Consider the following 288,358-nt stretch of genomic DNA (forward strand, 5'->3'; position numbering starts at 1 on the left):
AATTCTGTACCATCAAAGGAAGATTTTGATATATAGGGTTCAGTTTTATTCTTAATTATATTTTATTATACCTTAATTATGTAAAAATTATTGGTCTGCTTATGGTTTCTGTGATTAATGTTCTATTAACTAGTGTATTTGATTCATCAGAATATCCTATTCTTGACCATGCTAGATGATAGAATTCACTGAAAATTAATTAAGCCTGGCTTTTTTTTCTTTAAGTTTAGAAACTAAGGGAAAAAAAGTAAAAGTTATATACTAACTCGCCTAAGATTCACTGTTTTTGCTATTTCTGTAAGGAGTTTTGGTGCTTCTCTTATACAATTGTTTTTAGTTTTTGAAGTTTTTCTATTGCCAAGAGAAATCTTGAATTGGATAACTTTAGGTGTAGAAATAAAACATATGCTCTACCCAGATGAGAAAGATGGATGAATCTGTTGGGATTTTGAGTTTCATAAAATATTCCAAATTATTTTTCAAGTGTTTTAGGTTTGGCAAAACCTAAAATTATAGTTTTCTGAAAGTACTTTTCTTCTTAACTTCTCAAGTCTCTCAAGGGAAATTTTATGTATGTGCTTCTGACTCATTTTCTTAATTTATTTTACAAGAAGCGATTGAGGTTCAAAAATTTAATAAGCCAAGCAGTTTTGGAGGGTTTTTTTTGTTTCGTTTTGTTGTTTGTTTTTGCTGAGTAGAACTAGTCTCTCAAAAAAAATTGTTTTGATTTAAAAAGAAATACTTCAGAACTTGACCCTACATTTTACTAAATATCCTCCCCAGACCCTCATATGAAAGAGGGGGGAAAAGTAACCTCTGAAAATCTCCCTTCTTTGCCAAAAATGAAAAATACAGTAAACCAAATTTCTAACAATTATTAAGTTAAAGGGGAGTAATCATAGCCCTATAATGATGAAGTGGGTAATGGTAACTAATGAGGTCTTAAATGTTTATTAACTAGTCAACATCCACTAAATAAACTTCATTATGGAATGTCAAATAATAGTAAAGGGAGTGGATGAAGAGAATAATCAAGAGGGAAAAAGTTTTTAGACAAGCATGGTTTTGTGTTTTTCCAACTCTAAAGCATATCACATGATGTGCGATACCCTTTGGGCTACTAAAATACTTCAGAACAAAATACAATCTATGCCAATTCTGGAAAGAAAAAGACCCAACCAAACTAATCTAAGTGGCATCTATTACAAGTCGACTCTATTTCTTCTCTTATGAGTCTCCCCCTCCTCTCCAAGCCACTCCCTAGACTCTTACATTTGCAAGTGGAACCTATTTTGCTACCAGGTATTAATGTTTTAAAAACCTTTCTTAGTTCGCCATTTTTACTGTTGGTGAGTCACTGAGTTTTATTCATGTCTGGATGAACTCATTTGGCTGTGGTGCAGTATAGGAGAATGTAAAAGAATGTACTTCCAGGCCCTTCTGGTTTTACAAGTATATCAGTCATTTAAGAGAACATATGTGATTTAATCATCATTCAGTCAGAAGTTACTCAAATAGGCATTTTATTTCCACCACTTGGGAAGACCAACTGACTCCAGGCAGCATATAGTGTTCTACACAGGTGTAACTTTTTTTTTTTTTAACAATCCTTATTCATCTCCTCTTTTTGCTATTTACTCTCTGCTCACCCTTATGCAAATCACTTCATCTTTCTTGGTCTCAATTTCTTTATCTGTCAAATGAAATGATTGGCCTATAGCAGGAATTCTTAACCTTGTTTGTGTCACGGATCTTTTTGGCAGTCTGATAACATCTATAGCCCCCTTTCCAGAATGATACTTTGAAATGCATAAAAAGAAAATATATAAGATTATAAAGGAAACCTAAGATTAGTGAAAATAAACATAGACCCCATGTACTCCAGGTAAAGAATACCTAGACTAGACGGTTACTAACATCTCTTCTAGCCCTAGATCTTATGAAACTCAAGGGTTCTAAAATGTTGATATCTTTGAGTTCCAATTTCTAGCTATGGCTGCGACTAGAATTGTCCTGCTCCCTTACCCTCCTCCATTGCCCAAAGCACACCCTCTGCCTTGTCTGCTCCCCTTAGCTTCTCCAGTCTCAAATCTCATGCGTGTAGAAGTAGATTCTCTCAGACTTCCAAGGTGATGATTAGATAATTTGATATACTCACTATTCAAGGGCAGTCCTTCAGCTTCATATTGCGGGGGAAACTCTTGGTAAAGACGTAAAGGAGATGAGGATTACCTTGGAAGGGGTTTCTTGATTTCCCTTCTCCCCGCTAGGGCAGCTAGGTGGTACAGTGGATAGATTCAAGGAAGACTCCTCTTCCTGAGTTCAAATCTAACCTGAGACAGTTACTAGTTCTGTGATCCTAGGCAAGTCACTTAACCCTGCTTGTCTCAGTTTTCTTATCTGCAAAATGAGTTGGAGAAGGAATGGCAAACCACTCCAGTATCTTTGCCAAGAAAACCCCAAATAGGGTCATGAAGAGTCAGACCTGACTGAACAACAACCTTTCAATGCCTTTCTTCCCACCTGAACTTATTCAAGGGAAAGGGATCTGGTAAATTTGGATGCTAAGGTTTTAGGAACTTAATGTGTGCAACCTTCCTAAGCATTTTAGTTTGCTTTATTTTATTTTATTTTTAAGGGGTCACAGTAACCAAAAAATTCATTTTGGTTATTATTGCTTATTTTCAAAGCAGAGCCCAAGAGTTGGACATGCAAATGACAGTAAACATTGCTCCAGAAGTTTTAAGACAGTGAATTCTGCTTTTAAGGAAAAAGCATAATTTATCCTGTACTTATTGTTTGTACGTAGTTGTTTATATGTTGTCTCCCCCAGTAGTCTGTGAGCTCCTTTAGAGCAGGACTGTTTTTTGCCTTTTGTATTCCCAGAACTTGGCATCGTGCCTGGCAAGTAGTAGGTGCTTAATAAATGCTTACTGCCAGAATGACTGACCGAACACGAGCAATGCTTCACACAATGGAACAAAAACAATTGAACTGTGGTCCCGTAGATGATGACCAGGATGGCAAAAGAATTTGAAACCACCATAAAAAAAAAAAAGAATTTGAAACCATCTCATTGAGAACCATTTAAGGAATGAAGGGCAGTTACTCTAAAGAAGAGAAGACATAATAGTTGTCTTCAAATATCTGAATGGCTATAAAATAGAAATTGGATAGTCTGTGTAATTCCTCAGGAAAGAGCTAGAACAAGTGAATGGAAATTATAAGGAGGCAGAATTCAGCTCAGTATAGAGAATTTAATTCATATTGATTGAACATACATTTATTAAGTGCATATTATATGCAAGGCACTGTTTTAGGTAGTAGGGACACAAAAGCAAATATGAAATAGTCCTTAACTTTAATAGTTGTCCAAAATCCTAAAATAGTTTCCCATCACACAACTTTTCAGGGATATAGTAGATAAAGCTTCATGTACTAGACAGAAGGTAGAATTAAATGACCTCTAAGGTCCTTTCCAGCCATTAGACTTTATTATTCTACCAATAAATTTCTGGTATTGGTCCCTAAATTATAAGCAGAAGAGACTCTTGTTGTCTTTCATTTTTACAGAAGATGAAAGGAGGACTTATCAGTGCTTCTCATAGCACAGATGACCTTTTACTTAATGCACACACAAAACAGGTCTACCTTTGGGAGTCCTTCTGGTCTAGCTAAAAATGTAACCTGAGGGCAGCTAGGTGGCACAGTGAGTTAGAGCACCAGCCCTGGAGTCAGGAGGACCTGAGTTCAAATCCAGCCTCAGACACTTGACACACACTAGCTGTGTGACCTTGGGCAAGTCACTTTATCCCAATTGCCCTACCTTCTCCCCTCCAAAAACAAACAAAACAAAACAAAAAACAAATAAAAATGTAATCTGAAGCAACCACATTTCTTTCAGAGCCATGACTATGCCACACAATCATGAGCAACAGTCAACCTGGAGATCTGACTCTGGTCCCTTTCATCATCACCACTTATTTTCAGTGCCTTGACCCCAACCTTGAAAGGTGCCCCCACTCTCACTCTTGTGTCGGGACCTCACATTTGAAGTTACACTATTGCATTTCAATACCGGATTAGTAAAAGACTTGAATTTATTCTAGTTCTGTGCCTGTCATGGGCCATGTCTACATTGTGATGTTGAACCAAACAAGGGATTCCAAAAGTTTTGTCAGCCCATTTCAGCACAGTTTGGTGGGGGGAAAACATTTATATCTCCTACCCCACCTGTGCTAGCAGTACAAGGAATATTCATGGGCCTGGTTCCACTCCTATTGTCACAAGATGTTTGACCCTTTCCCATGGTTCATTCTTCCTTATGCAATCTGGTAGTCCCCTGTGGAATTGATTTGATTATAATTCCAGAACTGGATGAGGGGGAAGAGAGATGTACAACTGGGGAGAAAATGGCTAGGTGATAAAGTGAAAAACATGATTGGAACTGGCCTATGTATGGTAGGTCATATTAGACCTTCACCAGTCAGGACACAGTTGGGCGGAAGAGCCAGGGTGGGTGTTCTGGAATTGACAGGATCAAGTTCTATAGGACATGATCTCTTGTCTAAAGATGGCTGGGACTAATTAACCATGTTTATAAATATGAAGTATTTGTATCCATGAGGATAAACTTTAAACTTTGTTTACAGCAGTCCAATAATTCCAATAATCCCCTGTTATAGTAATTAGGGTGGGACTTTTTTGTTCTCTCTTTTAGAGTGCTAAGGTAACCAAGTACCTTTGATGAGTCTTGCCTTTCAAATGTAATGACAAGCAAAGTGGACTTTTTCTTGTCTTTTGTTTCTTTCATTGAATCAAGAGTCTTTGACCTGCTTAAGAAACAAGAAGGCCTAATTCACATCAGTTTGAGTCCCATGGTTGAGATGCCCTTTGACCCTGAAGAAGTGTATATAAACTCAGAGGTTAGTGTTTTACCTTTGGGGGCACATTCATTGGAAGAATGTTGATGACAAGACTCTGGGTAGCTGTTAAAACCCCACCACCCCAAACCCAGCGGTTGGTGCTTCTCTGGTAACTATGTATTGTGATTGGTCTGTTTATGTAATATATGCTTGTAACTTCTGTTTGTTTTCTCTCTGAAGTTCAGGATGCTGGCTTTTCCCCCTGAACTAAGTGAATGGTATACGTATGTTTAATTAAAGTAAGATTGTTAACCCCTTCAAGTTGCTTTCCTTAGAAAAGCAGATCAAAGAATCCATGCTAGCAGCCCTCCTGTGTGTTGTTGTTGTTGGTCTTTCACCCCCACAACAGCTGCTAGCAACATTGTTGTTACATCCCCTAGAGAGGGAATTATTTCGGAAGACTGTTATCAGTGTGGTCAATGCTAAAGGTGAAGGAGAGGCAAAAAAAGAAAGAGTAAGGTCTCCCAGAAGCTGACAGAAACTTTATAATCTGTAACTAGAAATGGTGTACTGATGTCATGTATTAGTAACAGGAACCTACTTCCCAGAAAGTAGCCTTACCACACTGTCAGAACAAAGAAAAATTGAAAAATAAGGCTACCTTTCACAGCCATTGCTGTTCTTCTGGGCATGTCATCTGCTTTTCATAGTTAAAAAAATATTTTGTGCTCTGCCTTGAAGGCTTGTTTGAAAGAATTTTCCTTTGCTTCTGTAATTAAACAGTATCATAGCTTTCCTTTAAAACTAGTAAACAAAGAAAAGGTTCTGGGTTTTGTACTTTATTTTGTGGTGGTTTTTTTTTAAGGAAAAAATGATATTCAATTATAAGGAAACCTTTGAATGTGGGTCCTTTGTTCATTTCCAAAGACACATACAAGAACAACATATAGATAGCCTGTTGTTTTGAAGTGTTCTTAGTATGTTAGTGATAGTTTATGAATGCTATTGACAAATTTTAATCTGAAAATACAAGGCAACAAGAACATTTGATGAAAAAAAAATGGGATGTCATTTGATCTATTAGTGGTTTCATTATAGAAAGCACACATAGTACCTTCGGAAGTCCCTGGGTAAATGTGTTTATCTCTATTAATGATATGGATGCATTGCAACCAAGACCTGCTGAATATAAATTGAGGTTGATGACAGTCATACATTATGTATTATACCAAAGAGCTCTGCCACAGTAACATATTTCCTGGGTAACAGAACATTTCATACAAAAACTAGATAGGCAGTGTTTCGAATTAAAGGAATTGAGAAAGGTACATATGTATATCAATGTATATATCCATGTATATAAATATATTTGCATATATAGAACATAACTTCCTCTTAAAGACTACTTCAGAAAAGAGTTTGAATTGATTTATTATGTTTTTATGGCGATGAGGGCAAACATTTTTTTTCTTTAAGTGCAAAACATGCTTATGACGATAAATTGGTCTCTTGTGCATTCCCATTTCAAAATGGAAATTGCTGCTTCAGTTGTCTTCAGTTATATGAGGACACAGATACCCAAGAATATAGTTCTTATTCAACATTACAAAGCCTATGCCCATCTTGGTCTCTTCTTATTCAAACAGCAGTGATATCAATGAAAATAGAATTTTGTAGTCAGTGCCTACCATAATGGCTTTGTATGTCTTTGTGTCTGTTCAATGAGGTAATCATGTAGAAAGGTAAATAAATCATTCATTTTTAATAAGATATTTGAAAAATTAAATAAGATTTTATGTAAATAACATACCACTGAATGGATTTATCTTTATTGGTTTTTACATTGTCCCTCCCACCCACCCCACCCCCTTTTTTTTTCCAGAATTAGCTTGTTTAAACAGTTCAGGCTAAAGGTTTTGTGATAGCAAACAACATCTTAGTCTCATCTTATCCTTTCTTCTAATTTAGTATTTGCTTTGACTTTGTTTTAGATAATCAGTGATCTGACTGTGCACAGACATCTCATTCTAAAATGATTGCTACATCCGTAACAGGGCATTTCTTTTAAGATTTAGCAAAAAAATGTTTTAATACTGCCATTTGAGAAGCATCTAGGCCTAATGGATAGAGAACTGATCTAGGATTCAAGAGGACCTGGGTTCAAGGTCTGCTTCTGACACCAAGTGGCTCTGTCATCATCTGCAAGTCATTTAACCTTTTAATGCTCGGGGCAAGTCTCTAAGACTCTAAGCTGCAGAGCAAATGCCTATTCACACTACTAGGAGTTGCTTCATTGAGAGTTCCTTATCCCAGTGAAATTATAGGACTTTTAAAAAACTGTGTGTATGTATGTATATATGTATATATTCTTGACAGTCACCACATACAGCATCTTCTTTGTCTTAGTATCAAGTCCTTCCAGAGGTTAAGGTTAGCTGCTGAGACAATGTTTCAAGGTCATTCTGAAAAGCTTCTCTACTTGGTTAGAAGAATGGGCAAGATCCAGCTCCTACCTGCTTTCAAGAATTAAGTGTTAAATTTCCAGTTCAAAAATTTATACCTCAGAAATCAGCGAATGCTACAAATCAGAGTTTGATTTATTATTTTGTTGATCGTCTAACCTTAAGAAAGTGATGGAGAAAATGTTAATAATACGGATTTAATTAAAAAAAAAGTATAGAGTTTGGACTTTTTGCTGTTGTTGGAAAGCTTGTTGTTAAACGTTTACCAGCACATCAGTAGTTGGCTCTATTTCAGATCAACACCACACTTCTCCCTAGACATGACTCCCTTTGGTTCTTAGGATCCTCTCTTAGAGCTTGTTATAGAGGCATTAGGGAAGAGTGCCCTAGGATACTTCTGTAGTGGGCCCTGCAAGAAGTCCTTGCAATTAGGTCTGTCTCCACCTTTTTCTCATTCCTTCTGCTGGCTGCCTGATTCCCCCTGTGCCTTATTAATTAGCTATAACACCTGGCCTCCTTATTCCTCCTTATTCCTCCTCCTCTTGCTCTCTGGGAATCAAACTCCTCTACGTGCTTTGCCACAGTAAATAGTTACAACACATTCCCTCCTTACTCCTCTAGAACCTTGTACTCTGGGAACTAGATTCTTCCACAACTACCTTCATTCCTTCTTCTCAAGACCTGAGGTAAGTTGCAGTTACAGATCTCAACCTATCCTGGGAGCAGGATCCACCATGGGTATGCTGTTAAGAGACTAACTCCATAATTCAGTGCCCAAAACTGCTGCAGCCATTAGGGGTATAAAGCTATACTAGGACAGCATGGTCTGGGCTGAGGGAGAAGAGGCTAGAGGTGACAGAAGTGATAAGCTGGTGAATTGGTCTTCAGTTATTTTTCCTGTTGTCCTCCATTTTCGAAGAGGACCACTAACATCATGGGGTGATATCTTGACTTGCTTGTGGATTGCATTTAAGTGAGGCAGAGATACACAAAGTTATCAGCCTCACTCTCTCTTCCAGTCATCAAAGTCTAGTGGCAGGACAAAAGTCAAGATGACTGGTGATGGCATGGGATGCAGTGGATGACCTTGGCATCTTTGCTCCCTGACCATGCTCAAAGCCCTCCACAGAGCCTGCTTCAGCTGTCTTCATGGCTGATGGAACAAATTGTTTTCATCTGCCCATTCTGCCAGGATAAGTCTTCACATGCTTGGGGTAGACATCCTCCTAACTCATTGATAGGTTTGAGGCCTGTTGGTTACATACAATCTGGTCTAGTCCATCTGCCAGATGGTTTTACTGGGGTGTGGCTGCTGCACATGCAACAGCTTCTTGGAGCCACAGGTGAGAGTAAGTGACAGATGGATATTTTTTCCTGCAAGAATTACCTTGTGGCATATTCGTTCAATTTCACTCTTCTTGTCCATGATAAATTTGCTGCATTTTAGAGCACTTTACCTGTTCCTTTAAAGTTGGAGAAGAGTGCCCCAGATTAACTCTCCCTCTGCTATCACCTAAGATTCTCTTTCTGAATTTTTTTTCTGCTTACAAATGGGCAAATTACTTAGGTACACTCTGTGTTTATAAGAACTCTGAGGGATAGTTCAGCTTTATAAAATAGTTTAAAGCATACCCCTCAGTAGGGAAAAAAAAACCAAACCACCAAATAAACCTTTTATTTATTATTATTGCACACTGCAAAGTAGAACTATATGCAAAAATGATTACTTTTATAATGCTTCTTTAAGACTAAAAGGACTAACACCCACCTGAAGAAATAAATTATAGATATATCCCCCCCAAATTAAACATTTTGCAGTATCATCATTAAAGCATAATTACATTGCACTATACTAATGATATTAAACTAATTGTTTGAGCCCAGTCAAGCTTATAGTTAATTGTAACTACCCTATCAGTTCATCCCAACTTTGCCTAGGTGATTTTATTCCTTTCCTTACAACCAGTGCAGCTCAGGGTTCACAACAGCCTGCTGGACCAGTAATTCTTTCCCTTCTCTCTGCTTTGCTCTGTGCCAATTGTATTAGCATCTCCCTGTCAGTGTTGTTTCCCCTAATGTTTCATAGAACTAATTGGTTTTGGGAGGCATGATTTGAACCTTAGTATATTAAATCACATAAGATCATGTCAAGAAAGTATTCATATAGATGTTTATATGCTTGTAGATTAAAGTGTTGACCTTTCTTTTTGATTTTATCATTTATGACGTGTTAGTATTTTACATTTATACTAATTTTCAGCAATTATTTATTAGAGTGTCATGGTAGATCAGTAAGACTGCAAAGCTTAGGAGTGTGTGTGTGTGTGTATGTGTGTGTGTGTGTGTGTGTGTGTTTTAGACCAGATCTGCCAATGATTTCATTGAGATAGAGAACTCTCCATAGGGAAATTCCCTCTACTAATGCAGATTGGAATCTGTTCTGCAAGTTACAGTCTTAGAGAATCATCTAGGGCAGGGGTGGGGAACCTGCAGCCTCGAGGCCGCATGTAGCCCTATGGGTCCTCAAGTGTAGCCCTTGGAAAACAAACTTCACGGAACTGTCTGTTCTAGGGGCACTATGGGGTTAAATGACCTGCCCACTTTTACCTGCGAGCCACCATGGGTCAGCGATAGGACTTGAACCCGGGTCTTCCTGATTCCAAGGTTAGCTCTCTATTCACTGGCTACTTCACCTTCCACAATACTTCATATTGCTTCCTTAAAGTAATGTGGTTGTATACAAGAGAAAAGATTCTATACTAGCTTATTTTTGTCAACACTAGATAAGGAAAGAAATGCTAGCTTTACAGTTGTTTGCTCTTTGCAAATATGCATTAATACCATTTAAATACTAACAAGCCAAGTCTTAACAAAGAAGTTCTTTTTTTCTCAGCCGCTTAGAATTGATGGGAAAAAAGCCAAACACATTTGTTTTCTGAGAAGTGTTCCACATACTATTGGTTTAATGCATAACTCCTGCTTTTGGATTGTCATAGAACTTTATATTCCATATTCAGAATTTCACAGTCCTTATAAGCCACTCTCCCTAACTATGTATGAGGGAGCTAACAGCTTGAAAAGACTTTAGGTTTTGGTTGACCACATACATATAACAAAGGACCGGGGTGTGGTATACCATGAGCACCTGCTGTTGCATCTACCAAGCTTTGTAGAAAGAAAGAAATCAGTGGATTTGGGGGAGTTACTAGAAAGTAATGATATCAAAGGGATTGTAAAGAGTGATCTAATGCAGGAAAATCTATTCTCAACTGGTTCCAGATCATCTTCTCGTGTATGGTCCACAGAAATAAGGCAAGAAAGCTGGCAAGCTTGATCTGAGAGGAGGAGTATATATAAAGGCTGCCGAGAAAGGGAACAATAGAAAGAATATTTCTACTTCAATAATCTACTTTAAAGGATCAGGAGAACAAAAGTCATAACAGTCTGATACAAAACCACTAATAAAAGAGAGCAGCTGAAGAGACAGCTGTCTTCTGCTACAAACATAGACTAGTTTGCTACTTAGGTGCTGGATGCTCTTGGGAGGTGCCTGCAGATTTGGGTTAGGGGAAGCTGACATTTACAGACAGACATTAGGAAATGATGATGGGGCCAGGGACAGAGGCCACCCTGGACCTCAGATACACTGAGCCTGACCTCATCACCAGATATTCATAAACTCATAGGTACTCATGCAGAAGTAACCATGAAGAGTGAGAACACAGAGCAATCCTAAGTGACCATTGGGTTCTTGTCATTCATGGACAGGTATTTGGGAGAAAATAATTTTAGACTCCAGGGACTAAGAAAGGACTACCCATATTTGGTCTATTAATTAACTAATAGTTAATTAAGTAATAATAACAACAATAATAGCATTCATTTAAGACTTTAAATGATCTTTACAAATATCCTCCCATTTTATCCTCATAACAACCATGGGATCTAGGGTGCTATTATTATATCCATTTTAGAGTTGAGGAAACAGAGCCAGGCAAGTTAAATAACTTGCATGTATTTATACAGTAAGTGTCTGAGGCCAGATTTGAACTTGGGTCTTTGAACTTCACTCCAGGTCTAGCACTCTATCCACGGAGACACCTAGCTAACTTTTTTTTTTTTAAAGAAAATCATTGTTTTCAAAATTTTGACTCTTGTGTTGTTGTTGTTTGTCCTTCACTCTAGAAGAGGACTATGACATCATGGAGGTGATGCCATGACATGCAAGTGAAGGATTCAAGTGAGGGAGGGCTGTGCAAAGTCATCAGCCTCACTTTCTCCTCTGGAGCCATCTGGGTTCAGGGGCCAGATACATACACATCAGGATGACTGGAGATGGCTCCAGTTGCAGTAGAAGACCTTGGCCTTTTAAAGCTAAGGTTTTGTTTTTTTTTTTTTTGTTAGCAGGTCTCAGTTTGGCTGAGGCAACACCCATTCAGTGATTAAAGCTAGGTAAAAAAAAAAAAAATGAGGCAAAGAATGGCCTCTTTAACCTAGTCCAGAAAAAAAAAAATCAAACTGGGAGGGGAAGACCTTCTGGGTTTCTGACCAAAACAGAAACAATTCCTATTTATATTCATTTTCTGTCAATCAGGGCCCAAACAATGACCAAGTGGGGTTTGGCCTGGGATCTATTGTTGTAACTCTGGTGTATCCTTACCTAGAAGACATCTCTGAAGTCCTAGTGTTGAGGAAAAACAACTTACTCAAAGCAAAAGAAATGCACCATGTAGGTAGTAAGCTGGGGCTCTATTCCTGAACACCTCTAACATCTTGTGCATCTTGTGTGGAATATAGAAGCTAGTAGTAACAGAGAACATTATGATAGCAATGTCGGGTGAAATTATTCTTTCTTTGTGCTGCAGCTCAGATACCACTAGGAAGCATCTCCATTTACAAGTTCTTTTTTTATTTTTATTTTTAAACATTGCAATCACTTCCCAATACTCATCCCTCTAAAGAACCCTTCCTTGAAATAAACTCAACAAAACCAACTGACATTTTGATTATGTATGATACTTAGAATATGCCACCTCTTTATCAAGAACATTAGTACTCTGCAGTCAAGATTAGACATTGCATTGATCTGAATTATTTTGGTTTTTTTTTTCCTGTCTGATGGGAGACTGGCTAATAAGCCCCATCCTCATAAGCCTGTGCAGTGAAATAATACGGTTGGCTCGTGCAATTCTTCATTTGGAAGAGTCTGAGGACCTTATTTCCAGGAGAGTTGTGATGAAATGTAATGGAAATGTATTGAAACTCCATAGTATTTATAGATATTTTGAAACTGATTGCAATGTGCTAAGTGTGTAATGAACGACAGCTTCTCTGCTTGGTTATAATTGCAGAACTGAATTGGAGGTGCCTTCAAAAGGCTTTAGTTTGCTTTGGTTTCTCTTTGGTTGGCTCTTTGTTTTATTTCTTTGCTGAAAGTGTCCAGAAAAAGACAATGCTGTAAGAGGAGGAGCACTGGTCCTCTTCCATCTGAGGCTGACATGTGCCCTTAAAAATACAAGCTTTGCTTCTTGGTCTGCCTTGGTCGGCCTTGATATTATTTCATTTTAGGTGAGGAGACTAGAAGTATTGAATTATCAAAGGAGATTGGAAGTATTGAATTATCAAAAAGTCAGGGAACGGAGACACCTGTAAGTCTGGGAGTCTAGGAGTTAAATTGAAGCTGGATTTTGTAGCTAGCTCGGGATCAGTTTCCAAAAGTTTTGATCTTCATGACCTAACCCAAGGGTAGCTGAATTGAAGCTAAATGAACACTCATCTGGCAGCAATGCTTATGAGCTTGGTTGGACCAATGCTATGTAGAAATTGAGTTAAGTCTGAGCCCACTCTTCCCAGAGACCAACATGGTATAAGGAAGACTGGTGCCCTTGTGTTATTTGGTGGGGTGGGGGTGGGGGAGTTTTTGCTTCTTTCTAGACTTTCGTTCTTGTTAAATAGTCAAAGTAAATATTTCTTTATAAAAGCTAATTGATGTTACTTGGTTAAATGGAAACGGGATGCTAGTCATTGGTGGCTAACAATAGGGGAAATGCTTCTAGAATGAAGTACTCAAGTCATAATGTTAAAGAAGGTAACCTTTCTAGGGTACCCCTAGAACTCCAAGGAGGAGATGGAGCCACTGGGATAGTGGGGCCAGAGAGCATTTGCTACACTTTTAGATTATAGCAGTCATCATGTATAGTGTTCTGTTAGTTAGTCTTTGTTCTTCATCTGTTTAAGGAAGTTTTCACAAATATTTCTGAATCCCTCCTGTTTGTCCTTTCTTATACGGACAATGATATTTATTACACTTATGGCACAATTTGTTTAGTCATTTTCAATTCAGTTGATAGCCACTTTCTTTCCAGATCACAAAAAGTGCTGATAAGAATAGTTTGTACATGACTAACGTGAAAATATGTTTACTATGAATATGTATATGTAGAGTCTATATCAGATTGCATGCCCTCTTGGGGAGGGGGAAGGGAAGAGATGGGAGAAAATTTAAAGCTCAAAATCTTATGGAAGTGAATGTCGAAAACTAAAAATAAATTAATTAATTAAAAAAAGAAAGGATACAAGGTAAAATGAAAGTGTCTCAGAAAGCCCTAAAATTGTATGATCCAAATAGTTTGTGAGTAACAGCTTGTTGAAAAATAAATTAGGAAGAATATCAGGGGTAGGGTTTAAGTGAACAATTCAATAAAGAGTTGTGGTTTAAGAAGCGAGCATGATAACTGGGGCAGCATTGTATATAGACAAACAGTAATGATTCCTCCCTGTGCAAAGAGCTAATCAATAGTGAACTGAAATTTGTTTTCTTTCCATAGGTATGGAGTCAATCAATTGATCAACAGGTGTTTATTAAACTTCTATCTTGTTCTAGATACTGTACTAGGTGCTGGAGATACAAAGACAAAAATAAAACTTTGCAAAAATAAAATAAAATAAAACTTTGCCTGCCATCAAAAAAAAAAGTTTGTATATATGAGACCTTTCCCTCTTTTCTTTGATCTCTTTGGGGTATATGCTGGTAGTGGTATGGAAGAGTACGGACAATTTATCTACTTTTCTATCTTGGTTCCAAATAGCATTCCATAATCTAATTTTCTATAGCATTATATAAATCAATCAATAAGCATTTATTAAGCACTCATACTATGTGCCAGTCAGAGATGGGGGTGATGACATGCATGAAAATAAGCTCAAACAAGATACATACAGAGTAGATGAAGGGTCACTTTTGAGGGGAAAGAACTAGCAACTGAGAGACCAAGAAAGACCTTCTATAGAAGGTTAGTCTTGAAGGAAGCCAGGAATTCTGAAAAGTGTGAGGAAGAAGAGCAGAAGATAGCTGTCTCTTCAGCTGATCTCTTTTAGTGGTGGTTTTGTATCAGACTATTATGACTTGTTCTCGTCACCCTTTGATTATTGAAGTAGAAATGTTCTGTCTATTCCCTTTCTCAGAAGGCTACACACACACATATACATATACATACATATACACACACATGAAAAGGGAGCTATTGAAGCTTATTGAATAGTGGGGTGAAATGGATCTAAGGTTTAAAAAAATCACTTTGGCTGCTGAGTGGAGGATGGTTTAAAGTGGAGAGAGAATTGAGGCAGGGGAACCAATTACAAAACTATTGTAATAGTCTAGCTGAGAAATGATGGGGGCCCAAACTGGGGGTGGTGGCTAAGGGAGATAAGGGGACATATGTGGGAGATGTTGCTGAGAAATAAATTACAAGATTAGCCAACTGTTTGGATATGTGGTGAGAATAAGATTCAAGGATGAATCTGTGAATCTGGGTAAATGGAAGAATGATGGTGCCCTCTGAAGTAATAGTACATTTTGAAAAAGTTACAATTTTTTTATGTGTTGGGGAGGGGAAGATAATAAGTTCTGTTTTGGACATGTTGAGTTTGATATGCCTATGGAACATCTTTCAGTCATGTCCCATTTTACATGGACAATGTCCATGGGGTTTTCTTGGCAAAGATATTGGAGTGCTTTGCCATTTCTTTCTTCAGTGCATCCTCATTTTACAGATGAGGAACAGAGGCAAATAGGGTTTGAATGACTTGCCCATAATCATACAGCTAGTAGGTGTCAGAGACCAGATTCGAAGTCAGATCTTTCTGACTCCAGGCCTGGTGCTCTATCTACTGGACCACCTAGCTGCTTCAGAGAGAGACTATCTATGGAGATGATAGCTAGAAGGCATGGTGGGATCTAGTGAAGGTTTTTTTTTGAGTATGGGGAGTATTGGTGCATATTTGTAAGCATCAGAAAAGGAAAGTGTCAATAGGGAGATATTAAAGATGAGAGAAAGGAAGGATGATAGTGAGGGCAATCTGCTACAATAGATACCATACAGTGAGAGGATGGCCTTGGCAAGGAGAATGACTCTCCTTGTGGAACTGGAATGAAGGAGGAGAGGGTGGGGGATGATGTCACAAGAATGCTAAGTGAGGAGAAGGGAGAAGAGAGAGTTTTTGGCAACAGGTTTTGATTTATTTTTCAGGGCAATATGAGTCAAGAAGAAGGGGGTAGCCTGGGAGGCTTGAGGAGAAGGGAGATTTGTGGTCATTTGGAGGGTGAATTACAGAACACTAGAAGGACTGCCTTCCTGCAGTTAAGGGCTCGGTTGAGATAAGACAGCATAAATTTGTAATGGTTGACTAGTTTACCTGGGGATTGAGATTAGGAAGGAAGAAGAGTATAGCCTTTCTTTATTTGATTCTCTTCTTTGTACTTATCACATTCTGCCTTGTAGTACAATTATTATAATAAATAAGCATTTATTAAGCTAATTGAATTAAATTTTACACTAACAGATGCTTTGATGGATCAGTTATGTCATCAGTGTGATCATGAAATCATAGAATTTGAGAGATGGAAGGGATCTCAGAATTCATCTAGTCCAAGCCATATAAGAAAGAAGTCCCCATTATAACATACCTGATATAACCAACCAACCCCTTCTTGAAGACCTTCAATGACAGGGACCCTCCACCTGTCTAGACAGTACATTCCACTTTCGATCAGCTCTGTTAGGAAGATTTTTCTGACATCAAGCCTCAATTTGTCTCCTTATAACTTTTGTTACTGCACTCTGGGGACAAACAGACCATGTCAAATCCTTTCTTTCAAATATTTGAAGACAGCTATTATGCCCCTCCCTTATCCTGAGTTTTTTTTTTTTCTAATCTAAACATCCCCAGTTCTTTGAACAAATTCTTATGTAACATAGACTCAACGCCATTCCGATTGCCCTCTTCCCAACACTCTATCAGGTTGTCAGTGTCCTTCTTAAACTGTGAAATTCAGAACTCAACACAATGTTATAGGTATCTTCTGACCAGGGCAGAGAAAGATGGGATTATCATCCTTCCTCCTCAAATCTCCCCCATTCTTAGAAGCCACACCTCTCTTAATGAAGCCCTAGATCACATTAACTTTTTGCGTTACCATATCATACTTCTGATTCATATAAAGTTTGCTGTTCACTAAAATTCTCAAATCTTTTCCGGAACAACTGCTATCTAACTTTGCCTCCCCCATCTTGTACTTGTAAAGCTGAGTTTTTGTACCCAAGAGTAAGACTTTTATTCCTATTTAATGTCATCTGAATAGATTTAGTCTACCTCTTTCACTATAAAGATATTTACCCTGATGAAATAGAAGCTCCTTAAGAATACCATTTCACTCCTTGCCTTTATATCCCTAGCACCTTCACCTGGTAGATGCATAAATGCTTTTTTGATCTGACTGATTGAAACTGAGGGTCAGAGAGGTTGAGTGACATGTCCAGTGTCACACAGGAAGGAAACAAAAGAGTGGGGGTTCAAACCTAGGTCTTTTGATTTAAATCTAGTGTTTTGTTTTTCGATTATAATACACTTCCTTACAATACCACCACCACCACCACCCCCCCCGCCCCACACACACACTCTCATTTTATAGGTGAAGTAACTGAAGCCAAAAGAGATTGTGACTTATCCAAGGTACAGAAGGTAATCCTTCCATGGTTTCTCACCTTATGCAATTCTTGTCCGTAGCCTTATGTAAGTTCTCTATAGTTAGAGGATCTTTCTAATATATAGCGTTAGAAGGCTTTTTTGAGCTCCTCTAATGTTTTGTGGATACCAATAAAATGTGTTATCTATTATTTTCACAATATGACCAACCTACTTTCTTTTCTATTCACATATATCATTGTTGATAATTTTATGCCACTTCCTTTGAATGAATCCTTTTGGCAAAATGCTATAATCTGCATACATGGACCACATATCTGATTTTCCATGATTTTCAGCAATATGTCATCCCTACTAGAATATTGATGTTAAATATGTTAGAGTGGCAGAGAGAAGCTTGAGTCAATGGGAAGTATAGTTTACCAAAACTAAATCAGCTCATTCTCTTCTTTTTATTCAATTTTTGTCTCAGCTCACTGTCTTTCTTCCGGCCAAGATATATGCACTGATGGATTCATTCAGTGGGCTGCCCAGAATCACAGGATCCTAGAACTAGAAGGATTTTCAGTGGCCATGTAGTAAAAGTTATTCCCTAAGAAGAATCCTACAGCTCAACAAGCGGTCATTCAGTCTTTGCTTAACCTCTGATGAGGGGGAACCCACTATTTCTTGCAACAACCATTCCACTTTTGGAGCTCTGATTTTAAGGACATTTTACCTTGCATAAAGATTAAATCTGCCTCTTCACAACTTCCACCTATGGCTCATAGTTTTGCCTTCTGGCACCAAATAGAATGACTTCAGTATTGTTTTCACAAAGCAGCCTTAGGAGTGGTACTTGAAGATAGCTATCATGCTCCTTTTCTGCTCCGTTCCCAAGACTTTTCTTTACCACACTAGACAGGTCTAGCTCCTTAATTTATCCTTATTTGACATGAACTTGATTCTGTTCCACATTCTGGTTGTCCTCTTTTGGATATGGTATAGTTTATAAATGTCATACTTAAAATGTAGAATTATCTATTCAAATTCATTTTCTTCGGTAAAATGAAAGGTTTTCATTTGACTTCTGGTAATACCTGTTGTTTGATGTTAAGAGTCCTGATGTTTTACCAGTATATTTCTCAGGGAGTTATACTTTGGTTTCTCTGTGTTGGTAATCTATACATTCTATTCTTCTTTGCTCTTTGTTTCCAGCACTTCTGGGGAAAATTCTTGTACTCCCTTCTCCTCTCATTCCACATAGTGTAGTATTTAGGATTTTTAATATAACATTTTTTGTAAGAGATTTATGATCATGAAATTATCTCAGTATCTCTTCTGTGCTACTCTTAGAAGTAGTGGGTCACCTTGTTTGTTCAGGAGTCTTTAGAGACTTGATGAACATTTTGGTTACAGTAGGAATACTTTAGACTATTAACCCAGCTATTAAGTACTAAGGAACTTCCTAGTGTATAAGTGAGTCAATCAGTGGTCAAACATGGATCATTTCTGTTGGCCAGAGACCCTGCAATAGGCTGATCCTCAATTTAAGGCCAGTTGTTTTGGCTTTATAGAATTAATTTGTTTTTCAATTTTTGTCTTCTATCATGGCAAATTTCCTCCTACTTTGATAATTTTTAGTATCAATTCTGAACCTCATTTTCTGAGACTCTACTATTTTAGATAGATTCCATGGTAGGAAGCATGATGTAGTAGAAAGAGCACTGCATTTGAAGTCAAGGGTGTAGGGTTAAATTTCTGGTTCTGCCATTTATTACCTATGTGATCTTGGGCAAGTTGCTTTACTTTTCTGGACTTGGGTTTCCTCATCTGTAAAATGAGGGACTTGGATTAGATGACTGCTAAGGTTTTGTCTAATTTAAATTCTCTTATCTGTTCTAAATTGTCTACTTAAATGTTTGTCTTTTTAAAAGTTTCTTCTTTGAGAACTCCAATTTCCGAAATAATTATAATTCCACTTTCATTTCTTTTAATTATTTTTCTTCTTCTCTGAATCATTCTGGAATTTGTGTATACATGTGTGCAATTTTTTTTGGCCATTGTTTAATTGTTTCTAGAGGTTCTGCAGAATTCATTATATAACTTTGTGTCACTGAAAATTTTCAAGTCACTATCTTCTCCATAATATTTATTCATAATATTGCATACTTTTCTATACTGTTTATTTTTCTTTTTTTAGGAATCTTACTGTTGGTTTATATGAGTGGATCCTTTACATTCAGTTCTTTTTTCTCTCTCAGCTTTCTTGTTGTCTACACCTTCCCTTGTCCACCGTTGCCTGTTCTGTCCTGTCCGGATCACTAGGGTTGAGCTACTTTGCCCATGTTATGGGGTGGGAGTTGCCATCTGGCTGGATCCGTGTTGCATGAAAATTCCAAGGGGAGGTGACTTCAGCTGTATATATATTTTTCTCTCCCCTTTCTTTTATGGAGAAGTCCTTTCCCCTCTGTCCTAGTCAGGTATGCAAATGCTTCAGGGGTGGGGATCATTCAGCTCCTGAAGCCACATGGGCTGAAGATTCCCCGCCCCTGTAAGTTTGGATTCAGTCAAATGGCTGCACTTGAGGACTTAGAGGGCCACATGTGGCCTCAAGGTCACAGGTTCCCCACCCCTGAGTTAGGTTCTTATTGCATCTGCAGCTGATCACTTTCTCCATCACCTGGGCAAGTTAAATGCTCTCCCTTGTTAAGCTGAGGTGGAGAGTATTAGACTGGCTTACTGCCAAGAGGAAACTCTGAGGGAAAGACAGATGTCAACAAAGCTAAAGCTTGAAATGTGGGCCTGATCATATTAGGAGTGGGGCATATTGGATGCATCCAAAGGGAGTGGACCCATAATGCAGAGTTCTGTTGTCAATTTTCAGAAAGTTTCTCCTCGTTGAGAAGTATTCCTTTTCTTCTCTTATTATAAAGTACATATTTATTATATTTCTTGAGGTTGTGGACATGGTAGGCTGAGATGCAATTACTCATTCTAATATCTTGCTAGAAACCCTTTGCTAGACACATTTTCTTATCTGTATTTTTCTCGCTGTGAATAAAAACTTTATATCTGGAGACTATAATAATCTATTTTAGAGAAACTCATATTGGGCTAGCCTTTGTTAAAAACTGGTTTTGCTCTATAAATAAAGGTTTAAACAAAGGGGCTCTTCATGAAATTCTTACATTAGATTGCCTAACAAGAATTTCCTTAAAGGCTTTAACTAAACTTTACTATTAATAACATTTTAATTTCTTGAGCTCTATAGAAATACTGTTCTTATGCTTACATGCATATTAAAGTATAATAGGCTTTTCTACTCTTGCTTACTGTCTCCAACTGTCTCCAAAAATCTTCTGACCAGTGACATAAAGAACTGCCATTATTGGAAAAAAGAAAGATCAAAGGAATACTTTATGGAATCAGCATGATAAGACATCACTTCCTACTATGTTTTAAGGTTCATGCCCTTTGACTTCACTTAGGGTTTTGACATGGAATCATGCTTAATTACTAGAACATATTAGGAGAGTTAATTGCTTTGTTCAGTTATGGGATATTAGATTAGTCCAAAAGGGTTAATGTCCTAGAAGGCCACACTGAAGTAGCCAAGCAGAGCTCTGCTTGAGCACTATGAAAGGACATGGAAAATGTGTGCATGTCACATATGTATATTATACATACCATAAATACACACACCCAATATCATGTGGTGTAATATAAAATGTGTCTGTCACCTGTGATTGGGGGAAGACATTTTGTTCAAAGAACAGAAACTCAGGAAAATCAGATTTGCAATCACCAATATGACACCTCCTTGGCCAATAAGCAGGAAAGCTTTTTGAATTTGATTCCTGAACGGTTTTTTTTTTTTAAATTCACATGATATACGTCTACTATTTCATTGATAGTTATGAGGAAAGTGCTTTAAAGTTTACAAAGCCCTAAGTAAATGTGAATTATGATTGGAATTATTATTACTAATAATAAAACTTATAAATTAGGACAGGAACAAAAATAAATGACATAATACTGATCTATAAAAACTTCTTCAGAGAGAATTAGCTCTATTTTATGTATGCAAAATGGAAAAGATTTTTTTTGTCACATCTATCATTGTAGATCTCTCTACATAATATGTGAACAATTTTACATATTTAGTGATCTTATACAGTCAATCAATAAATATTTATTAAGGGTCTACAGTGAGCCAGGCAGTGTGCTAAGTGCTGGGGATACAAAGAAAGGGAAAAGTCAGTCCCTGCTCTCAAGTAGCTCACAGTCTAATAGAAAAGACAACACGTAGACAACTATGTACCAACAAGATATATGCAGAATAAATTGGAAATAATCAACAGAGCAAAGTGTAACAAGAATGTTGCTTGTAGGTGCTGTGGAGGTGTAAGGCCAATAACACCAGCACACAGGAGGGCTGCTAGCATAGGTTCTTTGATCTGCTTTTCCAAAGGAAAGCAACTGTAAGGGGTTAACAATCTTACTTTAATTAAACATACATATATCATTCATTTAGTTTAGGGGAAAAAGTCTACACACTGAACTTCGGAGAGAATACAAACAGAAATTACAAGCAGAAATTATAAACAGAGAAAATAACACAAATCAACAGACAGGCTTCTAACTGTCTGACCATAGGAATACATACATAATTACCAGAGAGAGAGAAGCACCAACATCCGAGTTTTCAAAGCCAGGGGGCTCCTTAACAGCTACCCAGAGTATCATCTGGTTCTGTCACACAAACACTCTTCCAATAAATGAGCCCCCAAAGCAAAACCTCACCTCAGAGTATATATACTGTTTCCAATCAAAGACTTTGGGTTCAAACAAAGGCAATACTCAATCAAAGGTGCTTGATTGCCTTAGTCCTGAGAAGCACTCCAAAAGAAAAAAACAGCAAAAATTCCCACTTTGCTTGCCCTTACACAAAGGCACTAGAATTAAGAGGGATCAGGAAAGGATTCTTGTAGAGGACAGAATTGTAGCTGAAAGCCAAGAGGCAGAGATGAGGAGGGAGAGAAGTCAGGTATGGGGACAGCCAGTGAAAATGCCTGGAGTTGGGACTGTCTTATCCAAGGAACAGAAAAGGGGCCAGTGTCACAGAATCACAGAATTTGGGGGCAGGAGCTGGGGTGGGGGGAGATAAAGTATTAATTTAGGAAGGTGAGGGTAGGAAAGGTTAGGAAAGGTAGGGTGCCACTGGGGTTTATTGACTAGGGAGCAGGGGTGACATGGTCAGACTTGCACTTTAAGAAGAACACTTTGACAGCTCAGTGGAAGATGGATTGGAGTGGGGAGAGACTTCACCAGTAAGCCACTGCAATAGTACATATATAGATTACTATAGTTCTATTTCAACTGTTTTTTCAACTATTTTCCTGCTAAGGCTGCTAATCAGTATTTTTGCTCTTCAGTGAGTATTAAAACAGGTAGTGTACCATAGTCGATAGAAGTCAGGAAGACCTTTAGTTCAAATCCTGGCTCTGATGCTTGTTAGCTGTGTGACCCAGGGCAAATCATTTAACCTCTGTTTCTGCAGGTACGAAAATGGGGTTAATAGTGCCTATCTCTCAGGGTTGTTTTTAGGATCAAATGAGATAATATTTGTAAAGCAATTTGCAAACCTTAAGGAATTATATAAATGCTAGCTATTATCATTATCAGCAAGGGGTTGTTATCCTGAGGAGATGAGGAATAGAAAAAAGAATAGCAAAGTCATGAAGAGAAGGGAAAGCAAGGATCATAGAGTAATAAATTTAGACCTAGATGGGACCATAGAGATCATATAAATAACCCCCTCATTTTTCGAGCAAGGAAACAGAGACTTAAATTGAGTGACAACTAGCAGGTTATCAGAGGTGGGATTCGAACCCATCTTTTCCCAACTCTTAAATTGAGGACTCTTTGGGCTATATACTATAGTGCCTCTATAAGAAGGGGGCAGCAGTGTCTATAAATTCATGGTACTGAGCAGAACTGGAGCAGAGGACTACTTACTGGCTGAGATACAAAAGGAGTGAAAAAAGAAGCTAGAAGAGCTGCTAGGACATCATCATGTTTTTAGGCAGTTTTCAGGTGGGAAGCTAGATAAAGGGGAATTATCTATCCAGAATATATTGGGGAAAGGAAGAATGGGTTAGCATTCATTTGGGGCAACCATTTTGCTGAGAAAGTTTCTAATTGTTTCATTTCCTTCTTAGTGGCAGTTAACTACCTTTAATGATTCTATGCTGCGGTTTACTTGCATTTTTTTTTGTTACCATGGTTATGTCTAAATATCTAATCCCCAACTGATTTCAGATGTCTTCACTTTCACAATTAGCATATATTTCTTATTATATTATCATTAGTCTGTTTATGAAATGAGTGTAATGGAGCACTAGATGAGTAACTTGCAAGCCCCTGGAATTCAGTGCCTTACATGTCTTTGTTATCTTCAGGGTTAATCTATTTCTCTTCACATAGGTTCTTGCTATTTATTAATGATGATAAACTTAGCATTAGGATACATTGGTCTGGCAATATGTTGGATAAATTAGAGGATGGAGAACTTGAAGGCTGTTGTAGCAATCTAGGGATGGTGATGAGGACTTGTACTAAGGTAAGACAGTGAGAATGTAGAGAAAGGATGACCGGAAAAATGTTTTGAGAAGATTTGATGACTTGGATGTGTGGGATGATGAAAAAATAAGTTTTTTCTACTCCTGAAATGTTCCCCACCTCTTTTAATTTTTTTTTGTTATGTATGTATTTTGTTTTTCTATCACTTATGTTTACCAAATATATTTCACTCTCCTCTCTCTCCAAGAGATATTTTCTTATAACTGTGGAATCACATTAAACATTTTTTTTGTTCACTTGAAAATATCAAGAAATAAATATTTATCTAGCCTAAAGTCCTTTTTCAAAACTTTCTCTTTAGGCAAGTGTGGGAAAGGTCAATAACAAAAGCTAAGGTCCTAGGAATATGAATTCAATGTGGTACCCAAACTTAAACAAAAAAAAGTAGTTAAGATCATTGCTTTTCCATCTTTGGAAGAGATAGGCTGTGACCTACTTTAGGACATCGCCCTCTTCATTCAAGAAGCATTTATTAAATTCTTGCTATTAAATTCAGGGAAAACAAATACAAGCAAAAAAAAGTTGCTGCCCTCCAGGAGCTTACATTCTAGTGGCTGCAAAACAATACATAGGACATTGAAAAATACAGTGGGTGGGGGCAGGAAGAAGAGATGAAGGTACGTGGCTGGGGGGTGGAGGGGTGGGTTGGCATCAGGTCTTGGTTGAGAAAGTCTGGGACAGTATGGACAGCAGTTTAGAGAGGAATGAAAATTTGATTGGCCTGGTTGCCCTCCTTAAATTGCAGGTTCTGAAGGAACTAGGCAATTAGTGGGAGATGCAGTGGGGGAGGAGGGTAGTTCCAGTGTGTGAAGTCCAGGGTGTAGTGAGCTTTCAGGGTGAAGTGGTTTCTGAAACTATACTTTTGGGGAGGGATGAGGATTAAGACACTGATTACCTGAGAGAGAAAGCTTTTTCAAAGCTAGTGGGGTGAGTGGGGAGTTGTCAAAAGGGGAATTTAATTGAATGCCCTTAGGAGAAGTTTGTAGTGACTCTAGTTCCATTAGACTGAATAGAATGTTATTTCAAAATTGAATAAATTCCTATGAATATTACTTCAGAATTGAGTAGTGTGTGTGTGTGTGGTGTGTGTGTGTGTGTGTGTAGTGTGTGTGTGTGTGTAACACCATGACATTTTGAATATTTTTCCAACCTAGGATGCTTGGATTTAGAATAAGATTAAAACAATAAAATTTCTGGATGACTTGTGCTGAAAACTCAAAGTACAGTATTGTCTTTTCTTCAACATAATAAAGAATAAAGAGACAGTTCAGTGATAATGAACAGCATCAAAAAAGTCTTACATCATATTCAGAGTGCACCACACCAATAATCCCTCACCTATTCAAAGAAGGTGCAGAGGTATCTTTTCATTTAGAGCCAAGCTTGGTCATTATAATTTACAGTATTCAGTTGGGATTGTTTTGTTCTTGTTTTTTCTCCCCTTTGATTGTGGTAATTATTGTATATATTGTGCTTACTTCACCTTGCATCAGTTCACGTAAGTATTCCCATGCCTTTCTGTATGCATCATTTCTTATATCTTATATTCTATTCTTATATTTTCTTATATCACAGTAACAATATTAGTAATCAAGTAATATTGATTTAAATACATATAACCATGTAAGAATAGGGGCTATTATTATCCACATTTTACAGATGAGGAAGCCAGGTCAGGAAAGGCAGGATAAGTGAATTGACCAGGGTCACACACCCAGTATCAGTATCAGGATTTGAATTCAGGTCTTCTTGATTCCAAATCTAGCACTCTATTACAATTTGACCTAGCTAGCAAAAAGTCCCACCCTGAGGAGAGGATAAAACAATTATACTAATAAAGCAAAAACAAGAGAATTTTAGGAGAGGGAGAGTACTCCAGAGAGGCAAAGTGGTGGTGGGGCGGGGAGCGGGATGATAAAGGCTTCAGGCAGAAGGTAGCACTTTAGCCGAATTTTGAAGAAAATTAGGGATTTTAAGAAGCAGAGGTGAGTCTGGAATTGAATGGAATGTATTCCAAATCTGCGAACAGATAGCCTTCAAAGAGGCACTGTGGTATATACAACCCCAGAAAACTTGGGTTCAAGTGTCTGACATCTACTGGCTGTCTGACCTTGAACAAGTCACGACCTCCTAGGCAGCTCTAGCTACGGTCCTTAATCTTTTTATGAGGGTTGTGGAAGGAGGGTGTGGATGTATCACAGTTCCCTCTGTTAGTCTGTTGAAACCAAAAGACATGTTTCCAAAACAATTCCGAAGGATTTATAATAAAAAATGCTAAGAGAAAGAACTGATGGACTCTGAATGCAGAGTGAAGCACACTTTCTTAATTACTATTTTTGCATATTGGTTTGAGTTTTCCCTTGCAACAAGGCTAGTATGGGAATTGTTTTGAATGAGTGCACAAGCATAATCTATATAAAATTCCTTGCCTTCTCAAGAAGGGGGGTGGGTGAGGGACGAAATTTGGAACTCAATTAAAAAAAAAGAATGTTAAAATTTTAGTTTATATGTAATTGAAAAAATACAATCAAAAATGCAAGAAATAAAATACATAGTTTAACAAAGGGAACTCATTAGATTGGAATAAATTTTTAAATAGTTGGCGGACTTCAGCTCCAAGACTACAAATTGTACTGCAAGTACTTATCTACATTTGTAAAGGGGGAGGGAGTTCCTCATTGGGAGCTCTCAATAGCAATGAAACGAAGGTAGAAAGAGAGGAAAAAAGAGGGCACAGGTGGGAGACGGAATGCGGGATTCAGGGAACACAAAGTCCTCCAGGTTAGCAGAACAGGAGAGCAAACCAGACCATGACAGGCTTTCAGGGTCGTGAGAGAAGGCGCAGAAGCGTGGCTTTGCTCAGCCGTGGTTGATGGATAGAACCGGTGGACACAAGGACCAGAGAAGCTGAAGATACGCTCTGGGCACCTGGGCAGGCCGGTCGGCGGCACCAGACGTAGGGCAGAACAAGGGAGCTTCTCTCGCTCGAAGGGTGCCCGTGGGGAGACCCGAAGGTGTGGCGGCTCGCTCTGGGTGGATGAGTGGGAGGGGGAGGAGAGTGTCTACGACTAGAGACAAGGTGAGTGGCCGGAGAGCCGCGTGGGCGGGAGTGCGGTCTGGAGGGCGGAAGGGGATTGGCCAGTTGGCAGCCTCCGTGTGTATGTGGATGGATGGGTGTGTGTAGTGGGGGGGCGGAAGGGGGCCGCTAGTCTGTCAGGCTGGGCGTGGAGCTAGCTAGCGCTCTAGCTTCTCCTCCTCCGGCCTAGCTCCGCCTGCACGTGAGGTGCGCCGCCTGCACCGACTGTCTTCCTCCTTCTCCACTTAAGCTCGATCTCAGCTCTCGCCTGGCTCCCTCCCTCTTTCTCTCTCCTTTCACACCGCCCTGGCCGCTCCCTCCTCTCTCTCGCCCGCCCTAAAAGAAGTCGAACGCGGAACGCATCGATAGTTCGGCCTTCGCGGCTCCCATCCATTCGTTCGGGGCTCGACTTCCCCAGGCGGTGGTGGCGGCGGCGGCGGCAGAGGCGGCAGCGGCAGCGGTGGCTGCGCCTCGGGCTCCGGCTCCTTCTGCGCTCCCCGGCCCCCGCCATTTCAGAGCGGGCTCGAGAGCGGCGCTAACGCAGGCGGCCGTGCGGGCCCGAGACCCAGCGTCTCTCCGGCGCGGAAGAGAGGTACGGGCCCCGCCGCCCTCCCTGCTCAGTCCCTGCCCGGGGTCCGACCTTTCCTCGCCGGCGCCAGGCTGGGCGGGGCGGACGGAGAGTGAATGAATTAGGGGTCCTAGCGGGGGTGGGCGGGTGGGGGGGACCCCGGGCGGTGTGGGAGGGACGGAGCCACGGCGGGGACGAGCCGTGGGGGGTGCAGGGAGAGGCTGCCGTCGCTTCCTGAACGGGAATCCCCTTCCTTCTTTCCTTTCTTTCTTCCTTCCTCCCTCCCTCCCCGGAGAGCCGGCCGGGCTCGAGGCGAGCTGAAACTCGGCCGCCCCGAGGGCGGGTCCGGGCGTGGTGGAGGTTGCGCCCCGGTCTGTCTGTCGGTGGGTCGGTGCACTCCCTTCTGGACGGCTCCCCGCCGCCCCTGCCCAGCTCCGGCTGCCTGGCGACGTCCTCCCTGCCGCCCTTAGCATCTCCCCCAGCGAGCGAGAAACTTCTGCCGCCGCCGCCGCTAAGTGGTCGTTTTCCTTGTGAACAAAGACTGTGTATGTGTGTGGGGGGGGTCCTTGCCCAAGAGAATTGAGAAGTAGTCGTAGACCCCTGTTTGAGGTTGCATTGGGGAGGGTCCAGCTGCAGCCGCTGACTTCCCCACTACCTCCCTTGTATGTGACATTTTATAGCCTCGGCGAGTGGCCGCAGAAAGCTCTAGGTGTGCGGAATTAAACCTCGTATGAGTTGTACACGGAAAATGGTTTATCTCAGACAGTTTTGCTGAGTCAAGTTTATTTATAAGCAAGGAAAAAAATCACCCACAAACTAAAAGTGGTTATCTGTACTGGAGAATGCAGAACATGTTCACCATCCTAGAAGTTACTCCAGTGATACCGTGTAACAGAACTCCCAACATTTAGGAATAATGACCAGTGGTGAGGACTCGGTTGTGGCCGCCAAAACACCTTACTCTGAAGCCTTTTAATCAGGTGTGTGCATATGTTATAGCTAAAGCTCCAGACTCGCTGATGTTTACATATGCAGTAGTAAGCATAGTGAATTAGAGAAGGGAAAATGGCTATTAATATCCAGACAGTCTTAACATTAGTCATTGATTGATGTCAGTATTGATGGACTCAGCTTCAAAATGATACACTTTATCCACTGAACGTAGTTGATGGCATCTAGGCGTTGTTTGGAACCTTAGCCGTGTTCAAAGGTAGTCTGTTTTAAACAACTGATATAAAAATTTGAATTTGCAGAAAGAGGTAAATTAAGAGGGTATTATTTACCTTAAATTGCTAAGTTTCTTTTCTTGGCTATGTTACTGTCACTTAACCTCTTTCTGACTCAGTTTTCTCATTTGTACAATGATGAGCTTGGAGTGGTGCAGTGGATAGAGTGCTGGGCTTGAAGCCTGGAAGGCCTTAGTTTAAATCCAGCCTCAGACACTTACTAACTGTGTGGCCCTGGGCAAGTCATTTAACCTCTGTTTGCCTCACTTTATCTGTAAAATGGGGATAATAGTACCTACTTCCCAGGGTGGTTGTGAGGATCAAATGAGATAATTGTAAAGTGCTTGGCATAGTGCCTGGCATATAGTATGAATTACAGAAATGTTAGGTATTGTTATACTGCATTTTTCTAGCTTCAAAAATTATGATTTTTTTAAGACTTTTGATATATTCCTTTAATTTAAAATGTGATTTTATTTATATTCAGCTTTTCAGGAACTCTTCATGTGTATAGAAATTAAAATATAATCATACACATACACCTTTGTTTATTCGCTAGAAATTGATTAGGCACTTCACATAGAGGATACAAAAGTGAATAAAATATGAGTGGCATCTGCATTTTAGGAGCTTGTCTAGTAAGGGAGATGTTAAGTACGTGGTTAGGCACTATGTGAGGACCTGGGTTCAAAGCTCTTGTGATTTGAACAAATCATTTAACCCTTCCCAAGTCTCAGTTTCCTCAGTTATAAACTGAAAGGGTTGGACTAAATGGCTTTTGAGATTGCTTCTAGCTCTAAATCTATGATCATATAAACTGTGACACAAAGTAGAATATGTTAACTACCGTTAGAGAGTTTCTATGAGAGCTCAGAAAAAAAAGAGATTCCTTCCAGTTTGGAGGATCTGGAAAAGCTTTTTGGGAGGAAATTCTATTTGAGGAGCTCTGAAGGAGAGAAGGGAGTCTGAGAATGTAGGTAGTGAGCCATCCTTGAAGCTGGAAAGACCTGGGGTTCAGGTCCTACTCCTGACACATTTAGGCTGTGTGACCCAGAGCAAGTCATTTAAACTCTCAGTGCACTAGGCAACTCCCTAAGAAGTTCAGAGAATGTGTTGGTACAGAGAATTTCCTCACCTGGAAATTCCCTAGACCAATGAAATCACAGGGTCCATCCTTATCCTTTGAATGAAATTAGTGCTAGGAGCACCAGATTTAGTAAAACAACAACTTGATTTTGAATCTTAGTTTCGTTACTGTGAATCAATGGGCAGGTCAATTCATTTTTCTAAACCTTAATTTTTTCATTCGTGAGCTTGCCCAGATAGGGAAGCCCGAGGGAAGAAGGTAGGACTAGATGATTTCTAAGGTCTCTTTCAATTTTAAATCCTATGAACCTATAACGTAAAGGATTTAAATTAGTAGATTTGAGGGGAAGACCCTCATGAGTAAAGGCACAAAAAGAAAAGCATGTGATTGTTCAGCCACAGTGGACTCTAAGTGCTCCATTTTGACAGTGCTATAGAGTATATGAGGGAAAGTAGTACAAGATAAAATTGGAGACTGGAGCCAGGTTGTGGAGGTCATAAGTGTCAAGACAGGATTTTGCACTTCACGGTTAACTTTCATTGAGTTAGCACTTGCTTTTTGGACTTTAAGGTAATCAGATTTTTTTTTGGGGGGGGGGCAAGAGCTAGGAGTTGAAGTTATAGCTCAGATTCTGTAAATATTTATTTAACAGCTGGTATGTACCAGGCACTGTGCTGTTTGCTGAATCCACAGAGCAAAAGGAAAGAGCCCCTGCCTTCAAGGAGTTTACATTTTATTCATGGAAACAGCAGATGCACATAAAAGTAAATACAAAATATACACAGGATAAATATGAGCTAATTTGGGAATGCATTAGCAATTTCTGGCAATCAGGAAAGGCCCTGTGTAGGAACTGCTGCTTAAGCTTAGAAGCTTGGTAGGTGTTCTCCATGCTGTTTGTTGTTGACCCTTACACAAGGAGGTCCAAATAGCATGAGATTCCTGATTGTAGTGGCTAAGAACTAGGCTGATACAAGTTCCTTGTTCTCATGTTGGAGGCAAATGGGTATGGAAAAAGGTAAATCAAGAGGCTATTCTTTACCTGACACAAACACTTTTGGAGCCTAAGGCCCTGTTGGAGGGTAGGGCTCAAAACAGGCTGGGGAATGGTATATTTGACAAATCAGAGTATCTGGATTTTGACCTATTTGGTTATTTTTTATTCTTGGGTCAGCCAAATAGACCTTATTTTTTTTTTTCTATGTACATGTATATTTATGTACAGACGGTGAATGTATTTGTATGTGCATTCATGCACACATTTAACTCATTTGTTCAGGAGCTAATATCTAGTTTGGGATTATTGTCGGTTTCCTTCTAAATGGTATTGATTGGCCTTTCTTATTTGTACTTCTTCTTTCTTTGGTTCCATAAAGAAAATCAATGGCTATTCCATCCATCCATCCATCCATCTATCTATCCTCCCCCACCACACACACATACATGTCTACATATTGGGGGGCAGGGTGTGTATGGTAGTACATGTAATGTAGATCATATTCTTGATGTTCAACAAACTGAACAATTTCACTATGGGAAGGGGAATCTATTTTTATGTCCTTTAAAAATAAATGTTTTGATTACTAAAATAATTTGTTTTTATACACTTTTAACCTTATTTAACTTTACTTCCTTGTCAGTTTTATCTGAAGCTGGCCAAGGTATACTTCTTGCCACCTGTACATGATCTTTGCTGTGGATTTTACAGCTTTTGCCATCTCTTTAGAAGCTAGAGTTTTGTAGAAAAATGACAATGGCAGCAGAGGAGGTATTCAGTCACTGTAGTCGAGGGTGTACAGTATGGTACTCTCTACTTCTCATCTGTGAAGTCATGACATACTCCAGTGAGAACGAGCTCAAAACCCACACATTGGCCATTCTAAAAAAAACTGTCTGGTAAGAGTATGAGATAAAAGAACCATGCCTGTACTTACACTGGATTTATTTTTCTCAAAATATTGATGGGAAAGTTGTCATAAACATTATAAAAGTCAGATTTCTAAGCTATGTAGTTAAAGTATTTTAGCAGAAATCTGACTTATGTTTCTGTCCATTGCAGCCATTAAAACAAGCTTTACCAAAGTTATTTTCAACATTACATTTTTTGAGTATATCCTAAAAGTGTATGTCCCACATAAAGGTAGGTATCCGTTTCATTTCTAGCCTGTAGAAAAGTTTGGGCTACATTAAATTTATGTGTGAAGAATATTCTGATCACATTTTTATTATTCTTTGTTATAAGGCCTGCTGAAAATGACTGAATATAAGCTTGTGGTAGTTGGAGCTGGTGGCGTAGGCAAGAGTGCCTTGACAATACAGCTAATTCAGAATCACTTTGTAGATGAGTATGATCCTACAATAGAGGTAAGTCTATTTTAAATATTATGTGTGTGATATTAGGTAATGACATACATATAATAGACTGAAGTTTGACTGATAATACTTAGCTGAAATGTATTTCAGGTCCCTTGTGAAATATACTTAAAATTAATTTTGAACTGCTTTACTTTTTTTGTTTTAGTATTTTGTTTTTCCCCACTTATATGTAAAAACAATTTTTGACATTAATTTTTAAAACTTTGAGTTTCAAATTCTCTCCTTTCTTCCCTCCTCACCCTGCTCCTTGAGAAGACAAACAGTTCGATATAGGTTATACATGTGTAGTCATACAAAACATTTCCATAATAGTCATGTTGTGAAAGAAAACACAAACAAAAAACCTCAAGAAAAATAAAGAAAGTAAAAAAAATATGCTTCAATCTGTATTCAGACACCATTAGTTCTTTCTCTGGGGACAAATAGCATTTTTCAACATAAGTCCTTCAAAGTTGTCTTGGATCATTGTATTATTGAGAATACCAAAGTCATTCACAGCTGATCATCTTATTGCTATTACTTTGTACAGAGCACATGTCACTTTGTATCAGCTTCTGTAAGTCTTTCCAGGTTTTTCTGAGAGCGTTATGCTCATTATTTCTTGTAGCACAATAACATTCTGTCACAATTACATACCATAATTTGTTTAGCCATCCCCACCTCAATTTCCAATTCTTTGCCAGAACAGAGATAGTATAAATATTTTTGTACATATAGGTCCTTTTCCTTTTCTTTTTAAATCTCTTTTGGGATACAGACCTAGTAATGGTATCGCTAGGTCAGAGGGTATGCATGGTTTTATAACCCTTTGGGCATAGTTCCGGATTGATCTACCGAATGGTTGAACCAGGTCCCAACGCCACAAGCAGTGCATTAATGTCTCGTTTTCCTCACATCTCCAACATTTGTTGTTTTCCTCAGAATTATTTTAATTTGCACTTCTCCAGTCAGTAGTGATTTAGTGCATTTTTTCTTATTGCTATAGATAGCATTGATTACTTGTTCATATTTTTTGTTTTTATAATTTAACTCTGTTCTCTATATGTTTGAGAAATGAGGTCTTTATCATAGAAACTTCAAAATTTTCTTCACAGTTTCGATTGCTGATTGTATGTCCCTCTATCCTATTTTCACTTCTTTTTATTCCGTTCTCTCTCTTCTTTCACCCTGTCTCTCCTCAAAAGTGTTTTGCTTCTGACTACGCCCTCCCCCAATCTGCCCTTCCTTCTATCACTCCCCTCTTTTTTTCCTCTCCCCTTCTCTTATCCCCTTCCCTTCTACATTTCTGTAGGGTAGGGTAGATTTCTATATCCAATTGACTGTATGTTATTCTGTCTTTGAGTCACTTTCAGTGGGAGTAAGCTTCATTTACTCCTCACCTCCCCCATCTTCCTTTCCAATGTAAAAGCTTTTTCTTGCCTTTTTTATGTGAGATAATTACCCCATTCTTCCTTCCCCTTTTCCCTAGTGTATTCCTCTCTCACATCTTAATTTTAGTTTTTTAGATATCATCCCTTCATACTCAACTCAAGCCTGTGCCCTCTGTCTAGATATACTTTTCCTAAAATCCCTAATAATCAGAAAGTTCTTATGAGTTCCAAGTATCATTTTCCCATGTAGGAATGTAAACAATTTAACCTTATTAAGGCCCTTATGATTTCTTTTTCCTGCTTACCTTTTTATGCTTCTCTTTAATCTTGTATTTGAAAGTCAAATGTTCTGTTCAGTGCTGGTTTTTTCATCAAGAATGCTTGAAAGTCCTCTATTTCATTGACTATCCATTTTTGCCCCTGAAGGATTATACTCAGTTTTGCTGGGTTTCCTGGTTGTAATCCTAGCTCCTTTGCTCTCTGGAATATCATATTCCAAGCTCTCTGATCCTGCAATGTAGAAACTGCTAAATCTTGTGTGTTATCCTGATTGTGATTCCATGATACTTGAATTGTTTCTTTCTGGCTACTTGCAGTATTTTCTCCTTGACCTGGGAGCTCTGGAATTTGGCTATAATATTCCTGGGAGTTTCCATTTTGGTATCTCAGGAGATGATTGGTAGATTCTTTCAATTTCTATTTTATCCTCTGGTTCTAGAATATCAGGGCAGTTTTCCTTCTTAGTTTCTTGAAAAATGATGTCTAGGCTCTTTTTTTTATCATGGCTTTCAGGTAGTCTGATAATTTTTAAATTATCTCTCCTAAATCTGTTTTCCACGTCAGTTATTTTTCCAGTGAGATATTTCACATTGTTTTCTATTTTTTCTTTTTTTTTCTTTATTTTGTTTGATTGTTTCTTGATTTCTTATAAAGTCATTAGCTTCTATTTGCTCAATTCTAATTTTTAAGGATTTTTTTTCATGGAGGTTTTGTACCTACTTTTCCATTTGGCCATTTCTACTTTTTAAGGAGTTTTTTCTTCAGTGAATTTTTGTGCCTCTTTTTGCCATTTGGCCAGTTCTGCTTTTCAGTGCATTCTTCTCCTCATTGTTTTTTTTTATACCTCTTTTACCATTTGGCCTAGTGTGTTTTTTAAGGTGTTACTTTCTTCAGGTTTTTTTTGTGTGTGTGTGTGTGTGTGTGTGTGTGTGTGTGTGTGTGTGTGTGTGTCTCCCCTTTACCAAGCTATTGACTCTTTTTTCATGTTTTTTGGTTTTTTTTTTGGCTATACTCTCATTTCTCTTCCCAATATTTCTTCTATCTCTCTTACTTGATTTTCAAAATCCTTTTTGAGCTCCTCCACGGCCTGAGACCGATTCATATTTTTCTTGGAGGCTTTGGATGTAGGAGCTTTGACTTTGTTATTTTCTTCTGAGTGTGTTTTGTTCTTTCTTGTCATCATAGTAACCTTCTATGGTCAGATTTTTTTTTCTGTTTGCTCATTTTCTCAGTCCATGTCTTGGCTTTTAACTCTTTGTAAAGTGGAGCTCTGCTTCCAGGGTGGAGGGTGCACAGTCCCAAGCTTTAGGGTTTTTGTGCAGCTGTTTTCAGAGATACTTCTAGGGTCCTATAAGTTTTCAGTTCTTCCAAGATGGTTTGATCTAAGGAGAGGTGTTTCCTATTCTGCTGGCCTGTGCTTTGGTCTGTGAGTGATCACAGGTACTCTTTTCTGTCCTAGAACTGTGATGAGGGTCCCTGCTTCACTGCTGCCTGCAAGTTCTGGTGTGCTAGTGCTCCTCCTACCCCTGGGACTGCCACCCAGGACTGTGACCCAGATCTGAGTATGGGCAAAGCGATAGAGTCCTGCCCCCCAGTGCCAGCAAAGAGACCCCTGTAATCTTCTTCTGATCAGTCGTTCGATCTCCTTACTGTCTGTGGGCTGAGAGCTCTGGAAACAGTGCTGCTGCTGCAGATTCAGTGACTCCCAAGGCCTGCTTCTGCTTTGCTGGGGCTAGGGCTGTGCTGGTGTGGCCTGTGCTGGATTGTGCTCTACTCTCACCCCAGTGCAACAGATGTTTCTTGTTGACCTTCTAAGTTGTCATTGGCTGGAAAATTATTTCACCCTGTCCTTTTGTGGGTTCTGCTGCTCTAGGGATTGTTTTATGGCATTATTTAAAGGTGTTTAGATGGGTTTGGCAGGGAGCTTAGGCCAGTTGCTGCCTTTTCTCTGCCATTTTGGCTCCACCTCTGAACTGCTTAACTTTTAAGTGGTATTGTGTACATTTACAATTCTGACAAACACTGTCAGAATGAGGGGTGTTGTGGCATGTTAGAGAAGCTGACCTCCAGATCAAGAAGACCTGAGTTTTAGTTCTTCCACTGAGAGATAGTGTGACCCTGGCCAAGTCACCCCATTACTGTCAGTTGACAACTCTTCTAAGATTTGAAGTTGTGGAACAGTTGCTAATTTCCATTGGTTGAGGGAATTTCTTCCCCTTGAATTCCCTACATCAAAGAAATTCCAGGACTGCCCTCTGCCCCATATCCAGTAGCATAACACAGATTTCATTTTTCATTTTGATTGATATTTTAGACTTTCTTGAAAAGGGAAAACTTTTGCATATCCTTTTTATATATCCTTATGTATATCTTTAAAGCACTTGCACACATATTTAAATGGGAGATGTTTTCACAGGTATTTTTGGAAAGTTAGAATCAAGCTTCATTAGTAAAAAATAAAACTTTTGCGGTTATATCTAATGATAGGTAAAGTACTTTCTGGTTACTAAAGTGTTCATGAAAATGTGGTTAGAGTTCAGTCTTAGGTAAGGTTACTGTAAAAATCATCGTACTGATGAATTACAAACTGCATAATTGGAGAAAAAGGATTAGATGACCGAGCTATTTCAGTACAGTATTCCCTTTTAATTTACCCAAGAAAATATATGTACAGTTCTACAACGTGAAATAAATTACTAAGACTTATCATAACGCATCCAAAGCTAAGACATTTAGATATCTTCACTGTCACAAAATCTTTTATGTAGAACCTGAATCTTGCTGTTTCAATTTAAACCCATTTTCTTTTATTTGAGAATGGCAACTCACTCCCTTCTGTATAATAACCTTTTATATACTCTTGTTAGGTCATTTCTTAGCCTTCTTTTTCTTAAGCTAAACAATTCCAGACTTAAATCTTTTTTCCTGACCCTTACCTTACAACATTTTAAATTGTGATCTGAACTTTTCCAAAGATGTTCTTGGCACTTCTAAATTATGGAAATAATGATTCCCAAGTCAATTGACTGAGCAGATATACTACAGTGTAGTTGTAAATTTTCAGTAGTGATCAAGGGCATGCTGTTTGTTATATAGTAATCTAGAAAAAGTTTTTGAAGTTCATAAAGTAACTCATCAGAAAACAAAAAGATTGCATTCTCTTTATTACTTAAGAATAGGAACAGAAGCTCTATTTTATAAAACTATTACATGATCTTAGAAATTTTTTGTCCCTTGGTTTAAAAATTTGAGTAATAATATATCCATGTAAATAAAGTAGCCCTTTTTTGGTTATATGTTCTAGGGTAAGAAAAATAATATAAAGAAAAAATTAATATGGACCCTTTTTAATTTATCCCAAGTCTAGTTCCACAGAGCTATTTTACCATCTGAATCAAGTATAAAGCGAAGGTTATGATAGAATCTAGCTTCATCATGGAGTTTTTTCAATTGATTTGGGTAACACTGACCTAAGTCCTCCCTGAAAGTCATCGTAATAATTTCATTCCTATAAGAAATGATAAATTCTGATTGACAGTGTTTAATTAAATAGGTCATAAATGTGTTCAGAATTTTCAAGGACTAAGATAAGCTAGAAGAACCAATGTGAATTGTTGATCTTTGGTTATAGTAGAAATTTATGAATTAAGAATTTTCAACTCTTTGAGATCTGGGATAAACTTGAAGTCCAAATTGGGAAGCACTGATGGTCTTTGAACTTGATGTCTCCTTATTAGTTTATGCTTTTGTAAAAATTATATTGAGAGCTAAAAAATATCAGTATGAGTCTTCTTCCTTCACTGATTCACAGAAGGAGACATCTTGATTAATTTCACAGACAAGAAGAATTCATCACCTCTAGATTGTGATTTTACCAGGAAGCTAGAAATGTGTCAGTAAAAATTTGTAAGTGCCTATTCTGTGCCATGCACTATTAAGCACTAGGAATAAAAAGATAGAATAATTTCTGCCTTCAAGGAGGTTATGTTCTATCGAAGGAAACAGTATGTACTGGTGGCTCAAAATCTTTTTATGGCATCTCAGTAGTGTGAATTTTGGTAGGATAGAGAGTATGGGTAAGAGTGATTTAAGAGAAGAGGATGGTGATATTTTGCAAATTGACAGCATATATTTGAAATTTTCTTCTTCATTAGGCTAGATGGAAATAAACTGGGTGAAAGTTAGACAAATTTTGCTCAGTATGAGGAGAGACTTATAATTAATGTTCTCTGGAAGTCAAGTAAAGAGCCTCATGACATAGTTCTCCATCTTTGTAGACCTTTAAACAGAGCTAGATAGCCTGTTATGAGATGGAAGGGATTACTGTTTCAGATGAGAGTTGGGCTAGATGATTTCAAGATGGTTTGAGATTCTATGAGATTTAATGAGTTAAATTTTTTTTGCTTGCATTTGCTTTTCATCACGCTGGGTAACTGATGCTCAGTGTAAAAATAACCTACCAATAAAAATTAGCATTTGGCTGCAATTTAATTTTAAAAGAGTTGCCTATGAGAGGTTGTGACTTGCCTGTGGTCTTTTAGCTTTTAGCTAGTATGTTTGACAGGCAGGACCCAATACTACTCCACTCAGATCTTCTGATCACTACCCCATGCTTCATATCTAAGTAGAACTCGCTTGTTTTTAAATAGAAAATTAGCTCCTGTACATAATAAGAAAAAAGAATAACTGATAATCTGAACTACATATTCCGAAAACCTTTATCTGAAATAATTCATTAAAACTTGCTGTTCCAAACTGCTAATGACATTGGAAGTTGAAGTCACCAATTATGGTATGAAAACATACCATATGGTTTGGTTTCCTGGCATAAATGTCATGATGTATATGTGTTATTGTGTGTATCTGACTCAGACCCTAATATTTTTATGATTCTCAGATAATGGTTATTAAGTGCTACAAGATGCCAAATAAGCAAAATTAAATATAGAGAACTTTTTGAGGTTTCTGTTATTGGGGAAAATTGCTCTAAATGTAACATAGCTAATAATAATTATAACGATATTTTGTTTGGTTCAGTTTTATTTCTTATAACTACTGATGACTAGCTGAAAAAGGCAAACTGTAGTTTCGGTTGTTACTGGCAAAAGATGTCATAAGGAAAGACCCTTTTACAGTAATTGGACTTGAAAAATGATTTAAAAAACATTTAGGTAATATGTGGATGCAATGTGTGATTTGTTAATGACGTATTACTAGTACTGGTAGGATTTTTATTATGGTGTCATTGATTTATCTATACCATACACTCTTCTGTTATAACAAGTCACATTTATATTGTGGTTTTCTGTTTACAAAGCACTTTTATCACAATAATCGTGTGAGGTAGGTAATACAAATTTTATTTCCCCTTGTGCAGATGAGGAAACTGAGCCCCAGAAGAGTTCAATGGTTGGTTCAGGGTCTCACAGATAGTAAATGGCAGAATTGGGATTCAAACCTTGGTCTTTTTGATTCCCCATCTAGTGTTCTTTCCATTATACCATATTGCCTGTTGATGTGATTAACATTGATTCACTTGATTCTGATTTGATGCCCTTTGCTCATCAAATAATGTTCTATTCAGAAGATGGATATATAATAATTTGTCTTTTCCACTTCTGATTTCTGTCTTCATCCTTTTTTTCTGTGATCTGTCTCATAGTATTTCTCAGATTTAATCTTCTTACTCATTGTCACTTCTACCCCAGTGCTTTATAAAGAGGTGGAGGTGACCATGAGTTCTTGAAGCTTATGCCAGGAGAATCAAGCTCTGGAAGGTACTAACTCACTCAAGATGACTGAGTGTGGGTCTATATGAGTATTGGGCAGTGGGGAACAGACCTTGGTTTCTTCATCTGTGAAATGAGGAAACTCCTTAGTTGATCTCTGAGAGGATTTTGTGATCGTTGTGTGAGGCCCAAACTAGCCATATTGGGAGAGGCTTATTTCCACCACAGGTTGATCACCACAGTAAACTACAAAAAACTCTACTAAGGTATAGAGAGGTTGCAATCTGTGTAAGTGGAAAGAATGCCCATGTTGATGAAATTATAGTCTTTTGCAAAATAAGAAAAAGCTTGAGGTTGAATGGAAAAAAACTATCAATGCTAATAATAAGCCATATACATACATTTTATATAAATACACATTATTTATATGTAAAGTATTGGTACTGCCTGTTGCTATTGACAGCAAGTACTTTAAAATTTAAAAAGTTACTTTAAAAGACTATAAAATTGCTTATATTACTTGAAATAAATGTCCTTTGTATAAAAAATAGTTCATATTTTCTAACATAAGAGTCCTTGTTAAAAATTTGATTTGTGTTTACCCATGCAAATTTACAATGCATTTTACTAAACTGAATTGCAGTATATTGTATAAAACCGTTTTTAAACATTGTGGTACCTGTTAAACTGACTACCTTTTTTTCTCAGGTTCTCAGAAGTGCCCTCTACTGGTCAACATTTTGCTTTTGATAGTAAATTTTAATTCATACTGGTGTTCTTTAGTTCTGATTTATTGATTATATGACAGCTTTAGAAAAATATGGCAGTCTCAGAATCTTTATCTTATTCTTAGATACTCATCAAATATTTTAATTTTAATGATTTATGCTTAATTCTTTTTCTTTTATACATGTATATAAACTTTATTAATATATACACAATTGAACCAATATATTTATGTTTGTTTTTGTTGAACTTAAAGGATCATTCTGAAAATCACCTCAGTGTAGGCTAAAGTTAGATCAATCAATAAGCATTTATTAAGCATTTAACATATGCCAGATCCTATGTTAGGAATGGGGGTACAAATGAAAAGAATGAAATAATCTCTGCTCAGAAAGATCTTATGTATTTTGGAGACATCCACATATAAGCATATCAATAATAAATACAAAGGGAATGGGTAAAAGCAAATACACGATATAGTATGGGGTACTACCTTATCATCCAGCTTATGCTGATGTTGATGATAGAAATGTATTGTTCTGCTGCTGAACTTCCTCTGAACTTGTCTGTTTCTTTTCATAGAACTTGAAGATCAAAAGTCACATAACACTTTTGTTAATGTGTCACATCTTAAACTTTTTTTAATATAAAATTTTAAAATGCAAAACCTCAAAGATGATCCGTCAGTAACCTTTTATTAAAGTGCCTGTTATGTGTCAGGCGCTGTGCATAGTGATGTTTGTTACTTTAGTACTTTTGTGGATCGATGATCTCATCACTGAGCATTTCTCCAGAGGTGCAAAGCTGAAAGCATCCATCCCTCATCCAATATGACCCTGTTCCCTGTCTTCCTATAAGTCCTGTAAGTGTGAGTAGCAGTGCTACATACAGGCTGTCAGTCTGGTTATCCTTCACTCTTGCTACTTTAACAGCAGCCCATTTTCTTGGTTATATAGCTCTTTGATATTTTTATATTACTTGTGCACAGTTTTTGTTGTTAGTAACAAGTTGCAAAATGCCTATACTTGCTATACATCTCTTCTCCTCTGGATGATCAGAGTTTTCAGTTTTTGGAAATCATAGTAGATATGCAAAAGGATTTTTAGAAATTTTGAGATTGGACCTCTTGATTTCATTGGTATAGGGAATTCCTCCTAAGGAAACTTTCTTTCTTAATGCAGATTGGCACTTACTCCACAGTTTATGATCTTGCAGAATTGCCTGGGGTCATGAGAAGTTAAATGACTTGCCTAGGATCACATGCCAGGATGGGTCAGAGGCAGAATTTGAACTCAAGGCTTCCTTTCTCAGGTCAGCTCTTTGTTACAATACGCAGCCTCTTTATCAAAGGAAGTGTTGATTTTAAAAGATGGGATTTTATTTCAGAGAGAATTTTGGGGTTATTGAAAATACTATGCAGTTTTCCATATGCAATCCAATGTGTTCGTTTTTTTTTTTTTCCATTTAATTTGGGGCCCAGATCATTGTCCATGTGTAGTGTCATACAGGGCTTCATTCTGATGGACCAGTTTAATAGCCTGCCTTACCAGCTGCATTGCATAATCTGTATAATAGGATATTCTTCATCCACTTGTTTTTTTCTCCTCTTATGAATTGATAGGCCAAACTCGTGGGTGGTTGCGAATCTATATTGCTCTGCAGTGTTCCAGCAGGATCATTTAAAGACTTCAGTCTTTACAGAGAATTCCTTTATTTGGACTGGGTTGGGTAGCCCCCCATAACAGTGGTAAATTCCAGTGTATGTTAATATTTTTATGCCTTGCTCTATGTTTAATTCAACAGGTAGTCACCCGAAGTTTTCAAGAAGTCCCATAAAATCTTAGCATATATAATTAAGAGGCATCTTTTTTGGAAGAGAGCCTTTAAGCCTAGATTTTGCTTTATGAATCAGAATTTAAAAAAAAATTAGCATACAAAAATAGTATTAAAAAATACAATGGACTCATTACTTCCTGAACATTTCAGTCAGTTTTGTGACTGTAAAGATAAGATCTGATGTAGAATATTTTTTGTGAAAGTCTGCCTATTCCCTTATTTTCCTCTAGCATGTCCTAGATAATATGCATAGATAAGTTTTTGTAGGGGCAAGAAAATAGGTATATAAGTTGTAGTTATTTATGTCCTCCTCATTCCTCTGCAGCCCCCCTCTTCCTCCCCCCAGAAGTAATACCGTCTGGGCTTTTTTTTTTTATTCCAATCAGTGCCCTCAAAAATGTGTTGACTTCAACACAGAGTTCTTCTGGTCATACTTTGTCTTCTTTAGCTGTTCTTCCCATATTTCTTTTCTTCGTAGTAGAATATAAGCTCCTTGTGGTCAAGGACAGTTTTTTATTTTGTCTCTATATCCCCAGCTTAGCATATATTTGAGTGCCTAAGGAATTTAATGCTTATTAAATTGAATTCTTTAATGCATTTTCTACTTTCTCCTGCAGTACATTGATTAGACTCAGTACGTGGTAGGTCCACTGCCATTGAAAATAGCTATAGAAATGGTGACCGATCTTTGCCATTTTAGAAAATCTGTTTACTAGTTTCATCTTCAGATGGGAAGGGAAAGAAATAAGCATTTATATAGTGACTACTATGTGCCATTCATAAGCACTTTTTACAGATACCTTATTTGATCCTCCCAACAACCCTGTGAAATAGATGCTGTTATTGTCCTCATTTTACAGTTGAGGAAACCAAGGCAAACACAGGTGAAGTGACTTGCCCATAGTCACAGAGCTGGTACTTGAGGCTGGATTTGAACTTGGGTCTTCTTGGTGCCAGGCTAAGCACTCTATCCATATGATCTGGCTTAATTGGGTCTTTCAGCAAGCTTTCTGTAAATTTGTCATTCCCTCTACTGTTTGCTGCTTTTAAAAAAAAAACCTTTCACCATCCCTATTCCTCACCAACTTTTTAGTTTTGTTTATATTCTAAGGTGAAATTGCTCTTGGCCTGCTGGTTGAGAGGTTGTAGGCTTTTTTTGATCTCTACATTTATATCAACTTTCTAGTATGGAAAAACCAGTGACCTAGTCTGCAAATTCTTTATTACAAATAAGTTTAATTGCATCATGATCTGAAAAGGATGTATTGACTATTTCTGCCTTTCTGCACTGGATTGAGAGGTTTTTATGTACATGGTCAGTTTTTGAGTATGTGCCATGTGCCGCTGAGAAAAAGATAAATATTCCTTTTTATCCCCATTCAGTTTTCTTCAGAGGTCTATCATATCTACTTTTTCTAAAATTCTGTTCACCTCCTTAACTTCTTTCTTGTTTATTTTGAGGTTAGATTTATCAGGTTCAGAGAGCGAGAGGTTGAGGTCTCCTACTAGTATAGTTTTGCTCTCTATTTCTTCCTGTAACTCCTTTAACTTCTCCTCTAAGAATTTATATGGTATACCACTTGGTGCATATATATTAAGTAATGATATTGCTTCTTTGTCAGTTGTGCCTTTTAGCAGGATATAGTGTCCTTCCTTATCTCTTTAAATTAGATCTATCTTTGCTTTTGCTTTGTCTGAGATTAGGATTGCTACCCCTGCTTTTTTTTACTTTAACTCAAGCATAATATGTTCTGCTCTAGCCTTTTACCTTTACCTTGTGTGTGTCCCCCTGTTTCAAATGTGTTTCTTGTAAACAAAATATTGTAGGATTATGATTTTTTAATCTGTTCTGCTATCCTCCTCCTGTTTATGGGAGAGTTCATCCCATTCACATTCACATTCATAGCTATGATTACAAGCTGTGTCTTTTTCTCCATCCTGTTTCCCCCCACCCTGTTTATGCTTTTGTTTCTCCCTTCCACTCCTCAAAAGAGTTTTGCTTTTGACCACCATCTTCCTCAGTTGTCCCTCCCTAATGACACCCCTTCCTTATCTTACTCTTTTCCCCTTGCTACTTCTTACCTCCCTTCTATCCACCTCCCCAGCCCTTTTCTTTCCCCTTTCCCCTCCTACTGCCTGTAGGACAAGTTTGATTTCTATACTTATCAGAGTATGTTATTCCCTCCTTGAACCAAATCAGATGAGAATAAAGCTCAAACACTGCTTTTCTCCCTCCCTCTTTTCCCCCTCTATGTTTTTATTCCTCTTCATGTGACATAATTTACTCTTTTCTACCTCCTCTTTACCTCTTCTCCCAGAACAATCCCTTTGCACCCCATTAATTGTGTTTTTTTCACCACATCAGTTACTTTATACTGATGCCCTCAGTCTATGTATATCCCTTTCAATTGTCATAACTGTACCATTCTCAAGATTGACATATATATAAAACATATAAATCAATATAATCCTGTAAGCATATAAACAATTTTCCCTTATTGAATAATGTAGTTTTGTTTTTTTTCCCCTGTTTACCTTTTTATGCCTCTCTTGAGTTTTGTATTTGAAGATCAAATTTTCCATTGAGCTCTGGCCTTTTCATCAGGAAGGTCTGGAATTCCCTTATTTCGTTGAATGTTCATCTCCTTGCCTGAAAAATTATGCTCAATTTTGCTTGGTAGTTGATCCTTAGTTGTAGTCCAAGCTCCTTTGCATTTCAGAATATCATATTCCAATTTCACCTGTCTGTTATTGTAGAAGATGCAAGATCCTGCGTGATCCTGACTATAGTTCCGCGATATTTGAATTGTTTCTTTCTGGCTGCTTGTGGTATTTTCTTCTTGACCTAATAATTCTGGAATTTGGCTACAATATTACTTGGAGTTTTCAATTTGGGATCTCTTTCAGGGGGTGATCGGTGGATTTTTTCCATGACTATTTTACCCTCTGGTTATAGGACCTTGAGACAGTTTTCCTTGATGATTTCTTGGAATATACTGTCCAGGCTCTTTTTTTCATTATGGCTTTCCAGTAGACCAATAATTCTTAGATTATCTCTCCTGGATCTATTTTTCAGGTCAGTTGTCTTCCCAATCAGATATTTCATGCTTTCTTCTGTTTTTTCATTCTTTGGAATTTGTTTGACTGATTCTCGGTGTCTCATAGAGTCATTAGCTTCTACTTGCCCAATTCTAATTTTTAACACATTGTTTTCTTCATTTAGCTTCTGAATCTCCTTTTCCATTTGTTTAATTTTATTTTTTAAGGAGTTATTCTCTCCAATTATATTCTACCATTTTGCCAATTTCACTTTTTACATATTTGTTCTCTTCTTTTACCTCTCTGATTTGGTTTTAAAAATCTTCTTTGAGCTCTTCCAGGAATGCTTTTTGGGCTGGAGACCAGCTCACATTCCCTTTTGAGGTTTCAGATGTAGGTATAGCGTCAATGCTGCCCTCTTCAGAATGGGTATTTTGATCTTCCCTGTCTCCACAATAGGAATCAATAGTCTTTGGTTTTCTGGTCTGTTTTGTCATAGTGTTTGATTGTATTTTCCCCCTGGCTGCTAAAGTGGATCTCTGCTTCTGGGGCTCACTGGCTTTGTGTGCTTTGGCTAAGGGGTGGTCTGGCTGCTGGAAGTCTCCTCTTCCCTAAGTCTGCACTACAGCTCAGGTGGTCTCAGCAGTTGTCTGTGCTGGTGTCTGCCACTTCCCCTGGCTGTGCAAAGGCACCTTTGTCGTCCTGGTGTTGACTATTGCTGGCTCCAACCCCCTGGGCACAAGAACTCTCGCTGTTCTGCTGAGGTGGTGCCTGCTGGGACACCTCTCTTCCTGCACTATTCTCTTTCTGCCACCACAAGATGGGGACTCCCCAGCTTCCCAATCTACAAGGCTACTGAAGTCCCACTTCTGGCTCCTCTGTTTCAGGGTTTCTCTTGAGGGAGTAGTATCTGGGTTAGGAAGGGAGGGATGAGAGCTGTTTCACCTGGTCATCATGGCTCCTGGAAGTTCAAGAAGGCGAGTTTCAAACCTTTAGACTGTGGGCTGGCCTCTGGCTTTGTGCTGGTGTCTCACATAGCTCCAACAGATTCCCGTCCTGGGCTGAGAGGCCTGGGGACTGCCTGCGATAGACGTGCTTTAGCCCTGGGCCTGTTGCTGCTCCCGAGTTTTGTGCGCCCAGTGCTCTCCCAGCCCACCGCACTGCCTGGCTTCCGCTGCTGCTCCTGTTTGGCGTGATCTCGTGCCTGTTGCGTGCCCAGCATTCCTGTCCCACTCAGTCTACTAGTGGCTTTCAGCTCTCTCAAATATGCTCAGATTCACTTTTTTAGAGGTATCTGACAGAATTTGTGAGAGAGGTCAGGTAAGATGCTATTTTCACTCAGCCATCTTGGCTCCACCCTAGTCTGCAAATTCTTTAGCTGTATCTCCTTCTTTCTGATACCCTGTTATTCTTATCCTGTTCCTTTTCTGTAAACTTCCCTGCCCGTATTCTATGCCCCATTTCCAAATTTGGTTCTTTTGTGTCTAGACATTTTCAGGCTAGAAACTTCTAGTTTCATAACTGGGAGGTTGGAAACAGTCAAACCCATTTAAGTGAAACCCCACTTCCCTCAAAACATCCGAGCCACTCTGATCCAGAAACTCCTGTGAAGCATGCTATGGCGAGCACCCTAGTGATTGTCCTTCATGCTGCTTGTCAGTTCTGTTTTGGAGACATTAGTCCCAGCCCTAATCTGAGGAATTTGATGGACAACCTTAGTACTTTTCCTTTGTAGTCTTTGCCTCTCACTCCCTTGGGTGTCTCCAGCTAAGTAATATGACTTTTTGGGTCTTCCTTTGAACACATTAACTAAAAAGATTCCTGTTGTTTTTAGCATTGACTACCTGCCTATTTCTTTTGTGAAGTCCTTTAAGTCTCAGCAATAGATCCTGTCGGTTAACCTTCTTTAAGTCATGATTATAGACTGTGTTAGTGTCTGTTCCTTTCTCTATTTTCTGTTGACTGATTGTTTTAAATAGGTTAGGTCAGTTTTAATTGCATGGTATATCTTCTCATCTTTTTCCTAATGTAGTGTTGTTTTTAGTTTTTACTCTAACAAGTTAGTCTGTATACAGATAGTTGACTTAGAAATGGTAACCAGTTGTTTCCTGTGCAGATAAGTTTTGTTTCATGATATTCATTGTTTGCCATATCTAGCACCTTCTGAATCTCTTTTTTGAAGAAAGTATTCATGATGTATTTATAAGTTTTGGACATCTTCTATTTCTTAATCCTGAGCCTTTTTCCAATATATTTTCTAATATCTTCCCCTGTGTTTACCTTTGCATTGAAATTACCAAGTATTAATGTAGTATTGTTTTAATTTGGAGGGTCTTACTATGTATGTTCTTGATAGGACTTTTCTACCTCCTTATCCTCAGCAACTGATGTCACATAAGTTACCATGCACTGCAATCAGACAGTACCCCCATGAAATACTTATTACATTAAGACACACAAAACTAACTCCACCAACTGTCTTGTATTTGTTTCTCCATAGAACACCTCCTTCCATTGAAGTGCAGCTTCCTTATATCTTCTGGTTTCAGTAGATCAAGCAGCAGTGTCAATCTTAATATGATTCACTTTTCTACATTCATTCTACAAGTATTCATACATACATTCTACAAGTATGTCAAGTTGCTGGTCATTGGACAAGGACTTCACATTTAGAACAGTTCATTTTAATGGTTACATATAGTATTAAAAACTATTGTCTTTAGGTTTCTTTGATTCCTTTTCTGTTACTCTCATTGCGGAAAGGGAAGAAAGGACAATCAAAAGTATGATGGCTGTTTTAGTTTTATTTTATGTTCGTTACCATAAGAATTCATCTACTAATAATTTGTTTACTAATGATGAACATCTTTCTTCTAAGATGGGCTTGTCCTAGGAAAGTAGACATAGTCTGTTGGTAGAACCATACACAAATGGCAGAATTTACCAGAACTTGTGTTTTACTCCTTTAGCCTTCAAGGTCCCAGTATTGGGGTTCAAAGTAGGACTTTGATATTTGGATTACTGTGGGTGTAACTTAAATTGGAGCATCTATATACATTAGAAACCTGTCAGAATTTTCACATATCCAAGTCTGATAGCAGTCAGATTTGTGGAAATAAATATAGTTAAAATTATTTTATAGAATAAGAAAAGAAATGTACATGGATAGTAGTAGGAATGACTTTACCTGTTTGTGATGTTGATTGGACATGGTTACAGTGTTTTTGTTGAACTTGGAGTCAGGAGACCTGGGTCTGAATATTTTTATAACTTAAAAATTTTATTTCTGTGTCTAGTGACACAATATATGCTTTCAAATACGTGAGCAGGAACCATAAAGGAAGAAGTACAAGCAAAAAAATAATAAAACCTAAATAAAACTAAGCCCCCAAATCCCATAAACAATTTAATAAAAAGCATTAAAAATGGTTCCAAAGACTTGCGCATGTAACTGTAGTTTTACCTTTTATTCATTATTAACAAAAGATAGTGCATTATCTTGAACAAGTTAACACTAATGTTTTCTGTTTTGCTGTTAATGGGTTTTGCCTATGTTGTTTCGTGTTGCTTCCTTTACATAGTTGAAGTCAGTGTATATATCATGTCCTTTTGGTTTCACTTTTTTATTCTGTACCACTTCAAGTCTTTCATATTTCTTTGTATTCTACATATGTCATTTCCTGTGGTTGTGCTCTTTCTTTACCTCTTAATTAGTTGTGTTACTTTGGGCAAGTTATTTAACTTCTTTAGGCCTCTGTTTCCTTCTGTGTAAAATGAGGGGAGGGACTAGAAAACTTCAACCTCCATGTCCCTTCCTGCTCTAAAGTTCTCTTATTCAATTACCTATTTCAGTTAATGTGTGAGGAAGGGTAATGCCGGTTTTTTTTTGAATTTCAAAAAGAGAAAGAGAAATCCCTCTGTATTTAAAAGGTCACCAAAAGTTTAAAGGCATTAGCAGGACAGATCTTTTAAGTTCTTTCTCTTTCATGGGCCTATGTGACCCTCTTGCCTGTCCTTTTTAAAGCCTTCAATTAATCTGGTAATTTGATGAAGATACATAAAGACAAGGCCTCTCTCTTCCCTGTATAGTCTCCATTTATAGTCAACAGATGTGTTTGAAGGACCTTTCTTGTTCAAGGTACCTTTCTGGAAGGGTCTGAAATACTGGAATGACCCCATTTCCACATCTACTTTCTTTTGCCCCACATACAGTATCTCTAACACTTTAGTTTGGCATATAATGTATGGTACATTGATAAATGGCACTCTTAGATATAAATTCTGACAATTCTTAATATTTTTGTTTAAAACTATAAAATGTTTAAGTTAATGGCTAACTTAGGCATTTGCTTTGAATTGAAGATGTGGAGTGGATCAGTTACAGTTTGTATCCTAATATCTGCCTCCCATTGGTACCTCTGCTTCCTTTTCTTTGAGTTTGCACTCTCTCTTCCCTTTTTTGGCAGCACTGACACTGGGTGTGTGGGGATCTCTGGGAAAGATGTGATTGCCAGGAGTCTGGGGGAAAGATTTGCATTGCAGTGGGCTATTACTAAGCTCTTATTTTGTGGCACTATCCTTAAGGACATCTCATTCTTTCTTTGATAGTCTGATTCCATAATTTTATTTTCTTTTTATATAAGTTAGAAACTCCCTAAAACTTCAGGTAAAACGATCATGCACCCTTACTAACTCATAAGATTTTTCTGGCCATCAGCAGGCATACCTAAGAAAAATCACATTGTACAGCCAAAGCACTTTAGAAGGGTATTTGAATGTAAAATAATTATGCATGTGTATTTGTGTATTTTGCCAGACACATCGAAATTACTTGGGAAATAACTTGTGAGAGCTATTATTTTGTTGGTGTGGATACTCCTGCCATTGATTGAAATGGCAATTCCTCCATTGCCTTTGGGTGTGCTCTTCCTGAGTTGCTTTGGCTAAAGAAAAAAAAATCATCACTTGGTGGTCAGACCTCTGGCCTTTCCTGGTAGGCCGGTCCTCATGTGACTGGACCATTGTAGACCCATGCTCAAAGCCTTTCCAGCATGTGTTTCCCTGGCATACCCTTTGAGGATCCAAGATCATTGTTACACCACAGGGAGGAATGGGAGTAGGACTTTAGTAGAGTATAATAGGTTTACTAAATCTATTTAAACAAAATTTCATTATATTAATGATTGATTTTTCTTTTCAGATTAAGTTCAATCCGGTTTAAATGATTTTTGTATTTTAATATGGTAGCATCACTGCATCTCTCTATAGCACCCATATAAAAAACAAAAAGGTGAATTGTAATAACCTAGACTATGTTTCTCCTTTCCCAGGATTCCTACAGGAAACAAGTAGTAATTGATGGAGAGACCTGTCTCTTGGATATTCTCGACACAGCAGGTCAAGAGGAGTACAGTGCAATGAGGGACCAGTACATGAGGACTGGGGAGGGCTTTCTTTGTGTATTTGCCATAAATAATACTAAATCGTTTGAAGATATTCACCATTATAGGTGGGTTTAAAACAAGTCAATTTTAAAAAACAAAACTGGAGATCTGTTTAATTGCTTTATTCTAGGAAAATTTATGAATTTTATAACTATAGAAGTCGTAGATATTGCTCCAGTAGTTGGATTAACATTGGTTTTATAAAATTGCCAGTCTACAACAGATATTTTTACAAGTAGACAAAATTTTGTTACTAAAGGGCCATGTTACATCAAAAATCTATTAAGAGACTGATTTCTTCTCTTCTTTCTCCTGGGCCTGCTTCACTCACCTTCAGTACTTAGCCCCTGTTTCCTGACCTGCTAAGACAGGTCTGCACAACCTGGCAGGCTGCTCGCTGTATGCCAAAGGATTTCCTTTACATACAAAGGACATTTTCCTCTACATTTTTCATGAGCCACCTGAAATCCTTTGGTGTGCGGGAAGCAGCCTGTGGGCCATAAGCAGGCTGTGGGCTGCAGGTTGTGCAGGCCTGTGCTAAGACCTGCTATGTAGAGGATGTGGAACTTAGTGGTCTGCAGGAGAAAACTGGGACTTCCACTGGTGCAAAGTATAATTTGGGATGGGAATACTGGTTGATGAACCAATATTTATGTTGTATTTAGCTGTAAGAGGAGCTATGTAGGTAGAGTAGAAAAGCTATAAAATATTCATAAGCTTACTCCCTCTCCCAAATCACTTTAAACATAGTAATCAAGATTAGTAGTTGTTAGATTTATAGGATCATAATAAAAAAAAAAGTTGGAGTATTTTCCATGGAGCTGAGCAGGTGCTCATCCTTTCTGATGGGTATGGATAACACGTTCTTGCTGTCCTCTCCTTATATCTGCTAGAAGTTAGGAAAAGGAAAGAGAAATCCTGTTGGCTACTTGCTGTAAGGCCTAAAAGGATCTGGAAGCCTTTTCTCTTCATTCTTTCTATAGCCTGTTCGGGAGCAGCTCTTAGTCATTGGTCATCCTTGAGAGAGCCCAATAGTTATGGGGATGAATAAGGGATTATTTCATCATCCCAAGTCCTTTAGTGTAGAATTAGATCACATGTGTCCTGCATTGGGATCAAGAGTACATGCTCAGTTCCATGGAAATCTAGTCCAACTCCTACTAGACTAGTATTGGAACCTCAAAAGGGGTTAAGTGCAGGAATAATTATAGCCCATGTTTATACTGTACTTGAATGTTTTCAAAGTGCTGTCCTTAAAACAACCCTGGAAGGTCAGTAGTGCAGTTAAACCCATTTATAGTTGAGGAAACAGATTCAGAGAAGTTCCCTTTTGTTGTTCAGTCATTCAGCTATGTCTGACTCTTCATGACCCCATTTAGGGTTTGCTTGGCAAAGATACTGGAGTGGTTTGCCATTTCCTTCTCTGGCTCATTTTACAGATGAGGAAACTGAAGCAAACAGGATTAAGTGACTTGCCCAGGGTCACATAGCAAGTGAGTGTCTGCAGCCAGATGTGAATTCAGGAAGATAAGTCTTCCTGATTTAAGGCCTGGAACTCTATCCACTCCAGCCCCTAACTGTCCAAAAGTTATTTTACTTGCCTATAATCACATGACTTGTGAGTGTCAAGAGCCAGACTCTGATCTTCTGATTCAGAGACCACTGCTCTTTGCATTATACTGTGCTGCCTCTTCTTCCTCTATAATAGGAAAACATTCATATGGAATGCTTGAACACCTCCCATGAAGGAAAACTCACCACTTCATGAGGTAGCTCATTTTGTTTTCAGATAGCTAATTGTTGGGAAGTTCATATACTGGGGTGATATCTGTATCCCCATAACTTCTATCTCTTGGTCCTCATTCTTTCTGTTGATATAGCACAGAATATGTTTAATAAGTCAAAATGATATCTCTTTATTTGAAAAGCAAAACAAAACTCTGTTGTATTATGTTGTCCTTAGGTCTTTTCTTTATGCTTTACATCACTATTTCCTTTAATTTTCACATGGCATAATTTTTACGTCTCTGATGACTTTGGTGGCTCTCTTATGAAGTTGTTATATCCCTTCTGAAACATGTTGCCTAGAATCGAATGTACAGTATTTCAAGCTATGGTAGAATGCAGTATACAAGAATCTTACTTCCTTGATCTGGACTTGATACTTACTGTTGTGCTTTCTGGGACTGTATTATAGTTTTTAGTAGCTCTGTGACACTGCCATATTACATGACTGAAATTAAGTTTTATGTAAACATCTTTCCAGTTTTGTTTTTTTCATTCCTTAGTTGTTGTTTTTTTTTTTTGAACCTAAATTTAGGTTACATTTTCCCCTATTTCATCTTATTATTTTCCAGCCCTTGTTCAAACATGTTGATATTTTTTGAATATGATTTTGTTATTCACTGCATTAATTAGCTATTTCATCTTTGTCATCTACAGACTTGTTAAAGAATGCCTTCTATGTTTTTACCCAATTTTTGATGAAAACATTGAACTTTAAAGAGCTGAGGACATTAGAAAAGTTCCCTACAGGTGGACATTGATCAGTTAATCAACACACTTTGAGAAGAGTAGTATAATCAATTGTGAGTCATAGAATGGTGGGTTTAGAGCTGGAAAGTACCTTAAAGGCTGCCTGGTCCTTAATTTTACAGATGAGGAACTGAGACCCAGAGAGGTTGTCTGTCAACTAGCACTTTTATTAGTTAGCAAATACTATTCTGTGCCCAGACACTAAGCACAAAGAACGGCAACAAACAGTTCCTGTTCTCAGGAGCTCCCAATCTATTGGCAGAGACAATATGTAAATAACTATGTAAAAGTGGTCTCCACAGAATTAATTAGGGGTAGTCTCAGAGGGAAGATTAAGAAGGACCAGGAATGTCTTCTTGTAGAAGATAAGACTTTAGTTGAGGCTTGACAGGAGAGAGAAAAGTCCAGGCATGGTGGGGGGACAAGCCAATGAAAACGCATAGAGTCAGGAGTGTGAAGAGACCGAGTGTCACTAGATTGTAGAACCTGTGGAGGGGGAATAAGGTATGAGAAGACTGGAAAGATAGGAGGGTTCAGAATATGAACTTTTAAAGCGGGTTGGGATTTTATATTTGATGGTAGAAGAACATTTTGACAGTTAAGTTGGAGGATGTTTTGGAGGATGGGCAGAGACTTGAGGCAGAGAGACCACAATCAGCAAGCTGTTGCAAAAGGCAAGGTGTGAGGTAATGAGAGCCTACACTAAGGTGGTTGCAGGGTCAAAGGAGAGAAGGTGACATACATGTGAGATACTCTGAAGGCAATATGACAGGACTTGACAGTCGATTGGATATGGTTAAATGACTTGTCCAGGGTCACACAGTGTTGGAGGTAGGATTTGAACCCAGATTGTCTTGATTTCCAAGTCTAACATGATACCCACTAAACTCTGTAGCCTCTCAAATATTACTTGGTGGTCCACATTTCTCTGCCATATCCACAAAGATACTATAAGAGGTTCATTTCTGCCAGATAGTTTACTCAAATCAAGAAACACTAAATCTGTGACATTCCCTTTAAGCTGTTTTCCACTGTGGTTTGTTATTTTTATATACCAAAACAAAATAGATGACCAAGTTGGCCTTCCATTTTAAAAAAAGTTAACCTCCAATATGTGTATTTTGAATTGAAGATATGAATCATCATTTATACTCAGTAATACTTGACCTCCTGTGATTTCCTTTCATTAGTCTGCCAAAGGATTTAACTTTGGGAATCAGCTTTTAGCTGATTTTAAAGCTTGATAATCTTTTCCTTGGAACTATGTAGATTAATTTAGTGTTCTCTATCAAAAGCATATTCAACAAGAATTTATTAAGTACCTACTAACTGCAGAGCTCAGGACTAGGTGCTGAGGATCCAAACATAAGATAAAAAACATCTGAATAAATCCTGGATTTTCATGGAGATAGGTCAGAATGAAACATTAGCTTATTTAAAATGTACACTTCCTTTCTAACCAGCCCATAAAACTGGTCAGTCGTAATCTTAGGCCCTAAAAAGATTAGTTGGAATGTAAGATCTGTAGTGTCTCTTTTGTAGATGTCAAATATTACCTAATAGTCAACTGACATAAAACTAAAAAATATGTAAATGTTATGTTAGGTTATGGAAATTAATATTGCCACAGAAGAACGTTAAAGTAACAACAGAAAATGTTGTTACTCAGCAAGTTCACATTGTGAGAAAAAAGTAATGGACTTATTTTGGAGCCACTATCAAAAAAGATGAAATCAATTAAGAGTTCACATAATGGCTTAATACTTGGTCATTTCAATGTTCTAAGTACAAAATTTCATGAAATACCTTGTAATATAGATGGGAAGTAGGAGTTTAGCGGTAGCAGTAGAACTATCGAATTAAATTATCTTTAAAGAATTTGGCAAGAGAGTAAAAAATAGACAGCTTTCTAAAATCCTTTTAATTGTCCAGTGTGGGTTTGGTGTTGAGTATATTTTAATTTTACACATTCTTTGAAAGTGGCAATCTACATATAGCATATAGACTTCTCACATAAAAGCCATTATTTCATAATAATATTAATACATAGTGTATCTTATACTCAACCACACTATCACAGAATTCAGATATAATGTAATTTGCCAAGTACTACACAGTTCTGTTATTATTTCACTTTCACTATGTTTTTATGGACTTAATTAACAATGTTAGATGTGGTATGTCCATAAATGAAAATTCTGTCTACCACAATTCCCAGAGGAGACCAAATGGTGTAGTGGCAAGGATACTAGATTTGGAATTCCCTGACCACACTGGGAAAGAGTACAGTTGGGAAACGGATGAGAAAAGTAATGTTCTATAAAATGGGTTTGCTTACAGTCTAATATTAGAAATCGGCGTTTTCAAATTCTAGAGTACTTCCTCACCATACCATAGAAATGGCTCTTCAGAAAAGTAAAATAAAAATAAATGACACAATTCCTCCTCTGACTTACTCATTCATCACTTATATATTTCTACAGTAACCGCAGGACAGGAATTAAAACATCATTTCTTTATTGAAATTACAGCCTACTTTGAAACATCAAACCAAAAAAAGCCCATTTAAAAATAAGCCCCCCCTCACCCCCCCAAAAAAACCAACAAAATTTCAGGTTAAAGGGCCTTTAGCAGGTATTGAAAACAGTTATTTAAGAATTTGACCGTCATTTCATTTTAGGGTACAGGAATGTGGGGAAAATGAATAAAGCTTTTACTAATAATTGTTTTTTAGGAATAAACTTAAGGGCTGTTTACATTTTGAAGTAATACATTGAGTTTGTTCAGAATTTACATTTTTTCATTATATTTCAGTATGTATTTGGTTTGAAATTACAAAATTATAGCTTTGGCATTCTTTTGTTTTGAAGTAGTTATATTTTAAAATGAAGATTCCCCCACCCCTGTGTCTCTCTTTTCCCCTTTTTTCCTTTAAAAAATTTTTTGTAATAAAAAAATATCTGAACTAATCTTGAATGCTTTATTCAAACTAAGCAAGGAAAAATAAGAATTTGTTACATGGGGAAATTGGGGATTATAAACAGTTTTCAGCCTGATTATGCATATGAAAGTTAAATTTTTTTTAAATCAAGTATTAGAAGATTTTTCCATCTGTTTAAATGTCTCTGATATAACATGGCTTTTTTCTTTTGCTACCTCAGAGAACAAATAAAAAGAGTTAAAGATTCCGAAGATGTACCCATGGTCCTTGTAGGAAATAAATGTGATTTACCTTCCAGAACAGTAGATACAAAACAAGCTCAGGACTTAGCAAGAAGTTATGGAATTCCTTTCATTGAAACATCGGCAAAAACAAGACAGGTAAGTAAAACCACAACAAGTAGAAAACTACTTGCTGAGACTGCAAGCATTATCTACGTCAATTCATATCTACCATTTATCTATTGCCTAGTGTAAATTGTGATTAAATTCAGCTTTGGTGGATTAATAAATGAACATGCTGCTTAAAATAACTGATGCTTAAATTAATCCTTTTATATGGAAATCCATGGATTTTCTTTCCTCTAACCTAGAAAACCAGTAATCTGTTTAAGTAAAAAAAAATATCCATGTACAGGGGTCTCTGTCCTCTGGATAAGAGTGTAAAACTTTGAATTCAAGTACTTATATTCTCACATACTGAGCACTCAGAGTGTGCTTAATGTTAAAGATTCGAGTGTATTACTCTTAAGAGCTCTGGAAGTTTTAACTTAGAGATTTTCTGTTCTCTACCGGTGCTTGTAGAGACAATGTAATGCATGTTTCTAGACAGGGTTTTCAATTCCATTATATTTAAAAAATATTTATTTTTCCCTTGATAGAAGTAGTTAATTTGAGGGAAGCAGAGATTTTTAAAGCAAGGGATATTTAAAAATAATTTCACAGAAGTAGTTATTACTTCGTCCTGATAAACTGAATATGAAGATTTACATTTAAAAATATATTCATCAGTTGTTGATGTCAGACATTCAGTTAGAACACAATTAACAGCTATAAAATAGTAACATTTAGTGTAATATAAAACAAGTTGCTACAGGATTGTATAAAGTAAAAATTTTCTAAAATATTAAAAATGGATATATTGATAGGATATAAAAAATGGAGAAAGTTCTTAAAATGAATAATAAAATTAGCAAAATAAAAGTGAAAATATTATACTACATGTAGTATCTACATAGAAGGCTTGAAAAATTTATGTACTAAGAATTCAAAATCACTCATTTTATGAAGCAAAAATTGTGTATTAGAACAGTCAATGGTCTTTTAGAAAATTTCTATTTACCTATTCAGATTTAATAACAAAATTTCAGACCATTTTGGGTAACATATAAAGTGTCTTATTTACGCAGCTTCAAAAAGTATTTGCAAAACTATGTGCTTAGGTCTTCAAGGTCTTTAAGAAATGGTTTCTGGCATGAAGAAGCATATGTTATTGGAGAGACTACAAATAATCAACAGTTAAAAAATAAGACAGCATGTGATTGTGCTAAAAGGAGTGGTACAGAGAGTAAGTGCTTTAGGATTTGAGAGAACTTAGCGTAGCATGGCAAGACACGGAACTTCTCATTGCCCCCAAGACACTCTGTTAAGTTGACTGGCTGCATTGGGCAGAGAGTTTTCTTACCGTGTATTCCTTTCAGTAATGAAATGGTAGGTTCAAACAGAGACACAAACAAGATTGATTGTGGAGCAGGCTATCTTGAACAATGTGAAACTTGAATTAATGTTTTGCAAGCAAAATAGAGAGTATTCTTTTTGTGGCATTCAGCATGTTTCTTCACTTCTGCTTCTTCCAAATACATTTATGTGATAACAGATAACTTGGGATAAAACTAACATTTCATGATCAAAGTAGTAAAATTAAGAAGCAGGTACAATATTAGGAATTCCCTTTCATAGAATCAAATTTTTTTTAAGCCAAAGATATGTAAAATTTTTTGCATTTTTATTGTCTGTTACAATTCACTTTAATGAAATTTTGCTGTCTGTCCATACTAGGTATGTAGTCACTTTAAGGGCATTTGAGGATACAGCCTCCTCTACTTCCTTACTTTTTCCCAGAGTAAAAATTTAAGTTCCTTTAGGGCAGCAACTCTTCTTTATTATTTTTGTATCCCTAGAACCTAGCTTAGTGCTTTGTGCACAGTAGATACTTAATAGTTTTTTAAATTTAATTTAATTATGAGGTAGTGAAGGAGCTACAACAACAGTCTGAGAACAGACTGATCTTGTGTTGCTTTGAGTTTAGAACATTCTGAGGACACTTGGACCTATAGATCAAGTTACTAGTGCTGAATTTACTAATTATTAGCTATGTGACTGTAACCATGTAAGTTAACATCTCTAGGTGGGGTATAAGTTTCATTTAAAATGATGGAATGAACTAGATTATTTCTAAGACTTTCTCCAGGTCACATATATTGTGTTCTTTGAACATTTCCACTAGTGTTCTTATATATCCCCTATGATGACCTGGCTGTATTGGCCATTGGCAGCAAGCCAACCAGTCATAATATAACAAGTAAAACTGTTGCTTGGAGTAATATGGATTGACACCTCAGTCAAACCAGTGACATCACTGGAGAGGGAGGCATCTCCCCCAGAGAAAAATTCTTGTACATAGATTTGCTGTGATTATATTCCTGGATATAGAAAAGGCAAAAAGGAAACTTGGTTCCCAGTCCAGCTGCTTTTAGACCAGTAACACTCTTTTCCAAAGAGATTTTGTTTTATCTTTTATGACTTTAAAAGGCTTTTTGGAGCAGTAAGCATGTATCTTCCCACTTTATAGACAAGAAAGGTGAAGGGTCATAGACTTGCCTAATATTTTACAGGGCTGCAAATCAAAGGCATGAAAGAAAGGAAACAGTTTTAATTCCCAGAAGGGAGCCCCTGACTTAACTCTTGGTAATAGCAAGTTAATGACTGATAGGAGGAAGCAGAACATCCTAATGTCCCATTTTCTCCTTCCCAAATTGTTACATACTACTTCATTTTGTGATAATTAGTTGACATTTTTAGTTAAAGTATTAGGATATTCATTTTATTTTAAAATACCCACTTTTCTTTAATATGTGATTATATATTTTTCTGTGTTTTTAAAAAGTTTGAGGGCCAAAATTTCTTGAGCATGAGCATATGCCCAATTGATAATATAAATTGGTGGGAAGATAAGATTGATTTTATAGAATCTTACTTCAGATATTTTAAGGATCTCATGAATAATTTAGCTACATAAATATGTTTTGAGAACTGCTTTTATCGAACATTTCTTAACTGTACCCTGATTCTTAAACTTTTAAACAGATATATGTTTCTAAGCTGTAAATTTGATCTTTGATTTATTGTATTTGAACTTGATTTCCTTAGAAATTACCTTGTGAAAAATTTAATTAGTCATAAAAATATCAATTGAATCTAATTTGAGGTCTCTTTAGTATATCTTATCAGGAGACTTTAAAGAGCTATTCTAACTTGTAGAGAGTTTGAAATGTGGTATATGAATCTTATAACAAATTCAAGGTCATATAGCTTTCAATAACAGTAATATTGTACTTCCTATATGCAGAGTCTTGGACCTGGCTACTTTTCCCCTTGTAAGTTGCATTTTGCAATTTCAAACATTTCAATAACTTAAATATCCTAGTTTTTATTCCATCTGTTACTCACAAAAGGGTGCTGTCTTTCTTCATGCCTTAATTTTTTATGTATGTTTTTGGGTTTTAAATTTTGTGTGTATGTACCATTAATAAATAGCATAGGGATAGGGATCAGACCTGTGATTTCATTGTTATAGAGCAGTGGTGTCAAATTCAAACATAATCATAGGGCCACAAAAACATAGATAAGGATCCTTGTGAGCTGCATATTGCCTTAGAAAACGACATGTTAACATTTAAATATTTCCCAATTACTTTTAATCTGGCTCTGGCTGCTGATTGCAGGCCATGTGTTTGATACCTGTGACATAGAAAACCTCCTAGGTCAGCACCTTCTCTGCAACTGAGAGCTATCTTTAGCGAGTTGCCCAGTGCACAGAAAGACTTTGAGGAACCTGTCTAGGGTCACATAGTCACGGCATCTAGAGTCAGGATTCGAGTCCAGGTCTTCCCAGTTTAGAGGATAACTTTATCCCTCATACCCCACCCTGTTATTAATAATAGGTATACTGTATTAGCTTAACGAATTAGACTCAGGCTATGTATTTAGGTGAAGAACATTAATTATGAGTGGTTAAATTTCTGATGGATTATGTGTTTAAATGAAGGTCACTTAGTGGAACATAGCAAGTAGGTCAGACTTTCTGCCTAACTTTTTATAGGTTAGCGTTTGTGACTTGGAACTAAATATTTCTAAAACTATATATTTCAACATCTTCATTTTTCCCTTTTACTTAATATTTATGATGTGCCTGAGAAGTTCTTAATAAATTACATAAATTTGAAAAGATAATGAGCATACAAGATGTCTTCTATCCATTACATTAATTTAGGCAGTGTTTAAAATGTTCACTAAATAGCCAAAATGTTATGAACTAATATTAATATGTAGTTCAAAAATATATAATTATTAAAGTCAGCTAGGTGGCAAAGCTTTGGATCTGAATCCAGGAAGGACCTGAATTCAAATTTAGCCCCTTAACACTTAATAGTTGTGTAACCCTGGGTAAGTCATTTAACCTGTGTGCCTTAGATTCTTTAACTGTAAAATGGGGATATAGCACCTGCCTTCCAGGATTGTTGTAAGGATATAATGAGATATTTGTAAAGCAGTTTGCAAACCTTCAAGCCTTGTATAAATACTAGCTATGTAATGATTTAAGGCTGAAATTACTTTTTTTTTTTTATAATAGTTCTTTCATTGTGTGTGTACACTTACACACACACATACATACATGATGGCCTCAGATATTGTTCACACCAATAATACCTAAAGTATGGTTAATAAAGGAAGGTAAACTAGAAATTCTAAGGCAGTTTTTATGTCCGGTATCAATGGTATGAAACCTAAGGCTAGAATATAGTTCAGGAAAGGTATATCTTATCCAGAAGAAACCATATAGGTAAAAGGGTGGTATAGGTATAGGTATAGGTGGAATAGAGCTGTGATAAAGAAAATGGAAGCAGAAACAAATGTGACTGTTCTTGAAGTATAGTAGGGACTAAATACAGCAGAAAAGTTGAAGTGTTCAGGAAAGAGGTGGCAGGAAGGCATCATATAAGTACTGTTGGTAGAACTTTGATATTCTGGTTACTTGCTGTTCTTTCTGCTCAAAGTTGCTAATAATTTGTTAATTTCCTTAGTGAGAATTTTATCCTCCCTAAATTGGAAGAACCAGTGAGGGTTACTCATTTTGAGTCTGGTTTTCATCAGAAAGAAGAGTTCATGGGGTGGGAATGATGGGCAACTTTGGCAGAATTGATGAACTCCATCTTAGAGTTTTTGGTGGACAGAAAAGCCAGCCTTGTTGCATGTGTACCTCGGATTTTAGGAGAGTAGATTTCTGAAGATTCAAGGAAAGGATAGGAAAATGTAGCATCTGATGAATTGGAATTTTATAGAGGAATTCATATCATGAAGTAATAAGTAACTGATGACATGAAAATTCTGAGCAAGGAGATAGGTTGTCCAAAATACGATCATTGTAAATGTGTAGAGAATTTATTGCCGAATTTAGATTTTTTTTTTCAAGCTACATATAGGAAAGGTAGCATAGTATTCAGAATTGTAGGTAGCTGTCACTTTAGTGACAGTCTTTGGAAGTTAGTGAAGATAAGAGTGCATAATAATTGAGGTAGACAAATGATAATAGCCCCAAATAAGAAAAGTGACCTAAGGTCACACAAGGTGACATTGTTTAGATTCAAAACCAGCTGCTCTGATTCTAGTACAGCTCACTTTCCAAAGCTACCTTTTCATTTTAAAAAATTACAACTAAGTGTAAGCTTCAGTTAAGGGCTAATAAGTCTTTAGCATCAGCTAATCTTCCCTTGAACAAAGGGTACTTGCCCATGCCTTCTGGCATAAGCAGACTGAAAGGTAAGGAATAGAGCCATAGGGAGGTACCATAGAGCAGGACTTCTTAAATTTCTCCCACTGACAATCCCTTCAGCTCTTCTTAAATATACCCAGTTAAAATGAGGTGGTAGGGGCATAAAAAAAAATAGTCCCTCTTGAGATTATGATCCAATAGAAATTGAGAGATACAGTCATGGACCTTGTCCTAGGGAAAGCTCCACTTTTTTTAAATTGAGCTCAGACACTTCAGATGTAGGCACATTCTAGATCTGTCTGTTAAAGACAAAATGCTTCAGGGTATCTCTGATCTCATCCAGGGGGACAATGCCCTCCTGGTACCCATCCACAGGAGGTCCACCCACTGTGCTGAGGGATCTTGCTTGAGTTCTCTTGACATTGCATGGATAGATACCAGTGGAACGTCAGTCATCCTTGCATCTCATTAATGTGATCAGACTTTTTTCCCCTCCAGTCACACCTCTCTGCTTTTCCTGTGCAATTCAAGAAAAAGAAAGTTTCTTATAAAAATCTATACAATTTCCATTTTTCATCTGTTGATTGTCTTCTGTATAGTTTCATTCTTGAATGCCCATAGGATGACTTATATTGCTGTTTTATAAGGTGGTTCTCCTTATAATCTTCCATCACCTTCTCTTGAAATTTACAAACTAGTTTAAGAAACAAGAATCAGTGTTGCCCTTGGCTACCCTTTCTCCTCTCAAGGAGAAAGTATCTGATGGTTGGGAAAGTTCTTCAAAGGCCAAATGTTCATGTTATCAAGGATATTATAGTGATGATTCTTATTGAAGTGCGGGTTGGTCTATGGGGCCTCTGAAATAATTTCCAACTCTGAATATTCTTTGATTCTTGACTACATAGCTGCATGTATGTGTATCTCTGTGTTTATATATATTACATATATATGTATCACACACACACATATATATATATAAAAATGTTACCAGATTTAATAATTTTTATGTTGAAATAGCAAGAATAGGAATATGAAAGGTTATTGTTATTATTACTACTGTAAAAAGGAGGTTGCAACATATGAAGATACCCACATTGCCCCAGATGCATTAGCTACCTGGGCAGAAAACCAATTTCTACAGAAAGGCATTTGTTGGTGTCCTAAGTTTTATTGCATTTAGATAGGGGAAAGGAAAGAGGAAGGAGTAAGTTCAACCAGGCCCTTAAAGGGAGGATTAGAGTGGCAAATCACACACACACACACACACACGCACGCAGCATACATATACATACATGTAGATTAGATTAGGCCTGGCTATTTTAGGGCGTCTATCTAATTAGGCAGCTAATGCTAGATTATCCTGGCCCACCTGAGTAATGCTAGGGGCAGCAGCTGTTGAAACTAATACTGGAACTCTGGGAGTATTATGCCATACATTTTGCTGAAAACAAGTGGGTATTCTCATTGAAGTGGTATCAGTAAAGATGAATACAGGCCTAATCAAACACTTTCATTGGATTTCACTTTTGAGAATTCTAGGAAAATTAATGTTTTTAAGTTAAAATGTCAAGTAGTTTACTCTTCATAGGTTTGTGGTCCATTTTCAAGTGATGAAAGTTAGTTAAAATACTCATTACAAAATTGCTTGAATTATATTTTAAAAAGAAAATAATCATTGCCAATAACAAATAAGAAAATTCTCAGGTATTAAATTTCTTTAACTTAATAGAAGCATCTGTAAATTTTGTTCATTAGATTAAAATTTAGCATTATAGATCTCTGGCTGAAAGGCACCCCAGAAGCCTCAAATATTTCTTAGAAGCATTGGAAGCTCCCTTACTTCTTCCAGTCAGTCTCCAAGTATTTGTTTAAACTTACTGTGTACCAGGTTCTGTGATGGGCTCTGGAGATAGAAACTCTTTAATTGTAAAGAGCTTAAAAACATCTTTTGTATTCTGGCATCCAAATATGGATCTAGGCCTTGGGAGATGTATGTTTGTGGTTTTTGGGGTGGAGGGGATGGTGTTGGTTTTGAATGTCTGTATACACGTAACTATTCTCTTTGATCATCATTTCATTTAGAAAGTATTTGTTTAGTGTAGGTGCAGTGTTTAAACAATAAAAAATAAAAGTTCATAATGTAGCACATATGGCATTATTTAGATTAGTTAAATAATTTATTAAGCACTTACTGTACCAGGCACTTTGCCAGGCTCTAAGAATGCAAATACAAGCAAAAACAAAGACAGTCTCTGTCCTCAATGAAAACACATAAAAGGGAACTATAGGAGGTGGTGGTGGGGTTGGGAGAGGGTATCCTGCGCAGAGAAAAGGTGAAAAAGTAGTCTGGAGAGTCAGGAGCAGATTTTGGTTAGTGTGGCTGTTTCTAAAATGGAGGTTCCAGTGAGGAACTCTCCAATTACAGGAGGCTCCAGGGGCAGAGGTGGAAAAGTAGGAAAAAATGGAGATAATTTGTGACTGTTTATTTTGAAATGTGGAAGTATGCATTTCTCAAGTCTTCTAAGTTTAAGACAGTTTCAGCACCAAAGGGAGTACTATCTTAAAACCATTTTTTAAGAACAATAGTTTTCTCCTTGAGTGTTTTCATATCCACAAATATTCTTTAGTCTTTACTCTATACTATTCTTTACTCTTCTCTCTCCTACCCCCAGCAGCTTGCGTCCATTTTCCCACTCTATCATCCACGTATCTTACAAATTGATATACCTAAAGCATAGGTCTGATCATGCCATTCAAAATGGAAAATATCTTCCCCACTTAGACCAAGGACTATCTTTCAGGTTAGTAAACTAGGAATAATCCTTGGTTACATCTCCTTCCCCATGCCTAATCGGCCACCGGGTCTTAATGATTCTACATCGGTAACATTGGCGGTGTCAGCTCCCTCTCTTTTTACTTGCAAGGTCACTATCCTAATTCAGGTTTTCATAGTGTCTCACCTGGACTTTTGCAGTAGTGTAAGTGTTCTCTCTGTCTCCAGTCTCTCCCTTCTCTAACACATTCTCTTCACAGCTAACAAATTATTCCTGAAATATAGGTCTGACCATGTTATTCTCCTACTCAAAAATACTCAATGACTAACTGTTGCCGCAAGGACAAGATACAATTCTTTATCCTGAAACTTACAGCTCTTCTTAATCTGGCACTCAGTTTACTTTTTCTTTTTTTTTTATCTGCTTTTCTTTTTTTTTTCTTTCAGTAGTATTTTTTTTATTTAATATATTTAGTTTTCAGCATTGATTTTCACAAGAGTTTGAATTACAAATTTTCTCCCCATTTCTACCCTCCCACCCACTCCAAGATGGCGTATATTCTGGTTGCCCTGTCCCCCAGTCAGCCCTCCCTTCTGTCACCCCACTCCCCTCCCATCCCCTTTTCCCTTCCTTTCTTGTAGGGCAAGATAAATTTCTATGCCCCATTGTCTATGTATCTTATTTTCTAGTTGCATGCAAAAACTTTTTTTTTTGTTTTTGTTTTCGAATATCTGTTTTTAAAACTTTGAGTTCCAAATTCTCTCCCCTGTTCCCTTCCCACCCACCCTCCCTAAGAAGTCAAGCAATTCAACATAGGCCACATGTGTATCATTATGTATAACCCTTCCACAATACTCATGTTGTGAAAGACTAACTATATTTTGCTCCTTCCTATCCTATCCCCCTTTATTGAATTTTCTCCCTTGACCCTGTCCCCTTTAGAAAGTGTTTGTTTTTGATTACCTTCACCCCCATCTGCCCTCCCTTCTATCATCTCCCCCTTTTTTTTATCTTCTTCCTCCTTTTTTCCTGTGGGGTAAGATACCCAATTGAGTATGTATGGTATTCCCTCCTCAGGTCAAATCTGAGGAGAACAGGATTCACTCATTCCCCCTCACCTGACTTCTCTTCTCTTCCTACAGAACTGCTTTTTCTTGCCACTTTTATGCGAGATAATCTACCCCATTCTATATCTCCCTCTCTCAATATATTCCTCTCTCATCCCTTAATTTTATTTTATTTCTTTTAGATATCTTCCCTTCATCTTCAACTCACCCTGTGCCCACTCTCTCACTCTCTCTATATATATACATACACATACACATACATACACACTCACATATACATATATATACATATACACACATAAATAAATATATATATATTTTTATATATGTGTATATATATGTGTGTGTGCGTGTATATATATATACATATACGCACACACACATATATGTGCATATTCCCTTCAGCTACCCTAATACTGAGGTCTCATGAATCATACACATCATCTTTCCATGTAGGAATGTAAACAAAACAATTCAACTTTAGTAAGTCCCTTGCAATTTCTTTTTCTTTTTCTTGATTACCTTTTCATACTTCTCTTGATTCTTGTGTTTGAAAGTCAAATTTTCTATTCAGCTCTGGTCTTTTCACTGAGAAAGCTTGAAAGTCCATATTTTGCCTTCGAGCATGATACTCAGTTTTGTTGGGTAGGTGATTCTTGGTTTTAATCCTAGCTCCATTGACCTCTGGAATATCATATTCCAAGCCCTTCAATCTCTTAATGTAGAAGCTGCTAGACCTTTGGTTATTCTGATTGTGTTCCCACAATATTCAAATTGTTTCTTTCTGGCTGCTTTCAGTATTTTCTCCTTGATCTGGGAACTCTGGAATTTGGCGACAATATTCCTAGGAGATTTCTTTTTGGGATTTATTTAAGGAGGTGATCGGTGGATTCTTTCAATTTCTACTTTGCCCTGTGGCTCTAGAATATCAGGGCAGTTCTCCTTGATAATTTCTTGAAAGATGATATCTAGGCTCTTTTTTTGATCATGGCTTTCAGGTCGTCCAATGATTTTTAAATTATCTCTCCTGGATCTCCAGGTCAGTGGTTTTTCCAATGAGATATTTTACATTGTCTTCCATTTTTTCATTCCTTTGTTTCTGTTATTATAATATCTTGATTTCTCATCAAGTCACTAGCTTCCACTTGCTCCAATCTCATTTTTACGGTAGTATTTTCTTCAGTGGTCTTTTGGACCTCCTTTTCCATTTGGCTAATTCTGCCTTTCAAGGCATTCTTCTCCTCATTGGCTTTTTGGAGCTCTTTTGCCATTTGAGTTAGTCTATTTTTTAAGGTGTTGTTTTCTTCAGTGTATTTTTCAGTATTTTTTTGGGTCTCCCTTAGCAAGTCATTGACTTGTTTTTCATGGTTTTCTCTCATCCTTCTCATTTCTCTTCCTAATTTTTCCTCCGCTTCTCTAACTTGCTTTTCCAAATCCTTTTTGAGCTCTTCCATGGCCTGAGACCAGTTCATGTTTTTCTTGGAGGCTTTTGTTGTAGGCTCTTTGATTTTGTTGACTTCTTCTGGCTGTATGTTTTGGTCTTCTTTGTCACCAAATAAAAATTCCAAAGTCTGAGACTGAATCTGAGTGTGTTTTCACTGCCTGGCCATGTTCCTAGCCAACTTACTTGACCCTTGAGTTTTTCATCTGGGGTATGACTGCTTGTAGAGTAAAGAGTACTTTGTTCTAAGCTTGAGGGGATGCGCTGTTGTTTTCAGAGCTATTTCTATACAGCCAGCTCTGCCACACCAGCACTCTTCCTTCCCCAAGAACCCCCAACCCGGACTGGACTCAGATCTTCAGCAGGCTCTTCACTCCTGCTCTGATCTGCCACTTAGTTCTTCCCACCAGGTGGGCCTGGGGCCGGAAGCAACTGCAGCTGTACTTCTGTAGCTGCCCCACCTCCGCTGCCCCCCGGGGTGTTAGCTGAATCGCAAACTCCTTCCACTCCCGCAGCTTTTCCCACTAACCTTCTCTGTTGTCTTTGGTGATTGTGGGTTGAGATGTCTGGTAACTGTTGCAGCTCACTGATTGAGGGCACTAGGGCATGCTCCGCCCGGCTCCTGGTCTGTTTGGTCCTCGAGCCCATGCTGGGCTCGGCTCCCCTCGGCTCCCCTCCGTTCCCAGCTCCGTGCGGGGTAGACCTCACCCAGAGACCATCCAGGCTGTCCTGGGTTGGAGCCCTGCTTCCCTCTGCTATTTTGTGGGTTCTGCAGTTCTAGAATTGGTTCAGAGCCATTTTTTATAGGTTTTTGGAGGGACTTGGTGGGGAGCTCATGTTAGTCCCTGCTTTCCAGCTGCCATCTTGGCTCCGCCCCCTCAGTTTACTTTTTCTTAGTTTGTATTTGTTCCCCCTCACCACATACCAGCCAAAATAATGTAGCAGCAGTTTTTCTAAACTCACTATATGCCATCTTCCATTTCTTTCTACCCACCTATACCCCCGAGTGCAGTTATTGCATACCATTGAGGCCCTTAACTGCCACCTTCTACACCAGGGCTGTCCAAAATTCGGCCTACAGTGTGATTTATGTGGCCTGCCTACAAGCATAGAAATTTACATAAATGCTTTAGTAAAGGAAACCGAGCTACCACAGAGCTATCACTAAATGGCAAATCAAAATATATTGTCTGTTGTTTCAGTAAAAACCTAAGGTTGGACAGCCCTGCTCTACGTGAAACCTTTCTTATCTTCCCCTTTCTCCTCAAATGATCTAGTATGTACTCATGAACATATTTTATCCCCCAGTAGACTAAAAGTTACTTGAGTTCAGGGACTGATTTTTTTTCTTGTATCATTTAGGCCTAGTGTAGTTCCTTGAACATAGGCACTAAATATATTTTGAATGGACACACTTAAGGAGACTTTTTAAAAGATATCTTTATCAACAATTGCAAAATGGGTATATTTTGGTCTTTGATCTCAGACTTTAGCCTATGGAAACAGGAAGTTAAAATTAATTGTTCAGTCTCTTAAAATGTTTATTTCACAAGGTAGCATTTCCTTCTAGCTTACTTTTATGTCACTTGTATTGAAATGAAATGATTATTTGACTTGTGTATTATATAAGAAAATTTCTAATTTTATTTAATTATCTTTTTTTGTAAATTGGCTCCTATGAAAGAAAACATGGTATATACAGCTGGTTTTAAAATTCCAATAATAGAAATTTTTAAAATATGTTGTGTAAGATTTATTACAAGTCCTTGGAATATGAACACTTGCCACTTTGTAAGTATATGCAGTACTTTGTTATGAATACCAGAACTTAGTTAAATGTGAACTAATGCAAGGAATCACAAGGAAATACAATAAATAGATAACACATCTCTGTGAGGTCACTTGGTTAATCTTAAAATCAATATAAAAGAGATATTAAGTAATATTTAAGAAATGAAATTGTAGTTAATTGGCACCTTAAATTTCAATTTATTTTCAGATTGATAAAGTAAACATTATCTTGGTAATAAAATTCATTCTGAAATAATGACCTCCCAATGATGATAATCTTAGCCATAATTCTAATAATGAATTCCTTGGTGGTGCTGGTGGTGGTGGTAATTTCTTTTGAATTAATACCTTCCTATTCTCTCTCTGCATTGTTAGAACCAAAATCACACCTTTATTTAATGGTGATGGGTATGTTTGTGCTAAAAAAAAAAAAATCAAGCACTCAGTCTAAATCGAGCAGTAATCATTTTGTGTTCTTGCTGCAGAATACTAAGAGGACAAAGTTCTGTGATTTTTTTTCATAACATTTATTCTGGCAGCTATAAATACATCCTGAAAATGATTTATTTTCCTTTTGATAGGAATAAAAATTTAATTTTTTTAACATATCAAGAAAATGAGCTTTTACTTGTTTTTTGAAGTATTTGAATTTTTCAAGTTCTTTATCTTGAGTTTTAAGTGAAAAGGTTTATCAAAGACATATTCAAAAAATTTAAGTGCCTTTTGTTATTTTAAAATTCAAGATCACTTCTAATCATCTTATTTTCTTAATGATAATCTTAATTTAAAAAAAAAACTCTTGCCCCTTGAAGGAATTAATTATAGGCATAAAACTAATCATAGAAAATGGAACCACTGCAGTTAAAAATGGGGAAACTTACATTTATAGAATTTTGTTCAGGTTTTGTTTGACTTTAGTCTAAGTTGTATTTAAGGAAAGGCTGAACACCTTTTCAGGCAAAATGTAGTTTTTTTTTGAGGAGAATATGGTAATTAATCTCAATATACAATGAATCAGATTTATTTACAAGATTGTCACTAAAATATTTGGAATCTTACGGAAACTTCAATAAAGTTCTAAGGTTTTAGAAGCTTTCACTCTGAAAATCAAAAAGTAAAACTTGTATTTGGCAAATTACAAAGTTAATTACAGTTTTACCAGTATGATTTAAGAAATTCTGTAGTACTAAAGGCTACCTTCTTAGGATGGACCCATGTTAATTTATCACCTTGTTCCTTTTGGCACTTGCTTAATATTTTTTTTTTGGTAGAAAAGACCTGAAAGCACATCTGTGAATCCCTCCTGCTACATACTGTGTTTTCTCTCAATACCCTCTGAACTCTAGGACACTACAGCCTTCAAGAAAATAGATAGAGTATAAGAATGAATAAATAATGGCTTTTGTTAAGTGACTTAAGGTTTGCAAAGTGCTATACATATGTTATCTTAGTTGAATGGGTTACATCCTTCAGATTTATTTTTAAGACTTTATTGAAGATAAAAACTGTTTTACTTAAAACTGATTAAATTCTTAAATATTTCTAGCTATAGCTAGACTGTAGATGTATAATATTGAGTGCTACATCTAGTTTTAGTACTGTTTCTAGACTAATTTAGGTTGGAGGACTTTTTGAAAAATGAAAGCTATAAAAATGAACCATAAAATTAGACCAAAAATTAGTGGCACAATTATCAAATATTTTTCCTAAGTCCAAATGGGCATAATGCCATGACTGCTACTATACTACAAATCATATAAAATATAATACTTCACACAGAATAGAGAACACTTTAATTTTTGTGTTTTAAAATTACTATTTTTCTGAAAGTTTTCATTAATGCTTAGTAAAGGGGAAATATACACACGCACAGTCTTATTAGTTTTTGATAAACTCTTCTCCCACTTATACAGATTTTGTTAAGCAATGTTAAGCAACTCTTAACCCAGTATTCTTGCTCAGATGGGAAAACTGTCCCTTCCCTTCTTTGAAAAAACTGGTGAATGATGTGTTGTCCTATTTTTTTTTTTAACAAGTGAAGCTCACTCATTTGATTTTTATTCCACATGGCTATCCCAATAAATTATTTTTAGCAATGAAACAAACCTTTAAAGGAGTTGTGTTTTACAATGCAGAGAGTGGAGGATGCTTTTTATACATTGGTGAGAGAGATTCGGCAATACAGATTGAAAAAAATCACCAAAGAAGAAAAGACTCCTGGCTGTGTGAAAATTAAAAAATGCATTGTAATGTAATCTGGTAAGTTGAGCAAATTAAATTTTGGCAGAAAGCTGATGGTCTTTTAAAGGTAACACAGTTTATAAACTTAGCAGTTCTATATTAAAATGCTTATAGATTTATAGCATTCTAGTTTGAAGTATAATATAAAAATGTTTACTTTTACTTTTTAAGTAGTTATTCAAACTATGCAGGAAACTTAGGAAAGAAGATTTATTTTTTTCTTAAAAGCTAAATAGTGGTTGGACCATAGTTTTCTCATCTGTAAAATATGGGCATGTGAGGGAGTATAAATCATAGTTGTAGATAGAGCTGAATGAGACCTGAAAGACTGTAATAAAAATGTCTTACAGATGAGGAAACTAGGGCCTGGGTTGCCCAAGGTCACATCTTGTCTTTGTTGATCAGATTCAGTTAAATGAAATGAAATTTACCAAAAAAAGGATCCATGATTTCCTTAAGGTTATTAGTTTTATAATATTCTTTGGGCACAAGTGAGAAGGGAATTTACAATTATTTTTTTAGACTGAGAGAGCAGTTATTTATTAGACTGAATGTCTGTATTTTAGGGACTTAATGCTGAGTTAAACCTCCAAAAGGTAACATATATTTTCTTAATTGCAGAGTCAAGTGCAGTGTCTAGATTAGTCTAAGTGTAAACACAAAAGAATTAGTATAGAGGCTTATTCATAGGTAGTAGTAGGTAAATGTTGCTGACAAACTCTGAAACTTATATGCCTTCCTTTTCAGGGGAAAAAATCGTAAAATTCATTTATTCAAAGCGCTTGTTACTACTGGGCATCAGGAGTAGGAATTTTTTGATGAAATTATTTTCTAATTAAGATGAAGAAAATCAGTCTTTTCCTTTTGTTTCTAAGTGTTGATTTAAATAAGTTCCTTAGGGGTACAGCCTTTTTTTAGTCATTTTTCACAAAGACTTATGTAAAAATGTATATAGGAAGACCAAAGCCCTCTTGAGATGCTTGCCTTGTATTGTGTTGGTGAACCTGGGTTCTTGAAGACTAATTCCGCAGAACATAAGTCATAAAGTCTTCAAGTAGAGGCCTGGCGGCCAAGCGTATATAAGTGTTTTCTAACGAGTGTAGCTAAATTCAGAAAGACTGGTAAAAGTTTTGGTTGCAGCAACTTTAAAAAACCACTTAAGTCACAGAATTGTGATCTGCATTAGTGGAGAGAATACTCAATCCAAGGAAGTCACATGTTGTTGAAGTCTTGAAATATTTTATGTGTATAACAGTTTAAGGTGTTAAATAGTTAATGAGACACTTAATATTGCTTGAAGATTGAATTTCTTATATGCATTTAGACAGTGCTAGAATTGTCTTAGTTACTAAATTTAAAAAAATTTGTTAAATATTTATTGTGAGATAAAGTAATTGTGTTAAGTGTTGGGGATACAAATAGAAAAGCAAGACAGTCCCTAATCTCAAGGAGCTTACAGTCTAATAAGAGGAGACTAAACACATAGGGATGGTTCAGCTACAAGTCAGGTGGAAAGAAGCTCCAGCTCCATGGTACTTGTGTAGCAGCAAAACAGATGGGGAAAAATAGATTGAGTACAAAGCTTTAATCAAAGCTATGTTTTAGTACTATTATATTTTCAATATTTGCATTGAATTTTGGAAGCTTTTTCCCATTTTATATTTATGTTTTTCTTTATATTGCTCCTTTACTTGACCTGGTACAACTTGATCTGTTGAAATTAGTTGAGTACTAAGTTGCCTTGGATGCCTATTGAATATTTGCTGAAGAATAATTGCAAACTTTTTTACTGTTTGTTAGTGATGTCATAGCCCAAAGTGAAAATTTTAAGGCTACCAGAAACCCTCAACAGAACATCTAGGTTCTTATTGTTTTTGAACAGTCATAAATACTGAATATAGAAAGGTGGACTACTTGTCTGCCGCTAACTGAATTACCATGGGCAAGCCACTGTTTACCGCTAGGTAGTCATGATACCTTCTTGCACTTCTACCCAAGTATATTGTTAGGGTTAATGTAACCTGAAAGAATAGACACTGAATGAAATGATTATACTACTATTGCTAATGACATAGCTGAAAGAATCTAAGTAGTTCACTGCATTAAATGTCAAACTAAACATCTTGGAATATGTACTGTGGTCTTTCATATAACAGAAGATAGTAAAACATGGTAGAAATTAAAACTTTAAATAAAATCAAGTAATTTATAAATTTGCCAAAAACATTAGTAAACACAAAAATGACTTCATTCTTCTAATAGTGGCTTAACTTAGCTTTAATGTGTTAGATTTTTGTTCCTAAGGCTCCCTCTAGTGTCTGCCTTTGAAGTATTTATGTGTCTGTGTTTTATAATATGTTTAGATTTATCTAATTAATAATTTACATTCCATTTTATATTGATTTCATTTTTAATAGTGGCAAAGTGAACAGATGTAAATGATTAAGATTACAAGCTCTTGGTAATTTTAGGGGGTGGGTAGGGAGAGTGTCAGCAAGCTCTGTTGCGTGTCTTAGACTGTTGTTTTCAGCATTCTTATGCTGTTTTGCTATTCAGTTAAATAATTCATCAGGTTATAAACTGTTGCATACTAAATTCTGTTTTAACTGATTTTCTTTTCTTTTACCACCCTTTATGTCAAGTAGAGCACTCCATAAGATGTAGTTTTATTCTACCCATATCTCAGAAACCTGATATATTACAAATCATTTAAAAATATAGTTGCTTTCTAGTGTGTGTGTGTGTGTGTATATGTATATATATGTATATATATATATGTATGAACTAAGAGCACTGTGATTCTCTTCCTTAAGAGTATTTTAACTGATTTTTAAAGTATATAAAAATTTTACTGAAAATTTATTTTTTTTTTTACTTAGCAAATACATTACATTTTGAATGAAAGTATGTTAAAGAACATTTGCATAGCTTATAGCAAGGTCCAAAATTCAGAGATGATTGAGGATTAACACACAAAAATGCATTTAGACTCTTAAGATTTAGAAATAAGGGGGGCAGCTAGGGGTACAGTGAGTAGAGCACCCGGCCCTGGAGTCGGGAGGACCTGAGTTCAAATCTGGCCTCAGACACTTGACACACTGTGTGACCTTGGGCAAGTCACTTAACCCCAATTGCCCTGACTTTCCCCTCCAAAAAAAAATATTTACAAATAAGGAGGACAATTATGGCAATGTTTCTTGTCTTTTATCAAGGTTCTTGTTTTAGTTATTTGTCAGCTTAAAAACGTAGATCTTGATTACAATTATTCTTGTGTAAAAATTCAAGCATACTATATTAGTGGTAGGCAGTAATGATGTTACGGATACTGATGATACTGATTTGTTTTTCAAACAAATTGATAGACTTTAAGTGCAAAGATCACCTCAATATAGCAACACTACTAATAATTTTGCTTATCTTTTTTCTCTGTGATGTTTTAACCAGCCATACATATACACAAGAATAAGTGCTGTCATCTGAAATTATGAAAAAGGGAAATAAAACGCTAAAAGTATGAAAAAGTAATACTTAAAAATCTTCATGTGCTTATGCATATTTTCCATACATAAGTATAAAAATTCTTTATATAGGCTCAGCCTTAATGTTTCCATCAGTAAAATGTCCCCTTCCCTATCTGTTCAACATATAAGATTAAATGGTAGCAAATAACAGCACTTGCTAAATTGATTTTATACCTCTTATGTATTTCAGGGTGTTGATGATGCCTTTTACACATTAGTTCGTGAAATTCGAAAACATAAAGAAAAGATGAGCAAAGATGGTAAAAAGAAGAAAAAGAAGTCAAAGACAAAGTGTATAATTATGTAAATAAAATTTGTACTTTTTTCTCAAAGCATACTTAAGATAATTTTTTGTACATTATACTAAATTATTAGCATTGGCTTTTAGCATTACCTAGTTTTCTTTCTGCTTCATGCAGACTCTTAGCTTTTATCTGAATGCTTATTTTAAAATGACAGTGGAAACTTTATTCCTCTAAGTGCCAGTATTCCCTTAGTGTTGGTTCTTGAACTAGCAATGCCTGTGAAATAAAAATTGAATATCTGAGATTTTCCCTCTTGGGATTTTTGGTGCATGCACACTTGCTATAACTTTCTAATTTTTCTTGCCAGTTATGAAGTTAGGTGTTTTAACAAATCAATGAAGCATAATGTTACACAGTTTTTAAATGATCCCTATATTGTGTTTTATCCCGATAATGGATTAGTTCTTAGGTATTTTAACTTCAATTGAAACTTAAATGATTGGCTTTATTAATTTTGAGGATATAAGAACCTCTTATAGTCTTCCTATACATTCTGCTTATAGACATCAAGTCTTATAGTTTCAGATCAACTTTAATGAATGTAAAGTATGTCATTTAGAATTTTTAAAAAATTTCCACTGCTACTATTTGTCATAGTCACTCCTTTAAAAATATATTTTTTCTATAAAAATGGAAATAAAATAAAAAATGTTTGAGGCAGTGGAAAATAATAAAAGCCTTTTTATTTTCCTATTTTAAATTGATTCATTTACACAGACTCAGTGGCCTTTACTTTTAAGGCAGACCTAGTATTTGTTAGATCAGGGGTGTCAAATGCTTCCAAGTGGGGCCAGAACTAGATTAAAATGTAATTAGGAAATAGAAATGCAACATGGATGATGTTAATTTGAGGTTTCTAAAAAAGTCAACAGTACCCACAAGGATCTATTTCTGTTTGAGTTTTGACACCACTGTGTTCATTAGAAGGACATATTAGAGGTTATATTCAGACACTACTCTTTAGTGATGGAAAAAGAAAAATATGAAGTACATACATGGGTCATAATCCTGATTTCTTACTGCTTTTTCTCAGAGTGACTTTAGATGTTTCTTTGAACTTAATTTTTCATAAACAATTCAGTTTTCCTTTTGATTTCAATCAAGGAATACATTAGTTTTTTTAACTGTCAAAAATTAACTAGTAATTGAGATGTGTCTCATAGAGATTGAATGTAGTTTCCATTTTGGATAAAATTAAGTGTAACTTTTCTTAAATGTTACTTACTAAATTTAGGATCATGGAGCATTGTCTAGGGGCTATCAAGATATATATGCAGTACCAAGGGAAAGAAATGGCCATACTTAAAAGAGTTGTGATGCATAAAGGGATTCAAATGTATTTTCTGTAGGGTTCTTGAACTTTTGATGAAGCAGGGCAATTAAAAAAAACCACCTATGGGACTGATAAGTTATTATTCATTACCTGAATTGTGAGTGGTTTGAGGAAGAGGAAAAGTTTTTGTAGAATTAAAGGGTGGGGTGGGGTGGGAAGGAGGAATCCTAGAAGATAAGCATTTATCTAATTATAATAGCCTTAACACTCAGAATCCAATACTGAAGTTGAGAAAATTGACCTAGTCTTAGAATCCCTATAACATGTTTGTGGAAGAATGTAGCAGATGTGGATAGTATGCTTTTGAGTCATTATATGAAAATTAGGAGTTCTAGGTTTTGTTTGAACTGAGTCACACTGCATAAGAATTTAGAACCTAACTTTTGTGGAGTAACAAAATCTTTGCAACTTTTGTGAAGTTTTTTTTAAATATTTGTAGAAACTGGGGCATGTTGAGTTGCAGTTTGCACAACTTGATCTTATTTGTATTCCAGTGGATTTCTTTTAATGCTTTCTAAGAACATCTCAGATTTTGTTTTGATGGCAACAAAAATTCACATCTTAAGTCATTTACTATATGATAATTCATTTGTTAATTCTACTTCTCAGAAAGGAATAATGTCTTGTGGTAGCTTTATGTAATCTTGATAATCACCTTCTATAAGAGCAACCAGCAATTAATAATTCAGTTGAAATTCTAGTTTATAATTAAGTTATAATCTTGGCTGTTAGGAATTTCATGTAGAGAAAAATCAAATAGCATGAAACTGTACTGTGACTAGTTTAGTACAGTAAGGAAAATAATTACTCCAAGTAACATACTCAAATTAGTTCCTGAGTTTTCTGTTAATTACACGGCTTGAGATCTGTGTGTCTAACTGCTCTAAGTGCCTACATGGAATGATGATACTAACCATACAGATGTACTTAGAGAAATAGAGGTGGCCAGTTGTCCAAGATTTTTTGGGTAAAGTGTGCTACATAATATTATGTGGGCTACATGATCTAAAAGTTCCTAATTCCACTGTCTTTTGTTATCATGTTGAAAATCATTTTGCTTTTTTCCTTTTTTTGAGTGCCAACTTCCTACTAAAAACTATTTCTTAATGTAACATGTTTACCTGGAATGTATTTTAACTATTTTTGTATAGTGTAAACTGAAACATGCACATTTTGTACATTGTGCTTTTTTGTGTGTGTGTGTGTTTGGGGCATATGCAGTGTGATCCAGTTTTTCTCCATCATTTGGTTGCGCTGAACTAGGAATATTGGTTGTATCAGACATAAAAATTTAAAATGACCACTGTTTTAACTAAAATTAACTTTTAAATGTTCACAGGAGTATGTGCTGTGAAGTGATCTGAAATTGTCATATTTTTGTCATAAACCGTACTACTCCTAATTATTGTAATGTAATAAAGTTATTGTGACTCTACTACTCCGTTTCCCGGGAATTGATTTCAGAATCTAAATTTATATTTCTAATATTTGCTCTGCACCTGTCAAGGTATACATTAATGCACTTATATTTTTAGAGGATTTCCTCTAAATGAAATATTAAATAACTTCATCATAAACAGTCATTAGTCACAAAAGAAACTGCTTCCATGTGTACCTTAAATCAATTACGTTAATCATACACTATCGTATCCATTGTGTAAGTTTAGGATTTACTACAAGTTCATTGTTATTTTATTCTTTAGCAAAAGACGAAAACTCTTATTTTTCTTGAGGAAAGCAGTATAGCATTTTGTCTTAAGTTAAAGATGATTATAACAACTTACCTGAATCTGAAAGGAATCCAGTAACAATAATAAAACTACGAAGTTTTTGCACTGTGGTTCTCTTTTTGATTGGTCCAAATGCTCCCCCCCGCCCCGCCCCAAATCAGTTTATCACTTAATCATTCCAGTTATTAGCTGTCTTCCAAAACAATTATCTCAAAAAGTCGAGACATGCAAGTTATTTCAAAGTTAAGTTGCCAAATAGGAGAATTTCATTTCAGCATAATTAGCCAGTTTGATACATGTTGCTGTTAAGTAGTTTCTCACTCTTCGTGACCTTATGTGGGATTTTCTTGGCAAAGATACTGGAGTGGTTTGCCATTTCCTTTAGCTAATTTTACAGATGAGGAAACTGGGGCAAACAGGATTAAGTGACTTGTCCAGGGTTACACGGTTAGGAAATGTCTGAGGCCAGATTTAAACTCAGGTTTTTCTGACTGAGCAGCATCGCCTAGCACTCAGTACTGTACCACCTAACTGTCATAGATTGATGGATATCTATAAGCTGTTGCAAATGGTTTTCTGTACTATAAATTTGTGCAGTGCACCTACAGAAACTATCCATTTGAATTCTGAGTGCTATTCAGTTTTCTTTCAAGTGAACCTTGTTGCAGTGTACCAAATTTTGGCAAATTTTTTTTTTAAAGTCCACTCCTTTAAAAACTATAACACAAATGAAATGTTGGGTTGGCTGAATTAAAACCTAGATCTTAATACCTTTCATAAATTTATTTGCAATGATACCATCTTTTTTTCTTTCTCACAGAATCAGTGAATACAAAACAAAAAGACTTAAGACATCATCTAAAACTATTTCATCTATAAGTTTTTATTTTTAAGGCCTAGTGAACATTTTCATTAAAAATTTTCAATGTTGATTAATGATGGAAGTTTAAAGTTCCTATTCAGTAAATTGAGCAATGAAATTTTTGCTACATCAGTGTTTTGACAGATGCTATAATTAAAAAAAACCACAGATCTTGGCTGAGTAAGCTTTCAGTATCAATTTATAGCTGTATCAGTTGGAATCTATTAAAATAATTTTTAAAGTTGAAGAGAGTTCAGGTATTCTGGGCATTTTTGTGTACATTCTTTGCATTAGAGTTATTCTGCAATATTTGATTTACATATAAAGAAGTGCCACCAATTATTGCTCAGACAGCTTAAGCAGTAAACTGCATTTGCAACAACAAAAATTCACTTAGTTTTGTCATCTTCTAAGTAGTACCGTTGCTTCATAGCTCTGTACTTTCTAAGGAAGTATAAGGCTTCTAGCTCTTTTATAACAAATTCTCCTCGTGCAATGAGTTCTCTGATCTTCTCTGGATCCTTCACATCTTTGTTTTTAAGGAAAGCTGCCTTCAAACGTCTTTTAAAGTAGTCTGCTCCCTTTGGATAGTCTTTCCCGACATACAGCAGCTTGAAAACAAACATGTTTTACATTCCTAAATAATCTGCACCATGGAATATCAAGATTATTGGAACTAGTAATAGATACTTACATTTTTATAAAGATTCAAAACTTCTCCTCTTAATGGGTTAGCCATTTTCATTTGTCAATGAAACTATCCACTGTCTTCATATGTATAAATGCACATACCTGGAAAAATGGATATTTTATCAATACATATTTTAAACTAATCAATAAAGTAAATTCAGAACAGCTCTCAGCAAATGAAGATTTTATGCTACATTATGGAAAATTAAGCAGGAAGCACCTGGATTCTTGTTTCTTATCTTTGCATTTATTGGTAATAACAATTCATGGGCATAGTAGAATTTAGAGACGGAAACAACCTTAGGGCTTATCCCAATTTCTTCATTTTACAAATGAGGAAACGACCAAAAGAGAAATGATTTCCTCAAATTTGTATAAGTACTAAGTGTACAGACTTAGATACTAAAATTTGATCCACATTTCACTTTTTCAATTCAGGTCAAGTTATCAAATCCTCTCTCCCATATATTGATATGTATAACCCTAATGAATTTTGTTCTAATAATTTTAGTTCAAAACTTGTTTGGAAGACTGGTTTTGCTGCTCCTTTTTTATGTATGCCCTTGAAATGGTCAGCTACTCCATGTCTGCTTCCTCATCTGTAGATATGGGGTGATATTTAAGAATCTCAAGACCCTCCATCCCTAAGTCCTACAAACTTTTAATTCAGTCGATCAACAAACATTTATTAAGCATCTACTACTATGTGCAAATTACTGGGAATACAAATATAAAAGAATGATACAACATAATGATTCTCACTGTGACTGGCTTTCTTAAAAAAAGTGAAAACCTTTTACTACTCTGAAAGCACAGAAATAGCTTTAGAGCAGTGAGTTCTTGAAATCCATGAATTTAAAAACCCACAATTTAAAAAAAAATTGTATTTCAGTATAACTGATTTATAACCCTGTGTTTTAAAACATTTAAAAATATTCTGAGAAGGGGTCCATCATACCAAAAAAGTGTTAAGGACCACTGCCCTAGAGCACATTTTTACTTTTAAAATTCTCTTAAGTTTAGTGCTAGAAACATTTCAGGCTAGAAATACAATTCCTTTAATTGGATGTATATTTCTATGTTTCTGTATATGTGTATATGTAGTTATATGTGTGTGTTTGGTCTGGACCTTGAGTTTCAGTGTACAGAACACATCCTTTGTGGAGACTTGCTTCCCAGGATTTAGTAAAATTATAGTCCTATATAGTCCTAGAGAATTGCCAGGGGCACTGAGAGGTTAAACAGCCTGTGATCATGGAGACTGTGTGAGGTGAGAGACTTGACCTCAGGTTTTTGTCTCCAAGGCCAGCCCCAGACTCTATCCACTTTGCTGCACTGCTTCTCAATTGCATTTTAAAAAACATTCATAAAACAGAATATAGCCTAATTCATGTGAAACTTGTAATCAGTAATAGTGTCAACACAGGGGCTGTCTCTTTTTTTTTAACTATGATTTTTGAAAGGAGTTTACCAAAAATCACTCATTCAGAGTTTTGCTTGTTTAGGCTGGTCTTAGCTCCCATGAGTGAGGTTTTACTGTAACAAAAATGTTACAACGTTCATGAAGGTAGTATGCAAAGCTGATGAAAAATCCTGATTGTACAACTCTGAACAAGAGGGCTAGATGGCTCAGTGGATAGATCACTCACTGGTCCAAGAGTCAGGGAGACCCAAGTTCAAATGTGGCCTCAGACACTTACTAGCTATGTGACCCTGGGCAAGTCATTTAACCTCTAGTCCATTAGAGAAGGACATGGCAAGTCATTTCAACATCTTTGCCAAGAAAACTTGCTATGGAGTTGTAAAGTTGGACACAACTGAACATGACCCTGAGCATGTCTTAACATCACTTAACTTTCAGTGCCCCCATGAAATCTGCTAAGAGTATATAAATTACATAAGAAACAGTTCCATAACTTTACTGGTAAAAGGAGTTTCTACACCCAAATTTTAGTACAATGAAATCATATGTAAATGCCTAACGATTTAGGACAAATTTATTTTACTAATATTGCTGAATGGCAGTAATGACTGAAAGAACATTCCTAAGAACATAAGCATCACTCAAAGAGGGTGAAGGAAAGGAACATGGTGAACAGGCTACAACTTATAATAATAGTTCCAAAAAAGAAAAGGAGTAAAGAATGTCATCGAGGAACTGTATGTTATGACCGGAACCAGATGGGCTGGTCATGTGGTAAGGACAGGCAGACATAAGCCTACCGGAACCCTTTAAGTTAGAAGAAGGCAAAGATGGCCTCCAGCACATTGGATCCTCTCTGCTGTGAACTTTTGGGAAGGTGTGGACAAGAGCTGCATAGAATCAGCAGGCCTAGATGGTTTGTGATCTGCATTGTTGGGAGGAACTTCAGAATCCATGTGATCACAGGTCCGAACAAAAAATCTCATAGTTATTATATAGTTGTAATATCTGAGCTGTCCTCCATGTTAAATATAAGGTCACAGATCATAAGTTGTAAGGGACTTCAAAGGCCATCTTGTTCGATGTCCTCGTTTTGCAGATGAGGAAACTGAGGCCCAGGAAGATTAAGTGACATGCTTTTAAGTATTAAAAGTCAGAACTAAGATTTAAATGCAGGTCTTCTGACTTCTTCAAATATTCACTATTGAAAAAAAGCTTTGCCCCTTGTTAAAAAAAACTTTCAGTTCTATGTAGTAAGAAACCTTTGCATCATTTCCAACTTATCAGTTGCTATGTCTTTGGCATCTGTTCCCTTTTCTCCACTAACTCTAATTACCTATTCTTGCCTGGACTTTGATAATATGCCTCCTAAAGTCTCTCTGCTTCCAAAAAATACCTTGTCCAATCCTTCGTCCACACAGTTGCCAAAATCATCTCACTAAGGCTTAGTTCCATCATGTCACAACTCTTGTGAAAAAACTTAAAGTGGCTCCCTGTTCATTCTTGGGTAAAAATAAAAGCACTGCAGCATTATTGTTTAATGTGCCCCACAATCTGGCTCCAACTCACCATTCTAGACTTACTACTTCCCTTTTTGTTCCAGCCAGACCAGACTCAATTTGAAGTTGCATCTCCTGCTTAACAAAATATACAAGCCATGCCAGGAATGCATTCTCTAGAAATCCTTATAAACACTACTATTAACATATAGTACCCACTATGTGCCAGGCACTGTGCTAAGTACTTTACAAATATCTCATTTGATCCTCAAAGCAAAGTAGGTGCTATTATTAGCACTTCATTTTATAGATGAGGAAATAGGCAGAGGTTAAACAACTTGCCTAGGATTACACAGCTGCATATCCAGGTGGAATTTGAACTCAGGTCTTGACTTCAGGCCTAGTGCTCTATTCAGTGTGCCACTTAACTGCCTTCCAAGATCACTCACGCACCACCCTCCAGATGAAACTTTCTGTGTTAACACTCCTTCCTGCCTCAAATCATCTTCTACTTTACTTATCTATATATACTTCAATTTCCCCACCAGATAAATGTTTAAGTTCTTTGAGGACAAGGCCTAGATTCTTCTTGTCTGTGTCTCCAGCACGCAATATATGCACCTTGCTCATACTCTGTTTATTGAACTAAATTACATCATCAGTGAAGCCTGTTTAATGGATTAAGAATAAGGGAGGTTTTCCTTTTGGGTTAAACATAGAGGATGTAAAGACAGATTTTTGGAAGTTCTACAGATGGTGAATTCAAGTCACTATGAGGTACTAACAATTTTTCTGTAGCTCACTTTTGTCATCAACAAAACTGGGAAGTTAAACTACATTATTTCTAATACCATTATCAGTTCTGAAAAATCTAGGTGATGAGGTTCTTTATTTGCTGTGATAAATAGGAGCATGTGGTGTAGAAGTAAATTCCAGTCTTCCAAACCACCTCTGTTACTTCAATAACGGCATTTGACAAGCCCAGTTATCTTTTTCTTTTTTCATTTGTTATGTTTAAACTATAATTTGGAGTCCTGATGTCTTCAATATCTTCATAGGAATAAAAATATCTCTTTGCTTTCTCTTAAAGGTAAAGCAACACTAGAGGAAAAGTAATTTTCCCCCAAATGCTAATATTGTGTAAAATTCCTCATTCAGCACTGTATAAGCTGCATCCTTTAAGATATGTATGATCTGAGATAACATATTGTTTTCTGTCACAAATCTTAATACAGGACAAAAGCATACTTTCTCTAGGACCAACTTTTAAACAATCTTCTATCTGCCAACATATGTCTAGCCCTAATAACTACAAAGGAGCTAACTCTGGGCAATCGTTCCACACAGGAATCTACTGCTCATGGGATTCAGAGCTGGAAGGGACTTTAATTCTGCTCTTGGGATTCTTAACAGAGTGTGTGTGTGTGTGTGTGTGTGTGAGAGAGAGAGAGAGAGAGAGAGAGAGAGAGAGAGAGACAGACAGACAGACAGACAGAGACAGACAGACATACAGACTCGGGAAGGTGAAAGCCACCATACTAAATGTCAGAATGCATTTTAAATGCATTCAATAAGAAGGATACAAAGGACACCAGTCATACTGAAATATGGTTATCAATTTTTTTTAAGTTTACGGGTCCCGGGTAATGAATCTTTGATCTACTCCACCCCCTCCCGCACCCCTCTTTACAATCTAGGAAGGGCAAAGTGACTTGGTAGGAAATAAAACTGGGATTCGAACTCGGTACTTATTGTTTCAAACCCAGGGACTCCTAACCCCAGCTCGGAAGTGGGGAATCAAGCCCCGCCCCAGTCACCCCCTTTACAGTAACTGCCAATAGGGACGGAGGAGCTAGGTCTACGCGGGTTTACGCCCAAGGGTCCAGCCCTCAGGCCCCATCCAACCAACGCGGGAGAACACATCAGGTGGGGAGACGCCCCCCTGCCGCCCTCCCCCCAGCCCCAATCCCCTAGGTCAGTCACGTTAGCCGGGCCAGGCCCCCCTGGAGAAAACGACGCATGGAGCTAGGCCTCCCCTTGTGGAAAGCGAGAAGAAAGGACCCTGCCGCCCCCTCCCATCGGCGCCCCTCAGCGTGTCCCCCTCCCGAGACACCGACAAGCCCCAAACACTTCACCTTCTGCCGCAAACCCAGACGCTTTCCGGCAGCACCGCCGCCGTGGCGTAAAGCTCAAGCAGCCGGGTCTGCTCTCCTCCCCTGAGAACAAATGGGAAGGTCAGAGAGAGGGGGCGGGGCGGCGAGGTGGAGGGGGTCGGGTGCGAAAAGCGGCTGCGCAGAGACGGGGCTCCTGGCAAAGTCCGGGGAATCATCTGCCACTCGGTCGGGGTCGCGAGGAGTGCGGGAACCTGTCTTTCCCCGCCCGGTGGGAAAGGCCCGACCCAGAACCTTTCATTGCGGCTGCGCAGGAAGTGGCGCCTCAGCCGGGAGGCTGGTAGTCCTGGCAACGGAGCGGTCCATTTGTCAACAGTGCACACGCTCCTGCAGGCTGGCTAGGACAGCGGTGATAAACGCTGCTTCATGGTAAGCTCAGGAGACTCCAACCAAGAAAGAGCAGGTTTGGGGAGGTGGGGCGGGTAATAAACTTTGTCTCCTTCTTAGGGTCCAAGGGAATGGGTGCATTCGGTCTAGAGATAGTTAGCTAGATGGTGAATCAATGGTCTATATATATATGATACAAAATGTCCCAAAAAACTTTGTGCAGTTTTAAGCTATTAAGAAAAAAAAATTTTTTTTAATGCATTAAGACTTTTGGGACACTGTGTACAGAGAGATGGATGGAGGATAGATGGGCGGCTCAGGAAGTGTGGACAAGCAGGTGGTGTAGCCTGGCGTTCTTTCGATCCTTCCCACTGCAGAGTTAGGAACTCGGAATTTTTCAGCATCAAGTTGAGGGGCCAAGTAAAAATGTTTGCCAAAGGAACGGACAAATGAACAAATGTCCCATGACTTCTCGTGGGACGCATGCAATGTTACACTTTGCTTTAAAACAAAACAAAAAACCAAAATGGACCTGAGGTCGCAACTTTTGGCGATTGATAATAAACTTTCCCATTAAATGCCTTTGAGATGGAAACCATGTACGTTTTATGCCGTTTCCACAAATAATTAAATATTGATAAATAGGTAAAGTGTGTTGCCAATCTTAAAGCCGTCTATCATCCATATTGCCCCTTCACTATAAGTAAATGAATTATTTTCTGAGTTCTTGGAAGAATATAGGCTGTTAGAGTACTCTGAGCGTGCACCTATTTGTGTTGCATCTCAGTTTCTGGGGGAACCTGCGTGTGTGTGTGTGTGTGTGTGTGTGTGTGTGTGTGTTTAAATACTTACTGACTTTATAATCTTTTGTTTTTCCCAACTTCTAGGCTCCCAAATCAAAAAAGGTAGGTTCAAATGATTAGTTTCACAAATTAGATAACTAAGTGCATAAAGACAAAATTTTCTTATAGTTCGTTTATCATCTTTACTTTGGCTAACATCTTAGCAGTTGAACTTTTAAAGTTCTTTACAAGTTATGTGATAAAAACTTAAGACCATTAACAGTATGCAAGCATTTGAAAGGCAAGATAGATCTCTAAAACCATCCTTAAAAAAACAAACTTATTAATTACTAAGATTGACAATTGAAACTTGCGTTATTTCTATTCTAAATTGTCTTCATTCCATCATTTGATGCCTGTTTTTTTCATACTTAGGTTTTAAATGGGTCACCCTAAGCAATATATGTGTGACTTGATATATTGTGAACTATATGTTGTTCTGTAGTAAAGAATTGTAGCTCTATGTGTGTGTGTGTGTGTGTGTGTGTGTGTGTGTGTGTTTGTGTGTGTATGTTTCTGTTTCCAAGGTAGTTGGTTTTAATGAATGATTTTGAATCGTTTAAATCTTTCAGGATTTTTTTGCTCAGCTATGAAGAAGGCATTTTATTTTGTTTGTGCCATAAACTTTCTGAGCATACTTGTCAAAATATTGCTTCATGTCATCCTTGCATTCTGAAAATTCAGGTGTAAATTTAAAGTAACATTCATGTTTTGTGACTTCTCTTTTTTACTTACACAGTAAACATTTCAATTTTATCAGAAATTCAGGGTGGAAATTCCCTCTACTGCTGCAGATCTACAACCTAATTTGCAGTCTTCAAGAATTGCCTGGTGTCCCTAAAAGTTAAATGATTAATTCATAGTGACATAGCTAGTAAGTAACAGATCTTCTCGACTCCAAAGCTAGTACCTTGCACAGTCTACCCTTGTCCTTGGTAATCAAGGGGATAATTTCTGGGGTTGGAAAGATAATCAACTGCTCATTCCCTAATATTTGGAAGTGAATACAATTTAAGTGGATAATTATGTAGAAAGAAGTATTAGTATTACTACCATGATGCTAAAAAAAAAAAAGAGAAAACAGAGAGCAATGCATAACTACACATTCATAGATGAAACAGCCACCTGGGTCCCAAGATCTTAGGGAGAGAGGTGCTAAAATACAACTATCTCTGAATGTTCCTTCCAGGCTTGTGATAAATCTTTTGAGCTGTTGAACTTTGCCCTCATTTGGCACACTCAAACTGCCTTAGGCAAAGGTAACGTATTTTTGGAGGGGAGCTGCTTTCTCAGAATTAGCCTAAGGAGATGCAGAAGTTTTCTCAGGGTGAGAAGGACCTTTGAAGAAGATAGCATTTTCCTTAGGGAAGGGGCAAAGACTTTGCTGATGGGGCTCTCACAAAAGCAGGGTTGGGATTGGATAAGCAAAAATTTTAAAACCTTGAACTTTTAATCGGCAAACCAAGAGGCTCCAAGAAGTTAGGATCTACTTAAAAGAAAATTTAGTGTTCAGTTGTAAGTATTGCAGTACACAACACTTAATAAAAAAAATGTTTCTTTTACTTAGGAAGAGAATTTTCTTAGTTGCGGTGGCATTTCGTGTTTTAGTATATTGTTTGTTGTTCAGTTATTTCAGTGCTCATTTTCCTTGACCTCTCTGCAGCCTCTGATACTCCTTTTTCCTCCTTAATAATCTCTTCTCTCTAGGTTTTCAGAACACCACTGCTGGTTTTCCTCCTACCTATTTAATGGCTTCTTCTCTGTCTCCTTTACTGGATCGTCATCACACCCTCTAAGTGTAGGCATCCTTCAAAGTTCTGCACTGTGTGCCCTTTCTCATCCCACATTTCAACAATCTGGCTAGCAGCTGCTGTGGGGGGTGTAAAATCAACAACAACTAGCACACAGCCCAGGTTCTTTTGATCTGCTTTACTAAGGAAAGCAACGTTAAGGGGTTAACAAGCTTACTTTAATACAGTATACAATACCATTCACTTACTTCAGGGGAAAAAGCCAGCACCCTGAACTTCCGAGCAAATACAAGCTAATTACAAACATCGACAGACCAAATACAATTCATAGTTAACAACATCTAAGTTCAGCCAGGGAGCTCATAACAAGGGCTGGCCCAGAGTCATGTTTGCCACCACAGCTGTGGGTCAGAGCTCTGAGGAAGAGAAAGCCAATTCCTGATTTTATATCTTTTTCATGACCTAAAATCATCGCAAAGAGGCGACTTAAACCCATGTGGTCTAAAAGCCTCTGATGTCACAAACATGTCACTCAAACCCACGTAAGCTAGGCTTTCCCTTGAGGCAAGGAGGTTGTCAAGGACTCCTAATTTAATCAAGGAGATAAAGGCCAAACTCTTCAAGGGCACTTGGTTGAACTAAGTGCTAAGAGCCCATTTTGATTGCCAGTACATCCCACTATCCCAGTTCACTTGGGGATCTCATCAGCTCTCATGGATGTAATTACTATCTCTATGCTGATGATTCTCACATCTGTCTTTCTCCAGCGTTTCTGCTGACCTTCAATCTCCCATCTCCAGCTACCCTTCAGATACTTGTGCACATCTTAAACTCAATACATCCAAAATAGAACTCATTATCTTCTTCCCTAATCCCCTCTCCTACCTTTCCTGTTACTGTAGAGAGCAACACCATCCACCAGTCCCTCAAGCTTTCAACCTAGGAGTCATCCTGGATTCCTCACTATCTCTCAACACTATCTCTCTAATCTTTTGCTGAGGCCTGTTGATTTCACCTTTGCAATATCCCTGCTTCTACCACCACCCTAGTGCCAGCCCTTATCACCTCACATCTGGATTATTGCAATAGCCTACTAGTGGGTGTGTGTGCCTCAAGTCTCTTCCCATCCCAGTCCTTCCACCATTCAGCCTCTAAGATGATTTTCCTAAAGCCAAGGTCCAATCATGTCCCCTTGGCCCCCATAAACTCCAGTGGTTTCCTGTTGCCTTCAGAATGAAATGCAAAATGCTGTTTGGCATTCAAAGCCCTTCATAACCTAAGCCCCACCTTTCCAGTCTTCTTATATCTTATTCCCCAACATATAGTCTTTGATCTGGTTACACTGGTTTCCTGGCTGTTCCATAAATAAGACACTCCATTTTTCAGCACTAGCCATTTTCTCCGGGTGTTCCTCATGCCTGGAATGCTTTCTCTCCTTCACTCTGAATACTGACCTCATTGACTTCAAGTCACAATTAAAATCCAACTTTCTATGGGAAGTCATCCACAGCCGCTCTTAGTAGTACTGCCTTACTTCAATTAATTATATTCTATTTATTCTGTATATAGCTTGCTTTATATATATTTATTTGTATATTCTCACTTCATTAGATTATGTGTTCCTTGAGGGCAGGGACTCTTCTTTTTGTATCCCCAGCATTTAGCACAATGCCTGGTACATAGCAGATGCTTAATAAATGTTTACTGATACTGATATTGGAGTTTTTAGCTACATGTATTCCCTACACACGTGCCTCACTACTGATGGACACACGCACACACGCACACATATATGTGTGCGTGTGTGTGTATATATGTATGTATGTATGTATGTGTACACATACATACATACATTGGTGAGAGAGTGCTCCTTGGGTTGCAGGGGGATGAATTTTATAACCACTCCTCTTGCTGTGTCATCTGAGTAAATGATTTTGCTGAGAGCTAAAGAAAAGAAATCTGAATTCCTCAGGAAGATACCTACTTCTTGACCACGTATCACAATACTTGATGTGACTTTCCCTCATGACACCTGAATACACTTGGCCAGAAGTAGAAATACCTCTCATTCCCCTTTGCCACTCTACTGTCATCACTTCTCCTTTGAGATTCACTCCATCCAGCCTATTCAGAATTTTATTGTAGTTTTTTGCTAGACTCTAGAACACTTCCCTTCTTAAGTTCCAATTTCTGACTCACAGTATTCTTTCTGCTCTAACCCAAGGGTTAGGCCAATCAATATACACATTGATATCTCGTCATACAATTTGGATTAGTTAATCAACTAATTGGAAGTTAATCAACTTCATCAACATCTTTGATAAATATATTTTTATTTCCCCTGAGCCACTCATAGGGAAGAGTCATCTGTAGAGGTCATCATCACCCATAACACTCATGATTCCAGAACTCTGAGATTCCTCTCACTGAACATGAGCCTCCTATCCTTCCCTCTTTTCTCCTGCCTCAAACTTATTTTTAATTTTTATTGATGTCTTTTGTTTTTATATGGCTTTATTTACGGATGTATTCCATCTTTCTGCCCTACCCAGAAAGCCATCCCATGTAACAAAGAATAAAAAATAAAGAGGAAAAATACATTCAGCAAAACTAATTAATACCAGTCAATCCAGCATCATATGTGACAGTCCACATTCATAGTCCTTCTCACCTCTACAAAGAGGAGAGATACACTTTTTCATCTTTTCTTAGGCACCAAGCTTGATCCTTAAAATTTAACAGCATTAAGTTTTTATTTCTGTTGCTATCCTTATTGTGTATATAGTTTTTCTGGTTCTGCTTACTTCATTATATTTTTCCATGCTTCTCTGAATTCTTCACACCATCATTTTTTTATAGCCCATTACAATCAAATACCACAGTTTGTAGAGCCTTTCCCCAGTCAATAGGCATATACTTTGTTTTTGGTTCTTTATTACTACAAAAAGTGAAGTTATGAATATTTTGGTGTCATCTGTTCTTTACAGGTCATCACAAGTACTGCCTTCTGTGAGCTCATGCTTCAAGAGACAGCCATCTGATTATCTGATTATAGAAATGGTTCCTGTTGTTCCCCTACCCGAAGTATCTGCTCCATTATTCCTGTTTGCCTCAAGTGTCTCACTTTAGATTTCCCTAACTCTTCCACTGTTCCCTTCCTGATTAACACACCTCCTTTTATCTTAAATTTTTTCCTTTCTCACTCCTTCCATCTTCTGACACTGAGACTTGCCTCCCTCTAATGGCACTGATTCCCTGGCCCTCTTTCCAACACTGGCTATCTTTTCTCTCATACCTCCTGAATCACTCACTGCTTGTGGTGGGAGTCAGAATACTTGTTCCCCATTGACAGTTCCAGACTCTCCTTCCAACAACATCATTCTGCAGATTCTTTTTTAAAGTTCAATGTTACCCAAATTTGTCAACCTTACGAATTCTGGTGGCTCTAATCTCTCAACCCCTAGGGCATTCTTCCTCTTCAATAAGTTTAGTGTCTGGTTCACTGTCTTTTTCTTCACCTCAATTTCTTCCCTTATACTAGGGGGAAATATATACACAAATATATGTACATATGTGTATATGTATATATGTACATATATATGGATACATATATTTATACGCACATACATATGTATATAAATGCTCCCTCAAATTCTCTTAACTTCCCAGTTTCTAAATCTGTTCAATTCCCTTGACTTCCTTCCTCTACTTCGTTCCAGTAACACACAATATACCCTGAATTTTGCCACCACTCAAAAATATTTTTAAAATAATTATTCTTTAATATTCATTTAAAATTTTTTTTGTTTTAATTCTCTCCCTACCTTTAGCCCCTTTAGCCCTCTCATTGAGAAGACAAACTATATGATATCAATTATCTGTATGAAGTCATGCAAAATATACTTGCATATATTAGCCATGTTGCAAAAAAAAAAAAAGCCAAGAAAAATAAAGTAAAAAAAGATATTCTTCAGTCTTCACTCAGGGTTCATCAGTTCTCTCTCTCTGAATATAGGTACCACTTTTCTTCATGAGTCCTTTGGAATTGTCTTGGATCATTGTATTGATTAGAGTAGCTAAGTCTTTCAAAGTTGAACATCATTACAATATTGCTGTTGTGATGTACAATGTTCTCCTGATTCTGTTCACCTCACTTTGTATCAGTTCATATAAATCTTCCCAGGTTTTTCTGAAACCATCCTCCTCATCATTTTTTTTATAGCACAAAAGTACTCTGTCACAATCACATACCGTAATCTGTTGAGCCATTCTCCAGTTGATGGGCATCTCCTCAATTTCCAATTTTTTGCCACCACAAAAAGAGTTGCTATAAATATTTTTGTACATATCAGTACTTTTCCTTTTTTTTTGATCTCTTTGGGGTACAGACTCAATAGTAGTATTGCTGGGTCAAACTATGCACGATTTTTAGCCCTTTGGTCATAGTTCCAAATTGCTCTCCAAAATGGTTGGACCAGTTCACAACTCGACAAATGGTGTGGTCTACCTATTTTTTTTCATCTTTCCCAGAATTTGTCATTTTCCTTTTCTGTTATGTTAGCCAGTATGATAGGTATGAAGTAATACCTCAGAATTGTTTTAATGTGAAGGAGACTGTGTGAGTGGGTAGAACTTGGTACCAAATCCTGAATCCAGTCCAGAGCTACAGTCCAGGACATCTTATGGAAGAAGGCAGGCTTGGCCCCAGGAAGCCTCTCAAATAGAGATTTCATTGGACCGGCTTTAAGAATTTAGTGAGGACAGGATTTAGCATACCGGTACAGTTGTTTCACTCTGGGACTGTAGCAGGAGATAGGACCAGTGCCTACCCATTCCATTCAACAGTACAGATTCTGGCTCTGGCACTAAGTCCTAATGTAAAAATTGAAGGTCAAAAACAAGAAAACTTACAATCAAGAAGTCCTATGGTCTAAAAGAATCCTAAGGTTAAATCCTAGAGGAAGGCAATAACCCAGAATAATCAGTGGAAAGAATGGATTAGCCACAAAGACTCCAAGAGTGCCTGGATGATATGAAGGAAGAGCTGAAACAAGATATGGTTGTCTTATATACATGTATATCTGGATACACATGTATAAATAAAATTAGGACACTTATGAAGAGTATGTGAGATTAGACCAAAAAGTGAACTACCTTAGACAAATAATTGACAACGTGAAAAATGGAATGGAGCAAACAATTCAATGATTCAATGAGACAACAAGAAATATTAGAACAGAGCCAAAAGACTGAAAAAATTAGAACCAGTGAGAAATTTCTTGTAAAAAATGTTTGAACTAGAAAACAAAAAAAGAGGTCATTTAAGAATCATTGGACTTCTGGAAAGTCAATGCAAAAAAAAAAAGCATGGATATCATATTTCAAGAAATTATGAAGAAAACTGCCCAGAGATATTAAGGCAGGACTACAAAATTAAAAAATAAAGAACCTGAATTCCTGAAATAACCCCCACATTGAACACACTCAGAACCATCATAGCCAAAATCCAGGGTTTTCAGTTTGAAGAAAAAACTGCTACACTTGAAGCAGAGGAAAGAGGTCAAATACCAAGGAACCATGGTCAGGATTGCCTAAGACTTAGTTGCAACTATTATAAGAACAGGAACTCTTAGACTACGTTATACAAAAAGACAAAAGATAAAGGATTATAACCAAGAATGATTTATCCGGCAAAACTATAATACTACAGGGGGAAAATGATCATTAATAGACTAGAGGAATTTCAAGCATTCCTGTTGAGAAAACCAGAGCTGGGTACAGTCTTTGGAAAACAAATTCAAGAGATAAAAGAAACATACAAAAGTAATTAGATAAAACAGATATGTGTGTTAGTGTCATTGTGTCTGTAGTAAAATTTTATTCATACTCTAACAATTGATAAACTAGCCACACTTAATATGTAACATTTAGCAGCATTGAAACATATTTAGCTTATATATGCAGTTTGTGATCACTACGTAATCCTTATGTGAGAAAAGGAGAGAACTAGAGGACCACTCATTATAGGAGAGATTTTAAAAAAAAAACACAGAAAAGAAAAATGGAATTCAAAATATGAAAAAATAAAAAAGAGACAAATGAAAATAAAAATAAAATTGAAGCCTAAAGTATTTCTTTTTTAAAAATGAGTGAATCTGAAAAAATTTCAAGATATGAGCTGTAGAGGGCCAGCTCTGAGAAAGTCCATTCTGGGATAAGATACAGGCCAGAGGCCTGTTCTTGCCCTTGGGCTGATAACTCAGCACGTGGGCTCTCCATCCCTGCCTCAGCATGCACGTGCTGCTTAGGATGAAGGCTCTTCAAACCTCCTCGGTACACATGTGCTGTCTCAAAAACCCCCATGGCACACAGGTGCTAAATACCACCTGTGGGCTATTAACACAATATTGTTTACGGCAAAAGGGGAACAAAATCAAGTCTCAGGGACAGTTTCTCTGCCTTTAGAGAAAAACACTACTCTGGCCTACATGGTGTGACCTCTACTAGATTTTGTTCCTATCAAAGATGTGATTGCATATGTTAGTATATGTTGATTATGTACCAATTAAAATTACTTTTCTGATTTGTTTTAAAAATTAATTTACTGTTAATGTTTCTTGTTATGTGCTGCCGTTATGAAAACACTGTAGCTATATGCACACCTGTTAGATACACATTTTTTTTTACTGTTTTTAAAAGTTTGTTTTTGTAGTATGGATATACATTTACCAGTGCTGTGTGTGAAAGTGATTGATCCTGCACATATGTAGTCAATATAGCACCTTGTCAGATGATGTTTTGAATTGTCAACCATTTGCACTATCATTGTGATTATGATATAAATGGTACTATGGGTTGACTACCTGTGATCTAAGAATAGTCATTCTCGAGTTAGTGAATGTTAATATCTGTTATGATATTATTTACAGATATCTGTGTACCTCAGTTTTGCATGGATTGCACAGCATTGGGCTGAAGAGGAGAATATGGCAAAGTCTGTTGCCCTTGGGGCAGCAGTAAAGTGAAATGAAAGGTTGGGAGAGTCACATGAAAGGTTCAAAAACGAGGGCAAGACTTTTAATATGAGGCTGTAAACTAGCTCCTTCCCCTTCAGAGTTTGTTGATGTCTTTGCTCTTGGGAAAAACTAGCTGATGATTCATTTCATTTAGGCTTCTAAGTCCACAATTCCATTCCTTTCCTTTCATGAGACTATGAACAGAAAGGAGGGATGCAGAGGTACCTGCCTGTCAGCCAATCTGGCTGTTGTGAATTGGTAGCCACAACTTTCAGACTGACATTTTTGGTGCAGCTGCTATTGGAGCATTGGCCATGATTCTGCTTGTTGCAACTAGGCCTAACTGAAAATGAACTGTACCTTGCAAGTCAAGTGTAGTTGCCTGCTGATTCCATTAGTGCTGCTAGAGGAATCAGGTCTGGAGCAAAGAGGGCTTCCGGGACTCCAGTGTCAGCTTTTGACAGACAAGTCAAACTTGTTAGCTGGTGGGATTAAAAACTCATCTACCACATTTCCTTGACTCAGGTGATTGAGGTCCCTGACCTCTGAAAAGAGCTTCCGGACACATATCTCTTGCCTCCAATCCTTTCACTACTCAGAATGGGTTGGATTACTTTGTGAGAACAAGGGATTTCTTAGATGTCGTTTGAGTGGGCTCAAGTGCCAAGTCTTTATTTCCTTTTTTCTTACTTAAAATTCTAAAGTTTTCAATTTTTTCTTACTTGAGTGGGCTCAAGTGCCAAGTCTTTATTTCCTTTTTTCTTACTTAAAATTCTAAAGTTTTCAATTTTTTCTTACTTAAAATTCTAAAGTTTTCAATTTTAATAATTTTGGCACATATTCTAGATCATGCTTGGAATTTAGCATCAGGAATATTGTCTCATGAAATAGCTGAAGGATGTGAGAGAGTAATCCAAGAGTTTGTAGGATGAGTACCCTCTAGTGAGCAAAGACAATACTGCAGGTTTTAGGAAAGTCAGCACATAACTGTACACACTAAATAACTTCTGAAGTAACTACTGGGCTGGTGGCTGAGGACCACCATGCACCCTCTGGTGGCCAGAGTATGTTCTGAACTTCGTAACTGGTTAATTAAAGTGACAGAGGCAAGTGTGGATGGTTCTAGATTCTATAATATCTATAATATCACCGAAGGTAAACCTCACCATGCTATGTTTCTATATGGAGAGTTGGACTTCGAGTCAGGAAGACCTGAATTTGAGTCCAGCCTCCGATATTTCTTAGCTCTGTAACTGTGCAAAGTTACTGAACCTCTCTGAGATGCAGTATCTTCATCTGTAAAATGAAGAATTTGGACTCGGTGGCCTTTAAAGTTCCTTGCCGCTCTACATCTATGATTCTGTGATCCTACTGCATAATATTATCTATTTATTATTATCTAATATTATCTAATTATAATTGGATCCTCATTGATGCCTCCAGTCCTTTTTATTGTTCTGATGGACTATACCTTTTCCATAGCCATGCTTCACTTTACTCTATCCGTCCCACACAGGCAGTTACCAATCAGGAGACCCAGGGCAGAACAGAGTATAGGTTCTTTGGTCTTTGGTGTGAGCAGTTAGAAAATGGATGAACAGTTTGAGAAAGAGGTAGTTGTACAGGAGAGAGAATAAAATAAATCACTGCCAGGACTTCCCTGGAAAAATAAGTAAGCTGGGACTTACCAGTGGATAGGACTCAGAGGTGGGGAACCTGCAGCCTCGAGGCCAGATGTGGCCCTCTAGGTCCTCAGGTGCGGCCCTTTGACCGAATCCAAACCTCACAGGATAAATCGGGGACAAATTCATTGTTCTGTGAAGTTTGGATTTGGTCAAAGGGCCACACTTGAGGACCTAGAGGGCCACATCTGGCCTTGAGACTGCAGGTTCCCTACCTCAGTATAGGTAATTCTCATAAAGAATCCGTAGAAATGAGAAAGTAGACAGATAGGTAGGTAGCTGTTGGTGTCCTTTTGTTCATTCTTATTCTGTAATTGCCGCAATGCTTTCCATGAGGGGATGCCCATCAATTAGGGAATGTCTGAACAGGTTATGATATATGAATATGATGGAATACTATTATCCTGTATGATGAAGGAGATGGTTTTGAAAAAACCTGGGAAGACTTGTGTGAACTGACACAAAATGAAGTGAGCAGAACCAGGATGACAATTTTATATAATAACAGCAATATTATAATCAACTTTGAAAGACCTAACTCTGATCAATCCCAGTGATCAACCACAGTTCCAAAGGACTCATGCTATCTACCTCCACAGAGAAAGCTGATGGACTCAGATTGCAGACTGAAACATGGTTTCTTTTTTTATTTCTTATTTATTTTTGACTGTGGCTAATGCAGGAATATATTTTGTAGAACTGCAGATACTTGTAATGAATTTTGTTTTTCTGGTCTTCTCAATGGGTGGGAGAGGGGGAAGATAATTTGGAATGAAAAATAAAATTCAATTAAAAAATAAAAAGAAGGTGCTCCTGTTTTCCCTTGAGAAGGAAGACCCCATGATATTCTCCTAGACAGTGGTCCAACTGGTAAGACAGAAAGAAAACTCCATAGGATACTTTATCTCCCCTTCCCTCCTTACTTATGGTTTCATTATTTTGTCTTACATATTCCCAAACTGTTGGGAAGATTTTTCCATGTTACCAAAATTCTGAATGCTCAGCTCAGCCCAAGTGAAATAATTTTTTTGTAGTACCCTAGTTCTTATAGATAATTTGCATCTTAATCCCAGATAAGAAGGATGAGCTTCCATCCTATTCTTGCTATCCCTTTCAATCAATTACTGCCTAGGAATCCCTGGGACCTAGATAAACTAAAGACATATAATGTATGTCAGGAATAGGACACTTTTTACATAAAAAGTGCAACTTTTGAGTTATGTTGAGGTGTTCTAAGCTAATCTTCCTGTTCTTAATAACCTGATATACCAAAGCTTATCTGAGATGCCAAGATAGCCACAAAATCCATCACTGGTCTTTTAACCCTTCCTATAACACATGGGGATTGTTATTCATCCTTTCCCTAATACCTCTTTAGGGAGCCATCGCTTTCTACCATTTCCTTTTCTCCACCATCTAATTTGATGCCAAAAGACATGGTGGTCCCAGATAGCTGGTGGGTATCTAATATTGATTACAAAGACTGTACTTCAAAAACCTTCATCATAAGTTTTATGCCTATGATATTTCTTTTTCCCTTGGGGTATGATGCTTTTTTGTCAGGCCTTTTCCTCTCACATTCCTTCCAACTCTTCTAGAAGACACCAAGTCCCTTGGCAACCCTCTCCTGTACTGGATGTACCTTCTGTCATGTCCCTCCCCCAGTCATCCCAGACCAGGATGAGTAGGCTTACCCCTTGATCCTCATTGCTGTTTCTAGACCATTCCCTTCTACCATCACTCAGTAACTCTATTTCCAAGTTCACTCCAGAGGCAGCTAGGTGGTACAGTAGATAGACAGCTGGATTTGGAATTCTCAAGAAATCCTTCATTCCAATTCATCCTCAGACACTTAATAGCTGTTTGACCTTGAACAAAGTCACTTAACAACTCTCTGCCTCAACTTCTTCATCTGTAAAATGGAATGATAATAATAGTAACTTATTTCCAAGAGTTATGAGGATAACATGAAATAACATTTATAAAGTGCTTTGTAAACCTTAAAGTATTATGTAAATATGCTTGCTATTATTATTATTCTATCCAAATTTATTTACCTTTCCAGATTATGATAACAGTTATCTATTAGTTCCCAGGTCATTTTCCTTTTTTTTTCCCCAAGAGTTCTGTACCTGGCTCATTGTCTTCCTCTCCAACTAAAATCCACCCTTTTCATCAGAGACTTCAGTATATCTGTTAATATCTCCTCAAACAAACTAGCATTCAGTTCATCAACTTTCTCAGCTCCCATGACTTTAACCTTCTCTCTACTTCAGCAATTATATTGAACATTTCTCTTGATGTGGCATTGCCATCTATAGATTTGAAAAGTAGCAAATCTTTCTTAACATTAATTTTTGACATATACATATAAAATCAATTGGACATCTTTAACTACATCTCTTGTTTCATCTACTGGCAACGAAACAGGGACATTTTAGTTTCCTAATAAATTTATTGTAAAAGTCATCAGATATGAATAATTTTCTTCTCCACTGTATTTTCTGCAAATGGAACTATCTGAAACTGCTTTGCATCAGTAAGCAAGCACCATTCCCAGTATATCTATCAACAGCTGTTGGTAGAACCAACATTTCTCTTCTGGAATGTGGCTTTTAAAAAAAAATTTAGCATTTTCCAAAGCAACTTTATACAGTTCAAGCAATCTTTGTGATGTTGCAAACAAGGTTTTTGAAAAAGTTAATTTTCTTATTGAAAGCACATATAGTTTTCTCTGAAAAATTCTCATGTTGCTAGCATTCTGCATGTATATTTTCAAGGTGTTGTTGCAATATATTAGGTTCCATACTATCTGCAAACACAGTGGTCTTTCTGTGGGCTTTTTCATCAGTAATAATACTTATGAACTCCAGTGACATCTACCTATCTATAGTAGACTGTATTTTATGGATTTGGACTTTTATTTCTGTGTTTTCTGCTTCTTAAATTGTTTTTGCTTGTTATAGCAGTGGATTTTTTTATTCAAATTAGTTATGCATTTATCTATTACAAAGGAATATTGCTTTACTTTTAAAAAGTTAAAGACAAACTTTAAAGGGCCTTAAATTTAAATTGAAGTGTTGAATTTACCTATAATCTTGAGTTATATCAGTATTTTAAAATTACAGTTTGGGAGGAAGCCAGTTTATTATATTTTTTATTAATATAAGTTACACTGAGAATCATAACAGATTTTATGGTGCTTCTAACGTATATACACAAAGATTGTTTAACTTTGAAAATATATTTCCAACACTTCAGTGCAACAACAGTACAATGACACCACTCATCATGTGAGAGCTTATGTGGATTGATGATGACAGTGTCAAGTCACTCCTATACTGAGATTTAATATTTTCTGGCTCAAATTTGACTTCTTCTGTACATATCATATTAAATGCGATATTTAAATTTTATAGCTGTATTTTGATCTGCATCATTGAACAAAGTACTCACATTAATATGATCATAGATCTATTGAAATATCAAAAGGATTGTTAATGGAATTTATTCACTAAACTTATCTAGGAAAAAAAAATGGAAACTTATAAGTAAGGATTCTCTTTGGCCTTGGCAATGAATAGTACATCTTGGCCGATTGCCACTTGTCCATTCCATCTCTGTCTCTGCATCTACTTATCTTTTTCTCTCATACTGTCTTATACATAGACTTGTTTGAAAATGGGCAGTTATCAAACAGGGCTAAAATACACACTGACTACTTTGGAGAATCTTAAATAAAAAACAAATATTCATATCAAGCAGATAACTTCTTTGTCTAAGGTAATTTAGATTCATGGTATGTCTTATTATTCCAAGAATCGTGTTGAATGATCTCTAAAATTTGGAGTACATAGAGATCCCTAGTACTTTAGATTAACAAAGCTGACAGGATATAGATATATACATGTCTATGTATCTACAGTCTGAGGACCCAAGGAGCTTTAAAAAAACCCTAGGGAAAAAACCTATTAGGAACAGAAAAATCCAAGATGGTGAAGGAGCTGGGATGGGGGAGGGTTAGGGGGAATAGGGTGTGGAGTGAGTGGGGGGTGAGGAGGCACAGAAATTATGCCAGAATTTTGTAATTCATGACTTTCAGGCTCTTAACTCAAAAGAACTCAGCCAATTAGCCACAAAGTTGCAGTGGCTTCCAGTTACAGCACGGAAAAAGAGATTCTAGGCCAGCTTGTCAAGGGAAAGACTCCTGGCCTCAAAATTTCTTGGGAGTGGGGGAAGTAGGGAGCATTTTGCTTTTTACGTTGGCATTCCCTTATTTCTTCAGCTTCCAACCTTGGCCCATCCACGTTTACTTCTCCCCTTCTTGCTTCTTGTGGTGTCACTGAAATAAGGGTTACCTATAGTGAAGAAGACTTTTTCTTCATGCTCTCCAACCAGCTTGGACATAGTGGAATTGGTGAGAGGGAGAGGCCAAATGAGAGAAGGAGGAAAGGAATTTACTTCAGCCTCTTAGGGTCTTTTTACCTTGGCAATTCTGACTGCATGGCTTGTCTTTACTCCCTACTCCATCCTTCATGTAGTAGTACTCCCTTCAACCAAGCTTAAGACCAAACAATTTACTATCTTGATAGAAGCCATTCTTACTATCTGATTGACTTGGCAGCTTTATTATGTCTTAATCTAAAACTGTGGGCACCCAATTAGATAATTGGAGTTTGACAAGATGTTGACTCATGGTAGAGTGATTTTAAGTCCTGGCCCTAATTTCCATCATGTGGTCATGAGCAAGCCTAAATATGTCTAGGGCTCAGGTTTGGCAGCATCTAACCTTTCTAGGCCTTGGCAATGTACAATGAAGGGTTTGATGACCTTGATGTTCTCTTCTAACTCTAAGTCTATAATCCTGTAATGATCTGTAAAATGTGGCTAATAATGCTGATACTACTTAACTCAGGACTGTTATGAGGAAAGTCATTTGTTAATCATCAACATATTGAATTGGTAACTAAGGTGGGACTTTTTTTACTGTTTTAGGATGATAAATTAGTGTCTTTGATTGAGCCTTACTAGGTGCAAAGCCCCAGGCCCAAACCCCTATCCACTAGGTGCTAAGCCTATGTGGGCATGAAGCCTTCAGTGTCCTAAGGGGAGTTGCTAAGACCAGAGCCAATAGTATGAGCCTAAGTTCTGGTTGCTCAGATGATGTCTGATGACATCCAAAGACTGTATAAAAAAAGAGAACAGACCTATCTGCTGAGGCTCTCACTCCTGGAGGTGTGGTACGCTGGGCAGCCACTCTAAGAGCCTCCCAGCTCATCCAGATGTTGATGGTTTCTTGGTAACTGTGAATTGTATTTGGTCTGTTTATAATGTATGTTTGTAATTTGTTTGTATTTGCTCTGAAGTTCAGGGTGCTGGCTTTTTCCCCTGAACTAAGTGATTGATATTTGTATGTTGGTTTGAAATAAGATTGTTAACCCCCTAACGCTACTTTCCTTAGTAAAGCAGATCAAAAGAACTGTGCTGGCAGTGTCCTTGCCGTTGGGCTTGTGTTGGTCTTTCACCCCCACAGCAGCTGCTAGCTGAATTGTTGAAACACATATAAAAGTGAATTTTACTATTATTATTCTTGGTCACTAGGTACTTGGCAAGATAGTTGTCAAGAACTATAAAATCTATTTTACTGAAATAAAATACATAGTTGACATAGTTTCTGACAATAGTTCGTGAAAGCAAACGTGTATTTCAGATAAGCTATTTTGGGAAATGAGTTTATAACTGTGATAACAGTTTATAAACAGTTTATCGGTTTATAACTGTGATAAACAGTCTTATTATGTGCCGAAACTTTTGTTAAGGGTGGTACTGTTTCTGAGAAGAAAAATAGACTGTCTAGAAATGAGCGACTGAAACAGCAACAAGAGGAGGAAGAAAAAAAACTGCAGGAGGAAGGTACAGTACACAGAATTAATATTGTTGTAATGCAGCTGATTGATCTTGGATTCCTAAGAGCTGAACAAATTGTTTAACCTTACAGCAGCATATATGGCAAATACTTAAATGACACATCGATCAATCAATTAATATTTGTGAAACACCTGCTATGTACTCAGTCACTGTGCTAGGTACTAGAGATATAAAGACATTTATGACATAAGCCTTGTCCTCTTATAGTTTGTATCCTGTGGGAAGAGACAGCACATAATTGAAATACCAAAAGTGCAATTTAAAAATTAAATTATATGTTAGCCAGAATTAGTTATGATGATATTTTAAACCTCAAGTTAATTTTCTAGTTATATGTAGTTTTCTAAAGTAAGGATGTTCTGGCACTTTTAAAATATTTGCCGAATATTTAGTAAAAACTTGGATTATTTTGAAAATGCTGTGATGACTTAAAATATATGTGGTAATTTCAAATACTTAAAAATAGCGACTATTGATAAGTGACTTTTTAAAAAGTAGCTATTCGGAGGAATCTAGTTATTGGAATATAGGCTATAAAGTCAAACTCAGAATTCTAATCTAAATTCCCATATTGCCTTTTTCATGTGATTTGGTATAAACTCATTTGTGTTATCATTATAAGTAGGAAAATAGTGTCACATCTCTCTGCTTATTAGACAACTGAATGTAAGAAATGTCATATTGAAACAGACTCATAATCCCACCAACTCAACATTTTTATCTGTTAGCTACAACAAGGAAAGAGACTAGAGAGAGATACACATTGAAGATTCCACTTTCCCTTTAACAGTATATTATGACTCTGTCAATCATCTGTTAATTTAAACTCTTCCTGAACATATTTATATTTTTTCCCTCTGTAATATCTCAGGGTAAGAATGCTTTATTTGTGTTGTCTTTTTTACTAGGCTATTTTGTTTGTCCTAAATTACCTCTTCATCTGAGATTGTCCTCTAAATGCTCCCAATGCTGCTTTATAAATAAAAAATAGTTGTGATAATTTTAAGCATTCTTTAAAATCAAGTAGTGACCGCATTACTGATAAATGCTTAATTTTCTCTTCAGAGGAAGCCCGTTTGAAAGCTGAACAGGAAGCAGCAGAGAAATTGCAAAGACAACTAGTTGAAAAGCGTAAGTGGGAAGTGTTAGTAGAAAAGGTTAGTCCACAATTTTTATTAGAAGTTTAAGGGATATTATAGAAGAATACCAGAATCATAGAACTTAATAGTTGGAAAGAGTTTACAAGTCCCCTCGTCTAGCCTTATAGCCCATAAGGGCACCATCATATACAGAAATACCGTACTTACTGTTTTACCTGCTGAATCCTCCTGGTAGAATGTCAGATCTATGTTTCTTTTTTGTCTTTATGTCATGAATGCCTAGCACAACGCCTTGCACAAAATAAGCACTCAAGTTTATTTCCATTAAGTTTTGTGGAATAAGTGGAAAGCGCTCTGGCTCTTAAGACAGAGGACCTGCCTAGTTTCCATTCCACTCCTATTGCTTACTCCTTGTGTAACTTAGGGCAAAGCACTTAACTTCCCCAGGCCTCAATTCCCTCTACTATCGAATTAGGTTAAGTTGGACTAGATGACCTATGGAGGCCTTTCAACTTCTCAAAATATGATACTTTGAATTTAATTGATTTGAAATGAGTCACTGTCAATGGGTCAGTATTTCTCTGCTTGAACATTTCTGGGCTCAAACTTACAAGACAGCTAATTCCACTTTTAAGAGTTTGCATGGTTTGAAATTTCTTCCTTTTATTGAGCAAAAATCTTCTAAATTCCTCTCTGTAATTTCTACCCATTGGTTTTATTTTTCACTCTTGGAGCTGCAGAGACTATATCTAATCTCTCTTCCCAAGATAGCTTTTTCAAATATTTGAAGATAACCATCACGTTCTCCTTAAGTAGTTTCTTCTTCAAGCTAAATAACTCTAGCCTTTAGGTTCCACAAACCACAATGCTTCAATTATCACCATCCTGGTGATCTAGACCTATGCCAGTTAGGCAATATCTCACTTAAAGTCTGGTGCTGAAAACAGAGCATAGTGGTCTAAATGTGATATGACTGATGTGTAATATAAATATATTATTATTTCCCTTATTCTGGATACTTCTATAAATGGAGCCTAATTTTTCATTATTATTTTTTAATCACAGTGGACTCATATCGAGTTTGTGGTCTACTAAAACCTCTAAATATTTTTTTCAGATAATGTGTTATTAAACCATGTCTCTCTCCTTTTGTGTCTGTGCAATTACTTTTTAAACCTAAGCAGACTACTTTGTATTGTTCTCTATTAAATTTTTTGGTTTGGATATTTACCTTATTATTCTGTCATTCAGTATACTAGCAGTCCCTCCTTACAGATTTGATGTGTGTCTTCTGTGTTTTCATGCAAAGTACTAATGAAAATGTTGAACAGAACAGAACTGAGGATAGAACCTTGTGGCATATCACTAGAGACCTTCAGTTAGGTTCACAGTGATCCATTAGTCAATGTAGCTTCTCCAGATTAGAGACTATTTTATTTAAACTTTATATACCTTTATATCTTTTAATATCTTCTAGCACTTAGTGCAATACTTTGCAGTAGGTACTTAAACATTCTGTTTCTGACTGTGAATCCACATATTATTATCTAGACCTTTATTTTGTCCAAAAGAATACCATAAAACTCAAATATTTTAATACAATACACATATACTATGTAGATAGCATTCCTCTAATCTTATCACTGTAGTAACTTTGTATTAAAAAGAGAAATGAGATTAGTTTGGCATAACTTGTTTCATAGTAAGCCCATGCTGGTCCCTAGTGATCATCATTTCCATTTCTAAGTTCTAACTAGCCTTCTATTCTATAATTTGAAGATTGATAGTATTACTGGAAGAACTGAACCATATCCATGATATCAAGTTCACCAATTTATAATTTATGGAATCTATCTTTTCCCATGCTTTCAAAATTTGGGGAAAATTGCCTCTCATCTTGTGGAACCATCCCCATTCTGTGTTATATCATAAAGATTGCTGACATCTGCAATCACATCTATAAATTCTTTAGTGCCCTGGGATTTAATTTCAGAATAGGAGATCATAATGGTGACACAATTATAGGTAATGATGGATTTAAGTTGTGACCACCCCTGTGGGTAGTTGAGGCAAAGTAAAGATGTAGGTCAGAGGAGGTGAGTTTACTGAACTGGGTGGCCAGGGTATGTGAACAGATATCAACAGGCATGTTTAATTCCTCAAGTAATAAGTCAGGGATTGGAGTGGAGAAAGAGACTAGGGGCCAGGCACTGAATTCCTTTTGTGGAGGGTATGTAGCCCCTCACTGCTGAAAACATGAAACAATTGAAACTCCTACTCACAGGTACACCAAGGGGCAGAAAGACTACACTAGGTAAAGAACTTATACTGAGAACGGGACCAACATACTTTAACATGTTCCTTAATGTGAATGACTACAAGAAAGACACTTGGCTTTGATGAATAATATGAACACTCCGTTTTGGGTGAAGTTGGGGTACTTAAGGACTCAGAAAGAAAAAAAAAGAAGGGGAATTATTATTGATTTTCCCTGGCTGTGGCTTCTTCCCTGAATTATGGTTTAATAAAGTTTTTTTGCTTCTAACAGGTAATTCCTTATTATATCAAATATTTGAAATCAGAAAACATCATATAAATGACAGGACAACCTTCAGTGTGAAATTTCCCAAATACTTTATGAAGGAGCCATGGCTTCCTACAGGAAAAGGATAGTGAACCAGCCATGTAATATACCAGAAATACAGAGAATAATTTAGATTGGATAATAAAATGGATTATGGAGTGGATTAAAGACAGTAATTGAATTGTAAGGGAAGCATGGACTTACCACATGATGCTTAGGCTATTCATGATATTTCCTTTAATATGCAATACAAATCAAACAGCACAGTTTTATCAGTGAAAATTGTGTTGTCAAACTTACAAGTAGACAACATATAGGGTTGAATAACAACTGAAGTTTTTTCCTCTATGAGAAAAGTGAAAACCCCTAAATACAGTGAATAAGGTATTAAGGATTTTTTTTAAGTTTAAGAAATACTCAGCATTATCTTTTAATTTGGTCAACTGCTAAAGAATGAGTAAATCTGACAAAATTTGTGGAAACCTTTAAAACTTGATATAATACAGGTGAAAATTAAGGGAAATACCAATTGCTTACCTCTTATAAATAAAAGAAAGATAAGGCTATAAACATAAAACAACAGAAATGGAGTGATGTGGAGATTGGTATATTACAGCAATATGGAACCAGATGGAGTGGTACAGGTAGATGGATTGAACCTCAAAAGAAGGAGAGGTTACAGTGCAGATCTAGCGGTATTTCTTCCTTACTTAATACTTTTCAAGAGCCCCCTATTCCATCTTAGATAAAGTATAAGCTCCTAGTCTTTATAAATCTTTACAGCCTGGCCCCAGCCTATCTTTCCAGCCTCATTGTAATGTAGTGAGACTCTGCACTTCTCCCAGTTCACATACACATGTTCTAACTGGCCAGGTTCTTAGAGTGAAGATTAGCTAAAATCTTCCTCAGGGTCCTGGCCCTCAAAGACTATGAGATTTTTGCTACTGTTCTTTTTTAATGAGGTTTTCCTATATATAGTGCTATAATCTCATATTTCCATTCTAGTATGTTCTCTCCAATATTAGTCACCAGTGATTAGTGTTCTTGTTTTGTTTAACAAATTAGTATCAATTATTTGTTACAAAGGGATATTTACTGAGATGATGGAAGTAGAACAAAAGTATAAACCTTACTTTACCCCCTCAACACCGAGGAACACACTCTCTTATTCTCCCCCAGTCCCTGGGCAGTAGGATCAACCTTTAAGCAGTTTCTACAAAGCATTGGTCCCCCAAGATTTACTTCCAAATGCAGCCTAACTCATGTGCAGAACTACTGTCTTGCTTGTAAGACCTGGAATCTTGACTTTGGGGTAAGTCATTTGCTGAACTGGGTCTTGGTTGCTTCACCAGGCCCAGCTGCCTATAAACTCTGACATGGACTCCTGCTCTGAGACCACTGGAGGCTCTCCAGACCTTTAGAAACTCATAAGGCCACAGCTTAGTATCTTCCATTTTCAATGCTAAAGCATGGAAGAATAGATACAACGGGGACAGAAACAACAGGTGTACTTCATGTTCATGGGCCCACCTGTTGTCCCAGGTGGAGACAGAGTAGTCCATCAGTAACAGCTTTGCCTCCCCACCTAGAGGCTTTTTGCCTCCTTACTTGAATGTAGCCAGAGAGGGGCACAGAGACACTTGCCTTGGGCCAGTTGGTTCCTTTTGAAAGGTAAGTCAACAAATCAACAAGCATTTATTAAGCACTTACTCTGATTGAGAGGGCAGCTAGATGCTATATGGGCAGTGGATAGAATGCTGGCCCTGGAGTCAGGAGGACCCAAGTTCAAATCTGACCTTAGACACTTAGTAGCTGTGTGATCCTGGGTAAGTCACTTAACTCTGTTTGCCTCAGTTCCTCATCTGTAAAATGAGCTGGAGAAGGAAATGGTAAACCACTTCCTTATCTCTGCCAAGCAAACTCCAAATGGGGTCACGAAGAGTTGGACACAACTGCAACAACTCAGCAATAACAAAAATGATCCAGGCATTGTGCTAAGCACCAGGAATATAAATACTAACCGAAAGAAAGACAGTCCCATCATTCGAGAAGCTTACATTCTGATGGGGAAGACAATGTGTAAAAGGGAGCTATAAAGGGAGGGGAAGGCGAATGGTAGAGGAAGGCCAGAAAGTCAGGAGTAGAGCTTGGAGGAGAATAAAGACATGACTGGCCTAGACGTTTTCCTTAAAGTGGAGGTTTGGGGAGGAAAGAACCAATCAGAAGAATGGGCAGCAGGGACAGCCATTCAAGGGAGAGAAGGTTTCTGTGACATGGTAGTCAGGACAGCAGCCTGGAGAAGAAGGTACACCCATTTCTAGCTCAGCAGCCAATTAAAAGTTACTACATGGTAAGTGGACCAGAAACATTCACAGAATACTCATGTATGTTCTGAAGTGGAGACCGGGGACCTTCCATTCCATGTCATTTGGCACTCTAGAAGCTGATCCTCTGAAATGACCTTCTCCCAGGACCCAGTTCTTACGGGCCTGTCTTCCTTTACAATATACTTTTTTCCTCCCACCTTTTGTGTTCCAGCCTAATTGACCTTCTCTTTGCTCCTCATCCACTACACTAACATGGTGACTTTGTCCTGGCACCTCTACTTCATAGAATCTCTGACCTCCTTCAAGATGTAGCTGACAAAGGAGATAGGATCTACATGTGCAAAAATATCAATAGCAGCCCATTTCATAGTGGTAAAATGTTGGAAATTGAGGAGATGCCCACTAATTGGAGAATGGTTGAACAAATTGTGGTATATGAATATAATGGAATACTGTTGTGCAATAAGAAATGATGAAGTGGCATATTTTAGAAAACCTGGAAAGACTTGTACAAACTGATGCAAAGTGAAATGAGCAGCACCAAGAAAACATTGTATATAGTATCAGCAATACTGTATGATGATCAACTGTGAATGACAACTCTTCTCAGCACACAATGATCCAAAACAAGTACAAAGGACTCACGAAGGGAAAATGCTATCCACATCCAGATAAAGAACAGATGGACCCTGAAGCAGATCAAAGCATACTTTTTTCACTTACTTTATTCTTTTTTGTGTTCTCCCCTCCCCCATTGATCTGTTCTTCTTTCACAACTGTGACTAATATGGACATATGTTTTACATGATAGTACATGCATAACCTATGTCAAATTGCCTACCATTTTCAGAAGAGGGGAGGGAGAAATTTGGAACTCAAAATCTTGTAAAATAAATACACATAACATTGTGACTTTCGTGTAGTAGGAACAAAATTTTTGTTGGAATGAATTGATAAAATATAAGCTTGAAAGTGCCTAGATGAGAACAACCAGGATGCTGAAGGGCCTTTAGTCTATGTCTTATTTAGGGCTGTGATGATCAAGTGAGATAATACTTATAAAAACACTTAGCATGGTGTCTGGTACATAATAGGTGCTATATAAATGCTTATTCCTTTCCTTTCCCCCATGTTATATGAGGATCAGTGGAAGGACCTGGGAATCTTTAGCCTGAACAAGAGAAGTCTTGGGTGGGGGTAGGACATGAGAGCTGTCAATTTGAAGGGCTGCCATGTGGAAATAGTGATTAGATTTGTTCTGTTTGGTTCCAGGAGGCAGAACTAGGAGCAATGGATAAAAGTTGGAGAGAGACAAATTTAGACATGTCAGGTCAAAATTCCTAGCAATTAGAGCTGTTCAGAATGAGAATGGAATGCCTCATGATGGTGTGGGTTCTCTCATGTTGGAAGTTTTCAGGGCTGAGTGGCTGATGTCAGGTAGGTTGGGATTCCTTTTGGATTTGGATTAGACAAGATGGTCACTGAAATATTGTTCAGCTCTCAAGTTCTTTGATTCAATTATGGCTCATTGGAAAAGGCACCAAACTTGGGGTGGAGAATTTGAAGTTTTGAGGCTTGGGGTCATATCCCAGCTTTGCCACTTGCTGCCTGTGTGACAATTAAACTTTCAGGCTTCAAGGATCCTATTAAAAGATAAAGAAAATACAGTCTTTTCCTTCATCAAACCCTCTCCTACCAATTTATCATGTATTTTTAGAACATAAAAATATCTTTCTTGATTAATCAGAGTATATCAATTAGCGTTTTTTAGGTTAGGTACTGTGTTAAGGGCTGGGAACATGAATAAAGAAGCAAGGCTGTGCCTGTCCTCAAGATGCTTGCATTCTACTAGTGGCATACACCCTATTCACTGATAAGTAAATAAATATAAATATAATGTGTTTTGGAGGCTGGAGATGATCTACTTGGGGCACAAGTCTTGAAGTAAAGCTGAGCCTTGAAGGGCTGAGACTGAGATGGACTGTTGTATTCAGGCAACAGGGAGCAAGGCCAATTTGACTGTTATGTAGAGTGGTATAATGTGTGATAAGTTTTGAAAGTTAGACTAGAGCCAGTATGTGAAGGGTTTACCTGCCCAACAGGAGTTTGTTTTTGTTTTTGATCCTAGAGACAACAGGAAGTTTCTGGAATTTCTTTTGCCGGGGAGTCACATGGTCAGATTTATGCTTGAGGAATATCAGTTTGGCCACAGTGTGGGGTATGGATAGGAAAGGGGAAAGACTAAAGGCAGGAAAACCAATTAGGAGGCTACTTCAGTCTAGGCAAGAGGCAGTGAGATCCTGAACTAGGGTGGTGGTAGTGTGACTAGAGAAGGGAAATGATGAGAGAGATGTGGTAGAATCAATAAGATGATACATCTGACTGGATGTGGCATGTGAGTGTGAGTAAAGTTAAGGATGAGTCCTAGGTTGCAATCCTCAGTGACTGGTGCCCTTGATCGAAATGAGGAAATTAGGAAGAGGGGGTTTGGGAGAAAGATACCAAGTTCTGTTTTGGGCATGTTGAGCTTGAGGTGTATTCGACAGAGTTGGAAATATCTGATAGGCCATTTATAACGCAGTACTACACAGTTCAAGAAAGGCATTAGGAATATATACATAGATTTTTAGAGTCATCTGCACAGAGATGATAGTGGAATCCTTGGGAGCTTATGAGATAAGAGGGTGTGTGAAGAGAAAAGAGGGCCCATGATAACAGTCCTGGAGTATACCCATACATAGGTGGTGATAAATTCCTTTGTACCTGTGAAGGGGATTGAGACCAGCAGTCAGGGATGGTTGAGATGTCATCCAGCTCTCACGGTATTGCTCTAGCAAGAACATAAAGTTTTCATCAGACTGAATAATGATAAAAAAAATCCAATGAGAAACCACAGTAAATGACTTCTTCTACTTCATAAATCCACAAAACCAGTCCAGAAGCCTGCCAACAAAGCCAAAGTCAGCCAATACTGGCAAACAAATTGGCAACCTCTCATTGTGACCAGAGGTGGGTCAGAAACACATGCAACCTGCAGGTCCCTGTTTCTGACAGTAGTAAGCAAGAGAGGACGTAACCCTGAGAAAGTCCCAGGGAGGTCAGAAAACCCCAGATTGGGCAGAAAGCCCTAGAGTAGGGACTCTGAAATCCCTGTGGGGGAGCTTTAGCACAGTATGGTAGTGCTCATGTGGAGAAAGCCTAGGAAAGTAGGGTCTATGCAGTTCATGACACTGTTCCTAAGATGTCAGAGTTACCTGACGATCCAGTGTACTGAACTTCAAAGGTCCAGTGTGGCTTAATCCTGAAGGATAAAGGCCAGGATATAAAGAAGTTGGGGGACCCAAGACAGACCAAGGAAGGCCAACCACATTCTCTAAAAGTACAGCAGGGCGGGGTGGGGGCGGGGTTAAGAGGTTGAGCCTGGCCCTTGCAAAAGGACCTAATTTAAGAACCCGAGATGAAGAGATGATTAAACCAACAACAATACTGGTCAGCATAAAAGAAATTCCAGATCTAGGGATCTTCCAGAAGGAGGAGAAAGTAACTCTGTAACAACTACAAGCAGAGACTCAAAGGAAAAATGAATTTTATACAAAGACTACATGAAGGACTAGAAGAAGTGAAGCAAAACTTACAAGAAATCAGATTATGGAGGAAAGAATTGGAAGGAATGACTTAGAAGAGAATGTGGTAAATCTTACCCAAATAATGGACTCTCTGAAAAGTAGAACAGACCAAATAGAAACAAATGACTCCCTGAGACATCAAGAAACTCCTCCCTCCCCTATTATTGCAGGACGCATCGCTGTCCTCCCAGTCCCTGAGGCTTACATAGGTGGCTTTGTTGACTCCTCACTATATCTCACCGCACCCCTTCTCCCGCAATATCCAATCTGTTACCAAGGGCTGTTGATTTTACCTTTACAATATCTCTTGAATACGCTCCCTTCTCTAACACTGCCAGCTCTGGTGCAGGCTCTCATCACCTCACACCTGGACTGTTATAATAGCCTGCTGGTGGTCTTTCCCACTCCAGTCCATTCTCCATTCAGCCATTAAAGTGATTTTCCTAAAGTGTAGATGCAACCATATAAACCTCTCCCACAACCCCAATTCAATAAACTCCAGTGGCTCCCTATTGCTTCCAGAATCAAGTACAAAATGCTCCATTTGGCATTCAAAGCTAAACCCCTCCTACCCATCCAGTCTTCTTACATCTTACACCCCAACATGTATACTTTGATCTATGGCCTTCTGGCTGTTCCGTAAACAAGACATTGCACCTCTCTGCTCTGAACACTTTCTCTAGCTGTTCCCCATGCTTTCCTTCCTCATTTCTCTGGCTCCCTTTAAATTCTAATTAAAATCTCATCTCTGTAGGAAGCCTTTCATATTAATTCCAGTGCCTTCTCTTTCTTATCTACTTCCCATTCATCCTGTATATAGCTTGTTTGCACATCTTTATTGACTTGTGTCTGCCATTAGAGTGCAAGCTCCTTGAGGGCAGGGGCTGTCTTTTCACTTTTTTGTATCCCTAGTGCTTAGCACAGTATCTGGCAAATAGTAGGTGCTTAATAAATGTTTAACTCACTTTCTTCTTACATGTGCATAACTTATTTCCCTCCGTAGAGGATAAGCTCCTTGAGGATGAGGGACTTTTCTCATTTTGTCTTTTATATCTTTAATGTCTAGCACAATCCCACAAACTAAGTGCCCATGGCGATCACTTAATAAATACTTCCAGATTAATTGATGAGAATAGGGATTTCACAAGGGTACAGTAGAAGCATGGTTGAACGGGAGGGAAGAGCCGACAAGTCTGTGGAAGTGCAAGAGTGTAACTAGGAAAGGGATAAATCCTAAAAATTTAAATTGTATTTGTGTTCATTTCAGTATTGTATTCGAAACTGTTCAAGTAAGTTATATTTGGTGATATTAATTATAAAATGTACATCTAAAAGTTAAGTTGAGCAATTCTGACTATTGCTCCTGTGCTAACAGGATTTACAAAGGAGAACTGACGAACTTGAGGAACTTTATTTGTTAGAGAAATGTTTTATTGAAGCAGAAAAATGGAAAAAAGAGGTTAGAGCCCTTTCTAAAGTAAGTTTACTTTTTTGTTGTTTAATTTTATTTTTGTTAATTAGAGAAGGCTACCATTTGATATAGATTTATAATATATATATATACATGTGAAACCGTACTAAACATATTTCTGTTTATCTGTTCTTTCTCTGGACATGGATAGCATCTTCCTTCATAGGTCCTTTATGATTAAGTATTTGTAGTACTTAGTATAATTTGGTTGTTCACAATTATTCTTTGAATGATATTGCTATTACTGTATACAATATTTTCTTGGTTCCGCTCACTTCGCTTTTTGTTGTTTCATGCAAGTCTTTCCATGTTTTTCTAAGATCATTGAGCTTATCATTTCTTATAGCACAGTAATATCCCATCACAATCATATATCACAACTTGTTTATTCATTCCCTAATTGAAGGGCATCCCCTCAATTTCCAGTTCTTTGCCGCCATGAAGAGAGGCTGCTGTAAGTATTTTAGAACATATAGGTTCTTTTCCTTTTTCCCTGATCACCTTGGAAAATAGACTAATAGTTATATTGCTGGGTCAAAGGGTATAGGTAGTTTTATTAAACTGCCTAAACTACTAAAAAACTAAGTTTTATTAAAATGCTCTCCAAGCATTATTCTAGATTGCTCTCCAAATGGTTGGATCAGTTGACAGTTCCACCAATATAAGTTTAGTTTAATAAAACCCTTAAATTTTGTAGCTTTAACAATCTTTGAAAGGCAAGTTTGTGTTAGGGCTGGTGTTAAGGAGGCAATGTTGTACCATGGAAAGACTCAAAGGACCTATACTCAATTAACAGATTTTTCCCTTACTAATTTTGGCCTTGGGCAGGTTAGATTTTTTCAGACTTATTTGCTCATCTGTAAAGTGGGTATATTACTTAGACTTCTGATTTTATGCATTGTCATAAAGAAACCCCTTTATAGGGATGTGACCTGATCTGTGATTTCAGTAGCATACACAATTTCCAGGTGAGAAAACTCTCTACCAATGCAAGTTATCTGGACCTTAATTAAATAGAATTTTCTAGAGAGCTGGGAGATGAAGTGACTTGTCTAAGGTCACACAGCCAGGATGTATCAGAGATAACGCTTGGACTCAGGTCTTCCTGGCTTCAAGGCAAGCTCCCTGTCTACTCCCCCACTCCATATAAATTTAAGTTATTATCATTAATATGTATTGAGGACACCAAGAGCTCCCTTCCCAAGTTACAGAAGGCAAGATCTGTTTGCTCCAGACATGGCTCAAATTCCTCTTCACTGCTTAATTTCTTTTCAAGATTACCTCTCATTTACACTGAATCTCATGTATACAGAGTTGTATGCATTAGACTATGAGCTCCTTGAGGGCAGGGGCCAGGTTTTTTTTGCAGTGCCTGGCACATAGTAAGCACTTAATTTGTTGACTGATTGATTAACAACTTAGTAGGCATTTAATGATTTATGTTTGATAAATTGACTTTTTCTGGGAAGGCCAGGATTATACAAATTGAGTGATTGCATTGAGTCGTAATGGCAATCATCTCATATTTATATAGTGATTTCCAGTTGACAGTCCTTTTTACAACAACTTGATGAGGTAGATAGTAAAAATATTATTGTAGCATTTTGCAGATTAGGAAACTGAGGCTTAGAGAAGTTAAATGACTTGTCTACAGTCACAAGACTAGTAAGTGCAGAAGCAAGACTCAAAATCCAAGACTTCCGGCTACAGATTCAGTACATTTTCCATGATACCATATTGTTCCCATGAATCGGAAAAAGTCAGGGAAGAAGAAAAAAAATTTAAATCTTAATTTTCACAAAAACAATGACTATGACTAAGGACAAGCTACTCTGAGGTTTCCTGTTTTAATAAAATTGTGAAAAAATAATCTAGGGAAACAGGTACACTAATGCATTGTTGATGGAGTTGTTAACAGGTCTAATCATTCTAGAGAGTGATTTAAAATGACACCCAAAAAACTGTTAAACTGTGCATAACCTTTGACCCAGCAATATCACTGCTAGGTCTACTCCCCAAAGAGATCAAAAGGACCTGCATGTACGAAAATTTTTATAATAGCTCTTTTTGTGGTGGCAAAGAATTGGAAATTGAGAGAATGCCCATCAATTGCACAATGGCTGAACAAGCTGTGGTACATGATTGTGATGGAATACTATACAGTGAATGATGAAGGGGATGCTTTCAGGAAAAATCTGTGAAGACTTGTATGAACTGATACAAAGGCAAGTGATCAGAGCCAGGAGAACAGTTTATACAATAATAACAATATTGTGAAGATAATCAGCTTTGAAAGACATATTAACTCTGATCAATACATTGACCAACCACAGTTCCAAAGGACTCATGATGAAATGGGCAGCTTGGGGTGCGGTGGATGGAATACTAGGCCTGGAGTTAGAAGATCCAAGTTTAAATCCAGCCTCTGACACTTACTGGATGTGTGACCCTGGGAAGATCACCTGTTTGCCCCAGTTTCCTCATCTATAAAATGAGCTAGAGAAGGAAATGGCAAACCACCAGTATTTTTGCCAAGAAAACCCCCAAAAGGGGTCACAAAGAGTTGGACATGACTGAAATGACTAAACAACAACATGATGGTAGAGAATGAGTGGATTCAAGAATACAAATTGAAGCATGTTTTCTGCTTTTTCTTTCTTCTTTCCTTTTAGAATGACTAATGAGGGAATTAGATTTGCATGACAATATTAATTTATAATGGGTTTTGTCTTTCTTGTCTTCTTAAAAGGGTAGGGAAGGGGCAGGAGAGAGAGATCTTGGAATTGAAAATAAAATAAAATTGAGTTTTAAAGAAAAATAAAGAAATGAAGCACTTGGGCCTGATGTATTAGATCAACTGGACCTGGAGTTAGGAAGTTCAAGTCCCACCTCTAACACTTAGCTGTATGAGTCATATAACCACTGATGTGGCCACCCTGGGGCTGATGAGCATGTTCATTGGCCGTTCTTTATTCAAAGAACTTGTTACCTCCTCTTGGCTTTCTTGGTGTCCTTGAAGACTAAGCTAAAGTCTCACTTTCTGCAAAAAGGCTTTCCTGATCCTGTCTTAGCACCTTCCCTCTGAAATGACCTTCAGTTTATCCTAATTATATCATATCTTGATTATTCATGGTTGTTTGCATGTTGTCTCCTCCATTAGACCATGAGCCCTGCTTGAAATCAGGGACTGCTTTTTTTCTTTCTCCCTCTGTTATCTCCAGTACTTAGCACACTGCCTGGCAGTAGCAGACATTTAATAAATGCCTGGTGACTTGAACTTCAGGTTCCTCATTTGTAAAATGGGGATAATGATATCTATAGTTGTCATGAGCCTCCAATGAAACATTTTATAAAACCCTAAAGTGCTATATATCAATTATTATAAACTTAAATTCATTGGCCCAGGAGGAAAGAATCCTGAAAAACATTCGCATCAACAGGAGAGACCTCTCAGAGAGAAACTGGAGAGGTCAGATACTGTGGGAGAGCTGTCCCATTTTGTAAACCAATAAATACGGGACCTCTTTTGGATATATAGGATCCCATCAAGCACAGTGCATGGGACAATTTTCCTGGTGCTAGCTGGTTTAATCCAAAGATCCAAATAATTAGAGCTGAATAAACAAGGCTGCTCTTGTTTAATAATGTTTATAGTATTTTAAGGTCTATAAGTGCTTTACATACTTACATACTTTACATACATACTTCAGTTGATCCTTGCAATAGTCTTGTATTATTAAAGTTTTGATAGTTGCAGATGTGCTATTTTTGCATTGGTGAAAAAAACAGAATTTTCTGGGGCTCATCTTAATTTTTTATTCTATACTGTGGTAGAGATTTTATCAGTGAAGAGCTTGACTAGTTTTTCTTTTGCAGTGGAATCATTATATTGCGTGTGATGGAACTCCTGATCCTTCTGTAGCCCAAGAGATCAACACTTTCATTAGTTTATGGAAAGAAAAGAGAAATGAAGATATCGAGGTTGTGATGAAAGAGAGTAAACTTGTGCTAAATGTAAGTATTGAAGTATGATTCTCTAATTTTAAAATATTCAGTCGTGAAATAGAATATAAAATTGCACATGTACATTATTGTTCTTTGAGAATAATTAACCCCATAATATAAGGTTAGCTAAGTGTGAATGGGCACATTCTACGCAGATCAGTTCAACCATACTTAAATTCTGGTTAAGGGATAAAATAGATAATACGGACAAGAACACAATGCTTCCATATAGCTGAGTTGCTTAATTTGAAAATAAAATTGACTTTCAGTTGTCCAGATAAAAGGAAACAGTCTTTTTTCTTCTAAAATTGTAATGGGAAATTGTTGTTGTGTTAAGATTAGACCATTCTAAGCATGTCCGTTACACCATATTTCCTAACAAGTGGAGTAGGTGTTCCCTTTTCTAATTCCAGCATTGACCTCGTTGAAGGTCTTTCTGACTCTTCTGGACAAAAAGTTGAATATTGAGTACTGCTTTCTCTTTGTTAGAGAAAGACCCCAAATGCCCTGTTCTTTACCTCAGTGCGGGAGGGGAATAACCTAAAAGCTTCCAGCCTACTTAGGTGCTGCTGTTCTGTTTGTGTTACTATCCTAATGCAGTGACAGAGAGGGAAGTCAGGGGCGGGGAGGAGTTCTACTTTGTATTCTCTCTTAAGCTGAGGTTACCATTCATCTGTGATCTCACAGAAATCTACCCACCGATTAGGGACATGTGCCCCTACCATGTCCAAGCAGGTCATTATCACCAGTGCTAGGGAGAGACATGGTAACTCCTAATCTTTTTAACTGCCAGACAATGATGTATTAGGCTTCTAGTACGTGTCAGGCATCGTTCTAGGCATTGGGGGAAGAGATATAACGAATAAAACAATCCCTCCTCTCAAGGGCCTTATATTCTAATAGGGGAGATAATAAGTATGTATGTAAGTAGAGAAAGAGAAAAACTATTAGGAATTTAGCCAGCCACTAACCTGATCTTGTTCAGTGAATGAGAAGGTAGTCAAGACCCACACTCATCCTGATGATTATACTTAGGTTCTGATTAGTAAGAATAATGAATCCTATAAAATGGTCACATGTATTTGAAATCAAAATATTCCAAGTTATAATTAAAATATTGTAAAATATGGTATATGTAAAATATAGCAATTGGTTCCAACCTAATGAAAATATGCGGTATGAATTCAAATGATGAGACCATTTTACCATTATCCTCACTAATTAGAACTAATCAGAATCTAACCCTTCTGAGTGGGAAGTACCAAGCTCTCTGGTAGTTCTTAGAAAGTGGATGTGCCTTGTATCCTTCAGCTTCTTTTTCTGGGTGGCCAAACTCACTCAACATCAGCCTGTGGAATGCAGTTAATGTGAATTTATGCAGTCAAAAATAGCTCTTGAACCCCCATCCTACTGACAGGACCCCACCTCTTTTCTGAGCTTGCTGTTTGTCATTGAACCCTAAACACATGGCATAGGCATAATGGAATTCTCCAAGCAGGAGTAGACAGAGCATCCTCATCTCTATACAGTGCTTCACTCTTGGCATAGGAATAATAAAGTAACACATAATAGAACATATACCATATGACCATAAGCTTCTCTTAGATTTTAGATAGTCATATTCTTCAGACCATACACATACACACACACATATACATATATATATATCGATCTATCTGTTTATATCTCATTCTGACCCCAGGAATTATTGAAAAGGTACTGGTGGGTTTGTTTCGTCGTCCACTCCTCCATAGCCACTCATTCTATGAACAGACAAGATGGTATAGATAATGCAATATAGTTCCCAAATGATGTTTGTTCATGCCGTCATGAAGGACCAGTCATTAGGTGAAGACTCACAAACTTTGAACACAAAACTTCACTCTTCTTCCTTGATGCCTTGGGACCAAGTAAAGATTGAAGCTGTCATAGTCAATACCTTTTGCATTGATTTTGCTGTCACCGGTAGGTACCTCTAATTGCTTTTTGCCGTGGAGAACTCACCATCACACAAAGGTGTGCAAGTGAGTGCAGAGCCAATATAAGGAGAAACCCTTCTTGCTCTGCTCATCTGTCTCCTCTGTCTTCCCTCCTTTTCACATTGGCCTCTTTAGTTCAAGTTTCTGAGAGGTATGTCACATTTCCTATCTGTCTCTCAAGTCTCTGATGACGTCTGAGGTACTTCTTCCTTGATGTATTTATTTCGTCACTTCTGCTTGCCCACCTCCTCTCTCACTCCCCCCACCCCCCACTGCTTCACCCAGTAAGGGAAGAGTAAAGACATTGAGAAGCATGTTAGATACTTGTTTCTCCAAGCATCCTAATTTCTTTCCAATTATGTTACTCAGAGTGTTCCTGGGTACAGCTGGGAAGGGTTATCCAAATTACCTGGGGCTTATTCCTGTCACATTTAGGGTAAGGGGGATGCCAAGTGCTAATATCCTTCTCAAAGTGGAATGGAGGAAAAATATCTAAAATTGTCTCCATTACGTATGAAATGTTTTCATTCCAACAAAGCAGGCAGTGAAGCAAAATTCTACGTATTTTCCATATATTTTCTCTTGAAAGCACTATATCACTTACCACCCTCTTCACCATTGAATAATGTATTTACCCCTTCCCAAGTACATCTGTTTCCCTACCTTGCCACACAAAACAAAAACTGTGTCAGAAGTAGGCATTGCTCTTTTATTATAACTGCCAGCTCCAGAATTCCTTCTGCCATCACTAATACTTTCTACTCTTATGAGGTTTATCATTCCATCTATAGCACCCTAGCCATGTCCTTTGTGTAATTATCTACTGGCCTCAAGGTCACTTTTCTTCTTTTCTCAAAAGAGCTGAGAACTGGCTCCTATGTAATCACCTCTCTGCCTCGGCGCCTGTCCCCATACTCAGGGACTTGATATCTCCTCAAATGCTCTGTCCTCGTCAACCTCCTAAAACTTTAACATGAAACTTAGTTCATCAGTCTGCTAAACTTCCATGACCTTTATCTTTACTCCATCTTAGCTGCACATAGGAATGTTCATAATTTAGATCCCACTATATCTTTGTCCATGATTCTGAAATTCACCTTTTCTGATCATAAGCAGCTTGTATCTCTTTGATTCATTCCTTGTAACCCTCTCCCTAACTTCGGTATTCTTCATCAGCACCATCATCATCCTTCTGACCTTCCATTGTGGCCTTTGCCTTTTGTCAAAGTTCAGGGAGCAGAAACATCAGGAATAAAACAGCAGTGGTGACCTCCAGGGGAACTGGGATAGGAAGATAATGGCAGCAACAGGAGGAGGAACAAGGAAGAGAGCAGAGGAGGAGGAACAACAGTAGAGTGGTAGCACCTGAAGAAGATGCATGACAAGTAGTAAGGGATTCCTAATTCCTGCAATGAATTTGTGGGCCCTAGTTGGGGAATTTCATTAGATGGAAAATTGTTGGGGCTTTGAAGCTGATGGAGTGAATACCTGTACTCCTTAATTTTAAGGAAAATATTTTACTTTTCTACTGCCCAGAATTATGAAGAAATTGCACATGTATTTTGGGAATATAGGAAGAATATATTATTTCTCAAGATAAAGTGTGGCATGTTTATTCCTTTCCACTTCCCCTTTTCCTCCTTTGTCAGGAGATTAATGTCGACATTCATTTCCATTCTAGCTAATTGAGAAACTGAAATTAATTTTATTGGATACTCCACCACATGAGCTGACAGATGAACAAGTAGCACAGTACCAAGGATCAATCCTAGAACTGCGGGAACTTCTTCACTTCAAATTCGATGAAGCCACAGAAACTCTCCTTAAAGTAAGTGTGACACATTATTAGCTGTGCTTAATTCTTTTTGAATTGAAATAAATATACTACCAGAAATGTATGCTGTGTAATAAAGAAATCCAATTTTTTTGTACATAGTCTAAGACTCACTATATACGCAGTACTGGCCAGAATTGACAAAATTATGTTAAATAATATGTGATATAAACTTGGCAAAAAACCCAAAACAACAGTTACTACAGGAATACAATGCATTTACTTTCCCATATTATCATTCAACATTAATATATCATCTGAGGCACCTCTCTCTTTCACATGGGAGCCCCCAGAATAGATACTTCAGGTTTAAGATCCTCTGTAAGGAAACATCCCCCTCAAAACAGTATATCATGAACCCCCCACTAATGCATTGGCTTTTGTTTCCTAATCAGCCAGAGAATTCAATTAGTTAAAAACAAAAGGTTTTTAATGAAATAGTATAGGAAGATTTGTACCAGGACATTCCTTACATAAACCTAGGGATTGCTTTCTCACAAATAGACACATCAGCGATGGGGATAGTGAGCATGGATAAGAATCGGGCACAAAGGGACTATGTGTGCAGGGGTGACACACCTCAAATGTCTGCAAGACCCCCTGATGTCTGTCTTCTGGTGATACCATTAGGCTACTCTGACCATGCTTGCTTACTGTTAGTCACATCGTGTCTGTTGGTCCTGGGTACATTCCTCTGCTAGTCTTGGCTGGCCTTGGCATCTAATTTCCTCTGGAGGGTTTCTCTGCTATTATCAGTATCTCTTTTAAGCATCTGCTCCCTAGTACTGTCTTCTGGGCTCATATCTTTAGGTTCAGCCAAATTAATCTTGATAAGGATATTTGTTTCCTACTCAATAAACTCCAGTGGTTCCCTAGCATCTCTAGGGCCAAATATAAACTCCTATATTTGGTATTGAAAGCTCTTCATAACTTGCCTCCAACTTAACCTTCCCAGAATTATTACACATTATTTCTCTTCCCACACTCTCAAGTCTTGCCATACTGGCCTTCATATTGTCCCTCAAGACTCAGCTCAAGTACTGTCTTTTAAGTGAAGCCTCTCCTGTTCCTCCCAGCAGCTAGAGTATTCTCCTTCAAAATTGATTTGTATTTATTTTTGTATGTACATATAGATGCACATGTTGTCTTCCCCCAATGCTCCTAGGATGCAGTGTTTTACTTTTGCCTTTGTACCCCTGGCACCTAGTACAGTGCCTGGCACATGGTAAGTGCTTAATAAATGCCTTTTGACTGACTCATTGATTGTTGGAGGGCAAGAAGACTCCTAGGTGTTTCAGCTTTTTGTTGTTGATTTCCAGGAAGCCAGTTCTTTAGTAGATACTGACAGTGGAAATATGGAGAAGATCATTAAAGATGAAAACATCGCTTTGTATGTTTGGGCAAACCTCAAGAAGAATCCAAAGTAACTATAATTTTTTTTTTCATTTAGGCAGAAAAAAATGAGTAGTCAAACTGTCATAGCCAAGTTAAAGGGGATTTCTTTTGTAAAGAGATGAAATGTTTCCTGTATTTCCTAATTACAAAAATTTGAGGGTTTTAGGTGACTCAAATTGAATCCCCTAGTACTTGACTCATAATGAGGAAACAGATAAAGAGAGTATCAGCCCTCATGAAACTTACAGTCTCGGAGACAATATTATTTAGCTTTTTTTTTGCCATTTCAGTTTCAAGATCAATATGAGTCAGTGTGACAAGACAGCCAAAAAAGGAATGCAATCTTAGAGAGCTTCCTGAGACTTGTCAAGCCTGGCAACCAATATTCGATAGTACTGGTGGAACAAACCGAGAATCGGAAGCGTTTTAATGGATTGTGAAGTCCTCAGCAGTAAATTGAGGGAATTGGGGTCAAAGGTTATTTTCATTAATACTACCATTTGAAAGTTGTAAGAGAAAGAAGGATGTGGAAGGAGAACAAACAGCTGACTACAAAGATGGCGTTGAAAAATGGGATTTGATTTCAGGACAATGTTTTATGATAAAGGAACGTGGCTTTAGGCTGGGAATAGAATGCTTCCAGTTAGGACTAAGAAAAATACATTTACTTAAAGACTTTGATGGTCTGATCTGGAAGGCATCAAACTGAAAAAAAAAGGAGAGAGAAATTTGCCTAGATAAAGTTGCCAAGTCCTAAGCTGGAGAAAGCAACAATGATGACACAGGAAGAATAGTGGTGAAAGAACCCAATAATTTGTAGGAGAAAATAAATCTGATGGTGTAGGTCACGTGACTTGAATATGGCAACGAAAAGGATTTACTTAAAAAGGGACATAGGGACATTTGAAATTTTTAAACATATGCATATATTCATACATTATTTTATTTTATTTTTAAATTTTATTTATTATTTCTATTATAATAATTATATTTTGTTATACATAGTATAATAACATACAATATATTAATATAATTGTATGTTATTTGTTAATTTTAAACATATGCATATATTCATATATTTTAATTCATATATTTTAAGAAAACTGCTCTGAGGTGTGACAGGGACATGATGGTAAGATGCACCATACCTGACTCTGAGTGAGATATTGGGGTGTGTCTCTCCTTACACTTTTGTTCCAGCCTTTTAATTATCTCTCCAAATCATTCTTCCCTAGGTCTCATTTCTTTTCCCATTTTTTTCTTCTACTGCTTTCATTTTTTAAAAAAAAATCCTTTTTATTTCTTTTAAGGTATTCTTGCTTCATCATTGCACCTGGAATCAGTTGGTTCAAAACCTGGGTTCAAATCCAGCTCTAGATATTTACTATCTGTGTGACCCTGGCACTCTCTAGGTGGTTAAGAGGTAGTTAGTTCATGCAGTAGATAGAGTGCTAGGCCTGGAGTCAGGAACACCTACATTCAAATCTGGCCTTATACACTTGGCTAGATGAGTGACCTTAAGCAAGTCATTTAACCTCTGTTTGCTTCAATTTCCTCATCTGTCAAATGGAGAAAATATTAGCACCTACCTTCCAGGGCTGTTATGAGGATAAAATGAAATTATCTATCAATCTATCTATTTATCTATCTATCTGTCTGTCCATCTGTCTATCTGTCTATCAAGTGCTTTGTAAACCTCGAAGTATTGTTTATTATTTTCATCATTATTAGTTATATGATAACTATATTTTCCAAAACTCATTTTTAATTAAAATTTATTATTAACAGGTATAAAAAGATCAAATTTGGTGACACAGAAGTTGGATTTGACATTCCGAAGCCATTAGCAACAAGTGATATTGCTGTCCGTATCTTTCATACGAATTATGATCACATTTCTCCACTGCCTGTAATTCGAAGGCCAGAAAAACCAGCAGTTGTTGGAACAGTTATTGAAGATTCTGCAGAAAAAGAAACTCCTAAGGTTGAAGAAGTTCCTCGGGCAGGCCCGGAGGGGGCAACTGAAAATCAAGAATTAGCGACTTCTTCAGTCCCTGCAACAGAAATAAAAATTGAGGAATCCCTTATTAATTTAAAAAAGGTAGGAAGGTCTCAAAAAAGGGAACCCCTTTTCAGATCACTGGTGTCATTGATATTTTAGAAAATTCTCATGATTCTTCCTACAATATTTTAAAGCAGTCTGAATGAAATGTATTTTCTGCCAACTTAAACTTCCTTTCCTTTATCTCATTTTGCTCCTCCTCCCCTTGAAATTAATTACAAAGGAGTCAGATTGATATTCATGATCTGTATGTACAATTTTATACAAAGAGTTTGCTGTTGAAGCTATGTATAAACTGATTTTTATATCATATTGTAGTTTTAAATGTATTAAGGAAGAAGGCTTTGAATGCCATCAGGCTCCTCTTGTGTGGCAAAGTGCCTGATGCTGATTCTATTCTAGCTGAGATTTACGAGGCAGGGGGTCCACTGCTCATACAAAAGCTGATTGAGATCTTCTGGGTTATATAGCAAGAGGAGGTTATCCCTCAGGAGTTCAAAGATGTCTCCACTGTCAAGGAAAAGGAAATGGGTTGCCTTGTGGTAGTGACAGGGGTTGAGGGGAGGTCTTTCGTTTAGTCATCGTTGGTAAGATTATTGCCAAAGTCCTCTCACCTAGAAGATTGTCATCTGAGAGCCAGTGTGGCTTCAAAAAGAGCCAAGGAATGGTCATTATGGTATTTGTTGCCCAGCCACTCCAGGAGAAATGCCAAGGGCAGAACAGAGATCTGTACACAATGTTTATTGATCTGACCAAGTCCTTTGATACCATTATTCGTAAGGGTTTGTGGAAGATCATGGCAAAAATTGGTTACCCAGAGAAGTTCATCAGTATTGTATGCCAGTTTTATGATGGCATGCTTGCTCAGGTTCTGGATAATGGACGATGATGTCCTCATGCTTTCTCAGGCACCAGTGGAAGTGAAAGAGAGCTGTGTACCTGCTCCCATGCTTTTTAGCATGACATTTTCAGCAATTTTGTCAGATGTCTTCAGTGCAAATGGAAGTAGCATCAAGGTCAGCTAGCACACTAATGGTAAATCATTTAACTTGGAAAGGCTATAAGCCAAGAATAAAGTGGAGGAAGAGTTGGTATGAGGCTTTTTGTTCCTAGGTGATTGTGCACTCAATGAGGCCTCTATGGCTGAGATACAGCAGAGTATGGATTGACTCTTGTGCTAGTTTTGACCTGACAATTAACACCAAGAAAACTGGTTCTCCACCAGCAAGCACTGCACTATACATATGTGGAACCATTGGTTACAACAAATGGGGAAATTTTGAATGCTGTGTAATTTTACTTACTTTGGCAGTGTACTTTCCAGGGATGTACACGTAGATGATGAGGTTCACACACACACACACACACACACACACACACTGCCAGAATTCACTCAGTGTTTGGAAGGCTCTGAAGGAAAATATGGGAGAGAAGAGACTGCCTACCAGAGCGAAGGTCTACAGAGCCATTGTGCTGACCTCATTGTTGGTAAAACCTGGATGGTATACCTCCATGCCAGGAATAGCTTCCATTTGAAATGTAATATTTTGAAGATCACCTGGCATCACAAGGTATTGGACACTGCAATCCTTTCTTGAGCTAAGCTGCCAAGCATTCAAACTCTGCTGCAGAGAGTACAACTCTGATGGGCTGGTATAGCAGTAAGGCAAGATTCATGACCTTGAGGATGACCATGAACATGCCTGAATGGTTCGCAGTCACAAAGTATGAAAAACTCTCTATGTAGAAGGTAGAGGAAGTATAACATTTATTTAGACTCCAGAGGATCAAATCCAAGAACCAATATCCTCAATGCAATATAGTAGCAGTTATATTCCAAAACCAGTAAGCCCACCTTAGTGTAGTAACAAGGAAATTATAACACAGCATTATAGCAAGGAACCAAGTCATCCTGTAACCTTCCCCCCTGCTGGGGCCTTCCTGTAAACAATCACTTATGAATCTTAACTCTCTGCTCAGTGCTCTTCTGTAGTCTGTCTACTCCAAGTTCCTGCTCCTTCTACTTGGGCTGAATTCCTATTCCTATACCTCTCTGCAGATTCTGCTCTTTGATCTCCGCAACTCTCTTGTTCTGCACTCTCTCTCGATGCTGGCTCTCCCTCAATGTCTGCTGCCTCAGTATCTTCTTGATGTCTGCTTCTGAATTCTGCTATTCTCAGTTCTGCTGCTGTCAGTTCTGGGCTTTCTTTATATACAGTCCTAGCTGGCATCTGATTGGCTAGAACTCAGAACTCAGATCTCTGATTGCTGAATTCATGATTGACTAGAACTCAGTGCACATACTATTGGCTCTGGTCTTAGCAACTCCCCTTAGGGCCCTGAGGGCTTAGCACCTAGTAAGTAGGAGCTTTCCGCCTACTTACAAACAAAGATATAATCAAGCTTTCCCACCTAGGCCCACCTGAGGCCTATTGAATGAGCCAGGAAAATCTCTGATCACATTAATACTACAGCTGGTCACATTGTTCAAATACCAAACTGATGTTTGCCTAAAAGTCTATTTTGTGGTGAACTTACACAAGGCAGGTGCTCACAAGGAGGTCAGAGGAAAGGATGCATATTTCTACAATTATTTAAGTCTATCTTTATTTCTTGAAAGAATATTTTGTAATTGTATTCATATAGTTCCTGTGTGTGTCTGGATAGGTAGACTCCCGAATACTTTATACATTCCAGTTATTTTGAAATGTCTCTTTCTGTCTCTTCCTACTCGGTTTGGTTCATAATACAAAGAAATGATAATGCTTTTTAAAAGGTATTACATGTTTCGGTAAATCCTTTAGTTGATTTTTGGGAGTTTTCTAGGTAGAACATCATATATGCAAAAAGTGATAGTTTTATTTTCTCTTTGCCTTATGCTATTTTACGTATCTCTTTATCTTGTCATGTTGCTGTAGCTAGCATTTCAAGCACTATTTCAAACAATAGTAGTGATAATTAATATCCTTCTTCACACAGGATCTTATTGGAAAGGCCTCTAACACTTTTTCTGTTACACATAATATCGGCTATTGGTTTTAGGTTGATATTTGTTTATGACATTAAGGACAGGTCCATTTTATTCCTATGCTTTCTGTTGCTTTGGATAGACATAAATGTTAGGCTTTACCAAAAACTTTTCAGCATTTATTGATACAGTTGTGTTTTAATATTTTTTTTACAAAGATGGTTTATTACATTTATAGTTTTCCTAATCGAGCCCTAAATTCACTGGTATTGTGCAACCTTATCATAATGTAAAATTTTAAAAATATGTTGTTATAGCCTCTTTGCTAATATTTTATTTAATATTTTTGTGTCCATATTAATTCAGAATTGGTCTGTGATATTCTTTATCTGTTTTGTATTTGCTGGGTTTAGATATCAGGATGCAGTTTGTCTCAAAGAAAAAGTTTCGAAGGATCTTTACCTTTTCTGTCTTTTACAAGCAGTTTGTATAATATTGGAACTGCTCTTTGTATTTTGGAAGAATTCACATATAAATCCACCTGGTATTGTTTTTTTCTCCCCTTTGGAGGCTCATTCATGGCTTGTAAATTTTCATTTTCTGATTATTTAAGTAATGTGTTTCTTGTTCCATTTATCTGGGTCTAACACAGTGATGTTATTTTGGTCGTCTTTGAGAACAAAGGACAATAACCAACCTATCTGGGTATTTTATAATCTTGTAATATTTGTCCATTTTGTCTTAGTGACCAGTTTTATTGCATATAATTGGGCAAAATAGTTTCTGACAGTTTCCTTTATATTATTTTGGTTGTTGTGAATTCTTATTCTTCTTTTTTATACAATTTGGTTTTCCTCAGGATCAATCAGACTAGTTTTTTTTTCCAAAAAAGTGCTCATTTTATTAATCAGTTAAATTTTTTTCTTTCAGTTTGTTAATCTCTTCTCTTATTTTCAGAATTTTTAATTTGGAGTTTAGTTGTTTTTAATTTTTTGCTTTTCTGATTTTTCAACTTAGCAAGCGTTACTTAGTAGCATGCATTGATCAAAAGAGGTAACATATACACAGGACTCTGCAAACCTTAAGTCATCATGTAAATAATAATAACTATTTTTGCTGTTATCTGTTCTTTTTCTCCTTTTTTAGTATGTTGTCCAATTGCTGACATTTTCATTTATGAGATTTTCTATTTTTGACCCTTTATTCTTTAAAAAATATTAACATATTTTGTTTTTACATTGCCTAGATTTCCCCTCCATAGCTCTTACTTTCTATGGTGTCAGAAAACCATGTATTATGACAGAGGATTTTTCAGATTAAAAAAAGAAAAGAAAAAGAGGAAGAAATGAAAAAAAAAACCTGACTTTGCATGCAATGTTCCACATCTGTAGACTCTAATCTCTGCACTGGAAGGGAGAAGAGGGAGTACCTTCTCATAACTCTTCTTTGTGACAAAGGTTATTGTTTATAATTTTGCAATGTTTAGTCTTGATTGTTTTCTGGTGATTTTTTTTTCTGTTTACATTATTATAGTCATTGTGCTTACTGTTTTCCTTTCTCTGCTTACATTGAATAAATTCATGTAAGTCTTTCCGTGTTTCTTTGCTTTCATCATGCTTGTTCTTTTGACCTACTAATATTTATTTATATCCATGTACCACAATTTGGTTAGCCATTCCTCATTTGATAGACATCTACTTGTTTACAATTCTTTGATACTACAGAAAATGCTGCTATGAATATGTTGTTGTATATAGATCCTTTCTTTTTCTCAATGACCTCCTTGAGGTATATGTATAGCCAAAGAATCTCTGGAAAAATTGACACACTAATGGATTCTTGTTGGGCTTGTGTCCAATTCAAATTTTTCTTTGAGTTTTTACTTGTAGATGTTTCAAGTCATTGTCTTCTGAGTTTGTGTTTTAAGCTTCTCTGTCTCCATAGAAACTTTTTATGGTCAACTACTTCTTCTTCTTCTTCTTCTTCTTCTTCTTCTTCTTCTTCGGCTATTTGTTCATTTTCCAGCTTATTTCTTGTCTTTGGACCATGATAGTTGGGCTCTGCTTACCTCTAGGGGGTAGGAATGGGAGTAGGGGATGACTAGACTGATCTGTTGCCTGTAGGTTTTTGGTGCTTCCAAGGTGGTGTGATCCAGGGAGAGTTCTAGTTATTATTCTGATCTGGTCTCCATTTCTTACCCAGGTAGGGCCTCTGTCCCTTCTTCACCACAGACCTTAAGCATTCCTCTCCACCCTGAAACTGCTAGCATAGTGGTCCTCTGCAATGTCTTTCTGAACAGGAGTTTAGTCCCCTTACTGCTCCTGGTGCTGCTGTTGCTACAACAGCAGGGTCTGCTTCCTCCTCTAGGCCCCATAGCCCATGCTACTTCTTCCACCGATCTCAAGACTACCACCACCCCATCATCCATTGGCAGACTTCACTTTTAATCCTTCTAATATTTCCTGGGCTGGAAAAATGAGATACTGACTTTTAAATTTTTTTGTCATCTCACTTAGAATTTGATATGAGGCATTTTAAAAAAGTTATTTAGAGGGTTGAGTCAGGAGAGCTCAGCTAAAATCTCCAGTCTCCTGGCCATCTTGGCTCCACCCCCTTGACACTGATTTCTTATCTATGGTATCTTTAAACAGATTCTGATTTCCAACTTTTAAGGATATCTGTTTTTACAATCTCCTTTCCTGAAACCATGATTGCTACCTCTGCTTTTGGGAGTTCACATGATGTATTTTGCTCCAGAAAAATGAAAATCTTTATTTTAACCTTGTTTGCATCTTTCTGTTTCAAGTATATTTCTTGTAAACAATATATTATTGAATTCTTTCTAATCCATTCTGCTATCTTCCTAAATCTAGCTCCTTAGTAGTTTCTTTCTGGCTGCTTTCAGTATCTGTTCTTTGACTTGGAAATTCTAGATTTTGGCTGTGGGTTTCTAGGGAATTTTCATTTTGGGTTTATGGGTGAGTTCATTCTATTCATCTTCATGATTATAAGTGATAATTGTGTATTTCTCTCTATCTAGTCCTCTTGTACTTTTTCCTCCCTTCACTCTGTACAAAGAAGGTGGTGAAAGGGAAAGTGTGAGCTTAATACCCCCAGGAAGCCAGATGATTTTATTCAGAATCCAGATTGTACATTGTTGTTGTTCAGTCTTTTCAGTTGTGTCTAACCCTTCATGACCACATTTGGGGTTTTCTTGGAAGAGGTACTGGAGTGGTTTACCATTTCCTTCTCCAGCTCATTTTATATATGAGGAAGTGAGGCAAACAGGGTTAAGTGACTTACCCAGGATCACACTATTGATAAGAGACTGAGAACTCTATCCACTGCGCCACCAGATTGCGTGTTGTATTATGCCAATTCTAGGATATACAGTTGAATGAGGGAAAAACAGGCAATGGAGACTGCATCTACCTGGGTTCAAATCTTTTGTCCAAGATTTCCTAGCACTGTAACTGTAGGAAAATCATTTAACCTCCCTGTTTTCTCCTCTATAAAATGGTGAGGTGACTGGTTGATTCTTTCTTTTTTTACTTTGTCCTCTGGTTCTAAGAGTTCTGGGCAATTTCTCATTATGATGTCCTGATAAAGTAAATAAGTTTTTTTTCTTGGAATCATTGGTTTTCAGGTTAGTTGATGATTTAAAAATTGTTTCTTCTTCACCTGCTTTCCAGGTCAGTTGTTTTGGATAGCATGTACTGTACACTTTCTTTTCTTTAAGCCTTTTTTTTTAGTCTTGATTTTGCTTTAAAATTTCTGGTTGTTGTATAGCCATTGCTTTTTCTTTGGTCTGTTCTAGTTTTCAGGGAGTCCAAATTCTTAGGCAAGGTAGTTTACCATCTTTTGTTCTAAGCTCTTATTTCTCCTTCTCATTCTTTCTTCCCTAGATATAATTCCATTTAACATTGAATTTTATGTCTCACTTCATTTCCTCTGGGTACTCTTAAAGTCCTTGTGCCCAGGATATTCTTTTCTTTCAGGCTCTGCTTGTATTTATGGAATTACTTTTTCTTCTGGGCAGTATGCTGGGGCCTTCCTTGATTTTGCCAGGCATTTCTGAGACATATGGAGCCCATGGGCTGCCCTTAATTATCTTCCACTCTTGCCACAGGACCAGTCCATCCTTTTCATTCATACATTTATTTGATGACACAAAAGAATCTATCTCTTTGTGCATACTCATGCATGGTACATAATATTGGATATGGTACAAGTTAAGATATGCTACAAATAATGCAGCATTGACTTTTAAAAAATTGTTCCTATTTCTATTTGCCAGTAGAGGGCTCTGAATACCATGTTTCAGTTAATTTATACCCCGTACCCTCCCCTCCCACACCTTTGGGAAGTAGAACAGTTATTAAACTACATAAGGAGTATTTGTTCTGTGATAAAGACAATATTGACTTTCTAGTTATTACATATTATACTTTTAAAACAGCTCAATATAAGTATAGTGACTTTATATGAATAACATAAAACCTCAAGTGTTATAATCATCACCAGAAATTAAGTGCCCATAGAGTGCTCATCACTAGGGGCTTACAAAGTTAAGATTAGACACATTCCCTAATTCCCTCAGTTTATTTAATACAGAGATGAAATAAACTTGTATTGAATATAGATACAGATAACGCATAAATGTGTATCCTTCCATGTTTATTTAGGGTTCATAATGTACTTTCCCTATATATTATATGTTGTAATCCTTATGAGAGCCCTATGAGGTAGAATGGGAAGGTATTATTCCCATTTTAAACAGACAAGTAAACTAAAGACTCAAGAGAGCCAGCTAGGTAGCCCCAGGCTTGGAGTCAGGAAGACCTAAGTTCAAATCCAGCCTCAGGCTTGCCGTGTGTTCCAGGGCAAGTCCCTTACCATCTGTTTGCCTGGGTTTCCCCATCTGTAAAATGGGGATAATAATAGCACTTATCTCCCAAGGTTGTTGTGAGACTCAAACGCGGTGATAATTGTAAAGTGCTTAGCACAGTGCCTGGCACATAGTAAGCATGCTGTAAATGTTACCTGTTATTATTAAATGATTTGTCTAAGGTAACATAGTTGCTGAGCCAGGACAAGAATCCAGGTACTTTGACTTCCTGATCCAGTGTTCTTTCATCATATCACAATAACACAACATGGTAAGTGGTTCTGCATTTATTGGGGTGGGGGGTTGGGGGAGTAGAAGCTTCCTAGAAAAGAGACATTCTTGTAGAGTCCACAGTTTATCTAATTCGTTACTTTGAAATACCTAAATATAGGTTTTAGAATTGTTTCTTCTAGAAAGCCAAATGCCCAGATCCAGCAAATTTTATTAAGGTAAAAATCCATTTCAGGGAAAATTTAAAAGTAAAATCCTTCCAATGCTGCTAGTATAGTATTGTTCCCTCTGCTATACTTCATACCTGGTACTATTTAGCATTACTGTTTAAGAAATCCTAGATGTTGTTTTTGGTCCTAGAAGATTATTCTCCAGAATGTTGAAGTTTTCTGAAGACGTACTTTGACACTCAGTCTGCTACTTTTAATATTGCTTTCAAGATCAGTCATGCTAGACAGAATAGGCATGGCTTATGTGATAGGATTTCATGTATTTTGGAAAGTCCCTAATGAATAAGAGAATAAAGGTAAAGGGCACCTAAGGCAAGGAAGGAAGGCCATAGGAATGCTATCGGGAGTTGGGAAGTACTAGGCTAAGAAGGATGTTATACACGCCTGAGCCCCTGATGTAATGAATAAGACGCTTTATGACTTTATACCTTTGTCAGGTAACAGCACCTCTTTGAGTTACAGAATCATCGATCAGATAAACTAAGCGTGAATATGTCCTTAACCGATTTAGGAGTGGCAAAGGGCCTTTGAGCCATTGGATGAAATCAGATGATGACACACAGAACAAGTATTGGGATTGGTTGAGAGAATTTGACTTACATCTCGACCTATATATATCAGAATTGATTCCAGCAGGAAAACTGTCTTTGAGGGAGAAGATCTCTTTCTCTAATATTAGAAAGCAGTAAGGGGAACTCCAAAGGAGTAACACACACACACACACACACACACACACACACACACACTCACACCCTTGACTAGAGGATGACCTTGTGAACTTTGAAAGGTTAGAAGACAGCTTGGACTTTCCATCATCACTGGGAGGAGTATACCTGAAACAAAAGTGGCTGATTGTAGTGTCTGCACAGGAGCTGAGACTCACCAGGGACAAGCTAGACACACAGAGATTACAAGGGCATTGGCCTTCTGAACCCAAAAGAGTTACATTTAAGAGAAAATTCAAGAAAAAAATCCATGAAAAGACAAAAGGGTTTCTAGTAACTTGGGAGCCATAAGTTATTCCTTGTCACATGTACTCTATAAGTTTGAGTCCTTTTTTTCCAGGGACCTTGCATGTGCAAGGAGACAGGATGCCCTCAGCTTGGGGGCAGACAGTATATCTGCTTAGTAAATATACCTTCCTTGAAAAACCTCATAAACCCACATAAATCATCTGCATTTCTGTATATTACTAACAAAGCCCAACAGCAACAGATAGAAAGAGAAATTCTATTTAAAGTTACTGTAGACATTATAAAATATTTGGGAGTCTATCTGCTAAAACAAACACAGGAACTATATAAACACAATTACAAAACAGTTTTCACACAAATAAAGTCAGATCTAAATAATTGGAAAACCATCAGTTGCTCATGGGTAGGCCAAGCTAATATAATAAAAATGACAATTCTACCTAAATTAATTTACTTATTCAGTACCATACCAATCAAAATACCAAAAAATTATTTTATAGAACTAGAAAAAATAATAACAAAATTCATCTGGAAGAACAAAAGGTCCAGAATATCAAGGGAATTAATGAAAAGAAATGCTAGGAAAGGTGGCCTAGCTACAGCAGATCTTAAATTGCATTATAAAGCAGCTATTATAAAAACTGCTTGGTACTGGCTAAGAAATAGAGGGGTAGATCAGTGGAGTAGGTTAGGTACAAGACACAGTAGTCAATGATTATAGTAATCTACTGTTTGATAAACCCAAAGATCCCAGCTATTGGGATAAGAACTCACTATCTGACAAAAACTTCTGGGAAAACTGGAAAATAGTGTGGAAGAAACTGGTCATAGACCAACATCTGACACCATATACCAAAATAAAGTCCAAGTGGGTACGCGATTTAGATATAAAGGCTGATATTATAAATAAATTAGGAGAGCAAGGAATAGTTTATCTGTAAGATTTATGGAGAATGGAGGAATTTATGACCAAACAAGAGACAGAGGACATTATGAAATGCAAAATGGGTAATTTTGATTACATTAAATTTAAAAGGTTTTGCACAAAAAAGCCAATGCAACCAAGATTAGGAGGGAAGCAGAAAACTGGGAAAGAATTTTTACAACTAATGTCTCTGATAAAGGCCTCATTTCTAAAATATATAGAGAACTGAGTCAAATTTACAAGAATAGGGCAGCTAGGTGGCGCAGTGAGTAGAGCATCAGCCCAACTGATAATCAGTGGGGAGCATCCTGTGTGGCGCCTCATGAGCAGCAGTACTTTCTCAAAGCTATCCTTAGGACTGTGAGAGGAAGAATAGTTAGCCACCCTCAAGTGCCATGGCTTGCCAATGGGAATGGGAGCTACTGAAGCAGGACTGGAGGTATTACCCCCCAAAAAGTTTGTATTCTTTGCAGCTTTACCTGGAATTGACCTTGAGTTTCCATTCATCTCTACTTTAGCAAATCTCATGAGTTTGTAACTGTTTGTACTGCTTTTATGTATTTACCATGTTCCACTTTGTATTATGATTATTTGCATATGCATTGTAAGTTCCTTGAAGACAGGAATAATATCTTCCTTATTTTTGCATCTTCCCTATCTTCTAACATAGCATCCTGCTTATAATAGTCTTCTTTTTAATAACTTCTTATTGAGTTGAATTTAATCTCCCTGTGAATGTGTATCTCCTAGAGCACTACCTCACTGAAAGAAGAAGTTGAAGCAAAAAAAGAGGAAATTGAAACAAAACCTTTAAAGGTTGAATCACTTTCAGTATGTAAGTTCTTGAATTATCGTTCTTTTGAGTAATTGAAGCTTATGGATTTAATCTTTTTTTTCTTTTCAGCAAAATAAGATTGGAGAATTAATAGGTTTAGAGGTGCAAGGGACCTTTGAAGTCATCCAAATAGCTATTGTTATAATTTGGAAATATGAAAATGATAGCCTTATATATGTTTGTATGCATATATAAATATGCTCTGATTAACTTGAACTTTTATATAGACATGAAAGGAAGTATATAGATATAGCATATAATATATAGATGGGTGTAAGGCTGGTCATGTGTCAGAATCAAGGGACAAGTAGATAGCCAAGGTGTTCCACTAATATCCTTGTGATATCAAGAGAAAGTGAGGCAAGTCCTTTGCACATTGGGTGAATATATTGGAGGATGTAAATAAGAGTCACACAGGCTGGGCAGGCATAGATGGGTCATGTTCTGAATCATTGTCAAGACCATCAAGATTTATGTACTGGAGTACTTAAGTAACTTTACATCTTCTTTTGATGCTTCTCTCTCTGAGGATTTTTCTATAATTTGGTATACTTTAATAACAGGTCCTTTCACTGCCTCCTCGTTTCCCTCCCCCTCCCCTGGAGATTTTCAATCAGTGAATGAAAAAACATTAAACACTTACTATGTGCCAGGCACTGAGCTTTAGTGCTGGGGATTCAAATGCAAAAAGTGACAGTCTGCTCTCAAGAAGCATGCATTCTAATAAATGTATATATGTGTATGTGTGTGTGTGTGTGTGTATTTATGGAGGGGTGTGTGTGTGTGTGTGTGTGTAGAAAGGTATGCATAAGGAGACAGGAGTAGACAGGTAGATGGGATGTGAAAGGGAAGGATGGTCAGTTAGACAATAGTAGGTTAATTAAGTTTGCGTTCACTCAGTCCTCAATCAAGATGGCAGGATATTAGGATAGGAGGTCCAAAGATGAGGTGATTAATTTCCCTAAAGACTGGGGTGTCTTTAGTTTACATGGGACCACAAGATCATGGTTTCATGGGTTGAACAGTGAAAGGGACCTTACCCAAGCATTTTACAGATGAGGAAACATGTCCAGAAAGGTTGTGACTTGCTCAAGTTCACACAGATAGTCAATGGCAGAACTGGAATTTGAAAAGAAGCCCTCAGTCTCCAAATCCAGTGCTTTTAGCAGTGTAATGTTCCTTCTACTTACCCATGCTACCATCTTTATAACCTTTCCATAATTTTTAGAAATTAAGTAAGCTTCTTATAACCAATTATGACTCATCTTTTAGGTGATGATGACTTCATTTTGCAGCAAACTTTTCTCAGTGGAACACTGTCTTTATAGCATAGTCCAAAAGTAACTAACACTCATTCCATGAGGATCATTTTTGGACAGTATTCTTTCTTGCCTTCTTCCAAGAAACGATGGCTACAAAATTAACCAAGGATGAGAGGAGAGAGGAGAGTGGACCGAAATGGATAGAAGGTCACATGCTACACATGGTTCAATTAAAAGCTTCCTTAGGAGTTTTAATTAATATCAAGTGCCTAGTCTCCACAGGCTAAAACCAACTATAACCTTCATCTTTCATTTACTGAAAAAGTAAAAAAGAAAAAAATAATTTTAAAATTGAACCTTTTAGGCAGCCTTGCAAATTTTCTGTGATGGCTAGCTGAGAAGCAAAGGATGCTATACCTGAAACAGTCTTTAGAGAGGGTCTAAAATTATCTGCCCACTTTGAAATTCTGCTAATTTGGGGGTTAGATGGATACTTCAGTATGTTCAAAGTTTTAAAAACCTGTAAAATACAGAAGATTATGATTTCTGAGCTAACCCATCAAAAAGCTTTAATATTAATGTTTATATCCAAATTGTTTCATTTACAGTATCTTCATAATCCTTTGATAATCTTCTCAAGAAAATATTTTTTTTAAATATTCAGGACCTGAATTAATTAGAAATATGATTAACTTTTAGTTTCAGTGGCAACAGTAGCAGAGAAATTACCAGATACTATTCCTGAAGCTGTTGTTGATGAAGATGTAGTTGATTTAAAAGGATTCACACCCCTGGGTGGAATATACCACTTGAATATACTGCAGCTTCCCCCACAGTGTAAACAAGTAAAAGGCTGGACCATTGTGGAGGTAGGTAGATTCTTGGAACACAATCATTTAAGAAAGTTATCCTGGTCATTTTTACCTTTTCTTAAGGGGCCTAACATATGACATGTATGGGGGGGGGAAGTGTTTACATTTACAGAGTCTGAAAATATAAATAAAATGTAAAATGAAAAATCTGTCAGAAGAGAAAATTATGAAGTAAAATCTAATACATATTGTTAACCTAATTTTTAATCCTTAGAATATGTTTATACATGGATAAACAGAATGTTTTTATTGATTTAAATTTTTTTGACCAACTTGTTCCTCAGAAAATTTGATTCATTTAATTATGATATACCTACTACGATATACACACAAAGTAGTTGTGTGTATGTGGCCAGACTAAATGTAATTTTAGTGAAGAGGGCACTTACAAAGCTATTACTATTCACTGAACTTAAAATACTTTACAGGTTTTAATGTTACTGATCCCCTTTACTTCTCTTCCTGTCTGTCTGTCTGACCTCTATATATGGACCATCATCCTATTTTTAAAATCATTTACTAATTGTAGATTAGCAAGGTTCTGTCCTGAGCCCTCTCTCAGTTGGTGACCTTATCAACTTTTGTGGATTTCTTGATCATCTCTGGGAAGATGACTCTCACTTCTATATATCCAGCCCTGGTCTCCCTTTCCTGGTCCCCCCATATACTAATGCTTTCCCCTCTGAGATGAACTTCTGTCAGCATTATAGATAAATTACTTGTTACTTAGATGTTGTCTACCCCATTAGAATACAAGCTCCTTGAGGACAGTGACTATACTTTTGCCTTTTTGTATACTTATGTATCAGTAAGGCAATAATAACAATGTAGATGATAATTGTCAGAATGTCTATGTAGTTCTGTATTGCAAAGTATGAGAGACTCTACATAAAGAAGGTGAAAAAGTGTAACATTTATTCAGACACCAGAGAACCATATCCCATAACCAAATATTCAGCTCCCACAACCAGGTAACCCACTTCATCATAACAGCAAGGAACCCAAAACACCATATCACAGCATGGTGCCTCACCATCCCAAAACCCGCTCTGACCCCCTGCTGGGGTCTTCCCCCAAAACAAACTCACAGTACAGGTAAGTCATCCTGTTCAGTTCTAACAATCACAATGGTGGCCATTAGCAGCCATAACTGCACTCGCTTGTGCTCTCTCTCTCTCTCTCTCTCTCTCTCTCTCTCTCTCTCTCATATTTCCTGGGACATAACTTCCTTTTCCTGTCAGAAAGCTCCTCCCACCACATGTGACTGAGGCTTCCTGTGACTAAGCCAGTCACATGGCCTATTAATGGGTGGCAAAGATCTTCAAATCTGAATTGCTATTACAACTTAGCACCTAGCACACTTCTTGGCACATAGTAAAAATAAATATTGACTGATTGATTTAAGGAAACTCAAGTTGGGGCAATTTGACTGTAGTGGCTTCTCTCAATTGCAGGACTAAATAGACTCACCAACAGCTACACTGACCTGGATTTGCCTTGGGCAGTCCAGCTTCTTCTCTGTCTAACAAACCAGCTCCTGCCTAGAGATACTACAGCAGACAGAGCAGACACAAGACAGAACAGACTCTTCTCACCTTATCTTCCTTTTGTTTTCTTTTCTCTTGTGTCTTTAAAAAATCTTCCATGCCTGCCCCCTTTCTTGCTGTGTCCATGTTGTTTCTGTCCCAGCTGCTTTTTGACCCTTTTGCAGAGGCTCAGCTCCCCTCTCTCCCCATCTCCTACTCCTCTCCCCTCACCCCCAGCATGCCTGTCCTTAGAAGCATCCCACTTCCAGGCTAAGCCAAGCTTGTCATTTTGGGTCATAGACATAACTTGCAACAGCCGCAAAGAACTATAATACAATTGAGCATGTAAGTACATAGGAGAAGGACAAAATACCATCTGAGTTCACTATTAGAATGTGAGCTCCTTCCTTACATTAGAGGTTTTATTATTCTTTGGACTTAGATCCCCACACCCTAGCACGGGGCCTGGCACACAAACAGTAATTAATAAATCCTCTTGATTGATTGCTTTAGGATAGTAGTGGGCTTCACTTTTTGGCAGTAAGGTCCTCTTGTGAGCATCCTTACAGAGGCTGCTGGGGGGTACTACTAGTGGAACCATACAGTGGAGGACAAAGAAACCTTTGTGGATCCCCTCAGTTGCTAATGCCCTGCTTCCCAAACTACTGGATATTTAACTGCTTTGTATATATTTGTATTTATTAGCTTTATGTTTATGTTATATGTATATAGATATACATACATATTTAAGCAAGCATGTATTTATGTATTGATACAGGTCCTTTTGTCTTCCATTACAACTATTGTGAATAGCGATTACTTCATTCTTTGTACTTGTATCCATGACTAGAAAGTGCCTGGCTTATTGGAGGTGCTTAATAAGTGGTTGTTGTTTGATGGATCAGTTACTTCTGGCTAGGGTGAATAGGAAAGGCTTCCTGGAGAAAGTGGTTTTTGAGTTGAGTCATGAAGGATGGATAGGATTTCCCTAAGTGTAGATGCAAGAAAAAGACATTCCAGGTATAGGAAATGTCATGAACAAATTCACAGACATAGAAAAGTAGAATTTGTGCTCATAAAACTGTAACCAGGACAGTCCATCTAGTGTAGGCTATGTTAAGGTGAGTAGTATGAGTAAAGTTAGAAGAGTAGTTTGGAGTGTGTGTGTGTGTGTGTGTGTGTGTGTGTGTGTGTGTGTGTGTGTGTATTCTGGAGCCTGAGCAAAACAACTCAAGAGCTGACTGTTAAATTTTCAAAGTGAGCATTTATACTACGGGAATCAGCAAATGCTACAAAATTCTCTAGACTTAAGAAAGTTAATAATACAGATTAAAGTTAGAAGTGTGTCCTTTGTTCATCCGTGTGTGTTTTTTGGAGAACCAGCACCTCACCGGGTATATTCCATTTCTCCTTAGACAGATTGGCTCTATATGTGGTGATGTCTTTTACTTATTTGAATTGTCTATAGCATTTAGCACTTGTACATAACAGCCAGTTATTAAATATTTGCAAGAAGCCCAGATAGGGATAAGCACTGAGCCTATGTTCTCACTGGTACAAGGAACTTGCAGATGAGGAGACTCTCTACCAATGCAGGTCAGCACCGTCTCTGCAACAGAGTCTTAGGGGATTGTTCCAGGGAGCACTGTGAGGTAAAGTGACAGAAGCAGCACTGAACCCTGCAGTGTCCTGGCTCCAAGGCCAGCTCTCTATATGCTACCTGGCCCTGACTGCTGGATCCATGAGAAAACTATGAGGATTGGACAACACGAAGTCTGGGTTCTCTGTAGTTTTAACTCTCCCCAGTGTAACTTTCTGGCCATCCTTTGTAAAATGATATTCAGCTGTAAGACATTCAAGATATTGATGTCTATCAGATTTAATACTATTTCTAATATTTAGAAATTCCATGAGGCAGTTCCTACATTAGTAATGTTTGTCTCTTTTTTTAAAGCTCATCAGTGGAGGATTACAGAAATTTGTGTATCCTCCAGAGGCCACAGATGATGCTCCTGAAACGGAAAATGCTTACCCACTTATTGAGGTCTTCATTGAAATAAATAATAATGTAGTATTTTTTGAGAAACCTATGGTTGCACGATGGGATTCAGAAGGTACAGTCATGAAATTACACTTTGGAATAGAGTAAGAAAAGATGAGTGCTTCATTCAGAATCAAGCTTGCAAAATATGTGGAACCAATTCTAGGGTTACAATTGCATGGGGGAAGAAAAGGGAATGGAGATTGTATCCACCAGGACTGAAGTCTTGTCTCTAAGACTTCCAAACTGTGTGACTGTTGGCAAGTCACTCCATCTCCCTGTATTTCTTCATCTGTAAAATGGAGATGGTAGCAACATTTTCATCCTCCTTCTCTCCTCCTTTCCTTTCCCTTCCCTTCTCTCCCTTGTTTTCAAATACAAATTAAATTTAACATGGTAGTAATCAATATCTAGTCATATGATCTTATGCTAATAGTAAAGTTTTAAAAACCAGAAGTAATAAAATTAGTTTATTACACCATTTTGATTATGCTGGAATGACAGCCTTATTGTCTTGCTATGTAACCTGATGGTAGAATGGCTACACTCCCAGCAATAGTATCAAAGAAGCCACCTCATACAGGTGATGGCAGTGACATGTAATGAATTCATCCCTACTTTTATGTTACCAAACACCATATTTTACAGATCATCCATACTCAGAAGTTGGGAGAATGAATGACAACACATATAATAGCAACTGAATAAAATGTGGAAGGTGATATGATTTGTGTCTATTTCATATCCTAAGGAAAATGCTCTTTTTTCAATAGAGAATTATCCTATTGGAAAACTGCCATTTCAGAGCTTCTCAATTTCTATTGAATTTATTTTATATGAAAAATTCACATATTTTCCCCCTGTTCACTATAAAGGCAAAAGTTGGCGAACTGATGGCTTTGTCAGCCTCTATTATAACATGAAGGAAAGGATTCTGTCATTCAGTTTGGAATCTGTTTATCCCGTCACATTGATTCAAGATAACCACGTTCATATGCCATATGAGTCATGGGAACTGAGACCACTTCGTTTGAATGAAGCAATTTTAAATGTTACTACAACATTTACTGATATTGACATACAAATTAAGGTAAATTATTATGTGCCTAAAACTTATATGTTAAGGTATTTTTATTATGTTGTAAAATGGATATAAGTGCCTAGCTTGTGATTATTTCTGCTTTGTGCTTAAAGATATTACTATTTTATAATCCTATTTAAAAATCTTCATTTAGAATTTATAAATTAGAAATTATTATAGTGATGGCATTTCATAAGTTTGACAATCACCCATAGACCTTGTCCAGGTTCTTTGACAAACTCTGGAAAGGGACAATGAGCTGGGTCAAGAATTGATTAAGAGGAAGATTATAGATTTTCCCAGGAATGCATGGTTGTTTTAATTATCCCAAGTTTCTTTCTGAAGCAAAGGTCCATCTTTTAGGAATCAATATTCTGCCAGTGCTGATGTATGGTTTTGAATTATGGATTGCCACAATATGATAATCTCCAAGGAATTGAATTTCGGGACAGTGGAGAAGTTCATGGTGGGCATGAATGGGCTTCAGCATGTCTAAAGGTATTACACAAGAGAAACAGTATAAAGGTGGTCATCAGAGAAATGTATTACTAGAAAAAAGGATAGATTTGTCGTGGTGTCTAACTTAATAGAACCCAAATTTTTATTATGCCCCTTCTTTTTCAATTTTAATATGCTTTGATTAGATTTTCAAAATTCTAGGCAAATATACATGGTTCCTTATAGAAGGAACCATCAATAGACAGTCTGCTACTCCATTGCTATCTGTGCAATATCAAGAGAGCACAAGAAAGGCTCCTAGAACATTGTACAGACCTCCATGGCAGATTTATGGAAGGACATGGAAAAAGGTGGCACAGAATAGGCAGGTATGTGTGGTTTTCATTAGTGCTGCCAATCAAATGCAAGTACTTCAGAAGAGAATTTTTATTGGATACAAATTAGTGGCTGGATGAAAAAATGATGTCTGAGAATAAGATTTGGATTTCTGGTCTTAAAATACTAACATAATGATGAATCCTTGGCCAGGGATGGAGTGTTTCTATGAAGGGCTATCAAAAATATATTTGCCTAGAATTTTGAAAATCTAATCAGAGTGTATTTAAACTGAAAAAGAAGGAGCATAATAAAAATTTGGGTTCTATTAAATCAGAAGCCATGAGAGAGGCTAGAGTGTAGGGCAAAGAATAGCAGTGATAGTGAGTATATAAAATACAGTATATAAGCAGTATAAAAATAAAAGTATAATATTGATAATATACAGATATATAGATAATATATATGAAATATAATATAGATAATATAAGATTAAAAGCATTATATTAGATACAGTAGTTGATAGGAGACAAATTCCACGAAAGGATTCTGCAATAAAACCCGTAGTTTCAGACATTTTTGCACAAATGTGCAATGTGTGGGTAATAAGCAAGATGAAATAGAGATCCTAACACACGGAGGTAATTTTGATTACATAAGTATCACTGATACTTGGTGACTTAATGGGAGAAGACCTGTGACTGAAATGTAACTGAAAGGGATCTTTTATTCACAGGGAACAGGCTAGCTAAAGGTCATGGGTATGGGCATTAGGGGGAGGGAGGGAAATGAAGGGTTTGCAAAATAGCATTATACAGTATATCACATTAAAAAAAGAATGTCAGAAAGTCAAAATAGTGGATCAGCAGATAGGAGCATAAGTAATATTAACGTCTTTTCATTTGGATGGAAAGAAAATATATGAGGAATTTAGAAAATTATATTCCTGGCTTCTCAAAGAGGCATGATATGGTAGCAATGGGAGGCTTAATTACTTGAAACACATTCTGGAGCTTAGTCTCTCTTCCTGTTTTCCTCCATTGCATTCTTTTCCTTCCCTTGTTATTCTTTCTCCCCCTGCTTTTTTCTTTACCTCCCGCCTCTCTCTTGGCTAAAAGCAGAGCAGCTAATAATTTCTTGGTCTGCCTTAGTGACAATTTCACTCTTCAAAAGGAAGAGGGAGCATTTAGCTTCATTTGTCATGTAGGAAAATAAAAACTGCCACTTTACTTATATTTTGCTTGGTTTCTGAGCACCTAAATAGAAGCAAGAGGTAGAAGTAGTGTGTTATATTTGGGTGTGATGGAAAGGAAAAAAAATAATAGCAATTAGAGCTATCCCAAATTGGAATTTGGGGCAGCTAAATGGTACAATGTGGATAGAGAGCTAGCTGCAGTCAGGCAGACCTGAGTTCAAATCCGGCCTGAGAACTTATTAGTTGTGTGATCCTGGGTTAGTCACTTTACCCTGTTTACCTCAGGTCCTCATCTGTAGAATGACCTGGAGAAGGAAATGCAAACCACTCCAGTGTCTTTGCCAAGAAAACTCCAAATGGGGTCACAGAGAGTTGGATACGACTAAAACAACTAAACAACAAAAAATTGGAATTGATGGGTTTCACAAAGCAGTAGGTTCCACTTCATTAAAAATCTGCAACCAGAGGCTTGATGGATACTGCAGCTGGACAGTGTATCATAGAGGGAATTCTTTCTCAGGCTTGTGCTGGACTAGATGATCTCTGAAGTCAGTATTCCTTTGAGATTCTCCAACTTTTATTTTGATTCTTCTTTGTAGTAGGAGTGTGATCTCGGATTTTCAAAGGCTACATGAGGTCTGATAGGCTCGACCAAATGAGAATGAATTTGATTATGGACCAATACCAGGAAAAAAAAAACTTTTTATAAAAGTGTACTTTTATTTTTTTCAGTTAACAAACATTTAAAAGTTAATCTTCGTTCTCCACTATTCTACCCACATATAATTTCTAAAAATAGAAAATAAAGCTCTCAATATATAGCTGCATAGTATTCCCACCTTAGTCATGTTCAAAAATGTATGTCTCTCTCTCGATTTTACGTTCACCATCTCTGTCAGGAGGGGTGAATGGCATATTTCATCTTCACTGTTTTGGACTCATGCCTATTATTGCACTGATCCGAATACTAAAATTTTTCAAAGTTGTTTTTCTCTCTAATACTATTTTCATTGTATAAATTGTCTTCCTAGTTCTGCTTACTTCATTCTTCATTAGTTCATATAAAGTCTGCTCAAGTTTCCTTGGAAACTGTCCATTTCATCATTTCTTTATGACACAATAATATTCCATTACATTCATATTTTACAATTTGTCCAGTCATTCCCCAATAGTAGGAATATATAAATTGACAGTGATGTAGAAAGGAAAAGAGCATTAGTGAAATATTTTTAAAAGGAAAGCAAAATAATGAATGAGAAATATTTCTGCTCTAGCTTCCCTTAAAGAAGCCGTCTGATTTCTCAGCCTTGTGACTGACGTCTGTAACTTAAAGTTGGTGCTTTTCCTTGCAGTTAACCCCAAAATAAAGGCAGCTGGGTGGCACAGTGGATAGAGCGTGTTTTTCAGATACTTACTAGCTGTGTGACCCTGGGCAAATCACTTAATCATGTTTGCCTCAGTTTTCACATCTGTAAAATGAGCTGGAGAAGGAAATGGCAAACCACTCCAGTATCTTTGCCAAGGTTAAAACCCCAAACAGGGTCATGAAGAGTGGGTCATGACTGAACAACAGCTAACCTCATATTGTCCATCGAAGAGAAATTACATCTGTAACATTACACATTATATGAATTTAGCAAAAAGATCTGAATGACATTAAACTTAAGTCCTGCTCAACTTCCAGTTGAGTAGGATAACAATAGACATATTTGCCAGTTTACTTATATTTAGAATTGGATATCATTTCCTTATCACTATTATAGGTTTTTATCTTTGAGGGGGGAGGAGCAGGCATGGCAGGAATGGTAGTGGTCCAGATCTATAATTGCATTTAATTAGGAACTCCCATGTAAGAACTTCCTACCACAATCAATGCACTCGAGAAACTTGACCATAACTCAGAGCTGTGTGTTAAAATTTAACAGAACTGGAAATTTAAAAAAAATAGTTTCTATGGTATAGACTATTTTAGCTAAATACTCAAAATATTACATAATAAATAATTCATTTAGGAGATCAACTCCTATTACTTAGATCATAGAACTTAAAGCTGGAGGGATCCTTTAAGTTCATCTAGTCCAATGTCATTTTGTAGATGAGGAAAATAAAGCCAAGAGAATCTAAGTAATTTTCCTGAGACCACACAAGCAGTGGCAAAACTGGGACCAGAAGATTAGAAAATAGCATAATGAGATTAAAAAAAGATTCATTAAAACTTTTAAAATAATATAAATTATTTTTCCCAAATAAGCTTATTCTTTTTTAGAGTGTATTTTATTTTGAAAAAATTGTGGTTTTTTTCCCCTTGAAAACAGGATGACCAGTGTATGCTAGCTGCAGTTGAGCTGGGTGATGAATATGAGCTCTCTCATTTGTTAGGAAAATGGATGACTCTCACTTCTTTAATAATTGCTATGAAAGAGACTGGATTAAGTATCTTCCCATCTGAGTACTCTTATGCTTACGTTGCTGTGAATAACAAGGTAAAAATGAGTCTTTTAAAATTAAATTTGTTGATGATTCAGAATATAACATATTATATATATACATATATGTGAGTATATATACATATACTCACATCATGTTATATGTATATGTGTGTACAGATGTATGTACATATACATACTCATATTTTAAGGAGCTTAAGAGGATTTGACAGCCTTGCTTATCTAGGGGCATAGGAAGGGGGGGAACAAATAAATAAAACTCTGCTTGTTCCTTTAGTCATCTACTATATGGGAATCATTGGCAGGATTAGAAACTTAGTCCAGGTCTTTAATTTCCCAATATTTCACCTAAATGCTGTTACTTTTCTTTGAAGCTTAATCCTCTAATAAAAACACACAGTCCCATCAGTGGCCTTTAGTATGAGAAACTTAGAGCCTTCCCACTTAGTCAATATAGGGTATGGACCAAGCATTTACAATAACAGTAAATGATCTGTAATGCTTGAAGGTTTTCAAGGTGCCTTAAGTCCACTACCTCATTGGAGTCTCCAGACCCTGTAAGGGAAGTTTGACAGGTATGATTGCCCCTATTTTAAAGTGAGGAAACAGTCTCAGAGGCATTGAGTTGTGCATAGTCATCCAGATAGTGTCAGAGGAAGCATTCAAAGGCTAGGTCAGGGCTGGGGCACCTGCACCCTCCAGGCCACATGTAGCCCTCTAGGTCCTCAAGTGCAACCCTTTGCCTGAATCTAAACTTCACAGAACAAATCCCCTTAATAAAAGGATTTGTTCTGTAAAACTTGGACTCAGTCAAAAGGCTGCACCCAAGGAATACTTCCCCCTCTCCAAACCTGCAGTCAGTGGACAACAGCAGCCATGTTGTGCAGTGGGCTTCGAGTCAGGAAGTCCTGAATTCAGATATGATCTCAGATACTTACTGTGTGACCCACTTTGCTTGCCACAGGGCAAGACACTTAACTACTCTGCCCCTCAGTTTCTTTGTCTGTAAAATGGGAATAATAATCCAATTCAGTAAACATTTATTAAGCACCTATTATGTGTGAGGCACCTTTGCTAAATGCTGGAGGATACAATTAATAAGGGAAAAACAGTCCCTGCCCTCAAGGAGCTCACAGTCTAACTGGGGAGACAATACACAAAAGCAGACTGGAAAACAAGGCATGGGGGGGGGGTCATCACCAGAGTGTACCCGGCACAGAGGCACCTTGTTCTGTAGAGTTGAAATCAGGCAGAGCAGCAGATGTCAAGTGGAATGAGTGGAGAGTTCAATTTTCTGCCCTCTATAAAGGAAGGCACCAGGAGGAATTTGGTACTCTGCCCTTCGAGCCTTCTGAACCCAGGGGACAGATAGCAATGGCACCTCTCTTCTTCCAACGGTAGTTATGAGGACAAAATGACATAACATCGATCAAGCACTTTGCAAACCTTAAAGTGCTGGCTATTACTATTACCATCGTTATTACTAATATTATGATTATTGTTATGAGTTTGGGGCTTGGAGTTGGGCAGACCTGAGTTCCCTTCCTACTTAGAGCTTAGACATTTATTTATGAGCCGTCATTTCATCTCTGTGCCTCAGTGTCTTCTGTTCAGTGAGGGGGTTGGATTTGTTGGCCTCTAAGCTCTCTTTTGGTTTTAAATCTATGCTCTGTGACATTTGCCCTCTAAGGGTGGGTTTGGTAAATGCCTTTGAAATGCATGTAAGCCCCAGGAATGTGTCTACGTCCCCTCCCTCACCAGTGATACATGTAGGAGTATAGTTGGAAACTACTCCAATAAAAATGAGAAAGGCTTTTAAAATCGATTTCCTTTCCTGTGGCCAGCTTTAAGTGTTATGATGCTGTGGGCCCACAGAGATGATGTGGTATAGAGAATGGAAATTTCATTGCATTTGGATTTAGAAGAGACCAAGGTTTGTGTCAAAGCTCTAACGTCAACTGTGTGACAATGGACAAGTCGCTTGACCTCTATGACTCAATTTCCGTGTCTTTATTAGGGAAATGCTAACAATATGGCAGCCCCTGTAAACCTTAAAGCTTTGTATAAATAGGAACTCTTATTATTATTGGAGGGAATTTGGAATCAAGAAGACCTGGGTTCAGATCTTGCCTCTGACATTTGCTGTATGACTTTGTGACCCAGGCATGTCCTCTATAAGCCTCAGCAAGCTCCCTAGACTTTGTTTATTAAGTCATAGCTGAGTTTTAATGGCATTTGAGCTAGGAATTATCCTTCCTGCCGAATGCCTTCTGAGGGACATTTTATCACCCTATCATCCTGTTTAGTATGACTTCCTCATCAGAACACCGTACCATCAATCCTGTGGCTTTAGGCAAAGTATCCTTAACACAGAAAGGATTCTTGATTTATCTGATCTTTCGGCAAGGCATGTTGTGCAGTGTAGACAGAATGACTCTATAAACAAGAGTCATTAAAAACCTTTCATTTTGAGGACATCTGATGAAAAATGCTATCCATCCCCAGAGAAAGAACTGACGGTGTCTGAATATAGATTGAAGCGTGCCTTTTTTTTTAAACTTTATTTTTCTTAAGTTTTTTTTAATTGTCTGTGTTTTCTTTCACAGCACGACTATTATGCGTATATTTTGCATGACTCCACATGTATAAGCTGTATCAAATTGCTGGCCTTCTCAATGAGGGGGGGTGGGGAAGGAGGAAGGGAGAGAATTGGAACTCAAAAGTTTTAAAAAGGAATGTTCAAAATTGTTTTTACGTGTAACTGGGGAAAAATAAAATATTAAATAAAATTTTAAAAAAGAAAGGGAAAAAAGATTTTTCATTTTGCAAACATCAATTTATCTGAATTTAAATATTCATGAAAATTATAGAAAACAGCATGGGTAGATATACCATGACATAAATGTGTTATTTGTATAACAAAATATGCCTAAGGAGGTCAGGTTGCCCAAAGTATCCTCTCTCCCCAAAGTGATGAACATAGCATTAATGTTTATTTTTATAGTATATGATTAGTTCCTTTTGTGTTTATGTTGCAGGATCCCTTAGTAGAAATGAAGGCTTATCGACAAATGGCCCTGTTGGCGTCTGCCTTTTCTTTCAGTTGGAGTAAATGGAATCAGGTCTCTGGTCCTGCAAATGTTGTTTTTAAGGTATATTTTTAAAAGGTCCCAATTCAACCTACAATATCATTATAAAGAATATACTACATATAATGCATTAGGTAGGAGCAGAACAAAAAGAAATTTGTCCTTTTAAAATATGAAAAAAATCAAATTAAAAGCAATTCAACATTTATTCAGCCACTAAAATGTGTAAGGCACTGGGCTGAATGCTAAAATAACACAACAAAGATGAAAAAGTCCCTAACTTAAAAGAAGTTTCTGTTCTACTGACAGGAGAGGGAAAATAAAGTATGGGCTCAGATAAGTAAATAGAAGGGAACTTGAGGGAGGAATAATAACTAAAGAAATCTGGAAAAGCTTTGTAAAGGAGGTGGCACCTGAGCTGGATCTTGAAGGAAGACAGGCATGGTGAGAGGGCATTCTAGGCATGAAGGGATGACCTGTACCAATGTGGAGTCTGGGGACCAGTTAGGAGTCCATTTTGCCTGGAACAGAGAGTATAGGAAAGGAATTACTGTGAAACAGGGCTGTAAAGGTAGGTTGGACTCATTGTGGAAGGGCTCAAAAACCCAGTGAAGGTGTTTATATTTTGTTCTAGAGGAAAGAGAATTACGGAACGTCTTTGAGTAAGGGAGTGTAGAGTTGGATTTATGTTGCAGGAAGATTATTTTGGTAGATTGGAAAGGAGAGAGATTAGAAGTAAGGAGACCATTAGATGAAGGTTTGAAATAGGTAGTAGCTGTATGAGCAAATGGGACAAAAGAGGGAAATCATATAGAGATCTTGGCAACTGTCTGTATGCAAGAGGTGAGGGAAGGGGATAGGTCAGGAATGATTCCAAGTGTGGCCCTGGATGAAGAGGAGAATGAAAGTTCCAACAGAAGTAGAAAAGCTTGAAGAATTTGAAGCAGTAGAGAAGGGAGTGTGGAGGAAAATGAGTTTGAGATATTGATGGGACATACAAGCAGAGACGTTCAAAAGAGAAATGATAGAGGACTGGAGTTTCAGAGAGATGTTAAGGATGAATGTATATATTGTTGTTGTTCAGTTGTGCCACATTTGGGCTTTTCTTGGAAAAGACACTGTGGTGGTTTGCCATTTCTTTCTCTAGCTTATTTTACAGATGAGGAAACTGAGGCAAACAGGGTTAAGTGGCTTGCCCAGGGTCACACAGATATTAAGTGTCTGCGGCCAGATTTGAACTGAGGAAGATGAATCTTCCAGACTTCAGGCCGGGCACTCCATCCACTGTGCCACCTAGCTCACTCATATATAGATTTAGGAATCATCTTTACAGAGGTGATAATTAACCAATGGGAATAGATGAAATTGCTAAGTATACAGTGTAGCTAGAAAAGATAACCCATGACAGAACCTTGTGGGACACCTACACTTAGGGGACAGGGGATAGATGATGATCCAGAGGAGGGACTGGAGGAGTCAGATGAGAGAACCAGAAGTGAGGAATCTTAGGGAGAAAAGAGTCTCCAAGAGGAAGGGGTGGTTCCAAGTGTCAAAAGCTGTAGAAGAGGTTAAGAAGGTTTGAAGATTGAGAAAAAGTGACAGTGGGTTTAACGGTTGAGATTATTGGCAACCATTGAGGGCACAGCTTCAGTAAAGGTGGCGATGACATAGTTATGAGTAATGTTATGAGCTTAGCCATGTGGATGAAATTTAATGAAGATGCAGGGAATGGGAGCTGAGGAGGTTCCAGGTATGAGGAGCAGGGTCTGGGATAGAGAGAAATACTGTAGTCCAGGTACTGAACTCTTTTAGAAAGAAAGGAAAGTTACCTAACATTATATCCACCAGGATCTAGACTGAGTCATATGCAAGGATGGAGTGGATATCAAAAGAAGTAAGGCTGCCAAGGGATGGCATGCCTGGAAGTGGTCATGGGGAACAAGGGATTTGTTTCTTTTCCTCCTAACCTATTCCATCAGGATGCGTTGAGAGAAGGAGCAGCATCTTATGGAGAGGTGGGCAAAGATATAAGGCCTTACCATGGATAGCCAAAGTTTTTGAAAAGCCCAGAAACTAGAAGGGGAGTTCGTTAATGGCAGAGAAGAAGGAATATTTGTGAACATTTAAAAAAATTGTAGTTTAATGAACTTAAAACAGTCTCACCATTTATCAAAAATTAAGCTATGCTAAGAGATCTTCAAGTAAAACAAATTCATTTTATTTAAAGCTTATGTCTGTGGTGCCTGTGTCTTGTATACAGTGATTCCAAAATTGAGTCAAACTAGATGCCTTTTACATATGAATATCATAGTTATGGTTGTGTTACTTGTTCCTGTGAGAGAATTATGGGATGAATAAGCATTCTCTCATTTTCAGAACTGCCTGGGGAAAAAACCCTCAACATCTTATCAAGGTCCAACAGCTTAACACGGGGCACATTTTATTCCAAACTGAATGTCCAATATCAAATTCACACCAGGAGTATAAGTAGTTTTGAGAAGAGAATTAATAACTGGGCAGTTAGAATGTAGATACTTTTTACTTTTAGTGTCCTTTGGTACTTGGACAAGTGTCAGTGAGGGTCCACATAAGCCTCCGCTACTGGGCAACATGGAGGCTTTGTGACTCTTAGAATTCTTTGTTCTTTCATTCTTCTGCAGGCGAGTGAACTCCTCAAAAGAGAGTATGTTGAGGATCATGAGTGGTCCCTTTATATGTTCAATGGCGAAAGAGCACAAAAACTCAAAATTAATGAACTCAGTGAGGCGTTTTCAGAAGAATTACAAGATGATACTGAATTTCATTCCACTTTGTATCACATGATCAAAGACTTTACCAGTGAAGCAGCACTGCAGAAAATCAGGAATTCAAACCACCTATTTATTGATTCTGTGTGCAAACTTCTGCTCTCTGTTAGAGTGCTAACCTATTCTTAATGCCTACACACTGTTAATTTGGTGAATCAAGTACATTTGAAAAAAATCAGGTATTCATTCAGCTCAATATTACAAGAGAAGTATACCTTAAACTTTGCATTAAAGTTGTCTGCTTACCATTTTTACACACAAATTTTATTTTTGAATGAAAGCACTATAATAGGACATTTAGGCATGTTGAGAATTCAACTACCATCCTATTAAAACTGTCATGATTCTTTATTTCTTTAACGTTTCACAATGGATAAAACAGTACAAACTTTCTTCGTAAGGTTCACTAAAAATCACAGATTTCCTATGTACTTTGAGAAGAGAATAATATTCATTAGCTTAGTCTTAGAAAATTATTGGGAACATAAGAATGACAGAAACATTTCTAAAAAGTGGAGTTTTTCTATGTCTCACTTTTTATACTAAAATAATAAAACAACTTTCCAGAGTAAAATGACTGATTTAGAGGTTGATTTAAAACTCAACATGTGATTGGTGTTGCATGCTGCCATTTATACTGGTGGGGGCCCATTGTGTTGGAGTTTGGTATAAGGCCACAGAGTTTGTTGAAGAGAAGTCCAGGAGCCCCCATTCTCAGCAGGAGCAGCATCTACAGGCCTTTGGAAAAATCGGCCTGTAAGAAAACTCATAAAAGCTGCAAACAGTACAATAAGCACGACAGAAATCCAGAGGGTTAGAGTCGTCTTTTGGAAGGAGGTCTTCAGATCACACACCCAGGTTGCTCCTATGCCAGAACTATGAGGAAACCACAAACACAGGAAGCTGATCATACAGTGCATTGTGTGTGCCACCTATCAATGCTACCTTTGTTAAATATACTAAATAGTCTTTGCTATAATACTTTATCTAATACTCTTTATACACCAACGCCAGCTGCATCATTGCAATGGGCTACAAATTGTTTTGCTACCCTCTCCTTAAGATAACAACTTTAAATGAAATTTCTTCCATGAAGAAAATCAAGAGATTTCTAACTTCTGCAAGTGTAAAGGTGCTACTTATAACAGCTAGCACTTATATAGTGCCATAAGATTTGCAAGGACACACACACACACACACACACACACGCACACACACGCACAAACATGCACACACACATACACACACAAACTTTCTTTTCAGACGTAAGGGGACTTAGAATTCATGTAAAGCAAGTCATTTCCCATCATACCCTGTATACTCATCCTTAATTTAATTTTACTATTTTGATTGCTATTTTATTTTATGTATCCAGGTGATAACTAGAATTCTAATTCTTTGAGATTCAAGCACGACCCTCCCTGACAATTTGAAATTGAGTAAGTTCACTTTGTATCATCATCACCCTCATTCGTCCTGCTGACCACAGCAATAACTTAAAAGACGATGAGTCGAAGCTGAATTTTCAACTAACCAACCAGATTAATTTCAACAGATATGATGTCTGTGTTGTGTAGTTATCTGATTAAGGATATTAAAGTTAACACTCTCCTCCTCCATCTTCCTCTCCAACTCTTTACATACACATATACAGAATTTACATCTTTTAGCAAATACACAACTTACAGTGAAGAAACATCCCATCTGGACTGATTTTTCTTCTTTTCAGAAAGGCTAAGCTTTCTTGTTTCCTCTAAAATTTCCTCAGCAGGTGGTTCTGATTCTTCTTTATCTCTTTAAATAAGTCAATTTTAATATTTAAGACTATAAGAGCTCATCATGCAAAATGAAAGTAATGTTAAATTATAGCAGATAACTATGATTTAAAATACATTTTTAGAAAACTGTGTTTACAAAATTATTCTAACAAGTTTTCATGTATTTGACTTTAAAATCTTTCTTTGAGAATATTTTTTGGTTACACTTAACATTTTATAGTATCAAAAGCCTGATGGTTCAGGTGTTTTTTTCCCCAAAAGAACCTCAATAATTTGAAATACTTTTAAAATTTTAAATAGCTTGACCAGGAAAAGGATTTTATGGAAATACTAGTAAACAAATCATAATGCAAATAATCTTCTGGGAAAGAAAAAGTGAATCAAAATGATATCTAATATTTACATAGCACTTTTTGGTTTGCAAAGTGCTCACTTCATAAACCCAAGAGAGAAATGATACGGTCACTGTTATCCCTAGCAAAATGAAGGTTGTCATTTCACTAAGCTAATAATGACTAAAGAATTTCTTAAAAATTAAATCATTTTATTATGTTCACTGAGCAGTGTCTATCTATTTGGATTTGAATTTTCAAAGTCTTTGTCCGGCAACACAGAATCCATTTTTCTTTCAGTCTGAGCTGTCCCTAAGGGATCTATAATAAATTTTCTTTTGGTTAATTTTTAAAGGAAAATAAGATCTAAAGTCAAAGTCAATTGCATTCCCACAAAATTCTCAAAGAGCACAACTAATTTGGCTTTTTGTTTACATATGCACTCACACTATAAATCTGTATTATATTAGCAAATCCTCCACCAAGATTACTGGAAGATAGTAATTTTAAAAATCTGTTTTCAGTGTAGTTTAAAACTATATATTCTAATGTTGAAAGGTTTATGTACAGATCAAGTAACTACATTAATAAGCTTTACTTACTTTGAATCACATTTCTCTCCCTCATCATCAGCCCAAGAATATGTACTACTGAAGTGCTGAAGTGATGAACGATGTTCACTTTGCTTCGATCCCAAAATACGCCTGAATAAAAAAAAATTACAGCTCATTTCACATCATTGAAATTAGTTATACAACTCTTGTTTCACATAAAGCCAAAGAAAAACCTGACACATTTTGTTCATGGACAAACAAAATTTTTGTACTAGTTGACCTTACAAAAATAATGTAAGTTAAATGTTACAGTATATAATAGTATATATTTCAAATACAATTTTATCCAATTAAAAATAGGCATAAATTTCCCAAATAGTGAGCAAAATCATAAACTTACCAACTACTTGACCTCCTACTGAAGCGGTCATTTTTTTCAATTCCTGATATCTTCAGTAATTGAGGTTTGAAAAGAAAAATTAGAATGTGAATTTAATGAATTTCAAATTTTTCCATCTGAAAACTTTTGCTTTTGAAAGAGAAACTTTAGGAATTTTCTTACCAATCCCGTATTTCCAAAATTCCTGGGCAATGTTGCAATGCTGACTCTTCGAAGAGAAGATGGCTATAGACACACACATGCACACATGATCATGGTTCTTTGAAAAATTAAAATTACAGGACTATATGATGCATTTTAACGACCTCCAGAGATTATTTAGATGAATAAAATACATTCCAATTTACTGAAGTTATTTTGGTGAAGGTCTAAACCACATTTTAAACTGAAATAGAAAATACAATCTGAATGTTTGTTGTGATGAAGTCCCAAGCCTCCCAGCTTTTTATAGTGTAATGTCGACATCCTTTGGAAGAATGCTACATACAGTATACTGACAGAAGAGGTCTTTTGCATCAGTCCCAAAAGGAAAATTTTCATGTTTGTTCTCTGCAGTGAGCCTATTTCCATTAAATATTTGAAGTCACAGAGAAGACTGTAGAATAGAGAATCCTGCAAGTTTTAAAATATGGGCAATTTGGACTAATGGTGGTTTTCAACTATCTATCTTGTTGGGTTTGATGTTTTAAGGATTAGTGGTATACACACACATACATATATATTATATATAAGTTTTATACAGATGTACTTTATCTAACAAGGAAATTCAGCAACCATTAAGTGTCTTATGTGCAGGAGAAAAATAATGTGAAGGAAATGTGATATTGTGAGTTCACCTAGGAGAGGAGGAAAACATACAAATAACTATACTACAAAATAAAATAGAATCAACATCTAAGAGTCACAGAGTTCTGAGGAGGGAAATAACTTCTGGTTGGATAGAACAGGGAAAGCTTCATGGAAAAGGTGACATTTTTGAAGTAGCACCTATGTTACAGGGTTATTGTATCAAATGAGATAATATGTGGAAAACTTTTCAATCTTAATGTGCTATACAAATGTTAGCTATTATCTTTTAATGTTTACAGTATTGACAATGTAAGGCATATATTCTTTAGCTTATGCAGAAGGATCTAGCTGAAAGAGCCTACTTTGTAGCTTTTAATTTAAGAAACCAAACCTCTCCAGTAAGGATTCATGAAGATGTGGAAACAAGAAAAAGGATTTGGAGGAAAAGAAAAAAAAAGAACGGTTACATCATGCTATGGAGCTCACTAAATGCTTTTCTCTTAACTCTATGAGGTAGGTAATACAAATATCTTTATATCTGAGCAAGCTGATGCTCAAGTAAATTAACCTGCCCAAAGTCATATAACTAATATGTGTTGGAGCTGGTATTTTAAATTTCCTGACCCCTAAATCCAGGACTTGTTCCACTACGCCAAGTTATCGCCACAAAACTGCAAAAGAAGATCCAGAACAGAAGGGAGATCTAGTTAATGTCAATCAGTATTCTGTTGCCACAAACCATGAAGACTAGAAACTATGCAACAGAAGCAGACATTATTTAGCTTTCAACAGACCCAACCCCTTTAAAGTCATACTCTTAATATTCAATTAACTTTGACTAACATAAGAAATAAGAGAATGATTATCCCCATCCCACATACAGTTGTTTGGGGTTTGTTTTAGCTATTGTGAATAAAGAGTAAATTTCCCAAATTATAAATTGAACTTTTTTATTTTAGAAATCTCATTAAAATGAAAGAAATGGACTTTATCATTTACTTTCATTTAAATTCTTTTTTTCATTTCTTGCTATGTTTTAAATCTATATAGTTAGTTTAAAAAGAAACATTCAACTTTACAAATATTAGTCAGTAAAGATTTTATAATTTTGATATTTATTTCCTAAGTTACCGTGATTTTTTTTAAAAAAATAATCTATGAAAAAAATTTCTAGTTACAAAATAAAAGATATTATCTGAAATGTTTTCACATTTCTAGGTAACTAAAATGTTTAGATTCATATTTTCCCAAGGAGATATTCTCCTGTAAAATATTACTATAACCCAAGCTTCGTTGCATTAAAATACATGAAGTAGGTATGAGGTATACCTATAAAATAAGAAAAGTGAAATTTCATGTGTGGCTTTGTGGAACCAGCCGCATTGCTTTATGAGTATTTTTCATAATTTAAGTACCTGTTATATCTTAGCAATGTATAACAGAATCTATTTGCTTCATTATTTAAGTGGATCACTTTTTCTTGTGTGTACCCTGTTTTTGGATGACTTGACATCTTTTGGGATTGAGTTTTGTTTTGTTTGTTCAGTTTGCTTGTTTTTGTTCCCAAGCTATGACTTCCATAGTTTATAGGGGATTCCAAGTGTGGAATTTCCTTCCACTGATGCAAACTGTCAGTTCATCTCCAAGTTTTGCAGTTACCTAGGGGCACTTTAGAGCTTAAAATACTTAGCCAGAGGCAGCTAGATGGCATAGTGAATAGAGCACTGGCCCTGGAATCAGAAGGACCTGAGTTCAAATATGGCCTCTGACACTTGACACTAGCTGTGTGACCTTGGGCAAGTCACTTAACCCCGATTGTCTTGCCTTCTCCCTTCAAAAAAAAAAAGACTTAGTTATGGTCATATAGCTTCTATGTGCCAAAGGCAGGACTTAGAATCCAGTTCTTCCTGCCTCTGAGGCCAACACCCTCTTCCACTGTACATGCTGATCTATCTACTCTATGTAAACAAGACATGTTATTTAAAAGTAACATTTGAGTAAAAATCTAATATTCATTTTAATGCACTCAATGAACTTATTACTCAATGTAATCTTATTGTGAATAATTTTGTAAAACAAGTAATTACTCTAATTTTCTAAGCATCAGGGTATATTGAAAAGAGGACTAGACTGGGAGTCAGAAGATCTAAATCCTAGACCTGGCTCCAAACTAGATGTATGATGTATTTACTGAACTTCCCTGGCCCTCAGTGGCTTCCTCCAAGGTCTCCTCAAATTTTAAAATTCAAATAGTCTATAATTTTATGCTATCCAGATTTTTATGTATTGAGTGAGATTAAAAGATGGTTTATACTAGGACACAATGGAATAAATATTAAGGCAATATACATCCCATAAAGTCTTTGAAATTCCATGAAGCTTTAATTACCTTAGAATTTAGAGATGCTGAACGCTTTTTAGTTTGAGTTTCATCTGAAGAGAAAAGCACACATGTTATTTAAGTTATATATACAGTTTACATTAAAGTAATGATTTTCAATTTTGACTAACTCCAGTAAGTTCAAATGTCAACTCTTTTGAAAAAAAAAAAAGACTAAGTCCAGACCTTTTGCACCATAAAATTAAATACATTTAGAATAAGAAGGGAAACTCAGCTAGGAAAAAAAAACTTTGCAAAAAATATCACTGTTACAAGTCTAAAAAATTAACACAAATATGAAAGCTAAATAGCCATTTTAATAGACAAAAGATCAAAGGATAGCTATAAAACTTTTCAATAGAATTGCAAACTATCAATAACCATATAGAAGACTACCCCAAATCACTAATAATAGAAATGCAAATTAAAGTAACTGTGAGTCAATTCACAAACCCCAAATTGACAAAAACAAAAGTCAAAATAATTCAAAATACTCATTTGGAAGCGATACAGGAAGAGAGGTAACTTAGCATTCTGTTGGTGAACCTGTGAATTGGGTCAACTATTTTTAAAAATAATTTGAACTGTTTCTAAAATAGTGACAAGTATCCAACCCTTTGAACCTCATACCTTTTGATACCACTATTAGGAATGTACCCCAGGGAGGACAAAGACAGAAAGATGCTTTATATACCCAAATAGTCATAGAACACTTTCTTTGGCATCAAAAACTAGAAATAAAGTGGGTTTTCATTGGTTGAGGAATGGCTGAGAAAATGTGGAACATGAACATAATGGAATATTATTATGCCGCAAGAATAAACAAGAATTCAAAGAAACACGGCAACTAGAAAGTGATGAAGAGTGAAGCAGAACCAGGAAAGAAACATCCACATGACTAAAGTAATGTAAAAGAAAAAAATATTAGAACAAAGTTGAACACTTTGTATTATAATGACAAATCTTGGCCTCAAGATATGAAGAAGTGTACCTCCCTCTTTTCATGGAAAAGCTGGGAAACTATGGGTATGGAAAAGGACATATAATAACAGCTATTGTCACTGTGTCAGTTGGGTTTTGCTTAACTGTTTTCCCTGGTTACAAAGGATGGCTAACTGGATAGGTTGAAGGTGGTAAAAAGATATCGGTAAAATTTATTATTTAAATAGAGGAGGTAGAGGTGCAGAGCCAAGGTGGTAGAGTGAAATGAACATTTTTTTTCTGAGCTCTCCCAAACAGCTCTACGTAACAACTTTAAAAAGTGGATCAAACTGAACTGTGACTGGAAAATCAACAAAAAGTCACAGTGAGTAAATTTTCCAATCCAGGACAGATTAGGAAGACAGAAAGAGAGGTCTTGTGGACACTGGGGTTGGGGCTGCCTGGCAGTGAAGCACATGGGGAAATCAGCACCCACTGGTAAAGGGAAGCTGTGTCCAGAGATGGTAAGGGGACTGAACACCTGTTCAGAAAGATCCCAGGGGACCCCTGTGCTAGTACTGGGCATAAGATCTAATGCCAATTGATAGCTGTCACCCATTTCCCAGTTTTCTGATGCAATTCTAGGATGGAGTGGAGTGCTTACAGTTGAGGAAACAGGGGTCCTACCTAGAGTGAAGACCAGGAGGGCAATGACCAGACCTCTCCTTGGATCATACTACTTTGGAAGCACTGAAAACTTACAGGAGTCCATTAGGCTGTAAAAGTGGTCATTTAATGAAATGAAGGACTTTAAAGCATTCCTGATAAAAAGATCCAAGCTGAATAAAAATTTGATATTCAAACACATGACTCAAGAGAAACAAAAATGGTACACATGGATGAGAAATAATCCCTAAGAAGTTTATAATCATTTAGAGCAGTTAGATGGAGTCTACTGAGAGGGCAAGGGTATAAGCCTATTATGTTGGGATTATCTCAAAAGAAGAATGGAAGCATAAAAAAGAGGGAGGGAAGTACTAGGAGAAGGGGGAATGGAAAGGAAGAATGAGGAAAAGTATGTCACATAAAAGCAGTGAGCAAGAAAGAATTTTTATAGCAAATGGTAAAATGGGACAGGGGGAGTACACAATGTTTGAACCTCAATTTTATCAGAACTGGTTCGATGAGGGGAGAGAGAGAGAGAGAGAGAGAGAGAACGAACACAGATTGGGCATATAAATTCATTTTATTCCACAGGGAAGTAGGAGGGAAAATTGCTGAGAGGAAGGGGGAGGGGGAGATAAAAGGGAACTGATTAAGGGGGCAGGAGTCCAAAGAGCTTAAACATCATATTTCAAGAAATCATAAAGGAAAGCTGCCCTGATATCCTAGAACCAGAGGGTAAAATGGAAATGGAAACACTCCATTGATCCCCACCTGCAAGAGATCCCAAAATGAAAATTCTCAGGAATGTTATGGTCAAATTCCAGAGTTCCCAGGTCAAGGAGAAAATATTATAAGCAACCAGAAAGGAACCATTCAAATGTCATGGAGCCACAGTTTGGATCACACAAGATTTAGCAGCTTGTATGTGAAAGGAATGGAAGGCCTGGAATATGATTTTTCAGAAGACAAAGGAGCTAGGATTACAACCAAGAATAACCTATCCAGCAAAACTTGGTATAATCGTACAGAGGAACAGGTAGACATTTAATGAAATAGAGAACTTTCAAGCATTCCTGAGAAAAAAGACCAGAGCTGAATAGAAAATATGACATTCAAACACAAGGCTCAAGAGAAACATAGAAAGATGCAGAGCATTGTGCAAAGGGCCCAGTATACTGTTAAGTATTCAAGTGAGGAGGGAGATTGCTGCTTCCCCAAGATCACTATATTCTTGGGTTGTGCAGAGCCTTTCAGATGACTCAGGCATCTATAGGTATTTTCTTTTCTCTGCTGAGAGCCCTGGTTCTGTGGGTCTTTGTGAAGTACTGAGACATCCCACATTTAAAGCCAAAAACCAGGGTCTCAGACATACTTTCCTTATCTCCTTTGCTTTCTGTTTCCTTCATTTGTTGCTCTTCAAAGACTTGTCTTGCAAAAACCACCTGTCTTCTCCAACAAACAATATTTGGAGTTGTGTACACTGTGGCCGTTTCTTTCATTTTTAGCAAAAATCATCATAGCATTCTGGTCTTTAGGTTTCAAATCCAGGGAGCAGGATGTGGGTTCATCCTAGAGAATCCAACTGTATAGTTTTCATTTGCTCTGCAACCCAAATGATCTGGCTAGAAACCTCTTCACTATTCCCAGAGGCAGACACATTCTCTAAACATGGTTACATCATCATTGGATGTAAGGAGGGCTCTTTCATTTTCTTATATCATATCTTGGTCCTGAGAAACTTCATTATGGCTTTTCTGCCTGGGGCCTGCCTGACACTTTCAATAAAGCCAAGTATATCACATTCAGCATGCTGGTATTATTTAGTCTGGGGATGTCCTTTCTTCCCACATACCACTGCACCAAAGGGCAGTCAATGGTGACTGTGGAGATCTGCTTCATCTTGAACGCTAAATGCTATGTAATTCTTCTGAGACCAGACAGGAATACACAGGAAGGGATAAAGAATAATGTGGATGTTAGGGGCAGGAACCATTCTAAGGTACTGGCTCATGACTTTTGCCAGAGGCAGAAGAGGCTTGAAAATTAAATACATCATTTGTTACTGATATGAGAAACTGATCAGAAATAGCTATCTCTGGGCACTCAGATCATCAATAGCTAGAACAATAATAAAAATATGGCCTACCTATGAAAAAAAGAAAACTACAGACCAATTTCCCTAATGAAACTTGATGCAAAAAATTTAAATAAAATACCAGCAAGGAGATTATAGCAACATATTATAAAATTCATATGCTATGACCAGGCTGAATTTATACCAGAAATATAAGGTTGGTTTAATATTAGGAAAACTATAAGCATAATTGTCCATATCAATAACAAAAAATCATATGATTATCTCAATAGATGCAGAAAAAGCTTTTGACAGAATGCAGCACTTATTCCTATTAAAAACACTAGAAGGCATAGGAATAAATGGAGCTTTTCTGAAAATGATAAGTAATATCTATTTTAACCAAGAGCAAGCATAATCTTTAATGGGGATAAACTATAAGATCTGAGGTGAAGCAAGGATGCCAATTGATCACCATTATTACTCAATATTACACTAGAAATGTGATCTATACCAATAAGACAAGAAAAAGAAATTAAAGGAAAAAGCACAAGCAATAAGGAAATTAAACTATCATGTTCTGCAGATAATATGATCATATACTTAAAGAACCCTAGAGAGTCAACTAAAAAATGAGCTGAAAGAATTAACAACTTTAGTGAAGTTGCAGGGTATAAAAGAAATCTACACAAATCATTAGTATTTTCATATATTACCCACAAAACCAAGCAGGAAGAGATAGAAAGTGAAATTCTATTCAAAATAATTGCAGACAATAGAAAATACTTGGGAGTCTACTTGCCAAAAAACACACAGGAACTATATGAACACAAGTGTAGAATGCTCTTCATACAAATAAAAGCAGATTTAAATGACTTGAGAAGTATCTGTTGCTCATCAATAGGCCAATCTAATATAATAAAATGACAATATTACCTAAATTAATTTACTTATTCAGGATCATACCACACAAACTACCAAAGAATTATTTTATAGATCTAGGAAAAATAATAAAATTCATCTGGAGGAACAAAAGTTCAAGAATACCAAGAAAATCAATTTTCAAAAAGTGAAAGAAGGTAGCCTAGCAATACCAGATTTCAAACTATACTACAAAGTGGCAATCATCAAAATAATCTAGCGCTGGATAAGAAATAGAATGGTTGATCAATAGAACAGATTAGGCACATAATATACAGAAATAAATGACCACAGTGACCTAGTGTTTGATAAACCCAAAGATCCAAGCTACTGGGTCAAGAACTCACTATCTGACAAAAAATTCTGGAAAATTGGAAAGCAGATTGGCAGAAACTAAGCATATACCAATATCTTACACTGTATACCAAGATAAGCTCAAAGTGGGTACATGATTTACACATAAAGGATGCTATCGTAAACAAATTCAGGGAACATGGAAGAAATTACCTGTCAAATCTATGGAGAGGGAAAGAATTCATGACTGAACGAGAGATAGGGAGGTTCACAAGGCAAAATAGATTTTGACTACAGAAATTTAGAAAGTTTTTGCACAAACAAAACCATTGCAGCCAAAATTACAAGAGCAGGAAACTGGAGGGATGATTTTATGACAAATTTCTCTGATAAAAGTTTAATTTCTCAAAGATATAGAGAGCTGACTCAAATTTATAAAAACGGGCAACATTTTTCAATCGATAAATGGTCAAGGGATGTAAACAGGCAGTTTTCAGAAGAAGAAATCAAAGCTAACAGTAGTCATATGACATATGCTCTAAATAATGAATAAGTAGAGAGATGTAAATTAAAAGAACTCTGAGGTACCACTTCACACCCATATTGGCTATGACAGAAAAAGAAAATAAATGCTGGAGGGGATTTGGGAAAATAGGTACACTAATACCCTGTTGGTAGAGCTGTGAGCTAGTCCAACCATTCTACAGAACACCTTGGAACTGTGCCTACTGTGTAGACTTTTTGACACAACAATACCATTATTAGGTCAATACCTCAAGGGGGAAAAAGAAAATAAAATGGACCCATATGTAGAAAGATATTTATAGCAGCTCTTTCTGTGGTGGCAAAGAATTGGAAACTGAGGGGGAACTGGTGAATGGCTGAACAAGTTATGGTATATGAATGTGATGGAATACTACTATGCTATAAGAAATGATGAAAGGGATGGTTTCAGAAAAACCTGGTTAGATAGACTTAAATGAACTGATGCAAAGTGAAGTGAGAGGAATCAGAAGAACAATTTACACATTAATAGAAGTATTGTAAAGCTGGTCAACTGTGAAAGACTTAGTAACTGATCAATAAAATCATCCACCACTGCTCCAAAGGACTAATTATGTAAAATGCTATCCACTTCCAATCAGAGGACTGATGGACTCAGAAGTGCAGATTGAAGCACATTTTTTTCTTTGTTTTTCCTGCTTTTTTTTGGAACATGGCTAATGTGGAAATATGTTCTGCCTGACTTCAGAGTACAATGGGTATTGTGTTTCTTGCCTTCTCCATGGCTGGGGGAAGGGGTAAAGGAAAGAAGAGAATTTGGATGTGAACATAAAGATTAAATAAATGTTACTGAGTGTTCTTGCGGCATTTCACTCACACTTACAGATCAAGGTCATGTGAGACTATTTCTTCAAAAGTGGATAATTCAAACAAGAAATTCCAGCAAGATAACTCATAGTATTCTATTAAGAATAACACTGTTAAAATTTGAACAGTGGGAAGTATCACTTAAATCTATCCAATATAATCTTATACATTTGTTTTTTTTAAACAATAACAGCAACAAAGCAACCAGAGCCCAACTTCATTTTTATCCTATAATATGGCATTTCTTGAGGCCTGATATCATACTGTCATACCTGCCCTGACTACCCGTTCCACCCACCTCCATCCTGGACTCTCCAAGTCCCTTCAGCTTGTGCTTAAGTAAGTCAAATGTCCTCTTGGAGAGCACAAAATCATATGGTATAGGATCACGTACAATGAGATGCTAGGGGTCCCCCACCCACCCACTGCTCCCATTTCTTAGCACATGCATGGAAACAGAAGCAATAATAACCCAGGCCAAAACTATCCTAAAGGAACACCAGTATTAGCCAAATGTTCCATAATAAGTATGTCTTCCATTCTGATGAAGCTATTAGGGCATTCCTTCCACTTCCCCATAGGAAGCACATTTTGGCTGTGAAAATAACATGGCTGTAGAAGCAAGATATTTTATTAGTAAAGTCTCCATCATGAATTCTTATTCCAAACATGTTACAGGAGAATGAATGCAGACTGTTAGAAAAATAAAAGTGGGGAAGTTGTGAAAACAGTCTTGATTACCTTCATTTTCAAGGGTGCTAAAAGGCCTTTCATTCTGAAGGAGAGCTTGTTTCAGCTCTTCTAATTCCGCATGTTCTTTGGCATACATTCGCTTCAAGTTTTCAACATGCTGAATCATTACTTCCACTGCTTTACTGACTCGGCTTTCCTGATAGGGGAAAATATTAAAAAAAAATAGTTCCTTTTTGTGAGGCTAAATAGGGGAGACTATGCAAGAAGTCAAAATGAAAAAAAAAACCCACAAAACTACTAATCATTTCTCATTTAAATCTATGTTAAATATCAACTTTAGAACAACAAAACTATCAATAATAGATCCTATTTAAATAACATTTTGGACTTCTAAAGCAATTTTTTTCACAACTTTGAGGTAGGCGGGGATACATTATCTCCATTAATTAAATTAAAGCTAAGAACCAGGGTCCCAGGGCTAGTAAGTAGTAGAATGGAGATTTCAACCCAAGTTTTCTAATTTTAGCCTGCAGAAACTTTATCTGAGATCTCCAGCCATGAAAAGAATTATTAAATATAAAGTGGTCCAAAAGTCTTTGTGCAGTATTAAAGCTTAAAACTGCTTTAAGATTTTTAGGCTACCCTGTGTCATGAGTAGGAGGACCTTTAGAAGTCACCAAATCCAACTCCCTCATTTTATAGATGAAGGAATTGAATCCTAGAGCTGAAGAGACTTCCCCGTGGCAAAGAAACAAACAAACAAACAAAAACAAAACAAAACCCTAGTAAATAGAGGAGCCAAGCCCCAAACACAGGTCTTCAGCCTCCATATCCAGTATTCTTTGATCAAGAGTTTTGGAGACTTTTAGATATCTTATGTGATATTGATATCTTTGATAACTTATGTGCCATTCTTCCCCCACACCATCCGTGTTATGGTTCTTTTCCGCAAGGTTGAACAGGTTACTCAGACATCAGGCAAAAGGAGGAAACTAAGATTAATATATAATTGCTTCTTTCCCCCTTTAGCAATTGCTATATTTTGAAGAATGCTATCATTAAGTCTAAGTTATCAGAAATGAGCATCCAGAGCCTAGCACCTGGAGCAATAAATTTTGGTTCCAATTGGGTATTTACTAGCTATTTTACTTACTTAGGAAAAAAAGGAAACAAAACTTTCCCCATGTAGTAAACTTGTTTTCTCCCATGCTATGTCCTTTTAAATTTATTTCTGTGACCCAATTTCTATGCTAAGTTCTAGCCTGTTCCTATTGTTATCACCTCCTGTACTCCTTTCTACTGGCCCTCTGTTTCCCATGGGCACAATTTTTCATCTTCTATATCTGTATTCTTTCAATAAACACTAAAATAAAAAAATCTGTATAATGAATTCCATATTCACAATTAATATATTCTATAATCAGAGATAGAATAAAATAGTGGCTAGAGACCCATTTCTGGAACCAGGAAGACCTAGGTTCAAGTCCTTCCACTGAGAGAGACTAATTGTGTGACCTTTAACCTTTCAGTGCTCTCTTAGACAACTATCTGAGACTATAAGTTACAGAGAAGGTGCTGAGCTACAGTGGCAAAGGAAATTCCCTCTAACAATTAAAGCACAGGTCCATTCTCTATTCCTATTCCATATTTACCTGAACTCAATTCAGCAAACATTTATTATAAATTTACTATGTGCAAGGTACTGGGGATACACAGATTAAAAAAAGTCCCTGACCTCAAGAAACTTAACCTCTACTGGGAGGGTATAATATGGACAAAGACATGCTAAATACGAGGTGACTTAAGGAGAGAGGGACAAAGCGAGAGGGAGGGAGAGAGGGGGAGAGGGAAAAGGAGAGGGAGAGGGAGATGAGAGAGAGACGGGGGGGGGGATGAGAGGATGAGAGAGAGAATAATTAGATCAGAGAAGGGGTTAAGGAGGAAGAATCCTGAAGTTGGGCATTCTGAGAGGCAGAACTTAGGTGAAAGGGCATTTCTGGTGTAGGGGAATAGCTTGTACAAATGCAAAGATAGAATTTAGAGTTTAGGGAACAGCCAGAAGTCCATTTCATCTGGAATACAGACTGGGGAATAAGCTAAAATTAGGGTGGAAAGACAGATTGGAACCAGGTTGTAGAGGCTTTCCAATGAAAGACTGAGTTTGCATTCAACCTGATTGTGAATAAGGCAGTGACATGATTCTCTTTGTGACTCAGCAAGATTACTTTGGCAGCTATGTGGAATTATTGGGATTTGTCATTCTTTTTGTTAACAACTGAAAGGAGAGCCTAGAAGCAGCAAAACTAAGTTAGGAAGCTGATGAGAAGCACTAAAGGCCCAAACTAGATTTGTGGTTATGTGAATGCAGAGAAGGGACAGATAATAAGAGCTGATGTGGAGGGAGAGTCAGTAAGACTTGACAGTTGACCTAGAAAACATGTGGAGAAGAAAGAATTTTAAAATCATTGGACTACCTGGAAATCATGATTAAAAAAAAAACCCAGCAACTTAGACATCATACTTTAAGAAATCATAAAAGAAAACTGCTCGGATCTCTTAAAACCTTAAAACACAGACGTCATTAAAAAAACTCTTAAAAAAGGGAGCAGCCATCTCCTGAAATAAATCCTCACATGAAAACTTCCATGAACATTATAAACCAAATCCAGAGCTTCCAGGTCAAAGGAAAAAATGCAGCAAGCAGCCATCACTACGAAGAAGCAGAGAACTTGGAATATGATACTGCAGAAGGGAAAGGATATAATCTTACAACCAATAATAACATACCCAGAAAAACTGAGTATAATTCTGCAGGGAAAAAATGACCTTTAATGAAATAGCATTCCAGATGAAAAGATCAGCCATGACAAAACTTTAAAGTGAAAACATCGGAGTCAAGAGAAACATAAAGAAGTAAATATGAGCAAACAATCGTAGTGACTAAAAAAAGATAAAATGTTTACATTCTTACATGGAGAGATGACAAATGTCCCTTCAGAACCTGATCGAAAAGCATAGAGGAAATCTAATTAGAAAAGGCTGGGAGTGGCTGTGTTAGGTTTTTTTTTTTTGATGATCTTGAAAGAAGTATGGAATGTGAGTAGCACAGGAATACCCTAGGGGAGAAAAAGGGAGAGCAAAGATAGGGAAATTATCTTACGTAATTGGGGTACATAAGAGAAGTCTATAAAAACAAGGAGAAAAGGTTAAGGAATTTAATCTCATTTTTATCTGAAGTGGTCAAAAGGAAGGACACACACACAATTTGGTACAGAAACACATTTCATTCAACAGGAAAACAGATTAGAATGGGGGAAGGGAGAGAAGGAAATGAGAGACAGGTAGATTAATGGAGAAACAAAACACACTGGAAGAATGTGCACACATATTTAGAGCAGCTCTTTTTGTAGCAGCAAAGAATTGGAAAGTAAGTTTGTGTCCATCAATTGGGGAATGGCTGAACATTCTATAGTATATGATGGGATAGAAAACTATTGCGCCATAAGAAATGATAAAAGGAATGAAAGCTTATATAAACTGGTACTGAGTGAAGTGAGCAGAACCAGGAGAACAATTTATACGATAACAATAATATTATACAGACAAGCAACTTTGAAAGACTTAAGGATGCTGAACAATGCCATGACCGACTAGCATTCAGAGGGTTCATGATGAAACATACTACCCATCTTCTGGTCGACTCGATACAAATTGAGACATGATTTTGTGGGGCATGGCTAATGTGTTGTTTTGCTTGACTATATATAACATACTTGTGAGATATATGCATATACAGGTATATATCTCATGAAGATATTGTTTTTGTTTTTCAATTGAGTATAGGAAGTGTAGGAGCATAGGAAGTGCAGGAAGATTTTCATTGGCTAGAAAAAATAAGATTTAATTTTTAAAAGTTAGATATTAAGAAAAAAATAAGGTCTTCCTGATACCAAGTCTAGCACTCTACCTGCTATACTACACTGTTATATATTATAATCATTTTTGTCTATGTCTTATCTCTCTTACAAAAGTAGGAGAGAGAGTTTCTATAGAGATAGAGTAGGAGTATGTTTCCTGGGGGCAGAAACTGTGTATTTCGTTCATTTGCATATCCCCCACAGCCTCTTTCATAGTAGGCACTCAATAAATGTTTGTTCAATTGAATTGAAATGTATGTGCTTTGGGATGCCATTTGGCCAACAATTTTTATGACTCCATTAACCCATCCCATGGCACACATTTTTTAAAAAAAGTTGTAATTTAGTATTTATAACTGTAAGTCCCATTCTTTCCTTTATAAATATAAAAACCAAGCAATTCTTGCTTCTAGAGAGTGTACTGGACCATTGCTTTTAATAGAATCATGGATCTTATAATAATACATCTGAATTTTTAGATGGAATATAGATTCTTATTTTTCTTGGGGAATGACATCATCTTCAAGTGAGAAACAAAGCTGAGCGCTGGATCAAACCCTTGTGTCAGGCTAGACTTAGTCACTGAATGTAGGAACCATCTGTGAGATCTCTAACCAGAAACTCCTAATAAAGGAGATGAGGGATATGATAAATTTCCTTCTCTCCAGCCCCGGAATTCACACGTTGGAATGCAGCCTCTTCCGCTGATTAGACGGCTCTTTATTTAAGGAGAGTGTCCGCTCCAGGCTGTACACTGAACTTCCTCTATTGTGGCCCAGCACCAGGTGCCTTTTTCTTCTCACTTCCCTCTTTTCATTTTCTTTTTCTATGTTGTCTTCACCTATTATAATGTAAGCTTCTTGAGAGCAGAGACTGTCTTTTTTTGTTAATTATGCTTATGTTTCTAGCACTTAGGACAGTGCCTTGGTTATTTAATGCTTGTTCACTGACTGACTGCTTGATAATTCACAATATCCTGTTTAAATCTCCCCTCCTCTACTCTCTTCTTCAACTTAGAAAAACCATTTGTACTTCTGCTTGCCTGACCTGCTTTCCCAGAAACTATAGCTTTGTATATATGAAGTAGATAAGAAAACTACAAAAGCAGTTGTGTAAACTAAAGCTCTTATACTGAGCAAAATCCTGGAAGATGTGTACAATGTAGCTGTAAAAAGAATATTTCTTAAGGAAATTTCAAGTTCAATATGTTCTATTACATATCCTACATTCTGTAAACATATACGCAAATCTAAAAAGATGCTTTTCCTGGTTTCTTCAAATGTTTAATAGCTCCTTGTTTTCTTTTGCTGTTCTCTATCTCTACCTCTATCTCTAATGGCCATCTATAAACCAGAAGGTTTAATATATAATATAATATAATGCAATGCAATGCAATATAATATAATGTAATGTAATGTAATACAATACAATACAGTACAATACAATACAATAAATATAATAATATAGGTCTAATTGCCCTGGTTCTGGACAGTACATAAGGAGACTCCCAGACCACAGCCCAAGGCTATTGTGTAGTAATAAAGGCCTAGTATTCTCAGATGGCCAGACCTGAGCCCAAAGAGATTATCCCAGCCAATCACTGCCTCAAGGTCTCAGAGGCATATATCTTAAACAAAGGATACTGATTACTCACATTAGAAGCAAGGCCTCTTCTGTCTAAAAGCAGATGAGATGGGCCTACTGAGCCACAAAAAAGTGTTGGTTCTTACGTTGGTGTGTGTATGAGAACAGAGACTCTACAAGCCGCAGAGGAACATGCCCCTAATCTGAAAGCACTTGAGATACTTTAGATTTCCTGTACTTCCCCATCACCTGAGATTCAGTCAATTATACCATATCCTTCTACAAGTCTTGCTTGCATCCCTGATTTGTGCATTGGGTTGTGCTTTCTCTTCAGTGGTGCACATGCAGGTTTGCCACAGGAACATTTCACTTAGAAAGCATTTACTACTGAGTGCTGGAGCAACAGGCAGGGGAGAAGGATTACAGCCTCTGAAAATCAGCCCTTCAAATCCAGTATGGTAGATATTTAGATAAGAAAAATCCTCATAGATTTGTCCAGATAGAAATTTTTAAAGTTTCAAATTGTGGTGACTATGAATTCAGATAATCTAGTAACTTGAGAACCCAAAGCTTTTAATTTATTCCCCTTGCAAAGCACCTAATTTTTAAACATACAAATAAATAAATATAAATAAAACCTGATTAATGGCTCCCAGCATCTCCGCCTTGCTAGCAACTCTCATTGTGCACTGGTTAAGGAACTTTAAACTCTTCTCCAGCTTCTTAATGATTTCCTGGGCTTGGTTATCATCTTCACAGAGAGTTATTAAAGACTGCATAAAGGAAAATAAACTGTTACATATGAGGAATAAGAAATACTGCATTTCAGACAAAGCAGAACTGGAAAATGAGAAAAGTAATACTACTAAAGATACATTTTCACATGGCTCCAAAAAAAAATCAGCTCCAAAAGTACAAGAGGGAGGAAGTAAGGCTAGATAGCATTTTATCTGAAAAAATATCTGGAAGTGTTGCTGAATTGTAAACATGATATAAATAAAGAGTAATAAAGCAGCTAAAAAAGTTAATTTGATCTTAGCCTGCATTACAACAGGAATAGTTTCTGTTCAGGACTAGAAGGTGACAGTCCCACTGTATTTCAGCATGGGCAGATTTTACCTGACCAATAGTCTTGTATTTAGTTTTGGATGCCGCCATTTAGGAAGGATATTGTTAAACTGGAGAATATCCAAAGGAGGTAGCTAGGATAGTAGAGGACCTAACGATCACATGACATGAAGATCATCTGAAGCAAATACGGGATATTTAACCTGAAGAGAAGATTTGGGAGGGATGTGATAGCTATCTCTGAGTACCACCAGCACTGTCTCCTGGAAGAGGAATGAGGTATGATCTCTCTAGCTCCAGAGCGCAGAACTAGAAACAATGTGTAGAAATTATAGACGGGTGTTTAGACTCGATAGAATTTCCCATGCTTTCTAGACTTGATGAGTTTGCTAACAATTAGAGATCTTTAAATGAAGGCTTGGTGACTTTTTGAGGATTTCATAGAAGGGATTCATGTTCAGATATGAGTGGCCTCTCAGATTCCTTCCAATCCTATTTCTGTGGACTACACTAGGGGATTAAGATGGTGGAGAGAATGACAACATACATTTATATAGTATTATATGGTTATCAAGATACCTTAAAGATATTATCTCATTTGATTGTTACAGCAATTCTGTAATATGGGCAGTACCTGTATTTCTCCTAGTCTCCAGAAAAGGAAACTGAGGTTCAGAGAGGTTAAGTGACTTGCCCAAAGTTACATAGCTAATAAGTAGATGAGCAAAGTCTCAAATCTTCTGGCCAAAAGTCAGAAATATATTAAATACATAGAGTTAGGAAGACTTGGTGTTAACAAGGGCTTATATGCAGCAGGATTCAAAATAGATGCTAGCAGCAATATGGAATGAACTGAGAAAGTTAGTTCCCTTAATTGTACATACTTTACCAGAAATTAGCTCTCATATTTTTCTCATTCTTATCGCTAAAGTTATGTTGAAATGAAAGCATAATAGCAGTCCCTATATAATGCAAAGATTTATTAAAGAAAACTTCTTTAGTAATTAGGTCAGTATGAAATCTCTATGAATATTTTTCCATAGAAAAAAATACTGTACACATTGCAGGGCAGCCTGCAAGCAAGACTAAGGACTGTCTTTCCCACTATTTGCTACATAATAAAAACAAAGACTGCTCTCCCTGCTCCAGCTGTAACCCAAAGGCTGTGGTTTGAGACAGTGGCTATGTCAGGGACAGTACTGGAGTGGGGGGTGGGAAGGTGGGCAAGGGTGCTTCAAGTGGTGAACTGAGGAGTGTCAAGTAGTTTTCCTCATTTGTGCCAATTTACTCCTCTATGGCTCCACTTATCATCACTGTAAATTTTCCAAACAAAAATCTCCCTCTCTGGCCATCACTCCCCTATATGTGTAGTCTCCTCTGATTAGAATGTAAGATCCCTGAGGGCAGGGACAGTCTTTGCTTTTGTATTTCCCCTCCACTTGGCACAGTAATTGGCACGTAGTAAGTGCTTAATAAATGCATTTTCATCCATTTGTTCATATAACTCTCCCTGGTGTTTTTTAGTCTATACCTTCTCCCTTTTACCCACTTCTTTTGTTATGAAGGCCCAGTGAACTACACACCTTTTGCTGCCAACACTTCTCAGAATCATAGAGCTTACAAAGACCTTAGGGGCTATTTAGTAGATCTGAACTAGGAATCATATTTGAATCTCCTTGTAAGGAGCTGTAAAAAATCTCTTTACAACTTTTTGATAGTCATCCATCCATCAACTGAAGATCCCTAGTTGAGGGGCAACTCATCACCTCCCAAAACAACTATTCCATCTTTCAGAGTTTTAATTGTTAAGGATCTTTTCCCTTTATATCGAGCCAAGACTTGCCCGGATCACAACCTGCACCCAGTGTTCTTAGTTTAGCCCTTATGACCAAGTATATAAGTCTAATCCTTGTCTATCTCACAGTCCTTTAAATACCTAAAGATAACTATCATTTCTCCTCTAAAGAAAAAATCGCTGAGACATAATGTTTCTAGGTCACTAAGTTTATGGACATGCTGTATGGAACAGTCTCCAGGACCCTGACCATCCTGGTCACCCTCTTCTAGGGTCCTTCAGTGTGGGCCAGCCTTCCAAACCCAGTACTCATTTTTTACCTCTTCTCAGTACTGATCTAGTGAATCTGCAGTGACTGGGTCAGCAAGGATAAAGAGAGGTATGGTAAATCTTTGATGTTCCGTCTCCTGCTCCCTACCAACCATAGCTACTCCCCAAGGCCTAGCCCTGGTTTTTCAGGCAACAGGAGATCCAGTCCCCTAACTAATTCCATCTCGCACTGTTACCTATCCTACTCTTCAGCTTAAATCCCCAATGCCAACTACTATCCCCAATTCATTTCTGTCGTGAAATTTTTGTAAGATTTACTCAATTCAGTTTTTGGTTTTTCCTTTTAGGTGTAGGGGAAGTACCTATCAGTCCTTTTTGAACCCCCAAACCTACTATTATTATTTGTATGTATTTTAACTTTCTCCTTGGGGTCTGAATGCAAAAAGAGGAGGGAACCTTTTTGAATTATCTATTTCTCATCATTGCTAGAAATAAGCAAGAGAAAGAGCTATCTTATCGTTTCAGGGACAAGAGGGTAGAAAAAAATTGAGTTTTTGTTGTTTTTGGTGGTAGAGTTCTTTTGGCTGTCATTCCATAATTGACCAAGAATAAAGAAAAATACTAGGCAATATTTAGAGAAGTTTTCTAACGAAGCATTCCAGAAATCTGTCCTTGGCTCTGTACCGTTAGTGATTTTTTCTCAGTAATTCCACCAATAGATCTATAAACACAGAAAAGGCATACTTATTACATGTGTAGGGAACAGGAAGTTGAGATAATTATTTATGACTATCAAAACGTCTATAGATGTCTATAGAATGATTAGATATTTCAACTTTCTGTGTGTGTATACACTTTCATCACTATCACACACACACACACACACACACACACACATGAATGGGAGACACCTTTGTGAGGCTCTGAGGAAAAGTGATGACGTAACATGTGGGATTTAACATGCTAGATAATATAATTGGGATCTAAAAGTATCTCAGTAAACTAGAACAATAGGTTGAATCTGAGAAAATGAAATGTCATAAAGATAAAATCCTATGTTTGGGTTAAAATAATCAACCTCAGGATTTTAGTGATTTTAGTGAACTGTAGGTCAAATGAGCTACTAGTGTAGCATGGTAGGAAAAAAACAGCAAATTTGATCTTAGGTTACATTCAAATGAATTCAACAAACATTAAATGCCTACTGTGTGTAAATCATTCTGTTACACACCAGGAATACAGAAATAAAACAGTGCCTGCCTTCTAGATGTTTTCAACTAAACATGCGAACGCATGAATAAATAACTATGAGCTAATGTGAAAGGGAAAGAGAAGATGACTGGAAAGATTAGGTAAGGCTTCACAGAGGAAGTAGCATCTAAGCTTAGACTTGGAAGAAAATCAAAATCCTTTGAAAGACAAAAAGAACTGTTTGTAGGGCTACCCAAACTTTGAATCTTTTCTAGGTTGCAGAGTATAGAAATAAGGTCCCAAGTGTTCTTAGTCTAACCTTTAATAACTTTAAACAGTTAGTGATCTCCTTCTTTAGATTCTCTTCAGCCAGATCCCGAGACCTCTCTTCAAGCTTGACTCTTTTCTCCAAGGTAAACCAGTCACACTTAAATCCCAAAGATAATCTAAGAAATTCAGCCTGTTATAGAAATAAGATAAAAGGGGTATAGGAACAAAGAGAGAAAATGAGAATTAATATAAGATTTAAATATAATAAAAGACTGCATCAAGAGACATGAATGAATGATAAATGCAGGGGCCTTAGTGAAGTTGCTTCTTAGTAAGCCAAATTCCAGTGTTGCCAACCAAACAGGATAGGATTCATGATCTATCTACACCTGTGTGAACTTAAGGATCTCTTTATATTTGGTAAAAGCCAAAAATAGAAAATGTTTCATACTTACCTCTACCTCTTTTTCATTTGTAGAAATGCTGCTGAAAAAGAAAGAGAAGGACTTCAAACAAAACCCCCATGAAAGTGATAAAAAATTCATGGATTGTGGTAAAATGAACTTACTGGTCACTTTGTCTAAAGCTGACTGATTTAACGCTGGTTACAGGAATAGTAGAAGCAGCAGTTTCTATTAAGGGGCAAAAAGGACATTATTTGGTTAAATCACATTAACTACTTAATGCTCCTTCATTTAGTTGAGTTCTCCTGAAGAATGAGTAGCAAAGAAAAAGTATGTCATTCAAGGAGCCATGTCAACTATAATACTGCAGCTCATATTTGAAGTCCTGATGATTTCAGGCAGAACATTAAGACCACACTGGTTCCAGTGATGAAGCCAAACCATGCGATTTACAAAAATATCTGAAATGTGGTCTGAGTCTCTCAAATTCACGGGACATCACAGCTGCTCTCACTGGAGCTGAATGCTAAGTATGACACCATTTCTTAGCAGCAATATATACTGGCAAAATTCAAAGCCCTTAATGAATTCTTGTTGATTGAATCTTTACCAAGGTATTCCTCAATAAAGAAAAAAAGGAAGATGAGTGATTCCTCTACAAGAAGTGTACCTTAGAACTTAGCACCACTTTGGCAGAAGCTTGTGCTTTATATATGTTTCACGAATATGTGAGGAATCATAGCTCATAAAATTGAAATGGCAATTAAAACTGTTCAGACCCCAAGGCAGGTGCGAACAATGAAAGATAACTATCTGACATTAACATTTTGAGGCATAACTGGGAACAGAAAAGCTTTTCTAAGTGATATCCTGCAATATGCTACATCTCTATAGTTATACAAACAAATTGAAAGGTGTAGAGAATGCAATATCTCCTTTGTGATTATTTTTTGTTGGTTACAAAAAAAAATTAATCCGTTAGATCAAGAAGTTGCTTCCAGTTCTCTTTCAAAAAAGTATCTACGAATTTGGAACTCAAAATTTTAGGGAATGAATGTTAATATTTTTACATCTAATTGGGAAATATTTAACAAAATAAATAAAAATATATTAAAAATAGCTTCCATCCATATAAAAAATCATACAAGATTCTTGAATGATGTATAAAAGGAGATAAATATGCTTAATACTCCTTGCTTATTACTATTAAATGAGGGAGACAAGTACTTGCCAAAGGTGTTTGCCGTGGTCATGAAGGATCTCCAGGACAAAAAGAGAGATTTCCTATAAATGGTGAGGTCCTCCAGCTTCTCCCTTTTGTACACCATCAGCATGAAAATCTAGAACACTGCAGAGCCTCCTGATGAGACCCAGAATCACTCAAGAGAGTTTGAGATGAATGATTCACACTGGAAAAGTCAAGTGGCTGAAGAACGTCTATTACATCTACTCTTCAGGCCAAGATACAGGAGGATAGGAAACCCATAGAAGCTGCTCCATTAGTAATTATAGTAATAGAATGTGTATGGTGCTTAAAAGTTTGCAAAGCACTATAGTTGTGTGTCTGTATACATGTGCGTGTCTGTAATTTAGTTCTCATAACCGCTCTGTGAGATACATGCTATCTCTATTTTATAGGTGAAGAAACTGAGGTTAAGAGAGATCAAGTGACTTGCCCAGAGTCACACAACAACTAAGAGTATGAGGCAGGATTTTAATTCAGGTCTTCCTGATTCCATGTTCAGCACTCTCTCCATTATGCCACCTCAGTGCCTAATCAATATATATATTTTGAACAGATACTACAGATGGATAATGAACAGGGCCCAAAACTGAATAAAAGGAGGCGGGAAGGCTAAATTGTCTGAACTGAAATTGGGCAGTGTTTTTAATGACTCCAATCTTTTCTCTCAAACAAAGACTCATCTTTTTAATATTGTTATACTTCAGATGATACTGTTTGGTTGTGAGTTAAGGAACAGCATAGTCTGAGAAGAGTCTGTGTAGTAGGCCACCCAAAAAATCATTCATCTTGGGCATGAGTAGGCAACAACATATCACCAAAGAAAAATTGTGCAGGAGAACTGATATAAAGGACATCATCAGAGACATGAATGATCAGAAAACAGGTGGACTAGTCATGTAGTGAGAACGAAGGGTAACGAGTGGACCACCCACTCCAAGGGAATATCAGGAGACCTAAAGACAGATTTACAGATTGTCCCAGACACAAATAGAACAGGGAAAAAAGTATGAGTGGTTTGTGATTTTCACTGCTGCAGGGAATACCATTATCAATAAGACCACAGAATCACTGAAGGCTCAAAGTGGAAAGATAAAAATACAGTCAAATATCAGCTTTCATTTACCGTTTTAGCCCTAGGTCAAATAACAAGATTTTAGCTTCTGTTAGTGAGATTCTGCAACTCCTCTTACCTCCTCCAATGGCATATTCTTCTTTACACTCTGTAATTGCTTCAGGCCTTTCTTTGGTTTCCTAAAATTTACAGAGATGAAAGACATAATAAAGAACCACTGGAGTACTGCTACAAATGCAGTTCTTTATAATACTTTGGGTTTTTACTCCTTATCAATAGACATTTAATGTGTATTTAGCATATGCAAGGCAAGGGCTGAAAACCTGGGGAAGAGAAAGTAGCATATTCTAGGATTTTATAATCTAGGTATGGAGACAAGACAGAAAGACTTGAAAAGTCAAATAAATAAAAGGTAACAAAAGGAGATCAGTCATAAGGTGATTAATTGTTTACATCAATGGATATTGGCAGTAAGTACTATGAGTTCACAGAAGGCAGAGATCACTTATTCTAGGCCCAGAATGGTCTAAGAAAGCTCCATGGAAGAGAAGGGATTAATTAGAATTTGGATATTTTATTAGTCAGACAGGAATGGAAAGGGTGTATTGAATAGAGATGGGGGAAACATTGTGAGTAAATATTATTGGCAATAATAGTTTACATTCACATATGGTATCAATAATTTATAAAGTACTTTCCTTACAACAATCCTGAGAGAAAGACAGTAAAAACTATCATTATCCCCATTCTACAGATAAGGAGAGTAGTTCAGGGAGGTGTTCTGAGTTATTCAGTTACATGACTAGAAAATAGAAAAAACCAAGACTTGAACACAGGTCTCCTAGACTGAACATCAATGTTCTTCCTACTATATCATATGACTTCACTTCTAGAGAGGCAGGAAAGCACAGAACTTTGAGTTATTTTGATACAAAGTTTATCACGAAATGTGCTGATATAGAAAAGTGGTGATAGACAGGACTTTTACAGTATGTATATATGGGCAGTGAATATTGTTTTCATTGGACATAAAAAGTATTACCTCTTTCGTAACTAAAACTGTGGGGCTGTTATATAAAAGAGTCCTAATTATACTGCATAGAAGGGTATATTTGATAGCCTATGACATCATAGTCATTTTTTAATAATACTTAATTTCCAAAAAAATTTATTCATTTCATTAAACATTCATTAAGCCCTACAATATGTAAACCACTGTGCTAGGCACTTGTGATACAAGGATGAATAAGAGAGTCCCTAAAAAATCTTTACTACATGTTAGAAGATAAATAAAGAAGAATGAACAGTGTTTCTATTACCTGTAGAAATTAGCCTTTACCCTGCTGGCATAGTTTTTGCAAATCCAGGGTCACCATCACTAAAGCCTTACCATGATGTCTCATTACGGGGTATAGGGAAACCTGGAATCTCAAAAGTTATACCACTGAAGCATAGGCTTCACAAGTCTTACCAAGCTAGAAAGATTTCAAATAAAGCCCTGGAGATGGGCATTCAGGGTTTTCCAAAAAGCAGCCAGCTAAGTAGGGAGAGGCTCATCACCATAGGCTCAGTTAGCTTGTGAGGAACATTTTTGGTCATAGCATTTAGTGAATTTGGTTTAGGAGGGTGTGGAAGGGCTGTGATTTGCATGAGTGGAGAAAAGTGCCTAGAATGGTACAATGGTGGATCCTTGAAGTATTAAAAAAAATAAACAGTGGAGTCTCAAAATATGGGATTAATAAATTCTGTTTGTGGAATCTGTGACATTATGTTTGTGAAAGTTCTTTGAAAAAGTAGAGTACAATACAAATGTAGAATGTTATCATTATCATCATCTTCACCATTACCATCATAAAGGACCTTGGGTTTGGATTAGTCAACCTGTGTTTGAAGCCCTACTCACTAACTTATCTTGGCAAATCATTTAACTTCTTTGGGACACAGGCCCTTGAATGTAAAATGAAGGTATTGGGCTAGAAGGTTTCTATAGTCTTTGCTAGATCTAATTTGATGCTACTATGACCATCATTAATTAACAGCATTGGCCTAGTCTCTTACCAAATTTAACGTGGTTTTCTTTTCATCCATAGAAATGTGAAGAGGAATATCTTCATTAGCTAAATTTTTACCTGTGAGAGAAACACGCAAAAGAGTAGAGGATATAAAAAAGGGTGAACAGACAGAGATGAAGGAAGATATGAGGGCAACATGAACAGTCATTATGAGACTTTAAGAAGTAAACATATATACATATAAAGCTATCCATACATAGACGCTCTAAAATTTAAAGTTAACTAGAACTGGAAAAATTCCTTAATGTTCCAAGGCAATGGGTATAATTTGCTAATAAAAATGAAATAATGGTGCATAGCCAGCATGGTACTTATTTAGGGAGGTGCTACTTACTCTCATAAATTCCATTCCACAAATACTTATTAAGTGCCTATTATATATAAGGTGCTAGAGATGCAGAGACAGATGACACAGCCCTTGCTCTCAAGGAGTTTATAACTTAATAGGTGAAAGGACACCCATGGTTATGTTAAAAGGGATAACAAGATACATAAACTGTATTCTATTATATCAATAAGAAATTGGGAAAGAGATTGTAAACAATTTTCAGAATCATGGCTACCTTTTGTGATTTGATAAATATATATTGGGGATTCCATACATATGGCTGGTATGTTAAAGTGGTTTCCTTTAATTTTTTTTTTATATTTTTTTTTATTATTTTTTTTATATATATATATTTTTCTTTATTTATTTTTAGTTTACCACACACGGTTCTACATAGTTTTGAGTTCCAGTTTTTCTCCCCTCCCTCCCCCCTCCCTCCCCAAGACGGCATGAAGTCTCATATAACTGTCATGTATAACTTCGCATTGAATTAATTTATGCTCTAGTCAAGTCGTGGAGAAGAATTTTGACCAATGGAATGAATCATAAAAAAGAAGAAACAGAACCAAAAAAAAAAAAAACCAAAAAAAAAACCCCAAAAACAAAAACAAAAGAGAAGCAGAAAAGGCGAGCATGTAGTGTGCCTCAGTCTGTATTCAAACTTCGCAGTTCTTTCTCTGAATGAAGATAGCATTCTCCATCGTGAGTCCCCTGGAGTTGTCCTTGCCCCTTTAGGTTGCTGAGAGAAGTGCAGTATGTCAGGGTTGGTCCTCACGGAATCCACATATCTGTGGCTGTGCACAACGTTCTCCTGGCTCTGCTCCGCTCACTCAGCATTATGTCGTGTAGGTTTTTCCAGGTTGTTATGAAGTCTGCATCATCCCCATTTCTTATGGCACAATAGTATTCCATCACCTTCATATACCACAGCTTGTTCAGCCATTCCCCAATTGATGGGCATCCCTTTGCTTTCCAATTCTTGGCTACCACAAAGAGAGCTGCTATAAATATTCTTGTACATATGGGTCCTTTTCCCGCTTGCGTGATTTCTTTGGGATACAACCCTAGAAGTGGTATTACTGGGTCAAAGGGTATGAACATTTCTATAGCCCTTTGGGCATAGTTCCACACCGCCCCCCAAAATGGCTGGATCAGCTCGCAACTCCACCAGCAATGCAACAATGTTCCAATTTCCCCACATCCTTTCCAGCATTTATCATTCTCCTGATTTGTTATTTTAGCCAATCTGACAGGAGAGATGTGGTATCTAAGAGTTGTTTTGATTTGCATTTCTCTAATCAGCAGCGATCCAGAGCATTTTTCCATATGCCTGTAGATAGCTTTAATTTCTTCCTCTGAAAACTGCCTGTTCATATCCTTTGACCATTTCTCAACTGGGGAATGGCTTGTATTCCTATATATTTGGCTTAGCTCCCTGTATATTTTAGAGATGAGGCCTTTATCAGAGATACTAGTTGCAAAGATTTTCTCCCAATTTTCTGCTTCCCTCCTAATTCTTGTTGCATTGGCTTTTTTTGTACAAAAACATTTCAATTTGACATAATCAAAATTATCCATTTTGCATTTTGTAATGCTCTCTATCTCTTGTTGGGTCATGAATTCTTTACTTTTCCATAAATCTGATAAGTAAACTATTCCTTGCTTTCCCAAATATAGTAACATATGGCCGGTATGTTAAAGTGGTTTCCTTTAATTTAATGCAATTCTCTTTAGAGAAAAAGGCCATAGATTAAAGAGGTAAAGATAATTTTTAATTTACATATTTTCCACTATTTAAAGCAATTATTATGATCATTTTAAAATCTTTAAAATTTTTATCATCTTCACTTTCAAATTTATCCCTCTTTTCTCTTCCCTAGTGAGCCCATCCCTTGTAACAAAGAATAAAAAAGAAAAGTAAAAAAAGCAGCTCAGCACAATTAAGCAACATATCAACCATGTCTGACAGTATATATAAAATGTTCCACATCTATGCTTTCCTCTCTCTGTAAGGAAGGGACAGAGGTATGTATATTTTTTAAAAGATATATGAAAAGTTTCAATTATCAAGCATTTATTTTTTCTCCCTACCACCTCCTACACCACAACTGAACAAAAAAAGAAAAAGAAAAAAATCCTAACAAATATGAATAGCAAAGCAAAGTAATTTCCCACATTGCCCTATGTCCAAAAGTATATGTGTCATTCTGTGTCCTGAGGCCACTGTATGTTAGGAGGTGGGTAGCATGCTTTATTTTTGTCCCCTGGGATTGTGGTTTACCATTGGAGTGATCAAAGTTCTTAAATTATTCAAATTTGTTTTTCCTTATAGTGTTGTTCTTGTTATATAAAATGTCCTTCTAGTTAAGCTCATTTTACTCTGTGTCAACTTGTCCAAGCCTTTTCTCTTAAACTATCTACTTTGTTGCTTTTGAAAATGAAGCAATAATATGTTACATTCATATATCACAATTTGTTTTTTTTACCATTCCTCAATAAATAATTATCTCCTTAATTACCAGCTTTTTGCTACTACAAAAAAGAATTTTTATAATTTTTTTTGCATATATAGATACTTTCCCTCTTTTGTTGATCTCGGTATTACTGGGTCAAGGAGTATGGAGAGTTTAGTTACTCTGGGGGCATAGTTCCAGACTGCCTTCCAACACGAGGGAGTTACAGTTTCTCATACCTCCTTTGGGGCCAAGGTTGATCATTAAAATTAATTGTATACTGCTAAGATTATTTTTGGTTGCTGTGCTATGTATTAGAATTCAAATCTATAATGTATATTTTACTACTAACCCATCTGAAATATCTTTGCCTTGGGAAATGAAGTTTGTTTATTTTCCTTTCCCTATTTGGTCATTGGCCTAGATTCTCAATGAATGTGGCTAAAAGCCACAGCTTGTTCTCAGAATCACATGGCTGCAGGGACATTTTCAAAGGTCATCCAGTTAATATCATTACCTTTTTGGTAGACAAGATGCTAAATCATTCTGAGAAGATTAGATCGGATTTTAAATATCTTCAGGGAAGTAGGTAGGTTATATAGGTCCTCTTTTAGTAAGCTATCTCATTGTCAAATCATCATCACTATTAGGAAATTTTCAAGTCTCATCAAACATCTTCATCCTGTAGTTTAGATCCATTTCCTCTCATTCTGTCCCCAGAGGAAGAAAAAACAGCAAACAAGGCCATCTTACCCCTTAGCTTTCTTACCTACAATTTAACTCAATTCAACTAATATTTATCATACTCTTGCTCTATGAAAGGCCCTGTGCTAGAGGTTAGAGATACAAAGACAAAAATGAAGAACAAAAAACAGTCATTTTCTTCAGAAAGCTGATATTGTACACAGAGAAACAAATGCATAGTAATTTCAGGAAAGAAAGAGTACTGACAGCTGAGTTCTCTCAGGAAATATCTGAGTATAAGTTAGCACCTGATCAGAATCTTGAACTAACCTACGGGCTAAGAAGTGGAGATGAAGAGGAAGTATATTCCAGGACTGGTGTATAGAAGCTTGAGTTAAGAGGAACACAGTTAAGAGAAACACAGAAAGATGTGAAATAAACCTGGAAAATCAGGCAGGAGCCAAATTTGTGGAGTGTTTCAGTGAGAGCTGCTGCCCAAAACAATGGAAAAAAGACTAGCTGCGAAATCAGAAAACATGCTATCTTTGACATATACTACCGGTGAGACTTTGGTCAAGTCACTTAACTTCCCTGTCCCTCAATTTCCTCATCAGCAAAATGAACAAATTCAACTAGTATAGTGACCATACTCTTGAGTGGAGAGAAAGGGATAGACAGAGAAGAAGTTATTAAAGCAGAATCTCTAATACTTATCAACTGACTAGATTATGTGGGGTAAGGGAAAAGGAAGAATTAAGTATGACTCAGGTTATGAATCTGTATAACTGCGATGGTAGTGTTACCCTTAGGAAGTTTAGAGGAGTGGATTTGGGGGAGAAGATTATGAGTTCTAGAAGTTAATCAGAGTTCCTCAACTTTTTGTTACAAAATACTCAGAGACAATAGTTCTACTATGTGCAGTTTTAGGATAAAAATAGTTCCTTAATGCCATTTTACATCTTACCTTGGTTTTCTATCATTATAGAGGCTGCTGCTGCCGTTTCCTCTTTTTCATACTGCAGTTTGGAATCAAGATGATCCGAGGCCATAGTCAAAAATCCAGAGCTTGAATCTACAAAAAAGAGGAAGCAGACAAAATGAATACAATGCAAATGTATCATTTGCGTAAGTACTTATTTGCACATTTAGACACAGTACACAGGTACTACTTACCACTGGAGGGTACAGTACTGTTCATAGAAGAAGTGTGTCCAGGGGATGGTGTGGGATACTCACTGCCAGAAGTATGAAAGTAGCATTTTTAAGGGTTATTACGTTTAAAGAATTATCTTAAGAAGTAAATGAACATGAAAAAAAAGATGGGCAAACCTTGCCTGTAGCAAACCCTCAGGTGGTAACTGATGAACCAGGCTCTCCTTTAAAAAAAATTACAAAGGGATATTCAAACTGATGCTCATTTTTCAAAAGGTTTCATATGATTTCAAATAATTCAACACTCCATTTACCCTTTTTGTGATAAGCTAGTATTATAGTAGAGGTGGATGTGTTTTAATTTATACACTAGACAGGTTCAATCCATAAATATGTATTAAGTTTCTAGCCATTAGTATGCATAGTTTCTCAAAATTTATCTGTAAATGAATTTAAATGTACTAGGAATGGTAGAAATTTAAAGGAAAACTCTTATATAATGTAAATAATCCCTACGGGACTTTCAAAATAGCAAAGTTAGAGATGTTTACAACAACACAAATGTGTTAAGTTATCTTGGAAGCAAATCTCCACAAGCAAAATATATTAAGTTCCTATGTATATACAGTCAATATTAAACAACTGAAGATTCAAGTTAAGTTCTGAGTTCATGTAAAAGTGAATCATAAGATTTAAACTTGATCTATACTTCATAGATCTTAGGGCACACAGAAGGAAGAAAGCCGGCAAGGCTAAAATCCAGTGAACAGAATAAATTTTATGTAAACAGCAGCCTCAGCCTCCCAAATAAGCATCTCAAACTCTTTTTTTTCTTTTATTTATTTAATATTTTTAGTTTTCAGCATTGATTTTCAAAAGAGTTTGAATTATAAATTTTCTTGTAGGGAAAGAGATTTCTATGCCCCATTGACTGTATATCTTATTTCGTAGTTGCATGCAAAAACTTCTTTTTTGAACATCTGCGTTTAAAACTTTGAGTTCCAAATTCTGCGCCCTCTTCCCTCCCCATCCACCCTCCCTAAGAAGGCAAACAATTCCACATAGGCCACATGTGTATCATTATGTAAAACCCTTCCACAATACTCATGTTGTGAAAGACTAACTATATTTTGCTCCTTCCTATCCTATATCGCTTTGTTCAATTTTCTCCCTTGACTGTGTCCCTTTTCAAAAGTGTTTGCTTTTGATTACCTCCTCCCCCTATCTGCCCTACCTTCTATCATCCCCCCTTTTTTATCTCCTTCCTCCTTCTTTCCTGTGGGGTAAGTGTGTATGTTATTTCCTCCTCAGGTCAAATCCGATGAGAGCAAGATTCACTCATTCCCCCTAACCTGCCCCCTCTTCCCTTCCTACAGAACTGCTTTTTCTTGCCACTTTTATGCTAGATAATTTACTCCATTCCATCTCTCCCTTTCTCCCTGTCTCAATATATTCCTCTCTCATCCCTTAATTTGATTTTATTTTTTTAGATATCATCCCTTCATATTCAACTCACCTTGTGTGTGTATATACATATCTCAAACTCTTATTTGTATCTTTTGTTCTACATCACAAATGAATAACTCTGGGAGGAGTTCAATACCCAAGTGTTGCTTCTTTGATTCTGTAACTTTAGACTTCTCACTGTCTCATAATTTTAAATTTAAGTTTCAAGGCAGCTTGTTAATTTGTATTTAGATAGGGCAAGCTGTTCATCAAAGCAAAGAAAAACTCAAAGTGTATCATTAACAAAAGTTAGCTTATTTATCTATTGTTCTGTCTTTTCACTTCCCTAAACATTCAAAACCACAGCATAGTTCTGTGGTTTATGTTCAACACATTTAATTCAAATTAACAGACACTTTTTAAACATATACTATGTGAAAGGTACTGTGCTAGGTGGCGGGGACATAAAGTCAAAAGTGAAACAATCCTTTTGTCAGGGAGCTTACGTTCTCCCAGGGGGATAACGTCAACAGATAAATATAATGCAAGGGAATCAGAGGCAGAAGAGAATACCAACAATTGGGAGGATCAGGAAATCATGCAGTCAGAGGATTTTAGTCAGAAGAGATTTCATTGGTCACCAAGACCAACCCATATCTCAAAAAAATTTCTTCTTATAAGATTCCCAACATATAGTCATCAATCCTTTGCCTTGAAGATGTGTAAAAAAAAGCCACTACCACCCAAGGTAGCCTTTTAGATAGCTCTAATTGTTATGAAGCTTTTCTTGAACTCAAGCCTAAATTTTCCTCTTTCAAATTTCTACCCATTTCTCCTTAGTTCTATCTCTTGGGCCAAGGAGAACACAACAGATACTCTTACATGACAGCTTTGCAAGTATGATGACAACTATTTTATCACCTCCTAAGTCTTTTCTTTCCCCTGTTAAATGATCTCTGTTATATAGCTTTATTTTTTTTTAATTAAAGAAATGCTAATTGAGTTGAAACTAACAATCAAAGAAACAAAAACTTAATTTAAACTACTAATTGGAATGATTCAAATCACTTCTGGCATGTTACCAAACTTTAGTTGGAATCACAAGCGTAGATGTTTCTCTAAGAAAAACCAAAGACATAGCAAAAAAGTAGCTATTTAAATACCCCACTGTTACACAGAAGGTTCAGTACAAACTGCTGTAATTGTTTAAATATTAACAATGTTCCATAGACTACTTGGTACAAGCTTCCTATGAGGACAATTTTCTAAAACATTTAGAAAGTTAGACTTAATGTAAAGAATCCCCTCCCCCCCAAAATCAGTTATCCAAAAATGGAATGGAATGCTTTGGGAGATAGATAATAGTTCCCTAATATGAGAGGTCTTTTAAGAAAACAATTACTTATTGGGTATTTTGTAGAGGAGACTTTTTTCCCCCTGGGAATGAACTGGATCAGATGGTGACTGAAATCCTTTTCAACTCTGAAAAGCTGTGATTCTGCATCTTGTTCCAAATTAAACAAGTGCCTAGTAAAACAGCCTTCTAATTCACTTCAAAATCTTAAAAACAACCTGTTTTCATCAGAGTGGGCACTCCTTTGACACAGAACATAACCTTTTCGTGCCTTAGTAGATGGTGTTCTTGAATTGGAATGGTTAAAAATATTAATTGTTTACTGATGATGATGATCTGGTGATGAGCATATCTAAGCTTTAGCTACGTCATCCCTTGGAAAACAGTCATACAAAATGTTAGTAATATAAACCTTTTCAGCTTTATAAGATGTGCCAGTGTTTATGCTATGTTGCACTAGCTTTTGAGGACTCCTAATAATCTTCACAGCATGATGACATATCAGAGCAGAACAGTAACATACCTCATGATAAAATTCATTTGAGTGTCTACTTATTAACCACCTATTAGGTAGATGTTTCCCAAAGTTCTGTCTGAGGCTTGCTTCTCTCCTTACATTCTCTTAGTAACCCCATCAGCTCCCATAACTTCATCTCCATTCAGATGACATATATACACAAATACATATATGTATATATGTTCATACACACACATACATGCATATTTATATATAGTGTCCCTAATGTCTTAGAACTGCTCTAAGACTTTTGGGACACCCTTTCTGTATATGCATATTTCCAGCAACAGTCCCTACCTTGAGCTTTATTCTTATATTATTAAATGCCTAGTGGACATTTCAAACTTGAAGTCTCAGAGATATCTCAAACTTAAGTCTAAAACTGAACTCATCATCTTCTCAAACCCTTTCTTCTTCCAAACTTCCTTAATTCCTGCTGATGATACCACCATTTTCCCAGTCATCCAAGTTTCTTAACCTCAACATTTTCCTGGTCTCTTCTCCCCATCAAACCCATATATATGATTGATTGCCAAACTTTGCTGTTTCTGCCTCAACATTTTTCACATGACCTATTTTCCCTTCATACAACTGTCACTTTAGTCCAAGGGTAGGGAACCTGCAACCTCGAGGCCACATGTGGCCCTCTAGGTCCTCAAATGTTACCCTTTGAATGAATCCAAACTTTACAAATTTGTTCTATAAAGTTTAGAATCACTCAAAGGGCCACACTAGAGGACCACATGTGGCCTCTAGGCCGCAGGTTCTCCATTCCTGCTTTAGGCACCTACCACTTCTCATCTAGAATAGTACAAAAGCCTTCTCATAGGTCTCCTTACCTCAAGTCTCTCTTACGTCCAACATATTCCACATCATTCTAACTAGTCTTACTGGAAATTAGTTCTCCTCTAACACTTTTCAATATAGCCAAACTGACCTGTTTTCTACTCCTTAACACCATACTTCACTCCCAATCTCTGTGCCTTTCCTATGGCTATCCCATATGCCTGGAATGTACTCCTTAACTACAACTAACAAAGTAGTCTTCCTTTAAGACAGAATTCATAGTGATCTTCTGAACTAAGCCCTTCCTGATTCCATAATTAGTAGTTCCTCCCTTGTATTTAATTACTTTGCAGATATTCACTTTATATTTATACAAATACTCATTTTCCTCTATAGAATGTAAGCTTTTTGAAGTAGGGTTAATATAATTTTTGTACTTATATCACTAACATTCAATACAGTGTTTTTCATATAGTAAGCATTTCATAAATATTTATTGGTTGAGAAGCTTGAGCAAAGCTTTTGAAAGCCTTTGTTAGATTTATGCCTGTCAAATATACAACCCAAGCTACCACTTTGCGGTGAAAGATTATTTGAGTATTTGAATTAAGTCAATGATATATTAAGAATTTTTAATTGCAACTTCATGTTGTGACATGCCCATCACATCAGATAATGCAAGAATTACATTAGTCCACTGCTTTATATTTAATACACTTATCCTTCCTTTAAAGTTATTGATGTTAGATCACCCAATCTTATATCCTGTTGCCACTTAAATGATGCCAGCTAATATTCTATTGGTATTATTATTATGTATGTATGGATTCAAATTGTTGATATAGCAAATGAATTGACAAAGGATATCCCACTGTCCTTCACTGTTTGTAAATTAATGTTAGTTACAGTCAAATGGCAGCTATCTTGTCAAAAAGGGGAAAACAAGAAAACACTCCAGTGACAAGTACTCCCCTCCTGTCTCTGTGTTGAAGGTACCATCACGCAAAGTCAACAAGAGGTGATTCTCTGCAGAGAAAGTCAGAACTTTGGGTAAAACATGAATTGTTCCTTCATTTGGGTTACTGATATTTCTCGATATTCCATAAAAACCAAAAAGAAAATTTCATCAGATAAAGACCTCACTTCATGCAAACTGATATTATTTATATTCGTATGAATTGTGGAGACTTAATATAGAATATGGTTTTCCTTTTTATTGTTTTGGTCAAAGCACTTTAATTTCTCCAGTTTTTAGAAGGGGAAAAACCAGGAATATCTCGACACTTCTTTACCTCACAGTTTATAAATTTCTATTTAAAAAAAAACCAACAGTCAAATGAAAGGGACACAGGAAAAGAGCACAAGAGTTTCAATTCTAATTTCAACAACAACAAAAAAAATGCACCTTCACTTTCTTCTCAGTCATTCCTCTGCCTCCTTCAATAGGAACATTTCAGTGAGACTTTTTAAAGATACAGCAGAGTGCTTTTGATAATTCTAAACATCTATTCTCATAAGAGATGCAACAAATTTGTAATTCTAGTGAAGTAACATAGAGAGTGGTTGTGCATACGATTATGAGTAAAACAGCTAAGTGGGTTTGATATTAATCCTAAAACATTAAATTGTATGAACCCAAGCCATTAGAAGGGAATTTGAGTATATAGTGAACATGAACTTAAAAAAATGAACTAGATTCACCAATTTTTCTCATGAGTTCTAAGAAACCTGAGATAGAGCTCAAAAACGATGTTAGATATAATAGCTGTAAGACACCTTTAAGTTAGTAGTAATGGCTAAAACAATGTTTATCAAAAATAGGCAAGTACTGTCCACAGACAAAATTTACCAAAGTGTTCATATAACTTTGATCCTTCAATTAGTATGAGAAGGCTCCTCTGGCCAAACTACTAATCCAGACTAAAAAACAAAAAGAGAAAAGAACCTCTGTGAACTTTTTATACCATAGTCAGTATAAGATAATTCAGGAAGCAGAAATGAATGGATTATGATAAGACAAGGCTAAAAGAAATAAAATATTTAAAAAGAAAAAAGAAGTCCACAGACAAGGCTTACTTACGTGGTGAAAAAATCATCAAATCCTGCACATTCTAATAAAACATGGTGGAACAAAAACACCCTCATCCTATTCAGGGCATTCAAATATTAATCTGCACAACATTTGAATGGAAATCCAAAGCATAGAAATTTGTTCCTCATGCTAAGTGAACCTCAAAATGGGGTGGGGCAGAGTGAAGTAATGGAGGAAACAGATTCTCCCATGGGATGGGCCACAGAATAATCCCAGAAAAATAGATACAAAACAGACAAAAAACTTAAAAATTATGTACATGGGAAGACTCTTTTAGCTGTATTTTTTAAAATTTAAGTTTGTCTGACTATCCTCCTGACTGACATAGCAAAACATTGATTGGTAGTGCGTTTTCCCACAGATTAAAGTTTACATCACCAATCAATGTTCTGCCATGTCAGACAAGAGAATAGTGAAATTTAAATTAAAAACAAAACAAAATAAAACAGATCCGAGTCTTTTCATATACATATAAGCCTTGAACAAAGTAAGTCACTATTAACTATATTTGAAGATATTGCAGAGAAACACCGAAAAGGCCCAGAGTCTTGTCAATATCATCAAAAGATCAGAAGGGTCAAATCTAAAAGACTAGCAACTATTGGAATCCGAATAAAATAACAAATAACTTTTCATAAGCAGTTTTTATTTAACTCTGGATCAATGCACATCATGCCTTCAAACCTCAGTGATATTATTTTGGAGTGAATTTCTCACAGGTCTTAGCCTTCCTGAACCATTCTCCAACCTTTTCACAATGAAGAATATTCTTTGTCTTCTCAGTGTGTTAAAGTTATGTACATGCATTAAACCAAGATGACAATTAGGACAGGTTGTAGAACTACTGAGGTAATTAAAAAATTCTTAGGATCATAGATTTAGAGCTGGAAAGGATCCATGAGATCATCTGATCCCTCCTTACTATAAAAATGAAGAAACTAAGACACCAAATAGGTTAAGTGCCTTGTCCAAGGTTGCAAAGGTTGTAAGTGGCAGAGGCAGTGTGTGTGAACTTAGGTTTTATGACTAAAAATCTAGCACTTTCCCCATGAATTTGCTTCCTTTTCTCTATCATGACACCAGGATTCCATCTTTACCTCAAGAAGTTATAATATGAAAGGATGTTTTAGGTTGTTAAAAATAGTATCACTTACATTTACATAGTGCTTCAAGGTTTGAAAACCTTTACATTGTATTATCCCTGAGGAAGAACAAAGACAAATGTGGACAACTTCAATCTCCAGTTTACCTGACCAGCATTCAGTACTATCATCTCTACTTCATACTGCTCAAGCGTGATTCTGGAAACTCTCAAATGATAAGATATCTTGGGAGTGGGTTAAGAAAACAAGCAATTAAAGCTTTCCCCTTCCTTTCTTCAGAAAGCCAACTATACCCATTTCACTAAGCTCCATAGTTTTGTTGGAGCTACCCCCAAAATTATCTAAGACTACCTGTTTCTTAAAGTGTATAAAATCTGGAAAAGAAACACTTAACAAACATTTATTAAGTGCCTGCTATGTGCCAGTCACTGTGCTATCTGCTGGGACTACAAAAAAAGGCAAAAGATAGTCCCTGCCCTCAAGGAGTTCACAGTTTAATGGGGGAGAGAACATGCAGACAACTATGAAAAAAACCCAAACTATTTACTGGATGAATTACAATGATCAATAGCTAGAATTAACTGGAATTAGGAAAGGCTTCCTGTAGAAAATGGAATTTTTGCTTAGACTTGAAGAAAAGCCAGAAGGAAACAGTAAGGAGGAAGAAAGCATGGGGGACAGCTAACGAAAATGCCTGGAGCTGGGGGTTCAAATCAAGTACCCTAACAACCAGGAAATCATCTTTGGAATTATTAAATTCCATATTTTTAAACTAAATAACACCCTCAAGGTATCTATGAGTAATAGAAATTGTAAGGTACAGAACAATGAGTACTCTGCTTTGAGTCAGGGGAGATCATTCTAGTCCTGCCTCTTGTCACTTACTAGCTGGGTGACCATGGGCCAGGCACTTAATGTAAGCCTCAGTTTCCTCAAACGTACAATGGGGATAACAAAGGTTGTTATGAGGATCAAATGAGAATGTATGCAAAGTCTTTTTTAACCCTTAAAGTGCTACAAACCATTTTTATCATCATGGCTAAGATCAGAAAACTTACCACTAGTGGGCTGGACACTAGGTCACAATTTTTTTGGCCACGGCAATTAATGAAACAAAGAAAAATAGGAAATTATCTTCAGTCCTTTGCAGTCCTTTTCTGCTTTTTCAGTGCCTATGGCAGACTAGTATGAGAGGAGGCAAACGCTAAAGCATCAAATAGTTTTTACAGCCTTTAAACATGAATTTTTGGTACTCTAAATATGACATCTTTGTCCAATGACTGATAAGGTTCTACTAGTGATACTGAATGATATAAATCTTGATATTCTTACTCTTCAGCAAACTAAAAGATAAAAGGTATTTGATGCTAAATGAATGGGTTCACAAGTTTGCATAGGAGAGACAAAGTACTTATTGATATGTTTTCATTGTGTAAAAGAAAAAACAAACATTTCATGGAACAGTCATGTCATATTACACTGATCATAACAAGTATTTATTAAAAGACCAGCATCTTGATAATTCTAGCTTATTATATATTTACTGTTCATCATGAGACTGTACAGAATATCTATAAAGGGCTCAATTGGACATTCCTAATTATATTTAAAAAACACTTTAAGATTCAGTGCCTGCAATGAAAAAGTGGGCATGAGGAGTATGGCAAAAAAACATTTTAGAAAATATGGTTCAAGATAAAGAAGTGCAAGTGGCCAAAAGTTTGTAGACTACACAAGAGATTCCGGGCCATATGTCAGGAATGCTTTATAATATTAATAACTTAGAAAGTACATATACTGACTATATCTCAAGAGGCAGCACCTATCACCTGGAGGTGATAGGGAGTGAACGGAATTTATTAAATAAAAGTAGAAATGACAGAACTTGGCAAGAGATTGGATATGGTGGGCAGAGTGTGAGGGAGGAATTGAGGGTGACACCTAGGTTACAAGCCTGGGTCACTGGGAGGATGGTGATATCCTTGACAGTAACAGGGAAGTTAGGAAGAGGAGAGAGTTTGGGGGAGAAGATAATGGGTTTTAGACATGTTGAGTTTAAGATGTGTATAGAACATCCAATTAGAGAGAGGCAGTTGGTCAGAAGAGAGATTAGGGCCAAACAAATAGGTCTTAGAATCATTTGCAAAGAGATAATTAAATCCATGGAAACTAATGAGATCACCAAATGAAACAGAATTCAGGGTGAAGAGAAGGGTAGGACAGAGACTTAGGAGACACCTATGGTTAGTAGGCATGACTTAGATGAAGATCCAGAAAGGGAACTGTCAAGTGGGCAAATCAGAGAAGAGTAGTACTATGAAAATCTAGAGAGGCATTTGTGTCCAGGAGAAGAGGGGGATCAACAGTGTCAAAGGCTGCAGAGAGGTTAAGAAGGATGAGGAGTGAGAAAATGCCTTTGTGTTTGTCAATTAAGAGGTCATGGGTAGCTCTGGAGACAGCAGGCTCATATGCACAGACATATGATCCTATATATCTTGTAAGACCTTGTTCATGACCCACTTTCCTAATGAAGGTACTTCTGAGGTTCCACTTGTCTCTCTTTTCTTGGAACAACTATTCCTCTAATTAATTTTTCATTATACAGTTTGCCTTTATTCTATTCTCTATAGAATTCTAGAATAAAAATTCTTAACCTGGAGTTTGTGAACTTATTTTTATTTTTAATTTTGAAAACCATATCTCAACATAATTCATTTCTCTTGTAATTTAAAAAATATTTTTATGCATTTAAAAACTTTTTGATAAGGAGTCTTTAGGCTTCACCAAACCCCCTGGTGTGTGAGTGACAGATCCCACCATGTCCTTTTCACAACTCTTATTATTGTTTTCTTATCCAAAGAAGCAGTATATGCCCTACTCAAGCTGCAAAGTTCATTTGCAGCCCAATACTCTTTGCTGTGACCTTGAAAAACAGTTATCCTCCAGAAGGTTGCTTATCTTTAATCTCAACATTAGGTAAGCCACAGGGTGTCTCAGAAACCTTTCAGGTTTTGATGATTATGAAGAATTTCAAATTCGTCCACTATGTGGTCTCATCATGACCATCTAAGCACCAACAAGCCAAGTAAACTGAGGGCCAAAGCAGGCTGCTCTAAAATTGAAAATAGGTTTCCTTCGCTTGTCATCAGAATATCCAGAATTAATATCCACATTCTCTCCCTCCCTCCTTTTCTCTCTCTTTGCTTCTTTTCTGTCTCTCTTTATCTTCTGTCTTTCCCTCTTTCTGTCTCTCTCTCCCCCTCACCCTGTCTTCTCTTTCTGTCTGTGTCTCTCCCTCCCACTCACTCTTTTTCCCAGAGAAAAAAAAGTATAATTACTTCCTACTTCAAAGAGCAGTAGCATTACTGTTCCAATCTCCCAGATGAGAAAACACTGGAGACTCTCAAATTAATCCTCTTCTTCATCACTTATATAAAATTCTCTACCAAGTTTTGTCATTCCTTCCTTGGAAATGTCTTTAGGATCTGCTCCTTTCCTCTGTATTCTTGAAGCTACTGATCTAATTTAGACTCTTAGTTATTGCCTAAATGCTTTGATTCTCTTCCTTTCAGTTTATGCTACGTACTGATGCCAGACTAGTGTTCCCAAAATGCTACTTATTTCATGTCACTTTTCTGACCTACAATGACTTACTGTTTCTTATCTCATCAATTCCTGAATTTCAAATGTCTCCATGCTCTGACACCACTTTACTCCCTTAACTATTTCCTGTCACTCCCCAACACATTCCTTGCTTTCGTGCTTTGGTAAAACAGGGTAAAAAAAATGCTGTCCCTACCCGATGCATGCCATGATCATTTTTTGCTTCTGTATCTGTCTTCATGCTGTACTCCTAACAGAAATGTCTTTCCCCCAACACGTATACATATAATCCTACATATCTTTTAAGGTCTAGCTCATGACCTACTTTCCTCATGAAGCTTCTTCGGAGGTTCTACTTGTCTCTTTTTTTGGAACAACTATTCCACTAATTGTCAATTGCACAGTTAAATGTTTAATTCTTCTCTTTAATTTTGCTTGCTATTTAGATCCTGGTTTCTCTACTTTTTTAATTTAATTTTTTTATTTAGGATTTTATTTTAACCCAGTTACCATTGATTTATTTAGAGGGAGAAAAGTATCTTCTGTCTCCAGTAAAATGTTTAATACATGCTGGTTATATCGTAGGCACTAAATTAATTTTTGTCTGTTTAACTGATTATTAAGTTCAATATGAACTAGAGACTAGACACCAAGGAGTTTTCCTGTTTTAAAAATGTATCTATAATACTAAATAAATATTCATGAAGGCTACAACAGGTTAAGACAGACCTGAGAAAAGGATGGAAGATTTGTCCAATACTCACCTTCACACATAGATCATCCATTGTGGTGGAAGCAAGAAGATGTGCAGTTGTCTGGACACCAACTGAGACAACTGAGCACCTGGCAGTAGAAGTTAGAATTGAATATTTATAAGTGAGAAAGTGTAGGTTCTTCCCTTGTATTTAACCTAGGAATAGATGTATGTCTTTGGCAGCATCCTAAATTATATAATAGCCTCACTTCAAATTCTCTAAATCCTGAAGGATGAAGCATTATGCAAAAATGTTCCCAAACCTGTCAACTAAAGCTGACAAGCCACAGAGATGACAGGTGAAAATGAAAATAAAGAGTTTGCAATTCAAAACCTTGCTTCCTCACTCTTGGCTGCTGAAGTGAAGCTTCTTTGGGGAAGACAATAGCCAGCAATGTAATTAAATTTCTGAGTCTAGGAGAAGTTAGTTGTTTAATCTAGACAAGTGCTCAGACCCTAGCAGGGATATGGGTCAGAGAAGACTTCAAAAGCTAACACTGCATTTCCTAGGAATTGATAGCAGAAATAATTTTCAGTTTGATCAAGTGAACTGGTAGGTTCAGAACAACAGGACACATTTTAATTAAGCCAATTTGCTTTTGAAATTTTGAAATGCTTGTTGAGGGAGAAAGAATACTACTTGATAGTTCAACAAATCTTTCTACAATAGCTACTATGTGCAAAATGCTGAACTAGTTGTAGAGATATGTGGAAATTGATTCCTATTTTTAAAAGGTTAATTTGTTAGAAGTTAGAGAACTTACATTGCTACCAAAAAGTTGAGAAAAACATTGCTTTGACAGACCTCTAAACATCTAATTGTCATTCAGTGACACATTCAACCCATCATCTGTTGTCTTACTTGTGTCCTTTGAGTGTTATGTCCAAAGCAGACTCATCTTTCACTTCTCCATAGTCTGATCTTTCACATGAAAAATGGACTCTGTTTGACATACATGAGAGATTTGCTTTGTTCAGTCTCGGTGGCTTTGTTAAGCTTTCTAGATGTAAGGCATCTGTATTTTAATAGGCATACATAAAAATAAATATTAATTTTTGAAAAATAACACTACAAATGAAGTACCTTCCACTTAAAAAAAACCTAACTACATCATTACTGTAATGCAAAAACAATTCCATTCAATAGCAGGCTGTTCATGAGTTCTTAAGAAAGCCATGAGAATAGTCCAATGTGCCATAGTTGAATATTGACTCTATTCCAGGTGGATATATGGAAGCAGTGGGAAGGGTGGGAAAATTAATACCATCTAAACAGTAGCTGATCCTTTCTGAAGACCTCAACTGTTTTGCCTACCTTGTAAAAGGCAGACCCTCACACCTGACTGGCCACAGACCTGCCTGACTCTTCAACCTGTTGGTTAGTATAAATACACACTGTATAAATTGATACTTCTTGAACCAAAGTTTGCCCAGGAAAACTAAAGAAAATATTAAAAAAAACTAACTGAAGAAAAATTATGGAAGGTTAGTTTGCAATTCTCAGAAGCCAACTTGGTTGAATATAATCTATCAAAGGTCCTCAGAGACATCTCTACCTTCACCTTATAGAATGGTCCTTGAAGAAGATGCCTTAAATGCTCTTTGATGATCTTTTGCTCAGGTATCTGGTAAAGAATCAACCAACAAGCATTTAAATATCTACTACATTCCAGGCACTGTGCTAATGAACAGGAATACAAAAATAAAAGTGAAGTCCCTGCTCTCAAAGAATTAATGAAGGAGACAACAGGAACACACAGTATATCATTTTCGAAGAGGACTATGACCTCAGGGAAATGATGACATGACTTGTACTTGAGTGGGGGAGGGCTGTGCAAGGTCACCAGCCTCACTTTCTCCTCCAGAGCCATCTGGATCTAGTGACCAGATGTTTACCAGGAGGACCGGAGATGACCCAGGATGCACTCGGAGATTCTGGCCCTTTTAGGCTAAGGCCTTTTCATGTACTCACTTCGAGTGAGGAAATTAATGTCCATTCAGTGAATAGGCCTCTTTAAAAAGTGAGTCAAGGGATGGCCCTTTTAATTAGAAAAAAGAAAAAAAATTAAGCTTGGAGGGGAAGACCCTTAGGATTGCTGTTCCAAAGAGAAACAGTTACCATTGACATTCACTATAGTCCAGGAGGGCCCAAAACACAGCCATCAAGTGGAGTTTGGGCAGGGACCTATTTTGGTCCAATCTATGAGCCTCAGAGTGAAAAGGAAGGAAGGAAGGAAGGAGAAAGAAGGAAGGAAGGAGAAAGAAGGAAAAAAGGAAGGAAGGAAGGAAGGAAGGAAAGAAGGAAACAAGGAAGGAAGGAAGGAAGGAAGGAAGGAAGGAAATCTAGTCAGTAATCCCAAAGTTAAGTGGGTAGCTTCTGGCCATCAACATTTACCTTCCTTTTGTGAGGAGAAAGAGATGGAGAAGGAGGGGGAGGGGAAGCAAGAGGGGGACGAAAGAGGAGGGGGAGGAGGAGGAGGGAGAGGGAGAGGACAAGCTGAGTTCCCAAGTAGCTGAGTCCCCTTTCAGTTCACTCTGTTCACGCAGTTCACTCTGAAGCTCATAGATTGGACTAAAATAGGTCCCTGCCCAAGCTTCACTTAATGGCTGTATTTTGGGCCCTCCTGGCTTACAGTGAATGTCAACAGTAACTGTTTCTCTTTGGAACAGCAACCCTGAGGGTCTTCCCCTCCCCGCTTGATTTTTTTTTCTTTTTGTGATTAAAGGGGCCATCCCTTGACTCACTTCTTAAAGAGGCCTATTCAATAGGCCTCACCTCACCCTAAGCGACTATCTGAAAAGGCCTTAGCCTGAAAGGGCCAGGGTCTTCCATTACATCCTGGGTCATCTCCAGTCATCCTGATGAATATTTGGTCACTTGGATCCAGGAGACAAAAGGCAACATTGAAAGGGAAAGGACTAGAAGCCTGGAAGAGGGGGGACCAGCTGAAGAAGGTGGCATTTGGGCTGTGTTTTGAAGGAAAGCAGGATCTCCAAGAGGGAGGCAGCAGAACAAAAAGGTATGGTGACTGGAGAAGGAGGTTCGTGTGTGAGGAAGACCAAGTAAGACAAGATGTCTAGACCACAGAGTGTATAGAAGGTAATAATGTGTAAGACTGGAAAGGTAGGAAGGGGTCAAATTGTGAAAACATTTAAACAGGGAAAGATGGAATTTATATTTGGTTATTAAAGTAATTGGCAGCTATTTTAGCCTGTTGGTAGAGAGATGACACATTACGACCTGTGCTTTAGGAAAATCACTGGCAACTGTGTGGAAATAGATTGGAATGGAAAGAGACTTGAGGCAGGGAGGCCAAATGTAACAGAGAGGCTACAGAAATGGTCTGGAAGAGAGGCTAAGAGAGGTAGCTATGTGAATGTAGGGAAGGAAACAGAGGCAGCATCACGGAGGGGATGGAAGATCTAGGTTTAAACCGCTCCTCAGGCACCGAGTAGCCATATGACCATAGATAAGTCACAATCTCTTTTTCCTCGCCTGTAAAATGAAGGAGTTATACTGCACGGCCTCTATGACCACTCTTGCCCAAAGTCTCTCGCTTAAGTCCTATAGCACTTTTTTACTTATTTCCTGCTCTACACTATGACCTCTCGACCTGTTTCTTGAGTTGTAAAATGAGGGGGTTAAACTACATAATCTCTAAGACCTAAATTTATGATCCTATGCTCCCTACTTCTAGATTGCAGACTCTTTGAATGAAGGACCACATCTCACAATTCTTTCTCCCTTACAACCTGATATTCTCTTATACAGTGTCTCACACAATTATGCACATTATTCATGAGTCAGCCTTACTAGGTCTATTGAAGGGACTTACGATCATTTGACCAATCAATCAACAATCATATATTAAATGCCTACTAGTTCATAGGCATTGGAGGCATAGATACAGAAAAATAAAAATCTCTATTCTCTAGGAGTTTATATTGTATTGGAGGAGGCAATATAGACGTGTAAGAGTGTGTGTGTGTGTGTATGTGTGTGTGCATGCATGTGTGTGTGTACAGAATAAATACATAGTAGTTGGAGAGGAATGATGTAAGTTGTTGGGGTGGATCAGAAAGAAGGAAGGACACAAGTATTTGTTAAGCACCTACTATATGCCAGTCATTGTGCTAAGCAATTTATAAAAATTATGTCATTTGATTGTCACAATAACCCTGAGAGGTAAGTGATATTATTACCCCCATTTTACAGATGAAGAAACTGAGGCAAACAGAGGTTAAGTAAATTGCCTAGGGTCACACAGCTAGTAAGTGCCTGAAGCAGGGAAGGCTTCATATAGGAGGTGGTGCGTAAATGGCACCTTGAAAAAAAGGACACTCCTACGAGGTAGAGGTAAAGAGGGAATACACTCCAGACAAAGTAGACGGCTAGTGCAAAGGCCTCCCTTGAAGAGAGGATCTGTATCATGCTTTGTTTTTGTGTAACTGGCACCTAGCGTCATGCCTTATACAGAACAGATGCTTAATAAATGCTTGTTGAAATAAACTGAATAGTAAGATCTAATTAAGTATTTGTGGATTGATTGACTAAAAGGGATACAAACACATATGTCCTTTCTCCCTTACTTTAAAAGACACACACTAGCATACCTTCTGTTCTTGACAATGTCTGATTAGGCAGACTATAATAACAATGCATGCTTACCTAGCAGAGGTCTGTACCAGCCTGCAAGCTCCAAGTTCAAGGGTGGCTCATGTATTCCTGCTTCTTGAACACAAGAATTCTTGAGGCAGAATAGTCTCTAGTAGAAAAAACAAGCCCTTATTACCTTTTCTTCTAAACTTACCTGTCTCCTGAGCTTTCCTATTAGTCTTGTGGGCATTACCATTCATTCAGTTACTCAAGCTCACAGCTTCATTGCTGTTCTCATCTCCTGACTGTCACTCACCCACATAACCAAGCTGTTGCTAAATCTTGGGGCATCTTTGCCCTCTACATCTCTCATATGTGTCATCAGATGATAGTATGACAGACAGACAGACAGACAGACAGAAAGAGAGAGAGAGGGGGGGGGGAGGGAGAGGAGAGAGGGAGAAAGGGAGAAGGAGAGGGAGAAGGAGAGGGAGGAGAGGGAGAAGAAGAAGGAGAAGGAGAGGGAGAAGGAGAGGGAGAGGGAAAGGGAGAGGAAGAGGAGAAGGAGAGGGAGAGAGGGAGGGAGGGAATGAGAGAGGGAGGAAGAGAGGGATAGGGAGAGGGAGAGAGCAAGAGAGCGAGCAAGCAGGGAGGGAGCTTACAGGGCATCAAGACCAACCTCCTTACTTAACAGATGAGAAAACTAAGGCCAAGAGGTTATACGACATATCCAAAGTCACACAGTTAGCTAAGTGTCTCAGAACAGATCTGAATTCTGGTCTTCTTGACTCTGAGGTCAGACCCTATCTACTGCCTCTGTCTTTTTCTCTTTGTTCACTCACATGCTCACCACCCCAGTTCAGTCTCTCACCATCTCTCCCTTGGATGATTGCAATTGACCACTCAACCTCTGGTCTCTACTTATCATAATCTACCATCCATACAGTGGACAAAGTAATTTTTCTAAAACTAAGGTCTGATCATTTCATTCCCTACTCAATGATTTCCAGTAGCTCCCAGTTACCTTTAGGATCATATAAAAATTTTTCCTTTTGACTTATCACCTTCCACTCTTCTTACTCACTTGCATCATCTACATGCTCTATGGTCCACTTGTACTGTTCTCTTTGCTCTTCCTTACACATAGCAGTTCATCTCCAGTTGTGTCCTTGTACTGGCTGTTTTCCATGTTTTGAATGTTTTCCTTCCTGACCTCTGCCTCTCAGGGTCCTTAGTTTCCCTTGAGTCTCAGCTCACATGGTACTTTCTGCAAGAGGTCTCTCTTGGTCCCTTTAGGTACTGGTGGCTTCACTCCCAAAACATCTTATATTCATTTTGCATATATTCTATATATCTTTATGTGTGTGTGTGTATATATATATATATATTTTATCTCCCCTATGGATCCTAAGCTCCTTGAGGTAAGGGATTGTTATTCATTTGCATTTGTGTTTTTAATGATTAGAACAGTATCTGGCACATAGTAGGCACTGAAATGCTTGTTGATTGAGCTACCTTTCTTTTTAAAAATTAAGTCTTTCATGTTTCAGTTTCAGAAGCAGATGGAACTTTTCAGATCCTTTACTCCAACACTCTGTACCTTCTCCCACAAATAGTTCTTAGTCAACTTTCTATAAACATAATAAGGAAAGGGAGACAAGTTCATCTAAATGATTTTAATCATGAAGTTAAAGTTTCGGGTTTTTCCTAAACTTCAAAAAATTATTATTTAACTTAGGTTATAACAAGAGACAGTATGGCATGGTGGGAAGAACACTAAACATGGGACCAGAACACCAGGGTTCGAATCCTATTTCTTATACTTACTAGTTATGTGCCTCAGTTGTTTCACCTACAAAATCATGATAATAATCACTGTATGATATATCAGGGCTGTTATAAAGGGAAGCACTTTAAACACCATAAAGTGCTATTTTATTATAATCACTCATTTCCTGGAAGCATTAGGCAACACTAATGAAGTACCATGACCCCAAGACTTTTAAGAATTTAACCAAGACCCACAGGTCCTCAATACTTTGGATCTGTTACAACCAAGGTTGAATGACAGGTTTATCATTTTTCCTCATCACATCAGATTTTCAATCAAACAGAATGAGTATGACTTAGACCCCAAGGATGTCAAACTAGAGCTTTAGGTTTTGCATAATATCTAGTCTACAGATGGCACACAAACAGTGACAATAAGCTTGACTTTTGCTTACCACTTGTTCTTTTAGTGGTTCTTGAATTAAACTCGTGGTGAATAAGGAATCATGATGTGACAAATTTCCATTTAAACAGCTCTGTGTTAAAAGAAAAATTGAGTAGAAAAAAAATCAGAATGGAGAAACGGAAGTGCTTTATTCAGAAAACAAATTGAAAGTAAAAATCAGAACTAAAGTAAGATGTGAAGTTCTCCAAGATGACTCAAGTTTATAGCTCCCACTGTTGATAGGAATTAATGCTGAAAAGTGGGATGGTCCACTGTTGCTTCCCAATTGTTGGAATCACTTCTGAGCCCAATATAGCAGCATCGAAAATCTGGGATAGTTTTATCAGTGAGGTGTTTGTAAGAAAGGCTACTAAACCTCACTGAATATTTGATTATGGATTAGTGTGGGTACACAAAAATGTTAAAGCTGAAAGATTAAATCCTCAAGTCTCAGAGATGAGACATGTTTACTATAGCAGTGTATACTATCTGGTTATTACTCCTGAGGGTAATTAGGTCACATTTTGAACTAGAGGTTTCTATATTTCAACTTATTTGTATATAATGTCACAGTGATACTCTGATAGGAGGGAAATCATTCATTTTATTTTCTTGATGTATATGTTGTGCTAGAGGAAGGCTGAAAGTTCCATAATATTTGATAGATAATCTGGGGATAATTGATAGGAGAATATGGACAAGAATCACACAGGATGAGAAAAAGCAAGACTGAGTTAGGATCTAAACTAGTGAAGGGAGCACCCATATCAATGGGATCATGGATATTTTGAATTTTTGAAGCACCTGTTGTTAATAAGAAGTCAAGAAACATTCATTAAGCACCAAGAATGCCAGGCCTGAAGTCAGGAAGACTCATTTTCTTGAGTTCAAACCTGGCTTCAGACACTTACTAGCTACGTGAACCTAGGCAAGTCACTTAACCCTGTTGCTTCAGTTTCCTCATCTATAAAATAAGCTGGAGAAGGAAATGGCAAACCACTCCAGTATCTTTGCCAAGAAAATGCCAAATGGGGTCACTGTCAGATATGACTGAAAACAACTGAACAACAACAAAAAACATACCAAGCATTATGTTAAATACTGGGGATTGCAAATAAAGGCAAAAGACAGTCTCTGCTCTCAAGCAGCTCATAGTCTAAGGGGGGAGATAACATATAAACAATGATGTGTATACAAAATGTATCTGGGATAAACTGGAGATCATCAATAGAGGGGAAGCATTAGCATTAACAGGCTCACACTAAATAAGATTATTCTTACTGAATTTCAGCAACCTACCTAGTTTATCTTCCTGAATCTTTTTTTTAAACATTATGTCCCAGAGATTAATACGTGCAAATCTATCACCCTTACCTTATGTTGCCATAACTTGTTTTTAGTTTATTAACAACACAGGGAGAATAATATTTCTTTTGTTGCCTTACTGCACCATGGTCTCACATAGAATAGTAGAAAAACAAAAATAAAGCATAGAATGTACATGCAAAAAATGAAATGTCCAGTGGAGGATTTTGAATGTTAACTCAGGAGAAAAGTGAAGGCTAACCCTCAAAACCTTTTTAGAAACTCTTGAAATTAAACTTCTTACTACATACAAAGAAATAAAAAGTAGAAGTAAAAGCACATCACCAAGAAGAATAGGGGTTCTTAAGGCTTCTGTACTATCACATTTCCCTTTAGGAGTTAGAATAAATTTCTCTACCACTGAATCATTTTTTAAGTCCCTTAATTTACCAGTTGCTCAATTCTCCATGTATTGCATGCTCAAATGATGTGAAAATAAAGCCCAATGAAGCATTCTAGAATGCTTTAATATTTATTTACTAGTAAAACTACTGGTATTTGTACTTGGTCTTTAAATCAGAATCTATTAAAGATGATATTTTTTAAACTTTATGAGAGCCAGATATTTTCCCCTGGTGAAAAGACCTCACAGTCACGTGCTTCCACCACCAGCAAACAAACTTGTACCTGACAAGGTATTCCATGGAGCTGCCCTTTAAAAGACTTCTCTCTCTGTGAGTCAAAAGCTGCTATAAAGAGATATTTACAATCATCTCAGTATGAATATCATTTCTCGTGTCCAAGCATTTCATAATGTCATTGATCCACTTAAATTTTTGGATAATAAAGGAGGAAAGAACAGAAATCAGGCAAAACATTCCAGATATAATGGTGCTTTAAAAAAGGTTAAAAAACAGGGATAGGAGAAGAGAAAAATTGGGACTTGGACTGACTCTGTCACCCTTAGAAACAAAATTAACACCCTCATCTTTTTTTTTAACCAGGCCTGTGATGTCATTGGTTAAAGGAAATACTTAGTGAGGGCAGTCTCTCTACTAGTACAGTTTGGCAATTGAGAGCATTAGAGAAAAACCTGAGAGGACAATGAGAGAGTTACATAGCCAGCATGTGGCCAATGCAAGCATTAAACCCAGGTCTTCCTGACTCTGAGACTAGAGCTCTACTACACCATATGGTCTCTCTCTATTTGCCCTGTTAGGTATAAATGAAATTTTGTAAAAAAAAGATTATTTTTATATTTCACTTTTTCTAATTACATATAAAAATAAATTTTAACATTGATTTTTAGAAATTTTGAGTTCCAAAATTCTCTCCCTCCCTCTCTTCTCCTTGAGAAGACAAGCAATTTGATATTGGTTATACACGTGCAGTCATGTAAAACATATCTCTATATTAGTCATGTTGCAAAGAATACAGCCCCAAGAAAAATAAGGAAAGTAAAAAAAAAAGAATGCTTCAGTGTGTATCCAGACTCCATCAGTTCTTTCTCTGGAGGTGGATAGCATTTTTCATCTTAAGTCCTCCAGAATTGTCTTGGATCATTGTATTGCTGAGAGTAGTTCAGGCATTCACAGTTGATCATTGTACAATATTGCTGTTGCTATGTATAATGTTCCCCTGGTTCTGCTCACTTCACTCTGCATCAGTTCATATAAGTATCAATGGACTGTTTTTTAGAATAGGATTATGTTTTATAAATCTAATTAAGTATTTGAGTTATACAATAGCTTCTCACTCATACAAAGCAACCACAATGACTCATGGAACATTGGCATTGTGTTTTCCTCACAACAACATGAGGTAAGTAGTATGTTATTATCTTTATTACAGATGAGGAAACTAAGAGGCTCCAAGAGCTTCGCACATTATTAATTTAGAGCTTGAAGGGACTTCTGAAGTTTTCTAGTTTAAGCCTCACATTTTACAGGCAGGAAACTGAGTCCATGAGACATGAAATTACTTGCCCCAGATCAAAAACATATACCAGTGATTTATTCATTATTACATAGCCAATAATTTTCTGAGGTTGTATTTGAACCCATGTCTCTTGACTCCAGTGTTCTTTCCACTATGATACATTCACCTTTAAGAAAAAAATAAAAGGTAGCTTGAGTAAGCAAAACACTATCGCAAAATTCATACCACAAAGTACAAGTGCTTTGTCCAGAGAATGGTCTTTCTAGTTCTGTCTCTGACTATCTTGACTTTACACATAATTCCAACAAAGTTAGTAAATTGGTTACTGATCATGTAGTAGATTAAAAGCAAATAAAATTAGGAGGAGGGTAGGGGAAGGAGGAGGTATAAGAGTGTTGTTAGAGACAGGCACAATGACAATACTTAAAAGTGGCAGATGACACTATGACAATGGAGGCGGAAGCAATTTTTAAAAATTTGGAACTCATTAAGCACAGAGATCTGTGAGCACTTTGTGTAGAAATAAGCAATCCTGTACCTCAATAGCTCTGAAAGATATATCATTGAATTTCAGCATGGTATGGACATCCCAAATTTCTAAGAAGTTAAAGTACATGCAGATGAGTGTGTGATGTAATTTAGAAAGATCTTCATTAAAAGTTAGAAAAATAAAAATAGTTTGACACATAAAGAAGAAAACACCAGTTTCTGGAAAATTCACATGTATGGAGTATCTCATTTCCCAATGATGATAGACAAAAAGGTCTTACTATATTATATAGAGAAAAAATTTTTAAATGATTGCTTATTTGACCTCTAGAGCCCCAGCAAAGCACTACCTACTTCCTGCCACACAGATGATGGATTTAAAATCCACAATAAAACATATGTATTTGGACATGTCCAATGCAAAAATTTTTGGTTTTAATTGTTCCATTGAGGGGCAGAGGTGCAACAGGAGAGATAATTTTAAAACTTAAGAAAACATATATATATAGCACTAAATGTGACATGGTATATAATGAGGTCAAATGAGATAATGTATGTAGAGCACTTCTTATTTTTTAAAGAATTTTATTGACGTGCTTTGTTTTTTACGTTAAAGATTTACAGATTGCTCTCACTTCATAAGAGGTGTCGTGTAACAAAGTAAAAAGTAAAACTTGTAATACAGTGACCTCATCTGCAAGTGCACACAATTTCCATCTGTAACACCAACCCCCATCTTTTCATTTGAAAAAAAATAAGAGAAATGTATTTTCTTTCTCCCACACTCCACCTCATTGAAAAGAAAAATGAAAAACAAAATTCTTGTAACAAAATAACATACAGTCAAACAAAACAAATGACATCGTTGGTTAGATACAACAATATTTATGTCTCACTCCACACCCTAAATCTATCACCTCTCTGTAATGGAGGGTGCATTTCAGCATCAGTCTTCTGGAATCATGAATCCATTGCATTGATCATAGTTCTTAGAGCTTTTGGTTCGTTTTTATAATGTTGTTGTCATTGTACAAATTTTACTGCCAGTTCTGCTCATTACATTCTTCATTAGTTTATGTAAAGCACTTTTTAAAAAGTGCATTGGAATGGACTAAAAAATGCATGACTAAATATGTTGACAGAGACTTGGAAGGAATAAAAAGTTATATTTTATGAGTAGAAATTAATATATTTAAATGTAAATAGTTGCAAAGCAATTTTAAAGGTTTAATGTTATTGAAAATAAATCACCTTTTTTAAAAAAATACTTCAGTGAAGGTCAATCTTTCTTTGTTAAGTTAGGTAATGAAGCCCTATTTCTTCTGTCCTCCAGTGAATTCTATATCATGCTATAGTAGATGTTAACAGACTCCCTTCTCTTCTTTCCTCTTACCAAACTTTTTTTTTGGAGGGGGGAAGGCAGGGCAATTGGGCTTAAGTGATTTTCCCAAGGTCACATAGCTAAGAAGTGAGTCAAGTGTCTGAGGCCAAATTTGAACTCAGGTCCTCCTGACTCCAGGGCCGGTGATCCTCTTACCAAACTTTTACATTGGTTACATAGCTGGAACAGGCTGTATTTCTAAAGCTGTAAGACAAGGACATGTTCTTTCTGTACAGTTGCTTCCATAAAGAGCCCTTTTTAACCATGATGATACCATAAATCATGGGGGAAAGGATTATCTTGCCCTTTAGTCCCTGTGACCTTGAGAAATGGGCTTGGAGTTTTGTTCTGGTCTGTTTTATTTGTCTTTTTTCCATTCTAGGTACAGGTGGTACAATCCCAGAACTTGGAGCAGAACCATGATAACCTTAAAGAAAGGCTCCTAGGCCAGATGCTGGATGCCCTGAAAAGGCAGGGTGCCAGCACTTGAGCCCAAGAAGAGCTTTGGACTTGGTAGATCCGTGCTATATAGCAGCTGAATTAAACTGTGAACCTAATGCACGTTCCCTCCCCAGAGACTGAGGGAGGTGTGGGGTGGGGGTGGAGAATTGTGCTCTCTTAAGTAGTGGTGGGAAGTGTTAATATATTTGTTCTTGCTATGCTTTTGAAGTAAATATTGCATTACAAAAGCTAATACTGACTTAAGTAGTTAAAGGAACTGCAGTAAAGGGGACCCCTACAATTGAGGGCACACTATTGATGGAGGTTGGAGCCATTGGCAGAGAGCCTAGACATCCCCAAGCTCCATCGGGGCGCTGGAGAACACTGGGGTGGGATGAAATGTTACACATATGGGCGTTCAAGCAGTGGGGACCAGAGTAACATACATTACAGTCAAATGTCATAAAAATGATACAAATGTGAGGTCAGGGGAGGAGAGAGACACACTCATTTGGGGGAATCAGGGGATAGCTTCATGAAGGAGGGAGAATTTGAGATGGCCCTTAAAATACAGGGCTTTTATTTCAATTTTTTTTCAATTCAAATTTTGGCTGTTAGAAAATAACAATAATAACATTTATCATGATGATTATTATTATAAACATTCAGTCTTTTGGATATACGATGAGCCCTTTTGGGTGATTATGGTACTCATTAGGAAGCTGTATAATATTCCCGGGTTGGATCTATGTGGATCTATAAAAAACTCTTCAAATTAGTCTCTTTATTAGATTTCTTATACTTTAGTGCCAAATATGTTCGGTACACGTAGGGCAGGAGTAGGCTACAATATATTACCAAAGAAGTACAGTGCAGGAGTAATATAAAGAATATTAGAGAGCTATGTGATTAGAAAAGGGGCTGGGCCACTGTCCAGTCATTTTGGGTCCTTCCTGTGTACCATGTCAAGAGACCTAGAAAAAAGCCTTCAGTTTCCTGAGTGCCCAACCCAGGGAAGATTTACAAGAGGATATGGATAGAGGCATCGATGGATTATAATCATCACTGTTAGAGGGTGCACCTACATTGATGAGATCACAAATCTATTAAGAATGAACTTAATAATTGTCCATAAATTGAACCAAATAACCATACAAAATAAGAGAGAAAATTTTGCCCCACTCTTCTAGCTTTTATTAAAAAGCAAAAAGTATGAACGACAATAAACATAAAATAAAAAATAGGATGGGCAGATATAGGGATAAAGGAAAAACACAAATAGGCAGGAAAGTACAGCATGTGGTTCAAAGAATGAAGAAATTTCATCTTCTAACTCTGGGCGTTTTCACAGGCTGTCTCCTCTGCCTGGAATCTACTCGCTCCTCATCTCTATCTCCAGGCTTCCTTGGCTTCCTTTCAGTCCCTGCTAAATTTCCACTTTTTACAGGAAGCTTTTTCTGGTCCACCTTAATTTTAATGCTTTCTTTCTGACAATTATCTCCAATTTATCTTTCCCATAGCTTGTTTTTACACAATTGCTTGTTTTCATGTTATCTCTCTCATTGGACAATGAGCTACTTGAGAGCAGGGACTTGTGCTTTTCTTTTTATGTCCAGTGCTTAGCACAGTGCCAAGGAATATTAGTGAGCTGCAAGAAATTATGAACGTGATGATTTCAGTGAAACCTGGGAAGATTTGTATGAAATGATGCAGAGCCAGGAGAACAACTGCTACAACAACGACGACATTAACAATAATAACAATGTTACAAAGATACACTTAGAAAGATTTAAGAACTGTGATCAGTGTGAATTTATAGCATGAAGAACTGTGAATTATGCTACTTACCTCCTGACAGAAAAGTCACAGACTCAAGATGCATAATGAGTCATGAAGTTTTGGACATGGCCGGCGCTAGAATTTATTTTATTTGATTATGCATATTTGTTGTTAGAGTTTTCTTTTTCATTTATTCAACTATTTATTTAGGTTTGGGGATCATGGTTGGAGGGAGAGAAAATAAATGCTTACTAATTTAAAAAAAGTTTAAATTTTTTTCAATGACCAAGCCTGATTCCCTCAAAAAAGAGATATGAAAATGTGCTTCTCTCCCTTCCTTACAAAATATAGCAATTAAATTTTATATAAATAAAAAAATTACTCCAAAGATCTGAATCTGGCTGTAAGGATGGTGGTACCCTCAACAGAAATGGGGAACTTTAGAAGTGGAAATGGGTTTTGGAGATTTTTATTGGGGACCCATTATGACCTTTATTAAAACTATAATGAGATCCATTTTTGAAATGTTGTAGTATAGAAGAAGCTTCTTAGGCAAATGGTATAAAAAGCAAGAATCAGCTTTTTAGAGACAGATGATAGCACTGATAAATAGTAAAGCTTATCATGGGTAGCAAGTTGTAGAATATCATGGAATCGTAGGTTATGAACTAGAAGGGACCTTAGTGATTATCCAGGCCAATCCTGTCATTTTGTCCATGAGATCTGAGTCTCAGAGAAGTTAACTGACCTGCCCAACATCACAGGGTAAGCAGTCCAGCCACTATTTGACCTCAGACCCTCTGACTCTAAATCTAGCTTTCTTTCCACTATACTGCACTACCTTTCTGACGTGGAATTAAATTCAACAAACATTTATTAATTATTAAGTCATTTCAATAGATTTGGGTATACAAAGGCAAAAACAAAAAAAAGAAAGGAAGGAAGGGAAACAAGCATTTGTTAAATGCCTACTGTGTGACAGTACTTGCCATACATTCTACTGGGGGTAAAGTATTGGAAGCACATGGAAGTGTCACTGTTTCCAAAGCAATTTCTCTTCTAACTAGAAATACATTAGGTCAATTTTTTATCTAGTTTGAATACTTTACTCATTCAGCTCTTTGAAGGATATTAATGAAGAACCTCCAGGGAAGAAAAAGAGATGACTATATAGACCAAGAAGGTATTTGAGGCTATCTAGAGACAGGTCCACTTAGGCCTCATCATTGTGGGTATTCCTATACTTCAAAGGAGATGGAAACACCTCCATGCCTAAAACATACAAAGGGAAATCATGGAAAGTGGTAGGAACTCACAATTTCCCACTAAATTTTATGCATATTAAGCTCATTCTTGATTAATAACATTTTTTTTATTCATGCACATCTTGTGCTACTAAATAGCCTAAAAGATCACTTTTAGAAGTGAGTTAGCTCACTATATAGGGGTAATCTGAAAATGTCATGGAAAAACAAAACCCATCAATAACATCTTTAAGTGGTAATGAATTAAGCAGCAGTTGTATGAACTATACTTGGCATGCCTGTAATATAGCTTTGCCACGCTTGGGCAATTCCAAATAATGTGGAATCTTCCTCCAACCACTCAATTTTACAAGGGAAAAAAGAGACAGTCTTTTGTAGCAAACCATATGCTATCTGACAGCTTCATACAAAATATGTATGAATTTACGCAGCTGAATTTAAGGAAAGCTGGCAAGTTTTGTGTGTTTTATAGGTTGTCAACATTGATATTTTGGAGCAGCAAGTTAATTCTCAATTCTCCCAAATATCTCTCTCCAAAGAAGGCAAAAGAGGGCTACAGTAAGCCCAAAACAAATGCAAGTGCACCCTTCACCCTCTAGCTAGCCTTTAACTTCAATTCATTTGAGATGAAATCCTTCAATTTTAAAATAGTGAAGTATCTCTTAACCATCTATAAAATTTTGTTAGTAGAGATAAACACCCACAAATGCAAGAGAAATGTGAAAAACATCTTAGTTTTATCAAATTTTAGAGTAAGAATGCTTCATTAAAGTTGTTGGACTATTCTCTTTTCTCATACATTTAATGAATAGTCATAAAGTACCAGCTATTATAGAGAGATTTTAAACAATTTTATGACACTGTTTCTTCCCACTGCATGGGGTATGCATCAATGTGGAGAAGTCTTCTATTCTCTGGGCACTAACTATAGTTATATGACTTATAAAATTACTGAGATAGACTTTGTTTTTGTTATTTCCTCTGTTTAGTCTTGGAGGAATTTTGTTTTTAAGAAATAGAGCTATTGGAAGGTCTAGTCCCCAACGAAAGTACAGAAGAGCAAGTTATGTTGTCTAGGTGACACGGACTAAGCAGCCATTAGGAAAGCCCATAAAAGCCTAGGCCACAGGGTCAGTCGTTGTCACCAGTCCAGATGACAATAGAAGCAATCGTGAACTAGAAAGCAAGTTTTTCATCCACTGCCCAACTTTATGCATATTTAAGGATGAAACAGAAGGATTAAGTAGTACTTACGTTTCAGTTTTCTTGTCTTCTGTCCAAGTATCTGGCAAGCATTTGATAAGGTGATGTTTAATGCTTGGAAATCTTGCCCCTCAGAAACAGCTTCCTCCAACTTGTGCTGCAGAGACTCCGCTTTTTCCTTGGCAGCATGGAGGGCCTGTTCTTGATCCTTAGCCTGGACATGCAATGGGAACACTGAATTTTTACAAAGCAGCAGACTTTGAAAACAATTGGCTGTCAACCCGACCTCCCTCCTGCATACACACACAACTCAAAATTTGCTTTCCTTCTCAGGGGGAGCGGTGATCAGCTCCTGCTGAACTTCTGCAATTCTGTATTTGCATGGGTTTGGTATGCTTGAGCTATTTCTGCAACGGTAGAAGTCTCTATGTGCCAAGCTGCCTCTTTCATCAGCAGGCTAGCTAGGCTGTTAACACCACCGCTTTTACAACTCCCCCTTTTACTTCCTCTGCTCTGAGCAAGAGAACCAGGGTCTGAACTGAGCAGTTCCCCTTTGGGTTTCTTTTTTTTTCCTCTTCCTCCATTTTTGCCTCATCACACCAAGGAGAGTTGGTGGGTAAATGAGTCAGATTCCCCTTTACCTGCTGCTTGGCATTCTTCAGTTCTTTGACAGCTTCTTGGAGTTGCTTCCTAAGTGTGTCTCCCTTGTTCACTGCATCTTCTTGTGACCTTTTAATGGTGTCTAACTGTTTCTCTCTGGAAGGGGGTGAGGAGGGTGGTGGGAAAGTGCAAACCACAAGCTGTCAGTGACATTTCAAATGTCACACACCTGGAGAGTTCTGATAAGCTCAAACTTAATGTAGTTCCTCATAAATTAGGGGACAAATTAAAAGGACATAGGCATTTTGTATTTCAGACAAAAATGGTGCTTTTGTGACCTGTTTTATTTATTTTTGTTGCAAATTATTTTTTAGATTGTGAGCTCCTTGAGAACAGGGACTATCTTTTGCCATTCTTTGTATCCCTAGCACTTAGCACAGTGCCTGGTACACAGTAGGTGCTTAATAAAGTATTTGTTGACTGACTATGGAAAGGGTGCAGGGAAGGGAACAAGCATTTATTAGGCACCTACTATGTGTTAGATACTCTGCCAAGTGCTTTATGAACATCATCTCATTTGACTTTCTCCTAAATGAATTTACGCCAGTGGATTAGAGTACAGCACTATAATAAGACTGAGAATATAGATATGTTTATCTTTTTATTATCTTCTTTTCCAGGAATAGAATCCAGTTAACCACCTTGCAAATATGTGAGACTGTTCAGTAGGGCCTATCTGAGACAAATGTAAAACAGATGCCACTGTTCCTTTTTCAGTGTGCTTTCCCCTTTCCAAAACTTCTATCATGCTACGCTTGGGTTGCGTTCTCTCTCAATCCCCAAGGAAATATATTTATCCTGTCTCCCATTTCCTTTGGGTTCTATTCTTTTCTTAAGAATATGATAAATAATCCAAGTTGAGGAGCTAACCTAGTTGACATTTTCATAGCGTTTGCCTGAAAACAATGTCTTAACTCAGGGGAATTAATGATTTTGGATATATCAGTTACCAAGACAAACTGGTACAGCAAAATATTTTCAAGATCATGGTCTTTTAGCGGTCCTTCGAATCATGCTGGGAGTTGGCTACCTATTTCACCTGTGTAGGAAGTCATCCCCGATTATAAAGAAAACTAGAAAGTTTGGGAAGCTTAGTACAAAACTATCAGTACTTCTTGAAATTACATAGTCTACTGACACTGGGTCGGCAGCTTCATCTTTGCATTTGATGACACCACAGTTTTATTTCTTTACCTGTATATTGCCCCAATAATAATACTAGCTTTTTTTGAGCCAATAGCATCTCCAATGGAACTTTACAAAGCTAACTGACCCCTCAGACTGCTCAACTGATATGTCATTTGTCTTTTTGAGTAACATGACATAATGGATGGAAGGGTAGTTTTGGAATTAGAAAAACCTGAGTTCAAGTCCTATCTCTAATACACACTAGTCTTATGAAGACAATGAAGTTAATTTACCTCTCAGTGTCTCAGGCTACATTTTTAAGATTAGAAGTTACAAATGAGTTGCTGACCTGAACACGTGTGTGTGTATGTATGTGTGTGTGTTTCTAACACCACTAACATCACAGGTCTAGACCTCTTCTCCCTTAAAAAAGCACTTTTCTATTCTAAGAGAGATTAGTTCAATTAGAAAATTTCCAATTGTAAGAGAAGATTGATGCACTTTCCTACCAAAGTACTTTTCATACTTGTATATCTAATAGTTTCCTTAGCAGTCTTTTACCTTCTCTCTCTCCGTCTTCCATTTATTCTACCCAAGACTTATAAATCAATCATCCTAATATGTAGCTCAGATAACATCACTGCCTTGCTCAAAAATCTCCAAAGCTTCCTAATTGCCCATAGACTTCAGACCATAAGCCTTCCATAACCTGTCCACACATGCTCCTCTGCCACTTACCTTATGCTGCAGCGTGATGACCTACTCACCACTGATTCTAGAACACTCTCTGTACTTCCCTGTGCACCTTTACTTACACTATTCCACATGCCTGGAATCTCCCCATTCTCTGCCTATTCAAATCTTTCTCATCCTTCAAATACTAGTTCAAGTGCACTTCTTACCTGAAGCCTTCCATGATTCCCCTGGCTTGGAGCCCATAGTTTATTTGTTAATTTTTCTCTTATTACGTGCTATTTGTCCTTATTATGCACTATTTGATATTGTAGTTATTTGTGTAACTATCTTACTTCCCCCCTAGACTATAAACTCCTTGAGAGGAGGGATTGTATCATTAATCATATCTCCCTCAGAGTTTCCTCTGGGGTTTTACATTTACTAGGTACTGCTACCACCTTAGTACAGACCATTATAAATCACTTGAACATTGCAATACCCTCCTAAAATATATTTCTGCCTTTATTTTTTCCCTCTCCAGTCTATCTTTCAAACTGTTCCAGACATCTTTCTTATGTATAAATGTAATCATGTTATTACTATGCTTAAAACCCTTTAATGGTTTCTTATTGCTATGCCTTAGATCCAGAGATATACAATCTGGATAGCTAAAGAGAGAGAACTAGGGTAGAGGTAGGAGAAAACCTGGGGGCAGAACTGGCTCTTCAGGAGAGAAAGGGGAAGGAGAAAACAGAACAAGGTCTCTCAACCACCTGGCCCCAGGAGAAAATGGAGCCATATGACCTAGACTCCTGTACATAGAAGGGGAATTCCTGGACCCATTTTCTAAATCCACCTACAGAGAGGCGATGACATAGCCTCTCAGACTGAGAGGTGGTAGCTACAGAGAGGAAATGTGGCTGAGTTAGTAGTGAAACCAGCCTTCCCGAGGAGTATCCAGAGTTCTTGGAGAAACCAGCCTGTGGAGGAGCTGAAGGAGCAGAGAGAAAGCAAAAAACAAAAAAAAATACAAAAACCAAGCAAATAAATGGAATAAAACTTTACTACCAGAATCATTTGAACAATGCCTCATGACGCCCTGGCTTCTCAGGGTTTCCCTGATTGTCTGGCAGCGACATTCCTCCTCCAATCTTAATTCCAAGGTTACCCTGGCTCACGCTCCAGGTCTAGGAATCAATCCATTGCCTGTGCCCAGAACTGAAAAGAACAACTGAAACAGACCAAAACCCCAAAGCCAGTTCTCAGGGCCACAGGGCCTTGCTTCTCTAGCAATGTCAAGCTTGTTCCCCTTCTGGAGGAATATAAAGACTTAAGATACTACTGAAGGCCATAGGCTATATATTTCCATCAGGATGGGAGCAGAACTTACTGAAATACCATAAGGACTGCTTCTCTAGCCACTCCATAATTTTAAAGCTGGAAGTGAGTTTAGTGGCCATTGAGTGGTAGGCACTTAATAAATGCTTGTTGACTTGACCTATAAGTTAAAAAGAATCCTCTCTACTATATACCCATAAGTAGTCACCCAGTCTCCGCTTGAATATTTCCAAAGATACACTTATCCCCTGAAATAGAGCATCACGCTTCAGAATAGCTCAAATTGTTAAGAGAGTTTTTCCTGACATCTAGTTTAAATTTTTATTTTTTAACTTCCACCCATTGTTCCTGGTTCTGCCCTCTGGATCCAAATGGAACAAGTCTAATTCTATTTTCATAAGACAGAACACAGCTATGATCTTCCTCCCACTCTCCTCCAGGTTAAATATCCTTGGTTCCCTCAATAAGGCATAATCTCAAGGCTTGTGAAGCAGTGAGGTCAGGAAGTGTATAGAGCACTGGTCCTGGAGTCAGGAAGACCTGAGTTCAAATCCAGCCTCAGATACTTCCTAGATGTATGACCCTGGGCAAGTCAATAGTCTCTCTGCCTCAGTTTCCTCAACTTAAAATGGGGATAACAACAGCACCTGCCTTGCAGGGCAGTTATGAGGATCACATGAGACAATACTTGTAAAACATTTAGCACAGTGCCTGGCATATAGTAGGCACTTAATAAATGCTTGTTTCCATCCTTCCTTCAACCATCCTGGTTTCCCTTTTCTGGATGTTCTCCACCTAATCAATTTCCTGTACTTTGCTTTTCAGATCTGAATGCAATTGATGAGATGTGTCCTGACCAAGGCAAAATAGAGAGAAACTATCACCTCTATATTCTCAAAAGCTTTGCCTGTGTAGCAACCCAAGGACACTGCCATGTCAGACTCTTGTCACAAATTAGCTTACAATAAAAAACCCTAGATCTTTTTTCAAACTTCTATCTTATCATGCCTCCACAATCTCATACTTACAACACTGATTTCTTGAATTGTGTCATACTTTACGTTTATCCCTGCTGAATTTCACTTTATTGGATTTATCCCCCATTGTTCCAACATATCATTATTTATTTGGATCCTGCCTCTGTTGGCCACTGTCTTAGCTCTCCCTCCCAGCCTTGTGTCATTGATAAAACTGTTAAATCACCCAGGACTAAGCATGGATCCCTAGAGTTATTCCATGGATACCTTTTACACTGCCAATAAACCATCATGGACTACTGTGAGTTTAGCCAATCCGTTATAAAATCATGGGATCATACTATCATCTAAACCCACATCTCTCCATGTTTGCCCAGAAGAATAAATAGTATCAGATTTGTCATTAAATTCTTTGCTAGAATCTAGGCAAACTGAATCTCTGAAATTCTGTGATGGTCTATTACTGTGCTGTAAGAAACAATGAGCAGCAAGTTGATATTATAAAAACATGGAAAGATTTGCACGAAATAGTGGAGAGAGAAAGGAGCAGAACCGAGAGACCTTGGTGCATAACAGCAATATTGTTCGATGCATAACTGGGAACAACTAAGCTATTCTGAACATTATAAATATTCAAATCAACTACAAAGGCCCTGTGAAGGAAGATGTTATCCACCTCTAGAGAAAGAACTGATAAATAGAAGTATGCATAGTATGGTTTTACATGTATGTATATATATGTATACATATACATACATATAATATGTATGTGGGTGAAGGGAAGGAGGGAGACAGTTCAGAACTTAAAATGTAACAAAAAAATTAAATAAAAAATTTAAAAATGTAGGTTGGACAGGTAGTTAGCAAGTCAATGAACCTCTTAGAATCACTGTTTTCTCATATGTGAAGTAGGGATTCTGATCATTGAAATATCTATCTCACCAGGACATCATGAATAAAGTGCTTTATAAATCTAAAAGGGATATAAGGAAAAATATAGAAATTATGATCAATCAGTTGATTAATCTTGTACATAAAGAAAATATGGCTGATTGTTATGACTTGTTCTGGGTAAACCCATGTTGCTCTTTGTAATCACCACCTATTTAAAAAATTTATTTTTTGTTACAAATGTAATAATAATCACCTTAGCAACAGTGAGTTGATACCCAGTTAAGGAAAGGTATAATAAGAGAGCGTCTGACTGCCCTTGATGTATTCAAATCACTTGGATCAGATGGACTGTATTCTTGGGGACTGACAGAAACATTAGATGTGATTGTTGAGCCACTTTTATTAATATGTGAAAGATCAAGGAGAATGGGACTGAACTGAACCTTACTGTGGGTCTGGAGAGGAATAGATATTCTATTTTTGTTTTTAAAGAGAAAAAATCTTTTTCTAGCTGTTAACTAGCCATCTATTTAATGACCCATTCTAGAATTTTTCCAGGAAAGTTAAGCTCATAGACTCATGGCTTAGAGACTGACAACTCTATTCTCTCCCCTTTAAAAAGAAAACAGGGCTGTTGCCCTTTACTGGTCCCATAGCATCTCACTTGTTCTCCACGATGTTTCAAATGGTGATAACTGGTAATAGGTCTACCAATTTCAGGACCTGATGTAGGTCATTTGGGCCAAGTGATCTGACCTAAGTCACATAGCCTCTGTTGGTGTATCTCTCCTTATGTTGGGTGTCAACTTCCTGTTAACCAATTTTGTCCAGTGCTTGGCTGACCAAGGATTGCAGAGCAAATAGAAGCAGAATAAAAGTGGAATACCTCTGTCTCCTTTCTCTTATCAGTTACCATTGCTTCATCCTGCCCAAAAGGAGGTCCTATCCCTTCCTTGTTCTTTTTTCCTCTCAAGTTAGCTGGAAAACCACAAACCTTTTTGTCATCCTTTGCTTTCCTCATCTATCTCAGCTCATTTGGAGCGTTGGCATTCCTCACCCCGTTTTAACAGTACTATGCCACACATTTATATTCATCATTTGTTACCTATTCCTGTTTCCATCTCCTATAAATTTCTTTTTTAAAATCCCACTTGGTTTGAGTTCCCTGTTCATTCACATTAGTTTCTCCAGACAGCTTCCATTTTTCCTCCTCAAGGAAACGGTTTCCTTTGTGTTTTCTGAATTTCATTTTTCGGCATCTGTTGTCCCTCTTGTTCTGACTTCCCTCATAGAATTTAGGTACATAACATTATACATATCTTTCCACTGAAACTGGGAATTCCATAAATCTAAGGGTGCATGATAGAACGTGCCCACCTTTCTTCTCCTCTGTTACACACTGCAGGAGCAAGTTTCTCCTCCAAAGAGAGTCTAAACCCTTAGCATAGTATTCTGTAAAGCTGGGAGGCCTTTCCTGTTTTTGTGAAAGGGCACTCCCCAGAAAGAGAAGGAGAACTGTATCTCCTATTGGTGAGCTACCATAAGTCCTTTGTAATTTTTTTTTGTTTGTTGACATTTTCTTTGGGCTGAAATAAAGACCGTCACATTTAATATGTGCTTACATGGAAACTAGAACTTTTTTAAACTCACATCTATTTAAGACCTTGAAACGAACTACATTTTTAGGTTCTCATTTTCTCTTAGTCAATCTTTTGATAAAAGAAGGAAGGAAGGAGAGTAGGAAAAAAGGAAGGTAATTAGTATTTATTAAGCATCTATTATATGCTGGGCACTATGTTAAAACCTTTACAAATATCTCATTCGATTCTCACAACAACCCTGGGAAGGAGATACTATGATTATTCATATTTTACAGACAAGGAAACTCAAGTTAAATGACTTGCCTAGGGTCATAGCTAGTGACTAAAGCTATATTTGAACTTAAGTTTTCCTGACTCCAGGCCCAGACCTCTGTCCACTGTGTTACCTAGCTACGTGTAGAGGAAGGGATGGTAACTATGTAACACAGGGTCACACTCAGAAGGGCATTAAATCAATACACTTCATGACGTAATTTTTACAAATAGGCTCTAATGAGTTAATGAGCATTCAAATGGACTCATCTGATGTATTTATTTTAGCTTCCCAAGAGCTTTTCTCACAATCCTCAACTGTAGGGAAGCTCAAGTATGAATGCCCCATTTTTGGATGTGAAAGGGAATCTTGTTGTTTTACATACTTGCCCAGGAACACACATCTAGTCAGCAGCAGAAACAGGATTCCAGCTCTGCTTTCTTCAAGTCTTTCCATATCACACTTTCTCAGATCACACGTAACAGGAGATCTGTATATGTAGGGCCCAGTCTGGCCTGTGCTTTTCTCTTAACTTTTCTTACTAGCTTGAAAGGGGAATAATGATGACCCTAGCATAGGGGGGATGGTGTCTGTCTAAGGAAGTCACATACCCACACCACCCACTGCTACGAGGAAGTCCGGACTCCCTGCTCTTCAGGGAAAATAGAAGATCCATGCCTTCTTACATGCTCTTTCTGTCCTTCTCAGTGCCTTATCTCTAAGGGGAAAAGAAAATGTTCTTTCTTGAGTTATCCCATTTAAATATGGATCTCTATGTTCTTGGCTGCTTTCTTCATATGATTATGAGTTCTACACAAATTTAAGTTCAGAGGAACCAAATTTTTGCCTCTAGATTAACATATTAACTCCTCGTGTTGGTCTTTAAAGTTCTTTATAATCTGGTTCCATGCTGAATGAGACCCAGAAGATTTGAATTTAAATCTCATCTCTGCTCACCTTTGCTTTGTGGTCTTGGACAAGTCTTTTGACTTCTTTGGGCCTCAGTTTCCTCATCTCTAAAAGGAGGAGGTTGTATTAGACAACTTCTAGTGTCTCTCACAGTTGGAAACAAATGAATTCTATGATCTTACCCTTCTAGACTTAGTGCATTTCTTTACAAATTTATATTCAAGCAAAATGAGACTACTTCCTGTTCCTTGAACTCAATACTCCACTTTGCACATTCATGACTACACAAACTATCCTGGCATGGATTCTCCTTTCTCATGTCTACCTTTCAGAACCCTTCACTTCATAAAAGGCTAACTTCAGGGGTAGAAGCCTTTGCTGATCCTCCTAGCTGTAAATGCTATCTTTCTCCTAAAATCATTTACTTATTTGTGTATGTGCTGTGCCCCCCAATAGAGTATAAGCTCCTTGGGTGCATGAACTATATTTCATTTTGTCTTTGTGTTCCCAGCTTCTTAAACGATGTTTTCCATATAGTATGTGCTTAATAAACATTTGCTAAATTGATCAACAGAATATATACACAGCCTACCAGAGCCGGAAGAGACATTAGATTCTAATCCTCTTTTAACCCTCCATTGTTTTATTGATAAAGAAACTAAGGTCTGGGTGTGGTAGGAGCAACATCTATTTGAGTCCCGGCCATGTGGAGTAGGCTAATATTTTCTTAAAAGGTGGCAGAGCTGCTCCTAAGAATTGGTGATCCAGGGGATGAGGGTCTGAGCTTTTACATGGCTTCCCAGTTACCCAGGGCATAAAAATCCCAAATCCAGTAGGGTGTCCTACCTCCCAGAAGCCATGTTTGCAATGAACCCATACTACTGTAGGAAGAGAAAGAGCTTTCTACTCCAGTAGACTTTAGTCCAGTCTACAGGAAATTTTAACCCATTACTCCTCTCTGCCCACTCTGCTGCCAGCCATATTGACTTACTTGCTGTTTCTTACACACAGTACTTAATTTCTAATCTCTGCCCCTTTACAAGGGCTGCCTTTGATGCTTAAAATGCTCTCTCTCCTAATTTCTGACTCTTGGAATCCCTGGCTTCCTTTAAGACTTCTCCAAATATCACATACTACAGGAGGTCATTCCCAGTCCCTCAAACTGCTAGTGTCTTCCCTTTTTTATGCTTCCATCTCTTTGGCATTTATCTTTCATGGATCAATTTATGTAGATGTTGTAATTTCTTTGAGGATTTGTCTGGACTCAGTTTCTTTATCTGTAAAATGAGAATGTCAGAAAAGATGCCTTCTAATGCTAATTCCAAGTCCAATCTATGGACCTGTGATCTTTGTTATTCCTTTTAAGTCTAAAAATTTTGTTCTATGATTCTAAGATTCCTTTTATAGAGGAATGATATTATAATCGCTGTAAATTTAGACATTTATTGCTCACACATTGGAACTTGTGAGTTTATTTTATAACATAACATGTCATGTCTGGCAAGTAAAAGGTTTTATGAGAACGACACATTTTCATAACCTGAATGAAGAAAAATGAAGGCGACATCACAGACTTACAAATTAATCATGTATATGAAGCACAAATTTCTTAAAAAAATTAATGAACATTACCTGAAATATAATTCTTTCTTGACACGGTGATATTCGTGCTTGGATCTCTTCAGATTCCCTACCACTTTAATGAACTCTTTATCAAGAGATTCTTTGTAGTTTCCCAAGAGGCTCAGTTTTAGAATGCAGAGATTTAGCTTTGTTTCTAGGTCATGTTTGAGATCCTACAAGGAAAGTTACAAAACAAAATCCTGCGTCACACATAGCTAAAGATGAACAAATCACACAGCCAGCATAAAATGCTCTTGGCATTCCTATGGTGGCACTCATTATCTCAAGATGCCTCAGTAACTATATTTAAGCACGTATCCAATTTCCAATCACTAAGGGACTGATTAATAATTACCAAATTCAACAAGCATTTGCTCAGTTGCATGTTATTCCTCTCTCTCTCTTAATAAACATTATCTCATTTTATTCTCACAACAATTCTGGGAGATACATGCTATTATTATCATCCCCTTTTACAGATAAAGAAAACATGTTAAAAAAAAAGGTTAAGCATCTCACCCAGGGTTACACAGCTTAAAAGGGTCTAAAGCTGGATTCAAACTCATGTCTTCTTGATGTCGAGACTAATATTCTCTCCACTGTACCATCTAGTTCCTTTGTATGACTACAATCTCGAAATACCATATAAGCAATTAAAGGAAGATAGTACAGTAATACATTATTTGTGGAGCTGTAAAATGGTCTAGTCTTTCTGGAAAAATATTTTGGAATTGTGTGGAAAAAAGTGTCACTTCTCAATAAATTATAGTATTTACTCAGAGGAACAACCACAAACCTCTTTCAAACCTTTCTAGCCTTATTAGAGACCACTCTCCTTCATGTTATCTATGATCCAGTTAAAATGGCCATCTTGTTGTTACTTACAATACTCCATTTCCCATCTTTGGGTCTTTGCACTGGTTGTCCCCCATGCCTGGGACACACTACCACTTCACCTACACTTAGAGTCCCTAGTCTCCAAAAAACAAGAATACCTAGTCTCCGATAAGACTCTGTTGGAGTGCCTTCTTCATAAACTCTTTCCTGATCACTGCCTCTCCCCACAAGTGCTAAGTGTCATTTTTCCCACAAATAGCCTCTTTTGATATATTGCAAGTTCCTTGAACATAGGGACTGTTTTTCTTCTTTCTTTGTATTTCCAACATTAGTGCTGAAAATCACACAGTTCTTTCAAGTGTTGGAGCTGGCTATCAAAGCCCAGGCCTTCTGCCTTCAGGAAAGATACTTTTTTTTCACTGTGCCAGGGAATTTTAGTGGGTCAGGATAAAAATTACAGATTGGATTGGCCATATATAAAAAAAAATTGTAAACCATTGTCTCTCTTACAAAAAGATCATATTCTTTCTCTTTTCTAAAAAAAATGTATGAATTTAATGGAATGCTATTATGCCATAAGAAATAATGAAAGAGACAATTTCAGAAAAACCTGAGAAGACTTGTATGAACCGATACAGAGAAAAGTGAGCAGAACCAGCTCACTGTTGTGAGTCAATGACAATAACGTTATAAAGACAACTTTGAAAGGTGTAAGAATACTGATCAGCGTAATGACCAGCTGTGATTCCAGAGGAAAGAAACAAACATTTATTAAGTGCTTACTATGTGTAAGGCACTATACTAAGCACTTTACAAATATCTTGTTTGAGCCTCACAACAACCCTGCAAGATAGCTGCTATTACTATGCCCATCTCATAGCTGAAGTAATGGAGGCAAATAGAGGCTATGTAATTTGCCCAGGATCACATAGCTAGTAAGTATCTGAGTCTAGATTTGAACTTAGTTGTTCCTGACACCATGTCCGGCACTCTAACCACTGTACTTTATCTACTTTATCCACTGTAGCTGCCTTTGAAAATCAGAGATGAAGCATACTACCTACGCCCTTAGAGAAAGGTGATAGACTTCAGGTAAAGAAAGAGGTTTTTTTTGACATGGCCAGTGCTGGAATTTGTTATATTTGACTGTGTATTTTTGTTAGAAGGGTTTTCTTTTTTTTCTGGAGGAGAGAAAATAGATTTCTAATGAAAAAATTTAAATATTGAAATAAAGTTTTTCATAATTAAAAAAAACTTTATAGAAGAAAGAACTGAGATATATGTTCTCAGCTGGGATAGTATATGGGGTAAAATGTCAGTTGGAGGGAGTAAGTCCCCACCTGCTAGCTAACCTGCCTTCTCAGAAATAGAACTAAAGATATATAAAATAGATCTGACTAAAGGTAGAAGTGGAAGATCCAAATCAAACATGGTAATTAAGAATTATTGCATCAAAATAATTTCCAAAGAAAAAGAAACATTTGGAAGAGTCATAGAATACAAAACACTGGATACTTGCTGTAAGCAGGTCCTCCCATCTTTCCTTCACATTTATTTCTAGGTCAGTTACCCACTGAAGAGAAGCAGCAATAAGCGTTTCAACTTCAGAGACTTCTTCATGCTGTAAGAGATTTCCAAACCTCCAACTAGTAATTAAGGTGAAATACACATGCTGTTTTGTAGCAAGAAGTAATTTAGGACAAAATCCGGAGGGTATATTAGGTGCTTCTGATGATGCTACTTAAACCACTCAGTCGGACACCAAAGAGAGCCTCTCTGCACTTGGTGAGTCTCACCCACTTAAAAGTTTGTTTCCCTTAATAATGTACAAGTCAAACTAGGACCACCTTCAGGGAGGGAAAAAAGGTCACCCTATTGCCATTTAACAGAGGGGCAAAATGTTTTCCTTTGAGAGGAGATCCCTTTAAAATGGTAAGTTATAGCGTCAGGGGTTTCAGTTGAAAAATCAACATGAAGGAAAGAGGTGATAGCCAGTAGCTACCAGAGAATTCTCTAGGTGCAGTCAGTCCAAGTAGAAGAATGTCATGTTAATGAAAGGTGGGATTTGAAGCTGACTGGTCCAGAATTAAAACACTAACTTCAGAAAGGTTAGAGGGGAAAAATATGTCTTTTTCATATCAGTTATGTTCTGATCAGGAATATGGGCCCTTACCTTTTTAATTTTTTTTGCTCAAGACCTGTGATTTCATTGGTGAATTTATTCAGTAAGCAAATTCTCTCCACCAATGAGATTGCCAATTTGCAGTCTTAGGGAGTTTCTGGGCACCAAAAATCTAAATGCTTATCCAGGTTCACATAATCAATATATGTCTGAGGTGGAACTTAGACAATGATCTAATTTTAACACTCACTATTTGTCTCCTGTACTATGCTGCTTTTTGGTCTCTTAAAAAATAACATGAAAGATTAAAAGGATTCTGGGGCTGATTTTTCTCAAAGGGAAATCTATGCTTTATACATACCAGTTTTTGAAGGATAGCAGTAAATTCTGTTCCCATTTGCTCAGGTTCTCTCAGCAACACCATCTTTTCTTTGTCCATTATGTCATCCAGAGATAGTGAATTGATTGAACTGTATAGCCATTCTGATCCACTGGCCTGAAAACAGTGCCCACCCCATTCCCCCACCCCATTAACAAAAGGTCATTCTCTTAAAGGACACCTGCTACTTGTGCTTTAATAACATGGTTTTCATAAGTCAACATAGTTTGAAACACGAAATAGCTCCAACTAATAATCCTGCTCAAGTGTTTAAAACTGCAGCTATTACACCTTGACTCAGGTGTTTATTCTATCTTAACAGAAGTCTCACTGCAAGTTAGCAAATGAGTATACCCAACAGTATCCTTCTGGATTCCCTCCCAGCATTTTCTTGGGATCCCCCCCCAACTAAGAGGAATCTACCTCATTTGGTCCAGTCTTTGTACCTATATGCTCTAGTAATCTTCCTTGAGCAGCTAGTGCTATGTTTCTTGTTAGTCTGCTAAAGAACTGACACTGGCTTTCATTATCAAATACATAAAATAGGTATCCCTCATCATCATGCTCTCTATTAGCTGGTTTCCTTTTACTACCACCTACATGAGCTCCTCATTACCATCCCTGTTGCCTCATTTGCTCTAAGCAAGCCAATCTCTTTATTACTCCCTGTCCAGCTCTTTCCAAGCACACACTTCTTCCCTCTCGTGGCTGCATCACTGACTCACCACCACAGGACTTTCTCTACCCTGCCACAGAAATGTCTTCACCCTAGAAGCTCAGTCCACACCTGGAATATTTCTTACATTGTAAATACCCTTCTGCCCCTGTGGTCTCTCCCTCTGATTGTCTGGTTCTTCCAAAACCAGACTTATGAGGAAGAGGCTCATGCCAATTTTGTCTTCATTCCCCTCCAGACTACACTGCTGACTCATCCCCACAGGACTTTCTCCATTGCGCTCCTGTGCTAGGTAATTCCCCCTCTCCATCCTACCCTTTTTAGCTCCTGTTGTGTAATCTTCCCCCATTAGACTGTAAACTCCTAGAAGGCAAGGAGTGGCTTTCTGCTTGTATTTGTATTCCCAGTGCTTGGCACAATGCCTGGCACAGCAAGTGCTTAATAAATACTCATTGACTACTCAGTGACATTTTTTTCAAGTTGGAATGCCCTTTCCTTCTTCCTACTCTCTTAGCAATCGGTGTCTTTCAGTACCTTCAATATCCAGCTCAAAATTTCTCTCTCCTTAGGAGCTTTCTCTAACTTTTTTTATATCTCTTCAACGCTTGGAATCACAGAGACAGTTTCAGAGCCGGCAGAGACCACAGAAGCCATTTTGTCCGACCTCCTCATTTTATAGAATAGAAGACTGAGGTGCAGAAAAATCAAATGATTAACAAAGTTATGCAAATAATAAGTATAGAATTGGGATTTGACGCCATCTCCTAGTGTTCCAAAATCCAGTACCCTTTGAACTGTACCTGCTTCTATGTATTCATACAAGAAAGACGGATAATATTTTATACCTCCATGTTGTTTGGTGACTGTTTCATATATAAACTACTCAACTGTACTATAACATAGTGTCAGCTAGGCAACATAGTCGAAAGAGCACTGGGCTTAGTGTCAGGAAGACCCTAGTTCAAATTTGGAGTCAAACACAAGCTGGATTTAAAATTAAAGTACCTGGGTTCAAATCCTAGCTTTGACACTTACTATCTGTGTCCTTGTGAAAGTCATTTTCCCTCTTGGGGTGTCAGTTACCTAAAGGAGAGGGTTGGACAAGCTGTGTGTGTGTGTGTGTGTGTGGAGAGGAGACAGGGTGACACACAGAGAGAGACACAGAGAGACATAAAGAGACAGAGAGACAGAGACAGACAGAGAGACAGACGGACAGAGACAGAGACACAGAGAGATAGACACACATACACAAAGAGACAAAAAGAGGGAGGGAGGGGAAGAGGGAGAGAGAGAGAGAGAGAGAGAGAGAGAGAGAGAGAGAGAGAGAGATCTCCAAGAGCAAAATGGAGTATGTCAGAAAAGGATGGGTTTACTACTCACTTCAAGTCAAGGCAGGATGATCACTTGTTGGAGTTATTTTAGGGGAATTCTTGCTCAGGCATGGGTTGTACTAGATAGTCTGTGAGGGTCCTACCAGCTCTAGATCTATCATTCTATCATCCATTTCACCTTGGAAAATCTGTGACGTTGTGATGCCCTCCCCCACAGGATGATGTGCTTGTTGAGAGTCTTTTCAAATGAAGGACAGGGAGGAAAAGGCACTGATTCAAGAGACAGCAGGATTCTCCATAATCTTATATATGCACAGACCTAATATCCTATGAAGCTACTTTCAGTTTCCATTTCTAAACTAGAGGGAAAGATAAAACAAAAATTTGCAGGATCATTATTTATTTTTACTTATTGCCACTGAAATGTTTATTGTGATTAATTCACACACGAAAGTCTGAGTAGAAAGCTTTTAGGCCTCCATCTGTCTCTCTTCTTCCTACCCCAAATCTTTTGGAAACATCACAATGGCTAATTTAATTCTTTTTCCCTAGAAAAGATTCACAGAGCACAAACCTATAGCAATTGGCTATACGGTAGCCCATCTTGTGTCTTAAAGTGACTCACGGCCTTTATGGTTACATTGAGAAACAGAAAGGTTTACTGAGCTGGTAAGTTGGCCCAGTGGTCTAGGAGGATGAAAGGAAAGTATGACAGAGGCAGATTGTGACCATCTTACTTGGTCTGACTGTTTGGCTGTGCTCATCATCACCTCATTGTCATTTTGCATTTGAAATAGGGATGGCAGGAATCTAAGGCTGCTCTAGATGGCTTTAGAAATGGGCAGCGCACACAGCCTGGCAGGAGCAGTTCAAACAGGCTTGTAGACGGATTCTTCCTCTTCGAGTTGTCACAGCAGCTCAGAGGGCGGCATCCTGTCACCTTAGAGGTGTGATAGCTAGAAGTTATGATGCTTCAAGGCGCTGCTTCAAGGTGCTGCAGAGTCCTTTACACGGGTCCTCTAGTTGGATTCCCAGAGCAACCTCATTATGCAAGTGTTATTACTGGCCTCGTTTTACAGATGAGAAAACTGGGCAGAGGTTAAATGACTTGCCTGGTCACACAGCTGGTAGGTATCTGAGGTAGGGTTTGAACTGACTCCAAGTCTAGCACTTTACTAGACCATCTAGTAAAGGACTTCCTTTAGAAAGCCCTTTAAAGGTAGTGAAAGAAAACTACTTTCTAAGTAAAGCATTTCTTAATATACCAAGTAAATACTTCTACAAAACCTTTAACTAAGGTCTAAGCCTAAAACTTATCTGCAAATGGAAGATTGTCAATTACCCTACATTGCCATTTTCACATTTTCATTTCACTTTCACATTTTCACTTACAGGATAAGCATTACTGACCCATTCTAAAAAAAGCGGGGCAGAGGTGTGTGTTTAGTAAACTAGAGACACTTAACATTAAGCTTCTGCACAGGTGTGACCAATTTTGAAAAGTTTTAACTCAGAAGTGCATACCTCGGTAGACTTAGCAAGTACAAGTTCAGAGTGCAAGGATTTCTCGCCTTCAGGAATGCCCCTGTAGAGCTGCCTGTTGACACGCAAGTTGAATCCATTTCTTAAAAGCAAAAAAAAAAAAAAACAAAAAAAACCAGACAGATTGACTGCTTTGGGATGTTACTGACTATTTTCCAGGTCAAAAGAATGAAGTTATAGTATACTTACAACAGAAGCTCCTGTTTTGATTGCTGCAACTCCTGTACCAGCTGATTTTTCTCCCCTCTTAAATTCTAGAATCACAGGCATGATAAATATGAGTTGAGTTACGTTGTCAGCAGTCACTTAAAAGCACATTTAAACTCCAGTGATAAAACAACTGTGCTACCTCTATGGCTGTGCTGTATTCCACAAGGATTGACTTAAGGTCTTCTATGTGTAAATCTTTCTGTAAGGTTGAATAGAGAGTTAATAGCAAAAAGTCTAATAGACTAACCCATCAACCTTCATTAGCAATTAAGTCCTACAGTACCAGGTGAACTGAATCTACCCACTCACCCTGAGACTCACTGCCAGTCTTATGGCTTAAAAACTAAACAGCCTAGTTACTGACTATGAACCAAATGAGCTCAGAAGTTCTGTATTTGAATTCTAGAGGCTCTGTGGACACAGATTAAGATATGCTGGAAAAGGCAGCATGATATAGTGGTTAGAAGGCAGGCTTCAGAGTCAAGAAGTCTCTGACACAATAGGTGTGACCTTGGGCAAGTCACTTAATCTGTTAATGCCCCCAGGAAATTCTCTATGACTTTTAAGTTTCTGAGCAGGTGCCTGCTTACATGGGTGAAGGTAGTTTTATCACTGAGAATTCTCTGCACCAATGAAATCACAGATTGAGTCAAGGAAAAAAAAAGGTAGCAATGGTAAGACTTCCTTTCCCCTCTAGCCACATTGTTCTCTGCCCCTAACTGGACATTTTAAAAAATCAGAGTGAAAAGTAGTTCTGTTGCAAAAGACATTCCCACAAATTCAGGTCCCAATGTATTTGGTCTCCAAAGGCTTTCTGCTTAGTACTCTGGTCAGCATACTAGCCAAACTCCTCCAGGAAGTGTGAACTTTAAAACTTCCTTTCTCTCAAGGAAAAACAAGGAAGAAAGTTAAACAGTTCTCCATTGCCACAGGCTTTTCCTCTATCAGTCAGTCAATAAGCATTTATTAAGTGCTCTTTATGTGCCAGGCACTGGACTAAGTGCTGGGGAGACAAGAAAGGGTAAAAACAGTACCCACGCACAAAGAGTTCACATTAATTAGAGTTCATTATTCAGAAGACCCCTTGCCTCGGTTGTGCACCTCTTGCTGCTTCTCAGAGCACTTTCAGTCATCTCTCACCAGAATCTTTTATAGGAAGATGGTCGAAGATCACCAAAGCTGAATTAAGTTAAAATGCTAAGCAGAGTCAGGTTTACCCAATGGTGTTGTTGTTGTTGTGTTTGTTCTTGGTTCTCACAGAGGGCCATGATATCAGGGAAATGATAACATAACTTGCAGTTGACTTTGATTTGAGTGAGGGAGGGCTGTGCAAGGTCACCAGCCTTAATTTCTCCTCCAGAGCCATTTGGGTCCAGTGGCCTAATATTCACCAGGATGACTGGAGATGGCCCAGGATGAATACTCAATGGAGTAACGGATAGAGCATTGTACTTGGGATGACTTGAAATATTGACGCAGATTTTTACTAACTGTGTGACTCCGGGCAAGTCACAGACTTTCTGTGCTTTACTTGACTTATCTATAAAATGAAGGGAGTGCACTTGAGGCCTGTAAAGTCAATTCATGCTCTAAATCTATGATCCTATGATCTAATTGTGTACACCATTTAATGACAAAGACTTACACCATTTTCCCCTGTAGTATTGTGATAGGAAACACATACATTTATGTTCTTATGAGTGGATAGAGGCACTCCAACTGTTCCAAATATAGAAATACATTTAAATTCATCCCAAGAGAAGAACTGAAGGAAATTTTTTTATAAACGATATAAAGAGAAGTCTTATAAGAGGACACTGGAATTGAATTAAACACGAACTATTTTAAGAGGTAAGAAGATTATTACTTACTCTGTCTTTGCTATTTTCTCCCCAAATCTAGACCATAACATTAAAAAAACCAACCTTATGCAGACTTGCATCTTTATTAAGCAAAGTGTTCTCGCATATGTGTAGTTTCATCTGAAAGGAAACAAATGGAAGGGAAGCCCTAATTAGACCATCCCTGATTTTCTTCATTAGGAGAGAGCTCCCCCCTCCCCAGTCTCTTAATGTGTCTCTGTTTGGCCCCTCCTCTGAACTTCCCTCATTCTAAACTATATTACATGTACATGATATAAACATGTCTTTCTCCCCACTGATTTGGAAGCTTCTGGACAGCAGAGACTGTCACTTTTCATCTTTGTAGCCTCAATACAATGCCTGCTGAATTCAACTACGATAGAGCTTTGGTGAATGACAATGCTACAAAATTGTCCAATCAATAAACATTTATTAAATGCCTATTATATACTGGGTTTTGTGCTGGGCACTGGGGATACAAAGATAAATATGAAACAGTCTGTATGCCCTGAAGGAGTTTATATTCAGAACGAGTAAAAGGAGATTGTGGAGGAAGGGGAAGAATGGCATTATGTAACTCATGTATCTCCTGCATTCTTGTCACTCTACTATTCACTTATTAAGGGTGAGGGTGACATTCTCCCATGGACGACAGATAACTGAAATGCATAATATCTGAAAGTATCTGGTTATTCTCTGGAATAATTCTGTAGCTTGGTAGAATACCTACTCTTTCCACTACTTGGTATGGGGTGGCTCTCTATCAATGTACTATCTTGGATTTTCCCCAGCATATCAAGATTTCATAGCAAGCCTTTATCTCCTGATACAGTTTTTAATAGTTAAACTGTTAAAATCATTTCTTGTTCCTCTCCATAGTCTTCTGAAATAATGCCATGGCTAGGTGGTAAGCCTTCTTCAAATGATCTTCCAACTGAATGTCATGCTTGTCTTGGATAGCTATATCTTCACATCTTCAGAGACCCCCAAAGCAAAGTTCAGTCCACATACGCATATGTGTTCAGGCAAGTCACTGTAGCTATAGGAGTCCTGATGCTAGGGCCTAGTCCCAGTCAAAAAGCAACATGTTTTCAGCCTCCCCTGCTTTCTTCCTCTTTCCTTCGCTTCACTGGGCATCATCAGCTTCTATTGCTTCTTAAAGAGTGGGAGGTGAAGGGCTGTTCAGACTTAGTCACTGCAGCAAAGCGGGTCTCTACCCTAGGATGGGGCCCTGCACAAAACCTAGGATATCTTTCTATTGCTGCCACTAACACAGGGAGACTGATGAGGGAGGAGTGCTGAGGAAACACTCTTAAGTATTACAATTCTCTATCATTAATTATTAAAAGAGTTTACCTTGTTTGGAAGTCACACTACCTCTGTTAAATTGTGTTTATTGAACATCAGGTACATCTGTCCTTTTTGGAGGGGGGGTGGGGGTTGGAGGATTGTGGAAAGATTTGAAGAAAGGGACTAATCTGCTACCTTGCTGGTCATGTGACAAATATTGTATCTTTCCCCCAATAGAAGGTAAGCTCCTTGAGGGTAAGGACTGTCTTGTTTATTTTGTTTCCAGCTAACTTGATGCCTTTATACAGGAATATTTTGATTCAGGCATGCTGAAAAACCACAGCCAATTGGAATAGATTTCCTGTCTGGAATCATTGAGCTTCACCTTTTATGGCTTTCAAAGACTTTACAGTCTAGAACAAGGGTGGGGAACCTGCGGCCTTGAGGCTACATGTGGCCTTCTAGGTCCTCGGGTGTGGCCTTTTGACCGAGTCCAAGTTTTCTAACTTGGTCCAGGTTTCTGATTTGGCAGGTTCCCCACATCTGGAAGCCTTTGACATAATTATGATATGAATAATCCTCAGCCCACAGAGGCCCAGCTGCAACCTATGTAGTTGCAGACATAACAATTAGAATGTAATTATCATTTAGGATACATCTCCCAGCCCAGCAAAACATCTCATATCACCCATCCTTAGAGAGGATGTGATATGTCTAAAAGTATTTGAACAGCTCTTACATAAAATAGTAAGTAAAATGGGGAGAAATGAGTTGTGATATGTCTTAAAAGTATTTGAACAGCTCTTACATAAAATAGTAAGTAAAATGGGGAGAAATGAGTTGAAGACGCTAAGAGACAAATGTAGGCTTTATAGATGGAAAAAAATTTGCCTAATACTTAGAGCTCCCTCAAAGTGTAATGGACTGTCTCAGGCGGTAGTGAGTGTGTCCTCACAGAAAATCTTCATGCAAAGGCTGGATGACTGCTTACTGCAGATATTGTAGAGAGGATTCTTATTCAGGAATAGATTAGACTAAATGGCCTCTGAGGTCCTATTGAACTCTGAGACTGTGATTTTTTTTCAAAGTCCTATCTCATTTCCTGCAAAGGGAATTTTCAATGGTGGAATAATAGTTCTATATGAGAATAGATAGAAAACCCACAGTTTATCAGTGAAAATGAAAGTGTTATATATACATGCATATATATGTACATATATATTTATATATTTCATATTTATTACAAACTGACAAGTGTAAAACAGAGTTGCCTCTTCCCCTTTAAGGTCAGTCAGCTGTAAGAAGCACAACTTTTAAAAAAAAGATGTCCTTGATTTTTTTCAGAAATGATAAATTCAAAGGTATCAAATATTGTTTAAACTCAAAATAAGCACACATATATAATGAAAGAATAGGATATAAGTGATCCTTCTATATTTGCATAAAATGAATATAGGCCTTCAGTCCTAAACTGGGAAAAAACAAACAGTAATTCAGAAACTGGCACCCCAATGCTGTCTTATTGGTTGGGGCAATCATTCTCATTGTTAGGAAAGACTTAGTACATACTCATAATTATTAGCATGTAATAATATTATCATATGAAAATACTCAGGGAGTATGGATCCCTTCTAGGAAATGTTAAATTTGTGAAATTCATATGTATTTCAGATAGATGCTAATATACTACAAGGAAGGTGATTTAAGTTCAAATAAATGATTTTAAATAATTTAAGATGATTCAAATTAATGAACTTACAAATAGCTCCTTTCTGTTTACCATAACCTACAGATGTAGACACATATAATGTACATATATGATATATAAAAAGCATCCAGATGCCTATCGGAGCCATCAATGGCAGGTTTTCTAGGACCCTTCACCATATTCATCTCTTTACGGGGTATGAATTATACAATCCTGAATATGAAGCAATTTACAATGATTATGTACTCTTTCAAATACTAATAATAATAATTCCTCCCCCAGCTTTCAAATAATTGGTAGGTAAATTTCAATGATTAAAATCAAAGGTGAGAGTTTCAATATCAGCAAGTGTTACTATAAGAAGAAAATGTTTTACCGGTATTTGGGAAGTGCTTACTTGGTGTTCAGTCTCACTTTTAGTCAATTCTTCAATCTTCCTTTCCAATCTATTTATATCCATGACATTCCTTTTATTCTAATAAAATACACACAAACATGTATACAAAACTTATGGGAAGGACAACACTAATCTTTGAAAGTTATGAAACTACTGAAGCTTCAATGATTTAAATTACTTATAGGATAAGGACCTGTGATTTCATTGGCATAGGGATGTCTTGCGAGGCTATTTCCTCTACCAATGCAGGCTAGAAATTTCTCTGCAATTTAGTCTTAGTTGCCTAGGAGAGCATTAAGAGGTTTTTCCAGGGTCACATAGCCAATACAGGTCAGGAAGCAGGACTTGAACCCACGTTTTCTTGGACTTCAGGCTATCTCTAGCTGCAATATGACATTACTTTTATAAAATTTCGATGGCTCTTGATTTCATCTGTATGGGTGGTTCACCGATAGAAATCACAAGCTCTCCATGCTTTCTTATTACTATGCAATTTTTGTCCATGTCTTTAATATGACTGTATAAAATACTTTAAATATTCACTCTTGTACTAGTAAATAATTTCTTTTGGAAGTCACAAAAGCCTAATATTTTAAAGGAAGATGACTACCAGTTAAATAAAAGAAACAAGTTTAGATATTATTCTTCACAGTGAATCAACCTCTCTTACCCCTCTCCTTGTCAGGCATAGCTGAAAATACTTCCCAATATAAACAGATAATTACAGGGTGATCTCAGAATGAAGTGATTTAGAAATTGTTCCTCCATTCTCCTTCTTACGCCTGTCCCTTCTGTTCCCCCAAAACAACTTGAAATTTGCTTCATATAACTCAGCGAACCTATTTAGACATCTTAATACCTAATGGGTCTCACTTGAGGATTTGGTTGGTAAAGAAAAACAGCGAATCTTCAGTTCTACTCACACAGTGTTGGCATCCCTCTCTAGAAGTTTATCCAGCCTATTGAGGAAGTGTTAAATCAAACACCTGGCTTATTTTTTGCATATCTCACCAAAATATTTGGCAGAGAATGATAGCCCTCAAGTTGATAGGCTACACACGGGCAAAATGAGAAACATTTAACCAGAATTGAGCTTCAAAGGTTATTAAGAGGGAATTTATTTCCTCCATAAATGTCATAACAAAGCTAAGCATTCTCTTGCCTTTGTTATGTTTTAAAACCACTTCTTCCTATTCTTATCCAATGGCTTCAATATATCCCATATGTTAGAAATGCATTAGTTAAGATTTACTTATTTACTCACCCATTCAGCCAATAATCATTAAGAATTTGTTAGTACAGTGTGGTCTGCTAGGTGTTGTGAGGGATGAAAAGAAGAATGAAACAATTTCTGTCCTCTCAGATTTCATAGTACAACTAAGAGCCCCTCTTTGCATAATGGGACTTGCTTTCAACACTACATAAAAGAATTTCCATCAGTCTTGAATTTTCACCCCCAAATCCCATTTCCTCAGAGGTGGAAGAGACTTGATCCCTTCTCTCAGTTCACATGTAAAAATTCTACCTTTTCCAGTTACCACCCCACAAATGGACAGAACCAGTAGCCCAGACTGAAGAAGATTTAACATGTTCACCATTAGTAATTTCACTGTGTTCAGTCACTATGTGATTTTCCTACATTTGTCTGTACCAGTATTTCACTTGTTCAATATACCTCCTCTTGAAGATCCTGGATCTTAAGAATCAGGGCCTGATTTTCTTTTTTCTGGTTCATCTAGGGAAAAAATTAGAAACATTTCAGGGGTTTAAGACATCACAACATACTTACTTGCAAAAATCCATAAAAGTGTATCTACTTTGAATCTTAACTAATTTTAAAGATATTAACACACCAGGTGATAGCTAGTCTAAAACTTCACTGCAGGCAATGTTAACTCTTAGGTTACTAGAAGTCCAGGAAGCTTAGGGGACCAATAAGAGGAAACCCTTCCTTGTAGGCTTTATTAATATCTAAGATAATGAGAAAAACCAAAAACCAAAACCAAACCTCTAGTATGCTTTAGCTGCATCCCCTGGCCTTAATTTCTTCCCCCAAAAGCTTTACCAGAAGTAGCAGTGAACTCTGCTATCAAAAAAGTACCCTGATAACACATATGACTGTACTTCCTATTTCAAGTTCCATATTTCCTAGGCTCACCTCTGTGAGACAATCTGAGCAACAGAAGTTCACATCACAAACTCCAAGTTACAAATTGTCAGAGAATTAAAGTTAGCAAGCCAGGGTTTTACAAAAGATACGTAAAATTATAAAAGATACATATAGGAGGACTGAAGTAGCAGTACTTTGTACATCTCAGAGTTCTAAAGCAGTTTGTCAAGTCAATCTTCCTTATGATAAGCCCCTAAAGAATCATATGGTTTTTGAGCTAGAATTTAATTCCCTCATTTTTCAGATGAGGAAACTGAGGCCTTGCAATATTGCCTAAGGTTACCTAGCTAATTTGTGTCAGAACAGGGACTCTAGTATAATTCTTCTGACTTCCTGGCAAATGCTTTCTCCATTATACCATATTGTCCTGATGATAAATAGATTTTAAAATGTCTTCTTAGCCTGCAAACATTTTTTATACCAGCCTGAAAGGCTTTCACTTCTATATTTAACAGTATTAATGTGACTATGTGTTTGATCGTCAGTCAATTACCATTTAGTAAGCACTCAATGTGACAGGCACTGTGGTCAGGGTGGGGGATGACAAAAAAAATCAAATAAAAATGATGGCAGTGTCCAGCTATCTATAATGGAACAACTATATTGGATCTAGGCAATAATTTAAGTTCTTATTAAAAATGTTTTTTTTCCAAAACATGATTTAAAGGCTAGTCTAGCTAACTTATTTTGTGCTCCAGAACTTTAATCCTTCACTGATTTGCATTGTTACTGTAGTAAAAAACAAATTAGTGAAACCTAAAAGAAGCTTGTAAGTACCAGAGTACCTCACCCTTTTAGTCAATATCCTGTGAAGAGATGGAAATTTGACAGGCAAATCAATGGTATGATCAGATTTGAATGGTTTTCAGGCAGCAAACACTTGTTCAACTATCTCTGGGGCACAGACCCATACTAGACAGTCTGTGAATATTCTAAACCTTCATAACTAATCGTTTGATGACTAAGTACTATGTAGGAAATACAAGTCTAACTTCGGAAGATTAGTTCCATATTCTGCTTTTTTCCTACTCATCTAGCAGCTTGCCTAGTTGCCTCTTCTAAATGTTATCATGAAAGTCACAATTCATATTTCTGCCATTTAAAAGGTAACTGGGTCACTTACCAACTGTTTATTCTGAGTTACTATTTTGGTTTTCTCCTCTTCTGAGACTTTCAAGTTAATTTTCAGTTCCTCCAGTTCTTCTTTTAAAAGATTTTCTCTCTTAATAGACTGCTGGGCACTGGAAAAAAATTGATAAGCAAAACCTCAAATATAACTGTCAGAGCTATTAATACAAGCACAGAACTATTTTTGGCAAGTATTAAAAACCACTAAGACCTTATGACAAAGGTTTAATGAAGTATTAATGTGCCAATTAGTTCTAGGGAAGACTTAATTTACACCTTGTAGAAAAGGGGTTAATGAAACAAGTTTTTCAAGGAAGTTTCTTCCTTAGACCTTAAGGTCACCAGAAGAATTACATTCCTGGGATGAAGATTTGTGCAAGGATGCTTTTTAAATCCACCGTGGACTGGTGAGGTCAGAGCACATAGTACTTTTATCCCAAAAGAGGCATCTATATTTTATCCTAGGATCTCTGACTTCCCCAAATCGAATGATGTTAGAAGACTCTCCCTCTATAGGTATTTGTATTCCTACTTCACTCAACTAAATGTCTAAAAATGTAATTTGAGCTTATGTTTTATTTGGTTTACCCCATGTAAAGGCAATCGGTGAATGGGAAGATCTTCCCCACCCATTTGAGTGGGCTTCAGGGGCGGGGCTCTCAGGGTCCTGGGGGGAGTGGTTAGGACTTGAGCCAATGGAAGCCTGTGGTGGGAAAAGCTTGCTGAATGGTTGGAGCAGAGCTAAGAGGCAGTTGGTGAGAGCAATTAAGAGCTAAAGGAGAGAGGAAGCAGTCAGCTAGCTGGAACACAGCTTGGAGATTGCTGGCAGAAGCAGCCGCGATGGTGGCGGCAGGCGCTACAAAAAGGCAGGACTAACGTTCGTGGAGACCAGACACCGCTGAGCAGGGGTTTGAGGCCAGGGGGTGGTCTTCTTGCTGGAGGGCCCTGGCATTAGCGGGGAGCACCAGTATGGTTTGGCTGGCTGACATAATGTTTTTCTATGGCCTCCTGGTCACCATTGTGAGAAGGGCATACTGGTCTTGGAAAGCTCCTGCCAGGATGTTGAATTGGGGACGCTGGTCCATGGGTCTGCTACTTTTGAGTTTCAATAAATGCTTTAACTCCTCTGCCTTCTACTTAGAGAATTCCTTATATCCTGCAATTATGGACCATTCAGGCATATTCATGGTTATCTTTGAAGTCATGGATTCTGCCTTAATGATATACCCCACGTGCCAAAATTGCCAGTTTAAAGGGATGGAAAACACAGGAATCATTTAAAGTTAACCCATGAAACTTTGTTTTGAATTTAACTTTTTTATGAATAACTTTTGTTTTTACTTCATCTTTATTTCTCAAGCTATCCTCTCTCCTTTTTACCAAGTGAGCTGTGCCTTACAACAAAGAACAGAAAAAGGCAAAAAAGGCAGTTCATCGAAAGTAACCAACACATCAAGTAAGTCTGATAGAATATGCAATATCCCATGTCTACAGTCTCCCATAATTGTAAAGAAGAGAAAGAGGTTCACTTTTTCATCCCTTTGCCAGGACCAAACTTGGTCATCATATTGTACAGCATACATTATTTTTTACTGCTGTTATTTTTTCATTTACATTATTGTTGTAATTGTAAATATTTTTTTCTGGTTCTACCTGTTTCATTTTCACCAGTTTGTGTCTTCCTATGCTAAGTTCTTCATATTCATTATTTCTTAAGGAGCAATAATATTTATTACATTCACGATCCACTTTATCTAAACACTTGCCAGTGGGTAGGTACCAACTTTATTTCCAGTTCAAGGAATTTGTCTTGATCATCCACACAGGAAGGATCAAAAGGATGAGAAAGGCTGTTGCCTAGATGAAAACATGCCTTTGGACATACAACTTACATAGCTTGTCCATTATTATGTATATCTGGAACAGACATAAGAGATAGAGGAGTTGGGTCTAGAGTTGAAGAAAGAGGAGGTGAACCAGCTGCTTTTCCTTTGGGAAACTGCAAAGCTCTTTTAATGACCTTGACTTTATCATAAAAGCAAAGGCTCACCATTTTAACACCAACATCCTGCTAATATTGCTGTAAGGCAGCAAAACATGCAATATAAGTTTCAAAAAAAAATTAAAAGTCAGTGTCATGCAGAGAGCAATGAAGAGATATGGTCATATGAGCAGGCCATATAACCAATGAAGAACTTCAAAAAACAGGTGTAAAAGACATCAATAATGAATTATATGATAGGAAGAAAATATGAATGGTCACATGGTGAAGATAAGGGCTGACATGCTGATAGCCTTAGTGTTCTATTTGTACCATTGTGAAAACAGGAGAAAGTAAGGAAGGAAACTAGTACTTAGACTGACAGGTCTGGAGGGGTTATAATCTGCATCAAGGGAGGGAACTTTCAAATTAAATATACCATATATTTCTGAGGGACTTTCCTTCTGTCTTTGTGGTATATGTTTGCTGGTAGGGTTTCCATCAAATCAGTTTTCTATAGAGAACAATAGCAGACAAAGCCCATCCATAAATGGAAGTTGTATACCTTGCAAGTTCACAGAATCTCTGAGTGAGAAATCATCTTGGTGTCCATCTAATTCAACAGATACTTGAATAACAATCTTCTCACCAGCATTTTCCAATAAATGCTCATCCATATTTTTCTTGAAAATTTCTCATCATAGCCTATTGTACTTTTCTATAGCTCTAACCATTAGGAAGTTCTCCCTCATATTAATACTAAATGTATCTTTCTGAACTTGGCCACTCATTCATGGCCTATCAATTGTTTTGACAGCTGGGGCCAAGCCAAAAGTAAATAAACAAACAAATACATAATCCCTGGTTCACAGAATGATCCATCAAATACTTTAATCCAGCTACCATTACCTCCCAAATCCTCTCTTCAACAGGTTAAAGATTGATCTCCAATTTCTTCAAACAAGCCTCAAGTGGCATAATCTCAATGACTTTGCCATCCTGGTTCTAGTCCTTTAAACTTTCTCTGCTTTTTGTCTTTTTCTCATCCTTCTTAAAATGTGACACCCAGAATGAAATATAATATTCCAAATGTTGTCTGATCAAGACATTACAAGATTATAACCAGTCTTGTTCTGGACACTATGATCCTCTCACTGTAGACTGGAGTCGCATTATTTTTTATAGCTGCCATTTACACTTTTGACCCATCTTGACATTCAAACACATAAATTCAATTTTTCTTCTTTTTTTGGACAAAATACTATCTAGTCATGCCTCTCCAATATCGTACTTGCTGATGTGATTCAAGAGTAAGATTTTACATTTATACTTGTTAAATTCAAACTTGTTAATCCCATAGACCTAGACTGTTAAGATCTTTTCAGATCCTGTCATTCAAAACATTAGCTATCCCTCTTAGCTCTGTGTCATCTAGCATTTGATAAGCATGCCTCTGTACCTTTAACAAAGTTATTGATAAAAAATAATAAATGGCAGACGGCCAAGCACCCTGGGACCCTGCACTGGATATATCTTTCTTAATTGATTCTCTCTCCCCCACCCACTTCTTTATTCAATCAAGAACCTCCAATGATTCCCTATCACCTCTGGGATCAAATATAAAATCCTGTTTGGTTTTTAAAACCCTTCATAACTTGGCCCCATTCTCCCTTTCTAGTCTTCTTCTACCTTACTCATGTCCACTATTCTGCAATCTAGTGATTCTGCAAGTCCAGTAACTGGCCTCCCGGCTGTTCCTTGCACAAAACTCACTATCTTCTGACTGTAAATTTTCACTGGTTGTCCCCCATGCCTGGAATTCCCTCATTCCTCTTCTCCACTTCCTGGTTTCCTTGGTTTCAAGTCCCAACTAAAACTTCTTTGCCAGAAGACTTCCCTTTGTTGATTATCTCCAATTTATCCTGAATATATTTGCATACAGTTGTTTTCATGTTGTCTCCTTCGATAGCCTGTGAGCTCCTTGAGTGCAGGGGCTGTCTTTGTGTCATTTTCTGTACCTCCAGTACTTAGCATAGTGCCTTGGAAATAGTAGGTGCTTAATAAGTAAATACTTGTTGACTTGATTTGATTTGGACCATATAATATTACTCTTTGAGGGCAATCATTTAATCCATATCAAGAGTAGCCCACATCTCCCTTATCTTGTCTAGAAAGATAGCATGAGAAACTTTATCAAATGCTTCATTACAACTTAGGTGAAAAACTTGCATATTCTCCTCATTTGGAAATTAGGTTAATTTGTCATGGCATTTTCAAATGAAATCATACTGAATATTTGTGATTACCCCTTCTTTTCTAGAAATTCACTAATCATCACTTTAATGATGTATCCTTGAGTTTTGATAGGAATCTAAGTCAAGCTCACTGGTCTGTAATTTACTGGCTAACCTCTGCTTCCCCCATTTGAAAATTAGGACATTTTCTCCTAGTTTTGAAGCACATCTCTCACAATCCTTCAAGTGTTATTAATTATCTGCTAGTTTTCAGTCTTCTGGGTTGCATGGTGTTTAGGTCTAGTGCCTTGAACTTATTAAAAATACCTAGGTGCTGCCTTGTTATCTGACTTATTTATCTTTGGTTTTAATTCCATACTATTTACTTAGTTATCTCTTTTCCAGTTTAAAATAATTCTCCTTGGCAGGGGTAAAAGAAGCAAAATGAATTTTGAGTAATTCTGTCATCTCATCATTATTGGTTATCACTGTTTCATCCGCCCTCATGCAGCAGTCTTATCCCATCCTTGATCTTCTTCTTTTCCCTAATGTAACTAAAAAAATTCCTCTTCTGTTGTCCTTAGCATTCTTCTCCAGCCTAGGCTCTGCTGAACTTTAGTTTAGCACCCCTCACATTATTCACATAGTACTATGCCACATCTTATGTTCATCCTCAGTTACTTGCCATTGCTTCCATCTTCAAAACCAAAACCAAAATTAATTAAAAACATTGGTTTCTGAGATACCTGAGCTTTCCTACTTATCTCTTTAAACAATTCCTTCTCCCTTCTTATTAGAATTTAATCTCTGTGTATTCAGATTTTCATTCTTGAGAGCTTTTTATCTCTGCTCACTGTTACATTCCTTGTAGAATTTTAGGCCATGGAATACCACTTACTCTTTTTCTGAATGCTTTGAAATTTGTTCTCCCCAAATCTAGGGTGTATATTGGACTGCACCCAGTTTTCTTCTCTTTTTGCATGTTTTATTTTAAGAATATGTGGCCACTTCTCCCTTAAGGTCAACATTATTTATGCTGCAGCATCTAGTTCCTCCTCATCAGCAAGAATCAGATCCAGAATGACAGTTCCCTTTCTTAGTTCCTCCATCTTTTGAAACATAAAATCATTCACAAAACAAGAAATTATTAATTGTTCTTCCTGTGGCAGAAAGAGAGCTCCAGATAACTTAAGTCTCCCATCACTACTACGCATGCCTTCATGTCCCCATGCCAGACTGTGGATGTTTCCTGAACTTTTTTTCAGTTTTCTCCTTCTATCCAGATGGTTTTTAATACATTTCCACAGTACTATTGCTTTTGATTCTCCATTACCTTTATCCAAATATTTTCCACTATGCTTCTGCACTATCTTTCTGTTTTTCTCATGTATTTTCTTAACTTACAACAATAATTCCTCCTGATATCATTGTCCTGCTCTGCCACTGCCATATTCATTTGTGTGTGTTTATATATTTGTGTGTATGTCTCTGTGTGCCTACATATATTCAATATTTATGATTACAAATATATGTATTGTACATTATTTGTATTATGTGTTGTATATCTATGCATAAGTGTGTATATATATGTGTTTATGTATGTATACATACACACACATAGAGAGAGAGAGATGTGATCATGCACCCACACACATACCTTGTCTATCCTGTTACTTTTCAATAAGATTTACCTTATTCCCATCAGGATTTTCATCTGATCAAGTCTTAATACTGCCTACGAAGCTCCATTTTTTCCCTTGCATCAAGATAAGCTACTTATCCATAATTTGTATATATTGTCATCTGAGGACATGAGTTTTATTGTTGGCTCCTGTCTTGGATTTTGTCTATGTGAATTATTGGGCATCAATGCTGTTCTTCCTACACTGTAACTACACTTTATGGCAACCAGCTTTGAAGATATACACAACAACTTCCCTCTAACTCATTTTTATTATTTCTTTTATTTGTGTTATTTTATATTTTTATTTTTTAAAGTAACACGTACCTTTTAAAAAAAAGTCCCTTCCACCATCTTCCACCACTTAACAATTAAAAAAATCTCAATGTATACCTACATTGTCTGGCATAAGAAATTTCCATCTAAATCATGTCTAAGAAATGTATGCCTCTTTCTGCATTTTAAGATCATCACTATAAAGCTAAGCATAATCCTGAATGAAAAAATAAGTGGACATTTAATGAATTGTCAGACTTTCAAGATTTTGTTTAAAAAAATAACCTGAACTTAATAGAAGATTTGACATACAAGAGACAAGAGAAATATAAGATACATACCATACATTAATTATAAGAGACTCAATAGGGATGTACTATTTACCTTTTATGTATGTAAAATGTAAAACGTATGTCTAAGATTATTATTAGTAATTGGTTAGCTTGTAAGAAAGATTGGGGTAGACCTGAGTATGGTATGATTTAAAAAAGTAAAACTGTTTAGGAACAGCTAAAAAGTAATTATCTTATAGAAATGAGGCACGGAGGAAGAACCAACACAGAGGAATTAGATGGGGGAGGAGGGGTGGTAGTTCTGGAAATCTATTTTCATTGAGAATGGGTTCAAGAGAGAACAATACACACACACACACACACACACACACACACACACACACACACACACACGAGTATAAAAGTCTTCTAAATTCAGAAAGAAATGAAATGCTAAGGGAATAGGGAGAGGATAAGGGAGGGATCTCTAAAGGGGAGGGTGAGGGAATAGGTCAAAGGGGTGTATAGAAGGTTGTTTAGATTAATGGTAATGGGAGGATAAAGGAGGGATTATCCTTGGAGGGAAGAGTATTAGGAGGGCAAGGTAGCAGGTAGAAGTAGAGTCAGGAGGGATAGGAGATAAGAGATAAGCACAAACATAACACAAAGACCAGGAATAGATTTTGTTAGGGGAAAAAGAAGCGGTAATCATAATCTAGGACAAGTTAAGGCTAAGATATTTCTAATAAAAAGAGAAGAATAGGGAAAGTACTATGTGTCAGTCATATTAATCAACATTGTTTTGTACTATTTAAAACAACTAGACAGTATAAGGTGAGAATATTGCTGTAGTATAGGAAATGAGTTGGTGGACTTGGAAAAATATGGAAAGACTTGGACTTATGAAGGGTTATCCACTCTCAGAGAAGCAGAGGATAAATAAGTATAGTATGGTTTTACATGCATGCATATGAATGTATATGTCTATATGATTATGATTATTGATATCTAAGTATATGTGTAAGTGTACATATGTACAGGTATATGTATGTATATGTATATCTTTGTATGTATATGTCTATATGTATGTATGTATGTGAATATATATGCTTATATGTATGTACATATATCTCTTTCTCTATCTATCTATATAAATATGTCCACATTTAATTGTAGCCTTCTGGTGGGGGGAAGGGGAAAAAACAAAGTAAAAAGTGCACAGCAGAGAACAAAAGAAAACTTACAAGGAAGCAATGAGAAGATGGCCAGCTCACAATACAATGTGTAGTATTTATTATATAGGCTTTCTTGAAGTGGAAATTCACTGCTGTATATTTTGAATCCTCTCTCATATTCTGCTGTGTACATAACAATGGTTTTTTTCTTTTCTTATTTTGTATTCTTTTAGTTTTAGTATTTAAGTTTCTTTTTTCTTTTCTTATTTTGTATTTAAGTTTAAAATAAAATAATTTTTTAAAAAGAAAACAAGAAATGAACTAAAAAAATAAGATCATCACCTCTCTGCCAGGAGTTGAATGGTATGTTTCATTTTCATTCTTTTGGACTTGTGGTTTATCTTTCCATTAACTGGGGCTCTAAGAAGGTTTTTTGTTTGTTTGTTTACAAGAGTTATTATTGTATAAATCTTGTGTAAATTGATCTAATTCTCATTTCACTCTGGATCAATTCATTGGAGTCTTTCCATTTCCTCTGAAACTGTCCATTTCATCATTTTTTATGGTACAACAATATTGCATTACATTCATATGCCATAATTTATTTAGTGATTCTCCAAAGGGACAATCTCTTAATTTCCAATTTTGGGGTACCATGAAAGAATGGCCAGAAATACTTTTGTACATATAAATCCTTTCCCTCTTTCTTTGATTTCTTTGAAGTAGAGACCTAATAGTGGTATATCTGGGCCAAAGTGTATACATAGTTTGGTAGCTTCTTGGGCACAGTTCCAAACTGCTTTCCAGAATGGCTGGGCCAATTCGCAGCTCCATCAACAGAGGATGAGTGTACTTTTTTCATGTGGCCCTTCCAACATTTATTATTTAACTGTTTTCTCATCTTTGACAATCTGATAAGTATGAGGTAGAAGCTCAAAGCAGCTTTAATTTGCCTACTTTTTAGTGTTTTAGAGCATTTTTTCATGATCATTGATAGCTTAGATTTCATCCTTTGAAAACTGCCTTTTCATATCCTTTGACCATTTGGGGAATGTCTCAAAATCTTACAGATTTGAATTTGCTTCTTGGAAATGAGACCTTTATCAGAGAAATGCGTTCCAGCTATTTTTTCCCAGTTACTGGTCTCCCGATTTTTGCTACATCAGAATATTTGTATAAAAACTTTAAAATTTTGTAATTAAAAATTGTCCATTTTATCTCATGTAATCTTATCACTTCCTTAGTCATGAACTCTTCCCTATGCACAGATCTGAAAAGTAACTTCTTCCTTGCCCCTCTCCTTTGTTTACAATATGATTTTATGGTATGTTTTTGATGTCTGGGTCACGTATCCATTTTGGCCCTCTAACTGTTGCCCTGTGCTGTCCTGATTGGTGGGTGCCTCATATGGCCCACTATATCTGTGACTCCAAGACCAAAACACCTCTTCTTGGCCACCATTCCCACGTATGTGTTTTTCTCCCTTATTAGAATATAAGGATTTTGAGGGTAGAAACTATTTCACTTTTGTATTTGGAGCTTCTCTTCTCAGTACAGTGTTTAGCAAATAGTAAACACTTAAAAATATTTTTAAAAGCATTAATTCATTCATCCATTTATTATTCTTCATTCATTTCTTCTTCCCTTCTTTTCAGTTTAAGGCCCTTGGATTAGATGAGTAAGATTCCAGGTAAATAAAATTGTGGCCACTCCTCATTAGGTACACTCCATCTTTGGCAAAAAATTCATCATTTTTCATTTTTAAGCCATGGACTCTAAATCCAAATCCCTTTCTCAGGTACCATTTTCTTAAGTAACCATTTACTGAGGAAATAGCTAGAATGGCTTTATAATAATAATAACGATAATAAAGATAATATTATCAGCTAGCATTTATACAGCACCTATTGTTAAGCACTGTACTAAAGTGCTTTACAAATCTCATTGGAACCTCACAAAAACCCTGGGAAGTGGGTGCTATTATTATCCCCATTTACAGGTGAGGAAAGTGAGGCAAACAATACAGCTTTTGAAATTTCATAGTGCTGTACAAGTAGTTTGGCACAATTGGGAATAATTTGAGTAGACGAATTTTTTGGCTTGTATGGCCTACGAATCTCAGGCAGATGGCCTGAATATGAATGAACTATTTAAGGGCATAGCTGTAGAATATAGTCCTGGGATACAAACATACACAGAGTGAAATAAGTTCACCTTTTCATTTGGTTGTGCAATTCACGACATTCTTCTGTTAATTGGTCGTTGGCTTCCTCTAGGGCTTCCAATGCTAACTTAAATTTGTTATTTTCCTCTTGTAGTTTTTGTTTGTTAAACTGCAGGTCTGCCACACAAGTAATCAAGTCAGAGGTCTCTCTGAAGGTGAGGAAATAAAAAGGAATATTTTTCAATAAAGCATCTCTTTCTCCCCAAACCCTTTCACACCAAAACATATGAATGCATTCATGAATTTAAATTTTCTCAAGAGACTGACTCTCTATCCAGCTATGATCATCATGAAATCAAGATTTTTGGATTTTCAGAGATCAATCACACCTAAAATATGGATTTTATTTTATTTTATTTCATTCTTTCAGCTTTTTTCACAGTTGCCTTTTTCCACTCAATGATGTCCAACTTCTAATAAAATTTGTTTCTTATAGATATCAAGTGAGGTCATTTGAATGAGAAATTGGGCTCTGTGAAAGAGAAAGTATAAGAATAAATGACAAGTAAATCTAAAGTAGATTCTTTTTATATTTAACTTTTTTCTCAATTAAATGTAAACAAGACTTTTTTAGTATTCTTTTTCTTAAATTTTGAGTTCCATACTGTTTCCCTCCCTTCTACTCTCCTTGAGAAGGCAAGCATAAATTAGATTCTATGAAAACAAGGATTCTAATGCAGATAGTACAAAATAGATAAGAACTAGGCTATTGAATTAGCTTCGATTAATTTGGAAAAGAGATCTAGTGATGATACCATGACCACGATACATTTCTCTACTGCTTTAAGGTTTCTAAAGCACCTTTCTCCTTCAACTGTTCCCTCCCTCTCAAACTCCTTTATATCAAATAAAATAAATAAAATAAAATAACTGTAAAGGGCTTGGCACAGTGCCTGACACATAGTAAATGCTAGGTGTTATTATTGTTATTATTATTATTTAACTTATAGTTTTTTTTCTCTTTATGTTTTTTCCCTGTACATATTTATGTATATACTTGCTTCCCTTGTCAGAATGCAAACTCCTTGTGACTAGGGATTATTTTATTTGCTGTAGCTATATTTCCAGAGACTAGCACAGTGCCTGCCACACAGTAGGCACTTTAAAAAACTTGCTGATTGAATGACTTGACTGAAGAAACCTTGAAGTCCATAGCAGCCATATTATCCTCATTTGATAGACAAGGAAATTGAGGCTCACTGTGATCAAGATCACATAGCATAAGACTAAGATTTTATACATGAGAAAAATGCATATATTGTAAATTGGTCAGAATACCAAATTGAAATATTTCAGATATCAATCAAATAATTCATACTTACAAGTCATCTTTACACATATCTCCACCAAAAGCCTCAAAGCTCCTTGATGTGATAGTCACTGTATTTGAGGTCATCTTAACTAAAATGCACAGAAACAACGTAGTGTAAAGACTTTTTTTTTAAAACATAGGAAAGAGGGAAAAAATTCTATGTAGAAACATAAACATTGCACCTGAGAACTTCTGGCTATCCCATGCCTTACAGACAGAATCTTCTGCGGAGATCATTTCATTCTTTCTTCCCCTATAACAAGAACAAAACCAGCAATTTAAAAACATTTCTTTTTGTTTCTTTGGGAGCGGGGAAGGCAAGGAAATTGTGGTTAAATGACTTGCCCAAGGTCACACAGCTAGTAAGTGTGTCAAGTGTTTGAGGCTGAATTCGAACTCAGGTCCTTCCAACTCTCCTCGCTGCATAAAAACATTTCTGTATACCAAAGCTTGGATCTTCCCTATGTGGTAAATTTCATGTTAATATATAGCTGTTCTATATTGAATCCAGAAGGGCAATGATCTTGGTCCTTACCAGCATTTTCAAAAAAGCTTTAGCCAAATTTGATTAATTCAACATGTGTTTTTTAACACATTGTGTTGTGTTTATTAAAATTTATTTTTAATTTATGAAATAAAGCAAATATTTCCATAACATAGTACAATAAAAAAGGATGACTGCACATGAAACTGCAAATCTACTCTGCACAACTTGCTACTCCTTTCAAATATACCACAAAATTATCATGTAAATTTCTTTTTTTCTTCCCTCCAAGTACTTATTATAAAAATTATACTGTGCTAGGTAAGGAGTAGGATGAAAAAGAATACAAGGAAGAGTCTCTACTCTCTGTCAATTTGCTGACTAGTTGGGGAGACCCAGCATAAACAGAAGTAGTGAGGTATATTGGAGCCAGTGATAGACTGGAAGTCAAGAAAACCTGGGATAAAGTCCTGGCTCTAACACTAACTTCCTATGTAATTTAAGGCAGATTATTCCTCTTCCTTTGGCTTCTCTTTTGGCCAGGAATCCTTAGGGTCTTCCCCTCCTGGTTTGATTTTTTTTTTGAGTTTTGATTAAAGGGGCTCTCCCTTGATTAACTTCTTAAAGAGGCCTATTCACTGAATAGGTGTTACCTCACTCAAAGTGAGAATCTGAAAAGACCTTAGCCTGGAAGGGCCAGGGTCTTGCAACACATCCTGGGCCATCTACAGTCATCCTCATGAATATCTGGTCAATGGATCCAGATAGCTCTGGAGGAGAAAGTGAGGCTGGTGACCTTGCACAGCCCGCCCTCACTCAAATCAAAGTCAACTGCAAAATCGTGTCATCATTTCCCTGATGTCATGGTCCTCTTTGAGAACGAAGGACAAACACAATGACAACAATTCTTCTGTGAGAAGTTAATACTAGAAAGCCTCTAGGTCCCTTGTAGATCTAACAGGGACCAAGCAATCTGGAGGAGAGATAGGAGGCAGTGTGTGCTGGATGACTCAAAAACCATTTCCACATTGACCACCATCTTCCCTTAGACCTTGAAGATCTCTCAGCTGAGAACTTTGCCTCTTATTTTACAGAAAAAAAACTGAGGCCATTCACTGTGAACACCCCTTCCCACCTCTTCCTCATCTCATATTACTCAGGTGCCTTCTAACACTCCTCCTTTATCCCTGTTTCACATGATGAAGTGGCCTTACTCCTTACAAAGGCCAACCCCTCTACTTGTTCAAGGGATGCTATTCCATCCCAATTCCTCCAACAGATTGCCTCCTTTGTCATCCCCACTCTATCATATTTTCCATCTCTGTGTCTACTGGCTCATTCTCTTCTGCCCATAAACATGCCCATGTTTTCCCCACCCAGAAAAAAAAAAACTCTCCCTTGATCTTTCCACCCCTACTAAATATCATTTTATATCTCTTCGGAACTTTGTAGCTAAACTCCTTAAAAAGGTTTTCTACCAAAGATGCCTCTTCTTTCTTTCCTCTCACTCTTTCTTTAAATACTTTACAATCTGGCTTCTGACCTTATCATTCCACTAAAATTGCTCTCTCCAAAGTTGCTAATTATCTCTTAGTTGCCAAATTAAATAGCCTAAAACACTATCCCCATTCTCCTAGGCCTCTCTCTGACCTTTGACACAGTTTATCACTTTTCCCTTCTTAATTCTCTCTTCTTTCTAGGTTTTAGGGACAGTATTCTTTCCTGGTTTTCTTCCCACCTATCTGACCTCTCCTTCTCTATCTCCTTTCCTAGATTCTTCTCCAGATCATACTCTCTAACCATGTGAGTCCCTCAGGGTTCTACTCTACCTCTTCTTCTCTCCTGTCTCTGTACTACTTCACTTGGGTGATCTCATCAGCTCCCATAAATTTAATTATCATCTATATGCTGATGATCCTCAATTCTACCTATGGTTCCCTAATCTCTCTGCTGACATCCAATCTCGAATCTCCAACTATTTTTCAGACATCTCAAACTGGATGTCTAGTGGACACCTTATGCTCATTATGTCCAAAATGGAACTCATTATCATTTCCCCCTAACCTTCCCCATCTCCTCTCTTCCTATTACTGTAGAGGGCATTACCATGCTCCCAGTTCCTGAGGCTTACATAGGTGTCATTCTTTATTAATTGATGGATAAAGATAGCTCAGGATTCTCAAACTGAGAGCCTTGGAAATAGTAGTGTCCCTTAGGCCACTGGACCTTCTTCCAACTTAGCCCTTACAGAGAATATTAAGGAAAGAAATCCTTATGGAGAAGGGCTCCACCCTCTTCATCACCATTAGCAAAAGCTACTGGCAAATAGTCACCAAGGGAAAGATAAGCACAGGAGCTCTAGGGGATGCAGCACCTCCTAGACCAATGGTCCTACTTTTAGCCAAGCCCTCACAGCCATTATCTGTGGAGGCAACTCCAGGGGAAAATGGACCAACATCTTTCTTTATATGTCCTTTACAGTTAATTTGGGTATCTATAATCATCAAAACGACCTATTCATTCGAAGTCATTCTTAAAACAATATGTCTGTCACTACATACAATGTTCTCCTGGTTCTGCTCACTTCATTCTTCATTATTTTGTACAAGTCTTTCCATGTTTCTCCAAGATCACTGAGCTCATCGTTTCTCATAGCACAGCAACATTCCATCATAATCACAAACTACAACTTGTTCAGCCATTCCCCAGCTGATAGACATCCCTGCAACTTCCACCCCTTTGCCACCACACAGAGAGCTACTATAAATATTTTAGAACATTTAGGTTCCTTTCCCTCTTCTCTAATCATTTCTAGAAATAGACTCAACAGTGGTATTGCTGGGTCAAAAGGCATAGGCAGTTTAATAACTCTTTGAACATAATTCCAGATTGCTCTCCAAAATGGTAGGATCAGTTCACAATTCCACCAACGATAAATCAGTACTATTTTATGGAAATGCTTGTTTTATCTCATAAATTAAAAATAAATCAATATTTTAAAAAGGTTTAAGAAAAAGAAAATGGACCAGCCATTCCCACCAACTATCAATCATCAATCAATTCTATCTGAAGCAGCATGACACCCTGAGGGGGAGATGGAACACGTTCCAGGAAAGTCTACAAATCATCACTACCTTGACCACCATCTCCATTAAGACCATGTTGGAGACAACTCATGGCCCTGACCCCAAGAAACCTGGGAATAGCAATGCTTCTAGCTCTATTTCCCTAGCCATCTATAGCCTTAGTTCCTTCCTAGGAAGGAACCTGTGTGAAAATGCAGCCTGGCAAATTGCTCCTGCAGGTGTTACAAGCACAGCCACTAAAGACTCCCAAAAAAGAGTTCTTGGGGGTTTAACATTAGAGACTGATAGGATTTTACCAGTAAAAATGCAATTAAAGAAGAAGAAACATTACCATCTGCTTTGCTACTGCACTCTAAGGACCATGGGACATTTCCACCTGACTTTCAGCTGACACTTTCCATATGTTGTTGTCTCGCTCAATAGAATATGAGTTCCATGAGACCAAAGACTGTCTTACTTTCCTATTTGTACCCCCAGTAACTAGGCCAGAGCTTTGCACATATTAAGTGCTTAATAAATACTTCATTCATTTATTCATTCAACATTCTGTTCTTCTATGAATAGAATAATGTTCTCCTATTCATAGAAGGCAGTGTATAAGAAAAGTCTCAAAATAAAGCAAAGTGCCAATAAACGTATTTATAATATTGCCTGGTTTTCAGAAAAGGAGGAACTTAGCAGGCTTACAGGAGTCAAGAAACAGGACTTCAACTGAGCCTTGAAGAAGTAGGACTTAGTAGATAAAAAGGAGCATTTTGCTATGGGGGAGAATGGTTTCTACATAGAAATAGGAACGGAGAGAAGAGTAGTCTGTTTGAATTACAAGATTTATGTTGGGGAGTAATCGGACAGAAGTTTGGATAGATTAAGAAGAACCATATTAGGGTGGTCTCTGAACATCGGGCTGATTAATCTGGACTTGCTGCTAGGTAATGAGAATCTACTGGAAGCTTTTGAGCAAGAGGATAAAGCAATGTAGTTGACCTTTTAGGAAGACTTGTCTTCTGGCTTTTTGTAAGATAAATTGAAGGTAGGTGAAGATTAGAAAGAACATCATTTATGATGTTTACAGTGGCCTATCTGTGAAGTTCTGGGGGTCCAGACTAAGATAATACCAGTAGAGTGGGGAAGAAGTAATAGATTCAACATTTAAGAGATCTTTCAAAGCAAGAATTAACAGAGCTTTATGACCTATTGAATATATTGGCACAGCAGAGAAAGAGTCAAAGATGCCTCCAAGGTTTCTAACTTAACTGGTAAAATGGTACTACTGAGGAAAACAAGGAAGCTGGTAATGGGAACAGTTTTGGAGGACAAGATAGTAAGGTTAACCTAAGGAATAGGGACATTCAAATGGAAATACTCTCTTCTAGGTAGCTCATCATTTTAGCAAAAAGCACAAACTTCCTTCATTACCTATTTACAAATGATAGAAATAAGTACCCAAATGGACTATTCTGGGTGCTCAGACTTTTTTTTTAACTCTTCAACTCTTCATACAGTGCTAATAATAAGCAGTCAAATAGTGGGGAGGGAGAAGAAAGAAAAACATGAGGAAAAGGACCTGAATGACCCAAATCTTCAGTATTGCCATGGAACATTAACTTCGGTAGCTCAAATGACATTTCATATTCAAGGTGTTTGTTATTTTATTTTACACCCAAGCACATAATTTCAAATAGTTATTTAGGTTACCCATTGTCAATAACCTACACACTATGCTTTTGACTCCTATTGATTAATCCTTTATTTAAGCTGCTTAAAAAGTTCTTAGTTTACATATCAGTTAGCTAGAAGTTAGAAGAAATTTAGTTAGAAGAATTCATAGAGATGTGCTCATCTTTAAGCTTTGTTGATGATGGATGAATATGGAAGTTGAATATGACAAGTTCACACTAGCATCCCTATCTTATCACCTTATCTAATTCTCAAGTTCATTATCACTTTTCATATTTTACACCTCTCACTAAATACCACTTTTTTCATAGACATTTAGCATACGAATGTGTACTGTTTGGCTCTCTCCATCTTATCCTCACCTTTTTAAAAATGATTTATTAGAAAGTTAGCATTAAATGTTATAAGGAGCACCTTAACTTTATTTGCAAATTTGTTGTTGTTTGGTTGCTTCAGTTGGGTCCAAGTCTTCATAACCCCATTTGGGGTTTTCTTGACAGAGATACTGGAGTGGTTTGCCATTTCCTTCTCCAGCTCATTTTACAGATGAGGAAACTGAGGCAGACAGGGTTGAGTGATTTGTCTGGGGTCACACAGGTAGTAAGTGAATGAGGTCAGATTTGAATTCAGAAAGATGAGTCTTCCTGACTCCAGCATCAGGGCTCTATTCATTATGCCACCTAGCTGCCTTTATTTGCAGTTACTTACATGCAAATCAATTAATTTCAGGGCATAAAATACCTCCTTTTTCAGTCATTCCCTCTAAGTCTCCATCAGAATTTTCTATCTATTCATTGACATTCATTTTTCCTCATAGTCAATGTGTCTAAATGGTTCTTTTGGTACTGCTTTTTTCTGCTTGGTATTATTTCACAAAGGTCTTTCCAATATTTTTATATTTTACATATTTGAAATGTATTGATTTCCATTACAGTATTCTTTTACATGACTGCACTGAAATTTAACTACCCATTCACCTATTGTTGGACAGTCAGGTTGTTTTCAGGTTTTTTTTAATTACAAATAGTAGTTTAAAAAATCTTTGAATAGATAGCTTTTTTGGTCTGTTTTTGCTAACACTCTGAGAGTATATGGCCAACAATGGAATTACTGAGTCAATGATAATTGTTTCTCTGTCTTTTACTGTATACTACTACGGTGCTTCCAAAAAAAGATTCTACTAATTTGCAATTCCACCAGACATGTAGGAGTGTACCTATTTATTCACAATTTCATTGTTACCAAATGTCCTAATTTTTAATCATTCTTACTAATGAGATGATACTTCAAAGTTGCTTTGATTTGTATCTCCTTGATTAGTAAAACTGAACATTCTCTAGATGACTATTAACAATTTGTGCTTTCTCTTTTGAAATGTCTGTTCACATATTCTGACCATTTATCAATTAGTAAGTAGTAGTTTGCAATTTTTTTAAACAGTTCCCCACATATTGCAGTTACATTTTTTTTGGAGGGGTGTCATAACTGGTATAAGTATTTCCCTCAATCTGTTGTCTTTTTATGTTGGTTATGCTGTTTTTACATAGAAATTTTACATTTAAATACAAGCTAATCTCTGTCAATTAATTCTAATTGTTTAACAATAATGAGGCTTGGCAGGGGTGATGGCCTGGGAGAGAACTGATGGGTTGAAGGACTGAAGGTCTCGGTGAGGATGAAAGGCAGGGTTTGGTAAGGAAAGGCAAAGGGAGAGCTAGAAAGCCAGTAGAATGTGGTCAGGTAAAGGCATTTCGGAATTCCTAAACATGGAGGTGGTGCTTTTGAGGTTGATGGTAAGATCAAAGGAATAACCATCTTTTTTTTTTAAAGATGCTTTAAAAGTGTTTTGTAAAATATTTCCAACCTCTATCAACAGGGAAACAGCTAAATATGGTAATAATGAAAGCAGGAGAGCAAGCACAGTAACAGGAACCCTATGACCTAGCCACCACTTGGTTTATACTCTTTTACCACATTTAGCTTTGCCATATCTCTCCTTTTTCCTATTCCCCTTAATGTCCACTTTTCTTCTCCCTACTTATGGCCAGTATCTAGAAGCAGTATCTAGAACTATTTGCATAGTTAATAGCTACCATTTATACAGAGCTTCAAGGTGTGCGAAGTGCTTTACACATTTTATCTCGTTTTCTTCTCACAACAACCCAAAGAGATAGAATAGTAATTTTTCCTGTTTTACAGATGAGGAAACTGAAATCAAATGAATTGTCCAGGGTCACATGGCTTGTGTCTGATGCTGGATTTAAATTCATGTCTTCCTGACTTCAGTTTTATTATTCACTTCTCTGCACAATATAGTTGCTTATAGTTAAAAAGTAGTGGAGCCCTGATTTAGCTGCAGTGGAAGCCCCTACCCCCGGCAAAAAACCTGTTACTGTTAGAGAGTATCATAAATTCATTTAACTCCTGTGGTTCAGTTCTTTTTTATATATAAAATAGTGATATTTGCCTAGTCACTCTATCAAAAGGATAGTTCTACAGCCAAGCAACACCACACAGTATTTTACTAGCTTTTCATAAAATAGAGATAAATGTTAGATATATCAGCTGTCATTGAAATTAAAGCAGAAACTCATGAAAATACTTTATCAGCAAGAGCCACCAATTACCATCTGTTTCTACAATCTGCTATCCATTCTTTCAAGACGGCATGGTAAGTTTCCAAATCCACAAACAAATCTCTCTTTTCAGGGTCAAACCTGGTCCATAGCTCTTCAAGGTCACTGTCTTCAGAGTCCCAGTTAGTTATAAGTCTCAAATAATCTATTATTTTAGAAACAGCTACTTTGGCTTCTGAAAAGGAGAAAGAAGATAACTTTAAGGCAAAAATTCCAACATGCACTTCAGGAAACACATGTTAAACATCTAACATTATATTCCAGATACTAGAGATATAAAGGTAAAAAATGACAGCTTTTGTCCTCAAGTGACCTACAGTCAAATAGGAGAATGAAACACACACCAAATAGGCTTGAATCAAATAAATGCATAAGAGAAGTAAAACAAAAAAAAGCATAAGTGATTTAAGAAGGGCAGATGTGTCAATTTTCAAAAAGAGGGAAGAGATTGGAATCTGCAAACTATAGGCAAATGAGTATGACTTCAATTCCTAGCAAAATACTAGAATATATTTCTAAGAGGATGCTTATAGTGACCGTATGGAAAAGGAAACAGTGAAAACTATGGCAATGCAGCTATTTCAAGAGACTAACCTCATTTCCTTTTTTAACAGAGTTATTAGACTGTTTAGAGTACACCACACAATTGACAGAAAGATGAAGAAAGCCCAAGATCCCACTATGATTGCTGTTCATTGACTATAAAAATTGTGTTATTTGGTAAAGCAAAAGGATACTTTAATGGTGACCTTTCAGCAAAGTATCCCCCTATGCATATGTCAAAATCATACAAAATTCCTATAAAGTTATAATAGCAGAAAATGTTATCTGTTGACCCTCTAATTATTATATTATTTTAATATATTATGTCAATACATTATTATAATTATTTCATCCATATTGATTAATTTTATTTGTTGACAAAATATTAAGGCTAGTGCAGAGGTGATGGCCTCTGACAGAAGTGAGGGGTCAAAGGATTGAAGGTCACAGCATAAACCAAGAGAAGGGTTTGGTAAGGGAAGACAGATGGAGATGTATAAGACCATGGTCAGACAAGGAGATTCTAGAATTCTTTAACATGGAGGTGGGATAAATGTGGCATGAAACAAGGAGATCTTGCTCTTCCTAGGTGCTTGCCATGGCCATGGAAAAGATCCAGGACAGAGTACAAGGAAATAAAGGCTTCCCTATCAATACTGAGGAACTCCAGATGTTTTGATTCATGAATACTATGATGCCATTGAAGTTCAATCCAAATGTTTGGCGCCCCCAGAATATTATACCTTCTGAGCTTGCTAACTGAAAACCATAATATCTAAATGCTTTGGTTACACAGTAAACCTAGTCACACATGTATGAAAGATATCCAAACTATGATATCCAGTAGATGTACAACTGATAGAACTCATTCATCAGTCCACATATCTGCAGACGGTAAAAATGGACAATGAGATGGGCACAGAACTGAACCAGAAAAATGGGTTGAATTGCCTTTGGGAAATGGCAAAGTTCTTTTAGTGACTCCAAGCTTCTCAGTGGGATATTATTTTAAAACACCAATATGCTTTCAGTGATATAGTATGGCTGCAAGTCATGGAACATTACAGTTTCTAAAGAAATGTAGGTGATTTTTACAAGGGCAATGGAAAAACACATGGTGGGTGTGAGCAGGCTATGTATTAAAAATAAAAAAATCTGCAAAAGAAGCCTTGTAAATGACATCATCAAAGAATATAGGTCAAAAAAGAAGGGCAGATCATGTGGTGAGAATAAAGGATAAATAGTAGACAACTCTTGTTGTTTATTAGCATCTTTGTAAAACAAAGAGAATGTGCTAACCTTGTAGCAAACTTATGAGGGGACATAGATAAGACTCATCTTGATGAGTAAATAGGAACAGGTTGTGATCCTTTTTTTGGAGAGAATACCCAAATCATAGTTTATCTAGATTTCAGTGAAGAATTTGACAAAGTTTCTCAAGATATACTGGTAAATAAATGAAAATACATGGATGGTCTAGACGGTAGTACAGGCTGATGACTTAGATGCTGTGGCCAGAGTGGCCTTTGTTTTCCTTGAGTGACTCAGCTTACCTCATTGAGCCTTGCTGGTTGCTGCTGCTTCTCTTCTGGGAAGCGGAGAACTTCCTGTGTGATGAGTCATGGGGCTGGCTGAGGGAAGGTGTTAACTCCAGAGCCACGCCCTATTGGGTGTTAACCTGGTCTACGCTATGGGGATGGGCCAACTCAAGAACCAATCTGCCCTGGTCATTCAGGCGGCGCTAGAGGATATTGAAAACTCTATAAGAGGGGAGAGGACAGCTTGAAGACCCCTTTTTTTTTCTTTTCTGGTTGGAGCCAGAGACGCCTACAGCCGAAGCTGAGCTGCTGGTAGCAGAGCTGACCCACGTGGAGTGAGGAGTGCTGAGCAAGGACTGGAGGCCAGTGGGTAATCTTCTTACCGTAGAGGTGAAGCATGTATATGATTTTGCCTTATACCATCTCGCTTCTCTGTGGCCTCCTGGTTACTCTTGTGAGGCGGACTTATTGGGCCTGGAAGCTTTTGATCAAAATATCAAAATGGGGATGCTGGTTTGTGGGCTTGTTACTGTGGAGTGTAAATACATGCTTTAGTTCTCCTGCCTTCTGCCTAGAGAATTCCTTATATCCTGCGGTTCCGGACCTTTTAGGCACATATGAGATTCTCTTTGAAATCATTAATTCTGCCTTCCTAATATAGATGCAAAGAGCAATCACTTTTACCCTGCTGTCAATATGGAAGAAGAATGCCCCAGGCATCTGTTCTGACCCTGTGTTAATATCTTTAACAGTGATTTGGATGAAGACACTAATTGCATGTTTAGCAGATCTGTAGATGACATAAAATAAGAGGTGGAGGGCAATAGTTGAGATACTAGATGACAAATCAGGATCCAAAAGTTCTCAGTTGTCTGTAACTGTGGGCCAGAAAGAATAAATTGAAAGTTAATAAGGCTGAATGTAAATTGTTAACCTTAGGTTTTAAAAAGTTGACTTTATAAGTCCAATATGGGGAGAGGTTTAGTGGTGTAGGAGAAATATACACTAAGTTTCTTGTCATCTAAACTAAGCTAGTTTTTCTCTAAAAAGTTAATAAAACCATCATCAAGACCTAATTAGCTGGAAATCAAAGGGAAGTCCATCAATTGGAGAATGGCTAAACAAGCTGCGGCATATGGTTGTGGTGAAATATTATTGGGCTATAAGAAATGACAAGCAGGATGACTTCAGACAAACCTGGAAAAACACACATGAACTGATGCAAAGTGAAGTGAGAAGAACCAGTAGAAAGTTGTACTCAGTAAGAGCAATATTGTATGATGAATTGTGAATGACTTAACTATTCTCAGCAATATAATGATCCAAGACAATCCCAAAGGACTAAGGATGAAGCATACTATTTGCCTCCCAAGAAAGAACTGATATTGTTTGAATACAGCCTGAAGCATGCCATTTTTCACTTTCATTCTTTTTCTTTTATTCAAATCTTACACAAAATGATTAATATAGAAATGTTTTACATTATTGCACATATATAATCTATATCTGAGTATTTACCATCTTAGGGAAGGGGAAAGGGAGGGTGGGAAGGAAGGATAGTATTTGGAACTCAAAAATGTTAATAAAAATGTTAGAAAATTGTTTTAACATGTAATTGGTGGGGAAATATATTTGAAAATTCTTCATACAAAAAAGACTTAATTAGCTCAGGACACTGCTGCAGTTTCTTGGTGCCCCATACATAAAATTCAGTGCAGGAGGACCTTCTCTCTAAGGCTTGACACAGCCTTCTGACTACTGCGCCAGTACAGCCAATGCAAAAGCAGGGAAACCTTACTCAATTGAATCAATGCTGCATTCTTGCTGAATAAACTTCCCATGCTATGACTAGGAAAACTTTCTTTTCTTAACAGTAGTCAGATAGATTATGAGTGTCTTTAATCCTGAGCCTGAACCACTTGACCTACCTGTGTAAAGCCTGGCCTACAGCACTTGGTGGTAGTTGAACGATTGAATCAAAACAACCTCATTGAATTAGGGAAGGATCATGTAGAATGGTGGCATCTAAGTCAAATGGGGGCCACTAATGAGGGCTCCATATTGACTTAGTTTTAAAATATAATATTGTTTTATTTTTATTTATAATGTTGAATATTTCCCAATTACATATTAATCTGGTTCTGGCTATGCTTAGGAGTGTTGTGAGCTGCATGTGGTCCATGAGTCCTGTGTTGGACACCTCTGATGTGAAAGAAGGTATACCTGTGATAACTGAAGACCCCTATTCAGAAACCCTATGACCTGGGGCCTCTGTGATAGGGCTGGTTCTGTACTGTAACATGTCTACCACTGACCCTGGGGACATAATAGGGTGAACTATGGGCATTCATCAACCTAAAACTGATGTACATTTACATCCTTATGAACTATAACCTGAGGGGCAGCTAGGTGGCCCAGTGAGTACAGCACCGAGCCTGGAGGACCTGAATTCAAATCTGGCCTCAGATACTTGACACACTTACTAGCTGTGTGACTCTGGGCAAGTCACTTAACCCCAATTACCTTGCCTTCCTCCCTCAAAAAAAGAACCATAACCTGAAGATGATAAATACAAATGGTCATTTACTGAATTTACATCATTTTTAAATGGGAAGGGCAATAGTGATTTACAGTCCTATCAGTAGGTCTGGGCTTTTCCTAATTACTATAATTTTGGAATCATCTAAGAACTGTGCTGGAAGTACTGAATGGAACTTTTTTTTTTTTGAAGGGGGGAAGGCAGGGTAATTGGAGTTAGGTGACTTGCCCAAGGTCACACAGTTAGTAAGTGTGTCAAGTATCTGAGGCTGGATTTGAAATCAGGTCCTCCTGACTCCAGGGCTGGTGCTCTACTCACTGTGCCACCTAGCTGCCCCTAAACAGAACTTTCTATCTAGCACTTGGGGAGCCATTGGGAATGGTGCCACATGGATTCTTCAGTTTAAGGCACCGGGAGAGGCATTTGAAAGGATACTGCTGGATCCCTTCTGGAGTTGGTGATATGGACAAATATGCCAAATGCTCTCTTGCTGATTTGCTGGGAATGGTGGGAGTGGGGTCGAGGGTGGAGTTTTTGCTGAATCAGTTCAAAAGGAGAGAAAGTATATACTTCTGTGAACATAAACTCTCTGAGACTCCCAGTGATAGATTGGTGAGGGCCCTCCACAGACCCCTGTGCAAGCCCAAGCATGGCAAAACCTCATAGGGTCCAAAGTATAAGAAGCACATGAAAAGTCAAGAGCTCCTCCCTCAAAGGAGGGTAGAACCACTTGCACAACAGAGATAGAAAAGCTGAACCCAACTGAATCAATGCTATATCCCTACTAAATATTCTTTCCTTACTATGTTTAAATACACAAATCTCCTTTGAGCTATTAGATTGTTTGTGAGTACCTTATTTTGTTCCAATTCTGAACATCAAATACTAGAGCAGCTTGAATCAGGCCTGACTTAAAACACTCCAAAACCAAGCACTCCAGAGTTAACATACACTATCATCAAGGGATGGCCCCTTTAATCAAAACTCAAAAAAAAAAATCAAACTAGGAAGGGAAGAAATGGGCATTACCTCACTCAAGGTGAGAACCTGAAAAGACCTTAGCCTGAAAGGGCCAGGGTCTCCTAATGCATTGTGGGCCATCTTTAGCTGTCCTGGTAAATATCAGGCCACTGGACCCAGATGGCTCTGGAGGAGAAAGTGAGGCTGGTGACCTTGTACAGCCCTCCCTCACTCAAATCAAAGTCAACTGCAAGTCATGTCATTGTCTCCCTGATGTCATGGTCCTCTTCGAAAATGAAGGGCAAACACAACACTATTATACGTAATAGTAGAAAAAAACTAAACGTACCTCCGTGGTTTTTATTACAATCATAAAAAATACTTGTTAGTAGTTGTTCTTCACAGATCTGGCTAACATTTTGGATCATATTTCCTTGATCAACATCAGTTCCTAGTTTCCATTCTGGTCCTATTGATAAAAGAAATAATGATGACTTCAGTTGGTTTTCCCTCAGAATCATAGAATTCCAGGCCTAGATTAGATGTCAGAGGTGATCTGGTCCAACTCACACCTGAGCAAAATGTTCATTATACAATACCGAAAAGTGTTTTTTTAAACCTCTACCTGAAGGCCTTCAGTAATGAAGGAATCTACTACCTTCAGAGTCAGCCCATTGTACTTTGAAATAGTTCAAGTTACTGGGAAGAATTTTCTTACATTAAGTTAAAATGTGTTTCCCTGAGACTTCAACCTACTGGTCCCAATCCTATACTCTATGTTAAGCAAAACTAGTCTGACTCCTTGTATACTCCCTTCAAATACTTGAAGACTGATATTAAGTGTTCCTCTTTTCCTATGTGTCCTCTGTTCCCTAAACATTTCAATTCCTTCAAATACATTTTATAACATGGCCTATGGTTACCTCACCATTCTCGTGTCCTTCATCTGTAAAACAAAAACAAAAACAAAAACTCCAATTTATCAATTATCTGCCTACCACCTTCAAAAAATGTGGTGGCCAGGCTGGAATGAATAAATAGATAGATAGACAGATAGATAGATAGACAGACAGATAGATAAATACACATACATACCAATATATATTGGTTGTGCTGCTCAAGAATTTGGTTTTTTAAGCACTACTGTAAAGTTGTTTGGAGGGGAATGCTGGAAGAGTTGGGTTAGAATGCTCCCTCTACTCTACCATCTTGGCCTGGCTCCCCAGAGGTGGATGTCCTGAAGGATCTGAGTCTTCTTTTGTCCTCCCTTGATACTCTCTTTCTTTCTTCATTTTTCACTCCTATGCAGATATTTCCCCCAAATCTTTATATCCAGCCCCAATCTACTGAAGAAAACAACTCCTCAAAAAACAGAATCAGCCAAATGGTAAGAGAGGTACAAATCCTCCCTGAAGAAAATAACTCCTTAAAAAGTAGGACATCCCTATCTAGGGAGTAGGGAAAAAAGATAAGCCAATGGGAGAAAAGGGAAAGTCTGATAGGGAATTGGAAAACAGTGTCATGGAAGCCAAAAGAAGGAAGAGAAGAAAGAAGTATGTGTATAGAAAGTATCAATAATTTAAATGCAACATAAAGTTCCAAGAAAATGAGGAACCAGAAAAGCCATTGGATTTTGTTAATTAAGAGGTCAATGATGACATTGGAGCAAACAGTATCAGAAGAGAGATAGGGATGGAAATTACATTACAAGTGAGTCATTAGTGAAGAAATAGAGGCATGGGCTATTGAGAAGCTTAACTATGCAGGGAAGAAAATTTATAGGATGGCACCTTGAGGACATACTAAGGAAAAGGGAATCACTTTATTAGGCTGTTTTTAGGACAGGTGAGATTCGAAAATATTAATAGGTAGAGGGGAAGGAACCAGTAAAGATGGAAAGACTGAAGAAGAGAGATTAAATAAAGAGGCAAAGTCAATCATTGGAAAAAGGGACACAAAGTTGTAAGGGATTGATAACATTGGAGGATATCTGGAGCTCTCCATTTTGTATACCACTTTATAGGACAGCTGAAATGCTAGAGAGCATCTAGAGGGGCAGCTAGGTGGCATAGTACACAGACTGCTGGGCCTGCAGTTAGGAAAACTCATCTTCCTGAGTTCAAATTTGGCCTCTGACACTTATTAGCTTTGTGACCCTGGGCAAGTCCAGGGTCCCTTAACCTTCATCTGTAAAATGGGCTGGAGAAGGAAATGGCAAATCACTGCAGTATCTTTGCTAAGAAAACCTCAAATGGGGTCATGAAGAGTCAGACACAACAGTACATCTAGAAGAAGGTAACCAAATTGGTAATAAGCCTCAAGTTCACACCACACAAAGATCATTTGAAGGAAATGGAGATATTTTTGCCAGGGGAAGAAAAGACTTCAGAGAAGACATATTAATTTTCTTCAAATATCTGATGGGCTGTCATGCAGAAGAAGGATTATACATGTTATGGAGGGCACCAGAGGGTGGAATTGGGAGCAATATATAGAAATTTCAAAGAGAGAAATTTGACATCAGGAAAAAATTCCTAACAACCAGACTGACCAGGAAGTAGAGCTTTGGATATTAGGTTCCCTGTCATCAGAACCCAGACTGGATGATAACTTGTCAGGGATGTTGTAGAGGGGATCTTGTTTGGGTAAAAATGTTGCTTTAGATGCTGAAGTCCCTCAGCAGAATGGATAAAGCCCAGGCCTGCTGTCAGCAAGACCTTAGACTGAATTTGGCCTCAGACACTTATTAGCCGTGTGACCCCGGGCAAGTCACATAAACTTTAACTGTCTCAGTTTCCTCAACTGAAAGACAGATATAATTACAGCAACTACCTCACAGATGGGATAAAATTCATAAGGCACTTAGCACAGTGCCTCGCACCACATAGTAGATGTTTAATAAATGCTTGTTCCCCCTCTCCCTCCATTCCAACTTGAAAACTCTGTGATTACATGTCCTGGGTTCCCTCAAGAATCATACATTGCTCTAGCTAAGAGCATCTAGTGTAAGAGCATAGGAGGATGACTGAGATCAATATGTAGAAGACCTTTGCTACAGAAAGCTTTTCTCTTTCGGTTTTCTTTTTGCTCACACTTAGCACAGTGGATCAATACAAGTATAACTGCCATGATCTGGTCCAACCCATTCATGTGACTTCATTTTAAGGGAAGGTTGGATGAGGGATAATGGCCCCTTGGGTCCCTTCTACCTCTGAAATTCTGTGAGTCTGTGACGTGAGATCCAGAGAAGAGGCAAAGAGTCAGATTGGCACTAGAACCCTACTTTTCCAAAAATAACATCACTTTTATTTAAGAGAAGGCCAACAAGTTCATACCATATAATAAATTCTATAAAAATGAAAGCAAAACTATTCTATTTTATATCCTAGTAAAGAAAAAGAGAGCTGTAGTCTGTCTTAAAATATTTTTAATGCTTACAATATATGACACAATTCCACAGGCATATTTCATCTTCACTTAAAGAACTTTTTAAGTGGTTGCTTCTAGCAAAGCAGCTAAGATTATTGTGAATTTTGACTCAATTTCCCCCTAATTTCTCCCATGGTCACATTCTAATTTGGTCTTTAAAATTCCTATTTCTTTTTGCAATCGGTGATAGAGGACAACATGGATAGGGACTAGATTTGTGATTTCATCAGCATAGGAAACTCCCAGGTGAGGAAACTCATCTCTATCAAAACAGGTGGGTACCTTTTCTGCAACTTATAGTCTTAGACAGTTGCTAATTCCACTGAGAGGTTAAGTGATTTGCCTAGAGCCACACAGCCAGTCTTGGTTAGGACTTGAAAACAAGTCTTTTTTACTTTAAGGCCAGCTCTCTATTACCTCTTAACTACCACAATGACTCTCTAAGTACATTACTGAAAATTTTAAATATTTCATTCCATATCATTCATTAAGCATTGTAGTAGGCAATGGAAAATATAAAAAGTAAGGCATAGTCCCTATCCCCAGTAAGCTTATGAAGTAGACATCCAGATCCTCAGGTAAGATTTTTTACTTTAGGGATGGAAAAAGAGATAAACATTAAAAAATTGAAAGGCAAATATGAAGGATCCCCTTTCCCTGACCAACTTTGTGTATTTTTCCTTCCTCAAGAATTTTGTAATCAAATAAGGTGAATGCTTTATTTGAAAAAGTAACAATTTCAAAGAATTTTTACCTCTTTCATTCAGTGATAACCTTCTTGCCACCAAAGAAAGGTCAGGACTTTCATTAGGAATGTAATGAAAATTAGGGGTTGAAGTAATAAGATCATTTCCACAAGCAAAGTCTTTAAATTCATTGCTAGAAGTTAGCTTCCTCTTTCTCACCAGAGATGTAAAAGACTTGTGTGTTGGTGTTTTTGGCTTGATTTCTTCAGGACTTTGGAGAGTGAGAGAATGTGTTGCCTTTTCAGGAGAGCTGAGATGAGAGGTATATTGAGTGGTAGAAGACAAAGACTGAAGATCAGAAACATCAACTTTCTCAAGACTTGAGAAGTGAGCTTTTGGTTCACAAGAATGTCCAACAGTCATCTTGTGCAGTGTTTCTTCAAAAATTTCTGCTGTGTTAGCGTAAATACTATCAAAATTCCCAGAATGAAATCTGACCATCTGAATTGTAGGATGTGAAGATTGGTCCCTCTTCTGTATAGTCTTGATCTTCCTACAAATGCTTTTCACTGGGTTATGACGTTCATTTTTTGCCTGTTTTTCAGAATCCATTGGTGACTTTTTCCTCTGTCTAATATTTCTGAAATACAGGTAAAAGCAAAATAAGTTTTCAACCCATTGGTATGGGCTGGGAATCAATTTAGCAAAATATGATATATCCTTAAATCAAATTTGAAAACATAGGAACAATACTGTTAGATTCCCTAGAATGCTTTTTTTATTTAGTTCGATTTCTATCATTCTTATATTTCTAGATTTAAACTAACATCAGGTTGTAATTCTATTTCATAGTAGAGTTAGGCATGCTAAAAAGACAAGGCTCTAGCTCTTATAAGACAGGAAGCCAGAATTAGGAAAGAGAGTCAACAATTTACCAGAGATGTTTATCAATTGATAGATATGGAAGTATAGGTGTTAAAGGCTTTTCCAACATCAGCCATGACATAAATGCCACTTGAGCCTTTAACAAAAATTTATATGCAAAGACAATTTAAAGAAATAAAATAACAGAAAAGAAACATGAAGTATATTATACTACTGTGTACATGTAGTATACAAATTATCAAAACAGGAACAGGAACATCTTGGAAGAAGGGGTAATGATAGAATATGACAATTCTCTAGGACAATAATACAGGATAATGCAGGAAAAATTGAAAGAAGAAATTTATCTTGACAATAAATAATTATGGAACTTCCTAACCAGAAAGGAATTTAAAGATCATCGATCTATACCAGGGATTTTTAACCTGGCTTATATGAACTTGTTCTTAAAAATTTTTTGATAGATGTATTTTAATACAATTGGTTTTCTTTGTAATCATATGTATTTTATTTTATGCCTTTAAAAACATGATTCTGAGAGGTGATCCCTAGGATCCATCAGATTGCCAAAAGGGCTTTTCAAACACCAAAAAGGTAAGATAGCCCGATCCGGTCGAACCCATTCATGTGGCTCCATTTTAAGCAAAGGTTGGATGAGGGATAATGGCCCCTTGGGTCCCTCCTACCTCTGAAATTCTGTGAGTCTGTGATGTGAGATCCAGAGAAGAGGCAAAGAGTCAAATTGGTACTAGAACGCTAGCTTTCTAAAATTAACACCACAGTTAAGAGAAGGTCTACAATTCCATACCATATAATAAATCCTATGAAGACAAAAGTAAAATTAATGTATTTATATCCTAGTCAAGCTAAAGAGAGCTGTAGTCTGTCTTAAAATATTTTTAATGCTTACAGTATATGGAAGTTTTTTGGTGCATTTTGGGGTGCATTTGGGGAGATTACAAAAGAAGGCACAAGTTAGGGTAAGATGACTAAAAGAATAATAGAAAACCTAGGAATATACTCAGGCTCCCCAAACTGCAGGCCACTGGTCTGATAATAAGCCCCATTAATTTAATCTCCAGCATCTCTTCTTTATAGAGGCTATTTCAACTCCCCAAAGCTAGGGATTCAACATGTTCTCACCTTTGTCTCTCAGACTCCCTAACTTCCTTCAAAGCCCAGTTCAAGAAAACAGATCTAGAAAATTCACCAGTCCAAGTCCTTATTGGGAAATCCAAGAAAAAAAATTACAGTGAGTTATTTTTCCCAGCCCAGGTCAAGATAGGGAGTCAGACAGGGAGGTAGGTGGATAATGGGGATGGAGCATTCAAGCACAATGAAAACCTAGTCCCCCAACTCACAGAGAGGGATCTGATCTTGGGCAAGGTGCGAAAACCAGGTGCCAACTGTAGGTTCACTGCCCAGTTTCTGGTCACAGATCCAGAGCAGAATGAGGCAAGGACCTGTGCCTAGGGCTGGTGTTCCAAGGGCAAGAAGGGTTGTGGACCTTACACTGGGCCCCTGGAGAGGAACCCGTTTGGAAGCAAGCGGTAGCTATGTGGCTCTGGCCCTAGGAGCAAAGCAGGATCTCAGATCCAGCTTCCAGCACAGTCTGAAGTCTTCAATTGAATGGCCAGAGCAGTAGTCCCAGACCAAAAGGAAACCTGCGGTTCTGCCACACTGAACCTGCAAAGCTTTCCAGCTGGCAGGTGGTAGCTGACCAGTAGCTGCTGTGTCTTGTTGTATTTTTTATTTATTTTGTCAAACATTTCCTGATTACATTTTAATCTGGTTCAGGCTGCACTGAAGAGTTACAGATGACTGACTGATAGCTGGCAGGCAACCTGAGAGAGAGACACCTCCGCTATAGAGAACAGGTTGCATGAGTTTTGTACCTCTTTCATCCTGGTCCCACCATAATGCTTAGGATAATGAGATACAGAGTAGTAACTGAATCAATGGTAATAAAATGGACAGAAAATAAAAACTTAAAAATGAAAAGAGCCTCTCTGACCTACATGAACTACTAGTGTAATAGAGACCAACATAACCAATTATTTTAGACTGCATTATCTTACTATTCTTTATTTTGTTCTCTCCCATGACATTCATAGAATCACTGTCACTTTTATTGTTAACATCATTTTTAATATATGTCAAATTTCAGTCCTTGTTGAGTTACAGTTGGCCTCTCATGAGCCATCTCCCTGATCAAGTACAGGACACAATTAAAGTTTCTGATGCATAGAAACTTTCCAATCAATTCCGATTTAGCTGGTGCAAAAAGAGATCCAAATAAAGCATGACATATTGTTTAAATTGGCTTAATAAATCCATGTTAATTCTTCCTACTTATTAATTTGAAAGGCTTAAAACTTCTAAGCTAAAAAGTTTTATTTTTAAAAATCTGTAGGTATGCAGGGGACTTATTTTCTCATAAGTTCAAAGCGGCCCATAGGTTTTTTCCATAAATCACTCGCAAACACGCTGATTTTTTTTTAAAAAAAAAGGTTTTTCAAGAGTTATTTTAGATTCTCAATTGCTCAAAGCAGTTTACCATGTCTGGCAGAACTAATGCTTCCAATTCTCTCACTTCTTTGCAGAGATGGGGGACCTTTAAGGGCATGGGACACTATAATGCCATACTTTCTAAATTGTTAGTTAGTTTTGCTGAACTTTTTTCTCCTCTTTTTTGTTATTTGCTATAATGTCAGTGATGCAAAAGCCAAGATATCAATAAAACATTTTTTAAAATAAAAAATTAATCTGTTGCTATTTAAAGAAAAAAAGGAATAGGCCTTCTTGTTCTGTAGGGACATACAGATAAATGACATAGAAGGATGATTTAAGCTGACACTTCTCCACACAGAAGGCCTGATTTCGAGCTGGAAAGAATTTCAGCCCCTCCAATCTCTTTGAAAAACAAACTCTTCCTTTATTAGCATGATTGAAAATTTGATTCTATGGCCAAAGTAGGTGTCATATTCCAGTCTACATTTTAAACCTATATTTTAAAACCAATGTTTTAATATTTTAATCTCTATTTTAAAACCAATGTATGGGAGTATCATCCAGCAAAAAAGCTAATAGATTTCAGAAACTGATTTTTAAAAAAAAACACAGAAAAACGAGAATTCAATTTAACTTAGACAATATCACGTAACATGTCAAGGTTGTACAAAACATTTTACTTTACAAAGAAACCTTTAGTTAAACTCATATTGCTCTACCAATCTCATTTCTTCTGTGGCAGTGTTCAAAACATGGGAAATGCAAGTTTCCCAGTATCATTTTTCACTTCCTTCAGAGAATACTGAAATTTCTGGTTCTAGAAAAAACAAGTTTTGAGTAATATCTAACAAGACACTCAGCACTTACCATACACATCATCAATGAGTTAAAGTCTTAATAACATATATTTAGAAAGCCAAATACGATTTTTAGAAAATTGCTAGCAAAGACTTGTTTTTGACACAGGGGCCTTTCCCAAATTACCAGATACCACAATATTTTTCATCATGATATAACAAATAACATCTGCCTTATAACCTACTTTTCCAGCACCACTAGACATTACTCCCTGTCCTATATTCCATAATCCAGGCAAACCAACCTTCTCTTTGCTCCTCACACTTAGCACACCTTTTTGACTCCCTCATCCCCTCTTATTTTTCAAAGCATAGTTCAACCACCACCTCCTATAAAAAGCCTTTCCAAGATTCCTTCCCTAAATGCTAGTGCCCTGACAAGCTACCCTGTATCTATTTGTATGTATTCTCCTTATCTTTATTCTGTGTGTATACATATATACACATATGCATATGTGTGTGTGTGTGTGTGTGTGTGTGTGTTGTCTCCTTGGTTAGAATTTAACCTCTTAAATGGTGAGGGCTTTGTTGTTCCAAAACACAGCACGGTGTCTGACGCATTTAGTCAATAAATGTTTGTCGATTGTTCATTGATGGAAAGCCAAAAAACTGTTTTCCAATGGAACTAGAAAAAGGCAGATCATGATTTTTGGGCTACCCAGCGAATTCAGTTAAATTCAATTAAGTTCAATCATCATGCACCAGGCACTAGAAATATAAAGAAAAAAGAAACCAAGGAGCTTACATTCTTCTAATTTTGTACTTCATGGGGGACTCTGCATCCATTAATCTTGTTAAGGTTTATCTTTGTAACAGGAAGATGATACTTTCTATCTACCTTCTGTAGAAAGTTATCGGAAATTAATTAAAATGATTTCCAGAAATATGCCCTAGGTATACTAAATGTTTAACAAGTCTGTTTTCTGCAAACCTAAATATTTACCATTAGAGTTAAGGAGCTGATACTCACATAACCTTAAACTATTAAGGTCTCTTGACCTTACTGCAAGTATGTTACTGGAGAAATATCATCCTCCCATACTCCAACAAGTTTGTGCACTTGTTACTTTAATTCATATCTTAGTATAGAAAGACTGGTTTTATCAGGAACTTATATTAACACCAGAGGAAAACCCATGGCAGATCTTCAATATTAAGACTTTAGGGGGTGCCTCAATCCTATTATCTCAAAAAAACAAACAAGAACACAACCACTCAAATAACAAAGATTGATAATATACATAAAGATTTCCAGCTGCAAAAGATCTTAGAGGTCAGTACATCGTTAATTTTTACCCAAATGAAACAAAATCATCTTGTATTTATTTTTGTGTTTGCACATGTTGTCTCCATCCCTCCCTAGTCTCCATAGAATGTAAGCTTCTTAAAGAGGCTGTTTTATTTTTATCTTTTTAACTCTAGCTCCCAGCACACAGCAGGCATTTTGAACAAGCATTTATTAAGTGACTGCAATAGTTCTTGCCCTCAAGAAGCTTACATTCTTCTAGGATAGAGCTCTCTCTTCTCTCCTCACTCCTCTCCTCCTCCCCTTTCCCCCTTCTCTATCCTGCCTCCCCCTCACCAAACTCCAGTTAGGGGCCTTACAGTTTTAACAGCCCTTTTAGCAAACAGTTCTGGGACAAAATTGCAGATTGTTGGTGGTGGAAACGCATTACTGGGAAATGCTGATTTTGTCACTTGCAAAGAAAGTGATTTTCATTTCCTCCAGCTGCCCTTTCTCAATTTCCTTGGTGAATCGCTAGAGTTTTCCACTAAATTGAAATCTAGACAATACAAAAATCAGAGAATTTTTATCCCATTTCTTCCAACTGCCAGAAAATTGCAAGCTAGGGGAGATAATACACACCCTGAGATGCAGCACTTTACTTTGGCAAGGAAAAATAAAGGTCAGTATTAGCCAGAGGTCCAACTGTTTACCTTAGGATGAGCTCACCAGCTTGAGTTGGCTTCATTATGGGGGATTTCCAGACACTATCTTCTGAAGTATGAAAATGGAGTCTGGAGGCATGGCCAGGGGCAGGTGGGGCCAAATTGGGGCCAAATTAGGGCCAACTGTGTGAGGTTAAGCTACTCTTCCTCTGAGTGGGATGTAATTTTCTAGTTTTTAGAGGTAATAATGGAAAACATGAGTGTAAGGAAGGATCAGTTTTCACATCTCCATGTCCCTCCATGAAAGGGAATGTGTTGTAGTGGCTACAGAGCTGGCCAAAGTCAGGAAAAGTAGGGTTTAAAGTCTTGCTTGTGTTGCAAACTGGCTGTTTGACAAGGGGCCAATCACTTAAGAGCCCCAGGCAAGTAAGGCCACAGGAAGAATAGGTGCAGACCTGCTTTGAGGGTAGAGGGAGTTTCCTCTTTCAGGAGGTTCCCTGTGTCAATAAAATGACAGTATCTTCAATCTGCCTCCTGACATGATGAGAGTTACAGCAACCAGAGAACCCTTAAACAATCTCTTCATAATCAGGGTCTCATGTGTGGGTCATGGTGATGCTAAAGATATTTGGTAACAACCTGTGATAAATCAGCCATGTGCTGAGAGGAGCAGAGGTTCTGCATGCACTAAAGAGTAGTGGGAAATGAGGTTTTATTGGTAAGGAGGACAAAGCTTGGGGAAGGCCCTGAATTTTCCCTCTAGTACTCTAATGTTAGAAACTCCAGAAAGGGCAAGGACAGAATGCAGCTCCGGGCTCTGTAATAACCCAGGGCCTGCCTCTAGAATAATTTCCCTGTCTTTAAATGAGGAGAAATGAACTCAAATAGCATAGAAGGTTAATTATGCTTACAATCTACACATTCCCTAAAATTTTATTTAATTTGTCCATGCTAGACTTAATTTTAAAGCATGAAATAAATTTTCTGTTAAGCAGTTTCTTCCATTAGCTTGCTGGATTTTGCATAACTTTCAACTAAAGAAAAGTTATAGCATCCAGTTTGGGGGTAAGAGATAATCTTCTGATGCAATGAAAAAAAATTGCTAGATTTAAGGTCAGAGGTTCTGGGTTCAAACTCTGTCTTTGCAACTTACTGTGTGGCTCTGGGAAAGCTAGTTAATATCTCTGCATCTCAATTTCCAATCTGTAAAATAAGGAGGTTGAACTAGATGAGCTCTGGGTTTCCTTCCAGCCTAAAATCTATAATGTTATTTATGCCAAAGATATGAACGCCAGCATTAAGGAGGTTCTTGTTGTTTAGTCATTTTTCCATGGTGTCTGACTCTTGTGACTTCATTTAGGGTTTTCTTGGCAAAGATACTAGAGAAGTTTGCCATTTTCTTCTCAAGGTCATTTTGCAAATGAGGAAACTATCACACAGCTAGTAAGTGTCTGAGGCCAGATTTTAACTCAGGAAGATGAGTCTTCCTCACTCTAGGCCCAGCACTCTATCCACTGAGTCACCTAGCTACCCTAAGGTGGTTTTTCCCTAACCATAAAGAAAATCAGTGATGGAGACAAAAATGAAATTTAAATCCTGAATCTACTAGAGTCTAGTACTTTGCAAACTATAAATCCTATATAAATGCAGGGTATTATTACTAACCCCTCTCTGCCTCAGTTTCTTCATCTGTAAAATGAGGGAAATAGTACCTATCTCACAAGATTGTTGTAAAGTATTTTTCAAAACTTAGTCTAAATAAATGATGGCTTTTATTATAATTAATGTTTCTATAGAGGTATAGCAAAATATATTGTGCATTTTCCAAAATCTAGAGAGCCCAATGTAAAAGGAGTCATATTAACTTGCATTCTTTGCTAATAATGTGTTACATATATATGTGTGTGTGTATGCATACGTATGCATACACACACATATATATGTATATGCACACACACACACACACACACATATTCTAGATGCCTTTGATTGTAAAGCATCCCCGCTTATCTATTACAACATTTAACAAAGAGAGATCTAGAAAATCCCAATGTAATTTATATTTGAATCCAAATATATTTTCCCTATGGTAAGGAATTTAGAATTTTAAAGATCTATCTCTACTTTTCTGAAAGGTGTGAAGACTAAAGAGAGCACTTTGAAGTAAAAAATACAAGGATTCTCCTTTGCTTTGTGGGAGGGAGTTGGAAATAGCAGTAATAGTAACAGCTAGCATTTATGTGGCAGTTTAAGGTTTGCATGATAGCTTTACAAATGTTACATGTTTACAAATGTGCACAGACATCTTAAGGGTGGTCTTTATATAGTTTTAGTAACAGGGACTTAATTTTGCATTATTCCTGTAAACACTTCTCATCTGTAAACAAATATGCATGACTCGATACTTTGCTGGTCCCTTCTTTGATGACATAATGTGATTGAGTTTATGTGGATGCCATCCATTAAAGGCCCTTTGATTCCGCTCCTCTACTTGAGTCATTTCATAGGTTGCAAACAGAAGTGAACAAATATCAGTTACATTTAATGATTTCCAAGAGACCTTAGCTACTGCCAGCTCCGTGAAGCTGTCTCTGCTCCAGAATGATTTCCATAAGCTTTATACTGTTTATCATGTAATCTGAGTAAAGTCATTAGACCCTTCATCCTTTTTGATGTATTAATGTATTAAGCATTAATCTTTCTATAGCTTCCTTGGGATGATGGGTCCTGTGTTTCATTATAGAAGTTTTTATTTGTTTTGTTTGTCATCATTGCCACTTTGTTGTTAAAAAAATGTAGGTTATTTTTGGAATTGCAACATTATTAATTACTCTAAATGTGTTGCTTTCCATTAAGCTCTGACTTCAGGATGCCAGTAAGGCTTGACATATACAACCATAGCTTTTTCCTTGATAACTTCATGCCTAGTGCATCTTGCCTAGAGAAAGTTCAAATGTCTAAGTACTCATGACCTCTTATTCAAACTCAAAGTCTTTTTTATTGTGTATTCATCTTTTCTAGTTTAATTTGGATAAAAAGGTCATGGGTCAAAATGCTATCCTGCTATTATTATTTTATATTTAATATTCTACAAACTTTTGCTAGTGACTGCTTTGTCATTAAATAAAAATATTGGGATATAAGCTCATCTTCCGCAAGCTCATTGAAAGCATTGTCAGGACAACCCCAGTGGCCAACGATATGTACATCATGCTATTCCAGCACGACTTTAATTTCTTCTGTTGAGTCTCTATATTTTGAAAGTTTTTTTATTTCATGTAGTTTGGAGACTGTGAGTATTCAGTATGGTATAATCTATTAAAAATTCTTAAAAATAAAAAATAAATTTATAAAAAAGAATAACAAAAACTATTAAAAAACATTAAAAAAAAAGAAAAAAGGGGCAGCTAGGTGGCACAGTGAGAAGAGCACTGGCCCTGGAGTCAGGAGGATCTGAGTTCAAATCCATCCTCAGATACTTAACACACTTACTAGCTGTGTGACCTTGGGCAAGTCACTTAACCTCAACTGCCCCGCCTTCTCCCCTCCAAAAGAAATTGTTATTTTTTTTCCTTTTTTTTCTGGAGGGGGGAAGGCAAGACAATTGGGGTTAAGTGACTTGCCCAAGGTCACACAGCTAGTAAGTGTGTCAGATGTCCAAGACTGAATCTGAACTCTGGTCCTCCTGACTCCAGGGCTGGTGCTCTACTCATTGCACCACCTAGGTGCCCCTAAATTCTTAAATTTTTATGCTTAAGTATTACATTGCAGTTATTATAGGCAATCATTCTATAGTATTTTCCAGGTCTCACTCTGCTTATGTTTTGGCTTTTGAAGACTACTACTATTATTGATATTTTTGTTATTTCTTTTATCTCATTCTCTTATTTTATAGGGTTCAGATGTAAGCAGCTTGAGGGTGAGTTATTATCATGTATTCCTGCACTTTTATATTTAAAGTTTTGCAGACTATTAAACAAGCGAATAGATTGACTTTATAACTGGATAAGCACATAGTGACATAAGCTCTTCTTCCGTAGATTCACTTAAAATATTTTGGTGCAACTCCAGCAGTAGGATGACTGGAATGACATATGCCTTGACCTATTCCCACAGAGTCTTAGTTTATTCTGTTGTCGTTTTTATAAAATTTGCCAAAGTTGGCATAGGTGGCAAATGGTAGAACCGGGACTTAAAGACAAGTCTTCTGACTGCAAATTTACTGCTCTGTCCACAAGGTCTCCATTAAACAGGTCGAATGTACCTCTTCTTATATAGGTTATTGGAAGTATATAAAACCTTCCTCATAATTTAAGGATTAGAAAAAAAAATCTTGCCTCTTTCTAAATAAAGTACAATCTACTGCTACATCCACAGCTTTAAAAAAGAAGTTTTTTTATTTCCACTTATTGCAGTTTGATGAATTAAATCTATTTTACAATGAAATTGGTAAAATGAGAGCTTACATACTCCTGTGCAGAAAGGTGACACATATGTAAGAAGTGATCAAGTGATAGTATTCACTAGAAATTTTAATATGAAAGATGGTTCATTAGCTCCCTCTGCTGGTAAAAGGTTGGTCTAGTTCAATGAACCTAAAAGGATTAAAAAAATTCTTTTATGGTTTCTAATGTAGTACATTTGGTGATTGTTGTTGTATGCATTATACGATAATGAAGTCCTTCAAGATAACACTTTTGGGAGAATAACTACTTCGATAATTTGTTTTTTAAATTATGCCTTTCAAGTATTATAAAGCCACTAAAAAAACCAAAACATCTAAAGATTTGTCAGTTGACAGCGCTATAGTAATAGCTCACTATACTCAGGGTACTACACTATATGTTGTAGAAAAGTAAAGAATAAATGGAAAATACAGGTGAAGTACAAGTGGAAAACAAAATTCAGCTTTCCCACAAAATTCCTGTTCTACAGAAAAGAGAACACTGGATGGTGTTGCTAGGACAGGTCCTGCTATATCTTTTTTATTTTCGTGTTTATACGCAGTTATATACATACACACTGTGCTTCCGTAACTCAGATTGCAAATTATTTCCTCATTCTTTACCCCTTTGATGAGAGAGTCTAATGTGGTGAAACAGAAATAGAGCAGGCCCTCAGCTAACCCCTTTTTCTTCGCCTCCCTCATAACCACAATTGAATGAAATCAGTCAGAATCTCACAGAAGTTCCCATCTCTGTGGGTTGAGTGATAATGGGTAATAAACCATTGTGCAATTCTGTGCCTGAGTGAGACATTTGTGAATAATCCCTGGAGTATTTTATGTTGCACTACTACACTCTGAAAACAATCAATAGAATTCATATGCACATTTTCTTTTTAAATGTGTGCATTTAAATGTGTACAAAGCTGCAACTACATGACCATCTAGTTTATAAGAAAACTATTTTGTTATCTAGGAAAGGAAGAACTTTTTAGTTTACATGGTAAGGATCATTTCTCTTGTTTTGTTCAATGAAATATAAATTCGTTTTGTTCTGCTTTATGATTTACAATGTGGAATCCACTCATGAATGGAAAAATTGTTTTTATATAAAACTACTCATAACTGTAAGGGAACTGGCTGATGATCCCCATACTTACAAGCATATGCAGGGTACCACTGGCACAGTTCCCAGCATGGAAGAGGCACAGGGGTCAGCTTCCTGGAGAGCTGTGATGATATAGACTCCTCTGCTCCTTCCATGATTCCATGCTAGTTATATTTAACAGTTTCAAGTATGATATTCAGGATAAATTGTACAGTGTCTATAAATGTACATGTGAATATTTTATTTTCAGCACCAGGCTAGTTGAAACATTTCATCAATACTACTTCATGGGAATAGTCATACTGTCATAGAACTTTAGGGCTGGAAGGGATCTTTTTTTTAGATCATCAGATCCATTTTACAGAAGAGAAAACTGATGACATGGTATAATGGAAAACAAAGTATGAAGTTCTATATTTTCATGAATATGCAATTTCATGTAATTTTTCTGCTCAAAAGCTTTTACTGACCCCCAATGGACCACTAGGTAAAGGTCAAACTGTTTTGGCTATCAGTCAAGTCCTCCTCTACAACCGACACTGTCACACTGTCTTTTTAGTTTCATCTCAGCTCATTCCCCTTCATATTGCTACATTAAATCAACCATTAATAAATCAATCAATGAAAAGATATTCTTTAAGAACTTTCTCTATGCTAGGCTCTGAAGATACAAAGACATGAATGAAACAATCCCTACTTACAATGAGCTTGTATTCTTAATGGGGGAAAATAAAAAAAAATGCATTTTAGATATGTGTGCATATATATGTAAAACCAATAAGTACAAATATATTTATATATAGTATTAATTAATATTTAATGAAAATGTTATATATATATATATATATATATATATATGTGTGTGTGTGTGTGTGTGTGTGTGTGTGTGTGTGTGTATGTATATATGGCAGCGAGGTGGCTCAGTTCAGTGGATAGAGCACTGGGCTTGGAGTCAGGAATACCTGAGTTCAAACCTGGCCTCAGACACCTACTAGCTGTGGGACCCTGGCCAAGTCACTTAAGCTCTGTTTGCCTTAATTCACTGGAAAAAGAAATGGCAAACCACTCTAGTTCCTTGCCAAGAAAACACCACAGACAGTATGGTCCACGGGGTTGTGAAGAGTCAGACATGACTGAACAACTGAACGAAACAAACTATATATGCATATATATGTATGCATGTATATATGTATACAGACATACATTATATATAGAGACAAAGGGACACAGAGAGAGACAGAGAGAGAGGCAGTGAGAGGCAATGAAAGAGCAACAGAGAGAGGTGTGGGGAGAGAGAGAGAGAGAGAGAGAGAGAGAGAGAGAGATTGAGACAGAGACAGAGAGAGAGAAAGTCAAATACAATCTCATGTGAAAGGGAGGGATACACTCTTCCTTACGTATGGTGAGGAGAGGTTTCATGCAGAAGATGGTGCCTGAGCTGAATCATGACAGAAGATGAGGATTCTGTGAGGAAGAAGTAAGGAGGGAACACCTCCCAGGTATGGGGGATATCCAGTGCAAAGGCATGGAGTTGGGAGATAGAGGAATAGAAGGAAGGTGAGTTTGCACATGAACAAGTCCCCCTAATGTAACCAGAATGGCTTTTGTTTTCTTTGAATGACTCAGCTTACCTCATTGAGCCTCTGGACACTGTGGCTTGCTCTTCCGGGGCAGGAGGCCCGGGGAGCATGCCGGGAAGCAGACAACTTCCTGTGTGATGAGTCATGGGGCTGGCTGAGGGGAGGTGTTGGCGGCTATGCTAGGGGGAGGGGCCAACTCAGGAACCAATCGGCCCTGGTCATTAGGGCGGAGCTTGATGATGTCAAAAACCCTATAAGAGGGGAGAGGACAGCTTGAAGATTCTCTTTCCTTTTCCGGTTGGAGCCAGCGACAGTTACGACAATTACGTCAGTTACAGCGACCGTTACATCGTCAGTTGCAGTTGCAGCTTCAGTTAGAGACACAGACACAGCTGAGGCAGGAGCTGCCAGCAGCAGAGCTGACCTACGGGAGGAAGCTGAACAAAGACTTCAGTCCAGTGGGTAATCTTATTACCATCGAGGGGGAAGCATGATTTTGCTTTACGCAATCATGCTTCTCTGTAGCCTCCTGGTTACTCTTGCAAGGCGTACTTATTGGGCCTGGAAGATTTTGATCAACATATCAAAATGGGGCTTCTGGTTCATGGGTTGGTTACTGTGGAGCCTAAATAAATGTTTTGATTCTTCTGCCTTCTACTTTGAGAGTTTCTTATATCCGGCGGTTCCGAACCTTTCAGACATGTTTATGATCCTCTTTGAGATTATAAACTCTGCCCTCCTGATACATTTGGCGTCACGAACAGGATCGCTAGGTATAAGATCTCTATTTAGAAGCAGAACAATTTCAGAGGAAGAGATGAATATCCCAGGATGGGAGGATCCATTTTATTCCTCCCTAGCAAAAGAATTGGCTAAAAAAGCTGGACCCTGTGAAAACTGGGAACCAAGGCTACGGAGAGGAGATCCTAGGGATTTGGAAAAGTGTTTACGAGAAGTTGGGATTCAGTCAGGGGCATCACTATCTAGGCAAAGCTGGATAGTGTTATCAGCCTACCGGCTAGTATACGAAAGATTGAGATTAAGTGAAAGACATGGGGGCACTCCTACCCCACAGGAAGAAGGGGAATCTCAGATAGCAGGAGACCAAACTGACTCAAATGAGAACTTTTCTATTAATGTGGCTAAGAGCAACAGGAGACCAAAAAAGCCCAGAGTGCATTTCAACCCAGCCCAGAAAGAGCCTGACTGCCTGCTTCGTCCTAGCCATGGTGGCAGAGGAAGTGAGTGGAGAGAGAATGAGACAATGTTAGGGGCTGAGGCACAAAACACTACTGGGGTTCAGGATGTGCCTCACACAGAGAATAGGAGATGGTTAAATGATCAGACAAGGGCTCGACCCATACAAAGGAGGAAGACAGAAACCCGAGGTGAAGATTCAGTTACAAGGGAAATTCAGGAAGATTTCTCACCGCAAGAGGTCACAGATATTTTGAGTAGATTCAGCCAAAGAATAGGAGAACCATTGATATCTTGGATGGTAAGACTCAGTGATCAAGGGGCCGGTGGAATATCAGTAGATGGGACAGACTGCATGAGATTCATAGGTATCAGCCATGATCCTCTAGTTCAACAAGCTTTTAGGGAACATCATCAGCAAGGAGATGGTGATAGCAGGACTACTCTGTTGGCATTAGCCGCTGTGGGATGCAATAAGAGATATGCTACTGATTCTATGTGGCCCACTGAGCACAGACCCTGGTATTCACTTAGAGATTGTATCATGAGACTAAAGGAGGAGGTAATGAAGACTGCCATTATGACAGGAACTGCAGACAAATATTACAATGATTCAATGGAACTGCCTCATAGGAATTTAATAATTAGGACAGCTCCCCTGCTTATAAACAACTAATTTTGAATTTATTACTTGGAGAAGTAGGGAGCCGTCTTACAACAGTGATAAATAAGATTTTACAGTTATATGACTTAGGTGACTGGGGAAGGGATAGATCTCCTCAAGAGAGAAGGGTGAATAACCAGCAAACTTGGCGCCAAAGGAGAGTAACAAGGAAAGAAATGTTTACTGCTTTATTGAGAGCAGGAGTAGGTTTTGAAATGATAGATGGAATTCCAACCAATGAATTATATAGAATGTACAGAGATAAAGGCCTTGATAACACGAGAAATAGGGAAATAAGAACTGCTCCTGCAAGCCTACAAGCCACTCAGACTGAAGGTGACCTTGTGTGATTAACAGATGAAAACTTGTACATCTGGAGAAAGGCTGGGAGGACAATCCTAGTCTCTATCTAGGGTGGGATCCTCTTGGCTTCCTCATTATGTTCCTTTTGAAAAGAAACATTTCCCACCTGAGTTTGGCTCTGATGTTGGATCTTTGCATAACTGAAATCTCAACCAAACTTGAGATGATTTTATTTGAAGAATTATAGTCCATACTTGTCTATTCTTTTTGTCCTTTGTTTTGGCTAACCTTGTTGCTAGTTTTGTTTCCTTCAGGCTTAAGCACCCTGCACTTTCCGGTGACTGCCTAAGCATGTAGCATTCTTGGAATTCCTGCCAGCTCGTTAAAGAAATGACCTCTGGAATGGGACTTTTTGGGGGCAGGGCCATCTCTACATCCAATTTCAGCATGAAGAAGCTATGGAAAATGAGACCTTCACCCCTCACCCCAAGATTTTGAGCCCCAATCGTTCAAGGGGGGTGGAAATGATGATAGTGTTCTGTTTACTTATTTTGTGTTATCCTTGCTGTGTTGTTTTATTGTTATGATATTATTGATCCTATGCAATGGATACAAGGATTTAGGGGTGGATCGCATTTGAATCGTTAACCAATGTTTGGGAATGTCACTGAATGATATGTTTTGCTTTATAATGAATGATATGTTTTAGTTTCCTTTGTAATTGGATCACAATGTATGTTCTAGGATACATGGCTGATTAGATTATGTATCCTATAACAAGGGGTGGAGTGTAACCAGAATGGCTTTTGTTTTCTTTGAATGACTCAGCTTACCTCATTGAGCCTCTGGACACTGTGGCTTGCTCTTCCGGGGCAGGAGGCCCGGGGAGCATGCCGGGAAGCAGACAACTTCCTGTGTGATGAGTCATGGGGCTGGCTGAGGGGAGGTGTTGGCGGCTATGCTAGGGGGAGGGGCCAACTCAGGAACCAATCGGCCCTGGTCATTAGGGCGGAGCTTGATGATGTCAAAAACCCTATAAGAGGGGAGAGGACAGCTTGAAGATTCTCTTTCCTTTTCCGGTTGGAGCCAGCGACAGTTACGACAATTACGTCAGTTACAGCGACCGTTACATCGTCAGTTGCAGTTGCAGCTTCAGTTAGAGACACAGACACAGCTGAGGCAGGAGCTGCCAGCAGCAGAGCTGACCTACGGGAGGAAGCTGAACAAAGACTTCAGTCCAGTGGGTAATCTTATTACCATCGAGGGGGAAGCATGATTTTGCTTTACGCAATCATGCTTCTCTGTAGCCTCCTGGTTACTCTTGCAAGGCGTACTTATTGGGCCTGGAAGATTTTGATCAACATATCAAAATGGGGCTTCTGGTTCATGGGTTGGTTACTGTGGAGCCTAAATAAATGTTTTGATTCTTCTGCCTTCTACTTTGAGAGTTTCTTATATCCGGCGGTTCCGAACCTTTCAGACATGTTTATGATCCTCTTTGAGATTATAAACTCTGCCCTCCTGATACACCTAACTATAGAGTCAATGCTCTTTCCAGGCTACCATTCTGCCTCCCAAGTCATATGCAAAAGTATTGAGCATAGTGAGCAGCTAGACGGCAAAGTGGATAAGATTGCTGGGCCTGGAGTCAGGAAGTCTCATCTTCATAAGTTCAAATCTGACCTCAGACACTTACTAACTGTGTGACCCTGGGCAAGTGACTTAACCCTGTATGTCCTAAGTTCCCTCACCTGTAAAATGAGCTGAAGAAGGAAATGGCAAACCACTCCAGGATCTTTGCCAAGAAAACCTCAAATGGGGTCACGAAGAGTCAGACTGAACTGAAACTACTGAACAACCTCCTAGAACACAGCATCCCATATCTGAACTGTATGCAGTATACCTTATATACATGCTACTATCTGACCACTCATCAGCTCATCTCTTCATTTCACGCCTTTGCACTGTCTCCTATGGCTTGACTGGACTGCCTGCCTCAGCACTGCTTCTTAGCATTCCTAGCTTCTTTCAAGACAGTTAAATTCCACCTTTTACATGAGACCTTTCCCAGTTCATTTCTCCAGCCACTTGAGCCTCCCCTCCTAAGGCTACCTTCCTTCTACACCATATGCATCTTTTATGTACCTATTTATTTATATGTTGTCTCCTCACTAGCATGTAAGTTCCCTGAATGTAGGGATGATTTTTGCCTTTCTCTGTATCTCCAGTGTGCCCCACATCTGACAAATAGTCAGTCTTTTATAAATGCTTGTTGACTGACTGACTGACTGAATTCATAGGCAGAGATTCTTTTCAGACCAGGGCATTTTTGGCAAACTTCTTCAGTTCTCAAGAGGGTAGTAAACGACAGGTTCTTCTTCACCCACATGTTAATCCTTCCTGTGCAGACTATTTTGAGACATCAACTTTCTGCTTGCAGTGGGCGGAAGGGCCCCTCTTACAGCCTGTTTCCTTATTTCTACATAAATCATGTATTCCTGGTCATAAGGCACTCTAAGCAGCCTCCCTGATGAGCATCAGGTGGTTGTGATATATTATCTTTGCAGAGCTCTGACCCTGCACCAGGCAGGGCTATTTTGTAGACTGTCAGGATTACCAGATCATTCAAATACTCAGTATCAAGCAACCTTCTCTATTATCCTGTGCTTTCTCTGGGCACCAAAATTTATAGTAGAAATTATTTCCCTGGCTCAAGTTAATGACAGTGAATGTTAAATTTCATATAACTAGTTTTCTGCTTTTCTCTATGCTCTTCTGACCTGAGACCCTAGAGAGGTGATAGGCCTTTAGCAACTAGTTAGTTTCTCAGTATGTACTTGATAGTCTTCATAGCTTCCCCATTCTCCAAGGTTCCAAATCACATGTAAATAGATATGTGTGGTTCCTCCCTTGACATAAGCAAGTACGGATCAAAACACGTAGTCTCATTCCTACTGGCATATACTCATTCACTAGAAGGCTACTCCCTTTAGGCCTTCTGCTTACGTCTCAGGGTCCCCTGCTTGTTCATCAGGGTCTGAATGAAACTTTTCAGCTCTGAGTTCTTTGGGGATGCTGTATAGTTCTAGTTTTTTTGACCCCTACTTATTCTAACACTTCCCTAAGCAGCCTGATCCCAAAATATCCTTTTATTATCCGCCCTGCTTCTTGTCTTTCATATATAATTTTCACTCTTTCCATAAGGACAAAGACTTCTGACAGGAAGTTGTTATAGTTCGGTCATTTTTGGTCACATCCAATTCTTTTTTGACCCCACCTGGGGTTTTCTTGTAGAAATACTGGCATGGTTGGCCACTTCTGTGTCCAGGAAGGAATGAAGAATGTCCAGCTCATTTTACAGATGAGAAAACTGAAGCAAATATGGTTAAGTGACTTGCCCAAGGTCACACAGCTACTAAGTGTCTGAGGCTAGATTTGAACACTGGAAGATGAGTCTTTCTGACTCAAGGCCCAGCGTTCTATCCACGGAGTCACCTACCTGCCCCTCCAATAGGAAGGGCCTATAAAATGGAGAATCTATAACCAAGTTAATCTTCCCTGTTTGTTAGTGCTCATTATTGAGTACCACCCATTTCCAACTTGCAAAATCCAATTTAGTGCTTGACAGAATACATCAATTACTGTTAATGTCCATACAGGTATAAGGTGGGTATATGCTGCCATATAAAATGCATATATTCATGTGGGGTATCTAAAAGCAGCTTTATGAGGAGGCATGGATATTTCTGAATTCTTGCCCACCCTTCTCCAAGAGGGATGAAAATTCCTCCTTGAGGGGAGCAAGATAAGAAAACATGAGAGTGGTCTCTCTCTTTTCCTCTCAGGCACCAGATTAGAATTATATTTGTTTGTTCCCCTAAAAATGCTGGTCAGAGGGCATGGCTTTTAGGTTCTAGCCATTTTCCTGGATACTATCTCTTAATAAGGGAAGTTCCTCTAAGCTTATATTTAGGAGCATGATTCCTTCTCACCAAATGCTAGTTACATAAAAGACAATCCCAAAGAGTGAAAAGTGAGTAATTTATCTGATTTATTTGCCCAATTCATCCAAGTAGAGCATAAAAAGAAACTTTGAAGTACTACACATTATAAAGAGGCCCCAATCTCACATAAGGGTAAATTTCCTGAAGTCTTTAAGGATACAAGTTAGAAATAAGAGCTAAGCCAGCTCCTCTACATGCCTACTGCTTTCCAAAATCCTTCTTTTCTCATTCTATGGGTCTGTCTCTTTGAAAAGAATCTATAACTATATATCACTCTTGAAGAAGGAAAGAAGAATGTCTCTTCTCTCTGCCCTTCACACAGGAATACAGAGTAAAGTCATTTTTACGTCCACTAATTGGGAGATATTATACAAGATGCTCCAGG

The 288,358-nt window shown here is 37.3% G+C and overlaps 4 protein-coding genes across 5 annotated transcripts; 2 read left to right on the forward strand and 2 right to left on the reverse strand.

Annotated features, from left to right (window-relative positions):
* The first annotated feature begins 27,340 nt into the window (after positions 1 to 27,340).
* KRAS (KRAS proto-oncogene, GTPase) lies at positions 27,341 to 78,126 on the forward strand. 2 transcript variants are annotated; one of them, XM_036759217.1, is made up of 6 exons: positions 27,420 to 27,603; positions 32,135 to 32,256; positions 50,578 to 50,756; positions 56,388 to 56,547; positions 71,427 to 71,550; positions 75,244 to 75,325. In XM_036759217.1, exons 2-5 carry the CDS (start codon positions 32,146 to 32,148, stop codon positions 71,544 to 71,546), a joined length of 570 nt encoding a protein of 189 aa, XP_036615112.1. In that variant the 5' UTR covers positions 27,420 to 27,603; positions 32,135 to 32,145; the 3' UTR covers positions 71,547 to 71,550; positions 75,244 to 75,325. The 2 variants fall into 2 exon arrangements, with proteins under 2 accessions (XP_036615111.1, XP_036615112.1); XM_036759216.1 differs by lacking the exon at positions 71,427 to 71,550 and having other exon boundaries at positions 27,341 to 27,603; positions 75,244 to 78,126.
* Positions 78,127 to 79,288: 1,162 nt separating this feature from the next.
* Positions 79,289 to 85,220, reverse strand: ETFRF1 (electron transfer flavoprotein regulatory factor 1). Its single transcript, XM_036759219.1, has 3 exons — positions 85,031 to 85,220; positions 79,978 to 80,075; positions 79,289 to 79,894 (listed from the first exon to the last, which is right to left on the reverse strand). The coding sequence occupies exons 2-3, from the start codon at positions 80,026 to 80,028 to the stop codon at positions 79,673 to 79,675; spliced, it is 273 nt and encodes a 90-aa protein (XP_036615114.1). The 5' UTR covers positions 80,029 to 80,075; positions 85,031 to 85,220; the 3' UTR covers positions 79,289 to 79,672.
* On the forward strand, positions 85,219 to 153,710 carry CFAP94 (cilia and flagella associated protein 94). The gene is made up of 16 exons (XM_036759215.1): positions 85,219 to 85,435; positions 86,281 to 86,298; positions 102,504 to 102,597; positions 103,678 to 103,769; positions 113,625 to 113,726; positions 117,597 to 117,734; positions 121,386 to 121,532; positions 122,858 to 122,961; positions 124,722 to 125,034; positions 135,962 to 136,046; positions 138,008 to 138,177; positions 141,661 to 141,820; positions 142,623 to 142,837; positions 147,113 to 147,280; positions 150,283 to 150,396; positions 152,994 to 153,710. The coding sequence occupies exons 1-16, from the start codon at positions 85,433 to 85,435 to the stop codon at positions 153,267 to 153,269; spliced, it is 2,199 nt and encodes a 732-aa protein (XP_036615110.1). The 5' UTR covers positions 85,219 to 85,432; the 3' UTR covers positions 153,270 to 153,710.
* Positions 153,111 to 227,543, reverse strand: IRAG2 (inositol 1,4,5-triphosphate receptor associated 2). The gene is made up of 25 exons (XM_036760659.1): positions 227,466 to 227,543; positions 224,155 to 224,318; positions 214,729 to 214,843; positions 214,139 to 214,301; positions 208,068 to 208,177; positions 204,297 to 204,377; positions 202,144 to 202,240; positions 198,337 to 198,490; positions 197,485 to 197,563; positions 185,997 to 186,043; positions 185,841 to 185,902; positions 185,632 to 185,739; positions 181,189 to 181,259; positions 179,249 to 179,309; positions 176,977 to 177,040; positions 176,864 to 176,894; positions 176,458 to 176,598; positions 172,453 to 172,587; positions 166,362 to 166,509; positions 159,383 to 159,426; positions 156,367 to 156,429; positions 156,205 to 156,254; positions 155,853 to 155,954; positions 154,827 to 154,934; positions 153,111 to 154,016 (listed from the first exon to the last, which is right to left on the reverse strand). Exons 1-25 carry the CDS (start codon positions 227,541 to 227,543, stop codon positions 153,773 to 153,775), a joined length of 2,520 nt encoding a protein of 839 aa, XP_036616554.1. The 3' UTR covers positions 153,111 to 153,772.
* Positions 227,544 to 288,358: the final 60,815 nt, after the last annotated feature.

This window comes from Trichosurus vulpecula, chromosome 5 (assembly GCF_011100635.1).
Source record: "Trichosurus vulpecula isolate mTriVul1 chromosome 5, mTriVul1.pri, whole genome shotgun sequence".
Classification (NCBI taxonomy): Eukaryota; Metazoa; Chordata; class Mammalia; order Diprotodontia; family Phalangeridae; genus Trichosurus; species Trichosurus vulpecula.

Excerpts from the sequence above, each read along its gene's own strand:
- KRAS (XM_036759217.1), top strand. The coding sequence starts at position 32,146 with ATGACTGAATATAAGCTTGTGGTAGTTGGAGCTGGTGGCGTAGGCAAG. Across the intron at positions 50,757-56,387 it reads GAAGATATTCACCATTATAG|AGAACAAATAAAAAGAGTTA; the intron begins GTGGGTTTAAAA and ends TTGCTACCTCAG. Across the intron at positions 56,548-71,426 it reads CATCGGCAAAAACAAGACAG|AGAGTGGAGGATGCTTTTTA; the intron begins GTAAGTAAAACC and ends TTTACAATGCAG.
- ETFRF1 (XM_036759219.1), bottom strand. The coding sequence starts at position 80,028 with ATGAAAATGGCTAACCCATTAAGAGGAGAAGTTTTGAATCTTTATAAA. Across the intron at positions 79,895-79,977 it reads TTTTGAATCTTTATAAAAAT|CTGCTGTATGTCGGGAAAGA; the intron begins GTAAGTATCTAT and ends TTTGTTTTCAAG.
- CFAP94 (XM_036759215.1), top strand. Across the intron at positions 102,598-103,677 it reads AAAAAAACTGCAGGAGGAAG|AGGAAGCCCGTTTGAAAGCT; the intron begins GTACAGTACACA and ends TTTTCTCTTCAG. Across the intron at positions 147,281-150,282 it reads ACGTTGCTGTGAATAACAAG|GATCCCTTAGTAGAAATGAA; the intron begins GTAAAAATGAGT and ends TTTATGTTGCAG.
- IRAG2 (XM_036760659.1), bottom strand. The coding sequence starts at position 227,543 with ATGGACAAAGAAAAGATGGTGTTGCTGAGAGAACCTGAGCAAATGGGA. Across the intron at positions 176,599-176,863 it reads CAAATGAAAAAGAGGTAGAG|GCTGAATTTCTTAGATTATC; the intron begins GTAAGTATGAAA and ends TTTCTATAACAG. Across the intron at positions 159,427-166,361 it reads TAGCACCCTTGAAAATGAAG|ATGAAACTCAAACTAAAAAG; the intron begins GTAATCAAGACT and ends TTTTCTCTTCAG.